The sequence below is a fragment of the Micropterus salmoides genome, unplaced genomic scaffold, assembly GCF_014851395.1.
Source record: "Micropterus salmoides isolate LMB-PRFRI ecotype aquatic unplaced genomic scaffold, ASM1485139v1 Ms_hic_scaffold_4, whole genome shotgun sequence".
Classification (NCBI taxonomy): Eukaryota; Metazoa; Chordata; class Actinopteri; order Centrarchiformes; family Centrarchidae; genus Micropterus; species Micropterus salmoides.
In genome coordinates, this window is record NW_024043372.1 from 8,230,241 (window position 1) to 8,518,598 (window position 288,358).

A 288,358-nucleotide genomic window follows, 5' to 3' on the forward strand; every position below is an offset into this window, starting at 1 on the left:
AAATCATAATTTTTGTGACTCGAGTCTGACTCGAGTCAAAGTCATGTGACTTGAGTCCACACCTCTGGCAATGAGTAATATGAAGTTCAATAACACGCAACGTTAACGTTAGCCTATAAAGGCGTTCTTATAATCCATGTGCTAGCTTGCAAAAACCTCGTTGATAAAACAATACTAAAACAATAGATGAATTTTTCATTTACTTTCGCGAAGTCGCAAGTCCGCCTTCACCATTGTATGCACATGCGCTCCTGCAGCAGGGAGAACACTTTCTATCAGGGATATCTGCCTTGCTGCGACACTGGACAGTGGCTGTGTAACATCCTAAAGGATCCGACTAGTTGAGACACATTTGTTCCGCCTTTCACATCAGCACCATATCGTCGCAAGGAAGATATTGCTATGATTACTGTAGACCCCCCCAAAACCACCACAGGTAATCACCTCGTCTCTATAGGCCGGTTCATTGTTGTCTCTGATAAGAGGGATGATTGTGTTGAATGCTGAGCTGAAGTCTAGAAATAGCATTTGCATGTGGGTATTGTTCTTCTCCGGGTGTTCGAGGCTCAGGTGGAGTGTGGAGGAGACGGCGTCCCCTGTGGAGCGGTAAGCAAATGGGAGTGGATCAAAAGAGGGGGGGGGATTTGGAGATGATGTGGTCCTTCACCAGCCTCTCGAAGCACTTCATCATAATGGGAGTGAGTGCTACGGCGTGGAAATCGTTGAGTGATGAAATTGTGGGTTTTTTGGGCACTGGTTTGATGGTGGCAGTCTTGAAACAGTAGGGGACGACAGCATGGGTCAGCGAGGTGTTAAATATGTCCGTGGGGACGTGAGCCAGCTGGTCAGCACAGTTTTTGAGCACCAGTCCCGGTATGCTGGATTTTCTAACCATATGTTACCCCGGTTCAGGTTCTTGTTGTATGCAGACACAGATTCAGCATACTCCTCTACATTGATGTGTTGGTTTTAATTTGCAGCTTTCTTGAACATGTCCTTTAATGCTGACACAGATCCCACAGGCCAGATCCTCACCTGCTTCACAGGTGGTGAGCAGGGACCTGTATACAGGATTTTTTTTACCTCAGTGCTTGCTGCTAGTAGTGAGAGAAAACAGTTCCCCTTCGAGGGGACTCGAACTGCGTCGGTTACGACACTATGGGAACGCCTCTAGGCGAAGCAGGTCTGAACGTGAATGAAATCACTCCAATCCTATTGGCTTGTTGCTAGAACGGTAAGGTGTGACGGAATAACCGGAGGAGTATAAAGCACACCTGTACACACTCATCATTAGCTTTTTTCTATTCAGCAGGCGCTCTGTATGTTGTTTGAAGAAAGCTCCAGTCCTACAAGCAGTGTGTCTTACCTGAAGAAGAAGTCTACCAGCATGTCCGGCAATCAGATGTACAGAAGGTGTGTTTTTTTTCTTGCCCTCGGTACATCACGGATGGAGATTCTCATGAGATGTGTGTCTCATGTTTGGGGATGGAGCACGCCCGGGCAGCTCTCGAGGGGGCTGCCTGCGCCCGTTGCGAAGCCCTTTCCGTGCGGGTACTGAGGTACAGCATGGCTCTCTTTTCCGAGGATGGCCGGATGTGTTTTCCCCGTGGCGTGGGCGGCCTCGCGGCTTCACTCATGGGTTCACAGCGTGATCTGTCGGAGGATTTCGGGACGGCTGAGGCTTTTTCCCGACCTTCATCTGCTGGCTCCGACGCTTCCTTTCCTCGTTCGGGAGCCCGTTCTCGGCTTCTCCCGCTCGCGGTTTGGATCTGGAGACGCTGCAGCAATCCAACTCCGAGGAGGCGGACGTGCTCAGCGTAGTGGATGATGCCCGACTATGACGTGCTGCTGGAGGTGGTGACTAGAGCCGTGGCTAAGCTCAACATCAACTGGCCACAGGAGGAGCAGACACCACAGGCTAGTGGTAAGCTTGATGAAAGGTTTCTTAAGCACCACGCGCCACCTCCACACCGGTCTCTGCCATTCTTTCCTGATTTACATGATGAACTGAGTAATCATGGGGCAGACCCTTCTCTACATGGCTTTCCACACCCCGATCACTGAACTACAGTAATGTGATGGGGGTTAGGGACTGTGGTTATGGGAGGAAGCCTCGGGCGGAGGATGCGCTTGCGAGCTATCTCTCCCCTCGACTTGCGTCCTCCCTGGAGGCGTTACCCTCCAGCCATGTCGCACCACATCTACGCTCGTGGGGAAGGCGTACATGGCAGCGGGCCAGGCAGGTGCGAGCTTGCACACCATGGCGGTGCTTCAAGCCTACCAAGCCCACCTGCTACAGGAGATGGTTCAGAGGGGGGGGTCCCTCTGAGGAAGATCTGGCGGAGCTTCACAGAACCACGGAGCGTTAGACGCAGGGCGAAGCGTTCCGCCAGTACCTCCCTCGCCGGTCTGGACCCAAGGCAGCTGAGGCTGCCAGGCGTAGGTCCCTTCCCTCTACGAGCTCCTACGGAGAGGAGAGGAAGCAGAGTGTCGCTTCTCGGGGGCCCCCCCCGAGGAGCTGGGGCAGCGAGACGGCGCTCTCACCCTCAGCCTTCTGAGAGACGCGATCTGAGGACCGTCATCCAGTCCCGACGGAGCTCAGGGAAGGGAGTCTTTCTCCCCTCCCGCTTTGCAAGGGGATCCTGGCAGGTGCATCAATCCGAGTGGCAACTGTCTCGAGATGTTGGCGGTGTTCCAGGCTCTAAGGAGTTTCCTGCCCGATCTCCAAGGCCACCACGTCCTGGTTCGTTCCAACAACACAGCGGTGGTGGCCTGAATCACCAGGGCGGTCTGCGCTCGCGCCCTCTGTATAGACTGGCACGTCAGATCCTCCTGTGGTCCCAGCAGAGGTTACTATCGCTCAGGGCGATGTATCTCCCGGGGACGCAGAATCAGGGAGCAGACCTGCTGTCGAGGCAGGGGCTGAGGCCCGGGGAATGGAGACTTCACCCTGAAATGGTGGAGCTCTTGTGCGAAGAGTTCGGCCCCATAGACGTGGATCTGTTTGCGTCTCAAGAGACTACGCACTGCCTGCTATGGTTTTCTCTCGTTCCTCCAGCCCCGTTGGGTCTGGACGCCATGGTACATTCGTGGCCGAGGCTACATCTGTACGCTTTTCCCCCAGTCGCTCTGCTCCCGGGGGTTCTGGAGCGGGTCCGCCAGGACAATGTCGGCCTACTGCTCGTAGCCCTGTTCTGGCCAACCCGGGTGTGGTTCTCGGACATCATGTCGCTCCTGGACGGCCCGCCGTGGCGGGTCCCTCTGAGGAGAGACCTGCTGTCCCAGGCGCAGGGCCAGGTTCTTCACCCTTGCCCCGCCATATGGCGACTGTGGGTCTGGCCCCTGAGGGGGCACAGTACCTAGAGGCGGGTCTAACAGCCGGAGCAGTCGAGACCCTCCTGAGATCCAGGGCCCCGTCCACACGGAGGATGTACGGCCTGAAGTGGAGCGTTTTCTCCACTTGGTGTAGGGAGCGGTCGGTGGACCCTGTTACCTGCCCGGTGGTTCAGGTACTTGAGTTCCTCCAGGACCGGTTCTCTGCTGGTCTTTCCCCTTCCACCCTCAAGGTGTACGTGGTAGCTATTTCGTCTTTCCACACCCCTCTGAGGGAGGGGTCCTTGGGGAAACTTCCCTTGGTTGTACGTTTCCTCCGTGGTGCCCGGAGGATGAGACCTGCGACTCGGTCCAAGGTTCCCACTTGGGATCTGGCAGTGGTTCTTGGGGCGTTGGCTGAGGCCCCCTTCGAACCCCTGGAGTCAGCTGAGGCTAAGCACTTGACCCTCAAGATGGCCTTTCTCCTTGCTATCACCTCTCTGAGGAGGGTGGGGGATCTCCAAGCGCTTTCGGTTTCCCCGCAAAGCCTGGAGTTTGCCCCGGGGAATATTAGGGCTATCCTGCACCCTCGTCCAGGATACATCCCTAAAGTGCCTTCTTGTGCGGCAGGGTCCACAGTGCTGCAGGCATTTCATCCTCCACCTCATGTGACGGCGGAGGACGGGAGACTTCATCTGCTCTGCCCTGTCAGAGCACTGAGTATTTACACTCTGAGGTCCTCCCGTTGGAGGAAGGCTGACCAGCTGCTAGTGTGTTTTGGGTCTCCCAGGGCCGGGCTCCCTGCTTCCAAACATACTATTAGCAACTGGATTGTTCAGACTATTTCCCTGGCCTATCAGGTGCGCGGTTTGCCTTCACCTGTGGCTGTGAGGGCTCATTCTACCAGAGGCATGGCGGCCTCTCGAGCCCTCCTTTCTGTGGCCTCTTTGCAGGTTTGTTTAGCGGCTGGCTGGGCCACTCCGCACACATGCATTCGGTTTTACAGTCTTGACCTTCCTTCGGCACCTGGCACTCGTGCGCTCTCCTCTTAGTCGTGCCACTTTACTGCACACTGGGGCATGCAGGGTTTTCGGCACGGTTTAGTGGGTATCTCGTTCCCATAGTGTCGTAACCGACGCAGTTCGAGTTCCCTCGGGTTACGTATGTAACACTGGTTCCCCGAGAAGGGGAACGAGACACTGCGTCGGCCCGCCGCACCTCTCTCCCCGCCTGAAGCGCCTGCTTCATAGTTTAAGCTAATGATGACTGTGTACAGGTGTGCTTTATACTCCTCCGGTTATTCCGTCACACCTTACCGTTCTAGCAACAAGCCAATAGGATTGGAGTGATTTCATTCATGTTCAGACCTGCTTTGCCTAGAGGCGTTCCCATAGTGTCGTAACCGACGCAGTGTCTCGTTCCCCTTCTCGGGGAACCAGGGTTACATACGTAACCCGAGACATTTCTAGTGATAAAAACCTCACAGGAACAGAAAGAGGAGAGCAGAATGACCCAAAATAGCAGGTAAAATGTTTAATGTACAATTCAGCTTATTACTTCGTATTTCTGAAAGTCTTCTTGGTTGAATTGAACATTTTTCTAGGAACAAAAGATGGAAAAGCGCCATATGTCTCAGAAACACAAAAAATTAATTTGTGGATTCTGTGGGTCTAGTCTGTCCATATTAGCCACGCTCATTTACCAAATTTCGTACAAAACATCCCTGGTTCAAGATAGAAAAAGTTATTATATCATTATCATATTTGCTAAAACTGTCACTATATCCTGACACAGCAGCAAGAAACAATGATATAGTGATCCTGCACAGAGACAGGAGTTATTCCATTAATATTTTTAATATTAGTTTTTCAACACTGATGTACCATCAGAGCAAAAATAATGCAACTTTTAACTTTAACATTTAGTATGTGATGTGTTGGGGGTTTTGTCAATATATGGTCAGGTTTGGTTATTAGCTGAATATCAAAGATATTCTAGAAATATTTATAAAATTATTAATATTCAAAATTATTAATTTTAATTAATAAATACGGGGCTCCACCCTGGAATCAGGGACCAATAACCAAATATGAGCCAAGTATGATCAGTCTGAAATGGGGTTTATCCACCTGCAGATGAAGAGAAGGGTGAATCTGTACACTGGCTGTGGCAACCAACTGTTATTACAATATTATACACAAATAATCACAGGCAACGACTTCTTAAAATTATAACAGGATTTATTTAACTCAAGCATAGATCAATGATCAACAACTTTAGCAAGTAAATCACTATTAACTATTCTAAGCAAAAATTAAATAAAGTCAGTTGTGCCAGATCCAGTTGTGCTAGAGGCCAGCTGATTTTGGAATCAAGATGGCCGTTTAAACCATGTGATTTCAAGATCAAGATGGCGGAAAATCACTCCCCTGAACTAAAAAAAAATGGGGACGCACTCTGATGCTAGCCTGCTGTGGGTCACAGGTCTGTTTAGCTTCAGAGATCACGTGGTGTGTGCATGTGGGGTTAGTAAGCAGGAGGAGGAGAGAAAAGCACAGAGCAAAGCTATATACATACAATATACCACAAACTATCTTACAGCCACCAGCAATGAATGATTCATTCAGCAGCGGTTGCTGCTTTGGATTAGAATGTGCAATTGTATTTGTTCTCAGACAACAGAAGCAAACACCAAAAATCGTAATTACTGTTGAAAACACACAACTTTATCAATGAGAGGGACGATAGTGAACTTGCTTTCAGCAACCGTGTTCCCTGGCTTGATGAAAATACTGATACGTTTTCACACAATAAGAGGAACAAAGCAGTCACGGCCCAGCGGGTGGTACCGGACACAAACAACGTGCATAGCACGGAAAACACACAGCAATTAAACAAGACGCGGCGGTCTTTCAACATCCCTTGGAGTTTCTTAACAGAAATTCACCACATGAAGCTTGTATAAGTAAGTTACAATAACACAGTTATAGAACTATATGCTGCCCAGACATACTAAAGCCTCTTATGTGTCGCTTTGATAGCGAATAGATGTGTCAGACCTTTTGGGAAATCCAGCGGAGTTTCTCTCGGCTCGGTTCTGACGATGCGGGTCGGTTCAACGGCACAGCTGATTCTTTGGCGGCAGCAACAGTAATCAGTGAAGTCGACGTTGGTTGAGAAGGTATAATACGGAGGTGATCTTCTCTCAGTTAAGCACAGAGTTTATCAGTCTTCTTCTGCAGGCACAAAGCGTAACGGTTTCCTTAGGGATCCAAAATTGTGTTGGTAACAAGAAAAATAATAGAGGTAAAAAGGAAAGAAGAAAACAGAGTTGCTCGTCCAGCGAGTGATGACTGTATTCAGGAACAAAGAAAGTTCAGCGCTGAAAGGAAATACCTCCTGTGGCTGCTGATGCAGTTGCAGAAAGGCAAAGTTTGCTTACCTCCTTACAGTCCTCTGGAGAACTGGGAATGGCAATGAGGGTTCGGAGGTGTTTGGTTTTATACCTCCATTGACAAAATGGCTGTACTTCCTGGGATTACTCCGCCCCCTGAAAGCTTTAGCCAATACAAACCTTTGGTTTGGTTTTAAAAGTTAGAGTTCGCAGGTAGGTGTGAAGTGACGGCCATTTGGACTTTCCATTGTTCTCTGACCTCCTTTGTGTAATCAGGCCGCATGGGCAGTCTTGTAGGCCGGGGTCAGGCTTGTAGGATATCAGAAGGCCATCTTTATTCTACCAGACTGTGAGGCTCAACAGATGCATAGTTTAATTAATCCATGTCCAATCCAAGTGAGTAGCATCCTTGATGTTAATTGTTACTAGCAGGCAGGTTTTGGCACCTTCAGGTAAATTTGAGAAGTTAGCTGCCTTTTTACCTAGGAGACCAGCGTTCGTTTCCTGTGTGAAATAACATTTATTTGTTTTTTTACATTTACATTTTTTCTTGGCTTTTAGCTATTCCTAAAAAATTAAATGGAATGTTTCACCTCTCATCCAAGAGGGAAAACTAAAAATGGATTTTCTCCAGAACTGAAGAAGCCTCTTGGATGAGAGGCAAATCGTCTTCAGGTACGTATCTTCAACCAACTGCAGTTGCCCTTGATTGTAACCCACCTTGGATAAACATGACCTGGATGACTGAGAATCTTCACAGACTTCTGTCTAGTTAGTGTTTTTCTATGTCACTGACTTTATAGGAAAAATCTGCGAATGCCTACTAAAATTCAAGATTCTGGATGTGCTTAAAACATTCTCAAGTGAGATGTTAATATATTACTGTATAAAACCAATTTGTTTAATTATCTTCAGCTGTGAGCAGCTCCAGTGACATTTAAAATTTTTTTCTGGTGTAATATTCTCAAAAAACCTGCTTACAATTATTTGGACATAATCTGGTGTGACAACCCTTTGGATATTCTTGCTAAGAATTGCCCTGCAGAAACATGAGGGTCTTCAGGGAGAACTTGTTTAACTTATTTTAAGATACAGCTCATGGGTGGTCTTCATCCAATCATGAGCCTGGTTTTGATACAACAAAAAAACTACTAAAGGCATGCATGGTTAGATACCTCTTGAAGTAAAACTGCGTTGACAGCCACATCGTTGGTAGCAGCAATGTGGCTGATTCTCCGATGAACTGTTTTCATTTTCTTTCTCCAGATGTACCATTGACTGAACTGGTGGATTAACAATGTTGGATGAAGCATTACACACTGATGCACAGATAAACAAATTGTTACAGATCATGACTTAGAAGCCCAGTTTTGGTTTAACAGGAAAGCTACCAGCCGGAGAAAAAGGAAAAGACTGATGAAAGACAGATGAAGGATTTTAAAAAGCTCTCTGAGAATTGTGTCAGAAGAACTAACACTCAGTTGTTAACTGCGTACAGGTGTCAGAGTTACAAGTTGAGATCCTACCTCCAGCTTGAAAAACTCTCTGAAAGCCAATATGTCGATGGAGGACTACAAATAAGCTTTTTAAAGTACTTCCCTCTCACACACGTGTTTAAAGTTATGACATCATTCTAATATTAAGCAAAATCAGCAAAAAGGGGAACAACTGATATGTTAAGAAGAATTTCAGGAGACCGTCAGAACACTACCTGTATATATCACACATCCTGTTATATCACACAGTATTGCTTGTTATCCCAGAGGGTTATCCTTGGTGATTATGCAGAATTAGTTGATGAGTTCTTCAAGCAGTATCTATGCTGTTATTGTGGCTTATTTCCAAACACAATTTTCCAGATTCAACCAACCATACCGAACAAATTGTCCCTGCTGGACTGTGATTAAAAGAACATCCACCATGTGTATAAGCTGCATGTTCAGAAACAGGGATACATGAGGAGCTAATTGTTGCACCTAAAAGTACATTATTTCAAGATGTACCGTCACATTTCAAGCCCTCACAAGATCAGATATGTCCCTTTTGATCCATCATACCAAGTGGTTTCTGGTGCATGAAAGTGCACCAAGTGCATGCAAGTGAACTAAATGTACAACACAGCTTGCAGTAGTCAGACCATGACTGTGACATCTTTGTCATATTTAGGTTATCTGAAGCGAGCTGTCATGGAAGGTGGAATGAATCACACACTGGCTGTGAAGAGGCTGAGCGAGCAACAGATGTTCTCAAGTTCAAAAGCATTGCTGTGGGAGAAAAATCTTGGATAACACTATCTAACAGTTTTTGTCACATATACAAATGGCTATTGTATAGAACATAGCCCCAGAAATGATAACTTGCAATCAAGGGCATACATTTGCTTTGAACTTTAGTAAAGACATTTCTGTTGGCTCTTTTTTTTCTTCAATATACATGCACACACACACATATTCTGTACACACTTGAATAGCTTGACTGCAAAACATTTTGTACCTTCAATTCATACAGTGTAACTTACATAAAACGAGATTTGTAGCATATGAATTATTCTCCAATTTTAAACAGAGATTTTACATTTTATTGTACTGATACTGTGGGAAATAAAAACCCTCAGACCGGTCCGGAGGCCTAACGGGCCCTTACTCTCACACTTCATTCTCTTGGATGTTACTGTAACTTAAGCTGTTTCTCAATCTGCGTTCTTGTCTGTACTTGTGTTCTTGTGGACTTGTGAAACTCCATCAGTCGCAGCCAAAGTACTGTTCCAATTCAAAAGTCTGCATCTAGCCAAGTACAGTCAAATACACGGATGTGTTCTCGCTCCGCCCGTTTTGCCTAGCCTGCATCGGTGGTGACTTGTGTGGACTTTGGATAGCCAGATATCCCAGAATGCATTTCTCTGCCAAAAAGCGGAAATGTCGGACAAGAAAACTCCCAACTGTAACTTATAATACTGCTGTTCTTGTGTCACATATAGTAGTTTTAAGAGTTTTTTTATGCGGGAATCTAGTTGTTTAAACTCCAAATATGTGGTTGATTTCTCAAGACAGAGCTGATTTTAAAAATTGCTACGACGTTTTCGGAGATGTGAGGTTCCACCCGCTAACCCGGCGGTCATCAAGTCCGCTGCTGTTCCAATTGCTGAATGACGGACTGCGTGCTCCCGTTCCTGGGAGTTTATACTCCCGAGCCGAACTTGCCAAGTACGAACTTTAAAGTACAGAAGTCCGAACTTGGCGAACTCGGTATTGAGAAACAGCCTTAGACTAAGATGAACTGTTGTCCTTTCAATATAAATGGTATTCTTTTCAATGAGACGCAGATTCCAAATTAACTAAAGTTTAGTGATAATTTCAAGCAAATAAATAAATACATGAAATACATGTGTATCCAAGCTGGTCCCGGGAGCAGACTTCCCAAACTCTGTATTACATGGGTTAATATGTCCTGTCTCGCTCCTCCTACATACAATCCCACATGTTACTATTTTCAAAGACGATAAATGTTTGGATTGATTACAGAGAAGCTGTTACTCAGACTATGGTTTTGAATAAAAACCAAACCTTTTATTTGGACCTGATGTCCAAATCAAATTTTAGGTGAAACAATCAAAGAGGATTTTTAATTATTCAATGTTTAAAATGCTTAAACCATAAGAATAACCACTTGAAACTGATGTTCTTTCATCACTGCTCAAAATCTATTATTGCCAGCGGTACAGTTAGCCAGCAATCCATAGTAGATGATATGGTCAGGAATCTACCATTTCCCTCTTTGTCACACTTCATAACAGCCCACCATTTAAGATCAATTCATTTTGACATTAGTAAGTAATGTCTCTACCATCCATACCCAAAGCTACAAACCTATGCTTGTAGATACTCTGAGATAAAAGTCTGTTCTAAATATGTTAACAATTTTGTTGAAAAAATGTGTCTAAGAAATATATTTACACAAAAAAGATTTATTTGAATTTTTCATAATTCTTTCCTTGTAGGCCTTATCACCACACCTAACAAGTTCACAAGTTCATGGAAAACACCATCTCCCTCTTACCACATTTTGTTTGATTAGCCATTGCTGTTTCTCTGATGTAATGCATTTTAAAAGTCCAGTGTGTAATATTTTTGAGGATCTATTGACAGAAATATAAGATCCATAACTATGTTTTCAGTGCTGTGCCTTACATACTGAAATGTTATGTATGGCGCGTTCACTAGGCCGGGGATAGGATGGGGGGCCCTGTAGCTGTACAGGTGCGGACGAGGTCACACACTACGACTGTACCAGAAGACCATGTCGTCCATCGTTCAACACCACAGAGGAAGAGACACCTCTCATGGAGTGTGCTCTGATGGTAAGTGATAAGTGATAAGACACATGGCTTTGGTGTGAGAGACCTGGGTTCAATGTATTTCTAATGTTTTAATTGAATTGTGATTCCAAAATTGAAGACCCATAAAATTCACAAAAAACTTCAACCACCATTTGAAATTACATTTGTTGAAATTCACCTAATGAAGGGTTTGGTGTGATTGAAAATACAATATGGAGCTACAGCATATTGAACATAGTTAGACATAAAGCATTTCTAATTTTTCACCCATAGAGCACAACTGTAAACGTTTCAGAGCTTGTTAAAACCAACTAATGTCCATGAAACAGTAAGGCATGCATTGTATTTGTAATTAACTGTGCAGCTGTCAAACAAAAATGCATTCCTGTTGCTATGAGGAAAAATAAAGAAGGTGAGACAAAACTTATAAAAAAAGGTGCAAAAATAAGAGACTGTTTGATTCATAATAGTTAATGAAAATATTTCCACTTTTGGTCAGTGATCAAAAAGGCTTCAGACGACGGTCACAAGTTCCAAGCTTTTATTTGGAGTATTTACATGTGTTGTAAAGGCCTCTGGCACCCTCTCAGTGCAGACAGAGGAGTCAGCATCATCACCTTCATCGCACATTACGCACAAGTCATTTAAAATAACAGCAAATACTATTTAACATCAGCATGTAGAAATCCAACAGGAACATGAGGGGGAATACAGTGACAATGAGAAGAAGAGGGAGAAGGGAGGAGAAACAGGAGGACTGGAGGAAGAGAACTAAGAAAAGAGGAGAGAGAGAGAGCCTACATTTTCATCTAAAGGTAAACAAGAGCTCACACTGGTTTGAAAAAGGTAGATTCCTCTAACATACCTGAGCTTCTTATTTGGGAGTGAAAAGTAAAGTCAAAGAAGAAAAATTATGAACCAAATCTGTCAATATATTAAAAATACCATAGTTCTTACTTTTTATTGTAGGATGTAGCTCACTTTCTCATTAACCTGCTGTAATAGCTGATTATTCATGGGGTTATAACAAGTATATACAAGGAGGTACAATGTACAATATATCCTATGTAATGATGAACTTCATAACATATTAAAAAAACTTGCAGTCAATATTGTTAGTCAATCCTAAATTGAACCAAGAAGTGGCAAAACAAAGAAGTGGGCGACTGTTACAGATTTTACAATCAGATCCCATTTTGAGTTGTAACTTGTTTTCACTCCCAAATCAGAACTGCCTCACTGGCTCCTACTAACTCCTTCTGTTAAGTTTGGAGTAATAATCTTAATTGGGAAATCTGCTTGTTTACTTTCTTCTTTTTGATAAAATTGCTAGAAAGTTAGTTTGACTTAGCTAGAAGTTGAGCACTTCAACCGTCATCAGAAGATACTTCTTTATCTTCAACAGGAGAGGAGACGTTCAGGAAGAGGAAAAACAAGGAGGGAGTTAACTAATAAGAGTAAAGAAAAAAGGAAGACAACAGAGAAAAGAAAGGGATGAAAGAAACAATAAAATGACAAATTAAATATTTGTGAAAGATGAAATGGAATGGAAGAAGTTGAGATGAAAGGGTATAGGAAAAGTGGACAAAGGAATAAGAGATATGTGGAAGAAGAGAAGAGAAAGGGAAAGAATAATGACGAAGGAAGGAGAGAGATGAAGAGGACGGTAAAGTAAATAAGGATAAAAAGGATGAAAAGATGTTGATGAAGGTGTCAGAAAGGGAACGTGGCGGGTAAATGCGTTTGGAGAAGAGAAAAGGAAGGAGTGAAGAAGAATCCTGGGGAGAGGGAGTCAAGACAGAAGGAAGAAAGAAAGGTTCAGAAGGGGACAAGGAATTGCAATGAGAGAAAAAGGTATTTTCAGGGACAAATTCACATTATCAACAGTAGCCAAGCTTCTTCCATCTTTTCCTTTATGTGAAACTTTTAAATAGAGGAAGTGGCAATATACTGAGGACTTTCAAACTTACAAAATAACCATTAATGCCTACTAATACTAATAATACACTTTAATAATAACACAGTTTCACCCAATAGTTAAAGTTATGTATTTGACATATTCTGGGTTGTTAACTTTAAGGCCATGAAAACCTATTTTCTTAATCAGCTTCTTCCTGTGAGCAACAGTCTCAAACATGAAGACAACAGTCCTGGCCAACAGTTTTTGTTATTTCATATGAGAGACTTTCAGTACTTTTTGTTTATCTGTCCTGATCTCACTGGTTTTAAGTGGGTGGGACTTGAAAAAGTTGATGTCATGCATATTATGTCATTTTGCAGGATTGCTTGCTTATGTTGCCAAGCAACTGTCAATTATATGACCACAGCACACCCACACAGTCCTGATGAAGCAGATTAGCTTAGATATTTTCAGGGACTGAAAGAGGCTGTTAGTTGCTGAAGAGCAAACTTTCTTACACAAACAAAGGCCAAATTAACATTATCATAGCAGTGTACGCCCAAACAAAAACAAAAAAAACCCAATACTCAATTACTCGTAAAGCCATTTGCAAGTCTACTGAAAAGTGACTTTTATATAGCTGAAATGAACTAAAACCAGCGGCTTCCTGGAATGATGGAAATGTCTGGAGTGTAGCAGTAATGTGTGGTTTGTAGTTAATGGACTACCACTAGTATGATCTTTACTGTGAATATGAATGTAGCCAATGTAGAAAAATGTCTCTTGTAATAAGTAAATTAACACACAACCTTTCATATCTACGAGGACAATAATAATAGTATAACTTAAAATAAGTACGTAACGACTGACAAAATTATAATTACTGACAGATGTTGGTTTTTCGTGAGGTTCTTGTGGTAGCAATTAATTGTTATCTTTAACCAAAGACACATTTTCAGAAAGGTTTAGAGGTCACTGCATGGGACTCAACATAGTGAAGTTGTTATGTAAAACATCAGGGGTTTTGTTATTATTGTATTCAAGCCTCATTTTGCAAGTTTGATCTTTTTTATTGTTGATTTGAACCCTTTTAAAAGTTTGGTAGATGTTTGTAATGAATCATAAAATATATATTACCACTTTGTTTCTCTCCCCTGACGCAATATTTAGGTGACCCCAAGATTGAGAAACTATCCATTATAGGACTGAGTCACATTGCTGTTTAAATACATGATTATTACTTTATAAGGGATGTACAGTCATTTATATGTGATGATGTTACACTTTTCAAAAACAGGTTTTATTAACATTTCCAACTCAGTTTGAAAGACTTCTGTTTGGACCCCTTTTCACATTATCCTGTTGTTAAATGCATTGCATTAGAGCTCAGCCACAATTCAATATTGTCATCGATGTATCAACATTCATTGGAATGGTTTTGTTTGTTGACGTTTATGATTTACACATGTAAAAACACTTCATTTTTGAGTCCTTAATTTCTGAATATTTTCTAAATAATTTCCTGGGAAACTTCAATTTACTGTTAGTCTTTCTGTAAAGCCTGATACCACCTGCCAATAGCAATCTGATTCAGGTTTATCTACAAGAACCCCTGCCTTTTCATTTATTTGTGTTTACCTGGAATCATCATCATACTTGTGCACAATTGGAGTGTAAATATAGCATCTGTTGCAATTACCTGTTGATTATTACCATTGTTCTTACATTTCACGGCAGTTAGAGCAGGAGAGCCAAATATGTGAAAGTTAAAAGTAAAGTTTTTAGGCCTTTAAGGTCTTTAACACATTTCTGTCTTGACAGAACAGCTCAATTTAAACCTAAGTATACACACTAAAAACTCTTGGGTTATTGCTTCAACCCATTTTCTGGGCTAGTTGTTTTGGGTTAAAATTATGGGTAAGTTTTTCAGAGAGTAACCATTTTGTGGTTTATAGGGCTAACCCAATTCCTGGGTTGTTTGGGTTTCTGTTGGCTTTCTCTCTTTCAAACTCAAATGAACTTTATTGGCATGAATGTATAGCAACCACCCCACAGAATTTTTTCACAACAGTCGTTTAAAATAACCTCCACTTCAATCTCGATCCATTTTGGCCTGTGCTTCTTCAGTGCAAATTTGTCGTGTATTCAAGGTAAGCGAGTATTTTCAGTGTTGATGTAATGTATACTTTAATGTATACTTTCTTTCTGTGTCCATGTCCCCGTTGCTAGTTGCTAAGTTGAGACTAGCATTAGCCGTGGTAATTCTGCGGTTGCCATGTACATCTAACTAGTTTAAAGTCCGTGTAAAGTCACACATGACATGACACAACCAATGTTTGAAGACTTTAAGCCTTAAGTTCAATCCAGTTATTGAATGTTAATGCAATAAAAATGTAAAAGTGCTTGAAGTGTGTAATATTGTCACCCCTAGTCACGTCTTCCTTTGTTCTGTTTTCCAGCCACTCTCACTTTCCATGGTTTCTGTCATTTAGTTCATCTGCATCACCTGTGTTTAGTTAATTACCATCATTATCATCTGTTCCACCTGTTTTCTGTTAAACAATGTTCATCTGTGTTAGTAGCCTATTTAGTTCCTTCAGTTCAGTCAGTCTTTGGCCGTTCTACTTCGTAGTCTTGTTTAGTGTGCGTACATCCTGTCTGTACCTTTTGGAGTTACTTTATTAGTAAAACGTTTGAATTGGAACTTTGGACTCCTCCTCTTCTTCTCCTGCCTGCACCACACTGTGACAGATGTAATTCTTTTTAACCCAGGAGTTTTTAGTGTGTATATCTACAGTATTTATAAGTGGAAACATTGCATATACATTGTGATGACTTTTGTGATTACTTGTAGACAAATTTATGAGCTGAGCTTCTGTGCATTGACTGGTTGTGCTGTTGTAATTAATTAATTAATTAAAAGTGTATCAGTAAAACAATCTTAGTAGTTCATTAATAAACATTACATTATTCTTTCCAGGAAATTTATTAAATTTATTCTGAAATAATTCTGAAATGATATATCCAAAAATGAGTGTTCCCTATTAAATATATATTAGATTTTTTATTTGATCACTGTAAATATGGTACATACAGTTTACATATCAACATAGTACAAATATTCTGTCCAGCCCTACAGTGCATTATCAGTTTTCCTTTGGGATTTATTTTTAATTTAAATTTTAATCTCAAAAGAATAAACACTAAGACTACGATTTCCAATCAACAACAAGCTCTGCCTCAGTATATTGCCCGTTTAGTCTTGGGATTTAAAGTCCTGTAAAGCAAAGCTCTGGTTTTCCCAAACATGGCTGTCGCCAACTGCAGAGCTCTTCTCTGTGTCTGTGTGTATCAGTTTAAGATGCGTTTTGACAGCAGCCTGCTGTTTTACAATCTCCCTGTGGCTCTGACACAGCGCCGGGTCTGTCTCCATCACTGTGTGTTTTTTCTTCTTTGTGTGTGTTACGGTGTGTAACTCATCAGTTTATGATATGTTCTGGCAGTACCCTGCTGTTTTAGTGTCTTCCTGTGGCTCTGACAGTGTCAAGTTTGTCTGCTGTGTGTTATTACAGTTGTGTGTGGGTGGGTGTGCGTGTGTGCCCTGCTGTTTGTTGGCCTTCCTGTGCTGTTATCCAGTTCTCTGTCTGTCCATGGCATTTTCTCTGTCTCTGCCTTTCTGTCTGTCTGTCTCTTCCTCCACAGTCCACACTACCTGAAAGACAGAGGACAGATTATTAAAAACTGTGCAAATAAACCTTTGCATTGATCAATCACAATCACAAATCGTGATTACAGAGACATATTTGTAAGGTCAAGACTTCTTCTGAAAAAACATGTAGAAACAGCTTAAAATGACATTCAGCAGCACAGCATGAGTTAGCATGATGTTCTCATAGGACAATTAAAGTTCAAAGTGGATGTTTGGGCACATAAAAGGACTTTGTTTCATTTCTATAACATTAACCAAATAGTTTTTAGTAGCATACTATAGAGGACCAATTCTGACTTAAAAGGAAATAAATACAGAAATAAATAAATGCTTAATAAATAAATAAGCATCCGATTAAATGCACAAAAAATAAAGTAATTAAATTATACAATGAGACATAACTGTATATATCTCTTTTAATTAGCTTCTTTATTTACTCACTGTTGTAATAAGTACCTTATTTATTTGTCCGTTATAATCTTCAACTTTATTTATTAATTACTTTTTTTAAAATGTATTTATTTATGTGTGTTTTTAATATTTTTGTTTTTTTTTATTCTTCCTTTGCATTTCTACCCTGTTTATTTCCACAATGGTTATATATTTCTATCTGCTCTTTTTACATTTCTCTATGCATTTCTGCCTCATTATGCAAATGAGGAGGGGCTGTATCTCAAAGGGTGAACTTATCGCCTATTGGTGGATCAGTCAGACGATAGAAGTTGACTCTAACCTCACACATCAACAAGCCTTGCTCCCCACACAGTCACAAGAGATGGCTTTCATCAGTGAACTGAAATGATTAGCAACTCTATCTGAGGACAGTTCTACCAGCCATGTCTTCCTTCCTTTTCGTGTGGACGCTCTGACAGACAGTGTGTGGCATGCACGGACACAGAACTGCGGTAAAGGGATGCGTTGATTGTGAGAAGCACACGGTCAGCTAGTTGCAGCTAAATCTGGAGTGCACATGTATTCGACTCTGTATGGTAAATGCAGTTTTAACGGAGCAGAGCGAGCTGACAGGCAAATTTAGAGACTTTTATTCTGTCATTTTCTTTCTTTACAAAGACAAGTGTTGCAGTCTGAGAGTCTTATCTGAAGAGAGGCAATGAAGTCTCAATAGCACATGATGCCAGCACTGCATACAACAAAAATTCTTAAATTATGTTGGACTTTGTGAAATTAGCACAAAGACACAGGTCACAACGTCAGGTTTTCAAAATAAGTTGCTAACACAACGTATATACAGTATGAAAATAAGATTAATTGGATTATATTCACACAAAGTATAAAACCTGTTACATGTGTCTATTAAAAGTAAAATAACACTAAAATGTTGAAAAAGGAAATTACTTTACTCAGATTTAAGTACTGCAGTTGTACATTGACACATTTTCTTTTCTGATAGGAAGTCTTCTTGAAGTGCTATAAAAACACATTTCTCCTTAAATTCTGATTTGAGTTGTAGACAGCTATGACCACATGAATAAAAAAATTTAACATTTCACTGCCCAACTCAGCAATAACAAGGATTGTTAATTAGGCTACATACTGTACAGTACTTGTGGACAGACATCCTGGAGTTCATTGACATCAACAAATGGGTTGCCATTCATCAGTTCACGCTTAAAGACACCTTTAGATGTAAAGGCAACTACTTTAACATTAATGAAAACTAAACTGACTCACAATCATCTTATTCAGCTATCACATTTTGTTTAGACACAGCTAATCCAGAATAAGGAGCAGTGGCACTGGAGCTGAACATGTACAATTAATAAAACTATTTATACAACAAATACAACTGTTTGATTATGTTATCTAATTTTGGTTTGCAATATGCAAGTATTAAACTTAAAATTCTGGTTACAATGCTGGTAAACAGAACTGAACAGTTGAAAAACAATGACATCATCTGGCAGCTATTAATTCATTAGTGTTTTTTTCTCAGTTGTGCTTCCAAAATAATATACTAATTTCAATAAATACAAATGATTTTGTCGCAGGATTTATTATGCATTTCTTCTACTTCATTGCATGATTTAGAATAATAAGTTGAGAAATGGGTCTGTTCTTAGTTCATCCTGCAGCTGCTAATAAAGCACATTTAATCCCAAAAATGCTTGTCATTAAGGCAGGCTGGAGCAGACAACAACTTACCTTTCTCAAGTTAAACAGTAATGTTACATGTGTATGAAGGTGTATCAAACACAGTTAATCTTCAATGTTAAAGTAGAGAGGAGCCTAGTAGGCCTATTTATTTTCATTCTTTACACATTACACAAGATGAATAAGCTATACAGACAGTTGTAAAAAATCTTGAATGTTCTCCACTTGTTATCCTGTAGTTACACAGTAGTATTAGGGGTGTGGGCTGTATTAAAAGTACCCACTGTTCTCCCATGCTCTATAATTACACAGTAACGATGCTGTTCTCCCATTCTTCCTTTGTACCTACACATAAACAACAAGGCATGTAAGGGGGAATATAAAAGGAATTTATTTTCTTTGTTGCTCTCCTCCTCCTTCTTCTTCTTTTTTTTCTTCTTGTCCTCTGACAAATATAGTTATATCCGCATGCCTCCTCCTCTGTCTTCTGTAGAAGACATAAAAGAATAGTAACTAGCCTACATTAAATCATTTCGATTGGTAAAGATAACTTTAAATTGACTCCATTACCACACATGAACATGGCTTTATAGCAATCACATTAAGCATAAAATTCTTCTTAATAATAACTGTCAAGAATAATTTATTTGTCAGTCACCATTACTAGCTTGAGTTTTAGCCTATATGGCATTTAATACTACACTACTACAATTAGCCTAGCGGCTAGCAGACTTTTCCTCTCCTCTTAGCTAAAAAAATTACATGTATTATTCATAGTATTTCTTACTCACCGCTGGTTAAGTCACTGCATCTCCTTACACAACACCTTGGTTGAAATTTCATCTTTGCTGAAACAGCAGCTGATAACAGCAGAGCAAGGAGCTACTCCATGTGGAGCATTTACCATAAAGACTCAAATACAAGTGCACTCCAGATTTAGCTGCAGCTAGCTGACCATGTGGTTCTCACAAACAACAGCTCACTTCCCCGCAGTCCTGTGTCCGTGTCAGCAGCTAAATGAAAACTCTGTAGGTCAGAGCATCCCCGCAAAAGAAGGAAGACATGGCTGGTGGTATTGTCTTCACAGAGAGTTGCTAAACACATCAGTTCACTGAAGGAAGCCATCTGACTGTGAGGAGCAAGCTTGTTTATGCGTGTGCACGTAGATTCAAGCTCTGCCGACTGACTGGTCATGTCGAGTTTATTTATGAAGCACATTTTAAAAACAACCAGAGTTGACCAAAGTGCTGGACAAGTTATACAGTAGAAGACCATATAAATTAAAACAGGCCAAACAATTAATGACATACAGCAATAAGATAGAAAAACAACACAGTTAGATACAAAATAGATAAATAAAAACCGGAGCGGTCCACCAATAAGGGACAAGTTCACCTCTTGAGACACAGCCCCTCCTCATTTGCATAATGAGGCAGAAATGCATTGAGAAACGTAAAAAGGACAGGCATAAATAAATACCATGGGGGAAAACAGCGTAGAAAATCCAAAGGAAGAATAAAACAGACAAAAATATTAAAACACACACATAAATAAATACATTTAAAAAATAAGTAATTAATAAATAAAGTTGAAGATTATAATGGACAATAAATAAATAAGGTAATTATTACAAATATGAATAATGAAGCTAATTAAATTAATTATTGCTTACATTTATTTATCTACTTTATTTTTTGTGCATTTAATCGGATGCTAATTTATTTATTGAGCATTTCTTTATTTCTGCATTTATTTCTTAAATTGTCAGCATCAGTCCTCGATAGCATACACTTCAACAGACCTTATAAGGATTAGCAAGGTAGATTTTTAAGGTAAAATTACACTACCTATAAATTGTACTTTACTGTTTAGGTATAACTTCTTCTTGTAAGCACCGAAAAGGTTTATGCAGATTATGCAAAAATAAAACTATAATCAGCCCTCAATATGATTTTTGAGATTTAACTGGGTTTTATGTCTTCATTTGATTTCTTCTTTGTAACTTTCTTTCCTTTTTATTTTTACCAGTAAACATAATTTGATTTGCGTCACCCTTGTAAAACTCATCGTGCTATGGTCAATTCACAGTGGCTTACATCATACAACAAAAACAGTCTAAATGACAGAATAGGGTGGAAGAAATTAAAAAGCGCAAGAAAAGTAAACAAAACTAAGAGCTAACATAGGCTACATCCATGTTAGCCTGGTGGCGGTGCTTTGGTAAAATACTAATGTCAGAATGCTGACACACTTACCATGATAATGTTAACATGCTGATGTTTAGCGAAAGTCATTAGGATATGTCCTATAGTTGTCAAGATATTTCACTAAAACCCCCCAAACCCATGAATGTCTGCACACATTTGCAACTCATCCAATACTTGGTGGAATGGCCATCCCTCTAGCAATGCTGGCTAAGAAAATAATAAAACATAAAGAAGTGAAAGATTAAAATGTACAGTGTAGATGCTGTAAAGGTTTAATTCAAAACGACCTCAAACACATTCTATTGTTTGGAGACAAATTTAATTATTTCTATATTTTTGCCAAAACTGTTAAAAATGTTAAAGCTAATTTAATTTAAATACTTTCTTTGCAGAGATGCACCATTAAAGCACAACATCAGCTTAAATGCCTTGTGATGGCTTTATTACTTGATCTTGTTATTACCTGACCTTGTGTCAAAGTTCAGTTGTTTGACCTTTTATTGCAGTTTTGTTCTTGCTTGTTGCACATTTGATATCAGTCTCTTCTATTCACGCTCTGGAAACAACTTAACTGTACTTCCCAAAATGCTGAACTATTATTTAAATATTTTATACTACAAGAGACAGAGAGAAACAGAGAGTTCTGGAAGATCCTGGAAAGCTTAAAAAGGCAGAGGTGAAACGTTTTCAAATATTCAGAGAATCCACCTCAGATTTACTGTTGCTCCCTTGGACGTTACGAGCTGTGGAAACATCAGGTGTGTAAGTCAAACCTGTTGGGTTTAAAATATCTGAATCAGTTTCCGACAGATTAATGTACTCCATTCCTCCTCCCCTACACTGAAGAAATTTAATGTTCATGCGTGCAATACATTTGCAGCTTTAAATTAAGGCATGATATTTAGTAATTTCAAGTGTTAGTTTGAAATTATATTTTTAAAGAACAACTATAGCTTTGACTAGCCAGATCTGCAGTAGCACTGTGTTTGTGTTGTCACTTTTTGATAGATGCAAGTCATCTGTTTTGTTTTAAGTCAAACATAGGCCAAAATGTGCTAAGCTAGTTGGTGGTCTAAATGCAAAGCTGAGGGAAAGTGTTTCTGCATCAGTGTGCGTTTACTTCGCGACTGTGTACTATGAGATAATGGCAAAAATGCAATAAAATAAAATCTTCATCATTCACACTAAAGTTAAAAACACCAGACAGATACACTCCTACTGGGACTCTCATATGTAAAATTCTTTGTGATCATGAGATTGTTGAGTTTCTCTTACTTCATCAGCAATATTCACACTGCATATTTCCCCCAATGCATCAGAAAGTTCAACCCTTAAATAGGAATGCACAGAGGCCATACAAATTATAGGCCGACATTTTTTCAGGAATCCTGTGGGTCACGAGATTCCTGCGGGATGGGAGTTAACTGGCTTTGAGCCCTGTGTTTCTCTCCCCTCCTGTATTTCTCCAGGTGCTGCCCTTCCCTCCTCTGCAGCAAGGTGATTGTACGCGGCTGCCTGAGAACGTAACAGGAGTCAATTTCCCTATTCCCTACAGAACTGGGACAGGACAGGAAAGAAAGTCATCAGGAGCGAACAGGATATTCTCTGATTTAAAATATATATATATATATATTTATCGGGAATGGATTGGAAAGGGAGTCATTCTTCCAGGACTTGGTCTGGATGGGAATTTTTTCTTTTAACTCACTTGTCATGGAATTGGGATGGGACAGGGTTATTTTTGTGGGAGCAGGGTGGGACTGGAGTGAAAATCCACTCCTGTGTCACCCTCATACACATACTGCTCATTTCAGAGCAACTTACTCTTTACACTGGTTCTGGTATCATCTGATGTCCATTGAGGATAACATCCTTAGAAATCATGTAACAAAACACTCCTTATGACTTCAGAGCTTGCCTAATAATCCTTACATTTAGTATCAAAGTAATACATCGTTTTGGTGCAAACAGGAACTGTGCAGAAACATAATGCAGAATCACTTTTCATGGTAAAGATTGCTAAAAATGTAAACAAATATCAGAATCAGAAAAGGTTTTATTGCCAAGTAGTTTTTACATGTACGAGGAATTTGTTTTGGAGATAAGGTGGTACAGTAGACATGTATAAATATATAAATATGGGATAGATTGACAAATATAAAAAGATAGAATAATGATTAACACTACAAACAAAAAAAATTAGCAATATAGATTTAGAGATATGATAGATTTTTAAAAATAGGCTCAATGTCACTGAGAACTTATACTTACTCACTGAGGCTATATTTTCAATTTCTTATTATGGAGACCCGTATAAATGTTAAATAAGATTATGAAATTAAAAATGTAAGGTTTAAATGCAGACACAATATATAATATAAACATAAAACTGGAAAACAGTCCATTAAATTAAAACGAGATTTTTAAAGTTTTCAAATAAGAACGAAATGAAAAATTTTAATGAACCAGCATTTTATAATTTTAAGCTGAGTTTGTAAAATGGAGTGGCATTACTTCATACTTTCATGATTAAAGAGGTGGTATTATGCTTTTTGGCTTTCCCCCTCTTCTTTATTGAGTTATATACGTTTTTTGTGCATGTAATAGGTTTGCAAAGTGAAAAAGCCCAAAGTCCAGCCCAAAGGGAGTTCCCATCTCCCACAGAACACACGGCTCTGACCTGCTTGAAAACAGCTCGTTTGTAGTCCAGCCACTTCCCTGTGACGACACAGGGATGAAAGCTAAATGCGCCTCATAACGCTCGCCAAGCAGCTACTCCGACATGCCCTCAAAAACACCGGTGGAAAAACACTGAGCTGCAGCACCCCTCTCCTCTTCCTTCCAAACATTAGCTACCCTCCAGGCAGTCAATGGACATAAAGTTGTTACTGTGTAGAGACAGAGCTCAGTTAAAACTTTATGGATGAAAAATACTTTTGTTACAGATTAATAACTCACCACTCTGAAACTCTTGCTCCAGTCCATGTTGCCAAGCTGGTCGGCAACATGCAGCCTACAGCTGAATCGAAGCAGTTGTGCTTCTGATTGGCTAGTAGTCCTTAACTAGGAACTGCGCATGTGCAACTCCCAACAAAGATCATTTCGAGACAAGATGTATCACTCCAAAGCTAAAACAAAGCCTTCAACACAGGGTGAAAATAGGAGCTGCAGCAGTGTGCAGTATGAAAAAAAAATATGGTGTTATTTGAAAATTAAACCATGTAAACCTGTTCTGGTACAAGCCCTAAATAAGATTTTGAACCTGAAAATGAGCACAATACCACCTCTTTAAATAGTATTTCTTCTGCATTTATTCATACGATTATTTATTTCAGTGTATTTTTAGGCTTGGCAGCAGCATGGCTCTAGGGGTGGCTATGTTGGTCTGTTTATCAGTCTATACTATATATTATAAAAGCCTATTTCAAATTTACCTTTTATCTCAAAAAATCTACATAAGGTTGTGGCCAAACAGCTCAAACTGTTGTCTTGACTGCACACAACATTTTGGATAGATTCCAATCTGTTTTCCGTCCGTAGCATTCCACTGAAACAGACCTTGGTCTCCAATGATATAATGATATCCCCTGATAATATTTACTGGTAGCTCAACACTAACAAAATTTTACAATATTCAACATTTTCTGATTTTATCATGTAATATTAACTTTAATATCACAAGTTAGAATAATGCAAAAATCCTCAAAAAGAAGACAAATGGCTGCTAACTGTTACTTCATAAGTTAATAATGAACAGTTAAGTATCCATAGGTGTCCAGAGAATGATTGTATTGCAGCTTTAGCAACAGCTACATGTGTTTTCAGCCCACAGAGTAGCTGCAGATTTCTTGAAGAGGACGAAACACATGCACATGCAAACCAGATAGACCTTAATTACAGAAGTGTTGAAGTGGCATAAGTGAGCGGTTGTCCACTAACCGGAAGGTTGGGAACCACAAATTGCTCCTGGTGGCTGTGCCATCAGTGTGAAAGTGCGGTGGTGGCGCAATGGATAAGAGACCCGGGTGTGAGAGACCCGGGTTCAATACACCACTGTGACCCATCCACCAGTGTGTCCCTCAGCAAGAACTTAACCCCTAATCACTCCAGATGCATGCAACCTCTGACATGTATGGGAATTGTGAGTCTCTTTGGATAAAAGCGTCTGCTAAATGAACAAAAGTAAATGTAAGGTGTGTGAATGACTTAATTTTCCTGATGAGCAGTTGAGTCTCTGCTCATAGGTGGAAAGCTCTGTGAGCCTGAACGCTGCGCTCCAAGAAATAAAAGCGACAGCTGCAGAAGAGGCCATCTCGTTAAGTGACCTCTCATGAAGTGACCTTCTTTACTGTACCAGAAAATAACTGGTAGGTGGTGCTAAAAATGAGAATAATTAAGTATAACATGACACACAGATACAGCATAGTGGTGCAGTGGTCTCGCCTCACAGCAAGAAGGTCTGTGGATCGAGGCCCAGGCCTGTCTTTGCGGAGTTTGCATGTTCTCCCTGTGTCTGTGTGGGTTCTCTTCATGTTCTCCTGCTTCCTCCCACCCTCAAAAGATATGCTTAGGTTTATTGGTGACTCATAATTGCCCTTAGGTGTGAACGTATGTGTGAATTTTTTCTCTATGATTAAGCCCTGTGATGAACTAGCGATTTGTCCTGGGTTAGCCCAATAACAGCTGGGATTGGGTCCAGCCCCCTCGCGACCCTGCACAGAGTTAACTATACTACTGACCGGCTGCTGTAGTGCTAACCCAAAAATATTATTCTGATTACATGGTATTTAAACCAAATAATAACACAAATTAGAATATGAAAAATAACAGTTAAATGATAACAATACTTACTCAAAGATTAATTTACTTTGGTAGAGAAATATTGAATTAAATTACATTTTATCTTGATTATGGTACATATAAAAATATTGAGCCCACTGAGCTACCAGTAAATATTATATCTGAATGAAACTTTTCACAGGTATTATGCATCATAAAAGGAACAGAATGAGGGGGTGGCACATGGAAAATGTTTTCTTTAAAAATTGCCATTACATTGAGTGGCACTCTACTCCACATCTTCTGCTTGCATGTTTGTCACTGTTGCAAGTTTATCACCACAAGTTTGGCTTCCCCATTGGTTTCACCTTCTGATATCCTTTAACACTACTCTGTAAATTTTTATTTGCAATTCATATCACTTGTCACAGATCGATCACTGCGTTCCATCATATCAGTTCAACTCTTTTGTGGTGCAGCAGCGATCAACTGATTTTTATTCTCCGTTTTTTACTTTCAACAAACTCTTAAAAATGTAACTTAAATTTGTTTATTCCTTTTCCACAACTTCCACAGTGGTCTCTAAACTATTTCATTCCTCCTCTCTCATTCAAATACAAAAAAAAACTACGAAGCTGTCGTCCTTCCTCTGATGATATTCCTCTGAATGAGGAGCGATCAGATTTTATTTATATATATATATATATAGTGCTGGGCAACGATTAAAATTGTTAATCGCAAGTAATCGCATTATTATGCGCAAAATTGAAAATTTTATTCTAAAGTAGTGTATTGCGCACTTTTAATTTAAATGTACTGCTTGGAGAACACTGCCCTGCTGTATCCATCCAGTCATATGCCTTTGGTTATAATTAAGGGAAGCCATTTGGAGAAAGTAAATCTCTCCTTTAAACTCCACAGGAGTTGATCCTGCTGAGATCTGTGCAATGGCTTGTCAAACTAAAGATGATTAAAATTTGTTTAAAAAGTGAGATTATATGTAATGTTTCAAACAGCATTTAAATGATTGCATTTCAGTGCACAGCAGGCCCTAACTACACACTGAAATATGAAGTGTTCTCTATATTTCATAAAAGAGTTTTGTGTAATCTTGAAATGTATGTTGATGGTGCCTCCATAAAATGAGGTAACAAAAAAACAGAACACAGGTGTGTAGTGCGCTATTGACCTGCTTCGAGCAGCAAACTGTAACCAAAGCTGTTACAATTTCCTAACCTGGGGGTTACATTTTCACATCACTTGACCGGCATGTGAAACTACTGTCCAATTTTTGGCATTATTCTCATGGCAAAGAAATATCTTTCACATTACATTTGTTCGTAACACATAATCTCTGTGAGGGAGTGTGCGCTCATTTCACAAACTGCTGTGGGCCCCTTTTCTTTGAAAGACCTTGAATTAAAAGCAGACAGTCTGCTTTGTGAGGATTTAGAGGCTGAGTCAATTTTTTTTTTACTGTAGATCAGCCACAAAGAGGGAAGACTGAGGGAGTGTGTACATAAGGTTTGTGAAAGACACGCAGACATGGCATTCCTGCTTTTCAGATTCAATCAAAGACAAAACTATACTTAAAATATTTAGCAGTAGTTTCCCCCCCAAAAAATAACACTGAGGCACTGTTGTAGTATCAAACATTCAGTTTTTGTTTACAACCAGCATCAGAAGCAGGTAGAAGTTTCTGGATACAACAGTTGATAAGTGTAATAACAGGTAGATCTGGCCACACTGTCAATATAGTTATGTTGCTATTGCATCAGATTCATGATTCGAAAGCTTGTCATCTCATACATGTCAATGTCACTTATTTAACCTATATGTTTTATATATTCCTAATTCTTGAAGATTTAATCACATGTAATCAAATAAAAAATCACATTAAATACAGAAAGACATTTATACAATTTATTTTGAAATATCTGGCAACAAACATGAACTTGTTTTTCACAAACTTGATAAGGTAATCATATCATATTTTGTAGTATAGTTCTTCATTGTTTAAATGTATTAAGCTGGTGAAAGCTGTGACGTCCTGTTCAAAAAAGGCGGAATTTCACTACATGGAGCAATATGAAAACCGCTTATTTGTTTTAATTTTTAGTGGCGTAGTCAAGTTCATGAGCTAGACTTAAATCCACATTTCTGGAAGAACTTGAGGTGCAAGTTGTTGTTTTTCAGTTTTGTTCTCATTTCTTGCCAAAGCAATTTGCCTCTTTGTTTACCTCAGATGATCAGCTCTGATAACGTCCTGGTTCATAAACACTGAGGGCCCCCTTTTCAGTGATGTCTGTGTACATTATCAAATACAAGCTGGCAGGGTCATTTACAAAAATATACATCTGTGCTTTTGTTTCAGACATGAGTTTTCTGCCAATTTCAGGGAATCAGATGCATTGTCAGCTTTTAGATCCAGATGTAACAACTTTTTAAGATGTTGAAAGACAGAACAACATTCCCCCCAGAGAACACCAGTACATTTGATATAATGGAGATCATTATGCAGCACACATGCTTTTGCTTTTATGTGTGTAATGCTGTAAATCAGAAACTCAAACAGTTTATTATATTTTGTACATGGTTCCCCAACAGTTCCTTTTACATGAACCTGTGACCACTGACCCTGTTTGATAATATTCAAACAGTCTATTGAATACAGGGAGGGTTTTAATACACACATAACATGTAGTGTAGGTGCAAGGCTTTTGGAAAACATCTTTTGCACACTAACCCCAAACAAACCACAAACTGATTTAAATAGAAGAAGTTCCCATTTCTACTGGGATCGTCATTAGGTCAGGCTTGTGGTTGGAGGAAAATTGTTCTAGACATTTTGATAATTTTTTGCCAAGAATTTGAGATATCCCCCTGCTGAGACTGCTGCAGATGGATTTTCATTTGTGGTGCTGAAATCATTAAAACAATTACATATGAAAGATGCAGCAGCAACAGGGTTGCCTTTAATTAAGAAAATCTAGTTTTAGTCCTCCAGGTGAGAGCACCAAAACATGCATCTTCCAAAGTCATTATTGGTAATTAACTTTAAAAAAAAAAGTAACACGCCCATATTTTTAAAAGCAAATGCAAATCTAACAAGTTGTCATTTTGTTCCTCAGCCTAACATACAACAATTGATAACATATCTGTATGATATTAAGCATGACATGATTAACATGAAGAGAAATTCTGTGTCATTTGCAGAAACTCAGGAATAAATCTGTAAATCTTCTACTAAATGTCTTCAATCAAAACCAGGCCTTTGACTTTCTGTATATTTACTGAGGCATGTGAGGGGTTGTGTTTACGTCTGGTTGCGTATGAAGGTGTGTGTATGTGTGCGTATGATTATATGTATGTGTGTTATTTTCATAGTTTTTTTGCCCCCGGCCTGTACAAATTGCAAATTTCCACAGAGTTTGGATTTTCCATATGTTTATGATTAATTCTGACTCTTTTTACATACTTGGAGCAAAATTTAAGTTTTTAATCTGTAAAACGTCTCAGGGCTCATCCACTCTCATTTGATTATGATCAGAATAAAACTAATTTCTTTCACAATATTTTAGAGGGGACCCCAAATAGTCGAAAAGGAGCATGATTCGACTGCCAATCCAGATAAATAGTGTGGGTGAGGTGGCCATTTTGCATGTGTGGGTGTAGCGGGTGTGTGTATGTGCGTGTGATAGAAGAAAGACAGAGCATCAGTTGCGCCAGTGTTATGATGAGTTGTGTGTGCACCTTACAGGTCACTTGAATCATTCATCACCGTTGATGAACCACACAAAGAATATTATATAATTTTTACATGGAATGGACCCACGAGGAACCAAGAGGTGCAAGCAATTCTTGGCGGGGATGCACAACTATGCACAAGACTGGTCAATGGCAGGCGAGCAGAGCGAAGACAAAAGGGTCAAGAATAAGACTCAGTTTAGCTGTAAATGTACAGTGTCAGTTACAGTGATCAATGAATAGAGACTGCAGCTCTGCAGCTTCTCAAGATTAAAGCGGAGCTCTGTGTGTGACCTCATCCCCACTACCACACACACACACACACACACACACACACACACACACACACACACACACACACACACACACACACGATTCGACGATCAATCGACTATAGGCAAGACTTGACAATCCTGAAAGATGGGAAACTATTTAAGTGATGGAAACCGTAAGGAAATGCAGGAAATGAGTAGAACCTAAAGAAAGCTGGCTATTTTGGAGTGTGACATGTAAAACTTGCATTTACAAGTCATGTAAATGATTGTTTGACAAGGATTGTTACCAAAATTGGGGGCAGTGGTGCCCTATACGTTAGAGAAACACACTGCGGTTGTTAGCTGGATATGGAGAGGAAGTGAAAGAGCAACACTTGCCCTTCCTTTATTACCACAAATAAGGTGCCCTCAAACAAGGCATTCAACCCCGTACTGGCAGCTGCTCAGTGGCCAGCAGATCAGTCGTTCTGACGGTGTGACTGTGTGTAACTATGTCAGTGTGATTAAGGCGTTCATGATACAGAAAGTCTGGCTCTCAGCAATACATCCCTGGTTAAATCAAGGCTAAAAAAACATTTTCGTTTGTTCTGTTTCTTTGTCAAAGTTTAAAAAAATTGAATCTGACTTATTTGGCATTTGTTTGATCATTTCTTCATCCTTGAAGTCGGGTTCAAATTAGAAGAAGTCGAGGCTGATTTAGGTCCGATTTGCCCCTTCAAAGCATTACAGAGAGTTCCACACATGATCACCCTGCCCCAGATAATTTCAAACCTGTTTGATATAAATCTGAACTGAATGTTACTGCTCTGCACAAGTCATCCTTACGTCTGGATGAGAGATTCTACCACAATGCAAGAAAAATAAACCAAGAGGCAAAAGTTTTAACTAAAAGACTTCAAATGGATTGTGTTTCAGTCATACAGAGCTTTCTATGTCGGGCAATAAACTTTACTTTAAACTCAATAAACTTAACTGTGCTGTCACATTTCTTAGAAGTTTCTCCTTTCACATTGCAAGAGGACTTTTAAAATGGCAGCTGCTAAAAGTCAGCATGTTTTTATTTGTTAGAAACACAACTGCAATGTATCTTAAGCAAAATATTGTAACAGCAAAGACAAAGAGGACAGCCGGAGAAAACACACTGGTCTTGTAGTTTTGCAATTTGAGAGCAAATAATCTGTGAAATGTCTCCTCATGTATGAGATGTAGTCTGATTTCATGAAGAAACACTCACCTCTCATGGGTGAATGGAGTCCATATCTGGTGATAGGCGACTGTTCTCCTGAACAAAACAACAGCAAAAAGACCAGAGTCAACACACACACACACACACACACACACACACACACACACACACACACACACACACAAACACACACACAAATATGTACTGGATGCATGGAAGTATTCAGTGAAATTGGCCTCAGATTATGATTATGTAAAATCTTAGCTCACGCAGGGTAAAAGGAGAATGCTGGAATTCTGAATATTTTCGTGAAGATTTAGAAAAAAAGGAACCCAGTGTAAGTTTGTGTTATTTACTGCAAACCTCTCGAGAGTCAAACAAAGTTTATCTGCCATCTGTAGTCCACTACTGTAGAATTAGAAGGGCAGATCTTATCAAAACACTACAAATACCACAAGAAACAAATACAATAGAGCACCAAACACATTCGAACATTAAGTATTGTTATTATTTAAAGCATCACAAGGAATCCATTAAGTAGACATTCACCAGTGAATTGAATTTTTGACCTGCTATGAACAACATACTGCCTGTTATATAGTACCTTCTAAAGAAAATAAATCAGGAGATAAAGAACAGTGTTTGTTTTTCCCCCCAGTGCATCTGCTGTTGGACCTTCATATGGTTCAATGGAGATAATGCTGGGAAATTGGGAGATTTAATGGATACACCATGGATGGATCCCTGGTGGATTTGCCTAATGACCAGAGATCAAAATAATTTGAAAATAATCAACAGGGATTTCCACCAGGGATTGAACTCTGGTCACCTAACAAGACAACAATTTTTCTGATTGACCAGTTAGCAAAACTTGCTATATTAATCATGTCATATTGCTTATCATTTCCAATATTTTAAGCTATAACCCATTTTATTTGACTGCAGGATGAGATGACAGTAGATGGATAGCTGCAGCCTATACAGGCTGGTGGGATCCACGGTAGCCTCTGGAGGTGACTGTTTGCTGATGGAAAGCACCTTAAGAGTCTACAGCTATGCTAGCTGCTCTATGAGTCACTTATGTGATTTTACAACGCGTTCTCATCTTAGTGTGTCATTACCGACGCTTTCAGACAGGGTGACAAAGCATCATTATTTTAAGGTAGAGGTACCCTAGTGTCAGTTTGCTACCCCACCGTTTGCTACGTTGCAGCAAAAAGGAGGCTGACCCTACCTGCTAGCACATTGGCCGTGAGGCACAGCACAGCTGTCGACATGCATAAAGCCAGTGACTTTAGGTTTAGGCACTAACATTTCTGATGGTTATGATTAGGGGAGGGGGCTTCGGGGCACTGTAAACACCTTTAACAGGAACGTAGCTAGCTAGCTGGTGTAATAGTTAGAAATAATCTCTTGTGAATTTCTACAAAATTGATATGCTTGTGTTATATTATGTAGTTTTGGAGCTTGCTAGTTCTCAACTGTAATGTTTTTAGCAGTTATTTTTTATAATCATTTTTCTGTTCCTTGTTATACAGATCTGAATGGTTGCAGTTGCATAACACACAGGTACTGACAACTGTGTGCTGTTGATTTTTATACCAGGTAGGCTTTGTTAAATGTAGGTTTCACATATTGTCATTGCATGAAAATCCAGTGTTAGAATTTATTGTGGTTTGTGTGAAATGAAAACTTTGGTTGGCTTCAATGAGCTAATGGTGTTTCACATTTTATTTATGACCCATTGTGGAATTCTAGAAGGTCAAGTGTAGAAGTAACCTTATTTTTCACTATTCATAAGATGTTGAGGTTTTTGTACAATGGCAGTAACATGTTGCATAAAATATGAAATGTTGTTCTATTAATTGTCTAATGGACAAAACGTTTATTTAAAATGTTTGAGGATTTTTATTGTGAATATAAAAGAAAATTGCTCTCATTGTTTAGATGCTCTTTAGAAATCATACATAACGTATCATACATATGATCCTGTGTTTGGTTTATACTAGTATGGACAGAAAAAGACTACAATACTGTTGCAGTGTGAAAATGTATTTTATATTAGTCTTTTGTAAACACAGGTACTGATGACTTTTTGATTTTTATACCAGAATAAACGAGGAACCACAGTGAGAGCAAGTCCCGTGTGACCGTGCCGTCCTTCCACACCATAGACACAAAAGGGACACATTCACCATAAGTCCACAGACAGATGCAGGGTTACACTGGCACTCATGCAAGGCAAACATGGAACGTGCCAAAAATCTCTGGAAAATACAACATTCTGGAAAATAAGTAATACTTTATCACCACAGCAACACACTGGGGGAAATCACTGGTAGATGACTTTTCCACAGACAAATGCCAGTGCTGGAGACAAACCAAAGAAAGAGGAAGAAGAGGAAGAGGAAAACCAAGATTCACAAGAGAAAACCTGCTGACATCTTGGAATTTGTAAAAGCTTCACTATGACTGTATTGATGCCACAGGTATCGTGATACCTATGGAAAGGGACACCCCAGAGCGTCTCCCACAGACAAATAACAATAATAAAATAATAAGTGGTCCGACCAACAGAGCGACTCACAAACCAACATTGCCATCCCTGGATCACTGCTAGCTTGGTTAAAAAAGATGTCTCCCACATCACAACTCTTTAGGTTATACCAGCGGGTTATAAAAACCAATCACAATTAAAATTAGTGACTATTGACAATTAGTCAAATCAAAAAAGTTAACCTAAATACATATATAAGTCAATAACATAAGAATACCACTCACATCATGTAATAGAATTTAATGACTACAAAGCATATTAATAAGAAATGTTAAAAGCAATTTTGTGTTGCCAACAAAAGTCATGATTATTTAGTTTGGCTAATCTCAGTAATACAAATCACAGTTTAAACAGTAACATATGTTACATGTTAAAATGCTTCAGGTTTCCACTGATTGACAGCCAGTGTTGCTGTTGGCTTGTGACACTCAGGATCACCTTCCTCCCTCTCAGGATTCGACTCAGGATCAAACATAATACACATTTGGTGTCACGTTATACACCGTCTCTTGACAGACTGTTATGGCAGCTGTTTCAGTGACCTTAACATACTATTTAAACAAACACAGAAACACTTCAAAAAAGACCAGATTGTGAACATTCTTGGTGGAACATTGTGTATTTTATGAAAACCTGCACTGACAACAAGTGTTAATAATTTTATTAAACTGGGGAGCTGGATATACTCTTACCAACTAGTAAAATGTGAGTTGTCTAAAATATTGTTGAATAAAATGTTCTGTTGGTTATCAGTGGGCCCCATAGGCCCAGACCCACCAAACCTGATCATTGTGCCCATGGAAATAAATGTAACAGGACTGGAACTCGCACATTTCTCGATTAATATATTGTTTGGTCTATTAAATGTCAGAAAATAGTCAAAAATGTTGTACCACAGCGCAAGGTGATAACTGTTTTATATGCCCAACTGTCCAAAACCCAGTGGTATTCAATTAACATCTCAAAAGACAACGAAAAACAGTGAAAAATTATCTATTATCAAAATAGACTGCTGATTAATTTTCTTTTGAGCGGCTAATCAAGAAATAGACAAATCATTTCAGCTCTAAATTGGACATTTTTACTACAAGCCATACGCTTTTGTCAATGTCAGGGATATTAATTGAGTTCCTACAGGGATGTTACTGAGATGGCTGGGTACAGTGTTTGCTCCTTCTAACAAGTTGCCACTGTGGCAGATTGGGATTGTGTATGCCGTGAGTCACCCCAGCTCTGCTGTGTGAGCCAGTGCAGACATTGGATTGGGACAACTGGGGTATGTGGACCTCAAACCAGTGAGCCTCCCAGGTGTTTTTCATAGAAAAATGGGGTTTTATGTGGGTGCATAATGTTGTTAATGTTTTTTGATAATTTTGTGGATGAATACAATATCAGAAATTAGTGAGAAATGCCCCTCACATTTTTCCAGAGACAAAGTTTCTTCAAACTGCTTGTTTTGCCTGACCAACAGTCCAAAAGCAAACAAATGTTGGCATTTGGGACAATGGCAACATTCTTGGGAGTTTTTTTTCTCAATTATCAACTTAATTGATTATCATCAGTTTCATTTAACTCATCTTTTTATTGTCCTGCGAGAAATTTCATCCATTAAAAGAGTGTAAGCAGGATGATAAAATGATTTGTTGTGAGGTAAAATTGAGGCAGTTCATGTTGTCTTTTAATTTTGGTAATTAACCTGTTGCACTGTTTTTTGTTGCTGTTGATTCATTTCTGGTAAATACCTAATTTATTAACTTTTGAGCACTGGACTGCTATATGACCAAAACCCTAATATCAACTCTAATGTTGTCTTCTTCAAACCCCAAGATCTTGCTTGTTGTGCAGACACTTTGTAAAATATAAACTTTCCATTCTAGTCAAAAACAAATATTTGGAAATGTTAAGACATTCAAGGCATCTACTTCCTTTTGATGTGCTGGAAAAAGAAGGCATGCTGGACTGGAATTTATAATAATTTAGTTAGTGTGATGAAGCTCCACATGGGTCGAGCTCTCACACATGCATTACCACAGGTGTAAATACCGGCAAATGGTCGTGGATGTCGTCTTGTGTGTGCTCTCCCTCTTCTTCTTCTTCCTCCTCCTCCTCTTCTTCAGCTTCGCTGTTCTGTCTGTTCTCCTCCTCATCCTCCAGCTCTGAGCTAGACTCTTCCCCTTCCTGCCACGCCTCCTCGCTCTTACACTCCTCTGCCTTCCTCAGCTCTGCATGAACACATACCAACAAAGGCACAAAACCCCAAAAATTAAAACAACGGTGAAATGTATAAATTGACCAGGACATGGACATGGTTATAATGAAAGGACTTTCTTTGTTTCCTCTCTATTATGCTTTAAAAAAAAACATATAACAATCCTTTTATGATTGAAAGGAGAGACTGATTTGAAGAACTGATTTTAAAAAAAAAAGTGTCCTGAGAAACAATAACAAAGCAACAATGTAAAACCAGAACCAAAACAAATGGAACAACTAAAATACACACAATACTCATACTCACATGCTTTAAATGATCCTAAATCTTAATATGTAAGACACAGAGTTGTCTCAGGTAAAAGGCAAAGCATCATTTACAACCAACAATCCTGGTTGTACTAGGCATTTCATACTTGAAACTGACTTTCAAATGCCACACATCCACATGTAGCCTTGTTGTTAAAGACAAATTCCATATCACCACCAATAAATAATTAACCCTAATGTTCTTTTCATGGAGACCCTGGGCACTCTCAGATCAAAACATACATAACACTGTTTCACCATATTGATACTTAATATCATAAGTCTGTTACAACAAATGACACGTTACCCCTGTTTGGGGTCTCAGAGATTCCAGCTGTAAAACATGGTAAAACATAACAGATTTTCACATGCTGTATATCTGTGATTGATGTGGACAGTATGTTTTACACAGCACAGCCCCCAAGGCACAAATAAGTCTATGTGGATTTCTGTTATTGGAATTTTATGTCAGTTTGTTCATAATGGATCAAACAGGGATTCAGACCTCTCTGGGGCTCAAACATTAATAACTTCACTGTTTAGGATAAAATACTGTACATACTGTATCTTACTGTAATACTGTATTTTTGGCTGAGAATAACTTGTGGTAAACAAAATTAATATATTTGTTCAGGCATTTGACATATAAAACATGAAACATTCCCTTAATTGGTATAATGACAATTCTTAATTGTAATATACTTAACTATTATTACTTTTACTCATATAGAAACAATAAGGGAGTACAGCCAATCTCATCAAAACACATGGATTAAGCCTCCAACTAGCCCCAGCAAGGAACATTCTCTGGCGCTTCCTATGTATAAGAGAAACACCAGACCTCTGAATCGTTTGACAAAATTGGGCTGTGGGCTGTGATTCAGAGGCCTGGAATCAGGCAAGACTCACACAAGCTTTTTTCATACTTGGTTTTGTTTCTGAAGCTACATCCCAGGCTCCTGGTACAGATACAAGCTCAGTGTTGAACTCTGTCCAGCTCCACATGTTTTCAGAGAAAGTATGGTTTCGTATTTTGACAATTCATGAGCATTTTTCATGCCAGTTAATACTGTAAACACGTAGGTGTACTTTTACTGCACAGGTGGGTATGTCCCTTTTGAATATGTCAAGTGAGACAAAAATCTCTTTATTTTTCATAATGTCACATGGAAAGTTTCACTGAGATACAATTCATTTAATAGTTGTATGGAAGACATTTTTCTGGTCAGTACAGAAACAGTGTGTTCTGTTTGTAATGCTTTGATATATGCTTTCAGAATGCCTTTTTAAGTTGTCCCTGTAGTTTACCATTAACAGAGCTTAATACTAAAGCAAAAAATCTTTCTGAGAAACATATTTAAATGTATCTGATTTGTTAGTGGTTATGGTTTCCTAACTACATCTGTCCTAAGCCTTGCGATGTTTTACACTAAGGTCAGGGTAAAGCAGTATGGAAATTAAATATTCAGTCTCTCCAGCTCTAGTTTCTGCACCAAAAATAAACAAAACCAATTCAAAGATATAAGGTAAGGTAATAAACACGCATTCCCAATGACAAAATATTCCTATGATGCTACAGTAAGCATTTAAAGAAAATGCTTTTCAGAGCTGCGGGCCTCACATGGACTGTGCAGGTCCAGAAATCTTAAGTCTTCTGTAAATCACAGTGTTCTGAACTGCAGCTCAACAGCAGATGGGAGAAATATGTCTTGGCCTCCCTCTGGGCCCTTCTGCATGCTGTTATCCTGTTTTACCATAATTATACTTAACATTAAAAATACTAAACAACATGGACATAAGTCAGAGTGATGATTGTCCCCAACTGCATGCTTATACAGCAGAATGTAACCTTTTTGTGTGATTTCAGTTTTGCTTTGGTATGTACAATATGTTTTTTTGTTTGCATGCAGTGTTTGGCTGTGACACCTCACAGAGGGCATAGTTTTCTCAGTTGGTTTATTAGTGCTTACGTTTTACAACTGTGTGGTAGTTGTTTTGTTGTTTCACCTTTCTTTTGTTTTATGAATTTAAATGGGAATAATTATAGCAGAAAACAGCATGCAAATAACTGGACAAAATACCTCCAAACTGGTAGGTGTAAATTAAATTTTCTTTCTATTTCTGACACTATTTTATGTCATATCTGTATTTAATTATTCTATCTGGTATCTGAGATGTTTTGTATATGACATACGAGTTATATACAAAACATATGGAAAATCAAACTACGTACAGAAAATAAAATCTGTATGAAAGTGACACACCTGTGTTTTTAGTTTTTTGTATAAAAAGTGGCAAAACCTATAACTATACTACACTATACTACAATATTAATTTTGCTGCTATTGTGGGTGCTAATACACACAAACATGTTCAACAGACCAGAAGTTCTTTTTTTATATGATATTTTATGTGGCCATCAATGATCAAATAATATTCTCCTGAAGTACATGTTAAATGTTTAGATTCCAATCTTAATGGGCCATGAACAAACAAAATCCTTTCATCAAGGAAAATGAATGCTCTCAATGCTAAATAAGATAACAAATCCAAAGACATATAGATTTTTACATGTCATGGTTTCACAGGGTGTGTTGACCAGTGGTGTAAGTAAACACAGGATGCATGTAAGAAACAAACTACATTTGTGGTTGTGGCCAATTGGGATTACTTACACATACAGATTAAGACCATGGAGTTCCCGAAATGTTTTATACTGAATTCAAGTGCTCCTCGATTGGCCTCTTCTGGAGCTGGGAAGTCGTTCTTCCAACTTCAGTGTGTTCATGAGCTTTAAGTCATAATGTGTAACAGCATAGATGTTTTCGTATAGTGCCAGTGTGATGGGTTGTTATGTATGTGATGCTGCTGTCCAAGTATGCTGACAGTTTGAAGCTTAGTTATCTTGTCCCAGATTTGTTGCTGCACCTGAATGTTCCCTAAAACCACTAAAACATTGCTTTACCTGACTTGTTTTCGGGGTTAATTCTAATAAATATCTAATCTAGGTAACTCTATGTGGACAGCAACTAATGGTTACAAACTAACACCCTGTTATAAATTACTATTAAAAGTGAGCAAAAAGCATTTATTTCGTCTGCCGTCTTTTTGCATAATATAACAGCAAATCGTGTACCAAATTTTTTCACAGACTTTCTGAGTTGTTGTTCCAACTTTGGGGGTATTCAAGTTTCCAAACCATGTTGTAATTATTGTTGTATTTAAATTGTTCAGAACAAATAAAAACTCAGATTTAGCTTGAGGCAGGCAGATCTGATCTGAACCTTAACACCAGCTTACATCCAGAAAGATTGGTTATAACCCACAGTATGTTTTTGGCATTATTTTGCCTGCACATCTTTCCACTGGCAGATTTTTTTTCAGCAGGTGTTTTATCATGGGTTGAGCCTGATTTATAATGCAAATAAAGATGTGGCCTCAGTGACTTTTTCATTGAATGAGGGCATCAAAAAACCCAAATACACTGCTCAAAAAAATAAAGGAAACACTTAAACAACACAATGTAACTCCAAGTCAATCACACTCTGTGAAATCAAACTGTCCAGTTAGGAAGCAACACTGATTGACAATCAATTTCACATGCTGTTGTGCAAATTGAATAGACAACATGTGGAAATTATAGGCAATTAGCAAGACACCCCCAATAAAGGAGTGGTTCTACAGGTGGTGACCACAGACCACTTCTCAGTTCCTATGCTTCCTGGCTGATATTTTGGTCACTTTTGAATGCTGGCGGTGCTTTCACTCTAGTGGTAACATGAGACGGAGTCTACAACCCACACAAGTGGCTCAGGTAGTGCAGCTCATCCAGGATGGCACATCAATGCGAACTGTGGCAAGAAGGTTTGCCGTTTCTGTCAGCGTAGTGTCCAGAGCACGGAGGCGCTACCAGGAGACAGGCCGGTACATCAGGAGACGTGGAGGAGGCCGTAGGAGGGCAGCAACCCAGCAGCAGGACCGCTACCTCCGCCTTTGTGCAAGGAGGAGCAGGAAGGAGCACTGCCAGAGCCCTGCAAAATGACCTCCAGCAGGCCACAAATGTGCATGTGTCTGCTCAAACGGTCAGAAACAGACTCCATGAGGGTGGTATGAGGGCCCGACATCCACAGGTGGGGTTGTGCTTACAGCCCAACACCGTGCAGGACGTTTGGCATTTGCCAGAGAACACCAAGATTGGCAATTTCGCCACTGCCGCCCTGTGCTCTTTACAGATGAAAGCAGGTTAACACTGAGCACATGTGACAGACGTGACAGAGTCTGGAGACGCCATGGAGAACGTTCTGCTGCCTGCAACATCCTCCAGCTTGACCGGTTTGGCGGTGGGTCAGTAATGGTGTGGGGTGGCATTTCTTTGGGGGGCCGCAGAGCCCTCCATGTGCTCGCCAGAGGTAGCCTGACTGCCATTAGGTACCGAGATGAGATCCTCAGACCCCTTGTGAGACCATATGCTGGTGCAGTTGGCCCTGGGTTCCTCCTAACGCAAGACAATTCTAGACCTCATGTGGCTGGAGTGTGTCAGCAGTTCCTGCAAGAGGAAGGCATTGATGCTATGGAATGGCCCGCCCGTTCCCCAGACCTGAATCCAATTGAGCCCATCTGGGACATCATGTCTCGCTCTATCCACCAACGCCACGTTGCACCACAGACTGTCCAGGAGTTGGCGGATGCTTTTGTCCTGGTCTGGGAGGAGATCCCTCAGGAGACCATCCGCCACCTCATCAGGAGCATGCCCAGGCATTGTAGGGAGGTCATACAGGCATGTGGAGGCAACAAACACTACTGAGCCTCATTTTGACTTGTTTTAAGGACATTTGGATCATCCAGTTGGATCGGCCTGTAGTGTGGTTTTCCACTATGATTTTGAGTGTGACTCCAAATCCAGACCTCCATGGGTTGATCAGTTTGATTCCCATTGATAATTTTTGTGTGATTTTGTTGTCAGCGCATTCAACTATGTAAAGAAAGGAGTATTTAATGAGATTATTTCATTCATTCAGATCTAGGATGTGTTATTTTAGTGTTCCCTTTATTTTTTTGAGCAGTGTACATCTTCAGAGGACAGCACAGGAAGTAACATCATTGAGACAAGACATATTTCATGTTGTTTCCTGCTCATCTCTTGATGTGACAATTCTATTCTTTCCCCAGGAATCTGAAGCGCACACATGGCTGCCAGAAAGTTTCTGATGAGGACGTGAGAGTTTATCATTAAATCAAACTGTTGAAGCTCCTGAAAGCTCCTGGCTTTAAAGTATTTCTCTATATCAAATATTCATGACTAAATAAGGAACAACTTAAATTACAAAACCATCTTTAGGTATTATTTATTATGAGTTACATTCAAAAATGTATCAGGATATGTGGGTGTGGTTTGAGCAGATTAGACTGACAGCAGCCAAACAACCCACAAACTGTCAGCAGATTCTGATTCAAATGTTGCCAAATCCTGATTGGTGCAATATGGATGTGAAAACACCTTTTTATTTGTTAATATATAAAAGTCATATATGCATTTCTCACTTGTATATTCAATCAGTTCCAGGTCCAGTCAGTCAGTGATGATTGTTTTTTCATTGTCATCATCATCATCATCATCATCTACTGCATATGTCTCATTTAATCCAAAGAGTTCAAGGTAGACACAAAACTGCTTCTATTTGGGACACCAGGGATCACTGAATGGTATATTTTAAATTGTATAAAAATTAACCAAATTTTATGCTATGGCCTTTATAGTTACTTATTATAGTTATCAGATCTCAATCCAGTTGAACACGTGGGAGATTTTGGAGCAATATGTGAGACAGTGCTCTTCACCACCATCATCAAAACTTTATCCTATCGTTCTTTGGAGAATGGTGTTCATCCCAAGACCTGGAGAATTTCTAACATAGAGCACTGAAGATGTTGTTTTTTCCTTTTATTTGTCACTTATCCATACACAGACAATATTCTCAAAGTTCATACTAATCCTGCACTGTAGGTTAAAAGCCTGATGCTGGTTGTCCTGAGCTACCTCCTCAGAGACCCCAGCAGTTTTGTGGGTTTATTGTGTCCAAACGCATTAAATGCTTTTAACAGATGAGCTTCAGACCATTTTCTCACAGATTTCATATTTCACCTGTATGTAACACTTAGTACCTGCCAAGATATTGGCAGATATTCGGCTCCTTGCATGCAAGACCAACAGAGTATCTCTCAAAACTGTTGGGATGCAGCCAATGTGCTGCAGTTCCTCCCAAAACATGTACAACTCTGTAATGCACTCTCAGTGAGCATGTTTTGGTCATCTTTAGGTCAAAAGATATGTAGATGTCTAGGTTAAAACTGGGCTTTATTTAAAAAAATAACTTTTTAAGACCACTTAAAAATATCAACCCCTTGTTTCAAAAGCTTAAAGCAATTTGTTGTTTGGACCTGCATCATGACAAAATATAATCACTGGAATGCGAACCCCCAACCCTGAGATTTATGTCCCGCTCTACATCCTGCACCACATGCATACATGTATGTATGCATTTTAACTTACAAAGAAACACTTCAGTAAATGATTTTGTAATGACCAAATAATTTTGCCATGTATCATCAAACAGTTGGATAGCAGTGTGTGTTTAAAAAAAAAAAACACACATGAAAGAGTCAGAGTTGTATTGGTTGTATTCATAGGTGAAAGGGAGTTCTTTACATAGATGTTTGTTGAACTGTTGGCTATGAGCATAATCACATTAACACAGTCACAGTACATTGTTTACATAGACTCCACTTTGTCCTCATTAATCCCATTATGAATGAATTATTTGTGTGTGTTTGCGTGTGTTTCACCTGTGTTGGTGATGTATGTTTCTTCTGTGATCTGCTCCAGTCTGCCCAGCAAAGCTTCAATGTTGGCTTTAATCTGAGTCAACTCTGACTTGATCGCTTGAAGCTCTGTACCTTTCACTGCTGGTAGAGCGCCATAGACGGAGAAAGACCAAAAGAGAGACAGACAGAGAGAGACAGCGCGAGAAAGATGTTAGCGTTCATTTTCTCATTATTAAGTCTGCAGAGAGCAATCTAAACTTTTACATTTTACAAGTTCAGAGTCTTACAAACGTCACTGTACATGTTTGGTACATTATCATGCGGGACATTCTATTTGACAAAGCGTAGATCCTGAAGAGAGCAATAAGGTTTAGAACACGGCAATGTTCTATTGATACTCCAGGGTCGTCACTAATAGGTCTAATCTGATCCATTAAATAATTTGCCACTATGACACCACCAGCAGTTCCCTGCCTGAACTTTTAACAACAGGCAATCGGTCCTTTTCTGATCAATTTCATGTAAATCAGCCAGTTACATTTTGACGTTTATTGTGTACAAGTGGAAAACTCAACATGACAGCAACAATAGAGGAAAGGTCAGGGAATCACCAAAAACATCAATCCCAAAGGATCCATGAACATTTATGCCACATGTCATGACAGCCTGGCCAAAACACATTAAGATATCTTGTTGTGGGTCAAACTGTTGGATGCATTTTCTTGCATTGCAAATAACAGTAGCTCTGTTATTTCATTAGAAATTATACTTTATTTTTGTCATTTAACATGTTGTAGAAATCTACTGAATTATTGGTACAAGCAATGAAATTTGATGTATTTTAGCAAAAATGTATAAATACAATCTATTGAAATATAATGACAACACCTTTTTGTACTTTTTATTTGTACTGAAATAAAGAAATGACAAAAAAGAGAGAAATTCTTCAATGCAAAGAATGGGGTAAGCAGAGTGGGGGTGCAAGTGATGAGTAGATTAGTGGCAGCAGAGAACAACTGGAACCATGCATCACATCTGGCGGTTGTTTTTGTTTCACTACAATGAACTCACAATTACTACCACATTTCACCAAGTGTGTGTGTGTGTGTGTGGTTGTTGCTCAATACACATTCAGCACTCCCTCTCTCTTTCTGTCCTCTCTCTCATTTCCCCACACTCCTTCATCTTTGCTTCTTCCCTTGTTTCTTTCTGTCTCTCTTGCCTTCTCTTTTTCTTTCCTTTCAGTTGCACCTCTTTCCCGTTTTTCCTTTCAAATTCCTTTCTCCTTTCTATTTAATTTGCACTAATTTTTCCTCAGTATTCCCTAATTATCTTCTACATGTTGTCTCTCTTTGATCCACTTCTTTCTGCCTTGTCTTACTATTTTATATTATTTTTGCATCTTGTCTTTATGTTCATTCATTCCCTCTCTTTTCTTTTTCTCCACCTGCCTACCTTCTAGGTTTTGTAATCCTACTTTTTGTCGTTTCATCTGCACTTCTTTCTCCTGCTGTCTTCTCTCTTTCTCAGTATCACCCTTGCCCGTCTTCTTGTCATTCCTCCCTGTTTTCTTTTCTCTTTTGCTGCTGTTCTCTCATCTCTTGTCTCATGCATGTCTGCTAACTTTGTCAATAGAAATGTCTCCATCAGAAAACCATGTGCGTTCAAACCAAACCAGCTGTCTTGTGGCGGGCACTTGGTATGCTTGCACACAACAAGGTGAAATTAAATGCAAACACACATACACAACACAATCTCATATGTTTTAGTAAATCCAAAGAAGTACACATTACATGAAAATATTTTATCTTTGATATTGAAAAACCTGAGATGGGACCTCAGGTTGACCTCTCATTCTGGTTTCAATTCTTGACGCTTTTTCAGTACACAACTCACTCACAGTACACTTTAAATTGCACAACCTTTGACATTACAACCAGAGCTACCTACCAGCAAAAGGTGGCAGTTTTAGTCTCCAGTATCTAACACAATGAGACACCATACTATTGCTCTGATTGACCCTTTGCTTTTTAGTTTCACTTTCTAAAGATTAATGTTTTGACACATGAGTTAAGGTTTTGGTCTTGCTCTGTTCCCTGTTTAATAGTTGTTTATTCACTCCCTGCCTCTGTGTTTTGGTTCCATTTTCTCTGTTGTTTCATCCCTGTGTCCTGTCACTAGCTTTACTTGCTGTTTTATTTTGTATTGTTGGTGTCTGGTGTTTTAGTCTAGCTTTGTTTTTGTCTGTCTGATTCTTAATGTTTTTCACCTGTACCCTGCCTGCTTGTGTGTGTATGTGGTGGGCTCCTGTATTTGTCCTCAGTTGTGTTCAGTCCTCATGGTGTTTGTCATTGTTTGTCAAGGGTTTTCCTGGTTGTCTCTGTGTTTGCCCTGCTGTGAATTGTGATACCCTGTTTGGATTTATGTTTCATATTTGGATTCCTGCATTTGTTTTGACTTCTGCTACACCACATGTAAGCCTGAGTATTTCTGTTAGTATTAAAATAAATTTTACAAATTGCATCGGAGCCTCTGGTGTTGGTATCTGGGTCCTACACTCGGTTTCCTGCCTCGACACTTGGCCACTGTGTGATAATAGCCTTCTTCAGGGTAAGATTGATGTTTTGACAGATAGCCTGTCAAGTCATACAGGTGCATCACAGAAAATTATAATATTGTGGAAAAGTTCATTGTTTCCATAATTTAAGTCACAAAGTTAAACTTTCAAGTATTCTAGATTCATTACACAAAGTTAAATATTTTGGGCCTTTTCCTGTTTTAATCTTGATAATTACGGCTTACATCTCATTGAAATCAAAAATCAATATATCAAAATATTAAAATAAAGACTGTATAATACAGAAATGTCAAATGGAGTGTGGTAGGAAAAGGTGCACAATCAACAGGCATGACCGTAGCCTTGAGAGGATTGTTAAGCAAAGCCGATTCAAGAACTTGGGGGAACTTTACAAGGAGTGGAAATGACGAAATAAGCTACAAGAGACAACATCAGAAGTGTCTTACCTGGCCTAAGGAGAAAAAGAACTGGACCGTTGCTCAGTGGTCCAAAGTCCTCTTTTCAGATGAAAGTAAATTTCGCATTTCATTTGGAAAACCAAGAGTCTGGAGCACGAGTGGAGAGGCACAGAATCCAAGTTGCTTGAAGTCCAGTGTGAAGTTTCCACAGTCAGTGATGATTTGGAGTGCCCTGTCATCTGCTTGTGCTGGTCAACTGTAATTTATCAAGTCCAGAGTCAATGGAGTCATCTACCAGGAGATTTTAGAGCACTTCATGCTTCATCTGCCGACAAGCTTTATGGAGATGCTGATTTCCTTTTCCAGCAGGACTTGGTACCCGCCCACAGTGCCGAAACGACTAGTTACTGGTTTGCTGACCATCATATTAATGTGCTTGATTGGCCAGCCAGCTTGTCTGACCTTGTCTGTCACTTGCCTGCCTCTTGACAATACCCCAGTATTGTTCAGAGTAAGGAAAGAGACACCACACCCAACAATACAGACGAGCCACTATCAAAACAACCTGGCCTTCCATAAAACCTCAGCAGAGACACAGGCTGATTGTCGCCATGCCACGCTGCATTGATGCAGTAATTAGTGCAAAAGGAGCCCCGACCAAGTATTGAGTGCATATATGAACCTTTTTCACAACTTTTCTACTTTCAGAAGGTCGACATTTCTGTAATATACAATCTTTATTCTAATATTTTGAGATAAGGATTTTTGATTACCATGAGCTGTAAGTTGTAATGGTCAAGTTTTAAACAAAAAAAGGCCTGAAATATTTCACTTTATACTCTGAACAAAGTTATAACGCAACACTTTTGTTTTTGCCCCCATTCATCATGAGCTGGACTCAAAGATCTAAGACTTTCTCTATGTACACAAAAGGCCTATTTCTCTCAAATATTGTTCACAAATCAAAGTCAAAATCCATCCACCTGGGGCATATCAAGATGCTGATCAGAAAGCATGCGTATTGCACAGGTGTGCCACGGGTCCTCACAGCTGATTGGCACTGTGCTTCATGGTGGATGGGGAGTCCAGCCCAGCTGCTTTGTGAAGTTTCTTTCTCCCGAACAGTCTGTTGACATCACTCTCCAGGATGGGGGAGGAGGTGGAAGATGAGATGGTGGACTATGGCCGATCAGTAGTGTAACGGGGGATGGTGTCAGGTCTGTCACATTGTCTTTCAAAGCGACAGTAAAACTGGTTCAACTCGTTGGCAAGGCTTAAGTTGTTCATGGAGTGGGGGGATTTAAGTTTGTAGCTGGTGATCTGTCTGAAGCCTCTCCAGACAGAGGCAGATTCATTTCTTGAGAATTGCTGTTGTAGTCTCTTTGAGTACAGCCATTTAGCATCTCGCACCGCCTTGCTAAACCTGTACTTTGACTCCTTAACCCTGGCCCAGTCTCCGCTCCTAAATGCCTCTTCCTTTTCCAACCTCAGCTGTCTGAGTTTAGCTTTGAACCAGGGTTTGTTATTACTCACCCTGGTGCGTGTTGGAATGCAGCTGTCCTCACAGAAGCTGATGTAGGATGTCTTAGCCTCTGTATACTCATCCAGACTATTGGTAGCATCCCAGTCAGTGCGTTCCAAACATGCCTGAAGGTCCTCTACAGCTTCACTGGTCCACTGCTTTGATGTCCTCATTACAGGTTTATAGAGCTTTAATTTTTCTCTGTATGCAGGAATCTGGTAGACTATGACTTGGTCAGAGTGTCCCAATTAAGGACAATGGGGACAGCGTATTAGGCATTGCTTACTGTAGCAGTGATCCAGAATGTTATCTTCTCTGGTTGGACACTTTATAAGCTGTCTGTATTTTGGGAGATCATGGCTGAGGTTTCCTTTGTTAAAGTCACCAAGAACAAGAACTAAGGAGTCCGGGAATGTCCGCTCTACCCACAGTATCTGGTCAGCCAGTGTGTGCTGTGCGTCGTGGACTGAGCAAGTAGCTAGCAAACCCGCAGGGAGAGTAAAATAGTTTACAGTGTATCAGGAAATATTCCAGGTCATGAGAACAGTGCTGCTGAATCACTGTCACATTGTTACACCAGCCACTGTTAATGTAAAAACAGACACCACCACCTTTTGTTTTGAGAGTTCTGTGTTGTCCGCTCTGTAGACCTGGAAGCCAACCAGCTGCAGCGTGGAGTCCAGTACTGATCCACACACACCACTCCTCCATGAAGCACAGAACAGAAGATGAATAAAAGTCTCTGTTTTTTTATTGCACAGTGAGTGCACGTTGGAGGGAAATATTAATATAATGGTGTGCGGTGTCCTCTTCGGCGTAGTCGCAACAGCATACAGGACCTCATCCCCCTCCGGCGTCTCACCGCATGAATAACGGAGAGTGAAGCCTTGAATGTGTGAAGCCAGAATGTCCAATAATTCCACTGATAACACGAAAAAAGTTGGAATTAAATCCACTGGTGTTGTTCCCCTGATGTTTATGAGCTCTTTTCTGGTGCAAGGGCTCGGGGTATCACAGCAGAATGCAAAGTTAACAGACATAAACAAAACAAACAGAGCCCACGGCTGCCCTGAGTTGCGCCATCTTGAAGCCAAGCAGTAAATAATTCATCAAATGAGTACTAAAAGGCAAGCCAATTTTATAAGCAATGCTATTGGATACAAAGAGAATGTAAATGAGTGACAGGCATTTATGAAGCATAAATGTTTGATCAAAACATATATCAAAAAAAGATCCATGGCTGATCTTCATGAACATAACAAGTCCTCATACCTAAACAAACAATAGTTCTTCCAAAATTACCCTGATTTGACATCCACATTGGCAGAATAAGAACAAAATAGGTCGTTTCTTAGTGCCTTCCAAAATGACTATAGCATAAACGATGCATCCAGAAATGTTCTGATCTGCCACAAATATGGTTAAGATCTGGTTGGGTATAGGCAACCGAAACTACTTGGTTGTCATCGTTTTGTGATGATGTCAAAGTTCCAACCAAACTCCTTTCTAGGAGTTTTTTTGATGCTATAACTCAGCACCGTTATTTCTGTCTTTGCTTCTAATAGACATTATTCGCAATACAACATTTTGAACAAACGACTAATGCTGTCATTTTTCTGGTGAAGACAGTCTTGGTGAAGAGATAAAAGGGAAATATAGAACAGGAGGAGAAAAAAACTCAACAATCTAGAGTTCCTCATAGGTCGCCCCAATCGCACACAAGGATTACGATGCAGCCCTGTCTCACTAATAGTGACAGCAGCGTTGCCGCTCAATACTGGACCAATTTCGACATTTTTTTTCCCAATTAGTTACACAGACACAAAAACATGGGGGGAAAGGATTAAGGTTGAAAAATACCGAAGTTCGCCTTTAACATAGGCAGGGCTTGTGGGTATACACTGAGCACTAGAGGGGAAAAGTGCAAACTGTCAGCTCTTTATTTTGACCTTCCTAAAAGTAAGTGGTAAAGAACAAAAACTCTAGTGTGTGATCTGTTTTGATATTGCTTTTCAAAACCATTTGAAATGCAAGTTTGATGAGTACACAGAAAGACACTCAAATCAGTGACATGAAAACTGCTTTGTGAGCTCTGCACAAAGTGAAATTCAGTGAAACTCTGCAGAAATAAAAAAAACTGCTGTTGGGAAAGAAAGCTTCAGGTCGAAGTCAAATATGAAAGGAGCTGGCAGGGTGTCAGCATCTCTCTTCAGATCCACAATCTGAACATGATGTGAAATGAATGTTTAATGCGCAGAATTCAAAAAGAAAGTGACAACAGTTGCCCTGATGCTTGAACCTTTCACTGACATGTAAAACAAAGACTTGAAATATAGATGAAGGGGAGGTTTGGGTCACAAGGGTGGAGTTAGAGTCAGGAAAATGTAAGAGAAAAAATAATAAACGAGAGAAAAGGCCAAGGAGGGATGTACAGACAGAGACCTTTGCAACTGGTCAGTTTTAACAGAGGGCATGCTACTGAGCCCTTCAAATAAACAGCTCACGTGCTGTGGTTTGTAGCAGTCTTTAACACCCAAAACTTTAAAGAAAAACAAAATGCAACCAAAATACGGCATTGGGCTCTGACTTTGAGAACTTCACCAAACCTAAGCGGAAATTTAAATCTGAATATATTCACCAACGGGCAACATATACTTAATGTTTACATTCATAATCTTACAATTTGACCTTTCCCTGTTTGCTAATACTGTAAATACAACAATTTCATTTGAACAGCATTTACTGTAATTGCTACTGATACTAAAACAATTACTGTAATGCTATTGTTCCAACTACTACTGCAACTGATACTACAGCTTTTACTGTCATTGCATTTTTAAGCTCCAATTGTACAATGCTTCATCAAAATTTTAAATGTTTTATTATTAACAACACACAACAAAATTTAATTCTCAGACTTTTTTATAAAGTCTCAGACTGACAATTAATCATTCTCTTGTAGACAAATAATGTCTGGAGATTTGACTAAAGTAGTAAGTAGGTTGAAAGCATTGTTTGAAAATGTATTACCTGTGTACTCTGGTTCTGGCTTATATTTGAATTTATGGGGTTTTATAAGCCCATGTGGGCTGAGCATAGTTGTACATTATGCATGACACAGATACAAATGTCATTCATTCATTCATATACTGTATATATTTCTGTGTTTTACAGAAAACGAGAAGACAATATGTCATTTATGGCGACCATCATTATTACAATTATGAAATAGCGTCTCAACTTGCAACTGATTAAAAGTACAGTATATTTATGGTGTAGCAGAAAAACTATTTTTTGTTTCCGATAGACTGAAAAGAAATACAGGGGTGTTGATTTGTTGTAATTTTGAAAGTTTTCCAGGGATTTACCTTTCAGAAAAACATATAAGCTGAATTTCACTTGAACGGAGGATTTAGACAGACAGACGGATAACTCACATCTCTGTTTGTTGCCGTTGCTGGTGGGGAGGACAGAGGCGTTACGGGCCAGGAGTTTGACCGGCAGTGTTTTAACTCGTCGTACCAGAGGCACCCCCACACGTGGGCGTTTGACAGGCACCACCCGGGGGACCGGAGACACTCTTCCACGGTACTCAAACAACCTGAAGAGAGAGGGAAGAAGGCAGTTGGAGAGAAGACAGAAAGAACAGAAGGAAAAAGAGGAGTGGGGGGCACAGGAGAGGAGGAAATGAAAGGGAAAAGTTGGGATAGGAGAAGTGGTCAGGGGAGGAGGAGTTGGCATTTGGGAAAATGAGGGAAGGAGAAAAGGGGGGATAAAGACAGGAGTTTTGAATCAGGAGAGGAGAAAGTAGGTATGAAAAGAAGGACCTGAGAAGAAATTAAATTGAAACTTTGAAGACCTTTATTCATCACTTCAGTTTGTGTACTATTTAAACATTTTGGAGGAAACTCAATCCCACCAAGACCACAAATTTTACCAATAGGAAATATTTACAGTATAGTATGTATTTGGAAAGTCTCAGAATATAACTAAATTGTTTTCCCAATTATGTTGTGGGGGAAAACATAATCACTATCTGGAATATGTTCAGTCCTTTGAGTGATTGAAGCATTTATAGCTTTTTTAGCACCGAAGTCGGCGAGAGGTAATTGGATGGATAATAAATTAATAGCAATAAATTTTATTTATAGAGCGTTTTCAATCAAAGTGCTTCACAAAAAGAATACATTTAAAATACAATTAAAATGTAAACCCCAAAGTAAATACCACTTATACAAAGACATCAGAGACAAACAAACATTTAAGACTCATACGCAGCAGCGAATAAATAGGTCTTAAGCGTTCATTTCAAAACCTAATGTTGGTGCGCAAAACAAAAAGGCTCGCTCACCAACCGTTTTCTTCCTAACCTGCGGTACAATCCAAAGTCCTGTCCCATGGGAGTGCAGCCACAGTGTAGGCACATAAGAATTCAAAAGATCAGACAGACATAATGGTGCAAGGCCATTCACTATTTGGTACGTTAACAACAAAACCTTAAAAATATGCTAACCTGAACAGGGAGCCAGTGCAGTGAGGCCAGCACAGGAGTTATATGCAAGTATTTAGATGATTCAGTCAGAATCTGTGCTGCAGCATTCTGGACCATCGGCAGACCTCACAAACTTTTCTTAGGCAGCCCAGAGAACACTACATCACAGATGTAACAAAGGCATGAATAAGGGCCTCAGCAGCACTAATACTGATCTAATATTTGCGATTCTTCGGAGATGAAAGAAGGCTACTTTTGTCACCTCTTTGATACTCAAATAAAAAAAAAAGTCATCAATCAAAAAAGACCCCAAAATTCTTTACTCTATCCTTGCAATGAATGACAGAATCATCAATGGATAGAGTAAAGTTTTCATACAAATTACCTAATCTTGCTGGTCCAATAGCTATCATCTCAGTTTTTGCTGAGTTGAATTGAGTTGAATCCCCCAACATCTGGCTTGGGTATCCTAGTTCGGATGTCCTTAACTCTCTTGTAAAAATACAACATAAAATCATGCGCTGACAAATCCGTACTACTTACTGGCTACTGACACTGTGTAAGTCTATCAACAGTGTCAAATAAAAGTCTAGGGTTATGCTTATTATTCATAATAACATTAGAATAAAAGGCTACCTTTGCAGTAGCCATCCTAGACTGATAGATGGTCAAACTGTCGTGCCATGCCTGATAAGAAACTTCAAGCTTAGTATGGCGCCACTGAGGTTCAGCTTTTCTGCAACGCTTTGAGAGTCAGTAACTCCTCATTTGGCCAAGGTATAGAGGACACTTCCGTGTCTTAGCTGGAGCCACCAACTCCAACAAATCAGTGCACCATTAAAGTTGTCTGTGAGACAGTTCACTGAAAAGGCTTGGCTAAAAACTGGATCCATCACGTGTGGTAGTTTCAAGTTAAGGTCATTTAAAGCACTAGTGCTAATATAACGAGAGAACCTTTTCTTCTGCAACATTTTCCCCATACTAAATGAATTAGGGATAGAAATGTCAAATAATGTCAGTGAGTGATCTGAAATTGGTAAAGCACTGATATTATTAACTGACACAGCTGGTACTTGGTTACTGTGGTGGGTGTACAGTGTACAGGGCTTTGACAAGTCTAGGGTTCATAGATGGAAGCTGTGGGTTTAGGCAACGAAAGCGCCTTGGTAAAGGTTAGTTAGTTAGTTAAGATTGGGGTTTTGGTTAAATTTAAATAAACTGTTCATGTGTCTCATGTTTGAAGTCACTGTTGCCTTTTTCTGTATTAAACCAAGAACATGATCTTTCCCTAACCTTAACCAAGTGCAATCAGCACCAAACATAATGACACAGAAAATCTCTTTATCTCTGTGCTTTTGCAGTACGTACGTACACACACACACACACACACACACACACACACACAGTACAGATGCTTACAGTGTGGTATTTTGGCAGTTGTATACAAGAAATATATCTACATTACATTGTATTGATCTAGCAGGAAAAAATACAAAGCATTCAACTACAGAAATCAAACATTTCATATTCGGAAACTTCTCATAGTGAATTAAAATTAGGATTTATTAGTTTATTTTTTTTTTTTCAGAGCTTCAGTACCGCCATCGATTTTATTTTATTTTGCAAGTACCTCCGGTATTTCAATTGTGTTTTCCATTGTGGTACACTTTGTCCGTCAACATCCCACTTACAAGCTCACAGATGTTTTATTGTTGCTGGCAATTTTAACCAAACAGACCTCAGAACTGTTTTACCAAAATTTCACCAGCATGTCCTCACCCCCACCACAGGTAACAAGACCCTGGACCATGTTCCAACACATTCCTGTCACCTATAAAGCACTCCCCTGCCCCTATTTTGGATAATCACAACACATTTCTCTGCTTCGCTTGCCAATTTACACCCAATTGATTAAAATGAATCAGAGAAAACAGTTTTGAGGACAGATGAAGCAAACATGTTCAGAGAGAACGCCACTCAAGAGAATCACACCAAATTAGAGGAATATGCATCATACATCAGTAAATGTGTTAATAATGTGGGCATCAGAAAGACAATAACATCATTCCCTAATCAGAACACCTGGACGAATGGAGAGGTGAGTGCTTTTAGTCTGTTAGTCAGCTGACAAAGAAGCATACACTACCAAAGCAAGACCGAAAGCTGACATCAAGGAGGCGAAGCTGATGAATCAGGAGAGACTAAAGAGAGAACTCAACACAAACACTATAACCATGTGGCAGGTGATCCAGGTCATCACAGGCTACAAAAGCAGGAGTTTTACCAGGTGAGCTTAAACCCTTTTGTGCTTGCTTTGATCTCCTCAACAAACATAGACTCAGCTGCCAAGTCTGCCCCATCTCTAGTCGACCACTCTCAGTATCCACAGCAGATGTGAGGAGACTCCTGCTGAGTGTAAATATGGGTACAGCTGCTGGGCCTGATAACACTAGTACTAAAAACTTTTGCCTACCAGCTAGCCTATGTCATTACTGACATTTTTAACATATCCCTGTGTTCCCACATGCTTCAAGACAGCAACCATCATCCCTGTACCCAAAAAGTCTGTCTAGACTTATCAATTTCCGCCCTGCTTTCTGATGAAGTGCTTTGAGTAACTGGTTCTCCAGCACTGGTTCTCCAGCACATCAATAGAACATCCAAGCCTGCCTTTGCACAACATTCTGTTATGTTGGTCTTCTTATGCACATTAATATAACATTACCTTTGCACTACCTTTTTCATTCTCATTTCAACATATTGTACATATTGTAATATTCGTTTATACATTTTCTATGTATGTAGCATGGAGGGCGCTACAAGTGCATATTATTGTGCAACATATAGTATATGACAATAAAGCTGAGCCTTTGGACACCAGAAAAAAATGTCTTTGATTCTCTGAATTGTTGGTCATCAACAGTCATTTCTTCCTTTCTGTCTTTCTTTCTTCAGGTTGTTTGACCTTACTGCTGCTCACAGCTGCAGTTAACACATCAGCCATACAGTTCTTGCTTTTGACAGTAAAAGACAATCTGTCTTTATTTTGAGTATTTTCCTTGGCTGTAGAATCTTGTACAGATGTCGTCACTTTTTTAATGTGGAGGTCAAGCAAAAGAATATTAGCCATGCAATGCAGATTCCCTCTTCCCACTCAAATATTAGAGAGAAGCTGACAAAGACAAAGTTATAAAGTGGAAACCACAAGGCTGCTCTGTGTTACTGTCTTTATAAGGATAAATAGTTGTGTAACGTTAAAAAAACAGCTGACCCTTACTGAGGAAAATCATGTTTTTCATGTAGTAGTTTTAAACAAAACACCAACCCCTGTGGATTTAAATCAATAGTACATTAATGTTATTTTGTTTCTCCAGCAATTCAGTCAATTCAATCCTTGGCATCAGTGCCATATGTGGCTATCATCAGCCATTCATAAAGAAGCATGAATGACAATAACAAATTATATCAACTCAGTTGGAAAACAGGTCAAAGTGAACAGATTATCTAAAAAGTTCTTCAAATTACAATATGACACAATACATCATTGATCCACACCCTCCAGAATGACATATATAAGTGGTTTCTGAATATGATGGCACTATGGATAGATTTAGGTACAGCATCCCCTTGTTTAAGGTTTGGGAAACAGCATTGTTTGGGTTAATAAAATCACACTATGACTTACTCAACATGTTGGCCCGTGCTTTGTTGGTAGGTGGGCAAAGAACTATTCCACTTTTCCCAAACATTAAAAAAGAAATAAAATTGTGAACCCCAGATGCAAGTGCATTTGGTCATAGCTAATAAAAAGCTTGTGCTCCAATAAAAACTTAATCCATTCCCAGTAGAAAACACATTGGAACACGTTGGTTGAAAATTCAACTTAGGTCATAAAAGTTGACAACATTTTGGGAGACCTGTGTGTAAAATAGTAATTTAATTTAACCATTCTGACAATACTGACCTTCTTTTGACTTACATCAATGTCTATGAGATATGGTCCAAACTGTGTTTTAACCTTTTGGGACAAGAAGCAACTCTTAGCGTCTGTTTTTGAGTTAACTAGCACAAACAAGGTCCCCCCAGAGATTCTAGATCAACTCAGATTGTTACATATAGTCATAAAACTGTAGGTCTGATAATCAACACAGATAACCAGATGGCAAAGTGCTTTACTCCCCAAACAGATCCACAGGGGTAAAAAGAAGTAATGGTAATTCTTATTGTGTAATCCGAACATTTTAATTCCACCCTTTGGAAAAAACTGTTCTGTTTCGCAAAGCGAATAACCAGAGACCTAGGTCTTTAATCCCCATATTTACTGCAGATCATCCTTCAGGAGATCAATAAACTTTATCCTCAAATCATATCAGGTCAGGTCTGGTTTTGATGTACACAATTTAAGAAAAGCGAAAAGTAAAAAGACAGGCAGAAGGATTGACAGAAGTTAAAGATAAATATGTATATAGATATCTATAGATCTCTCTCTCTCTCATTTATATATATACATACACACACACACACACACACACACACACACACACACACACACTACATATGGACTACTATGGGGTTCTGCTCTTTTTGCTTTGTTGTAAAATGTGACTATTTTGTTTCAGACTGCTGAATATGCTCCAGAGACTTGGTTGTTATTTCTGCTGTCTTTGTCTCCATTTTAGATAATTTAATGAGAACCGTCAGACTACGACAGTGGCTAGTTGGTTATTTGCTTCCAAACTGACGTGGTTCATGTCTGGGGGTTCTTGAAAACGTAAATCAAAGATTTTGGGTCTGACAACGTCTTCGGAGCTCCATGTATGAGTCGAAAATGAGATGAAAAAATCTGATCTGTGTTGGAGGAACAGTGGGACAACAAATGGATTAATAGAATGACGAATTAATCGATATATTGCGCAAGCTCACCATGTGTTAGGTCCCAGCACTAGCACTAAAAACAAGCCCTTGTTTTCCCAGTATTTCACATCAAGTGTGCAAGCAGGGAGGTTACTCCTGCTAGCAGGAATGGTCCATGTAGAATAAAAAGCATCACCATCATACATAGAAGCTACTTTCGCTGCTACAAGTTAAATCAAAATGTAAAAAATCAAATTTTATAACTTGGTATTATCACCACTCTGATGTTTTCTGAAATTTAGGAATCCAAGTCTCAGTAGGAATTCCATAGCAGCAGTCCAAGCAGCGACAGAAAGGGATCATAGTGGTTCAAGGAAGCATTCCAGGACTGGAATGCACCATGTTAGATCCAAAGGACACGCCGTGTATTCAACAACACCCATGAGAATGACAACTTTCTGTCTGTTCCCTCATTGTTCTGAATAAGCCCAGGCAACTGGAAAGGTAATGTATAATTCAGAGAACAGACACAACTGTTCCTCCTCTCCCTGGGAGGTGGTAAAACCTTGATTATCCTTCTTCACTGCATTAGGCTGTATTATTTCAAGACAGACAGAGCTTGATGCATTTTGACAGGAGTCAAAAGAGGCTTTGGGAGAGTTATTCTTCTCCCACAAGTATGACCATCTTTTGTGAAACACAAAACCTCTGCACAACAAAAGTTTCAACATCTCTGCATATAATGACACTGAATAATCTTGGATTGTTTTATTTTTTCTCAGGGTAAATGCAAAGATGTCTTCCTTAGATCGGAGACAGATACTGACACGGATCATCTGGATGCATCAACACAGATTCAACTTGGCTGGCCATCTTTACTTTCTGTCCTGCTCAGTACATACAATTAAAAAAGAAAAAAAAAGTTCTCATGTATTTTTCTACATTAGGAAATAAAGATTCAGTTTCAAAGCCCTGAAACTCTCCTGGAAATCAGTTGAGAAACAAGGAATGCCAGGACTACAGATGCATCTTTTTCTTTTTAACCTCACAACAGTTAGACCTTTGATGATGACTTTCAATGGGTCTTGTCAGAGCAGTAATAGTTACCACACTGTGATCTGACTGCAGAGGTCAATGTAAATGAGCTGAATTTCACCAGATGTTCCTCAGGTTGGCTTTATCAAGAGGCAGGTATAGGGAGCATGAAATGGACAGGCAGATTGGTGAGGCATCAGCATTAATGTGGGCATTGTACCAGGCGTAGTGAAGAGGGAGCTGAGCTGGAAGGCAAAGCTCTCGATTTACCAGTCGATCTATGATCCAACTTAACAGAAAGAGAGACATTGTGGATAAAAGCGTTTGAAAAATGTTTCTCCTTCTTCATAGGGTAGCTGAGCTCAGCCTTGGAGGGATGAGGAGCTCAGACATCCAGAGGGAGCCTGGAGTAGAGCCGCTGCTCTTTCGCGTCAAAAGGAGCCAGTTGAGGTGGTTCGGGCATCTGATTGAGATGTCTCATTGGCGTCTTCCTATGGAAGTTTTCCAGACACATCTAACTGGCAGGAGAACGCTGGGTAGAACCAGAATTTGCCGGAGGGATTACATATCTCATCTGGCCTGGAAACGCCTTGGGATCACCCAGGAAAAGGTTGAAATCATTTCTGGGGAGAGGGACGTCTGGAATACCCTGCTTAGCCTGCTGCCACTGCGACCCGATCCTGGATAAGTGGTAGATAATCGATGGATGGAGGTACAGGGAGAAAAAAAAAATCCCACCTTAGGCAGTTAATCCCCTGGTTGAAAGATCTTGTCTACAATCTTGTAAATCTTATAGCGATGACACTGTTAACCGTCCTATTGTGTCACTATCAAACATCATCAACTATCACTTGCTGCTGTCATAAATACGATCTCCTACTATAACTGTAAGGATTTGAAATCCTCCAAAGTGGGTAACATATCTCAAATCCATCATGTTTATTAAGGTTATTGTTTAGGACACGTGCTTTGTTTCCAATAGGTGTTCACAGGTTCATTTGGGTGCTAATAACTGAGACATGACGCAGAAGGTTAATTATATTTAGTCCACTTGGATCATGTCTGACATCTGTCTGACAACATGTCCAACTCCTAAGTCGATCCATGCTGACTCTGTATCAGCTGTGATCACATACTGTGTCATTATCATTACAGGAAAAAAAAATTTTTGACGCAGGCGGAGAGTGTGAACTGTGAAGTGCAGGGAAAATGACATGTGTCACTAGTTTTTCCAACCTTGGGTGTTGAGTTAATCAGTGGAGCACCATGCTGCTGCCAGTGTTGGTGTTCTCTTTCTATGTGGGCCTGTTCGGGTTGGTTGTGTTTTGGATCATTTCTATTTTGGAACAGGTCTGACTGTTCTCGGATACCATTTGGCCAGGTATTTTTAGTTAGAAAATGTAAGTATGCAGATTGAGTTTTTCAGATCGGGTCTGGTAGTTTCCAGGTGAATGAACATGTTGAATGAAACAATATTTTAGTTATGATTACATATCCAGATTAAGGACTGTCCTCCCCAGAAGATAGCATCAGTTGTTTCTAACCTTAACAAAGTTGTCATTTCAACCTAAACCATGATCTTTCCCAAACCTTGACTAAGTAGAGATGTCACATCCTAAAAGTGATTTATTTTTCAATGGTTTTGGAGGTCCCAGACAAATTATGTCATCCTGCCAACAGTGGTGCCAGATGAAAAACTGCCTCTATGAGTTGTTCTGGAGGACATGGAAAAACACAATGAAAACTAAATACAGTGGTGCGCTATGATGACTATCGACAGAAAACATAAAACAAAAAATTCTAAATACATATTTAACAACAATAAACATACAAAAATGTACCTCATGTACAATTTTAAATGACACACAAATTTCACCAAACCCATGTAGAACTTTAAAATTACAGAGTTATAATAAAATTAAAACCTGTACCATTTCACGAGTAACAAAGTAAATATCACAGTGTGTCTTTATGCACGCTAACATTATCATAAAATTTAGTACACAGTGGTCTAAAAAATCTGTCCATCTTGTAATTTACATTCCATGCTGCTGTCTAAATAAATCTTGCTAACCTGAATTCTTATTGTTTACTAGCATCAGAACAATCATGTTATTGTTGAAGATGCTCTTCACATTTCTTTCTTTGTTCCATGTTCATATTGACAACACATAGTCTATATATATATATATATATATATATATATATATATACATACACACATACACACACACACACTCTATCTGTCCCTCAAGTCCGGACTGAATTAGGAGCCGGTTTCACTGGTTGCTTTTAAAGTACTTTTAAATGACATGGAGGCTGTACACACTGGCTGTAGATGTTATGAATGATTACTCTGACGATCCTTGTTGTTTATCACTTGTGGTAAATTTATATGAAATTTAGATATTTTATGACCTTGTAACTCTAATTATTCCCGTCATAAATTTTTATTTGTTTTACGTTTATGTTATATGTTTTAATGTATGCAACCGTGTTAATTGTGCTGCTGCCTGTCTTGGCCAGGACGCTCTTGGAAAAGAGATTTTTAATCTCAATGAGTTTTCTTTCTGGTTAAATAAAGGTAAAATAAAAAAATAAAAATTCTGTGTACTATAAAAGCAATCCAATAAAGTGCTTTAACTGCCATATTTACACCATTGTTATAGCTCAAATAAGATATGTTTAACTCACATTGGGCTGCCAAACAACATTCTACCACAGATTTCTGAGAGGTTAACATGATTAACCTTCTGCAGATAGCTGGTAACACCAGAGCCAAGAGTCCATGTGTTCAAACTCTGAATACAGTGCTGCTGGCTCTAACAGGGAGAAGAATGCTGGAAGAACCCCAAGTACCATCCTTCCTCTTACCTATCATAGAAGTCTTCTCTGTAGTAATCGTAGTCAAACTCATAGCCACTGGGGGAAAAGCACAATGGAATATAGTGACTGTACAAAACAAATGTCATACAATGCTTTTCATAACATGAACATAAGACCACATTTAAAATGCACATGGGAACAAAAGCTCTTTGTTTAAAGCGACTACAAATAAAAGAAATAAAGATGCACAAAGAAGGCAATAATTACAAACTGTGTGGGAGAGACAAAGAAACCACAATATAGTTCATCTCACCCCAAGAGACAGACTAAAGAGAACCTAGCAACAGAAAATGAATTCTTGAGAGTGATGTGCAGTACATTTACCATTTACTGACACAACTGCTGTTAGCACGCATTAACTTTTAGCACACATGCCATGGATATGCTAATTACGTGCAAACAAGAATGTAGGTTTGGGGGGAAACAACGAATTCAGAGGTTCTTCAACCAAACAACAATCATTTTGGCACTATGTAGCTGTAAACTATGTAAAATGCTACCCTATTCTAAAATGTGACTAATCATATTTTTAATATTAACATTTATAAAATTTTATCAAATGACTTTGAAATGTGTAAGTGACCGCTCATAGTGACAACACATGAAGGAATCATCAAACAGATCATAGTTTTGTTTTTACGGCCTGTAACTTCACCGTACAAGCCCCTTTCCAGCGGCAGCAGGATACTGTTTTACCAACCCGTTCTCACTCTCCGACTCGTCACATAAAGACACTTGATCAAGACCCATCGGCATCAGTAAAAGCAGCATGAAATTGACTATTCCAAAGGCATGATAATGTTTCTTTGTATGATGGGCGTTCAAAAATGCAATTGCTTGCTAATGTGTTAGCCATGACAGCTATATAAACTGGGGATACGTGATGGATGTTTTTTTTTTTTCTGGTTTAGTGCTTTGTGACTGCTGTTACAATGTGTTTCATATTATATTTAAAAAAAATTTTCTTCACCTTTAAATACAGTATATGGAAAAGCAACTCATACTTAATACACAAGAGCAGGTCACTTGTTTCTTCCTTTTATATTGAAAAGGTTTTGAACTATTTGTAAGGCCCATTGCTGATGTTATTTTAAACATTTAAACAACAAAAAATCTGAGTTTTCACCTTTGACAGGCATGAAAAGCTTCTGTAACAGTATTCAAACAATTACATGACACGACAAGTCTCTACTGAATCTCAGATTTATTAATTTTTCTCAGATTTAGCAGCTATTTAAGGTAGCGTGACTCACCACCCCCTTTCAAGGAAAGGAAAACTCTGAAACTGATTACTTTTATAAAACAAATTAATTAATTTAAACAAATGTGTCTATGGGGAAAAAAAATGCAACTTACAGACAGTGCCATGTCTTGTATGGTTTTGTACTGGAAAGAAAAAAAATTAAATACTGTCCTGCTACAATAAAACTTTTAAGTTTGAAAACTAAAAAAGTTAAGCAACCTTTAACTGGGCTGAGTTGCTGAAAATAGAAGCCTGAGACTTTGACGATGTTGTTAATTAAACACTTACAGGCCTCAGCCTCCACCTTCTCCAGGGTGTTGTTAGGGTGTTGTTATCCAGTGTAGGCAGTTTAAAAGCCTTGACCCTCTTCAATTAAAGTTGTTTAGCTGTCAGTCCCATATGAGCACCTGCATGTGTTTTGTGGTAAACATATAACTGTAGGTATAAAACTTTCTTGTTGGCCTTCTAATGTAGATTCTGTGCTTGTGTATAAGTCCTGAAACACAACAAGATCTGCCTAGAAATGTTAGTGACAGACCGAGTGACGGCCTGATCAATCAAACAATCAGTCCAATAAATGGTGCACACCTGTATAGAGAAGCTGCTGATCGCTTCAGGCCTTTGGCTCTTGGCTTCGGTTCTCCTGCCATGTTGATATCTGAAACAAGAACAGAGGGGGAAAAGGGAGTGTCTTTAAAGTTATTATAAAGAAAAAAAAAATGTCACCCACTTTGTAAACTACCCTGTTAAAGATGTATAAAAGGCCCTTTGATCTTTAATACAGTCAGATACCAATACATTTGAAACATATGTGGAGAGAAGGTATAATATATATGTATAATAGCTCTTTGTAGGGAAATTACATCTAAAGATGGATGGTGTGTTGCCAAGTCACCTCCACTAGAGGAAGCTGTTGAGCCATTTTACAACATATTTTCTACTATTTCAGCCCACAGTGCCAGTTGACAGTACTGTCAGCTGTACTGTACTGTCAATCATTCAGTCAGCTGTTCAGTTAGTCTGCCGACATTGGCCTGTCAGCTTGCCATGTGTATAAAATCTGAATGGAAGTAAGAAATCTGATTTACATCTGCACTTCCGTGGTTTCCTCCCTTATTTGGGGTCATCCTTTGCTGCTGCACCATGGACCAAATTAAATAAGAGTTTAAATCTCAAATGAAACATGATGTATTAACTATAGTACTCTTTTAATGTTTTGAAACTATGAGAATTAAAAAAAAAAGAAATTATGTATTCTGAATAACAGCAATTTAGGATTAATTAGGAAAATGCATTTTTAAGAAACAATGGATCAGGACTAATACAAACCAGTGTATTTCTACAATTGTTTTGATATTTTCCAGTCCAAATTTCGACCCCACCACAGTCTTTGGACTCAATGAAGAATGATTATGAGGAAAGTCAGTGCTCAGCTTCAGGCCAGAAATCAGAATGTGAATCAGCCAAGCAGTTTTTACATGTGCAAGAAATTTGCTTTGGTGACAAGGTGCAAGAAATAAACATTTATAAATATGGAATATCTGGTCTCATACCTACATTTTAAGAGCGACATTTAAACAACTATACAATAATAATAATAATAATAATAATAATTATTTGTAGAGCACTTTTCAAAAACAAGTTACAAAGTACTTTAACAAGTGGAAAGACAATAATAGCCAAAAGACAATAATACAAAAAAATCCAAGATAAAAGCAAGAAACATTGACAATACTAAAATACACATTTAAGATAAATATAAAATAAGTAAAATAGAATAAAATAAAAAGGGATAAAATAAAGTCAAATAAGATCGGGAAAGGCTCTCCTATAAAAGTATGTTTTAAGAAGGGACTTAAAAGAGTTCACTGACTCAGCCGACCTGATTTCCTCGGGCAGGCTTTTCCAGAGCCTCGGGGCCCTGACAGCAAACGCTCTGTCCCCTTTAGTTTTCAGTCGAGACTCTGGAACCGACAACAGACCTCTGCCCGAGGATCTCAAGGTATGTGCTGGTGCGTATGGGACTAAAAGTTCAGAAATATAACAAGGCGAGAGGCCATGAAGAGCTTTAAAAGTGATCAATAGAATTTTAAAGTCAATTCTAAACATACTGGGAGCCAGTGTAATGAAGCTAAAATAGGGGTAATGTGGTCATATTTCTTTGTTCTGGTTAAAAGCCTAGCAGCTGAGTTCTGGACAGTCTGGAGTCGATCAGTAGATTTTTGGGTTAAACAAGTGAAAAAAAAAGGCTGTCGCAATAATCCAGGCGTGATGAGATGAAGGCATGTAAAATGGTCTCGGTGTCCTTAAAAGTTAACATAGATCATATTTTTGCTATATTTCTAAGTTGATAAAAACATGATTGAAGAAGCTTTGTGGTGTGCTGCTCGAAATTTAAATTACTATCAAACCAAACACCACGGTTCTTTGCAACAGGCTTAATATGATTTACTAGGATACCAGCAGATGGCAGTATTTGTTTTGCCATCTGCTGAGACCCGATGACCAGGATTTCTGTTTTGTCTGAGTTCAGCTGGAGGAAATTATTTGACATCCAATTTTTAACTTCACAAAGGCAGTTGTTAAGTGAACTCAGCATTCCAGGGCCTGTGGATCTGACGGGCAAGTATATTTGTGTGTCATCAGCATAAATATGAAAAGAAATGCCATGTTTATGGATAATATGTCCAAGGGGAAGAAGACACAGGGAAAACAAAATGGGTCCTAAGACCGACCCCTGAGGCACACCATATTTAACTGGACAGAATGAGGAGACATAGTTGTTTACAGACACGCAAAACTTCCTATTTGACAGGTAGGATGAAAACCATTCTAGGGCAGCACCAGAGATCCCCACCCAGTGCCTCAGTCTGTCTAACATGATGTTGTGATCAATGGTGTCAAAAGCAGCGCTAAGGTCCAGGAGTACAAGGACTGAGCACATGCCTTCTTCATCAGCAGACATTAAAAGGTCATTGGTGACTTTAAGCAGGGCAGTCTCAGTGCTGTGGTACTTCCTGAAACCAGATTGAAACTTTTCAAATAATTTGTTATTTTCCAGTACAGTAAGCAGCTGTTTGGACACAATTCTTTCTAAAATCTTTGCAATAATAGGCAGTTTTGAAATTGGTCTAAAATTTTGTGGGAGGGAGGGATCTAAACCAGGTTTCTTTAAAAGTGGGTTCACGCAACCAGTAGATAGGGAGCTGTTGAAAACAGAGATCAAATGGGGCCCAACAGAATCAATTACTTTCAGTAAAAACTTTGTAGGTATTACATCAAGTGGGCTGAAGGACACTCTCATTTGTGATACTGTTTTTAAAAGCTCAGACAAGTCGATGGGATAAAACTGGTTAAAACTCTCTTGCTGCTGGTGAGGTAATGGACTTGGAGACTGGATTTTTTCCATCTGCGCTCTGCTTTCCTTCATTCCCTTTTTAGGCTGCGAATGCTGTCATTTATCCAGGGTTGCTTACTAGCTTTAGATGTAGTCCTAACCTTTAGAGGAGCACTAATATTTAGTGATGACAAGCAGATATGATTGAAGTGATCGACCAGATTGTTGGTGTTGGCTTTGGCTCTGAAAGAATGTGCAAAACTTTGAAACACTTTGTTCATTAAAGAAGCGAGAACACACGGAGCTTGGTGAGGCGGCATGAGTAACAGGCGAATCGCAGCTAAAAATAATACATCTGTGGTCAGATATGGTCATGTCCACTAATTCCACCGAGGAAATGCTGACACCCAGGGTAAAAACCAAGTCCAGTGTATGACCACGGTTATGGGTTTGCCCTTTGACATGTTGTTTGAAGTTAAAAGACGTGGCCATATTTAAAAAGTCAGTTGCATTAACATTGGTGGGGTCATTAACATGAATATTAAAATCACCACAAAGAACAATTCTGTCATAATTTAAAACCAGAGTAGATAAAAATTCAGGAAGTTCTGATAAAAGTCCTCCAGGCGGTTTTGGGGGGGCGATAAATTATAACAAATATGATAGGTTGCAGCCCTCCAAGTTTAGTTAAGGAGTTAAATTCATTACAGCGTACTTGATGACATTTAAAATTTTTCCTATACACGCTCACTAGCCCACCACCACGACCACTGACCCTCAGTTGATTCAAACAATTATACTGAGACACAGTTCAGCTAGCTGACTATAGTCATTCATTTGCAACCAGGATTCAGTTAAAAACATGAAATCTAGATTTGCAGACAAGATAAAATCATTTAAGATAAAAGTCTTACTTGAAAGTGATCTCACATTGAAGAGAACCATTTTAAATGAGTTTGTTTTGGGTGCTGGAGTTTGTGCAGTGTTCCTGATCCTTAAGAGATTACTATTATTTCTGTGTGGGATGTGCACATTTCGGTTTACTGGTCTATATGTGATGATGACAGGAATAAAAGTCTTTGGAACAGTGCTGGGAGCAGACGGCTTTACATGCCAGCAGGTGGAGACAGTTGTTTGTGGCAGTGAGGCAGAGTTATGTTCAGTGAGCGGTGGTGTGTCCAGGTGTGCTGCATGAATGATTCGTCGTTCACGTAAGTCATGTGTGGACCGCACCACATGCTGTATGTGAGCAGCTAACATTTCTGAGCCCCGTTTCTTTGGGTGAAGTCCGTCTGTCTGTCTGTCCAGAAAATATTAGTTATCGACATAACAGACACCGTGAGCCCTGCAGGTGGACTGGAGCAGTCGTGGAGTCTACTGAAGCGGCCAGCACCGCGACCAACTGTGGGAATTGGACCAGAGATAAAAACGTACTTTCCACTCTGCTTTAAAAAGTTAAAAAGACGGTTAAAATCTGATTTTGTCAGCTCAGACTGCTGAAGAGCTGTGTCATTTGTTCCCACATGGACTATCACTCTTGTGATGGAGGACGGAAACGACGGGATCAGGTCCTGGAGTTTTTTTTAAATGTCAGCTATGGTGGCACCGGGGAAGCAGTGAGAGGTAGCGTTAAAGAAACGGATGTTTCTGGTTATGGAGTCACCAATTATTAGTGTGGTTGGGGAGAAAAGGGGACGAGGAGAGTCTCCCTGAGACTGCCCCACTCCCACCGTGCTATGGGTCCCATATGGTGTCCTGGATGTTAGTGGTTGCGCTAAGAAAAACAATCTGTTTGGTTTGTCCTGAAGCCACATCCATAAAGCCAGTCAGCAGGGAATCTTTCTCTTTGAGTTCCTCTGAAAGTCGTCGGATGTCTTCCATAAGGTCAGCAATCTTTTTGTTAGCTTTTTAGGGAGTGTGCAGTCCTCATGGGGCAGAGTTATGTCGGCTAGCATAACGTTAGTCGCCGGAGCTTTGTTGTGATCAGTAGCGTTGATCGCGTTTTCACGGTCATCTAGCTTAAAATCCATGTTGGATGACTAAAATCCTTAACCCACATAAAACTTAAGTTAAAAACTAAAATAAAATAAAAGGATATAAAAAATGTAACGCACCTCCATTACAGGCTGCCTGACTCCTTACTAAGACCAGGAGAGTGACTCACATCACTCCAGTTCTCAGATAATTGCACTGGCTCCCTGTGTGTCAAAGAATTTACTTTAAAATACTGCTTCTGCATTTAGGGTCAAAATACATTTCTGCTGCTCCATTATGAACCGCCCAGACCTTTCAGATCAGAGGTCCGCTTACTGTACCCAGAGTAAAAACTACAAAACAAAAATGTATGATCACAATGAAATTAATACATTAGCATAGTAAGAAAAATGTTAAATCTTTTGCTAGTTTTGACCAGAGGTGGAAAGTAACAAATTACAATTACTCACGTTACTGTAATTGACTTTTACCTAAGTATGTTAAAGTATTGTACTTCGCTACATTTCAGTAAGTAAGTAAGTTCAACAAAGTAATTGTACTTTTACTTGAGTAGAATATTTTTGTACTCTTTCCACGTCTGGTTTTGACATCAAACAGGTGGTGTTTTTTTTAGAAGCGTTGCTTTGGGCAACATGTTTTCAGGAATGGGAGATTCGCATCATGGATGTGCAGCTGACAAATCTGCAGCAACTGCGTGATGTTATCATGTCAATATGGACCAAAGTTTCTCAGGAATGTTTCCAATACCTTGTTGAAAGTATGAAGAATTAAGGCAGTTCTGAAGGCAAAAGGGGGTCCAACCCAGTACTAAGGAAGCTTTGTTTAAACAAAAAGAGATCTGCCATTATAAATCAAGAAAAAAACACACATAAGAGCTGATTACTACTTTTTTTTATTCAACAGACTACTGGGGTTAATTTGTTTTTTGTTTCCACCAACCACACGTAGGTGGAAAGTTAATAGTTGCTCTGTGCTCACTCAAGGAAACAATCATGCACTTATCTTTCATCCAAATATTCATTCCCTAAACCCCTTATCCTGTTAAGGGTCTCCGGGAGCTGGATCCTATCCCAGCATGCACTGGCTGACAGGCAGGGAACGCCATGAAAGCTCAACAGTGTATCATAGGGCAATCTAGAGTTTCCAGTTAACCTGCATGACTTTGGATTGTGGGAGGAAACCAGAGTCCCTGCAATAAACCCACACAAACGAATGGAGAAATTCAGACTTGCCTGTGTATGCCTCTAATTATAAAGTTTACTCAAGTAAAAGTAGCAGTAAAAGCTGTATAATATATTCAGTTTTACAGTATTAACAGATGGTTATATATTTAGATTTAAAGGAAAATGCAAACCAAACGTGTAACACATATGGAGGAGGTTGGGGTGGTGGAGGGAGCTGCGACAGTAAAGGGTAATAGTGTAGTGAGAGTAGTGAGAAATCACAGGCTGTATGAATTTAACATGATGATGCCAATACAAGTGCCACTCTGTCATGAACTAATCCACTGCTGATGCAACTATGACTTAAGTTCCAGCTTTAACATTTCTATACCTTTTTTTTTGTTTGTTTCATCAAGTCATTGGTATTATCTAAAAATAAGGTATTATCCAAAAACACTATACAAAATAAAAAGTCCACACAAAAAATACAGGTGTCAAAGCAACTCTGAAGTGTTCCTTAAAACATAAAGCAGGATGATGTAATATCATGTATTTTAAAAGTGTTGGAAGATGAAGGAAAGCAAAGGAAGGAGTGAGGATAATAAATGGATGGATGGACAGATGAGGACAGAAAGTGAGTTTTCAGCAGCCAGAGGCTGAAGATTCAAGCCTGTTAACTTCACCGTGAAGGGGAGTGTGTGTGTGTGGCAGTGATCCAAAAGTCTGACCGCAGCCAGGTGTGGAAGTGGCAGAGGTCCAGTTGTTTGCAGGCGAAAACACACACACACACACACACACACACACAGTTATTGACACTCCCCTTTATGACCTAGGAAAAAACAGTGCAAATACACACAGACAGACATACGCACACACATCCACAGTTCACCTGCTGCTCCATATGCCTCAGTGACTTTACCTCTTCTCCTGCAGGGTCTTGGTATTCTCAGCAGAAGTTACTGTCCCTGATTGCAGCACACAAGCATACTTTATTGACTCTTCCAATGTCTCTATGAGCAGCAAGTAATTTCAGTCTGTCCAAAAACACTGGAAACTGTCAGCTCTTGTCAGATGTTTCTAAGCAGTCATTTTTTCAGAGCTCTTAGGTTCAGTATCCTTATGTTTTCACCTAGCAACAATCACGTTCTATACATTCAATATGATACACTAACTGTATATTATATCACAAAGTGTGACGATAATTAACATGGTGAAATTATTTCATGTTTTACAGTGTTACTGAATTTTACAGTAGTTTCGGGTCTGTTTAGAAAAAAATGTAGTTGTAGTAACAGACAGTTACAGTTTCAGAGCAAATTTATAGTAGCTGTGTCTCAATTCAGAGACCGCATCCTTTGAAGGGCGTGGCCTTCGTGGCCTACAAAGGCATACGGCCGCAAAAGGCCAAACCGACCGTTGTTGAATAAGACGGTCTGGTCTACAGAGGACTGTCTATTTGCGTCACTAACTGACCCCGCCTTTACCCTTGCGTGGTGAAGCACTGCTCCTGTCGCTTAGCAACGTTTACAGCTTACAACTTAACTAAGCTCTCCACACTTTATAACAGTTTATTTTTCTCCTTTTCTCCCTAAACCAGCCCAGGCTCCTGTACTGCAGGATAAACATGAGTGTTTTTTAGCCAGCAGGGCACATGGCCGGATTTCTGGTTGGGCAGGGCCTGGGAGCGCTACTGGGCTTCCTAAACCAGGAACGGAGACACGGATGGGGTGCCATAATTGCTGTCTGTGACAATCAGGGCCGCTTCATTGATACCTACGTGGACCGGCCTGGGTCGGGCATTTCATCCTTGCAGACGGAGGGTACCCGTGCCTCCAACACCCACTCCCCCTCATCACTCCCCACAAATCAAGCCAGAAATCTTGGTGTAGTCATGGACTCAGACCTGAATTTGAGGAGCCATATTAACACAATTACAAAGTCAGCTATCTGCTATCACCTAAAGAATATATCAAGGATTAAAGGACTTATGTCTCAGCAGGACCTGGAAAAGCTTATCCATGCATTTATCTTCAGTCGACTTGACTACTGTAACGGTGTCCTTACAGGGCTCCCTAAGAAATCCATCAGACAGCTGCAGCTGATTCAGAACGCAGCTGCTCGAGTCCTCACTAAGACCAAAAAAGTGGATCACATCACTCCAGTTCTGAGGTCTTTACATTGGCTTCCTGTATGTCAAAGAATTGATTTCAAAATCCTGCTGTTAGTTTATAAAGCACTAAATGGTTTAGGGCCAAATACATTTCTGATCTTCTGCTTCATTACGAACCATCCAGACCTCTCAGGTCGTCTGGGGCAGGTCTGCTTTCTGTCCCCAGAGTCAAAACTAAACAAGGAGAAGCAGCGTTCAGTTATTCTGCTCCGTATATTTGGAACAAACTCCCAGATAACTGCAGGTCTGCTGAAACAGTCAGTTCTTTTAAATTAAGACTGAAGACTTTTCTTTTTACCATTGCTTTTAATTAAATATTTAAGATTTTTCTGATAACTTACACTGCACTGTAAGTTTTACTGTCCTGTTTTCTTTTTCTTTGTTTTTAGCTTTTTATTATTTTCCATTTAACTCTTTTAACCCTGATTGTAACACTGTAACTTTTATTATATTTTATGTTGGTTTTAAACTTTTACATATTTCCCTGTTGCTTTTATGTTTTATGTAAAGCACTTTGAATTACCTTGTTAAATTGTGCTATACAAATAAACTTGCCTTGCCTTGCCTTACAAGAGGCCAATACAAGGTGTGGGAGCCCAGTGCTTTTTTTTATTATACTAATGAGTAAATAAACAGACTGATTCATCTAAAAGCATAAATGTTTGTTTTTTTTCCCAGAAGACAATACTTACATTTATAGGTAAAATCCGGGGGACCAGCTCCACAGTCACAGCTGATGCCATTGTTTACGCTGGAAAATAACCGGCACACAATGAATCTTGGGATACCTTTGGCTGCGAAGGATCCAGCCGTTGGATCCTCTAAGCAGAGGAAAAGAAGGCTGCGTTTCTCGGCCGCATTTGAAGTATGATGTATTCGGTCTTCAAATACAGCCTTCGAAGGATGTGGCCCCTGAATTGAGACACAGCTAGTATGTGCCTTATAGGTCTTGTTAGCTAACTTACCATCCGAAAGTATTTGCAAGTATTTGGAAATATTGCAGAGGATGGGTTTACAAGGGAGTTAGTTGAATGCCTGGTGCATCACAGATGCTAAGGGGTACCTTGTGTGTCTGTATGAGATGCCAAGCAGCATTACAAAACGTCAGTGTTTGACAACCTCGGAATGAGAACGTGTTTGCAGTCATCTGCGGCATTTTTTAAAGAATGGAAGGAGCAAGCAGAATTTGGGGGTATAGTTACACACAAGTTTACACACCTCTAGCTAACAAGATTGGTAAAGATTCCTTTTCTCATTTTATATTTATTTCATTATATCTATATTTGCATATATCTCATTTAAGTCACCATCAGGTTTTAGTAGTAAAGGGTTTATAACTTAAACCAATTTACAAGCAATCAAAAAAGCAAAATTGCCATTATCAGTAGCTGTCCAGGTTTGTGAAATGTGGAACAGGTTGAGGGACCCAAATCCCACAACAGAGCGTCACAAGCTCCAATGATCCAGCAGTGAAAGAACAGGGTAGCAGGCAATAAATACAGGGCTAACGAGCAGGCAGGATATACATAGGTGAGAAACATAAGGAGTAATTAAGTAAGGACACAAGCTGGATAACAAACGCAGACAATTGATGCACACAATTTCACACTAAAGCAAGAAACAGGACAAGATGGTGAAACAAGGACCAAACAGACAGAGCGCTCACAGACTGAACTGTAAACAGACAGGAACAAACACAGACCAACAACCAAACAGACTATCAAATAAACAGAGGACATGTACACAGACAAAACAGACCAACAGGCGGACTAAAACTAAGCACACGACAAACACCCCATATAGACCATTTCAAAATAAAACAGACTAAACAGACAGACTCCAAACATAACAGTGAAACAGACTGAAACAAGGATCAAAACATAGAAACAGAGAGCAGACCAGACCAAAATAATACAGATGCAGCCAGACTAGACCAGGGGCCTGTACCATGAAGCAGGATTTGAGCTTATCGAGGTAACTTCGTGGTTAACCCTGGGTTTTCAGTACCACGACTGTGGTTCACTTCTTAACGGGATACATCGCCATGGTAACTTATGCTGAACAGCTAACCTGCTCCGGAAAAGATCATCTCTATGAAAACGCTGCCTACTGACCAATCAGCTCTCTTGACATCATGACAAATGACATCACCATCTGTAGGAAATCCCACAGACTGTTGATACGGAGAAACTCTTGTAGGCTATAGCGATATCATCCTACAGAGACTGATTAAAAGCCTATTTGTTATTTGCTCCCAGTCCGTTTCACAGTCCGTTAAAATAAATGGGTTTCATTTTTCTTATGTATGCTGAAAATTATGAGCAGTTTGGTAGGGATATTGAAATACTAAATTTTAATAAGAATGTAGGCTATCTAGCATATTTTCGGTTAGTATAGCCTACTACAGAGACTGTAGTCATGTTCCGCCTCACCTTTTGCGATGGGCGCAGGTAATGAGGTGAGTTTTCAGTAGCTTAAATGTTGAGATTCAGTCTTTTAACCACGATTTGAGCACATTTTATGGCATGAATGGATTTTTCGTTTCATTGCTACATGAAGTTAATTTAGAACAATGTTTGGAACACATTTGAGTGTGTTAAATAAATGAATCTAAATTTTGAAGTGACGAGAAGTTTTTTTAAAGTGAGGTGCCTGACACAGCCGAGCTGAAAGAAAAAGGCTGATATTTTCATACTACTAATAACATCAAATCAATGCATTATTAGGCCTATAGACTACGCCTGTTGTAGCCTGTTGTAGCAAGATTACTTTTGATCTAATAAATTTATGAGAATTAATACCAAATTATGAATTTTAATATTCAGAAAACATTCATTCATCTCTGCAGTTGATGTTTGACTGTATGTTACTTTTACAAATGTGGTGAGTAAAAATTCCTGTCTTCCAACACCCTGTACTTTCCACCAGTATACACTGATCGGACCATGCTGGCTGGCCTGGATTACAACCACCATGTCCACAGTCCAGCCAGGAGAAAAGTTGATGACACAGTTCAGTATGTTGCATTAAGCTTTTCACTAAGCTGATCCTCCTTTCTGTATTATCAGGTACAGCAAGGTGTACAACAAAAAGTCCAGGAAGTGGATTGAAGGTGGAGAAGGACTACAGTTACATTCCAGACCTCCAGAGTGCCATCCTCCTCCTCTGACGGTTGTCTACTACTGAGGAGATGCCTAGAAGCAGAACCAGGAGACCTGATGATCCCCGTCAACATGGGGTTCTGTCAGGTGTCCCTGTCCCAACTGTGTTGCTAAATACAGCAAAATATAAAACAAAAAGTAATATGGTTGGTTTTGTGTGGTAATTATGTCAGAGTTAATCATCTCCACAGCAGCGATATGATGCTACATGCAAAGTCTGAACTGTCTTCATAATAAGTCAGGACACCTCTGGACACACCTTGTCTTTCTTCCTGTATATACTTATTTTTAATGATGTTTCAAAATTATCTATTTGTGATAAAGGTTGTATTTTTTGTAGTATTTTAATAACAATAAACAAGTGTTATACCACATTTCGATGTCATTATTGGAGACATGACATAAATGTAGTTGCTTGATTGTTTATGCTGCAAGTGTAAAGAAAAGGCATTTATCATTTTCAATGTTTTATTTAAAAAATAATGAAAATATTCTCCAGAACAGGGAAAAACCCTCCTGGGAATAAAACAAAAACAATGTTCAGGTATTCATCCACACAGAGGATGGAATTATTTGTGTAGCACTGTGTCAGTTAGTGACATTACATCTTACACCCTGCTAGGATTAATCAATCAAATATCTTCCCACAATCAAACCTTAATTGTCAAACGGTTATACCGTTCTTAGTTTAAGCATTTGATAAAAAGGAAAACAATTGTTAGTTAAAACTTGAGGTTAGCATTTCCTAGGAATAACATCAGATGATAGGAACTTAACTAGCTTTCTGGATATATTGGCTGTTACACGTTCTTAGAGAATATAAGCAAGATACACGAATGGCAGAGTGACATTTATACATTACACGGCATTTCAGACGATGGCATGTAATACTTATTTTGTACACTTGGGGGAGCTCAGGTTACATGAATAGGATGACATTTCTTTATCATATCCTTTCTAAAGGAAGTGTCAGAAAGTGTTGTGAACAAAGCATTGATTACAACATAAAATGAATAAAGGTCAGGGATCCTTGCTGAAAATTAAAACACTGCAAAATTAATTTTTAACAACAAATAACACCAACATGGTGTTACGGCTGCCACGGCCCCCACCTGTATTTGCCCGTGCTTTTAAGAAGGCTATCAGGTATGCTGAGCAGGCTGTGCAAGCCCACGCGGAGGATTGGCTGCACAAGGAGAGAAGGTCCCGCCTACTTCCTGGGTTTCCAGTGACCATGCCCTCGATTGGTGCGGCATGCTCTACGGGCCAATCAAAGGGCGACAGTGACGACCACCACCTGCTTAAAAGCCTGCCGTGTCTGCCATTCGAGGCAGCAATCTGACCTGAGTTGCTTACCTTGGGAACGCATGTCATAGAGCTTGTAGTAGTGTTTTGTAACCTGTGCCAGACTTTGTGTCTTGACCTTGTGTGTTTCACTGTGTGAAGGTAAGAGAGTGGGCCAGGTTTAAGCTTAGATATCACTGACACCTTTCTTGCACACACCATAGTTGTTATGTTAGTTTTCACCAGGTTCAGGGGTGCTGTGCGTTTTGTGTTTTTCAAATGCTGTAGGTTAGTGAGCTTTTGGTTTATTCTTGTTTTTGTTAGTATCTCTGTAAGCAGTAATCCTCCTTTTGAGGATCTCCTTTTGTTATAATTGTTTGATTGCCACAGCACCCCTTTGCCCATCCTCTGTTTGTGCTCCACTTTCGTTACTTCAAATAAATATCCTTTCAAACCAACAACATCTGGTTTATGTTTATGTCCCTATATCCCTAGACACCTCGGGACGTAACAATGGTAACATAACTACTCAAATAGAGTGGAGAGACCTAGTCAAGTAACTAAAAGATTATTTAATTAAACAAGGTAATGCTTTGAGTTTTGTGGAGACAGTACTCTTTGTTTACACAGAGTTCAGGGCAGTCTTTCAGGTGTCCTGGAGTTCCTCTCGAATTTACAACTTGGTGTGAAGAGGAGAATATCCTTTGATATGAGGTAATTAAACAAAGAGGGAGGTCAGTTGCCATGGTTATGTGTGTGGGGGGCAGTTTAGGGTTTCCTGCCCTCTTTCCAAAAGAGTTTTGATAGGCTATTTGTAATCTCTGGTTAGTGTTTCTTTCTTTTTTAACAGTCAGGCACCAAGCGTTATCTGGCTGCGGCATCAGAGGTGGCAAGTTTTACTATCGAACTGCCCAGAAACAGCACTTAGGGAAAGTAAACTTTTCACCTCTTCCTTTGGGGTCTCTTAAGCCATCTGTTGAGAGTTGATATCCCCCGTCTCTCAGAGAGAGAGAGAGAAGGAATTTTTAGTCTCCAAATTATTTCATATAAAATGCACAAATCCACACTGTTTGTTCACAACACTGTTCATTTAGTCATTCACACTTAACATTGCCGCACTGTGGTCAACATGAAGCAGCATGCAGCTCGGGTGAACCGACAGAGCTCACTCACCCTCTTGACAAAGGTGAGAGCAACAAGGCTATCTTGAGAGATAGCATCTTGAATTAGGACTGCTCCAGGGGCTTTTAAGGAGTAGACCTCTGAGCCTCCAACACTAGTAGCAGGTCCCACCGGAACACGAAGACACACGACACTGGTCACTGTTTCCTTCCACTCTGCTGAAGACGCTTCTTGGGGGGGTGAGCGAGGATGAAATGCCTGCCACGTACACTTCAATGGTCGAATGTGACAGTCCTTCCTTCATCAGGCCTTGTAGCAAGAAGAGAATGGATCTTACTGAGCAAGTTAAAAGGATTCATCTCCCCATCGCCGCACCAGCGAGACCAGATCTGCTGGACCACTTCGGGGTACAGTCTCTACTCGCTCAGTGGGGGCCCGCCCCTCGACATGAGGTCGACCCTTCTGTACTCCAAACCTGGGACGTGAAGGGCAAGTGCTCTGCAGTCCAAGTCCATAGATTCCCCGCTAGTGTCAACAGAGCCATGGATCAGACTCTGCCCTGTCTGTTGATGTAAGCCACTGTTGTGTTTTTGTTGGTCCTCATCAGCACGGGCTTCCCCTGAATTAAGGCTTCAAACCAGAAACAGTGAGCTGTTTGCCATTTGCTGAAGAACGTTGGTTACGTATTGTAACCCCAGATTCTATGAGTATAGGCGTAGCCCTCTAAGAGCTTTCGCTATTGGGTTCATCCCCGCACACATGCGCAGTCCTGAAGATTTCTTTCGCGCCCATGTGCCGTGCACGGGCCTCTCTCAGGTCCGCAATTTAGGTATATAATACCGGCGAGACCAGAGATCTGCTCCCAAGAGGTCAGCTTTTTTTCTTCAGCTGACGCTGGTGGGACCAGTCGGGCCCGCAGCTTAGAGGGCTACGCCTATACTCATAGAATCTGGGGTTACAATACGTAACCAACGTTCTATTTCGTATAGGCTTCGCCCTCTAAGAGCTGTCGCTATTGGGATAAGGGCGAAGCCAGATGTAGTCAATGCCCACTGGACCCCCAGCGGTCATAAGCATTAACACACCAGCTCACAGTACCCTAATCACACAATGCATGATAGAGACCAAAATGTAGGTCAGTGTTTCCGTCTGGTCTCGAACCAGGTACCTTCGGCATAGAAGGCGAGCGTCTGATCCATTACACTACGGAAACTGAGATACGCGGCCATCCGCATTAGACCAGATAACAGGATGGCTGAACGCATCACTCCCTGCCTCCCACCTGCTGCTGTGAGGAAAATTGGAACGAGAGTTACGCATTGTAACCAGTCCCAACAACGAGCAGAGCAGGCGGGAGGATGGAACAACACACACGCATCCCGGCAACGGGGGGTGTGTGTGCGCACGAGAGCGCCCAGAGTACAGGCACACACAGACGCACACTGCGGCTTATGTTGAGGGAACAGTAAGGACGGTTGTTACGCATTGTGGCAGTCCAACTGGAGCGCAACTAAGACAGAAAGAGCCCCAACAGCCCGTGGCAAGAGGAGCCTTACCGGCTCCTTTACAGGGAAGCCTATGTGTGCGTAATGTGCCCCGAGCCAGCAGCGTCGCGCCTGGTCTCCAGAACATTCAGTACCGAGTGCGTTAGGGAAAACCCCGATGCATCACGTAAATAGAAGCGGATAAAGGGGCAGGGTGAAGCCCATGATGCCGCTGTGCAAATATCCTCCACAGCCATCCCGCTGAACAGCGCTGTGGAGGAGGACACGGCTCTTGTCGAGTGTGCACGGATGCCGGGTGGGGGGTCCTCCCCAGCCGCAACGTACGCCTGTGTGATGGCCTCACACAGCTAATGAGCCAACCGTTGTTTTGACAGAGACTTGCCTCGTGAATGCTCTCTGTAGTGAACAAACAACTGTTGAGTTTTTCTGAGGGCAGCTGTGCGCTCTACATAATGAGACAACGCGCGCACCGGGCAGAGACGATGAGATGCTTCCTCCGCCTCGTTTCGATGAGGAGGAGGGGAAAAAACCTTCCAGGGAAATAATCCGTGACCTGAAGGAGCTAGTTATAACCTTGGGCATGAACGCTGGGTTCGGCCTCAAGGTGGCGGAGCTCCCGTCAGCTCTGATAGCGAGGCAGGATGGAGCGACTGAGAGAGCGCACAGATCGCTCACCCTCTTAGCAGATGTCAGTGCCAAAAGGAGGGCTGTCTTCAGAGACAGCAGTCTGAGAGAAGTTTGCGGCAGTGGCTCAAAGGGGGGATTGCTCAGAGCGCGCAGCACAAGCGGTAAATCCCACTGTGGCGCCAAGGGGCGCGTGACAGGCCGCTGTCTTCTCACTCCTCTTAAAAAACGCTTAACCAGCAGATGCGCAAAAACCGATCTCTCTCCAAAGCCCTCGTGGCAGGAAGAGATGGCCGCCACGTATGATTTGACCGTGGATAAAGCCAGATTTCTGTCCACCAGCAGCTGGAGGAAGGACAGAACAAAAGATAAGGGACACGAGACGGGGTCCGTGTCTCTTTCCACACACCAGTGCTGAAAAGCGGACCACTTTGCTCTATAAGAAGCAGTAGTGGAGGGAGCCCTAGCGCCTTGGATGGTGCGCACCACATTAGGGGGCAATCCTAATCTTTCAAGGCGCTCCCGTTCAGGGGCCAAGCCCACAAACGCTGACCTATCACTGGGAAGTGTAGGATGGCTCCGTCCAAAGCATAAAGGAGCGTTCTGGGCCACGGGCTGTGTGAGAAGGCGTCCACGCCCAGTGGCGGCTCGTCCCGTGCGCTCAGTGAGAACCACAGTGCGCACTGTGCGTTTTCTCGTGAGGCGAACAGATCTATCTCTGACTCCCCGAATCTGTCCCACAGTTCCTGAGTAAGAGTGGAATTCAGTCTCCACTCGTTCTGAGACGGACCGCCGCGTGACATGAGGTCCGCGGCTCGGTTCTGAACACCGGGAATGTGGAGTGCTCTGATAGAGTGCAGGTTCGCTTGGGCCCACAGCAGCAGGCTCCTGGCTATCTCTAGTAGCCGAGCCGAGCGGACGCCGCCCTGACGGTTTATGTAAGCCGCGGCTGTCATGTTGTCTGTTCTTACCAGCACATGTTTGTCTCTCAGGAGTGGAGCAAAGTGTTTCAGCACTTTCAGCACTGTGGACAGCTCCAGGCAGTTTATGTGGAGAGATGGAGGCTGTGGCCATTTCCCTCCCACCACGTGAGAATGGCACATCCCGCCCCAGCCAATGAGGGACGCGTCCGTGTACACTGTGACATGTGACGTCACTTTCCCGAGGGGGGACCCCGCTGAAAGCACGTGAGGGGATTTCCAGTACGTCAGGTCTGACTGTACTGAGGGGGGAACGGACAGCAGGCGTCTTTTGTGCTTTATGGGATCGAGGCGGAGACGGCCGAACCATCTCTGGATTTTCCTCATGTGGAGGAGACCCAGAGGGACCACCACGTGACTGGCCGACATCATGCCCAGTAGACGCATCACAGACAAAGCCGTTACCACTTTGTGCGGAGCGATGCGTGAAAGCAGGGAGCTGAGAGCTTCCAGCCTGGCTGGAGATAATTTGGCTCTCATGTGGGCTGAGTCCAGATGCACTCCCAGATAGATTATTGACTGGGAGGGGAGAGGAGAGCTCTTCTGCCAGTTTATGGCAAAACCCAGGCAGGACAGGTGTTTCACGAGCTTCATCGTGTGTAGCGCACAGCTCTCCCTGGACGATGCCCTGACAATCAAGTTGTCCAGGTAAAACAACACTCTGACGCCCGACCTGCGCAGCGGCTCCAGCGCTGTCTCCACACATTTGGAGAACGTGCGCGGGGCCAGAGAATAGCCGAAAGGCAGGCGGTTGTATTGAAACTGGGCAGGAATTTCCTGTGTCTGGGGATGATGGGGACATGGAAATAAGCGTCCTTTAGGTCGATGGACGCGAACCAATCCCCGGAACGTACACATTCCAATACGTGCCTGACTGAGAGCATGTGGAACGGCCTCCTCATTATGCATTTGTTGAAGGAGGAGAGATCCAGGATCGGCCTCATTCCGCCCGTTTTCTTGGGCACCAGGAAGTAACGGGAGTAAAAGCCCTCGTTCTCCTCGCCCCGCGGGACTTTTGAAATCGCTCCTTTGCTCAGGAGCTCTGTTATTTCTGCCATCAGAGCAGATGTCTCTGACTGCGATGACATGACGGTCTCCAGCACCCCGCTGAAAGGAGGAGGGGGGCTGGCGAATTGGAGAGTGTAACCTTTCTTTATTAATCTCGCCATCCACTCGTTCATGGGCAGATTTTGCCACGCGCAGCAACGCTCTGAAAGCGGGCGAGCAAAAATCTGAGGGGCCTCTGTGGACATTTCTGACAGCCAGAGAAGAGCCCTCTCCGCCGCCGTGTGAGCTGCAGAGCCGCTCGACACAGCCCATGGGAGGGCTGAGGTGAAAGGGCTGCGGCGGCGAAAGTGTGAAACACTCGGGCCGCTCATTCTCAGTGTCAGACTCGTGCCACGGTGAAAAACCTCCACTAACACACACTGAAGGGTGAGAGGTGGGGAGGCCGCAGAGAGGCAGGGAGTGTAGGTGGGCTGTTGTGTTTATCTGATGTGAATGTTTTTCACTCATGATAATATGAGAGAGGGACAACAGCGGCTCAACAACTGACGCAGCGTGTGCGTGCGCAGCGGAGCTTGCTTGTGTGTGGGAGACGTGCGTTTCATCAGCTGCAGGAAGCTCAGGAGAGAGAGGGGCAGGCTGACTGTTAGGAACATGCTCTTTATGGACATTTGGTTGGCTCTGAAAAGAGCCGTTGTGTCCAGCTGTTCCGGGAAGAAAACACACGTCCCCCGCGTCCCGTCAATACCTCCGCTGTTTGCGGGGAGGCTCGGCGGGGGGGTTGGACCAGGAGCAAGCCGCTCGCCTGTTCTTGACGACAGGGCGGCACTGTGAAGAGGGAGCAGCGGCCGCCGGAGGAACCCGGGGGGCCTCGGCTGGAGCCGGTGGAGGCGCAGCCGCAGCAGTGGCCGCGGGGCGCCTCGGCCTGGGGCGGGAGTCGCGGCGATCACGCCGGGAGCCCTGTGAGCGCCGTGGGTGTTGAGGTGGCGCTCTGCTCCACGCTGTGTGCCGCTTCACCTTGTCCGCCTCGTCCGAAGCTTGCTGCAGGTGTGTGATTGCATCCTGGAGGAGCGGCCCAAACAGCCCATCGGGGCTGATGGGGCCGTCCAGCAACTCCTTCCTGATCTGCTCCGGCAGATCGGACATGTGCAGCCACATGTTGCGTTGCAGCATCGTCATCCACGCCATAATCCAGGACTGGCCGACCGCCGGCGCTGTGGCGAGCGACAAAATGGCGGCCGCGTCTTTCCCAAACTCGCTGGCGAGCTCGGGGGAAAGGGTGTCGGGCTGAGCAGCGACAGATGACATGGACGAGGCCAGCAGCGATATGTTGTTGATGGCAGCTGTTACCTGGGCGGCGCACTGGTGGGAGCGGTCGGTGATTCGAGCCGTCACCTGGTCGCAGGCGGAGGGCGGAGTCGGCTTCCTCCTGCCAAAAAGGTGGCTTTAGGCAGCAGGATGGCTGCCAGGCTGGGCTCCAGAGGTGGAACAGAGGGAAACCCACGGTCAGTGAGGCCCTCAACCCTCGTGAAGTTGACGTACCTCGCCACCGGCGCCTTCAGCTTCCCAGGCTCGGCCCCCGCTTCGGAGAGAAAAGGCTGAAGCGGTGGAAAAAGGGGCCACACAGGAACCTGTTTGGACGCTTGCTCTGGCTGGTAGATGTCGCCGAGCATGGCGCTAGGAGCAGGTGCAGGAGGCTCAGCAGGCATCGGCACGCCCTTGCGCTCAGCAGCCGTCTTTATTATGTCGGGGAGATCCCGGAAGAGAGCCCCGCAGGACGGCAAGCTGGAAGGCTGAAGTGGAGCAGGAGCTAGCGATGCCGCCGCCTTCTTATCCAACGCCAAGTCAAACTCCAGGTCTTCCAGCGGGAAGAGGGGAGAGCCTGGCGGGGAGCCAGCAATGGAGGGAGCAGAGTCAGAGGACTCGAGCCCTGCATCGCCAGCAGTCCCGCCGGCGAGGTCCGCCGTGAAGCTAACTGGCTTAGCCCAGCTAGCTTCGTCGTCCTCCTCCTCCTGCAGGGCCGCGAAGGCGTCGACCCGCCGTCGCTTCTCCTCCACGGGCAGCTGTGCGCAGTAGGGGCATGAGGCCCGGGGAGTCAGAGCCAGGCCAGCGTGCTGAGGACCGAGGCAGGTCTCGCAGCGGGCGTGGAGATCAAACCCCATGATGTAGCCGGCGTGGCAGGACGGGCAGAGGCGGACTCCTTCCGAGCGGCGGACCTCAACGGTAGAGCGGTGAGTAGCCATAGGAAAGCTCTTTAGTCAGGAAAATTGCTCTTTAGATGCTACTCTGCTCTCCGAAATGACTGCTATGCAGCGCTGAAGAAAAAAGGGGAGCAGATCTCTGGTCTCGCCGGTATTATATACCTAAATTGCGGACCTGAGAGAGGCCCGTGCACGGCACATGGGCGCGAAAGAAATCTTCAGGACTGCGCATGCGCGCGGGGATGAACCCAATAGCGACAGCTCTTAGAGGGCGAAGCCTATACGAAATAGAACTACCAATTTAGGTATCTGGTAGCATCCCAGTTAGCTCCCAGTTAACTTGGGTAACTGCCATCTACTTTAGCAAACTTATCAGCTAACTACCATGGTTAGTTCCATAGTACTTACTATAAAGACATCTCTTCTAGCTTTGAGCTTTAGCAGTTGACCACTGTAAATAAACAAGATATTTTTGACCAGTAGCACTAAAGAGCAATTTTCTTAAGAGTAGGCCTGCATTTTGTTTCTATCATGCAGTCACAGAAGCTTGCAAGTGCCGCAATTCAAATCCTGTCACTGGTAATAAGCTATTCCAGTGACCGACGGTTGATGGCAGTAATGTGCCAACAATCATAGCAATCGTAACAAAAGCCTTTGAAACATCTAAAACAAATCGAAATTGGAAAGGTTATTGGGGGGAAGGAAATACAGTCAACATGTATTTTTAACCCTGAAGAAACACACCCATAAACATTGAATGTAAACATAACTTTTGTTTCTTCACCAAACTGATTAGCTGATTGTTTCAGGATTGATTTTGAGATGTTATTGATGAAGTTAAAGACATTTCATGTCCTTACTCTCACCCTACTTTGAATTAGCATGATGTCCTCCAACAGGAAGCTACTACTAAAGTGACTGGTCTTTCCACAATCATCAAGTTTTATGCATAATCAATCATTCTATTTTAGTGTATATCTTTTTTGGCTGATGTTCAGATTTCTTGGTTTTGAGAAGTGCTACAAAAATAATCTCCATTATCACATTACTTATTGTTTGAGTCATGTCTCACTTGCCAACCAAAACACCAAGGTAGTGATTATGTGTTAAAAGGCTTTAAAGTGTCTCATCATATACTGTAAACTCTAATCATCCTAGTAAAGCAGAGATGATTGGAGAGCTAAAAGAGAGAGAGAGAGAGAGAGAGTCATAGAGAGACATGTAAAAAATGAAAAGAGTCAGTTAAGTGGTACAGTGAAAGAAGACAGATTTTATATAATTCCCATAGCAACATACACACACAAAAGTTACAATGGGGCAGAGAACATCACTTAACGGCCCTTTAGCTGTCACAGCTCCATACTAGATTACACACACACACAGAGTTACTGTGTGCTTGTTGAAAAATGTTTTTTGAGAGACAGAAATTAACCATTCAACCCAGAACACACACACATTAAGATACACACATTTTCATACACATGACAACATGCAGTTTCTGTTAAAGTCATTCATATATTTTCTCTCTTTCTCACACATGCACACATAGATGCACACTGCACTGAGAGAGCTATTAAAGAAATGTGTTGAGTTCTTCACACCAGTTCGCTGACAGCTCATCTCTTCCTGCTCCACCAGGGGGGAAAGAAAACACTACAGCACCTTAAAGGCACACTCTGCTCAACTCTGATTTTGTCTGACATTTTATTGCAGTGAAACAGAAGAAAGAAGAGGCATATGTAAACACTCAAGAAGAAAATCGATGTAATGGTGCTCAAAGGTCATCAAAGATTCCAGAGTTGTATGCAGTCACAACAAGTTCGTTGAACTTAAAGGGAGAGTGATTCTGCAGGATTGTTAATATTTGAACTCAATTGCTAAATAAACACACCCCTCCCTTCAGTGCTTCCTCAGAATCTCTGCCACCAAATTTCAAATCTCAGCGTTGAAACACCTCTTCCCCCCTCTCCCTCTCTCTCTCGCACTTGTCGCCATCTTCCACGCGTTGGATCCCTGGTCCTTACAGTACCTACAAAAACGAGTACCATCATGTCTTAAGGATTTTGGCATCGACTTTGCCCCAAAGTATAAGTTCTCATGACATCCCTATTCAGAACACACACAAAATGGAGAGCTAGCAAATCGTGAGGACATTTTTGCTGAAGTTAACAAAAAGTGAATTGGATTACAATCACTTTGAGGAGTTTGATCTGAAGGCATTAATCAAATCAACCAATTCAACAACCAAGCATCAAGCCATCAAAATGTATTTTTGCCATACTACTACTAATTTGGGCTGTCCCAGACTAAGGATTTACATAGTCGAATCAGAATCGTCAAGTCCTGCCTGTAGTCGACTGACAGTCGAATCATGTGTGTTTTTGTGCGCGGCGATTGTGAGCTGGCGGGGTTACACACACTTCGCTTTAATCTTGAGTAGCTGCAGAGCTGCAGTCTCTATTCATTTAACTTACAGTGTAAATTTCCAGCTAAAATGATTCTGTTTGAAGACCCTTTTTTTTGCTTTCTCTCGCCGGTCAATCACCGGTCTTGTGCAGTTTTACATGCATTCCGTGCTGCTGACAACTGCATTCACATTGCGGTTCCTCGCAACTCTATTTCAAGTAGCTAGTTATTTAAAAATGATAAAATATTCTTTGTGTGGTTCATCAACGGTGATAAATTATCCGAAAGTCCTGCGAGGTGCAGGAAACTCGGCACAACACCAGTGAAGCTGGGGCTCCGGCTCTTCAGCAAATCTTCCTCCTCTGCCACTACACACATATAAACTCTACGCCTACACATGCATACTGACGACCCAGGGTTAAGGTTACAATTTTAGATTTATTTACGCACTTTAAAAACAGCATTAAATGTTGAAATGTATATTGTAATAGGCTGTATATTAACTTATTGGGAGAAAACTGGTAGTTCTATGTAAAATCAGACGTTGAGCACCTCCATATCGCCAAAATGGCATGATCCTCGTTTCACTGCGAAGCTTTGACTGTGAGATTGACAGTCGAATCAGGCTCCACCCATCGAAGCATTGAATCTTTGACTATTCAGTGTCAGCCGTACTACTACTACTACTAATAATAATAAATAATACATTTTATTTGTAATGCACTTTACATTTGAAACACATCTCAAGTGCTACAGGTAAAATCATAAAAGCAAGGTAAAAACATCAATATAAAATAAAGCTAAAAAGTGAACATAGTGAAACGTCTCACAAGGTTGATTAAAACATAATACATTCTGGTAAAAATAAATGTTTTGACTGAAATAGGCCATTTTTTTCCGTCTACTCGGCTCTGACCGGTGACCGAGGCCAAGCAGTGTCAAATATCCAATTTTCTGCCAATCACATTGAACGTTACAAACACACTGCACAGCGCCATGTTTCACATGTGTGCACAGACACCTCATGTCATAGCCACACACACACACGCCAAAAGATGTCTTAGGTGTGTGGAAGTTATTCACGAGAGTGAAGAATAAGCAACGCTATCTATTTAGGCCTACATCTTCAGAGAAACACACAGAAAGAGATCCAGTGGGTAAAGCAGGGACCAGGTAAAGCAACAGTGAACACAGCTGTTGGTGATGATGTCATTCATACCACAGTGGTCTCTATCGGTAATTAACAACAAGCGTCCTCCACACGCGGCTCATCTGCTGCTGCTGCTGTGAAAATGGAATCACGGGTGAAAACATACCAAACGCGAGTTCTTTTAAATAAAACTGCTAACAAATAAAGTCAGAGCAGAAAGAGAGAGAGAGAGAGACACAGACAGACAGACAGGTGTATGTGTGTGCTTCTGTGTCTGAGGGGAAAAGCAAGGTGAGCAGATTACTGTAGTTTGTGATTAAACACAAAAATAAATTAAGCAGAATTAAAATGGTGTGCAATTTATTTTCAGCTCCTTCTAGTGAACATGCTAATGTTATGTTATAGTAAATGTTTCATTATGACCATACAATTGAATGGACCCCAGTGAGAATAGCTAACGTTTATACTGGTGCTGATGGGGATCCTAATAAAAATAGATTTTTCCAATAAATTGTGTATGCTGTCAGTTATAGTTCTTAGAAAGAAAGAAAATCGGAATCGGCCAAAATTAGAATCGGCAGGTCAGACCTTTTAAAAAATCAGTAGCTGGAATCAGCCAGGAAAACTGTAATCTGTGCATCTCTTACTACAGTGAGAATCAGAATCAGAATTAGTTTTATTGCCAGGTATGCGTACACATACGAGGAATTTGACTCTGGATTGTACATTGCTCACGATGTGCTTACTCATACAAAAATACAAAATCACAATAATAAAAATAAGATAAAATCAGACAGACTTCAGTGTAGACAACACAAATATACACACTATGAACAAAAACAATATAGACATATTGACAAATAGTGCAGTGAGCAGAGTGCAAAGGATGCAGGAATAATTAGTATGTATATAGTAGTATATATGTATAACATAATATAATAATATATGTAATAAGTATTTTGTGCAGGAGTAATGGCTTGAGGTAGGTGGATTTGGTAAACAGCATCTACAATATGACAATATAACATTATGAACAGCATTGAAATAGAGAATGGGGAGTAAAACCAAGTGTTGTAAGTGTAATAAGTTGTGTAAACAGGTGGCTCATTAAAGACAGAGCTACTGGGTTATTGTGTTGTCCGAACAATAATGCTGCGATGATGTGTTCAGAAGAAATCCGCTTGACACTGTTCTTGATCATAAAGTTTATTACATCAAGGAGTTCAGCATCAATTACAAGCTCTGCAGCAGCTTGAAGAGTGACCCAGCCCGATGGCCACTCTGTCTCTCTGTACATCAAACATAGCTTATATAGGATATGTGTAGGTATCTGTTAGGTACCATAGAAGGGTTTGAGTCTGCAAAATAAAGTTCCAACCCATAGAAGGGTACAGTAGTACTCTGAGGTAACAAAACAAGGGGTCAGAGGTCAAATTCTATAGAAGGGTTCAGACCCTACATAACCACCAATCACTGCTCTCCCCTTAGGAGGTCACTGACCCTCTGTCCAGCTGCTACAGTGCTATTTTTAACTGTTATGCGTCAAATGCACATATATTGTACACCACAATATTGCGCAAGAATTGTTCCTGACACCGTGAGTCAGAAATCAGCTGTTCATCAGAGTGATGTCTTGTGGGAAGAAACTGTTGGTTTTGGCGTACAGTGCTTGTGTCTGGGGTGAGATGGAGCTGCAGTGATGTTTCCTGCAGCTCCATCTGACCGTCCTGCCAAGCTGCCCTCCAGTTCTGAATGGAGGGCAGGTTGGCACCGATGATCTTTTCTGCAGTCCTGACCGTCCGTTGTAGTCTGTCCTTGTCAACTATAGATAATCCCGCCCTGAAGCATACTCTGCTTTATAGTGTATTTTCCTCTAAATGGGACCATAATTTACAAAATTAACATCATGCTGTATTAAAGAAGACTTGAAACTAGTGATTGAGACCATAAACACATTAGGAAAGTGTTTACTGAGGTAATAACTCAGGTGAGAAGTAGGGTCAGTTTACCAGTATTTCAAATGGAACTGGATTTCTTTTTGCAACCAGAAGAGTTGTCCCCTGCTGGCCGTTCAACAGAATGCGCGTTTAAGGGACTTCCATGTTGGTCTTGCGCCTCAGACCGGAAGCTTCCTGCTTGTTCTGAACCTACTGCAGTCTCTGCAGACTTGTTAGGGGATCCCGATGAGAAGTGCGTTACAGTAATCCAGTCTGGAGGAGACCAAGACATGGACCAGCTTTTCAGCATCAGCTAAGGTCAGTGTGGAAAGGAGTTTTGCAATATTTCTGAGAAGGTAAAAGGAGATCTTGCAGAGGTGTTTGAAAAGGGCTTTATATGCGAGTTGTGGGTCAAATCTTAGACCAAGATTGGTGACTGTTGAGGAGAGGGGAATGTCATGATCAGAGATGCTAATACCGGTTATGGAGAATGACTGGATTTGATGTGAGGTGCCAACAAGAATTGCCTCAGTTTTGGAGCTGTTCAACTGGAGGTAGTTGTGTTTTATCCACACCTTTATCTCCTCCAGACAGGCAGTGGGTATTGAAAACGATGATGATGTCGGTGTAGCTGCAGAGGGGTGTGTATCAGATTTCATGTAGAGTTGTGTGACATCAACATAACAGTGAAATGAGACTCCACAAGTCGTACATAGTATGCTCATCTTGGACAGATCCAAAACTTACACTCAGTACCAATGTAGGAAGTACTGTGACATTCTTACAGGGTTTCTAAGTGTGAAGGCGAGGTAGTCAGGGTGGGGAATGTGTGAGTAATGTGTTCGTCTTTGATATCAGAGGTCTCTGTGTCCCCCTCCATACCTTTAGCTTTTCTGTTTTCCCCCAAAAACTTTCTTGGGGCAGATCATAGTCAAGTGGTTCTCCACATATATTGTTGGAGAAAGGAGAGATCAAGCCTGAACCAAAACATACATGAAGAAACTACAGGATCAGTTAATATCACAGGGTAGAACTTGACAAGATACAGCGTGCTACTGATTTGGCATCAACATTTGTTGTAATGAAACTGTGAGACAGAAAAATACTGACAACTCCAATTGTGAAAAAGGTTAAACTTCTGTAACCTGCAGGGTTGGATTCCCCAGACCTTAGACAAGCTACAGGTGAGTCTACCTGTCTTCTTCAAAAAACATTAACCAGGGGTAGTACTGAAATTAAGTCAATTAATTAATTTCAATTTCAATGTTAAAAATAATTCAACATTTTTAATACTTAATAATTCATTTTGTGAGTCTTATCAGCGGTTTAAAATGATTCTCAAATATCTTTGGGTTTGACTATGAACAAAAAATGCAATTCAAAGACGTCACCTGGGTCCTGGGACCTGTGAATTTTAATTTTTTTAAATTTTATTATCTCATTTTTTGATTGATTAATTAATACAAATTATTTGATTAATAAATTTATTAAAAACCTGCACTGTATAGACTGGGACATTTTCTGATACCTCAGAGTTCATGAGTTGTGGCATACACCGACATTAAATAAAAATTGCAACCAAGAAAAAGCAACTTTTTAATGATGTTCTTGTGTAAAGACGTAAAAGATTTTAAAAGGTGAAACAAGGAAATGTTGATCTCCTGACTTATAGCAACATTATGTAGTATTTTTATCTTAAATGAACACTCTGACTTGCACTAGGTTCTTTGGAAGAAGCTAGCTCAATATTCTCAGTATGGTTATCAAGGCTGTGAAGAGACCGAAGAAGACATCAGAAGAAGTGAAGAAGAGAAAAAGAGAATGGCGGAGCAAGAGACAGGACAAGAGTAAATATCAGACTACTTTTACTTGTTGGTTTGAGCTAAAAGAGCTGAAAAGTTGGCAGATGCCAAGCTGAACTTCTTGCTTTTGGAATGGTAAGTAATAACTTATTAGCTGGCTTTCTGTCTTGATATTGTCACACTTGCTTGACGTTTGGCTGCGTTAACAAAGTTGGCTAGTTTTTGATCGTAATGTAACAACAGTGGTGAATTACACTCTGAAAAACCACATCTTGCATAATGTTGCTTTAAACCACTTGGATGCCAAGCACAATGTACACTCCATGTTGGAAATACAATCTTGTTACTTTTATCTGAAGGTTGGATATCATCATCTTAATTGGTGTGTGGGTAAATCCTTCAAACTTGATCTACCACAACCACTGCAATTTTCTTTTCTGCGTTGTAGGTAGAGCTATAATTGATGCTGCGTCATGTGGACTCACCCAGTGTCTGTCCAGCCAGCACCCTGCCGTTCTCCCCGATCACAGCGCCCCTGGCGTGCCTCTCACTGGCGTACTGGACAAAGGCGTAGCCCTTGTGCACGGAGCAGCCCAACACCCGGCCATACTTGGAGAATATGCTCTCCACGTCTGACTTCTTCACCACTGCTGTGTTCAGGTTGCCGATAAACACCCGGGAGTTGATGGACTTTGGATCTGTCTTGTTGGTCACATTGCTGGTCTGGACCTTAAGCGACATGCTGAAGAGATGGGCGAAGGAAGCGACTGAAATACTGATGAATTGGGAGGGAGACGCAGATGGATGGGGATCTGAAGAAAATAAAAGGGATAAGATAACTGGTGTTAGTCACAAAAGATAATGGAAGACAGCTGCAACCCACCACCTCACCACTGAACAAAAATCACCAAACGAGCAATAACTTTCATTATTAAGCATAAAAGTGTTCATGCAAACATGTTCAAACAGGAATCAATACTTTGGTTCATAGATACAAGAATGGCATATGATGTAAGAACATAGTTTTTTTTTTTTAAAGTTATAACGTAGTGTTAGGGTCACTGGAACACCATCCACATTCATTCCAGATGAATGTGTTCATTTGTGTGACCTAAACTGAACTTTTATCATGAAACTAAGCCATAGAATTCAGGCTCCCATAATCCTCAGATATTCACATCCTGCTTTCAGATAATTTATCGGGTATGTTGAGCACCTCAGGATATTTGGTCAGGTAATCGACTAACAGAAGATACAACTGACCACTCAGCTTGAAGATGTCAGCTCCGACTTTCATCCATGGCAGGTCTGGAACCTGATGTGGAACAAGCGGCTCTGCCTGGTGTTTAGGCTGTAGCTGCTGACACTGCACGCACTTCTCCACCATTGTCTCTATGGCTCGTGCCATGCCATGCCAGTGGAGGACTTTTTTGGACTTTGTGCGCTGCACTCCTTGGTGAGCGAGATGCGGCTTCTCCAAAATCACTCTCCTGAAGCTCTGGGGTATAACGATTTTGGCTCCGACCATTACAATGTCGTTTTGTATGCTGATATTTTGCTGCATCGCCCAGTAGCAGTGTAGTTTTCTGTCTAGACTACGCTTCGTCGTAGGCCAACCTTTTGTATGTTTCTCACTCACAGCTTGTAACACGTTATCTGCTGCGGTTGCCTCTTTCAGTTGGATGAGTATTTCCTCACTCCGGGCATTCATGGAATGGGATTTCATAATGTTCCTGCTCTGATGACGCTGCGATTATCATGTCATCTGCTATGACGTACACACCTGCGATGTCGCCGAAGGTCTCCCTGTTCTTTTGTTGAAACACCTCGCTAGCAGACTTGATCCCGAATTGGAGTCTGAGGATCAGAAAAGGCCCCACGGCGTGTTGAAGGTGCACACCTTTGACGATGGTTCATTTAGCTCGATCTGCCAGTATCCATCCTTTTCATCTAGGATGGAGAACATTGATTTCCCAACTAGTCTGCTGGATGGATGGAGTAGTGATGGCGCTTGACTGCCTGATTCAGGTTGTAAGGGTCCAAACACAACCTTAGCACACCATTCTTTTTCTTTTCAATGTGTATGTGGTGGACTCCGGGAAACTCACCCAGTCCTGTGAAGACATCTGCGTATCTTTCTATCAGCTCCTCTATGGTTGCTGGAGGTTTTTCTGGCTGCGGCAACTTTGCTGTGAGTGCCTCAACCCTATTTACCAGCTGCAGCTCCTCACATGCGTCTCCGCCCAGATTAGATTGAGCACCGAGTGCTCAATCTAATATACCACAATGGCAGAGAAGAACTTTAAAGCTATAGTTATTATTTGAATTATTATTATTTAAAAGTTTCAAATGAATAGTGTATTTTAGTGAGACTCAATTATTTGTCGTTTTCTCTTTATTACTGTAATTAAAGTCATTATTTAGTGTTACCATTTAATTGATTAAATTGCAATTTGGTGCCCCTTCAAACCATCTGAATTCACACAATTGGTGCTCATCTACTGTCACAGAATATGTGATTGTTATGCTTTGCTTTCACATCAGAAATGAACTGCAATCAATATGGACATACAGTTCTCAAGCAATGAAAATCATATTTCTACATTACATGAAGGCACTACAACATAATCCTCACTTTTAACAATCAAAGACCAGCTTGCAGCAAGATTCATGAATGAAAAGGAAACAATTACTTCTTTAAGTAAGTACTGAAGGGACTAGTACTGCAGTGATACATTTAGTTTTCCTCCAAATAGGGACTGTTCACAAAGTTCATTATACACGCACGACCCGTGCCTACTGAACTCATTACTAATGGAAGTCCTTCAATTGAAAGGGATAGAACAGCTCCAGTCAAATTTCTCTTTGCAAAACTTCCAAAAAGTTGGCTCTGATTAGACTAGTTACAGGAGACCATAACATTGCTGCTTCATCACGAGACAAGCTCAGTCAATCACAGAGCAGGATTTGAAAACCAAATGCAGTTTTTATCCCTATCCTCGCTGTGTGCCAATTCCCTCCATCCACATAACTAATGAACACAAGCTGAGATGACAGAAGGAGAAGGAAACGATGGAGAGGAGGAGGGGAAGAAAGAAGCTCTGGTATAAAATTAAGGAATGACAGAGGAGGCTGAATTAAATTCAACTTCTAAATGAATTAATTTAGAATTAATTTAATGATATCTACAGTTATGTTACTGATCAAATGCCTTTTTACCCTAAAGTCATCGTTGGAATATGGTTCATTATTAACAGTCATTAGGTGGAATGTAAAATGTAAAACGATGTTAGCCCACATCATTGGTTCCCAGCCTTTTGGTTTGTGACCCTTTAAAGTGAAGCAATATTTTCTTGTGAAGTTCTGTCAGCTTCTGACCTTAGTGTTGACATTGAGCTGTTGACCAAACCAAACCATCTCAGATTGATTAATTTAAGGAATTTTAATAGGCATGAAGAGGTGAAAATCCTTTATTTTAAAAGAAAGACAAAACTAGATAAAGGAAAATTATATTGAAATGTAAATATTTTTTAATCTTCTCTTTAATTCTTCAGTGTCTGTCTATGAGGACCTCTCTCCATCCACACTGACTTTGATTTGCAATTACTGGGCTGACTAATTTGAGTTTGGTAGGGTAGGTGCCAGTCTATGAGAAGTTACATTTCCATATGTGTAAGACAGACCAGTGTAAACATGAAATATCACATGACATATTAATGGATTTTTAAAAATAAACTTGGAAAAATGTCATTACTCTATATAGCAAAACCATATTTTTGTGTGTTTGTTGTTTTTGTGCTGGTCCACATAATCAGAAGGAATGTGACAACTAAGAGAAAGTTTAACCCCTCAGAGATGATAAAAAGCATTTTTTTCTCCCGTGTTACTAAATGTGAATACGTCTTAGCTCAGATACAGGCTAAGCTAACAGTGATCCTAACAATTCTAGCCCTGGCTGCTACATGCCACAGAATGCACATTTCAGTTGATAGAACAGTACTGCAGAGCTGCCCATAGTGCTGCATAACAAAGCAGGCAGAGTGAAGCGATCTCAGGTGAGGAACCCAACACTCAGATGAAGGACTCTTAGGCCAACTCAGATTTTCACAGGCTGCTGTAAAGCTCCAGGGGATTATGTCTCACTTGAAACATGTTTCTTCACTGTTTCATTTCTACTTGGCACTCAGATATAAACTTGACATTTAAAGAAAGCTAAGTGAGTCATGTAAATGAGTAAATGACTCATCTAAACCACTGATAGTACAGTAGTGGGAGTTAAAGTCTGACAGATGAGTCAACAGAGAAGCGACGGAACATCTATCTACATCTATCTAACTTTCTATCAACAGCAGATGGACATCAGGAGACAGAAGACTTACTGAATTGAGATATAGCTGAAGAGTACCAGTTTCAAGATTCTGGGTGCACACGTTACAGAGATTTGGACTCAATTCACAAAGATGAGGACTTAAAACTTGATTTGGACCTGAGTGAAGACTTGACTTACTTAAGTATTTCACTTGACTTGTATGCTTTTGCTTTTTGACGTGGAAAAATTCTGGCACCATAAAAATAAATAATGGCAAAAATATGACTACATACAGTCCCTTCCAAAAGTATTGGAACGGTAAGGCAAATTCCTTTGTTTTTGTTGTTCACTGAAGACAGTGGGTCAAAATATGGGTATGAGACAAGAGTTCAGAATTTCAGCTCTCAGTTCCTGGTGTAGATGTGTTAAACAACTCAGGACATACCATGCTTTGTCTGAACCGACCCATTTTTCAAGTGAGCAAAACTATTGGAACATGTCTGACAGATGTTTCTTGTTGCCCAGGTGTTGCCTTTTAGGTTGATTGTTGAAACATTAAATAGCTTTGCATGACTAGTCTAAGTTTTCATCCTTGGTTCAAACCTATAAGGAAGGGTTAGAGTCCCTAAGTAACTAAGGGCCCGTGTCCACCAAAGCATTTTTTTCTGACGCCAGCCTCTTTTTTCAATTCATTGCAATGGGAGCGCCGTGTTTTTCCAAGCTGTTAAAAACGCCAGGAGCGTGACGAGGCGCTGTGCGTCTTTTCTGCGCTGAGCGTTTTTTTCCGGTCGCAGAGAGTTGAAAGATTTTCAACTTTGGGAAAAACGCTGCGCTCATCACTGTCACTTTTTACCCATCCAGTGTAGGAGAGGTGGGACAAACACCACACCGAGCAGACACGATCTTGAACGAAGCCATGTGCCTACTTGCCGAGGTGTTTCCCACAAAATCTCATGAACCCGCGTGTGCTCTCATGTTTCAGCCTTCTCTTCATGCAGAGCAAGGGCCAGAGCAAGTAGGCCTACATACTTTGTGGTGACATTTTTACATTCCGTAAAATTAAGTAGGCTACCCTACTTGCAGCACATCGCCTCCACGGAAATTATTTATCATAGCAACCACAGCGTCTCGAAAAAAAACACTGCGTCTCCGAAACGCACCCTAGCGCTCCCAGCTAGGCGTTTTCAGAAGAGCAGGTGGCGTTTTCAGCTGGTAAAAAACGCTTTGGTGGACACAGGCCCTAAAGGGGGGATAGAGTGGGAGATGGGGAATCAAAGGAGTAAAATAAACAAAGGTGGGAGACCTGCCTGTTTTTATTTTCTATTTAACTTTTAAACTTTTATATTTCCCTGTTGCTTTTATGTTTTATGTAAAGCAAGCAAGCTTTGAATTACCTTGTTGTTGAAATGTGCTATACAAATAAACTTGCCCTGCCTTGCCTATAAAGACTGCATTTCCTGTTAAAGGGGATAAACCAACATGAAGACCAGAGAGCTGTCTAGGGTAGAAAAGCAACCCATTGTCAAGCTGAGAAAAGAAGTAAAAATTGACCAGAGCCATTGGACAAACATTGGGCATAGCAAGCACAACAATTTGGAATGTCCTGAAAAAGAAAGAAACTACTCAGGGTACCCCCAGGATTCTCAAAGTTAAATTTAAGACTTTTTAAGACCTTTTTAATACCACCTAGGATGAAATTTAATACCAACTTCACTGCCGTTTAATGGAAAATCTGTATTAATTTTAAGCCCTAAGCTACTAAATTACATGAATTTAATATAATATTTTATTATAATACATTCATATTTAACGCACTATAGCTTGGGGTGTGTTTGTACTTTGATAAGATAAAATGAATCAAGGACGTCACTTTGTGTTGAAAAGTGGTGGATACATAAGGGTTCAGATTAGGGTGTGAGGATACACTTAGCTCACATGCACAATTCAAAATATTGGGTTCACGAGAACAAGACAAGATATTTTAACACTATTTGATGAAATAATTCAATGCTGAAATATATTTAAATGGGGGTCTGGCGGTCCCACTGGTTTGAGCACTGAACACTTAATTTCCTGCATTCTGGAGACATTTTCTGCACCAATTTATGGTAGAATTGTCTTTATTTAACTTAAGTGATTCAGATTTTTTTAGCTTAAACTTTTTTGGACAATGCACATTTGTTTCTTCTATCTTTAAATTGCATTGCATGTTTTCTGATTGTGCAAATAAACCTTTCTCAAAGTATTTTCATTTGTTTTGTAACATTTCTTGTTGCAAACCATTTTTCAGAACATATTTAACAAATGCTTGCAAGTGATGGAGACATGTGTTGCCAACTTGTTCGTATCTCTGGCTTTCTGAATTTCAGACACTTGCCCACTAACGTTAGTAGCACGTCAGAGATGTTTTCTTTTCTTTTCTAACAACTGACCGATTCGCCCAAAAGCTGGATGCCAGAGCTCGTGCACCGCAAACACTTCACAGTTCAGAGCGTAAAGCTAAAAACTGACGTAAACAGTAATGTTACCTGTACTGCCTTAGAACATCAGAGTATATTATGAAGTCTCACACACACAAAGTATTCATTTATGACGTTACGGCATTAATTAAATCCTACAAAAGGACTAGAAAAAATTTAAGACCTTGGTAAACAAAATTTAATAATTTGGTAATGAAATTTAAGCTAATTTTTGGAATATGACATTTAAGACTTTTTTAATACTTTTAAGACCACGGGTATACTGGTGTACTGAGCAACAGACGTCAAACAAGTTGGCCAAGGAAAACAACAGTAGTTGATGACAGAAATATCGCGAGAGCTGTGAAGAAAACCCCCAAAACAAGGGACATCACCAATGACCACAACAGTGCAGGGGTGAAGGTATCACAACCCACTGTTGGAAGAAGACTCGGAGAGCAGAAATATAGAGGCCACACCACAAGATGCAAACCACTCATCAGCATGAAGAATCAGAAGGCCAGATTGAAATTTGCAAAGAAGTTGGACGCCTCTGAAGCAACTAGGGGTAAAGTGTCTTGCTCAGGGACACATCAGTGGATGTGTTACTGTGGGAATTGAACCCAGATCTCTCACACCAAAGGCATGTATCTTAGCCTCTGCCTCATCGCCACCGCCACTTTAAGATTATTTGTTCCATTAGTTTTGCTCACCTGTGGTCTAATCAAACGGTGATATGTCCTAAGTTGTTTAACACATCTAGATGTGAATACCAGGAAATAAAAGCTGAAATTCTGAACTCTTGTCATCTGTGGTTCTTTAACCCAAATGTCTTCAGTGAACAAAAAAGACAAATTTGCCTTACCGTTCCCATTCTTTTGGAGGGGACTGTAAGTAACTACGTAAAAATTCACTATGGAATAGTAAAAGTCAATTGATCACCATTAAGCAACCTAAAATACTTCCATCTTGACTTAATTAAAGAAAGAAGCTCGAGACACCTCTTTCGGGGGATGAGAAATTCTGCATTTGTGAAAGACCATTTTTAGCCGTCACACAGCCTGTTTCTGCCATCAGGCAGAAGGCTCCGCAGTATTTAGTCCACCTCTGCTAGGTTCTGCAACAGCTACTTCCCCCGAGACTTTTGAAAACTCCACTGCCATCCACTGCAAGAGCAGCATGCACAGAAACTACAATCAAAGCATACTCAAAAACAAAAGAAAATCAAATATTGTATGCAGTTTTAAAAGTATCAAAAATATTCTGAATATCAAGCTTTCATATATAGTAAAATGATTCATATATGTACAGTTTATTGGAAATACAAAATGCATGCAGTATGAAACAAAAAATAAAGTTTTGCATAAAATTAAAACAATGTAACAAATGCATCAGTCATCAGAAAAAGGAACAAATCCACCAAATAAGCCACACACACTCTGTCAAAGCTAATATGCAATCTTTCCAGCTCTTGTGTTACTCTATCCTTGTATAGCTCTCTCCTTCGTTACACAACATGGCAAAAAGTATGTTAACACTACATAGTTCAATCAGAAACGTCAAGTACTGCCTATAGTCGACTGATAGTATAGTGGCTTCGCAGTAATCTTGAGAAGCTGCAGAGCTGCAGTCTCTGTTCATTTCACTGTAAATTTCCACTTACACTGAGGCTTATTGTTGACTGTGTTTTTTTCTCTCTCTCTCTCATCGACCGGTCTTGTGCAGAGTTTAGTGTGTATGCATGTTGCGGCGCTCCACACACATGCACGCTACGCCTACACATGCGCACTGATGACCCAGGGTTAGGGTTACAATTTTGGATTTATTAACGCACTTTAAAACATTTATTGGAAGTTTTATTTACAGCATTAAATGTTGAAATGTATATTGTAATAGGCTGTATATTAACTTATAGGGAGAAAACTGGTTCTAGTAACTGGTACTAGTTCTATGTAAAATTAGATGTTGAGCACCCCCATATAGGCATGATCCTTGTTTCACTGCAAAGCTTCAACTGTGTGATTGACAGTCGAATCAGGCTCCACCCATCGAAGCATCGAATCTTCGACTATTCAGGGTCACCCCACACACAGACTTTTCACCACTATGTGATTGCTGAACATGTCATTCCAAATCTCTTCTAGGACGATTTTCCACCAGATGTTGGAACCTGGCTGCAGGGATTTGCTCCCACCACAAAAACATAAAACCTGGATCGGGGTCAACATTCCAGTTCATCACAAAGTTGTTGGATGGGTTTGTGCAGTCTAGGTTTAATTCACATCATACAGTAAAAACCCATAGCTGGCTTTGTGCATGGGGGGCAGTGTCATGTTGAAACAGGAAAGGTGTTAAAGTGTGCTATGCCGGACAACGGGGACTGTACCCAAACGCAGACAGAACAGGCAGATTGGAACAGTTTTTTTTATGAAAGAGCTTACATGCAGCTGTTGGTAGGAAGGCAAGTAACTAAGGCAGGTCGTTATGTGTGAACTACACGACGACGCATCTAAACAGCTCCCCGACACATTTCTGACACATCGCCGACGTCTGCCAGATAACTGGAAGAGTCGGCCGACTCGACATCCACATCCAGCCAATGAGAGCAGGCAGCTACGTTTTCACCGCAAAACACTTTTTACTCACCCCCAGCTTTCTCTATAGCTCAGACAGTTCCTGCTACCTACGTGTGCTTATCCATTCTTTCACCCATTTTCTTTGTCTTTATAATTGCTATCTTTACAATAACAAACAAGAGCTGTTTCATGTGTAGGTTTGAGTCATTTCCCGTTTCACGTGTGTTTTCTTGACAAAACGTAGTTTGAAGACCAGCGCCGGGTGACAGAGTCCTTGTCAGCTCGCATAGCGTGTGACCCCTGTCACCAATCAGTCACGTAGTGTGAACGCTACAGCAACTTCAAGACTCACGTCACAAGACGCCAAGTTGTGTAGTCTGAACAGCACGGCCATCGGCCAACGCTGAAAGTCGTGTAGTCAGCACAAGCCATGAGGTGAACTGGCAATTAACAAGCAAAGTCAACTGGTATAAATGGTTAAGTGACTGATGAGGGAATGAATTGCAGGTGAGGAGCTGGCGGAGTGGACCAAGTAAATGCAGAGCGGATGAGGGAATTTAAAACGGGTGTGAAGCTGGGTGTGGGTTCTTAGGAAAAGGAGGGAAAATCAGAGGGCATCTGGTGGACAACTTGAGGATGGTACGTCTGGGGAGATGGGTATAGAGAGCAATGCAGAGTGCTGGGGATGAGAGAATGTGCATTCTCTGTTTACTGCATTTCTGTTTGTGCTTCTCTTCTCTCTTTCTCTCCCTCATTAGAAATATCCAGCAGTGAGTCTGGGTTCCAGAAGGGAAGAAATGTTTATGATTCAGCACTGCTGACTGTGTGTGTGTGTGTGTGTGCGCGATTGGATGATCTCTGGTCTTTCCTACCTGACCTTCCCGGTGACAGGCAGAGCCACCCTAAATCTGATTGGTCAAACTCTAATGAATCAAATTGAGCTTTGCCCTGAGGGACCTGTGTGTGTGTGTGTGTGTGTGTGTTAGCTTCAGAGGTCCACATTTAGAGAATCACAGAAAGGTGTTGATCCAGCAAATCCAATGTGTGTGTGACGGTGTGTGTGTGTTTGTATGTATTTGTGAGAAGAGTGAGTGAGCGAGAGAGAGTGAGTAAATGCTGTTGTTTCCAATTCTGTGTGTGTGTGTGTGTGTGCGCAGTAAATGGTCCTTTTACTAAGAAAAGGCTTACATGAAGTTAAATGCAAGCATATTTACTGTACATACACAGGAAGTCTGGCATTTTTGAGTTTCGGCGCGATGAGTTGTTTATGCATTGCTGCAAGTCCTTTAGGCTGTTCACTCTCACTTCTCTATCTCACACACTCCTCCAGAGAAGAGGTTAGTCTATATCCTACAGAGATATGTCTCTGTGTGTATCATGAGTAATAGTCAATAATATCTGTACATTATCCTTCCACACTCACATGCACCAATTAATAAGCTTTAAGAAATAACAATTTAAAACTATTGAAGAAATCCTTGAAGAAATCAATATGTACAGGGATCTACTTTAGCATAAGAGTTGATACAAAAAGAAAATAAGCCACAGTATGACTATGTATTAATCAAGCTGTACACCCAGGTGAGTGTTATATGTTATTGTAAAGCATCGTAGAAGAAAATGCATTTCCATACAAAACAGCCTTTGGTGGAAACGGTGTACCAAAATGTTATAGCCCAATGATCTCATGCTCTATAAGCGAATTAGCTTTAAAAGTGTCTTCCTTTAGGGCCTCATAGGGTTTGATGATACATGAATACATTAGCATAAAACAGGATAACGCTTATAAGCCCTCTGAAATGAATCAGAGAGCTTACTTTGTGTTTTTTTAATGCAGGTTTTAGCTTTTAGCTTTCCAGGAAAATCTGTTGCACACTTGTACTGATACTATACTTGTAAAATTCCTATTCCATTCCTAAACAAACAGAAATCCAATAAGATTTACCTCTGCACTCTTGTGGATAGGATAAGAAAGCGTCCTGGAATGTGTTACTGCCACCAAATTAATCATACATTTTACCCAAACGCTGCTAGTTAAAGCTGACATGTTCTGTCCAGCACAGATGATGCTCACCAAAAATCACCAAAATCACTACAGATGCAGATACAGATCTATGATCTGTAAGAAAGAATGCCACAGTAAGAGCTTTGTGCCCTCTGCCATTACTGTTGTGAGGGACCAAGCAGTTAGGCAAGAGAGGTCACAAGATAATTTCAAAAGGATTTTTATTTTACCAAAAAGTCATTACAACAAAATAAAGACAAAGTTTGAAAAAGAGGTCAAATAAACAGAACGTAACTTAAGCTCTGAACATAAACTCAAAAATACGACTGACATACTACAAGAGAAACCAAGGGGACTTTGAATTTTGACACACAGGACTGGAGCTATAGCTAATGCTAATTAGCAACAACATGCCCCCCTTCTCCACGGACGACTTCTACAAACTTCTACAGAAAATTACTGTGCTGGAAACCAAGATCCACAGGTTAGAAGTGAATGTGGAAGTGAATGGATTATGTGGGAATGACACCACTTTACCGTGGACCCAAAACAGTGGACAAGAGCATGCTAACACACGGCTAATTAGCACCAACAAGACTACCAAGAAGCAGGAGGCCTGTGCACTGGGTAATAAATCTAAAAGTGGGAGTCCTCCCTGGAATTCTCTTGGTGCAAAGCCTAAGAGTAAATCATTTCCTTGGGAAATGGGAGGACGAGTAACAGGCAGAGCCCAGCGCCCTGAGATTTGTGATGCGACTGGCTGGCCTGCATTATCATCCAGGCAAAGCACCTCTTCAACCCCTGCTCTTGATAGGACACAGCTGTGGACAGCTACGAAAGGGAAAATTAGCAACAAACCTCCCCAACAACAGAGTGTGCAACAGCAGAACAGATTTTCACCACTATTGCAGGACCCTGGATCTCTGTCTGATGACCTGGATAATATCCCATCCTCACACAGAAGGGTAAGGGCTGAGAGTAAATCAGAAAGTAAAAGGCTGCAGGGAAAGCTAACGACTGGGCCTCAAACTCTGTGGGTGACGCTGCTGTAAACGATGTAAGAAGCTTGTGCAGTAAGAAAAACCAAAATACTCTGATTTCCAAAGAATACGGTGTCTGACTTGGCAGAAAGAATCCTGCGTATCGTGGCTGAACATCCTACTGTGAAAAACATCATACTGCACATTGGGACCAATGATGTTGTGAAGCAACAGTCTGAAGTGTTGAAAGAGGACTTTAATATTCTGTTGAACATAGTCAGCTCTTTGAATGCTGAGGTGTTTATCAGTGGCCCTATACCGCCAATCCGAAGAGGAGCTGAGAGATTCAGCAGATTGATGGCATTGAACACGTGGCTCTCAATGGCATGTACTATCCATTCAGTGCATTTCATCGAAAACTTTTACTTTCTGTGGGACCACAGACATCTTTTTAAGGCAGATGGACTTCATCAAGTCAGAAGTAAAATTGTTTAGCTCCAACCTGTTTTACTTTCTGCGTCAATCATCTGACATAACACAACACACCAGAAACCTTGAAGGAGAGCCACCCCAGCCCCAGACATACTTTCTCCCCTCTCCCCCCAGTTGGACTTCACTGATTACATGGAAGACCTGGTTAGAGCTCCCAGCACCTTCCCTCGCTCCACTCCCATTTTCTCTACCCTAAACCCCCCTCACCGTCCACCTCCACCACTGGCTCTAAGTCGTCCAGGTTTTACACAAGTGTCACAAATACAGCGCAAAACCTGCTTCCCCGCTCCGCAATGGCGAAAAGCCCAGTAAGCTCTGTCTGATATGTGCTGGGTCCAGGCTACAAGGAAAATAGCACTCATGACAGGAAGCACTCAACATATCCTGTAAGTTTAGTATTAATTCGTTTAGTATTAATTATTTCGTCAGCCGCAGCTTGTCGAAAAAAGTGGGCCAGATAATGGTTTTTAACACACTAAAATTAGCTATGTTAAACGTTAGGTCTTTGGCAGGAAAAACATTTTTAATCAATGATTTTATAATAACTCACAATCTTAATTTCATGTTTTTAACTGAAACTTGGTTGGAACAAGATAACAGTGCAGCTGTCCTTATCGAGTCTACCCCTCCCAACTTGAGTGAAGCTAGAGCGCATAAGAGAGGAGGTGGACTTGCCATTTTGTTAACGACTCCCTCCAATGCAAAAAGATGTCTTATGGGAATTTTGCTTCTTTTGAATATGTGGCTCATCAGCTGAATTCCTCTTCTCGAGCTATTTTTCTAAATATCTACAGGCCCCCTAAATACTGTGCCACCTTTTTTGATGACTTTGGTGAACTGCTGTCTATAATCTGTATTGACTTTGACTGTGTGGTTATTGTTGGTGATTTTAACATCCATGTTGACAACCCCCAGGACAGAGGGACTAAAGAACTGTTTTGTGTTCTTGATAATTATGGACTGACTCAACATGTGACGGAGCCCAAGCACAATAAGGGGCACACTTTGGACTTGGTCATCTCCAAGGGTCTGAACATTTCCAAGGTTGTTGTGACTGATGTTGCTCTCTCTGACCATTCCTGTGTTTTCTTTGAGAGTGCTATCTGCGTGCACACAAATGTTAAAACAGAGGTGATCACAAAATGGCATATCACTGAAAACACTAGTGAAAAATTTATTGAGGCTTTCTCCTCAACACTCACGGGTCTCAGTTAATGAGTTTGTAGATAATTTCAGTTCTAAAATTACAAATGTTATTGATTCCATTGCACCAGCCAAGGTGAAGGTGGTCTCTGGCAAGAGAAGATCTCCATGGAGAAATGCCATGCTGGTTAGAACTCAAAAAAACAGAGTGTCGAAAAGCTGAACGCAGGTGGCGGAAAACAAATCTCCAGGTTCATTTTGACATCTATAAAGAGAGACTTCGCATTTATAATTTAGAACTGAGAACTGCAAGGCCGTCCTTCTTCTCTGACATCATCACCAAAAACACTAATAATGCATGTGCCCTGTTTGCTACTGTCGACAGGCTAACCCACCCTGCTGTGTCTGTAGCCTCTGAACTTCTATCCTCCAGGGCCTGCAATGAATTTGCTTCCTTCTTCACAGACAAAATTCAAACAATTAGACAAGCAATCAGTGCCTCAATATCAGTCCACTTAAAAACAATTCGTATAGCATGAGACAATTTGATTCTATTAATCATAAAAACCTGGAGGACATAATACAACATCTGAAATCTTCCTCATGCAGCCATGATATTTTGCCAACAGGTTTTTTCAAAAATGTTTCTAAATGCATGGCCTCCGATTGTCTCTCCTGTGTCTCTCCTCTCAGGTTTTTTCTCACAGGCCCTGAAAACTGCAGTCATTAAGCCACTCTTAAAAAGGAGCAATCTAGACAGTTCACTAATGAGCAATTATAGGCCCATTTCAAATCTCCCATTTTTAAGTAAAATCATTGAAAAGGCTGTTTTTCAACAGCTTAGTGCTTTCTTGGCACTAAATAACTGTTTTGATGTCTTCCAGTCAGGTTTTCGACCACACCACAGCACTGAGACGGCTCTTGTTAAGGTCTTCAATGACCTCCATTTAAACACTGACAGTGGCAGAATTTCAGTCTTAGTATTATTGGATCTCAGTGCTGCATTCGACACGGTTAACCACAACATATTACTAGACAGACTTAAACTGGGTTGGACTTTCTGGCACAGTACTAAACTGGTTTGAATCCTACTTAAAGGACAGGGACTACTTTTTATCTATAGGTAATTTACACATCTGAGCTGACAAAAATGACATGTGGAGTTCCCCAAGGTTCCATTCTGGGACCTCTTTTGTTTAACATTTACATGCTTCCACTGGCTCAGATTATGAAAAACAACAAAATATGTTACCATAATTATGCAGATGACACACAGATTTGCATAACCATTTCACCATCCTGATCCCATACAGGCACTGAGTAACTGTATTGAGCAGGTCAACGATCAGATGTCCCAGAATTTTCTTCAATTAAACAAGGATAAAACCGAAGTTATTGTTGTTGGAGCCAGGGAGAAACGATTGAAAGTCAGTGCTCAGCTTCAATCTGTAATGTTAAGAACCACAAATCAAGCCAGAAATCTTGGTGTAGTCATGGACTCAGACCTGAATTTGAGGAGCCACATTAAGACAATTACAAAGTCAGCCTGCTATCACCTGAAGAATATATCAAGGATTAAAGGACTTATGTCTCAGCAGGACCTGGAAAAGCTTATCCATGCATTTATCTTCAGTCGACTTGACTACTGTAACAGTGTCCTTACAGGGCTCCCAAAGAAATCCATCAGACAGCTGCAGCTGATTCAGAACGCCGCAGCTCGAATCCTCACTAAGACCAAAAAGGTGGATCACATCACTCCAGTTCTGAGATCTTTAAAGATCTCTTTATGTCAAAGAATTGATTTCAAAATCCTGCTGTTAGTTTACAAAGCACTAAATGGTTTAGGGCCAAAATACATTTCTGATCTTCTGCTTCGTTATGAACCATCCAGACCTCTCAGGTCGTCTGGGGCAGGTCTGCTTTCTGTCCCCAGAGTCAAAACTAAACATGGAGAAGCAGCGTTCAGTTATTATGCTCCGTATATTTGGAACAAACTCCCAGATAACTGCATGTCTGCTGAAACAGTCAGTTCTTTAAAAATAAGACTGAAGACTTTTCTTTTTACCATTGCTTTTAATTAAATATTTACACAGTGAGAAATTAGTAGGCAATTGAGTTGGATGGTTATGGGAGTGAGATTGAACAGAGTGAAGGAAGTGGTCTTAAATCTCGCACCCGAGTGATTTGCAGGAACCTCTGTCCACCTGTAAATGCGCAGGAGACTACAGACTACAGTACAGACTAGCTAGAGAGAGTAGATTAAGTGTACTTCTCTGTTTATTCTCTTTTCAAAATGATCAATTATTTGCTCAACCCCTCAGCCTGTTTTTATTTTCCATTTAACTCTTTTAACCCTGATTGTAACACTGTAACTTTTATTATATTTTATGTTGCTTTTAAACTTTTTTATATTTTCCTGTTGCTTTTATGTTTTATGTAAGGCACTTTGAATTACCTTGTTGTTGAAATGTGCTATACAAATAAACTTGCCTTGCCTTGCTCCAGGTCCCACCCTTTTAAGCCAGCAGACTGCATAGATCCTTCCAGGGTGTGAAATCCCCAACACCGGTAAGCGCAAAAGAAAATAGTTATAAAAACAGAAAGACAATCAAAAAGTAATTGTGCGCGCTCCAAAAAGATACCTTTGTATGGTCAACTAAATAAAGTATAATGTATGTGAAACAAGCAAAGTGTCCTATGAGTTATTTGTACCTAAATAAATGTTTGCAACAAATATATGTATAATGTGTCTGGAAAAAGTATATCAATCCTAAGGAAAAATAACAGCATAAATAAGGAAAAGTGTCAGTGCATGAGGTTACCGCTTTTAAGATAGTCATCATGTCTTTGACCATCACAACTGTCATTAACTAACTGTAGTAAATGACACTCAGGTTCACCCATGTTCTTGTTACAGTACTATTATCCCTTTGTCTATGATGTTGTTTTCTATCTGTCTGTCTATTTAGCTGTGGTACACACACAACTGGGAATAAGTGGTTATTCCTGGCTGTTTACATTACTGAAAAAAGCTGTCGGCCACCACAGTGTTAGATTTAGCCGTTAAGGTTTAAAGTCCTCATATCCTGACACCATCAACATGCATTCTTCTAAGGAAAAAAACAGAGCATGCACCATTGCGAAAAAATTCGGCCTGCATGGCTGAACATGGCCCTTTCATGCGAAAGCCCACCACCTACAATTAAGTTAACACCGACTCAACACTACCGGGATCTACAGCAACGACATTGGAATGTTGTTCCGATTGGACAAGTGTGGCCGCATGGTATCAAAAAGAGGGAAAATGATCAGAACAGAGGGTGAAGTACCAGAAGGCCACATTGCATTGATGTTCAGGACAGCTACAAATACCTTGGGGTGCCACAGGCTAACGGAAACCATGAGGAGGCAGCAAGGAAATCTGCCACAGCCAAATACCTACAGAGAGTAAGGCAGGTCGTGAAAAGTCAGCTGAATGGGAAAAACAAGATCCGAGCCATCAACACATACCAGTCATCAGATACCCCGCTGATATAATAAACTGGCCAAAGGAGGAGATAGAGGCTACTGACATAAAGATGAAAAAGCTCCTCAAAATTCATGGAGGGTTTCACCCCAAATCCAGCACCCTGAGACTGTACACCAAGCGTAGCGAGGGAGGCCGAGGGCTAGTAAGTGCCAAGACCACTGTCCAGGATGAAACGACAAAGATCCAAGAGTACATCAGGAAGATGGCCCCCAAAGATGAAGGGCTAAGTGAATACCTCAGGCAGCAGAAACCCGAAGGTGAGGATAAGGAAGATGAAGAACCTTCATGGAGGGACCAGCCGCTGCACGGTATGTAACACAGACGAATAGATATCAGGAAATCCCAACATAATTTTCTATAAACTGATTTTAATGTGTAACTGATATACAACCATAATTTTTCATTTTTTGTGTGTTAGCATTTAGATATACTCTCCAGGTTCAAAGATTCACATCCAATAACATATCTACCTTCTGAGTTCTGCTTTGAGAAGAGAACAAGCAGCTTCATGGGACCAGCTTTATAATCAAATGAGTTTTATTTCTTGGGTGTTAAATTAAACTGAAATTGCACACACACCATGCTGCAAAAACAGCATCTCTCTGTGATTCTGTGTATGTAGGATTAGCAATTAAAGCACCACAGGGGACTGCGCTGCAAAGATTATACGAATGATTTCCTCCGGTGCTTTTGGAAATATTACATTTATGACACATGAAAACCCTGTCAGTTAAAATGACACAGAGGTCACAGAAGAGAAGTATGGTGAGAAACTGATTTTTACGTTGATCATTCACATTCTTGATACTGAAATTGAAAAATGGGTATGACGTTGAATTCCTTCGCACAGATCCGTATCACTCCGCGACAAACAGGGTTCGAGTTATAATCTGAGCTTCGTGGGGGTCTTACCCGCCATTTACACCTGGTATTAAAATGCAATCTGATACAGATCTGACCGCATTTTACGGACATAAATAAAGAGAGAGAGAGAGAGAGAGAGACAGAGAGAAATCTTTGCTGATGCGTGATTACATGATCAACATTTCCCTCTCTCATACACACGAGAACGCACACACACACACAAAAAGCAGTCCACTAGTTGCCCCATATGTCTGCAATATTGCAACAAAGTTTAAGTTTCAATAGCCTGTTCAAAGACTGTTGCTCATGGACAGACGCAATTCCGCCCTTTCTGGTAGGTATAATATCAAGTATTATTTTATGCACTGCTGGCTGCCGGCACACGGTAGCAAGCATATTATCATATGGCCAAGTTCAAGTTACCAAAGTCAATCTACTGACGCTGGACAGATTTTAGTGGCTGCACAACAAACGGCAACGTGCAAATAAATAAATAGTTCAAATAATTCGAGCCTTTGATGTATGTTGCTTAGCAACCATTATGCACTATGTAGCCTACATAGAGCCTGGTGGAAGTACTATTTGTATTCATAAAGAAATGTGTGTTGATGAAATAAAGTCAAATTGTAGTGCATCTGTTAGCCTACTTTCTTTTTGCCATACTTGGTAACCGCTTTGCATCGGCCGTACAACGCCCCTTAACTGTGATATAATGAGCGTATACCACGGCCTGTCGTGAGCTATTGCTTAATTAGTTTCTGATGAGCAGTTGGCACCTTAGACTCCATTAGTGCTACTTCAGCTGCCATTAGTGTACGAATGTGTGTGAATTGGGTTAATGTAACATGTAGTGTAAAGTTCTTTGCATGGTCGGTAGACTAAAAAGGCACTATACATACAGAACATTTACATGTTGTATTGTTGCATCTCTCTGTATTGCTTTAACATGCAAATGATTAATTCATGTTTGCTCTGTATTTTTAATTTATGTACATGCTGCCTGCTGCATATAACACACTGCTGAGGCTAGATTTAATCTAAAGGGAGCTGCTGCCCCCGCAACCCAACCCCGGATAAGCGTTTAAAGATGGATGGATGGACACTGTTATGCTCAATCTGATACACCAATTATTTTGCAAATGTCAAATAACTAAATGCCTCTCCTGACTAACTTTAAGAGTTTTATGCATTTCTGCGTATGTTTAGATTATTTTTTTCAACCTACGAAAAACGTAACCATTACAATACTGATGTGAATTCAAGCTGACTACAGCCACTGTTCTTCATGAAGGACACAACCAAAAACATTTACAGTCATCCTTCATGCCTATAGGGAGTGAATATATACAGTATATTCACTATAAATAAAATATATTTTATACAGCAATTAAAATATGAGGGAAGTGCTGCTTTGAATCACTTTTGCCTTGGTGCTGTTGCTAACGTGCTGATATTTACTATCACTATCAGATATGTTCCTCAGCTGCATGTAGTAAACCGATGTACAGTAGCTTATTTTCTTGGTGATGTCAAAGCATTGGAGGAAATGTTAGATATTACTTGCTAGGGCGGAGAAAGCAGGTCGAACAAAAGCAAGTTCACCATGAAAGTAATTTATATCAAATTACAAATTAACTATTGCAATAAACAATAATATTCAAATATTGTAAACATGTTTGAGTTTTTAATGTGCAGCAAGTCTAGCGGCACTTCACTGAACCTAATGTGTTTGTTCATCATCTCCAGCATCAACAAGAAAATTTTTTTATGAGCATTATAAGTTGAGATATGTCATGAGTGATGTCAAACAAGAAGAAAATACAGAAGAGGCATCCTTCAATGATATTATGGAGGGAGAGCTATGGTGAGGACAATCTGCTGTTTTAATTTCTTTTCACTTTCGGATCAGTTTGTGTGACAGCTTTCACACCAGTCTAAGTGAACTGTTCCAAACTGGCAAACGCCCCAGAATTCTTTTAAAACTAACCAATCAATTTAGGTGTAAAAGTACCCTAAATGGTCAACAATACAATAGTAGAATATATTTTGATTTTAAATAACTCAAATATCGATCATGTAGCTCGGTGAAGTGCTGGGAAAAAAGGAGAGGTTTGCTATTAGGAGAATTTTAGAGAGCAGTGAGGGTCTGTGGCTCAGTAGGGAGATGATAATGTGAAGTACATCATAAAAAGTTGAGTTTTCAGCCTTGAAGACGAGAACTGACTCTGCCCTCAGCGAGGGAAGGTCGTCCCATCACAGAGGAGCCGGCAGAGAGAAATACTTGATAATAATAAATAGGAGAGATGAGACAGCAGTAGCTTCAGGATTAGAGTCACTTCCATGAACTTTGCTTACAACACAAAGTGGTAATACCGTGATAGAATGAATCACTGTGGACTTTCAGTCTGTATTCCCACAGCCAACACTGATGTTATATCACTGAAGCTCTGATTTATTCATATAGCACTGACTTTTAAAAGTATTTGCAATGAAAAGTTTCACTTTCTCTATAAGGGAGACCTGGCCTGACTTTATGACAATATACAAAAAAAATTAAAGCTGCAAGCAGTGTTGGGCAGGCCCTCGCACGTGTAGTGTGTCGGGGTGTGAAGGCGGCCGCGTTGCATATTCTGGATCTCTGCCGGCGCGGCTGTGAATTTGCTACGCGCTTCGGACACTGCATGAAGGTGTTTTACGTTATTTACTGTGTCCCCTTTGTGGCGCTACATAGCACTTGGCGCTATGAATATAAACTAATATTGGCGTGTAGATGTGTTCAGGGTGGGACAGCTTTCAAGCACGTAAAGTTTTGTTCAGATGTGAGCATGTACACTGAAGTTACAACAACTTCCTGTGTCATGGCGAAGAGTTGATCTTTGATGCCACTGACACGCCCATTGACGAAAACTCACAGATAGCACAACTTTTCATTGTCAATGCCTTTAGAAGGCACAGCAGAAATTTTAAATTGATCAGAAAAAATACATAGGAGGAGTTCGTTAAAGTAAGGAGTGTGTAAATCACCCAAAAATTGCCGTAAAATTCAAAATGGACGACTTCCAGTTGGGTTTAGGGCATCACTCCAAGAGGCTTTTTGGTACGTCTGGACATGATACATGTGCCACAGAAATTTCGTACAAGTAAGTAAAACGTGCAGAGGGGGCTGCTTTGTTAAAGGTCACTTCCTGTTGCCAGCAGGTGGCGCTATGACTGTGGGTGAATGTCGGCATGTGCATGTGTTCAGGGCGGGACTCTCATCCTACATATAAAGTTTGGTGCAGATGTGAGCATGCACACTGAAGTTATAATAACTTCCTGTTTAGCAAATCATCGACGCCACGGACATGCCCATTGACAAAAAACTCACAGATAGCACAACTTTTCATTGTCAATGCCTTTAGAAGGCACAGCAGAAATCTGAAGTCAGTCCGACTAAATCCCTAGGAGGAGTTTGTTAAAGTACGGAGTGTGTAAATAAAAAAAAATGACCATAAAATTCTAAATGGCCGACTTCCTGTTGAGTTTAGGATATGGGTTCTTGAGGCTTTTTTGTGTGTCTTGATATGATACATGTCTCCAGAAAATTTCGTGCATGTAGGTTGAACGTGGACGAGAGGCTAATTTTTTCAAATTTTCTAGGTAGTGCTAGCGAGTCATTTTGCCACGCCCATGCGCGAAACCCATAAAATACAAAATTTTCACCACTTCTGACATGAGTGCAAAAGTTTGAGTACGTTTAGGCCCCCAAAACTGAGCTTACTTTGCAGAAAAAAGAAGAAAAAAATTATATATATATATATATATATATAAAAAATCTCTTCAGTTTCAATAGGGACCTCGCACGGTTCGTGCCCGGGCCCTAAAAAGACAACTTTCCACTGAGCTGCAGCCCATTCCTAGAAACAACAGATTTCCTAACAGTGAATATAGACACCTATTGGATCAGTTCTTTGTTTGTGTCAACTGCCAAACTAATGTTCACTGTCATGCAGCTAAGGGTTACCTCAACAACACATACAATCATCCTACATGCCATATACTCAATAACAGTATAAAACAACAGAACAAGCCAATCAGTCCACGTCCGTTTTTGGACTTTACGCCTTTATATGTCTATATGTATCTGAATTATCAATGCACTTGTCAATTTTTCTATAGTAAATGGAATACTAGTCTTTCAACAAACTGAAAGACAGAAGATCTGTGTTTTGGCCTCTTTTCATAGGTTACCAGTCTGCTGAGTTGATTTAAAGATTTTACTGATTACATTTAAAGCACTTCATGGACTGGCTTCTAGTTATATTGCTGAAATGCTGCCCGCCCACGAATCAGAGTGCAGTCTAAGATCCTCAGGCAGAGTTCTTCGGATTTTTCCTAAATCCTGGTTTAAGATAAAACGTGACCAGGGTTTTGCAGTCAAGGCCCCAAAGCTCTGGAACTCACTGCCTGAGTATCGGAGGCTTGCAGATTCAGTAACATCTTTTAAATAACTTATCAAAATATTTTGAAATACTCTTTTAATAATGTCAGTCCTAATTTTTATTAGTAGCACTAGTAGTAATCACTATTTAATATGTAACCATCGACTGTATCTACAGGAGGTGGGTGCAAGGACAAACACTACAGCCTATTGTAATCCAAAGCTATTTCCCTCCAATAAATCCTTTCTGAAGTTGTAGTTAATGTTGTAGTTACACTGTATTACAGTAGATTATGGCTGTGTTCATGTTATCATGTCCTCCTCTTGAATCTGGGAGGAGGAGCGTGGTTCAGTTTTGACATGATTAATGGTTATCAACCTGTGGCAGGATGAGGCCAGCCAGCAGAGCTAGAGCCACTGTCACCTGGATTCACCTCATCACTGTCAAGTGAGAAGGGAAGACAGGTAACATTTTGCCCAATAAGAACAGCAGTACAGAGGAGGACGGATTTTAACCACCAAGAACATGGCTCTGTTCAACACCCTGTTCAGTCAACACACAGAGAGAGAGAGAGAGAGAGAAAGAGAAAAAAAGTAAATTACAATGCTATATTATCTGACCCTAAAAAGAGAATTCACACCGGCAAATTACCTGAGTACAATAAAATGTCCCAAATTACGAAAAATGTTGACAACATACAGACTGAGTGAACATAGCCTGGACAGAGCTGGCTACCACAAGAGGAGAGACTCTGCTACTAGTGTGATAGGTGATAGGGACAAGTAGAGACAGAGTTGCACTTTCTAACCTCATGCCCCAAATATAAAACACAAAGACAAAAACACTTTGCAAAAATTTCCCAAATAAACAAAACATACTCCGAATTCGAATTCATATCAGACACACAGAAACTCCCCTATTTACTGGGAGAAATGCCCAAATGTGAAATAATTGCTGCAAAATATGTCTCCTCATGCCATGAAGTGAGGACAACAAGTGGAACCTCAGACTGATAAATAATTGTACAAATTTTTTACAAATTGATTGTTCTTATGTTGTATGTATGATGCTTTGGCAATATTGTTGTTACACATTCATACCAATAATGTTAATTTGAATTGAAAGAAAGAAAGAAAGGAAGAAAGTCAATGTGTTTGGCAGAGATAACAACACTGGCCTGGACACATGTGGTACAACAAGGGAACAATTTTCTTCTCTAAGAAAATGAGAAACAGACTAATTTAGAGTCACAGGGTAATATGTTTTCAGGTGTAAATATTTGACCTTCAAGTAGAGACTGGCAATTACTAATTTATCTTCACTGTTCTCTCTCAAACACATATGACTGCACTTGTATCCATGCCAGGGCCCTCATTGACAATACACATATAGGTGCCGGTCATTTAATTAGAATATCATTAAAAAGTTAATTTATTTCAGTAATCCCATTCAAAAAGTGAAACTTGGATATTATATTCATTCAATGCACACAGACTGATATATTTCAAATGTTTATTTCATTTAATTGTGATGATTATAACTGACAACTAATGAAAATCCCATATTCAGTATCTCCGAAAATTAGAATATTACTTAAGACCAATACAAAAAAAGGATTTTTATGGATTTTAAATGTTGGCCAACTGAAAACTATGAACATGAAAAGTATGAGCATGTACAGCACTCAATACTTAGTTGGGGCTCCTTTTGCCTGAATTACTGCAGCAATGTGGCGTGGCATGGAGTCTATCAGTCTGTGGCACTGCTCAAGTGTTATGAGAGCCCAGGTTGCTCTGATAGTGGCCTTCAGCTCTTCTGCATTGTTGGGTCTGGCGTATCGCATCTTCCTCTTCATAATACCCCATAGATTTTCTATAGGGTTAAGGTCAGGTGAGTTTGCTGGCCAATTAAGAACAGGGATACCATGGTCCTTAAACCAGGTACTGGTAGCTTTGGCACTGTGTGCAGGTGCCAAGTCCTGTTGGAAAATGAAATCTGCATCTCCATAAAGTTGGTCAGCAGCTGGAAGCATGAAGTGCTCTAAAACTTCCTGGTAGACGGCTGCGTTGACCTTGGACCTCAGAAAACACAGTGGACCAACACCAGCAGATGACATGGCACCCAAAACCATCACTGACTGCGGAAACTTTACACTGGACTTCAAGCAATGTGGATTCTGTGCCTCTCCTCTCTTCCTCCAGACTCTGGGACCTTGATTTCCAAAGAAAATGTAAAATTTACTTTCATCAGAGAACATAACTTTGGACCACTCAGCGAGACGCTTCTGACGCTGTGTCTTGTTCAAGAGTGACTTGACACAAGGAATGCGACAGCTGAAACCCAGGTCTTGCATACGGCTGTGCGTGGTGGTTCTTGAAGCACTGACTCCAGCTGCAGTCCACTCTTTGTGAAACAAAACCCATTCAAAAATGTGGGGGAGATTCACAATCCTCTCCAGGGTGCGGTTATCCCTATTGCTTGTACACTTTTTTCTACCACATCTTTTCCTCATCATCCTCATGTAAGTTCTTTGACGTTAGCTTCAGTAACGAGAAAAAGTTACGATATCACATACGCGTTTTTGGGTTTGTGGTCTTTGTAATTATGTATTTTCAGTCTTATACTTCAACAGTTTTATATCAAACTGCGACTTTCTTGACTTTCAAATGTATATTTTAAATTGACCATCATCGTGTAATTCAGAGCACAATTCAAACAGGATCAAAAAATTTGTTGTCTCTAGCCATTGACTACCGTACATATTTTTTCCGAAGTAAGGTCCCATGGTGGTCCACTGGAAGGGGAGGGATTTAAGCTGATGATACATAGACCAACTTTTAGAGCAATCGTGCAGGGCAACGTTGCTGTCAAATGGTAATGAGTAAAGATTACTACCGTAATCCCCTTTCCCCACGATTCCACCACCCGCCCCGCACCGCCGCTATAGTCAGACTTGCCACTAGCAAAATTGCCCAGCAACATTGGTCAAAATGTTGCCCCATGTATCATCAGCTTTAGGCTCTCTATATGGAGTGACTTGCCGCCAAGGGGAAAAATATTAGTTTTAGTGTATTTAAACTTAAATTGGTCAATTCCAGTTGCACTTACAGTCATTCTGACTTTTGGGTTAGACACTCCAGAGTGCTATCTTTCAGAGAAGCTCCAAACCATGCATGCCAAAAAACTGCATGCAATTTACCTTGATATGCCTTGAATAGGAGTTTTGCATGAATTCTATAGGAATGGTAATTAACCCTACCATACCCTAAACCTAATTTCAACCATGACACTAAAACCAAGTCTTAATTCTCAAACAGCCTCTTAAGAAACCATAAGACTCTAGATGTATCAACTGTTGGTAAATATTGTGTGAGTTTTCAGTGTACTGTTTTTCTCAAAAATTAACAAATATTTCAGTATGGAGTTCCGGAGAATTATCTTCACTCTGGCATAAATTCATGCCACACATTAAACTTTCACACACTAACAGACAGCGTCCCTTCGTTGCTACTTGAAATTCTTTAAAAACCCTAATTTCCACTCTGATCCATTTGTGTTGCTCAAGACCTTATGACACACACACAGAATTATTGCTTGAGGTAACAACTGTGGCAAAAGGATAAACTCAGATACATGAACCCCCCCCCCCCACACACACACGTTCTTGGCTCAATGCATAACTAATAGTATAGTTGAGCTGAAATCCCCAGAGCAAGGCTGCAGGCTGGGCTGGAGCACACACGGGACACACAAATCCACATGGAAATTCCTACACAAACACACATGAAAATCACACACATAAAGACTGGCTCAAGTAACTCAGGTTACAACCAAATTTTGAAAATGGCTGTGCATTCTCTCTAGAGAGGACAGGAGAGACACTTCTGGTGTGAGCACAAGAATTGACTAGAGTGGCTGCAATCAGCTCCGGCAGCCGCGACGCAGACGGACTAAGTGGACTTTCAGAGTGAGTCCGGGGTCATTTAAACTTGGTACAAATGACTTTGTAGCAGGTGGGCCCCAAGATGAAGCTCCGCCCCCACTGTGCTGAGAGTCTAGCTCCATCCCCGATGTGAACCCTTTGTAATTACCTGGATTTCTGCATAAATTTGACAAAATGTTATCTGATCTTCATCAAAGTCACAACAATAGACAAACACAGTCTACTTAAACTCCACACAAACACAGTGCAGGGTGGAAAAAGTATGTGAACCCCTTGGCAAATGACTTCTCCAAAAACTAATTGGAGTCAGGAATAAGCCAACCTAAAGTCCAATCAATGAGACAAGATTGGAAGTGGTTAGAGCTGCCCTGCCCTTTAAAAAAAACACACACCAATTTTAATATTGCTATTCTCACAAACCTTGCCTGATGTGAACCACGCCTCAATCAAAAGAACCTAAGATTAAGAACTTGTATGAAGCTGGAAGGGGTTACAAAAGTATCTCTAAAAACCTTGATGTTCATCAGTCCATGGTAAGACAAACTGTCTATAAATGGAGAAAGCTCAGCACTGTTGCTACCCTCCCTAGGATTGGCTGTCCTGCAAAGATGACTGTACGAGCACAGCGCACAATGCTTAATGGAGGTTAAGAAGGATCCTAGAGTGTCATCTGAAGACTTACATAAATCTCTGGAACATTTTAACATCTCTGTTGATGACTACGATACAGCAAACATTGAAAAATAAAACATCATTGTTGCATGTCTGAAGTTTGCAAAAAGAACCTGGATGTTCCACAGCACAAAATATTCTGTGGACAGATGAAACCAATATTGAGTTGTTTGGAAGGAACACACAACCCTATGTGTGGAAGAAAAAACGCACAGCACACCAACATCAAAACCTCATCCCGACTGTGAAGTATGGTGGAGGGGGAATCATGGTTTGGGGCTGTTTCACTGCCTCTGGGCCTGGAAGGGTTGCTATCATTGACAGAAAAAATTAATTCCAAAGTTTATCAAGAAATTTTCAAGGACAATGTAAGGCCATCTCTCTGCCAATTGAAGCTCAATAGAAGATGGGTAATGCAAAAGGACAACGACCCAAAGCACAGAATCAACAACAGAATGGCTTCAGCAGAACAAAATACTCCTTCTGGAGTGGCCCAGTCATGACCTCAACCCGACTGGGATGCTGTGGCATGACCTCAAGAGAGCGATTCACACCAGACATCCCAGATTTGTAAAGAGGAATGGTCCAACATTCCTCCTGATCATTGTTTAGGTCTGATCTGCAACACAGGAAACGTTTGTTTGAGGAGGGTCTAATAGTTATTAGATCCAAGCGTTCACATACTTTGTCCACCGTGAACTGTGAATGTTTACACGATGTGTTCAATAAAAACACAAAAACACACAACTGTTTGTGTGCTATTAGTTTAAGCAGACTGTGTTTAGCTATTGTTGTGACTTAGATGAAGATCAGATAACATTTCATGACCAATTAAGGCAGAAATCCAGGTAATTTCAAAGGGTTCACATACTTTTTCCTGCAACTGTAATGACCCACTAGAACACATTATTATATTTCTTGACACAATCCACATAAAAGAAAATGTTCTTTTTAATATTAATTAGAATAAATAATCTTCTGGTGTGGCTTTTTCTTCTTTCAGGTTCAAACTTGAGAAATCACAAAAAAAGAAAAAGAAAAAGAAATGTCTCATACTTTTGGCCATACAGTGTAAAGGCTGTTTATATCTACGTCCTCCTTACTGTCACCTCGTTCTCCCCTCTCTCTGGCAGATCAATGCAGAGTCAACTGAGTGTTACCACCTCAAGTCCCTGCAGTCTACGAATCATATTAATGTTTTATCAATGGTGATGGGGGGGTGGTGATGGAACAGGGGATAAAACACATGCCTCTGGTGTGAGAGACCCGGGTTAAATCCCCCACTGTGACACATCCACCATTGTGTCCCTGAGCAAGACACTTAACCCCTCGTTGCTCCAGGCGTGCGACCTCTGACAGAATTAGCAACTGTTGTAAACTAAATAATTATAAAATAATTGATGAATTTGATGAAGTAAACTGTGGCATTAGAGGCCAGTGTAAGAGAGAGGATAAAACTGTGTGTAATTAGAACATTTCCGAGATTACTGTGGTGGATTTACAAGAAACTAATAATCACACATCTACAAGTTAAAAACTTGAATATATTCTCTGACATTGATTTAGATTTTTTGTGACTTTAATTTCAGGAAATTTACGTTTTTTGTTCTAGTAAATTTGACACTTTCATCTAGGATTATTTTTCTCATCTTATTAACCCCCACCCGGGCTCTGTATTTTTGGGACAGGTAAAAATCTAAATATGTGAAAACAGGATAGGATAATTCAATTATAGCCTACAGATTGGCTACATCTAAGAAACTGTTCCGTTAATTAATTAAGATCTCCCTAAAATCACAGTGGCTGCAGGGCTCGCTGTCTGAACGTAATGCTGTTGTGTTAAAAATAACTTGCAACCACAGTGGAAAAAGTCAGGATGAAATCTAAAAACACTTTATCAATTAAGATATACTTTATTTATTATTTATTTGGTGTGTGGTCTGTATTAATATCCTACTTCTAATCTTTAACACTGGGTACAGATGTGGTGTGTGGTCCATGTATACACGGTAACCTCGAGTTAACCACGAACAAAACCTGCTTGGTGCAGTTTAAAGAAAGCGTATTTTGCCATAGCAACAGACCTCAGTTAACACCTATCCACCTTTCATAGTACGGGTTAATCGGGAAGTTACACCCAACATCACAAAGTTACTCCTGGTTGAAAGTTCCGTTTCTGGCCCGCCATCTACCCTAACCACCTCCACGTCCGCTTGTCGCTATGGCTGTTGCAATGCCCACACCTCCCTTCCTACACGCTCGCCTCTCATTGAAAATGATGTACGAGGCGCGTAAAAGGCCTTTACTCAGAGTATTCTGTTAAATATCCTACACCCACTTTTACCGTTCAAAAGTGACTCTACAGGGCTTTCAACAGTGTTACAAACAGTTACAAACTGACGCCAACAGGTTTCGATCATGCATCCATATATGACAACTTGGGACTGAGAACGGGTTGGTTATAGACAAACCAGACAACTCTTACTGTCTCTCTCTTACTGTCACAGTCCGACACTTGTGGACTTTATAACTCATTTCGCAATATTAAAGGACAAATCTCACTCAAACACTGATGGAAATGTTCCTTCCATTTCTGGGTCCATGTTATTGTTTGGTGGCTTGTTTTCCTTAAGGCAATTGGGCTCCACAAAAAGTACATTATAGCCTTTCATCACAAAATAACTCCTAGGCTGCTTTGAACATCACAGAGTGATGATGTACATTTGACATTGTAAAAGCAGCCTGAGGCTTTACTTTAAAACAAAAATGTAATTTCAATAATTTCCTTACTACTTTCAGTTCTTTGATTAATGTTACTGTGTCATCCTACATAAAGCGTCCCTGTAACAAGCACACAATTACACAAATCGATATACTCTACAATCTCATTTTATGTGTTAGTAATTTATCTGACGCCCTTTGCAAGATGAATGCTAGAATTACTTTCAATTTCACAACCTGCTAATGGTGCTGAAAATTGGGATGTGGTGGCTTAAAAAAATTAATAGCCAAAAGGACACCTGTTTGATCCCAAGACAATCAGGATCAATCTAAATGGTGAGATGAAAGCATCCGTGCATTAAATAATTTTTTTGTCCCGTCATTGAGTTAGGTAAACCAACATGATCAAACTGCTTTTCATTGGACAACCACCTGATATCAAACTTCAGTGGTCACTATTTCTGTTATTTCATCAAGTATGTATAGGATTAGTATGTTCCAAACAGTCTACATTTTGCTTAAACATGTGATAAAACAAATGCTTTTCCAGGACATAGGTGTAGACCAAGAAGCCATATAACTTCAATGATGCGTACTGAGACCAATTCTAATCAAACTGGAAGAACAGCCCAACTTGACACCACACCACATTGTTTTCCTAGAAGGTGATTGGAAAAGGGCCGTTTGCGTGGTTTTTAGATTGTTCTCCATTTCCCTTCCAAATGTCAAAATGGAAATGACCCTCATTTCCTGGCAATCATGATAAACATTGTGTTGACGAAGGACTACGAAAGTGGACAGCAATATTAAACAAGTCTGAAAGCAGACCAGTAGGTTTAGATCAGGGACAATCCAACTGTGGTTTTGACTCCAACAAACCAACCCTGAGAGAAAGCATGTCAGGGCTTAGTGACACCAGCATTTATAACAGCAGCAATTCATTTCATTAAATTTGAAAGGAATTTTACTGTGTCACTTTGTGATGTGCATGGGCACTAAGCTTAGGAAGATGACTGTGGGAGGGATAACATAACCTGGTAAAGATATAGAAGCATCACATGTTGGTGAGTCTGAGTGAGATAAAGCTACTTACAGACCTATTTTTTTTCCCCACAGTGCATCATTTAGGATTCTGACAACATTAAGGCTTTTATTGGTGATACCTGCAGGCCTGACAGCACACTGTTGGCTTCATCCCAGGTGACTCCTCCATTCCCACTCAGGGAAACATTAGCAGTCTCCAATGCCTACACAGGTTGCCTATAAATCATTGCCATGCAGGTCAACAGGCAGTAATAGAGACAGATAGTCTCTCTTAGACTGCATTAATGAACTGTTGTTCCTGGAACCAGCACAGCCGATGGATGGATCAATACTGCATTGTTTTCTGCTCCACAATCATGGCAGACCCAACATCAGTTCACTATCAGCTCAGATAAGCAATTAATAAGGGAGCAATTTACTTAAATAGCGATTTTACAGATCCTCAAGAATGAATGTTTCCACCTCAATTGAGTTGACTGGAGGTGTGCTGGCTCTAGTCCAACTTATCTTTTAGAAGCAGAAATTGGCTGTTGTTATGGCTTATTCCCCACCCCCATTTGTTGCAAAGATTCAATTTACTGTATTTGAAGATGCAAAATGGTGCAGGATATTTAATTGAAGAGTGGGTTAAAAACAACTGGTAAAGTTAAACAGTTTTCTGTTTGGGGAAAAAGCGAATTACTATGAGCACTTTCACAATTAAATAGTGTGTTTAAAAGGAGCATACCAGTGGTTTTACATGGTTTATCCCATTTACTGCAAATAATGTACATTTTTTAAATCATACTATTATACTATACTAGGTTTTGGAAATTTCTATATATTCAGTCTATGGTACTTCCATTACATCTACCTCTATTGGTTTTCATTTGTTTTCATTGCCATATTTTTTTGGCAGACATTGTCATAGTGGAGTGAAGACTTTTCACACAGCAAAAATAGAATATTCATAATGTACATATTTAGATTTTTCATACCTTGCAGAAAAGAATGAAACTAATGGCTGTCTGGAACTGTAGAAAAATACATAAGCTTTCAAAAAAAAAAAACTATATAGATGTTGGTAAATTGTTTTCATTTTGCCATTACTCTGCCTTTCCTCTTCACCAAATTGAACATCATGTAGTATATTTCCACAGTCTATCTGCCTATCCATGACTGTTGGTTATCCTACCAGATATGATTTGCGTAATCTGAACTAGGATCGAGATGGACAATATGGCAACATCTTACAAGGTTAGTCCTTTGTTTCCATGTTAAAAAAACTGTATAAATGATTACAGTTAGCACAAAGATCCTGAATTTGATGAAACTGATTGTCCTGATGAGGAAAAAAAACACTTGAGGAGAAAAAGATGAAGAAAAATTTATCCCCTTTTCTCTACTCCTACTCTGATTCTCCTCTTCATCTCTCTGCTTTTCCTCTTTTCCTCCCTCCTATATTGTTTTCCCCACTTTCTATTTTCCTACTCCTTTGTCTTCCTCCCTTTTTCACCTGATCTACACGAATCATTTTTTTCAAATATTCCCTTTTTTGTCTTCTTCCCTCCCTTCTACTTTTGACTTATTTTGCCTTTTCTTTTACTTCCTTTTTCTTTGTTCTCTTTACCCACCTTCCTTCCTTCCTCTCCTCTTTCGCCTATCTGATCAAATATTCTTTTCTTCCCCCCACCCTATTTTTTCAACTACTTCTGTCTCCTTCCCTTAAACCCCTCCTGTTCTCCTCTTCCTCTTCTCCATCACAACGTTTCCTTCCTTGCTTGTTCTCCAGATGATGAACGACGGTTGTTCCACTCATCCATCTACTGGGCAGCTTCATCTATCTATCCACTGCCTGCCCACACACACACACACACACACACACACACCCCATCCCAACACTCCCACACAGGCATGCTCAGGTGTCCACAGAGAAACAGATGAAGTGTAATTTGAATGGGACCTGCCCTGCACACAAACACATGCACACTCACATGCACACACACACACACACACACACACACATCCTCCTTCAGGGTATGTCAGTACAGCTTCTGATTAAAGAGCTTCTATAGAAAATCAATACCTCCTTCATTATAGCCTTACCGCTCTCTGTCTCTCTCGCTCTCTCTCTCTCTCTCTCTCTACCTCTATCCTTTTCCCTCCATCCAGGCCTCCCTGCCTCATCCCTCCGACTCTCCACCTTCCTCCACTCCACCCATTCATCTCTCTCAATTTTAAATGTACTTTGTAGTAAAAGCAATAAGGCATTACATGAAGTAAATTCAGTGTTTACAAATCACATGTCATCAATAAATAAACAGTGACACAACACAGTCGCATCAACAACAACAATATCAGTTCAGTTGTGCAGTTCAATTGGTTTAATACTAAGTGTGAAGACAGAAGTTGTCCAAAGCTCTCAAAACAGAAAAGCAGAAAAGCAAAGATGTGCCAATAAAATTCCCATGAATAAAAAACTTCAGTCTTCAGTTCAGTGTTTTATAAGTAAAAATATGTGTTAGCCTTGTATCTTAGACAGCAAAGAACAAAATTAGCTGAAATCTCTCCTGATTCAAATGGATTGTAACACAGGATTTTACTTATACTTTTTTATAACCTGGATGACATCGGTGTGACATCAGAGCCACAGAAGATATTTTACAACTGTTTTCAAAGGCTGAGTAGTACTGAACATGATACGTAAACTGAATTCATACTCATTGAAGAAGATGATAAAATGAAAGTGAAAATTACATATTATTTTTAAAGACATTAACATTCTTCACCATGTTTGACGTCAGTGGTCTACACACCTGTGTTAACAAAATCTATTGTGGAAGTTCATGTCCTTTTGCTCTCTGGCTGTATTGAATTACATTTTCAGGGTTAGCTCTGATGACGCCAGTTCCCACAGTAACAGCCATTTTCATTTTCCAGTAGACGCTGTAATTTAAATGAATGAATTTGAATATGTCAAAAATGTTTGTCAACAACCGTTTTTCCATGACTAGACGAGATATTGACAAGTTAAAAACAGATCTTTAATAAGAAAAACTACGATGAAGTACATGTTTTGTTTTCGTTGACAACACTAAATGTTGGTGGGATATTGGACAGTCAAAAATGCATGATAATTTCTCCCAATTGTGCATCAGATCTATCTGTCAAAATGTAAACAATGAATCCCTGTCATTGATTGACGTGTGCAGATTGATGTGATGTGTGCAGATTCCCAAAATTACAGCCTATGCTGTCCACACCAACAGTGAGTAAATGACAACAACATGATGGCTTCAGTGTAAGAAGGTTTGGGTTAGAAAAAGAATAGATTTAATTTAATTTCTTTAATTTCTATTTTGTCAGAAAGGAAAACAATGCACTGCAGCAGGAGATGAAAAGCTGGCTTAAGACTACATATTAGAAGAATACAACCAACCTTGCGACTTATGCCACAGTAAGCCTCGCTTTTTAGCAAACAGTGGCTGGGTTAATTTGTTAGCGAACGTCATTTCGCTAGCTTCAGAGGTTGGGAGTGATACATGCAGGGCTTGAAAATTAATGCAATAACTTGTTCAGGATAAGTAAACTTTTTTGACAAGTGAAATGCTCTATCATATATTGTTCTATCGTTCGAGTGAAAACCATGTTGGGTTTTCAGGACCTTTCCCCAGTGTATCTAAATGTGCTTCACATGTTGCTCATGCTATTTCCAATAGCAATTAGCCTAATAGAATTAGTTTAAGATGTCATATGCTTTTTGGCTTTTTCCCTTTCCTTTATTGAGTTATTTACCTTCTTGTGCATGTAATTGGTTTGCAAAGTGAAAAAGCCCAAAGTCCACCCCAAAGGGAGTTCCCATCTCCCACAGAAAAAAACTACTCCTGAACTGCCTGAAAACAGCTCGTTTGTAGTCCAGCCTTATCTTCTGCTTCCATGTGACGTCACAAAAAAACCACCCGTCATAATGCTTGCCTAGCTTCTAGTCAGACACACCCTCAAAAACACTGGTGGAAAAACACACTAAGCTGCAGCACACAGTGACAAGACATCCGCCTGCTGCCTCTTCTCTCGCTTCCAAACATTACCTACCCTCCAGGAAGTCAATGGACATAAAGTAGTTTCTGTGATTTAGAGACAGAGTAAAGTTTGTGTGTGTCTCTTTATGTATATATGTCTGGTATTTCTGTTCAGTCTCTGTCTGGTCATTGTAGTGTGTTCACACTCAGTCTTGTGGTTTGGAAGTGTGTTCTGTTGGATTCTGGATTTCCTGCCTTTTAGCACTTTGTCTGCACCTTTCAGTGTACGCCTGTGTTTTCAGTAAGTGTTAATAAAATCCCAGAACTCTATCTCCTTCTCCAGTGTCTTGCATTTGGACTCACACTCCTGCTAGCACTCATTCTGAAAACCCTGACAGATTTTCTTTATATTATAATTTGAAGATATTGATTTTAAGTTTGGCACATGTTTTGCCTCCACCTTACACTCTGTTTCACTGTCTTCTCTGCAGCTATGGATTATGGGATCAACACTGGAAAGAGGAAATGCAAAGAAGTGACAAAGGGGCAAGGACTCAAGTACGCACACAGACACATGCACACAATACAACACATGGACATTGGATGTAGGTTTGAGTCTGGGGGCGTGTTTAATTTATCCACCCAGAGCAGACTAAGCTGTTAAAATTTGTACACCCTGAGTTTGTCTGCTAAAATGACAAGCACTCCTACACACCTTGCATAGTGATACAGTGCACAGTGTATTGTTTTCTGCATGTGTTCCACCAAATTTAAAGGACAAATTTGTTTTAGCTGGTGACACTGTGTCTGGCAACTGAAATTTATCCATCCATCATTTTCCATTTATTCGGGTCAGGTCACAGTGGCAGCAGGCTAAGCAAGGTGTCCCAAATGTCATAACCAGTAACACTTTCCATCTTCTCCTGGGGGATCCCAAGGTGTTCCCAGGTTGGTTAGGTTATACAAGGACCTAAGGACTCGTAGCCCCCCCCACACGCTCGATTCCCCAGGGGACATGGCTGTAATCCTCCAAATCAACAAAGGACACGCAGACTGTATAGTCAAACTCCCATGATGGGACATGACTGATTAAGAGAACTGCTTAACTCCCAATTTAAGAACACAGGGTTTTATAGGGTCTGGCTTCTACTATTTCTCTCTAGCCTTTTCTTTGTCTTTTACAGCACCAAACTTCCATTTAACCCCCCCCCCACAAACACACAGTACAGTCTGTTCAGTATCACACAGACTGGATCTGTTACAGCAACATATAGAAACACTTCAATACTAATGGAATCTGATACACACACACACACACCCCATGCATTTAAGCATGCACGCCACATGGGCATACCTTTAATTTACTCGATCGGCAAAACAACTACACAGATCTCTCTCTCTCTCTCCCTCTCTCAACACGTGCTCTAGTGCAAGTAATTGAACCCCCAATTACACACACACTAAAGCTGAAGTGACACAAAGACTCAGTGCTTTCTCTCTCACACACAAACACACTCACAGATCATTGTCTGTCAGTGAATTGTCATAGGCAGCTGATCCCCTCTCACTCTCCCAACCAATTCATTTGCAGTCTACTCCAATCAAACAACAACTGAGATGGACATGCGATGCACCACTCATCAGCTGCTTCATATTCACATCAACGGAGCGCACACATCTCATTCTAATTATTTTCTAATATTTGCTTTTTTTTTTTTCTTTGGACTGGTCAGGCCTGAGGAGGAAGGAGGATTTCAGTTGTAAGCTGTTTGTGGCTGGTGAGGATGAACTTGCTCTTTATCTAAATGTCTTATGTTCACACTACAGGATTTCTGGCTCAGTTCTGGATCTATGTATGTTATGTCCAGAGGCCTTTGGTGAAAGGTAACTCCAAAACACAGTGCTGCCACGTTGCATTTTGCATCTGTTATTATGAAGTAAATTTAGTTTTGATGCTTAACTATAGCAAGTTTTAATTTAATGAAAGAATAATTGAAAAGAATGACACTGAGAATGATGTTATAAATAAAACTGATTAAATAATATTTCATTGTTCCATAATTTATTGCTTCATTTAAAAATGCAACTGTATTTATTCATTATTTCATATTGCCTCATTTACCAAACACACACAACTGAGCTCCACACACACACTGTACAACACACAGCCTTGGCAGTCATCATTAAACAGCGTAATTTGCATAATGCATATACTGCAGCTTCTTTGTCATAAGTCTCACTACTTCCAGGCGTCAGCACCACATTGTGGCTGCATTTTGTGCTAATTACACCCAAACAAACAAATCACAACAAACTGAGCTGACAAGAGGGTTGATGGGAGCTCACAGCCTGCTGATGGCTTATATTTTAAGAAATTCTTTTTATAGATTCCTAGCGACAAGTTTTATGCAAACAGTGTCACAGGCAAAAGATAAAAGATTCACACAGAATCAAAAACACACACACACAAAGCTTATCTATTCTGAGAAAATCTACTTTTATTTTCTATAGACCACATGTATGATAAAATAATGGATACAGAGTACTGTACTCTTCATAATCAAATACTTTTAATTTAGAGCTAAAACAAGTACATCCATATCAACCAAACTCCAATCACTAAACAAGAGTCAGACTGCCTTGCTCCAGGGATTAGAGTCAGAGAAGAACCTTTCCACTGTTTGTACTATTCTCAATCCAAATAGTTGTAAAATGTTATTTTTTAACCACTGTAATTTCCCATTTCAATGTTTTCATTACATTATATCCTCAATATTCCTCAACAAAGAAACTGTTTTGGTATGGTTATAAATACTAATGTGTATTAGGACTTCATTTGGATCCGCAGGATTTTATACAGCGTGAAAATTGTTTTTTTTATGTCAGTGATCACAAAGTCTTGAAGTATCTGCTGGTTTATTAAGAAAAAATACCATACAAGTTTGGGCATTAAACAAGTCCTCTTACATGACTGAACTGTTACACTGTTGAATTGATTAATGATACTACTAGAAAATGGTTCCTAAAGCCAATGGTCTAAAGGGTCTTCTTCTAAAGGTGTTCAGGCTTACAACAAAAGGTGAGACAGGCAAAGGTCAAAACAGGCAAGCAGTCCAATTAGGCAACAAAATCCAAATGGGAATGAACAAGAATCCAAAAGAAGGCAGAAATTCAAAAACACATGGACACACTAGGAAAAGGGTTGGACCCCTTGACATGAGGACAACAACAGACAAAGGGAAATAAGTGAGGGGAGGCTAACTAGACACATGTGAAACTAATTAGGACAGGACAGACAATCAAAACAGGTGGGAAACACACAAAGGCAGAAGGTGAAATTAAAGACACATGAGGAAGCAAACTTACAAAAACAACCATTTCTACTAACTCAGTCATATCCAAGCAGATAGATTTTGTTTAATTTCAAAAGATTTTAAAATCTTTTCTTTGTTTCTATCTCAGTACAATGGAGGGGAACTGAATAGTTTGTGGTGCATATCATTTGAGAAATTCAACTGTCCCTGTCACTCTGTTGCCATTGGTAGGTGGGAAAATGCTTTTTTGAGATTACTAATCAACCAGGCAATCCACCAAGAACAGTCTTTTACTGTTGGTGTCTTTCAACATTGGCTACCTGTTTCTGCCTCTGGCCTTTTTCTTTATCTCTTCCACTCCACCTTTCTGATTGTCTGTGTGTTTCTCTGTCTGTCTCCCTGCAGGAAGCAGGAAAAAGAAAACAGTAAGATAGCAGGATATACCAACTCGGGCTCCTGCCAGAGGCTGCAGACTGGCATTTCAGCTGATTGGCACTGCAGGCGGTTAACACGGCAGCACATACAGGATGTTAATGGGAACCACAGCCCGGGGATACACTCACATTCTGGACTCATTGTGTGTGTGTAATTGGTGGCTACTTTCTGACATTTGTGTGCAAGACTATTTTCCAAGCAGACATTTGAGAATTATTAAAATGTGTGTCAATGTGTGTTTGTGCATTTGTATCTATTTATCTGCTTACACATACACGTACTCTGTGTGTGTGTGTGTGTGTGTGTTTGATTAATTCCTGAATCAATCTCTCCACTCTCTGTCAAGCTCAATTATCTATCAATTTAGCATGTAGAAGAGTCTTTCAGAGCCACTTGTGGTCTCAAGGTCAGAGGTTTGAATCTTGTGAGGAGAAAGTTAAAGACAATTGTCCTGTTACCTTCTGAGGTGACTGTGACCACTTGTCTTTTACTCACATCTATCTAGTGGTGGACAGTAACCAAATACATTTACCAGAGTTATGTACTTTGATGCAATTTTGAGGAGATTATAGTTCTTGGGATTCCACTATGGGAATTATTTATCTTTGTACAGCACTACATTTATTTGACAGCTGAAGTTACCAGTTACTTTACAGATTCAGATTTTAAATATAAAACATTGATCATCTTATGAAATGTGACTTTTATGCTCCTAGAAAATGTGTTTGTCACTGCGTTTCACCAATTCAGTGTAGTTTGTTTATTTTTGTCACCGTGGCAACCTAGGACCAGTGTATGCTGGGAAACGAAAAGGAAACTGCCATGCGGTGATCTGCTACAGTCATGTGTGAGCTCTCCCAGCTTCTGAGTTGATTGCTCTTCATTCTCCCTCTTTGCTTAGGCAACGTCTGTAAGTATCACCTATTTTGAGTTTCTAAGAATATTGTGATGGCTAAGACGCTAATTAGTTTACGCAAGGCTAAGTTAGCTTTATGTTTCATTGAAGCTAGCTTGGTTGTGCTTCATTTTATAAACTACACAGCTACGTTAGCTAAGCGGTGCTGCTTACCTTCATACTGTGTGTTTAGCTTCTTTAATGATATAAACATCTCATTGTACTGTTACAGTTTCACAAGATTCCCAGTAAACTTCATGGAAGTGAATCACCTGTGTCCTGGAGTTTCTTGGGAGTGTTTAAACTGAATGGAAATGTAGCCCATGACAGTGACACCATTCTATGGATTAAGCCACTTAACAGCATATAAACAGTTAGCTCAACCTCGACCAACTACAACATAAACAAGACTTATAGTATACAGCCATGCTCTGTGAGGCTATACGCTAACAATGATCACAATGCTAACATGTTGATGTTTAGCAGGTATACAATTTACCATGTTCACTATAGTAATTTTGTGTGTTAGCATGCAAATCTGTTAATTAGCACTAACACTATAGCTAAAGCTGGTGTCATTAGTTTAGCTTATTAGCTTAAAGTTATTACAGTTCATCCTGAGGGGGACATAAATGTGTGGACTAAATGTCATGAAAACGTACGTTGAGTTAATTCAGTATATAACCAAAAAAAATCTGCCTCATAGTGGTGCTAAAAGAAAAGACGGGGGTTGAAGAGGGTCTTTGAACAGTGGTGTCCAGTGAACAAGAGATTCTTTTAATTTTCCTTAATCTTAAAATAGTAGTTGTAGTCACCCTATCTTAACCATACTTTAGTTGCAATGTGCAAGTATTGAATGAGCCATCACAAACATGATTCCACATAATCTGAGATTTTGCAGAAGCGGTAAGTGGGTAGCAACACTGCATATTGTCCTTTGTTTCTGTTTTTCTTTCTGTCCTTCGCTCAATCCTCCCTCTCTCTGCTTTTCTTTCCTCTCTTAATTTTTCACTGTCATTTATTGCGGTCTTCTGTTTTTATCTTCTTTCCTCCCTCCTGTCATTGATGTGTTTCATTTTTCCATTGACCTCCAAGTTTCTTTTTGCAGTCGCACACACACACCCACAGGAGGAGAGAGCGGACCCTGCAGAGCCCTGGGGTGAAGGCTGGTGAATGCTCAGTCAAGTAAGAAACAAGGGTGAGACTCATTTTAACCTCTACCTCTCTCCACCACTTTCTCTCTCCGTCTTTTCAGCCCAAAAACTTTCTTTTTCATTATTTCTGTCTTTCTCTACTTCTCTCTCTCTCTGAGCGGAAGTGTGAGTATGGAGTGAGTGTGGAGTGAGTGCTGTGTCAGTAGCTTGTTCTTTGTTTCTATCTTTTCTTTTTGTATACTTTAAGGTTTTTCTTTTTTCAGACGTTTATGGTTCTATTTACTAAAGTTAGTAGCACCACGGTTTTTTTGGTGAATTGCGTTTTACCAGGGCGTCTGTTTCCAGTGTTTGCTGGGAGCACGGCTGACCCCGGTATGGAGAATTTTGAGCAGCTCACGCAGCGTCATGCTACAAGTGTAATGAAATGTTTCGGTTGTGGCCAGATGGGGCATCTGGTGCATGTTTGTCCTAAATCAAAACATAGTAAAAACTATAGTAGGTTTAATGAGAATAATGTGGGAGAAGAGCAGTCTGCAGGAACTGGAGCACCTAGTGCTGGGGATGAAGCACCCGGTACCTCAAGTACAGGGGGGGGGCAGTCGAGGCGGAAGGAGGCCAGGAAGCAGCAGGGGTCTCAGGTTTACTGAAAGGGATAAAGGAGGCAAAGCCGAAGGTTAAACCTGTAAATGAGTGTGTTGTATCTACCTAAAGAAGAAGGTGGGCATGGACTGGTGCATCTACAAAGCAGAACAGCTGCTTTCCGTTTGCAGTTTGTGCAGCATCTTCTCTTGGGATCAGTGGATTCTAACTGGAAATCTGTGGCTTGTGGCATTTTACAGACTTTTGATGGACTGGGACTGGACAGAACTTTATTTTGGATCGATCCAAAGCAGATGAATCTCAGAAAAATCCCTGTGTTTTATCGTAATCATTTTAAAGTTCAGTCGCTTGTAACGGTACATCGAACCAGAAGTGCTGGGGCCCTGTACTGGTTATTAAAGGAGCCTATGATTTATGGTTCAGCTATGGATATTGCTCGTGAAAAGTCTCTTCCTGCGCTTGCATCTGGTCTTCTCAGGTCTGGAGTTACAACACTGGGGACTTTATTCAGGTTAGCAGGTCCCGACTTTGGTAACAGTGAGACAGTTGCAGTTGGGGATGAGACCCATTCGTATAGTAGCCCAAAGAGAAATGGCGGGCCTCTTTAACAAAAGATGAACTGCAACTGTTGAGAGACAATTTCAGGGGGTCATGCAGGCCTGACTGTAAAGACCCTTATCCTAATCTAATGTTGTCTCCAAATCTGACAGGTTGCGTGGGTATTTTTTTGCATTTTGATAACTTGGTATTAGTAGGGCCAAATCGGGCAAATGGGAAAGCTTTATTTAAACTCTGTGTAAAGTCTTTAAACAAAAAGTCTCTGGACAGGAGGGTAGATACACACTGGCGTTCTGTTTTGCATATGGGGGAAAATGTAAGACCACAGTGGCGAGCACTATACAAGTCACCGTTAATCAAAAAAACTGGGGCTTTATAATGGAGAATTCTGCAATTGCAGTTAATGCTTTTGTTTCTGTGTTGAATCCTGTTGTGGGTCAAGGGTGCCCTTTTTGTTCATTGAGGGAGACTGTGTTTCATGCCTTCATGCAGTGTGAGAGGCTAAAGCCTCTATTTGATGTTTTACAGACACTTTTTGGTTGTTTTAATGAAAACTTTTCAATGGAGACTTATTTTGGGTTAAAAATATGAATAAAATCGAGCAATTGTCTTGTGATGACTGTGTAATGGTTTTTTCAATTCTTGTGAGGTCTCGAATGTTAATTGATTTTCATTTTTGTAAAGTAATGAAAGATCTTGAATCTTTTAAGCAAATATGGTGTTATAAAACGTGTTAGGTATGGTTGCTGATGAGAAACTGCAGTTTGCACACTTTTTGGAGACTGTTTAATTCTGCTACTATAACATTTTAAATTGGTGTTATTTATTTATATACAAAATGATGCTGTACATGGTCACAATTTGATTATGTAGTGTAGAAAATTAAATTCTCTCTCTCTCTCTCTCTCTCCCCCCAATAATCTCCATAGGAACATTAAAAACATTTAATATTATAGATTCGGCATTGTGTACAACAGAAATTCATATCTGCTCTGTGCATTCAGATAGCTTGGAAACAGTAAAATATTAATGAAAATAAAAGTATGACCTGTTTTCTCTGATTTAGATATTAATCCCTCTGCCAGGAGAGGCTGCAGCCTTTTTTTACTTCATCTGTGACAGGCTGCTGTTATTTGGTGATATTTATGTAAACTAAAGGTTAGATTTATTTCTTATTTACAAACCAAACATACAGTATCTCACAAAGATATGATTCTTTGCTACAATGTAAAGTAGTGAGTGTACAGCTTGTCTAACAGTGTAAATTTGCTGTCTTCTCAAAATCACACAGCCATTGATGTCTAAACCGCTGGCAAGTACACCCCTAAGTGAAAATTTTTATTATTAGCCAATTTCCCTCCCTGGTGTCATTTGACCCATTCGTGTTACAAGGTCTCAGGTGTGAATGGGGAGCAGGAGTGTTAAATTTGGTGTTTTCACTCTCTCACTCCCTCATACTGGTCACTGGAAGTTCAACATGGCACCTCATGGCAAAGAACTCTGAGGATCGAAAAAAAAAAAAAAGAATTGTAGCTCTACATAAAGATAGCCTAAGCTTTAAGAAGATTGCCAAGACCCTGAAACTGAGCTGCAGCACGTGAAATAGACTAGGATGCACGGCAGTATTCCAACATGATAACAACCCCAAACACACCTCCAAGACAACCACTGCATGGTGGAGGAGCGCAAGGTCTCTAACATCCACAAGCTCCGTGATGTCGTCATGGAGGAGTGGAAGAGGACTCCAGTGGCAACCTTTAGAAGCTCTGGTGAACTCCATGCCCAAAAGGGTTCAAGCAGTGCTGGAAAATAATGGTAGCCATACAAAATATTGACACTTTGGACCCAATTTGGACATTTTCACTTAAGGGTGGACTCGCTTTTGTTGCCAGCGGCATTAACCTCTACTCACCTTGTTTGGTTTTTCATAGGGCAAATCTGGTACCTGGCAGTTTTTGGGGGATCACCACTGCGGAGGTTCCAAGCAAGAGATAAGTTGTGTTAAAAGATGAAGTCTTGAAAGTCAAAACACTGCGTGCTACTGATTGGTCAGAGAGAATCGTCATTATTCACTACATTATCACTGCATGCACTACAAAGACATGACTATTAGAACGAGCTACAGACAAAAGATGCGTTTCGACCAAAGGAAGTTTACCCCGGAACTAGGAACCTTGGGGGGAGGAACTCACTGCGTTCCCACCAGAGGGACCAGGGTCTAAATGTAGTTCTGGGGTCTTAATTTTACCTACTAAAAAGACCCTGTTCGGGGCGGGGTAGTACTTTCCAAAAGTACCGGGTATTTTGGGGGGGTGGGGCTTGCCTTGCAGTGAATTTCTGAATGGGCGAGTAGAGGCTACTGGCTTTAACTGGAGAATGTCGGGTGTTTGTCTGCGACTGCTCCTCTCTTTTCCACCATTGTTTGAAAACCAATAAATCACAATTAGCAGTCAAATAGCACACATGTCTCGCCACTGTCCGCCTGAGATCAATTGTCGGCATTAAATGTAAATAGCAGCCAGCCTGGGTGTGTTTACAGCGAACAGCTATTACTGGGTCCAGTTTTCATCAGTCAGGAAGTTTCTACACAGAGCTGAAGTCAGTCTCCTCCTCTTCAGTCAGGTCAGAAGTTGTTGTTTTGTTTTCATCAGTCAGGAAGTTTCTACAAGGGAAGGGACCTGAAAGGACCTTTTAGTTCCCCTTCTTGGAAAACAAGGGTTACATACGTAACCCGAGACGTTCCTTGAAAATAGACCTGGGGACTCAAAAGTCCTTGGTACTTTTGGTCGAAAAGCGCCTAAAATTTCAGAAAACACAGAAGACAGTGCCTTGTGTCCACCTGCTGTGAGACACATGGTACCCCGCTGTGCCTGGGACACTGCTGCCTGTGTAAAGAGTTCCCTCCATATCAAATATGCTTGAAGTTTGGAACATGGCTGAGAGTTTTATCTGTTATCTTTAATTAATTCATTAACAGAATTGAAATAACAACCAAATACAGTTATGTTTCAGTTTCTTTTAGTTTCATGTTCACCTTCTCTCTTGTGTGCTTAAGGCTTTTTGTGTGTTGTTTTGTGTACGGATAAATTTCTAGAAAACATCATGATATCTGAACTGGCATGTGCAGAACCCACAAAAAGGGTTGCAATGTGCGATCTTGTGTCAGTGGCTGCCCATGAAGTCAGCATATTTTGGGAGTGAAAGGGACAATTTACGTTTGGCAAACTAGCGGGCAATGGCCTCTAAAAAATGTTTCATCAATTATAATTCTAAACAACACCAATATTTAGCCACATATACTTATATATATACACACACATTGAGTTGCCCAACAGTGGAAACAGACATTCATAAGAGTAACAGCTAAAAACTTTCTGAAAATGGTCCATAGTCCTGAACCAAAAAGATCAAAAACAACATAATTTTTGCATTTGATTTTTAAATTTTTGATCTTGCAAAACTTTTTTTTGTATGATTTTGAGTTTTCAAACACTTAGTTTCAACCTTTCAGAACTTTATTTTCAGTTTTGATTCAAAGCAGGATATTAATCCCATACACACACGCTGCTGCTGCAGCTGTGTTGTGTGCGCCTGGATGCAGCAGTCTAAAGTAAATGGAGGACATTACAGCCCCCTTGCTGGACCCCCTACAGTTTGCCTACAGGGCTAACAGGTCTGTGGATGATGCAGTCAACTTGGGACTGCATTACATCCTGCAACACCTCGACTCTCCACGGACATATGCAAGGATCCTGTTCATGGACTTCAGCTCGGCGTTCAACACCATCATCCTGGACATCCTCAGCACCAAACTCACCCAGCTCACTGTGCCAGCCTCCACCTGTCAGCAGATCACAAACTTCCTGACTGACAGGAGTCAGCAGGTGTGTCTGCTGTGGAATCCTTCAGGTTTCTGGGATCCACTGTTTCCCAGGACCTGAAGTGGGAGCCCAACACTGACGCCATTATCAAGAAGGTGATGTACTTCCTGCGCCAACTCAGCACCTTTACACAGCTATCATCCAGTCTGTTCTCTGCACCTCCATCACTGTCTGGTTTGGATCTGCCATCAAAAAGGACAGGGACAGACTACAACGGACAGTCAGGACTGCAGAAAAGATCATCGGTGCCAACCTGCCCTCCATTCAGGACTTCCAGAGTCATGAAATGGGCAGGAAACATCACTGCAGATCCATCTCATCCCGGACACAATCTGTTCCTCTAGTAGGCGCTACAGAGCACTGTACGCCAAAACCAATAGACACGGAAGCAGTTTCTTCCCACAAGCCATCACTCTGATGAACAGCTGATTTCTGACACACGGTGTCAGGAACAATTCTTTTGCAATAACCCAGTAACTCTGTCTCTAATCAGCCACCTGTTTACTGGTTACCACTATTATTTTTTCACCACTCTATTTCAGTGCTGTTCATACTGTTATATTGTCATAATGTAGATACTGTATACCAAATCCACCTACCTCAATAACCTCACGAATCATGACAACCACATTCCTTTTCGACAGAGAGGCAAGACATTGTGATGGTGAATAAGATAGAAAAGTGGCCAACTCATAACACAACACCATGTTCTGGAAACAGGCCAGCTACAGCGCACACAGTCACGCACATCCACACAATTCAACAGGTAGGCCTACTCAGCGGCGACCTGACCACGAAATGACAACAGCCTGTAAAACAGCAGCACGGCAGCCACAACACATTCACTGAAAAAAATACTTGTAAAGTTACTCACCTATTTGAAAGGCATCCAACGAGCCTGCACTGAGCGGGATCTTTGACAATGTCCTCAGTAATCCAAAACAATCTTATTTTGGAGCTTCGCAACCCTCTCCTTATGTTCTTTTCTCTCCTGTCTCTCCTTGAAATTACTTTAATGTGTGACCCACGTCGACTTCCAGCTTGCACGTGTGCTCTGTTAGTCTACTGGTCAGATTTTGCATTCTGTAGTCTTGTCGTCAATTGTCACATGATCAAATAGAAACTTCAGATTTGGCAGCTATTTACATATTACCCAGCAATCATCACTGCATATGTAGCTGTGTGACACGAATACCAAATAAAATCAGACATTCTGTTGAATTGGTGGAATGTATTTTTTAGATATTTCACTGTATACCTTATAGCTTACTGCTTGCTACAGACTTTTGTGTGTAAAACTACTGAAAATGCCTTGTTGATGCTAGAGGTCAGAGGAGAATGGGCTGACTGATTCAAGCTGATAGAAGAGCAACTTTGACTGAAATAACAATTCGTTACAACCGAGGTATGCGGCAAAGCACTTGTGAAGCCACAACACGCACAACCTTGAGGCGGATGGGCTACAACAGCAGAAGACCCCACCGGGTACCACTCATCTCCACTACAAATAGGAAAAAGAGACTACAATTTGCAAGAGCTCACCAAAATTGGACAGTTGAAGACTGGAAAAATGTTGCCTGGTCTGATGAGTCTCGATTTCTGTTGAGACATTCAGATGGTAGAGTCAGAATTTGGCGTAAACAGAATGAGAACATGGATCCATCATGCCTTGTTACCACTGTGCAGGCTGGTGGTGGTGGTGTAATGGTGTGGGGGATGTTTTCTTGGCACACTTTAGGCCCCTTAGTGCCAATTGGGCATCGTTTAAATGCCACGGCCTACCTGAGCATTGTTTCTGACCATGTCCATCCCTTATGGCCACCATGTACCCATCCTCTGATGGCTACTTCCAGCAGGATAATGCACCATGTCACAAAGCTCGAATCATTTCAAATTGGTTTCTTGAACATGACAATGAGTTCACTGTACTAAAATGGCCCCCACAGTCACCAGATCTCAACCCAATAGAGCATCTTTGGGATGTGGTGGAACGGGAGCTTCGTGCCCTGGATGTGCATCCCACAAATCTCCATCAACTGCAAGATGCTATCCTATCAATATGGGCCAACATTTCTAGAGAATGCTTTCAGCACCTTGTTGAATCAATGCCACGTAGAATTAAGGCAGTTCTGAAGGCGAAAGGGGGTCAAACACAGTATTAGTATGGTGTTCCTAATAATCCTTTAGGTGAGTGTAGTTGCAAATAGTTTCCTAGAGGAATATGTAGCTGTTATGTCTTCCTGGAAATCTGTACCAATTTGGGAAAATAAACAAAGAACTGAATTAATACACTTTACTCACATACATTTTCCAATTCATTTGTAGCATAGCCTGCAGAGTATTCAGTTATCAACAGGGAAGTTGACTGATGTAACAGCTGCTTATAAACTTCTCTATCTTTTTCTTTTTTTACAAACTAAAATCACCAAGCATATGGACACTTTCTTCATTACATATGTTAAGCATCACATTACAGACCTTACTAGGCATTTCCCAAAAAACAATATCAATGTGTTTGAAAGTTAGGATAAGGCTGAGTTTTATTTCATATTTCCCCTGAGTTATAACATATGTTCACACTTTTTTTCCCCCTTTTCATTATCACAGCTTATAACAGCCCTACAACTCTCTTAACGTTTCTATTTCCACCCAGACAGCAATACAGCTACACCAAGTGTAATTTCCTGGCGTGCCCATGATGCAGAAGAGAGTGTTGAGCTGCTGCTCTCGTCCTCTTTAGTGAGTTAAAGACGGAGAGAGAAATGGAGAGTACTAAGAGAAAAAAATATTCAAGCAAATTTCAAACATTCTGGAAAGAAGAATTCTAGAGATTCATACAAGTTTACGCCACAGGGGCAAATTATATTGTATTCTTTCCTGAAAATTAAAATGAAAAGTATTAAAAGTAACATAAAAATTCTGTTGCAATGTACTTATTATGTTGTTATTTTGATTATTTAAAAGTCAACAGAATGCAGGAAACAAAGTCTCTGAAACTCAAACCTTTCTGGGGGAGGACTCCCTATTTTTGAGGACAGAAGGTTGGTATGATTATTATTTATTTTTCTTTTGTCAATTAATCCCGTTAAAAGACAAAAAACTAAAATGTGTTGTTTTTGTTTCATCTCTCAATACGTTCTTATATTCCTAACCTGTCTGTGACAACCCCAACCCCATCATTCATTAAAGTTTCTTTTCTTTGTTTTTAAATGCTCAGTAATTTCCTAAAAGAGGTGGACAGTGTAGTTTTGAATAAATGTGGGGACTATTTTCAGAGGTTTCTGGGAGGAGATTTTTTTCAGTGGGCTTTGGGTGTTTAACAGGAAATGTTGTTATGCAGCACTGATATGAAAACAACAGCCAGAAGCAATGACATCAGAAGAATACCTTTTTCAGGTTACTCTGTTGGATTATTCCACTGTGTAGAAGTAGTTTTTTCCTGTTAGCAGAAGGAAATTCTGACTAAGTAGGTAGGTAGGTAGGTACATTTTATTGTCACAATATAACAGGTTATATAATGAAACTGTGCTTTGTAACTCTCTTCTGCTACATAGCAGACAATATACATTAATACAGAAGCAATTCTAAAAAGGTAAACAGAAATAAACAATATTCAATGATCAATGGAGCAGTGCTGAGGATGAATTTGAGTTTAAAAGCCTGATAGCTTGAGGGAAAAAGCTGCTCTGCTGTCTGAAGGTGCGGCAGCTGAAAGCTATATCTCTTCCCAGATAGCAGCAGGTTGAACAGGCTGTGGCTGGGTGGGTACTGTCCTTTAGTGTCCTTTGGGCTCTGCGTAGGCACCTCAACTCACCGATATCACTGATGCTTGGGAGATGGGTACCATCGATCTTCTGAGCAGTTTTAATCAATCGCTGCAGAGCCCTCCGGTCCTGGGCCGTGCACATCCCATGCCAGTTTGTGATGTTTCCAGTCGAGATGCTTTCTATTGCTTCTCTGTAAAAGCTGACAAGAACTTGGCACAGGAAGTCGCCATATTCTAGAAATACAGTCGTTTCTGAGCTTTCTTCACCAACGTGGAGATTTGATATGACCATGTCAGGTCTGTGATACTGATTCCAAGGAACCTGAAACTGTTCACCTGCTCCACCTCAGCACCACTGATGTAGACACCACAAACTTCACAACAGAGTTTTCTCCATATCGGGGGATGCAGTCATGGGTGTAGCGTGAACAAGAGGGGGCTGAGCATACTGCACTGTGAGGCTCCGGTGTTGAGCACTAGAGTGGAGGAGGTGTGTTCACCAATCCGAAATGACTGGGGTCTGTTTGTGAGGAAGTCTAATATCCAGCATCTACAACTATCACCTACATATAGCATCTTTCTACAGCATACTCTCAGGTTTGTGCAATGCATGATCCTTTTACTAGTGTCACACAATCATTAAACCGGACATTAATATGTGTCTATGTGTGCATACATTTGTTAGTGTCATTGTTGTCCAGATATGTTCAATCACGTTTATCCAAACAAAACCAAATATATATATATTTTGTTTTTTATGTACATCTACATCATAAATAAGATATTTATATATTTACACACACACACACACAAACAAACACTGCTTTCTTCTAGTGCAGCCTATACTGGCTGTATGTGAAATTCATTATATTCATGATAAAACTGATGCTTTTCTGGATAGCTGAGTCACCTCATTGCTGTTTAATAGGACTGTGGCGTATCTCAGTGAGATCACCTGCATCAAGATGGGTGCTGTTTTGTTTTCTAGTGTGTAACATTACAGCCTCACTAGGTCACTACTAACATGGATGACATTTTCAGTAGATTGCATGTGTCACATGGCACCTCCATGACATTACATAAAAGCATTTGACTAGTAGGAAATAGCCATTGTACTGTAAATAAAGTTTTTTTGAAAGGATAACAACTCAAACTGCTGAAATAAATCTGGAAGCACAAACACATCAGAACTGAAATACAATCCAGAGCCCATGCAATAAATCATAGGAAATAAAACAATAACACAGTACAGCATACATACAGGTGTATCTCATGGACCTTCATGCGCACACACACACTCACACACACACACAGTCATTTACACATACTCTGCTATACGCTGCCAGAGTCCATATTCACACAAAAACACACACATTGGGTCTCTCTATCATTGTGTCACACACCCACACATACAGAAAACACACACAAGTTTTCCTTTCTCAGTCATTCTACCGAACACACGTGTCCACATGCATACACACACACGGCGCCAACAGGAACAATACCAGAGGTGTCAAGATGATTGACCATCCCATAAGCCTCTATGATATAAGCTATGTCCCACAATGCACTGCAGTGAGACACCACCACCACTTTAAAGTTTTCTGGAATTGTCACCAAGCTTTGGTTTCAAAATACCCAACAGCCATCTGTGTAAAATACATCATTAACTTGAGTTCATCAGTCAGTGTCTGCTGGGGTCACAGCTGACTACATCGCATGTCAAGAGCTCTATTTAAACAGAGATCCTGCAATACATCTGTAAAGAAAACCTGTCAAAACCCTGGCTTTGCTTTTTTGCACCGAAGTCTAACAATGTTGGCGTAATGCTGCACCATTGTGTTATTTCATAGATAGCATGCTGGCATACAGAGGGCAAAAGCAGCCTGGCATGTAATAGTGTGTTCACATAAAATGCAAAGCATCTTCTCTTTCTAAAATGTGCACCTGGTGGTCTTCAAATGAGTGTCCTTTATCCTTCAGATGTAAATAAACTGCTGAGTCTTGACCTGAGGAGTTAGCCCTTCTGTGTTGAGCCATGCATTTGTGTAGTGGTTGTTCAGTTTCCCCAATGTACAGTTCTGTACACAGAAGTGTCAGGTAAGCCTTTACACCCGGGTTGATGTCCTTTCATCACTTCCCAGGAAACTGAACAAGCATTTCCCCTTCAGAGCGTTGTGTGGAGAGGGCCGGGCAGAGCGGGCGATTGAAAATTTGCTGGCCGCCTGAGAGCTGCTAAACTTGGGCTAGAGGAGCAGGGAGCAGTGCTCCAGCTTTCGGGCAAATAAACACCCCTGTTCGGACTGGACTTTGCTCGCAAGTACGCCGTTTGCTCGAGGGAGGAACTCGGAGTAAACTGCTTTTATTAAATAAGCTTTTTACTTTAGTTTATAGGATTACAACGGTGATTTAGCTTCACTCGAGCTTCTCAGCAGCTAGATTCCGTGCACATCCGGTTCCAGTGTTGTTAGCGTTGTTTGGCACTACTTTATATTTATATACAAACCGTACAAAACTGGACATTGCTGGTGAGAAAACAGCGAAATTTCGCGTTTGGTCTGAATGTGGCATAAGTCTCTTGGATGAGGGACGAAATGTCTTCTAGTATCTTCAACCAAGTCCAGTTGCCCTTGACCTCAACCTTCGTTGGATAACTATGACCTGGATGACTGAGAACCTTCACAGACAACTTGCACATACAGGTAGTTCAACTTCCTTGCTTAATTTTCTCTAAACAATCTCCTACTTTAATCAGTCTCTGTATAAACTCTGTATAAAGTATCACAGAGCTCTGGGTGCCCAGAGACTGCTACAGGTTGAGCAATGCAAGTGAAGATAAATCCACTTTTATATTCCCCAAATTTTAATTAAAAATTGATTTAACACAAAAATTAACTCTGAGCTCCTCCAGATCAGAGCACACCACATTTCATGACAATCCATTAGTTGGGTATTTCACTTTGGACTGAACAGTTGGACCAAACAAGCGATGCTGTCATCTCCAAAGCTATGCTGTTAACAGTCTTGCTAACAAATTGACAGCTTGTTTTACCAGAGGCAGAAGAGTGAACCAGTGGTGAACCAGACAGTTATCCACTGTATGATGGGAATGTTTTTTTTTCGAAGGTCACCTTTGCATTACTGCACTTTCCATTTGATGTTTCTCATATTAAGCGTGCATTGGATTCTGAGTGAAAGTATTCAAAATATCTCCCCTGATTCAAGGTATTCTGTGTCAGTTTTTTTTTTTTTTTTTACCTCTGGTAGTGCTGTGGAACAGTTTTGTATGGGTCCCTGATTTGTTTGAACGTTTAAGAAAAATCAGCTTTAAAATGTTAATGCATCCATCATATTTGTTAGACCTCAAGGATACACACACTATGTTTTTGGTGAGTAACACTGAATGTAAACATAATTTTTATTTGTTTACAAGAAAACCCCACAGGGGACCTTTAACTGTAAGAGTCAGACTGATAATACAATACAGAGCACAGGAAGAGGATCTGAGGCTGGATCTGGAGGCTCCTTTATGATTGTCAAAACGAACTACCTCCACAGCCTTTATTATAAATCGACTGTTTGCCTCATTCCGATCCAGCTATTGTTCTTTTGTACCAAAGATTCCAAGCTCTTCTTTTACAAACTGTCTTAATTGTTGCCACCTGCTAACACTGCCAGTCTCTCACTGCAAAAACAAACCCTTTGGTTTGTGGTCACAATTAATCCCAACAACCTCATTTGCTTCACCAAGACAACACCAAGAACAACAGGGCTTATTCAAGCGAGGAAGAGTAGCCCTCTGGAAAGAGATTATGTGCATGTGTGTGTTGCTATAGAGTAGACTGAATCAAAGCATTGTCAAGTCATATGAATAACACACACACACACACACACACACACACACACACACACACACTAATTCATTTTCATAGATGAACAAAGAACCACGATAGAATAGTGATTCTACTCTACCACAGTGAAGTGGTTAGGTCGCATCTTTTTCCACTGTCAAAACTGTTCAAAATCTTTGAAACATTCGTTACCCTCATACTTACACTTGCTTTATACTCAGATGATTTTTTTTTTGGTGTGATTCAGTGAGACTCCAAAATGTCTGGTGGTCCCAATAAAAAAGATCTCATGGCATTTTGTCTGTTGTTTTCAAAGCACCAACAGATTGTATAAAAACCTCAACAATAAAAATAAATCCCTTCAAATATAATGGTGTCTGTGAAACACCTAGTATATACAGTAGGTGTCTTTTAAATGACCCATTCCACAAAAACAATTAAAAAAAGCAACTTGTTTGTGTCTTCGGGTCTGCCACCTCTATGGTTCAGTTAGGACAACTTTCATCTAAGACTGATATTGCGGCATTGTAATTATATTTGGCGATATGGCTCTGTTCTGAGATCTCCAAGTGCCTATGTGGAAAGCATGAGGCAGGGAGAGCACACCGCTCTGCCCTTCCACGTGCCTACGTGGAAAAGCCATATGGTAGGGAGAGCGCCTCACTGCCCATCCATGTGCACACATGGAAAGCCCGAGGCAGAGAGCACTAGTAAAGAACCCCTGTACAGAACAGAACAGGCATATGCGATGTTTAATCAGATACCAGGTGGGCACTGAAGCATGGTGTTAAACGGGCCTGGGGCTGAAGACCGTACTGTTTATTATCAGGCTGCAGCCTCTGCAGCCTCCGCTGCTCTGTGTCACCCCCTGCACACGAACACACACATGCGGGCTCACACACACAAACAGTGGCAAGTGCAGAGATAGGACATGGACATGTTGAAGTGAAGGTAACTCCAAGCTACTTGAGTTGATGACAGCCATCCTCACCACTGCAGTTTGTGCAATAAATCCTCAAGAGTAAAAGACAATTTTGTCCATACATCCGTTAAGCAAGCATTACATGTAGAAAGGGTTATTTGATCTGCTCTGTTCACGTCTCTCATCCTCTGTTATTAAAAGCACACCGTGCTAACGCTACCTTGGCAAAGCTAGATGTACAGCGAGCTAAATGAAAGCTGTCTGTAGTCTAACTTTAAGCTTAGATTGCCATGTAGCTTCAGTCTGCACATTGTTACCTGCAGTGAATCACGCAGAGACAGAGGAATGGAGGACAGGAGCTAGCTGCCTGAACTGCGTCCGTGTGGCTCTATCCATGTTAGAAAGTTTGACTATATTCGGCCAAATTCATTCCCCGATATGCTTCCAATAATGAGATATCCCTGTTTTTTTACACTGAACCAAACAATACAGGCATAATGGTGCCCAAGTGTTCTGGAAGCAAAAGAGGAACTGCTGATGACAGTCTCATTCATCCAAAAGCCTCGTTCTTAACAGTTTCTTTTTTAAATGTATTTTATGCTTTTCATAGATAGAGATGACTGTTATCTGCAGAAGGAAGTGTGACCGTGCCCATGGCTGAGCTGTGTGTGCTCATGATGTCAGCGATGTGGGTGTTACAGATGCAGACTCCAGCTATACAGGAAGTTAGAATTTGATATTCAAAATAGTAATCTTAGGAGAATTCCTTGAACACACTTTGGATGGTTGGTTTGCAAAACCTGCACAAACCATACTTTACAAATAAACGTCAATCTACTTTTTCATACAATTTGTGTTAATATCCATCTTAATCTTCATTTTTTATTAGATCTCCTTCCTTGTGTCTAATTTGCTCACACATAGATCCATTTATTTATTGACATTAATTCTTCAACTCTGGTTTCTTTCTTTGTTTATTTCCATTCACTTTTTTTCTTCCATACATATTAGAGTGGGTATTTTTCTCCCTGCAGCACAGGTTGAACACTGTAGCTACTACTCCTGCTACTCTTCAATTTAATAATTCATCGTTATTTCAGCCTGGTGTAAATGGACGCCACTGAGAACTGCCATGAACTAGCGTTTCATACACACCTAGGAAACAATGTAATTTTTTACTGCCAATACCCACATTACTGCAGTATTAAACTTTCAGCATGAAGCTTATTACTTATTTAACTAGTATTTATCCAAGGGAAGTTTGTTAAGCAAGAGGCCCAAAACCATCATGCTTCAAATGCATGCCTGGAGCTAAGCAGGTTTGCTCAGTAGCATCTCTGCTGCGCTAAGGGAGAATACAACTTCTGCTGTCAAATGGATATCTTTGGTGCTGCTCACACAAGAACAACCTACTTCTCAATGTAAGCAAAACCAAGGAGCTGATTGTTGATTTTAGGAAAAGGAGGTAAATACACTCCTGTCTACATCAGTGGAGCTGAGGTAGAGCAGGTGAATAGTTTCAGGTTCCTGGGAATCAGCATCACAGAGAACCTGACATGGTCATCTCCAATCTCCACCCTTGTAAAGAAAGCTCAGAAACGGCTGTATTTCGTAAGAAAACTTAATTCATCCTCAGCACTACACCATGTAAAACGGTTTTATTTCTATGACTGGTTATTTATCCACCAATCTAGTGTCTATAATTTTTGTATGCAACATTTGCTTTTTGTGAGTAACAAAGGGAAATACAGCTTCATCTCGGTATAAAGCCATCTTGTAAAATGATAAATAATTCGACCTCGTACCTTGTACTGTACATCTTGGTTGAATGCATTAAATGCCCATTAAAATGTTATGGCTTTTGTACCAAACATAAATATACATCGCAGATGTCATTCTTAGCTGAATTTAAGCTTCACGAAACACTGACACACTTCTGTTGGGGCAGATATCTGTGCATCCAAGGTAAAGAATTGTTACATTCTTGTGCTATGTCAGTCGATTTGAATAATTAATAAAGTAACTGTACTGTGAGGTCTATGTGTAAATGCACACATGCACACACCTCTTTCTAACTGGAGGCTGTGGAGCGCAAGTATTATTCACCACTCGTTTATCATAGATTGCCCTAATCATATTAAAACTTGCATGGAGATTTGACTCTAAACTACATTGCAGCCCTGGGCAAAATCAAACATAAGATAATAGGTATAATAATGTAATGGGAGGCATGGTGATGCAGTGGTTAGCACTGTCAGCTCACAGCAAAAAAGTCATGGGTTCGAACCTTGGTCGTCTCAGTCCTTTCTGTATGGAGTTTGCATGTTCTTCCCGGGTCCTCCCACCATCCAAAGACATGCAGGCTACATATACATTTACTCATTTGGGAAAGAAGTAAGAGTTAACAAAAAGTGCAATCAATACAGGATAATTGTAAGGGGATGGGAGAAGAAGAGCACAGGAAGTGCATGTTAAATGTTAGGAGTTAGAGTTGTTATAAGAGAAAGTGTTCTCGGAAGAGATGAGCTCAAGAGCTTCTTGAAGTTAGAGAGGGATGCCCCTCCTCTGATGGCGTGTGGTAGCTCGTTCCACCATCGTGGTGTCACAGATGAGAACAGCCGGGACTGGGATTGCTTTGTGTGTAGGGATGGCAGAGCCAGACGGCGTTCGTTGGAGGAGCGTAGTGGCCGAGAAAAAACGTAAACTTGTATCATGGAGTTTAAGTGGATGGGTGCAGACCCAGTAGTAGCTCCCTGTGCAAGCATTAGTAACTTGAATTTGATTCGGGTGGCCATGGGTGGCCAGTGGAGGTCACTGAGTAATGGAGTGACATGAGTCCTTTTGGGCTGATCAAAAACCAGACACACTGCTGCGTTCTGAACCATTTGTACGGGTTTCACCGCACAAGCTGGAAGACCTGCTAGGAGGGCATTGCAATAGTCGAGGCGAGAGATAACCATGGCCTGTACCAGAAGCTGGGTGGCGTACTGAGTGAGGTAGGGCCTGATTTTCCTTATGTTGTATAGAGCAAAGCGGCAGTTTTTTTTACCACCTTGGTTTGAGTGATGTTTGAGGAGTCAATTTGTAGTGTGATGTTATGGTGGATAGATAGCTTGGCTGGAATGACCAAGAGTTCAGTATTAGAGAGGTTTAGTTGTGGCAAGCCTTCATCCATGCAGATATGTCCAAGAGACGGTCCATGATCCGTGACAAGATGGTGGGGTCGTCTTGCAGGAAGGATAGGTAGAGTGTTTAATTAATTGTTAATTGGCGACTCTAAATTGTCCTTAGGTGTGAGTGGTTGTTTGTATATATGTGGCCCTGCGATGGACTGGCGACCTGTACAGGGAGTAACCCACCTTTCACCCGATGTCAGCTGGGATTGGCTCCAGTCCTCCCTGCGAGTTGACGATGAGTGAGTGATAACTAAAAATATAACTTAAATTGTAAATGATGTTAAGATAAGGAACAGCCACAAATGAAAATAAAGCCCTAATGGTCAAAGTGCTTATCTGGGAAATATTCTGCCCCACAAGCCTCAGTAGGATTGGCTTGGCTCCTTATACAACAGCCTGATGCAAAGTAGCCTAATTATTCACAACACCAGTCAGTCTTGTGCTTGCATTCACATGCACACACACCTGATACAAAGTCCGTATAAGAGCATATTTGGTAAAAATGAAGTAATTTTCAGGATTAACCAACGAGTTGGATGTTCAGTAAAACACAGAACACACAGAGAATGCACACACAGATTTAAGGTTGACACTTCTCTACAGTGTTTAGTAGTAAACCAAAGCTAAAATCAAGACAGTTATCTGTGTCCCAATAACCTACATTTGGAAACCTAATTACCTTCTGACTGAACACTTGTTCAAGATTCCGAAGTTTTGCAGGAACAATTAACTGCTGACATATCACGTTCGTGGAACTAGATGATAGAGGTCTGGGAATCCCCAGGAAGTTACCAGGTAAGTGTTGGAATTAGGTGAGTGGGATGGTCATGTCAACATTAAGAAGGCTCAGTTTGCTGTCACCGCTGAGACACGATTCCCAGTACAGAAAATCCTGATAGCTACAGTGCAGTTTAACTTATTACCAGCTCACTTTTCAAGCAAACAAAGGTCATCAAAGGACAACAAACGCTGCTAGGTAGTAGCCATGGCAGGTTGGCTTCTTGCAGCCTTTTGAAAGTTGAATGTGTGACATAAATTTTAATAAAGTATGCTTCTCTCTCTCAGCTCCCTAACCTCAACCCAACTTAACCCTCTACTGCACATTCTACTGATAAAACGTTTTTTTTTTTTGGACCTTCCCACCCCAAAAACCTTATCATTGTCCCAGTGCAACGTTGTTCAACAATGGTACAAAATCGTATAGAAAATATCCGAATTCACAGATCATAAGACAATGCTCAGACAGCAATACAAAATCATAAATCTTTTTGAAAAATGGCAAGAAATCATTAAGCAAAAAGGAAAAAAACACTTACAAACATTGATCAATTGGATTTAACACAGACATAGGTTTGTATCATGTAGTGTGTCGTGTCATATAATGTTATTTATGTAATGACATTTCACTGCCAGTGAACCTTCAAAAAGCTTCTTATTATTACTATGGGTGTTCCTGTGTGAGGTAGCCTTCTGTCCAAGCGGACATCCTGGTTAGGGATAGGGTTGGGTATCGTTTTACTTTACTGATTCCAAATCTGATTCCAATTCAACTTATTGATTTCGGTTCTATTGTATCTCGGATCTGATTCCAACCTTTTCACCACAAATCTTGAGACATTTATCCACTTTCTCCTTGCTCATCTTCCCCTTCACGGCTAAAGTGAAAGGAGTCTCTGGGGAGTCGTCTCTAAGAAAAAACTGGAATCATTTGTAGACATCATTCGTTTCCCTTCAGTACAAAAGGTGAATGTCAGCTCATCTGTGTTTTGTACCTGAGCGTGAGACGTTGCTTTGTTGACGTACTGCGTTGGCGAGTTCTTGCAGGAAGACGACGGTGGAAACGTGAGTCAGAGTTGGAGAAAGGAGTTTGTAACGTTAGGAAATAAAGTCTTGCTAGCAAGAACTCTCCTCTCACGAGATTTCAGAGGGACAATTGTCCTTCTGTTTCCGGTAAAAAAAAAATAAAAAAAGTGTGTCATTGGAAGTCACCGGTATGGATCCTTTCTATGATGTTGTTAGACACCTCATGTAACAGTCTGAGCCTGTCAGTGGCAAAAAGAAGCACTTTTTGCGGAATTTTGACGGGCGCAATTGCCCCAAAGGAATATATTCCATATTCCATCTAGTGCACTTATTGTCATTTCTGACTGAAATGAAATTGTCGTTAAAGATGAATGTCTTCAAACCTTCAGCTGATTCAATTGTACCTATAGAAAAAATAAATGCAACGTCCCAGAAAAGTTGGGAGAGAGAAGGCGATGGGGAGGGAGAGCAGCAAGCAGAACAGACAGATGCAGACAGGCAACATGCTATATGTATGGTAATACTCGTCTGAAAAGATCAAGCAGCAGGAGAAAAATCAAACAATCTAGATGTAGATCAGCTGATGAAAGCAGTTATTACAGGCCCAAATTAAAGATAAAGACTGAGACCTGCCGCAGACACTCGAGCTATTGCGTCCATCTTTATTGTCATAAAGATGTCATTGGATGTCTTTTATCCCTTCACCTCCTTCCTTTCTCTCTCTCTTTTTACACCCTCTTTTTCCCCTTCCCCTACCTTTTTTCTCTCATACAGCTGTTATTATTAGCCCTGAAGGGCAACACTTTTTAATTATGTCCCCTCTTTCTCCAAATGAGTGTGCTTCATCATAACCTGCTAGACCATTCAATGTTATTTTCTGTTAAATAACCAGCAGGATAAGGGGCCTTCCACTGCAATTTCAAATTAAATTACATTTTTCCAAACCAATTTTCCCAGTGAAGTCATCAGCGTCTGGAGAATGATGCCTACCTATTAACTTCACTTAATGTTCTTAATGTGCGGCTCAGCACTCTTCTCTGTTGAAATTACGTATTTTTTTCCTAGAATTTCATGAAAATAACGGCAGGATGGATGCAATGGATTCTGAGTATTGCCGTGGGGGGTGGGAAAAAGAGAGAAAAAGGAAATATAAATGTATTGATGTGTATGTCTGTGTGTGTATGAAAGAGAGCAAGTCAATGGCTACGTTCTGTGCCAGATAAAGAAATCAGTATTTACATGACAAAGAACCAGTAAAACCGAAAAAATGAATTACTCATTGCACTACATGCTTATGGATGATCAGGAGAGTGCAATGCAGCTTGTCCTCTCATCCTCATCCATTACTAAAATCCTTCAACAAACTGCTAAAGGAGTAGCCTCAATCCTTTACAAATTTATATTGGAACATAAGCTTCTAGCCCTTCCTTTAAACAATGTATGGTTGCCAACCTTTTACACCCTTTAAAATAGATATCAACTGGCAGTCAGAATGGGCAAATATTACTCTTTCATCTAAGAAACTTGGACCATAAAGGATCCATTATAACTGACTCATAGATGGGTATGGGGGGCCCTGGTGCGGGTGGTGGACAGGTTCAACTTGGATTATTTTAGTTAAAATACTGTCACACTTAAAGAAAGTTTTCCTTTGAATTTTATTTGGACTTTCATACTTTTCAGACTATACACCACGTGTCAGCAAGTATTGAATTGTGGGGTTAGTAGTAGAAGGTATGCAATTGTGGTTACTATGTGTTCATGTATTGGAGTGGACTAAAACGAGACACCTGGATTTAAAATGCCATATCCCTGTGCCAAATAGATGGCAACAGAAAAAAAGTCAATTAAGTGAGGTTACAGAAATAACAAACTTTAATTTAGCTGCTCCTTGCAACTGCTAATGTACCAATTGTGTCAGCTATAAAAAGCACATTGATGGGACAGTCTTATCAATCACTACTGCAAAGCTATTCTGACGCTCGTCTTAGTGATGGGCAAAGCAGTTCTTTTCAGTGTACTGAATCATTAGAATCAGTTCATTAAAAATAATCATTCAAAAGATTTGTTCACTGAATCGTTCAGTGCTTGCCCGGAGCTCCGACTGTGTAGTCCCACTCACTGAAATGACTCAGTAACTAGTGAACTGAGAACAGTCGTTTATGAAGGGTAAGCCAGTGAGCTGATAATTTAGCTGGATATACTGGAGATACCAATTGCAAAATTAAAGTTGCTGTCCTACCCTATTAGGTACAGAATGTACTGTATATTTTCGTGACACCTAATTATTAAATATAATAATTGATATTACGTCATAAGGGAGAGGGAGAGGAGCAAGAAGAACATGCACCCTTCCCTTGCAGTGAAAATATGTGAGATAGTCTCAGGCTCAGCCAGCCCTTTTTTTCATTTAGCAGGTTTCACACAACTCCAGCAGTTGGTGAGATTTTAAAATTCATTCATTTGAAATGTATTCAAGCACAGATGCAGCAATGTAGTTTATGCACTCTATGATACTATCTCTCTCATATTGTGTCACAACTAAGGCAAGCAACAAAACAATGCAACCACTCCACAAATTCTAACAATTCTTACAGCTGTCCTCTTTTCAAAGTAGTGATGTAACAGTATGTATGTGTGTGCACACAGAAATGTTAAAGGTTACCCTGAATCTAGAAAATCTCACATGACTGAATTGCAGTCCAAAACCAATGTTGATGAATCAATGTAGCTAAATGTTGGACATTTGGAAAACTTTTCGTTCTTACTGACAAAAATGAATGCAATGATATATGTAATTTATTCTGAACGTTTAGTATACCCCAAACATATGTGCGCTTTTTTTTACTCTGCATGTCACAATGTTTGCGGGTGCGGGTGGGAGTGGATACACCTGTTGCGGGAATGGGCGGTAATGGTCACAACATCAGCGGGAGCGGGATCAAGAAAACAGTACCACGCAGGTCTCTAGTTGGATATCCATGTTAAACATGCCCAAAGCTTCAAATAATGAGGTAAAAGTATTAAAAAGAAATCCCTGTGAGCCAAAGCCTCAGATTTCCTCCTGTTCTGAACACTCTGTTATCAACAGCTTTTTTTATCAAGTGCTCCATTTGACATATGGAGCTAGACAGAGCCGGTATTTCATGTGGTCATTTGCTCCGCACAGCTACGCTCAGTCTGTACGTACCGCTCAGTGGCAACATCAGCCTTGTAACATGCTTCAGGTCTTGGCCAGTCAGAAGACAGTGGGCTTTGAGAGGGGGGGCTTTAAAGAGACAGGAGCATCTAAAGCTTGTTTCAGACAGGGGCCGAAATGAAGCCATATATGAAACTGCAGTAGAAAATATTCAACTTTGAATCATGCAAAGCTGCCATACAGGAGTCACAGAACTACAATATTGGACGGGAAATGCAGTATAATAGTTCTCCTTTAATGACTTAAATCGCTTATTCAGTGAGTGAGTGTATCCCTGCATATTCTCTCGCAAAGGACTGAGAGCTCAACTGAACTGACAGAACTAAAATTAATAGATTGCTTCAGGTGATTCACTATAGTTTGTTCACCCATAAGATCCCTCATTTTAAACAAATTGCTCGCAAACGAGGCCAGAAAAAATTTAAAGCGCAACCAAGTTCTACTGAAAATGAAATTATTTTATGATTACATTTAAGAGACTACAGAAAAATGAATGAAGGGACAGGATTAGTATATTAGTAATATATTTTTTTCATTATTGAAGGCCTAACAGGGCACACACTGACCATAATGTCATGGCAGTTAATCAACTTTATTCAACCTTTAACCATGAAGTTCTTAAAATATATGAATAATTTTACAACTTAATTTGGGACCCACTCAAGTGCTTTTCAGGTCACTAAAGAATAAATAACTAAGTAAATAAATGGTTGTGTTGGGTGATGGTGTTTAAATTAGCATTATTAAGATCAAACAATGAAACTAGATTGGAATCTCTGCAAAAACAAGCAGTAACATTACTGCTGTATAGTCTGACATATCTTGAATATTTGTGCCATTAGCTTATTTTCACAAAAATACCTGAAAGTATATTAACAAAAATGTTTTCACTGAATCCAGCAGCAGTGCACAGTATACAACAATAACAGTATACAACAATGAAAGGCAGACTATGAGTACGGATGCAGCAAATAGGGAGCAGTTAATTTAATGCAACTGACAATGACAAAGTTTCAACATTACATTATTTATAAGGTAATGAATATCTGCAATTACATCCTTTGACAATGAACTGCAGATGACAGTATGTAAATATATTTAAATTAAATATGAAATAAGTAAGAATTCATCAGGATATCAGCATATAGAATTTATGTAAAATAAGACACACTGAGAAGAAAATAATTACAGTGTTTACAGGTCATATAAAATGTGCAGCAGATATGCAAACATTTGATTTTATTGCATCCAGCTGGTGCCTTCCTGTCAGCTCGCATCACTGATGTGTGTTGGTATTCTGCTTGACTTTCTAATTTGTATTTTTATGTTTTTGTTCTGCGCTGGCTCTGCCACTGTTCTTAACCCTTAACGTAACTTTTGTTAGTTTGTTTTTGTCTGTAAAGCAAATTGAACTACCCTGGTGTATGAATTATGCTATCCAAATAAAGAAGCCTCATCATGCTTGTATCAAAAGACAATGTTGTCTTTGTTATCACGGAGATCTACACCCCCCCCCCCAGTAGTATATATAGTAATGGTAAAAAATGGGAGATGAAAGCTACCTGTGCAAACCCATTACTGTACATAGTAACCAGACTCTCTGAATGTGTGTGTGTGTGTGTGTGTGTGTGTGTGTGTGTGTGTGTGTGTGTGGGTAAATCAATTGGCATTCGATCATGTCATAATGTGTTTCCTGGCAATACGCACAAAAATACTGGCTGGCCAGAGCTGATTTCTTCTATAACCACTTTAGATGGACAGCACAGCTGGCAAGACAAAGACATGCAGGTCTATTTTAATTCATGAATCTGTCGTTTCTAAATAGTTTTAAATGAATAATCTCCGCCCTTGTTTGCTATCGAGTTCTTAAAAAAGCTTTTACATTTACAGTAGCTCTTTCACACATCTGGGCCAAGTTCCTTTCATCCTTGTGACATAATTTTCTTGGAAGGAACATACTTCCTCCTCATGAAACCAATAACAGTCTTTTCAGTTTGGTATGGACTGTATGTATGACAGTTGCCACAAAAGTCAATTACGACACACAGCTGTTCATCTCCCGGCTGTTTCTTTTTTTCTTTTGATGCATGATGTGAATTAATTTTATTTCATTCTCACTGTCCTTCACACTGAATGCCACTAATGTGACAAAATATTAAGCAAGTGATTGGAACTTGAAAAGACATATTTATCACACACACTTTTAGCAAGCATACTAGTGAGCCCAGACCTTTTCAGCATATGGGAAAAATTTAAAAACTTAACAATGTATGGGTCGCCATCTTAGAACATGGTATCCAGTTCTCCTTAAAGAGGTCACATTATGCTTTTTGGCTGTTCTCTCTCCTTTATTGAGTTATATATCTTTTTATGCATGTAATAGGTTTGCAAAGTGAAAAAGCCCAAAGTCCCACAGAAAACACTGCTCTGAACTGTTGGAAAACAGCTAGTTTGTAGTCCAGCCTTTACTTCTATAACCTATCTGCGTCCTTACGTAACATGCATCATAATGCTCACCTCGCAGCTAGTGTGGCACACCCTCAAAAACACAGGGGGAGAAACACACTAAACTGCAGCACACAGTGACAAGACCCTCACCTAGTAGTAGTAGTAGTAGTAATAGTAGTAGTAGTAGTAGTATGACCTGTTTAATACATCCATGATCCAGCATCATAAAGATGAGCAACATGAATCGCTCAAGTATCTCATTCAGTAGTCCTCCGCTGATGTCCTTCTATAGCTGCACAACATATGAACAAGTCCCATGTGTTTGTGATTGATGCTTGTAAGCTCAAGTATTTACCTGAGACCTGACTCTTCATAATTGACACTCACAACAGCTCTAGTGAATCATGGAGCTCTGCTACTATTACTCACTGTTAAATAAATATTATGACAATGAGCTTAATTTGGTGTTTCAGAAGGCAATGGGCTAATTTTTTGTCTCACTAAAGAGTGGATAGTGTAATTTGTCAAGCAACATCAATTCAAGGGACAACAGAAACAGAAAAAAACATGTACACCTATTTTCTTAGTGTCTATATAACATAGCTAGGCAACCATTACACTGTACACCCTACACTGATTCTCATTATGCAGGCTTTCACGTCCAGGTAAGTTCATCAGTATAGCCAGATACCACATGAAAAGGCTCGTGCAGACTACACGACTTTCAGCGTAGGGTGATCGCCGACTACACAACTTGCCGTATTGGGAGTCTTGAAGTCATTGTGGCGGTCACACTACATGACTAATTGTTGACAGGGGGTCACACACTACACAAGCTGACAATGGCTGTGTCACCCAATGGCATCAAGAAAACACATGAAATGTGAAATGAAGCAACACTACACACGAAACAGCTGTTGTTTGTTATTATAAAGATAGCAATTATAAAGACAAAGAATATGGGTGAAAGAATGGATTAGCACACGCAGGTAGCAGGGAATGTCTGAGCTACAGAGAGAGCTGGAGGGGAGTAAAAAGTGTTTTATAATGAAAAAGTAGCTACCTTCTCTGCCAGCTGCCTGCTCTCATTGGACGCTGAGTCGGCCGACTCCTCCAGATATTTGGCATGCTTGATATCTGGCTGGTGTTGGTTATGTGTCAGCAGTGCGTAGGGGAGCCGTTTTGATGCGTCATTGAGTAGTTTACACAAAACGACTGGTGGCCGTTGATCAATCGCTGATTTACACCTGATCACAGCCAGATGATCGCTGAGCTTGCTGACCTGCAAATCGGGCTTAAAATCGTGTAGTGTGAACTAGGCTATATAGGCTCTAAATGGTCACAACAACAACACGTCTCATCCCAAACAAGAGAACACAAGAAACAAATGTGACACAAATTCAGGTAAGAAAACAACAGTTACAAAAAAGTTCAGAAAGTAACAGAAAGTAACACCATTAAACAGAATTCAAAACACAAGGGGTTTTGAATCCATTAATTGGATTAAAACCTGTGTAACACACTACCGTATGGTAGTAAATCCAAACAATGCCTTTCTAAACGTCTCCTCAGGTGACATCGACCTCTCTGCAGTTTAATATGATGCTACTGCAGGGAAATCTTTCTGCGCTGAGCTGAGCTCCCCTCTGCTGACATCTGAACAGCACCCAGGCTGCGACGTGCTGTCAGCAGCAGTGTTAGGGCGACAGCCTGCAAAGTCAACAGACTGAAGTTGACAACGCCGCGTGAGAAACAACTCTTAACTTAAGAAACCTTGTTAAGGGACTCTTCATTAAAGGGAAACTTTCAACCAAAAAACACATGCTGAAGTTCAACTGATTAGTCTTAAAATGTAATTATATGATACACACAAGAACTGCGAAATGTAACAACAGAGAACCTGTCAAAAGTTTAAGAGTAGAATAACTTAGTGTATCTACCTATATCTCAGTTATTGATCATCTGTGATCACTGGATCATTATCACTAAGGCTCTGACACAGTCCTTGTTTTCATAGAAACTTTTTTCATAGAAATGTGTCATTATGTTAATGTGTGCAGTCACTGTGTAAAACATCCAACAACAGGGACTTTAAAAGATATTCAATGATTTAATTGTACTAACTAATAAACTGGAGATTCTGGAGTTTATGTATTGATATGGATGATTGACAAATGAAAGTGTATTGGTAATGTGTTGCTCAAGCCTGAGTCTCCAGAACAGCTTCAAGTGCTCCTTGTCAGAGATTCTCCAAGTCTGTGGATCTCTACTGGAGGGAGGAACACCAATATTACAAAAGCTATTCCCTGATTAAATGTTTTGATGAGGATGGTAGAAAGTGTTGTTCCAAAATTGTTTTTTAGCTGAGAAATGATTTGCCATTGCAGCAGGTGGCTTACATTGACAGATTCAACACACATTTTACTGACATTTGAAACTTGGTGGGTGGTTGCTTCAGGGGTGGGCCTAACAACTTATTCTTGGAGTTTATTTTGTTTGAAAACCACAGTAAAAACACCTGCTTCTTCTTCTACTGATTTAACATCTTGACCGATATTCTGCTGTTGGTCTCAGTCACTCTGGATGACAGTGTCAGCTGAATGACAAGTTAAATGTCAAATGTAAATGTTGTGTGTGAGGTAGGTGGTCAAAAAGTTTCCTGAAGCTTTCAGTGGAGTGTCAAAACAGAAGTATGGTGTTTCCAGTCACTACAGTCAGAGACACAAACACTTATCTTCTTCTTCTAAAGCTTCTCTAATTAGTATTGCTTTAAATCAACAGTGACAAACCCACAAATAAATATCACCAAATTCTGCAGTGTAAGCTCTCAACTCTACGGAGCTTTTCAGTCAATTATGTTTCATCAACATCCATCATCTTGTTTTCAGCAGTAGCAGGCAGGTGTTTTCAGTGAAAAAACTCATATAAACCCACACTACCCTACCTGACCATCACCAAACAGCAGACAAAGACAAAGCATGCAACTGGCTCATACAGAATGTGGGACATCTAGCAACTAAACAGCCAAGAGTTTTCTCAAAAGTTGGTGGACACCAAATCAGAGCTAAAAGGAAAATTAATATTGACACGACTCCAAACATAAGGTAATGTTGCTTTGTATCTGTTAAATATATAAATAAGTAATTGTTTGGTGTCAAATTTGCCATCTTAACTTTATAAGGTGTATGTCAGTGTTATGATTCCAGTTTGCTCAGTTGCCCAAAGTGGCCAAAACTCAATTAATCCATATTCAAAGCAGCTGTAAGCAATATTTGTATAATAATCTTTTAAACGACCATGTGAATGTGTGAATAAGCAACTGTTTGCTAATGAGTTTGTCATCACCTTAAAAGGTGATGATACGTTCGTGTTGTGTTCACAACTTGTTTCCACTGCTTCTAAGTGGCCAAAATCAATTATTACAGCTTAAAGGTTCACACTTTACTTTAGTTTACTTTTGACTAAAATCTTTAAAAACAATGTCCTCTTATTGTCGAGATGTCACAAACCAGATAGAAGCTCTGAATTTACACATATCAATATTTTCATCATTCATTAACCAAAGATAAGACAGTAAAGCACAAATCCCTTGAATAGTATGAATTGTACTGTGATGGAAATGGTATGTTTTACTGATAAATCCCAGAACATTGCATAAACTATATATTTATTTTTGTGGTTAAAAATGTAAATACAACATTATCAAGTCTGTATTGGTAAAAGTAAATCTGATTTTCATTATGTTAAGTGCATTAATAATACAGAATGTATCACTGAATATCTAATATCTAATTTGTAAGACTGCATGAGGCACAAAACCAATTTCATCGTACTATAATGTTTTATTAATTTATCTACTTCCATAGTATTTCTTTCTCATTCCATATCTCCCTCCCAACTTTCAAAACCAAACACACACAGACACATTTGATAAAGTGAAGCCGACAGTAATCAGATGCATCCAGAAAGGTCAAAGCTTTCCTATTTCCATGAGGAGTCTTTCACTGCCTAAACACATTACTCAGTGGATTAAATTCAATAACCTCATTACCACACATATATGATTGAGAAATCCATATTTATACCATTATTACATTATTACAACCCCTACTTTCATGTATACATTATTCAAAGCTCGACATGGTTGCTCTGACCTCCAAACAATGTATTGGAATTATCCATGATGACAGAAAGATGAGGGGAATTACTGAGTTACATGAAATAAGCTAAAGAGACAACAAGACACGGACAGGAGACCAAGAGTCCAGACACCTAATAATTTAGCACTCAAGTTGGGTGTATTTTAGCTATGCTATAGCAGCATGGCTCAGGAAGTCTAGAGTCTATCTGTTGGTTGGTTGATTCTTTGGTCCACCACTTTTATCCAGAGTAACAGTGGATTATTACCACTTTGTAGACATTCATGGACCTAAAAGGATGATACTACTTCAGACTTCAGTGAAATACAGATTCTTGACAACTATTACATGGATTGTCATGGAATTTGCTACAGAATTCAAGTTCAAAAAGATCAATTCTAATTACATTGGTGATTGACATTTTTGTTTCAAAGTTAAAAGTCTATACAATGATGGGATGGATTGACATGGACTTTGGAACATCATGAATGAATGAACATCATGAATCAGTGTGACTTTGGTGATCCCCTGACTTTTCATCTAGTGCCACAATGCTGTTTATTGAAGTATCATGACAACTATTGCATGGATTTCTATGGTACAGATTTGATTCTTTGACCTTCCATCTATTGCCATCATTGGTTCAAAAACCACATATCTGCAAGGCTAATAACATTACAGCCTCAGCTGTACTTTGTAATGTAGAATAGCACTAATTAGTGCTAAATAGCAAATGTTAGCATGCTAACACACTTAACTACTGAACCTTTGCATTTTACATTTTTGAGTTTGGCCATTTAAATTCATCGTGTTGCAATTGATGTGAGTTATGGCAGTTGGTGTCAAGAATTTAGTAAACAAGTATAGGAAAATTGTATTGCATATCACATAACAAATGGAAGCAGATGCCTAGCCCTGCAGCAACTGCTCATTGAAAAATATTTATAAAACACAAGCCTGCAATCTGAATCACAACTAACTGTTGTTTATTCACTAAATACACACACACATGCACATCCAATGTCTCACTATTACAAATCTACACACTGTTCAATTTGTATTCATTCTAATATGTGGTGCCTTTGTTAAAAAAGCCTGTTTTGTTAAAAGCACATCAGGACCAAATTTGACTTGACTTGAATCAAACAGAATCTTCTGGTCCCTGATTTGACCTTTCAGTAGAGTGCATCCTCATCTAATCTTGTTACTGAGAGCTGCAGAACAGGATGCCGAAAGGTGACATACACAGCACGAGGACCATCTTTAAACAAACTGTCAGTCAAACTGCTATTAAATAAAGACATTTCTTTACATTTCACAAATGTTTAACCAGATTATTCAGAAATTGTGTGGTTCAAAGAATTGTAGACTGGTCTTTGGCAGAATTCACAGTGTTGATTTTGAACTTCTTTACTGCATGCAGCTACTTAAAGTACATCCTGTTATAGTGCTGTCTTTTTGATGAATCATATTATTTTTTTGATGCTGTAATGGCACATTTGTCATATGACAACCCTATTATTTTACCTAATTCACATATCAAGAATGCCAAATCCAGCTTGAGTCTCTCTGTTCCCTTTCACCTCTATAAGGACTGGTAGTGAAACAGTTTTCTGAGTTCTTTCTAATTTGCAGTGAGAAGCAAAAGACTCTAAACAGTAAAACAAATATATACATTCATGGAACTTCATTAAAGTTGAGACAGTCAAAACAAACCTGCTAATGAGGGGATTGTTTTAATGTAATATGAGATATTCAGGCAGTAATAATAGCTTCAAAGTTGAATGAGAATGACTTTTGGATGTATTTTTCTTTATTGTTAATTTTGACAACATCATTTTCAGTTCACTTCCCAGAAGGCCACAGCACAGCAAATCAAAGAGCATCTCATTTAATAGAAATACTGTTGCTGGGTGTAACACTGTCCGACAGCCTGAACTATATTTCATATATTTTAAATTGAAATGTCACAACAAGGATTTAGGTTTCATATCAAGTAAAAGGCTGCTGGTAAATGCTTTTGAATGAAATACAATCTGCCTTTGTCAGGACAAGAGATAAGCGCTAAAGAAACGTTCCCCCTCGGTTTCAGAATACTAAATGTACAGGATAGCTGTACTGTAGCTGCTTTGACAGATGGGTGAGATGGAAAATAAAAAAATGCTCTCTTTTCAGCTAGAAAGTGTGAAGAATGGCTTGCGACATTGTCTGTGACAGACAAGACTTTTGTGTTACATGATAACCAAGCAGGTTTGGACTGACAATATTTAAAGAACATGTTGCAGTGGCTGCTGTAGCAGAGCTGAGAGGTCGGTGCCAGATGTATACACAGAGTACATAGATGTACGCAAGCACACAAAAAATCAGAGCAGAAAAGGATAAAAGATGCAGGAACAGCAAGCAGAAAAGACAGGATTTGAGCACTTAGATAACTCAGTTGTCATATATTCTCAAAAAAAATATCAGTACTAAAAATACCATATCATAAGATGAAGAGTTAGCACATATTATGGTATTACATGATTGGAGCCTGATTAAATTTTCAAACTATTACTAATACACACACACACACACACACACACACACGGCTCAGCATGAAACATGAGTTCATTTGCTGTAAGTGGAAAAGACTTGCACACATAAAAGCACAAAAGAATAAAAGGGAAGGAATGAAAATGAACTGTGTATTATAGAAAATTACAAATGTACAAAATTATGCATGCATAAAATATCATATCACGCTTTTGCAAATATAATGATATGTATTCCAAACCCATTTTGCACATTTGTTCATCTCTTTGGGGGTTAGACATTAAACACACAGAAACACTGGATCTTCTTGGCTTCAGTCTTTTCAACATGTCCTTTGATGCTTTGAACCTAATCCATATTCATACTGCTACAAAGTAACACACACAAACTGACACATCATACACATTCAATCCAAATGTCATTCAACATAAAACATTTACCTTAATTTCTATAAGTAAACACAAATGGTACTCCTTGAGGTTTCAAGCTTTTTTTGCTCATTACAACCCATAGTATGACAGTCATCATACTGTTGTTACTATTATCCTGGTAAGGATGCATACGTATGTAAGTCACTACGGATTGGTTGGGGCCAGACAACATGAAATAACCTCCCCTAATGATACATGCTAACATGAACTCCATCGACTTGTTTGTCCTAAGGGTGGCATGAGAAAAAGGAAATAATAGGTAATGATTATCATTAAAACAGTTCTTTAATTGATCTGTGTGTGTGTGTATATATTATATATACACTCACCTAAAGGATTATTAGGAACACCATACTAATACTGTGTTTGACCCCCTTTCGCCTTCAGAACTGCCTTAATTCTACATGACATTGATTCAACAAGGTGCTGAAAGCATTCTTTAGAAATGTTGGCCCATATTGATAGGATAGCATCTTGCAGTTGATGAAGATTTGTGGGATGCAAATCCAGGGCACGAAGCTCCCGTTCCACCACATCCCAAAGATGCTCTATTGGGTTGAGATCTGGTGACTGTGGGGGCCATTTTAGTACAGTGAACTCATTGTCATGTTCAAGAAACCAATTTGAAATGATTCGAGCTTTGTGACATGGTGCATTATCCTGCTGGAAGTAGCCATCAGAGGATGGGTACATGGTGGCCATAAGGGATGGACATGGTCAGAAACAATGCTCAGGTAGGCCGTGGCATTTAAATGATGCCCAATTGGCACTAAGGGGCCTAAAGTGTGCCAAGAAAACATCCCCCACACCATTACCCCACCACCACCAGCCTGCACAGTGGTAACAAGGCATGATGGATCCATGTTCTCATTCTGTTTACGCCAAATACTGACTCTACAATCTGAATGTCTCAACAGAAATCGAGACTCATCAGACCAGGCAACATTTTTCCAGTCTTCAACTGTCCAATTTTGGTGAGCTCTTGCAAATTGTAGCCTCTTTTTCCTATTTGTAGTGGAGATGAGTGGTACCCGGTGGGGTCTTCTGCAGTTGTAGCCCATCCGCCTCAAGGTTGTGCGTGTTGTGGCTTCACAAATGCTTTGCTGCATACCTCGGTTGTAACGAGTGGTTATTTCAGTCAAAGTTGCTCTTCTAGCAGCTTGAATCAGTCAGCCCATTCTCCTCTGACCTCTAGCATCAACAAGGCATTTTCGCCCACAGGACTGCCGCATACTGGATGTTTTTCCCTTTTCACACCATTCTTTGTAAACCCTAGAAATGGTTGTGCGTGAAAATCCCAGTAACTGAGCAGATTGTGAAATACTCAGACCGGCCCGTCTGGCACCAACAACCATGCCACGCTCAAAATTGCTTAAATCACCTTTCTTTCCCATTCTGACATTCAGTTTGGAGTTCAGGAGATTGTCTTGACCAGGACCACACCCCTAAATGCATTGAAGCAACTGCCATGTGATTGGTTGATTAGATAATTGCATTAATGAGAAATTGAACAGGTGTTCCTAATAATCCTTTAGGTGAGTGTATATATACACACACACACACACACACACACACTTGCATACAGAGTGACTACTGGGTCTGCACCCATCTACCTAAAGATAGATAGATAGGTAGATGGGTGCAGACCCATCTATCTATCTATCTATCTATCTATCCATAAGATAGATAGATAATTTATCCAGAGGGAAATTCAAGTATCCAGTAGAATACGAAACATACATACATTAAACATACATTAAACCTATATTAAGATAGAATTAAAATTAAAATAACTTATAACACAGTAAAACAGTGCAAAAACAGTAAACAGTGCAAAATGGAGTGCAGATGGAGGTAGAAATTGTTCTTTTGCCTATTGTCCTCCCTGCCATGACTAGGAGCTGTTGTACAGTCTGATGGCCAGGGGGATGAAAGAGTTTAAATCGGTGGAGCTGGGGTGGGACAGCAATCTGCCACTGAACACACTCCTCTGTTCAATGAAGGTGTTGTGCACAGGGTGGTGGGCGTTGTCCAGTATGGACAGCAGTTTGTCCAGGGTCCTTCTTTCTGCCACTGTCACTAGAGAGTCCAGCTCTGAGCCCACCACTGAGCCAGCTCTCCTCACCAGTCTGTCCAGTCGACCGGCGTCTCTCTTCTTGCTGCTTCCTCCCCAGCAAACTACAGCATAAAAGAGGGCGCTGGCCACCACAGACTGGTAAAACATCTGCAGTAGTTTTTTGCAGATGTTGAAGGACCCCAGTCTTCTCAGGAAGTACGGCTCTGCCCTTTCCTGTGGAGAGTGTCCATATTTTCTGTCCAGTCCGTAAGTCATATAATACAAACTTACGTTCCTTCTCAGCCACTATGCTCCTCCAACGAACGCTGCCTGGCGCTGCCATCCCCCTTCACACAAAGCAATCCCAGTCCCAGCTATTCTCATCTGTGACACCACGATGGTGGAACGAGCTACCACACGCCATCAGATCAGGGGCGTCCCTCTCTAACTTCAAGAAGCTCTTGAAAACTCATCTCTTCCGAGAACACTTCCTCTTATAGCACCTCTGACTCCTAACCTCTAACACGCACTTCCTGTGCTCTTCTTCTTATATCCCCTACAATTATCTTGTATTGATTGCACTTTTTTGTTTTGATTGCACTTTTTGTTAACTCTTACTTCCTTCCCTAGGTATTTACCCCATTGATGTGATATGAACTATGAGCTCTTACTAGTATTTATTGCTGCTCTTACTAGTATGTATTGTCAGTTGTAGATCTGTATTTGAGGCTCTGTTGATGCTTGTATGTTGTTCCTCAAATGTAAGTCGCTTTGGATAAAAGCGTCTGCCAATGAGAATGATAAAAGTAAATGTGTGTATATATATATATATATATATATACATATATATATATACATACATATATATACATATATATACATACACACACACACACACACACACACACACACACACACACACACACACACACACACACACACACACACACATTTACTTTTATCATTCATACATACACACATACACACACACACACACACACGCGTCAGGGCAGCCTGATGACAAATGGGCTACTGGAACAAGACATTCATGGACTAGAGCAGAAAATATCGATCTGATGCAATGCTACTATACAAGCAAGCCCGGTGAGAGATGTTTTATGTAGAGACTATGGGATATATGGATGCTTCGAAACCCATCATCAACACTGACAAAGAAACAACTCCTAGCTCAGTGTTCTAACATCCGCAAACGGCAACTGCTATCACAACTAGAGATTGACGAAGTACAACAAATAGGCTACGGCAAGAGGGAGCCTGGACGACAGGTCAGCGGGGAGATGTTATCATCATCCTCCCCACACTCAGAGATTGGGTCCCAAGCCCCAAAAACAACAAGCCCTTACAGCACAGAATCACTCAACATAAGGGCGACTGACCTACGATCGAAGATCATAACCAAGATTGAAGATCATAACCAAGCTGGACCCCCAAGTACAACGACCAAGATTGCCAATGCTAAGTGACAAAGTACCCTCTGAAAGTCTGCTAGAAAATGTGAATGCAGCACTACATACTATCCCTACTAAAGCCATAACAGAGACCAATGAGCTGATGTACGCCACAGCAACAGTGATCCTAGAGATCCTAGAAATACACCACAAGCCACAAAGAGCATTACCCCCCATGGAGGAGAAGGCTAGAGGCCAAGATCAAGGCAAAACGAAGAGAAGTTAGTCAGCTGTCAGAGCTACAGAAAGCTACCTGAGACTGCCAAACAGACTTACTGCTCTGGCTACCCGCCTAAAGAGATTCAGAAGCCAGGAGAATAAACCGGATGTTCTCCACCGAACCATCCAAAGTGTAATCTCAGTGGTAGTACTGAATTACTGAAGAGTACTGGAAGAACATATGGGAGAAAGAAGCATCCCACAACACCAATGCTCAGTGGTTAGTGGATCTAAGAACAGATCACAGTAATCTCCCAGAACAAGATCCAGTAACCATTACAACGGCAGACATCCAAGAAACTGGACAGCACCAGGCCCTGACATGATCCACAACTACAGGCTGAAGAAACTAACTGCGCTCCATGAACGCCTGGCAGCACAAATGAACCAGCTGCTGATGGATGGTTAACCCAAGGACGGACAGTCCTGATCATGAAGGATCCCCAGAAGGGAACAATCCCATCCAACTACCGGCCAATAACCTGCCTCTGCACAACATGGAAGCTCCTGTCAGGCATCATAGCGGCTAAGATGAGTAGGCACATGGCTCAATACATGAACAGGGCCCAGAAGGGAATGGGCAGTAATACCAGGGGAGCCAAGCACCAGCTACTGGTTGATAGAGTAGTCACTCGAGACTGTAAGACCAGGCAGACCAATCTGTGCACCGCCTGGATTGACTACAAGAAAGCCTACGACTCAATGCCACATACATGGATACTGGAATGCTTGTAAATGTACAGGATCAACAGAACACTAATAGCTTTCATCAAGAACTCAATGGGGCTGTGGAAAACAAGTCTGGAAGCCAACTCAAAGCCAATTGCACAAGTCACCATCAAGCGCGGTATATACCAAGGTGATGCACTACCCCACTGCTGTTCTGCATAGGCCTGAACCCCCTCAGCCAGATCATCACAAAGACGGATACCGGTTCCGAAGTGGAACAGCCATCAGTCACCTCCTCTACATGGATGACATCAAGCTGTATGCCGGAAATGAGCGAGACATCGAATCACTGATCCACACTACCAGGATCTATAGCAATGACATTGGAATGTCGTTTGGACTGGACAAGTGTGGCCGCATGGTATCAAAAAGAAGGAAAATGATCAGAACCGAGGGTGTTGAACTACTAAAAGGCCACATTGCAGATGTTCAGGAAAGCTACAAATACCTTGGGGTGCCGCAGGCTAACAGAAACCATGAGGAGGCAGCAATGAAGTCCGCCACAGCCAAATACCTACAGAGAGTAAGGCAGGTCCTGAAAAGTCAGCTGAATGGGAAAAACAAGATCTGAGCCATCAACACATACGCCCTTCCAGTCATCAGATACCCCGCTGGTATAATAAACTGGCCAAAGGAAGAGATAAACACCACTGACATCAAGACAAGAAAGCTCCTCACCATGCATGGAGGCTATCACCCCAAATCCAGCACCCTGAGACTGTACACCAAGCGTAGCGAGGGAGGCCGAGGGCTAGTGAGTTTCAAGACCACTGTCCAGGATGAAACAACAAAGATCCAGGAGTACATCAGGAAGATGGCCCCCAAAGATGAAGGGTTTAGTGAATACCTTAGGCAGCAGAAACCCGAGGGTGAGGACAAGGAAGACGAAAAACCTTCATGGAGAGACAAGCCACTGCATGTACCACAGATGAATAGAAGAAGTGTCTGATATCAAGAAATCCTATCAGTGGCTGGAAAAGGCTGGACTAAAGGACAGCACAGAAGCACAAATCATGGACAAGAACAAGCATCTGGGGTCTACCACACCAGACAGGACCCCAGGTGCAGACTGTGCAAGGATGCCCCTGAGACAGTACAGCACATAACAGCAGGGTGTAAGATGCTGACAGGAAGTGTGTACATGGAACACCATAACCAGGTAGCTGACACAGTGTACAGGAACATCTGCCATGAGTATGGGCTGGAAGTCCCAAGGTCAAAATGGAAGACACCTCCTAAGGTAGTTGAGAATGACCAAGCTAAGATCCTGTGGGACTTCAAGATCCAGACTGACAAACTGGTAATAGCTAACCAACCAGACATCATGTTGATCGACAAACAGCAGAAGAAGGCTGCAGTGATAGATGTGGCAATCCCAAGCGACAGAAACATCAAGAAGAAGGAAAGGAAGAGGATATGCAACACAATAGGCCACACAGTCTCCACGTCTCCCACTGCGCTGGGGAAGCACACGTGGAGGTCACCCGCTGCTCACCACACCGGCTTCCACTGGTTGGGAATACCGGGCCAACGGCTGCCTCCACAGAGTCACCGAACTCACGGTGGGAGGAGACGTTTCGAACGGCACCCAGCAGATCACGTCCAACGAACCACACAGTAAGCCACACAGTAAGCCACACAGTAAGCCACACAGTAAGCCACACAGACTGATGCGAGCAACCAAGGAAGAGTGAGTGAGACCGAGAGCACTTCACTGGCTCAGCTTATACGGCCCACTAATTGCCGCTGATCAGCTACAGCTGCGAGTTCTACCCAGCATCATGCTCAGGATACAGGTACACACCTGCAGGAGAGAGACAGACACACCCACAGCAACACAAACACAGCACTCAGATCTCATGGGTCTGATCTCAACAACTACCACCCAATATCTAAACTTCCTCTCTCAGCAAAACTCCTACATGCCTTTATTGACTCACTAATCTTACTACAGCCTGTTTTTTGCCCAGGTTACAGCACATATAACAGCTGCAGTTTCAGTCATTGACAACATTGACTCTTCAATGGATAAAAAACAGTTTTGTGCTGCCCTGTTTATTGACCTCTGAAAAGCAGTGGACCCTGTCGATCATAAAATCCTATTCCACAAATTAAAGTCAAAGGGCTAGATGAAAACACGCTTAATTGGTTCCACTCTTACTTTACCTTACAACTCAGACTGCTGATGGTAGTCATTCAAGCCAGCGTACCTGGCATGTGGCAACCTATCAGAAATAGGTTGCCACATGGGTCTATCCTCGGTCCACAGCTCTTTACATAAATAACATAATTCTTAATCCTACTCCTAATATTAATCAATACTTGTGCAGTTTTTTGCTTTTCTTCAGTCTGCCTTTTCTGTCTTCTTCCAACTATAAAACTATTGTGCTGTCAACTTTCATGTCTGTCCTTGGCTACTACTTCAGCAGTTAAATCATTTGTATCACAGTGCTTTACGCTTTATCACAAATGTCGTACTCATAATGGTTCCCTGCATCACACAGTTGGATGGACTATCTTAAAGTAAAGCAGAAATAACCATAAAGCTCTACTGTTGAGGCTTCCAAACTATCTCACACCTCACCAAGTCTCTCATTTCAATCTAGCAACTAGAGTACACAATGCAGTAACTACTTAACCTTTGATGTTCCTCATGGACACACTCACATTGGCAGAACAGAATGCAATGAACTGCAAACTGTAAAACTCTAACTCTAAAAAATTAGAGTCTTATATTCTCCTTGGAGATTTAAAAGGTTTATCATTTGATGTTTTTACAAATTCCTTTATTTATTGTGCTGTTTCTATTTACTAATTGTGTTCCGGTGAATGTTTCTTGTTTTCATCTCTCTTGGAAAATATATCTTAATCTCAATGAGAATGCCTGAGTAAATAAAGATTAAATAAAATAAATATACACTAACTCCATGTACAGTATTTAAAAACATTAGCAAAACAAGGGTCTGCTGGTCATCTGAGCCTGATTGAAACGAACATTTTTACACACACACACATGTGCAGGTCCACATTAACACACAAATTGTCGCACATACCCTGACCCTACATAACCATCCTCACTGTGTGTGTGGACGTGAGTTGACATCTGGATATGGTCCGTGATTTGTGAGGCTGTTTTCAATGCAGGAGGCTGCAAGAACAGATTAAACTATAACTCAGCGCTTTGGGGCACGGCACAGCACACAGATATGCATGAGGCATGGTCGCATCAAATGCACACATCAAACACACACACACACACACACACACACACACACACATCCCTACCAGAACACATATACAGGCTGCATCAGATTTCAACAATGGTAGACAAACTGCACCTAAACTGGGCTTTTTTGAGGACTTTAGTTATTTGTGTCATTCCTTCTTTCGCTTTTTTGTTCACTAAACCCCTTACTAATTTCTTACTTTCAACCCTTGCTAATTACAATGTATAAATCATTGCAGCCGAAATGCAGCACAGGCTAGGCTCAAATTAACATCCCTTGTATTATGTAATCAGCCATAGATTAACATGATGCATGCACACAAACACCACCCCTCCCTGCTGTTTCATTGTGTGTGAGTGTGTGTGTGTGTGTGTGTGTGTGTGTGTGTGTGTGTGTGTGTGTTGATCATTGATTATGCCAGTGTTCTTTTAAAACCCACATTGATCTTTGATCTCTCCTGATTTAGAACATTTTCTTAATAATGCAAATCCCATATTTCTCAAAGTCCTTAGTGGTGTACTTGGACATCCCTACTAATTACACACTGCAGAAAAGTCATATATTCAGATTCCAAACAAAATATGGACACTTTTGGGGTAAGAAAGACTAGACAAAAAAAGACTTGTGCTATCGGTGGAAAGAGTTCCTGACAATGGCCTTTTCAGATAAGAAGCAACATGTGATTACTACTGCTGGCTTCAGTACAAAAGTTCAACTATTTTGAACTTTGACTGCGGTGTACGCATAAACTTGCCAAGAGGTGTGCTGTACATTGCTCAACACAGCAACAAACTGCCTTGGTGCAGGGGAAGCCATTGAAAATATAGGGTTTCATAGCGCAACGGTGCTATCGCTGTGGCCTAGTGAATGGCCTTTTCTACATGTAAACTGAATTTAAATCCTCTTAACTTGAAATAAAAAGTAGTATAAATGTGATTATGTTGTTTTAACTTGAAACTGTAAGTTAGAATAATGCAGAAGTGTATATCGGTTAGACTAGTTAAGAGAAGTTTTCTTGCATTGAAAAAGTAAAATAATTATTTGTTTTAACTCAAAGTATTGTTGAAACAAGTTATAAAAAGTTTAATCAACTCAAATACAACAGTGAGACAGCTAGAACACTGTAGTTATATCAACTTTATGAACTTGAATTTGTGAGTTGAAACAAAGGCAATCTTCAAGTTCAGTTAACTGCATTTTCAAGTTAAACTAACTTGAAATGTCTTACAGCTTTGAGCAACCAGCCATAAATTAGTCCTTAGTCTGAATAAGTGGATGTGGGCTGCTGCAACAGACCTTTTATTTTTTGGTTAATAGCATTTTATCACATCTCAAAGCCTCATTGTGCTTCAAACTAAGTGCTTGACAGTGGAACCCATTTTCTTTTAAGGACTTGTCGTCCGTGTTGGTTGAAAAATAGAGGTTCAATGATTGATTAACAATTATGTGAAATGAAAGCAACATACTTAATGGACCTTGTGGTGTGATTGTTGTCTTAAATTATGGTTCTTTAGATTTTTTTTTTAAGGTACTTGTCCATGCATTTGTTTTTGCACATTCCTTTTGGCTGCTGTAGCTCTTCAAAAGAGAGCTATAATACATTTTTATTTATACATACATTTTGTTTATGAGGGAAACAATACAGCCATATAATAAATAATGAATTTTCACACACAAACAACAGTAGGTTACATCTGATCTACACTTGGAGCTTCTTTCTACTCCTTAAATTCCATTTTTCCTTTTTCACATTCAAAATAAATCCCATCTGATCTAAGCTAATTCAGCATGTTTGAAAACTAATTTCTTCCTCCTTTATTCCTTATTTATTTTCTACTTTCTTTCCCTTCCTTCTGTCTGTCCTACTTTCCTTCCCTTCTTCCATCCCTTAATTAATTTACTCCTCCCTCTATGCAATGAAAGGTCTATTGGTAATGGAAAACTAATCCGATTAAATGACTATCCTTCTATAATTTCTGTCTTTCTTGCATTCATTCATTCACTCCCTATAACTGAGGATATTGACAACCTAGGGAAAGGTTAATTCAGCCTAATTGACTGAACTTTTTTTCCCATCTTTCCTGCGTCCTTTCCTTCAGTCAAACAATTAAATTACACAGCCAAATTATCTAATGACTGTCCTTATGAAGAGCTCTTACTGGAAAACGGCTTTCTAATGCCTTCTTTATTTTTCAGTAGCGATGACACTCACTTCTTTGATTAAACAAAGCACAAGAAAATTACCAAAAGTGCCTGAATGACTTGTCAGGTTATGCACACATATACCACCAGTGCACCATAATGCAGTTAATGCAGTGCTTCTACATATTCTATATTAAAGGATATGCATTGAGACATGAGTATTTAACAAACAGGGAGGGGATGAAGATGCTATCAAGTAGCATTATGGGAACTGTAGTGATTTTGGAGCTTGATCCTTACTAGAATCTAAAATATCATAAAATTTCACCTTCTGTTGAATATCAAATCTGTCTCACAGTAAAAGTCAATTACCTACAATCGTATTTGTTAGAACAGATAATCACTGACTCATCCACATCGTGACAACCTATAGTTTTTTATACACAGTTAACTGCAGAAACGTTGCACTCTTCCCTGCTTCACTGCCTTCTCACTGTATCCATCAAAACACCTAATAAAACATGTTGATAGATGGTGGTCTCCCTAGGGAAAAATATTTTGTTTTCACACAGAGACAAAAGAATATATACAGTATATGGAGGAAACCTACTTCGAAGAGTTGATGTCTCATAGATTTTGCTGGCCAGCAAATCTCCTCTTTGGGGACAGAAAAAGCAATCTTTCTAAATAAATAAATAAATAAAAAGCCTCATCATTTTCTATATGAAGAATGTATGAGAGGCAGCCCCCTGAAGTATTTGTTTAATTTGATGAGAATCCATTTATTCTCCACAGAGCTGGTTGAGAGGCCGGGAGAGTTCATCACTTTTTTGAAGAGAAGTTTGAACACAGAAAGCTCTGCTTTGTTAGTGACCATAACGCAGTTGCTCTTGATGTCATCATGTAAACATGACAAAGAGGTAAATTAAGGAAAATTAAGATAAATATTTAATTTTGTGGAACCTTTAACTTTTCTGGCGGGACTGATAGCCCCCGATGTTCCTCCATTACTTGTGGTCAAACTTTTGGTGGAAAATATGTGTCAAGTTTTAACAGGTGAGAGGCGGCCAGATAGTTATGGGTCATGTTGAAAGAAATGACATGACTGATGCTGAGATGCTGTGTTTCCCCTGCTCTTACAAATGTGCATAATAATCTTGTCAGAGTTTATCCCAATCATGCTTACTCAGTTGTTGTTACCGTGTTTTATGTAGCTAATTTCAGATACATAGCACTACCAAACTGTGTTGAGCAATGTCAAGAGCGCTGCTGTTCGTCCAGTGTTGCTCAAATTTACTGGGAAACCATAAAGTTCCAAAAAACTGGATTGTAATTGGCATCTATGCTAGCTGTATACAGGCTGAGCTAACCTGAATAAAAATGTTTTAACAACATTCAACAACTAATACACTGCCAAAGCTTTCTGTGTGGAACTCTAACCTGAATTTATGTTCTGCAGGTCCCAAGATGTAGACTATATTGTGTGCTAAATGTTTCAGCACAAATCCATGTCCTGTGCAAACCTAACAATTCTGGTAAACCTAGGAGGAGTAAATTAGCCTTTCAACATTCCTGGACAACAAGTTCTCATACCAAATCAACATATGGTAAGTGCCATCCAAAACAATACACATGGCTCCAACACAATTCAAATGCTTTCACATCTCCCACCTCTATATTTAAGGTCTGCTTGACTTTAGGCAAGTACAACTGCTTGGTTAAAGCCGGGGCAGGCAACGCTAGAGAACTAGCAAGAGACAGCTGAATGAGTATTTTATTTATTGATTGCTGTCGGGATGTAAAGATAATTTCAACGAGTATAATAAAACAAAAGACTTTTTGTAACAGTGTAACAACATTATAGGGCAACTGAATGAGACGTCATAGTACTTACTTAGCTTCAGAGAGAGCATGACAACAAGAGCTCACATAAAATTAACCATAAGTTATTTTAAATGACCAGTGATCAGTACTGCCGTTTTTCATCATGAAGATAACCTCTTCCTGGAATATCGACTCTTTTCACACACAAACCTGACATGAAAAGTTGTGAAGATTGATGAATAAATGTAAAAGGGGTGGAGATGCACTAGGTGTGGTCATGTGACACACCACAAGCAAACCCACCACTTAGAGGTTCCTGCAGATGGATTAAATGTTTCTGGCAGACAGATGGAGAGATAATGAACAGACAATCCTGACAGTGTGACTAACCTGACAGATCGAAAGGTGCAGATAAACTTGGAGGTGTTCCAGAGACTGTGGGTGGTGGCTGTATGAGAGGACCAGGTTTTGGGATGAATGGACAGATGATGGATGGAGGAAATGGGAGACAGAGTATTTGGCAGCAGTTGAGCTGCGGGTATTGACAGGGCAATGCTTTATAAAATAAGATGCATCACTAATGCAGCGAAGTGGAGAAACACACTGAAATGAAATAACTTCAAATAGTGAGGCTGGTGGATAAATATCACTTACAAACCCACATCACTCTTTTCTTAATGAGCCTATGTTAGTTTGATCAGAGAAACTTCTAGAAATCCACTTTTCTCCGTATTGCTTCTGCACTGCATTTTTCAGGGATCAGCTGTCAATCAAACTGTGTGGGTGTGAGGGTTGTTGGTGGTGAATGTCACTCGTGGTAAAAAGTGCTCTATCTTCAAACTATCCTTAGCATCATTTAACTATTTATTAAAACATATCAATTTAGCAAATCTCACTGCAAAGATGAGGCAGCATTTATGAATTATGACAGTGGAGATAAATGTGATCAAAACTAAAAAGCTGCGTGGTTTAGTTAGGTTACACAGCTGTGACTTTTTTTAATTATTTAATCCTATTGTGAGGGGATCTGTCTTACAGTGTTATCAACTTAAAACAGATCTTAGTATATTTATTGTATAACCTGATATACAAACTGTAAATAAACATAACTAGTAATGGAAAAAAATAAATTATAAATGGAAAAAACAATGACAATACAGTCTTAAATGCAACCTCCCATCACCACACAACAGAGTGAATACTCTATGGGCCAGATTTACTAAAGGTTTGCGTGACTGAAAACGTGTGCAAACTTGATATCACCAGCAAATTAGCATGTAAGCTTTTCCAAAGCAGTTTTTCAGGTGTGCAGTCCAACTACTTAGTGCAATCTTAGGCAGGATGGTCAGGTACATATGATTTCACATACTCGGGACGCAATGAATGAAACAAACCAAGGTTTTTTATGCAGTGGCTGCTTTACCTCTGACTCTCCATGGCGGAAACCATTAAAACATGTAAAACCCTAATTTAAATACTGCCACCTCCATTGTGTCTGCACCTGTTGTCATATACGCAATAATTCTTAGTTAATCACCCATAACAGGTACTGCAATTGCACATGCAATATTTTAGAATGCATGTGCAATTTAGGACTCTTTATTCGGGGTGTTAGTAAATCCAGCCCTATGAGTCCTGTAGTTAAAGATCATGGTTGCAATACAACTGACTACATAAAAGGAGACTATTGCCTGCATTGGCACTGAATGGTGAATCATTAGTTGTTCTCAGTGCAACACTTCTCTGATTGTGTTTGTGTTTGTTCAGTTCATCTACTGCAGGTAACACACTGACCATGGAAAAGTACCATATACAACCCCACTTCAAAAATCCCTTTAAGGATTAAGCGTGACCTCTATGTTTCTTTTTCTTTGTAAATTTTCTAAACAACTTTAGTACATGCATTTTTGCTACCTTTTTAAGCTAGCTATCTTTAGTCAGATAGAAGATTTAATGTTTTTATTTTATTACATTTTATTATTGTGACTTCTTTCATTTGAAGAATGTACAGTTTATTTTCATTTTCATTATTATTTTTTAGGTGGGTTAAATCATGTGGAACAGCAGGCTTTCCAGCTAATTAGCTGAAGACAACACAACAGCCAGTGCTAAACAGATAATGACTGTAAACAGTGCTGTTAAATGGAAATTAGCCAATGATCGTGTTATTAATGCAAATAACCTATAACACCTGGGGACTGTAATGAGACCACACACACACACACACACACACACGTGACCCTTTATTTCTAGTTCTTCATAGTCCTACATTACATGCAATCACAGAGGTGATATGCATGTGAACTGTACGTGCATGCGTGTGTTTGTAGGAAGGGTCATATTAATTAGCTGGTTATCAGTGTAACAACAGAAGGTCAGAACAGGCAATGAGGCTGAACATGTGTGTCCTCTACTGCACAGTCACAGAGCTGCTGGGAAATGAGGCTGAACCAATCGGTGTTTCTTCTGACACAAGCTCTTTTAACACACTTGTTAACACTGCTTCCAACTCTCTTTGGCTCTCCATCTTTCCTTCCTTGTTTCTCTTCCTCTTGGATGTCCTTTCATTCCTCCTCATGCGAGACATACTCATTATGTGGATATTTCATCTTATGTATCATCAACATTGGATAATGAAAATAAAGCAAGACTGATCAGTCAACTGTGTTTTTCCTTGTCATCTTCCATAAGCAAAACAACACTGTAGATGCCAGGGCAAAGCAAAGCAAAACTTGATAGGAACTTTTTATCAGGCCAATTTCTAATGTGAAGAAATGTCTGGCTGGTTTAGTTAGTCTTTCTGTCATGTTTTTAGCAACTAGCAACTAAAAACACAGATGCTAAATCAACTTGTCCCTTGTCTTCATCACACCTATCTTCTTTTCTTGCATCCATACTCCTCACCTCTTTCCATCATATGACACAACCTTCCCTCCCATTGTTCTCCAACTCATCTTCCTACCTTTGTTGTAATCTTGAATGCTGTATCAATACTAATGAATGTTTCTGATTATTGAAACATGCTGTAAAGGTGTGTATTTGAATTTTCTAGAATCATGTCTTTTAAATCTCTCCTACCTCGTTCACTTCCTTCACTTCCTCCACCTTGTCCAACCTACACACTCATTCTAAGAGCAAAGAATTATCTTCCCTTTCTTCCTCTTCTTCTTGCCTTTCTCCCCTCACCATCTACCTCTTCTATTTGTATTTGTACTTATTCATCTCCCCTTTTCCTGTCATTCACTCCTGTTCTTTTACCTCTCTACGTTATGTACATCATTCTTCCACCTTACCCTTTTAAGCATCTATCATCCTTCTGTCCTTTCATTCGTGCATCTCCTTCTCTACCTCCTATGTTTTTTCTCTTTCTGTACCTCCTCTCTTCCTCTCCATCATCCTCTTCATTCTCTTCTGAACCTCTCAACCTGTTATCCATTACTTTCCTCTTTTTCTCCTCCCATCAACTCGTCCCTGTTCTTCCTTGTCATCACACTACCTCTGCTTTCTCTTCTCCTTCCTCTCCTCCCTACATCATTTCATCCCTCTTTCTTTCATGTAATCCACTAATCTTTGAATGGTGTAGTAACATTTTCATGAAAATTTCACCTCAGCTGCATCTATAATTCAGTGCCAGCCTCGCTTTATCAGTCATTACACCACACTCATGCAAACACACACTCAACAAGCTCTCTTCCTCTGCACTCATCTTACACCTTTTTTTCCTTATCTTCTTCTCAGTTTTTCATCCATTTTTCTTCTACACTCTCCTCATGTTCACTTTTTGCTGTAACAACCAAGTGTACATGTTAGCAAATATCTTAAAAACGACTTGGCTTAGAGTCTAAATTCTTTCATCATTTTAATATCCAACTTTATCTGCATCTTTGCCCCAGTCTTCTGCTCTAAAATTTCGTTGATCTAAAGTTATTAAACTATCAAATTTTGATACATCAACCTTTTTTTAATGTGTGCATGGCTTATTACAATAAATGGAAATTTGCTCAGTGTTGGATCAAGCCAACACATTCTCACTCCCGACTCGTCACATATTGATGCTTGGTCAAGGCCCTTTTGAGTCGCTTGTTAATGACCTGGGTACCCCTTTTGCATCATTTTTAGACGTTTAAAGGCTCCGCGGTCAAGTTAGCAATGCTTAGCAACAACAAATATGCAATGTCTGCTAAAGTTAGCGACAATTAATATGCAACATCCAGCTAGACTTTCAAAATAAAACGCTAGCGTTTCGAAATATTGCCATTTTAAAAGGCACGTTTGGTTATAGGTTTAGGCTAGAAAACTACTTTAGAAAAACATCTTGGTTTGGGTTAAAATAACTACATATGTCAGTTAACAGGTCAGTTAACTGACGTCACTTGCGTAACTTATATAAAAATATTCAATGTTGACTTTTTGTTTCACACAGGACACGAACCCCAGTCTCCTGGTTCAAAGTCTGGGTTCTGGTTACCCTTTTGTGTTGTTTTTGAACTTGTAGGGCAAGTTAGCAACGCCCAGACAAGTTAGCAACAATAAATATGCAAAGGCTAGTAACACTTTCAAAATAAAACTACTGGTTAATGTTTTTGACAGAATGTGGTTAACATTGTAAAATTCAGCAGTTTGGATACAGGCACTATAACTACTTGGTACCTGTGGTGGAGACGGGGAGTGAAGGTAACTCTAAACTACTCGAGTTGACTGTAGTGCGTGCAATAAAACCTCATGAGTAAAAGACAATACTTTACCAACACATCTGTTTAACAAGCATAATATGTGGAAGGTGTTATTTAATCTGTTCTGTCCACAGTCTCTTATCCTCTGTGTTATAAAAGCACACCACACTAACACTAGCTTAGCAATTAGCTAAAGGTACAACAAGCTAAATGAAAGCTGTCTGTAGTGTAACTGTTCAGCTTAGTTTCCCATGTAGCTTCAAATTGACACATTGTTACCTACAGTGAATCACAGCGGAGACCGAGGGGAAGAGGACAGGAGGAAAGACTGATGTCATATGCAATAGCACTGTCTTCTTCTGAAACAGTGAAAAACATCCACACCTTGACGACATGTTTGTTTGGCTGTAGCTGCCTGCACTGCGTCTATGTGGCTCTATCCACGCGTAGCAACATGACGCCCAGAGCGCAACAACAGCAGTGGCGCATGTCAGCATTATTTTATTCTTTTCATCTAAATTCTCAGCCAAAAGTTCCTGAAATAATTCTGATAATGAAATCGGCCAATAATTGTCGGATAGAAAGGCGGAGCTGGGGTTGCGGTGTGTTATGAGCTGTTTGCAGAGGAAGCAGCAAGGGCAGGCTACACAGCATATATAAGGAGCCTTGTATGGCATTTGCTAATAAATGCTAAGAGAGGAATCATTTGAGCTGTCAGCTGGCTTAAGATGGCTGCTATCAGCTGATGTCTGGGATTGTGAGCTGAGCTTGACATTGTTGCCTTCCTGAACTAACGGTATGCTTGAGTTGACGCTCGGGTAATGAGAAATGCGTTGTTATATTTAAAAAGCGGACCTGATTTCCGTCCCACCCGCTGCTGTTGACTTTTTTTCCAGTCCCGTTCCAGTCCCTTGATGAGTAGTGAAATTGACTCCCATCCTCGCTTTCCAGTGGGATTCCCGTGACCCACAGGATTCCTGAAAAAATATCAGCCTCCCTACTTCCTGACAATGGGGGCATTCTCCCATCTAAGACACCATGTCATTGAGGATATGTCAAAGTTTACCTATTCTACCTTCTTATTTTTTTCTGCTAAAATTATTTGTGCAGCAAAAACCTTAAAACTCAGAAACACAAAAATAGGCAGGTAGGTTGCAAATACCACCCACTACTCAGTTACATATAATTACACACACTAACCTCAAGGTGATGCTGTAATAATCAAGTTTACGTGTTTGCAATTATCTCAAACAGCTTAGTTTAGTGTGAGAAATACTTTATTACTTTAATCTCTTAAATCCTCTACATGTGATCTTCTACTATTAAAATGTCAAATTTTGCATATTTTGCAATCTGCTTTGACCCCAAACATTGCGGGTTGAGGCTATATTTGTTTTCTTGTTTTTCTCTCTGTAACTTAGACCAACGTTTGACTTTTGTCCTGCAAAAAGATTGCAAATGATTTCAGTTATGAGGTTCTTTTAGGCTCATTGTTAATTGCAGATTACATTCTGTTTAGTGGTGAAGGCCATAAGAAATTTAAAAGGTGTGCTGAGTAATGTTTTAATTACTCAGAAGATTATGATACGGTAATTATAATCAGAGCATGATTTAATATACAAAAAATTAGCTGTATTGCTTCATAACATTATAGCGAAAGGAACATTGAAGTCACACATACTATAAATTGACATTAGCCTATTCTTTCTATTCTGCTTTCTACATTTCACTTCCCATGATGCACTGAACTCATCTCTCCTCCTCTCTCTCTGGTTTGTATGCACCCTCATACCATTAATACATGTTACTAACTTGACCTCTTCCCTTTCCAGTAGTTTTGCGCTTTCTCGTCCCTCTCCTTTCTCCTCCTTTCACTTTCTCCAGGTGCAGGCTCTGGAGCTGTGGAGTCTGGATCTGTGGTGATGAGTTGCCTGCTGCTACCATGTTCCTGCTCAACACCCTGTGCTACATCTGTTATTACTAATCCTATTGTTACTATTATCATCATTAAAGAGGTGGTGATCATCCATGTGACATCACAAGGATGAAAGCTAAATGCGCCTCATATAACGCTTGCCAAGCGGCTACTCCGACACGCCCTCAAAAACACCGGTGGAAAAACCTGCAGCACACCTCTCCTCTCCCTTCCAAACACTAGCTACCCTCCAGGCAGTCAATGGACATAAAGTTGTTACTGTGATGCAGAGACAGAGCTCTTGCTCCAGTCCATGTTGCCAAGCTGGTCGGCAACATGTACAGCTGAAACAAAGCGGTGTTTACCGGCTTCTCATTGGCCCGCCCTTCTCTGCTTCTGATTGGCTAGTAGTCCTTAACTAGGAACTGCGCATGTGCAACTCCCAACAAAGATCATGTAGAGACAAGATGTATCACTCCATAGCTAAAACGAAGCCTTCACACACAGTGTGAAAAGAGGAGCTGCAGCAATGTGCAGTATGACAAAAAATATGGTGTTTTTTGAAAAATAAACCATGTAAACCTGTTCTGGTACAACCCTTAAATAGGATTTTGAACCTGAAAATGAGCATAATACCACTTCTTAAACATCACTATAATTATCAGTACTATTTTTCATTTTCAGTCTACTACCTTTCTGTGTGGATACAACGACCCCAGTGGGTTGAGGCAGATGACCACTCTGAGTCATAGTTTTACTCAAGGTTCTGCCTCTTAAAAGGAAGTTTTTCCTTGCCTCTGTTGCCAAGTGCTTGCTCATGGTGGGAACTGTTGGGTCTCTGTAAATAAAAACACAAAAATACCACAAAGCGCAATGTGATAACTGTTGTTGTGAATTGACGCTATGTAAATAAAATTTAATTGAAATTAATTCATTAAAAACAGAGTAAATGTATCTGTATTTACTTTATATCAGTCCAGACTCAATAACCCCTAATGACAAAGTGTTCCATTGGCTAACACCGAACAAAGAACCTTCCTGTGTTTACTTTCTCGCCGCTTACACATCTGATCAATTAGTCAACGTTCTCACATGGCATTCAGTGATGCATTTGGATTTGCATGAATTTTCTTCTGTGTGAAAAAAATCTGAATCAAGTAAAAAACACGACTCATCCACTGATTTGGACAAGAGCAAAGGAACTATAGATTTGAAAATGCCCCTCAGCTGAAATGTGTCTATGTCACACTAACAAAGCCAAGATTGTAAGCGAACTGACAGCAACATTAAGGGAAATAAATTACAAATGAGACAGTGCAGATGGAGAGAGGTACAAAGACAGAAGGGATAAAGAGAAAGAAAGCAGATGATGGAGAGACGAGGAGGAGGAGGAAGAGGAGAGGTTTCCATCTGTTACTGTGTTTCTGCTGAATCAGGGAGGTGACTGAGTTTCTAAATGTCAGGACTCCTCTTGACTCCTGACTGCACACACACACATACAACCCCCACCCCACCCACACACACCCACACCCACACACACACACACACACACACACACATAAAGGAGGGCTGTGAATTTTGGAGCAAAGAGAGAGCACAGGCAATTTGCATTAATGAGAGTTTAGAACAAAATTTTGGCAAAGCTAGAGAGAGATCAAGAAAAGAGTAGAGTAGAGAGAGAGAGATGCTGACAAAGACAGTGAACGGAAGAGAAAGCAGAAAAGTCAGTCAGTTGACTAGTCAGTAAACAACTAAGTCAGTCAAGTACATCAGTTGTAAGTCAAGTGGCTACACAAAAGCATATTCATGAGATCTATTGTCAGGAAACACAAACACAGGAGACACAAACAAGCAAACAAACAAAAAAGAAAACAGCCTTTTTAAAAAGGAAGCTGTGAATGTGGTAGTTTCTGGTATCATTACGCTTTGTTTGCTAGGCTGACAAGGCTGTGAAACATCCAGTGTCAGAACTCTTTTAAATGCACCACCAGAGGGTGATCCAGTGGTTGACTGTGCACTGAATAGAACAGAAACCAACGAATATAAATCTATAAACTGAGGATGTGATATTGAAAACAGTCAACAAGTAGCCTATTCCCAAAGTGTTGCTAATGAGCTCAAACATGCAAAAGTATCTGATCATTTACACAAGCAGCCATCTAGTCTTCTACTTAGTCAGTCATCTAACTACTCCCGTATGTCATTGTCCTCTCATATTTCTCCCCAAAGTGTTCACAACTTTCTGTCCTTTTCATTACGTTTTCTCGCGATTGACAATGCAACTGCTCCACAACTCACTCCCTCTCTCTCTCACTCTTTCTCTCTCTCGTTCTACTGCATCTGCTCGGACAAGTAGCATGTACATAACTCTGGACAGAGCTCGCGGTCTGGTAGATTTCAGGTGGACGAAAGAGAATTTGTGGGCAGATGATAGCAAGGTAGAAAAGAAAGAGAGACACATGTTTAATAATGGCTTTCGTGAAGCTTTTTCGTTCACCGTGTGTGTGTGTGTGTGTGTGTGTGTGTGTGTGTGTGTGTTATTGCAGAACGCACAACATTAACAACGCGCCGTTTCAAAAATAGCGAAACTTTTCAACATTAGCAAGTAGTTTTATTTTGAAAGTCTACATCGCATAGCGCATATCCCTAAAAAGCAACGCCATGGGGTCTTGACCAAGCGTCTATATGCGAAGAGGTGGAAGTGAAAATGTATTATTTTGTTTAAACAATACAAACTTACGTCAATAAGAGTTTCGGATGAACAAATCTATCAGTGTTGGTTTTGTACTGGGCCCAGCTGGTTGCATGGCGGTTAAGGCACTAACCATGAATCGTAATGTCCCTTGTTTACATCTAGCCCGGACCTTTGTTGCATCTCATCCCCCATCTCCTGTCAACTCTCTATTGTAGCTATCCAGTAAATGTTTTAGTTTTTGGTTTTGGACCTTTGAACTCATGTATTTGGTAACCTAATGCCTTTCTTGTTGCTGCAGAAGACGTAATGAAACATTTTTCTATTTTCTACTTCTATATGTTTAATGCTCCAAACTCTCATATTAACTTGACAAATGAAACATTTTCAGTCTGATGATGGACACATTTTGGGGCGTATTTGGTTTCCTGCTAGCCTTTACAGACATAAGACTTTATAGACGCCTGTTTGCCATTACACTGGGTGACATTTCATCAACATGACTGATGTGTTGTGACAAGAAGCAAGCCAAATAAGACAGAGGTGTGTTTTTAATTATCAGGATAAAAGCTGTATGAAAAAAAACAGAGTCACATCAGAGATGTTTCCACTATTCTGTGTTTTTGTACACAATGATAAGTTATTTTTCGGTTTGTTGGTTTATATATGTTAAACAATATTTTCACCTGTCAATACCTGTCATTCGATTCACTGTGATTATATGCTGCACTTTCTAGAAATACTTTTGTCTTCCAAATCACAGCTCTCATTTTGGACACAAACTCCTTTCTGCATTATTATGAAATGCTTGAGGCTCAGTAAAACCACTGACTGTCTTTACAGTCAGAAAAATTGATGAGTTCAGTCTTTGTGCGTTCAAATTGTTGCAAACAACTGAAATGCTTGTGGAAAAATCAGCAAACCAAAGATTAATTATGTCAGTTGGAAAGTCTTTGTTGTCGATTATATTGCATGTATATGAAATAGCTTTGTAGTTATAATATCTTTGAAATGGTGACCCCCCATACTGACTGATTTTCTGCTTCTATTATGGTTAAGTAGGCTACGTAGTTTCATTTTGTCTGTTTTACCTGTGTTAATTGTTGATATGCAAGGGGGAGTCTGCACAGGGTGTTTTATTTTGAAAATCGAGCGGATTCTCCATGCTGTTTTGTGTCTGACTTCCTGCCCGGTTCATCCGCTCTGTGCTGCTTGATGCGGCTTCTGTTAAATACTGGAAGTGAATATTTAACTTTAGCTAAACTTTTTTTTTAAATAATCGCAAATCAAATCGTAATTGCAATATCTGACAGAAAAATTGCAATTAGATTTTTTTTTGATTTTTTAGTTCTTACATGCTGAGTGTGTTTCTGGGACTAATTCAGGGTATGTTAATGATTTAAAAATGACTCCTATTTGGATATTTAGATCCTGACATATTGGCAATTGTGGTAAAACTGCACTTGTGTTGGTGTGTGTGTGTGCCTGTATGTCTTCTCACTTGGCCAAATAATGAGTTTATATTGTTTTTACATTTTTTAGCCATGTGGCCATTTGTACAGGTTTCAGCCCCACAGCTTAATTCATCTAGGGGAATATAGATACAGATATAGCAATATAGATACTTTAAGATTGTAAGAGTGAGTTTGTGTTGAAATTGCTGAAACTTGTTTCCAGGTAATACATTTAATAAAATGCCTCATCTTTATTAAGTGCAAGAGTTTCTTGTTTATAACACAGCAGAGAAAATTTTTAAAAATGGCCACAAGTTGAGAAATAGGTTTTGATGGTGTTGTTTGAAGTTAACTGAGCTTAGTTGGTTCAATCTACTGTACAGACCTTACTGTAATGTACTGTGATGTACACAGTCTGGCACATTCTTGTTCCTTTTTTTATGCATTTAATATAAAATATAATTGGAGAAAAAAAGCAATTAAAAGGACAGGGAATGGATAAAGACTAGAGATCTCATTGAACAATACAAGAAGAGAGAACCAAAAAAAAAAAAGGAAAAACCAACAAAGATTTTCTTCCCGTTGAGATTTTAAGAATCAGAGGGAGCATCCCCATAGTTCAGACAGAGCACGGATGTTACATCAGCTGCTTGGCTACTAGTAACAACCAATTATATGTTTGCAGGTATGCAATGCTGCCTTCATAATGCTGCCTTCATAACCTCACTGTTCTTTCTATCATTCAGCTTTTACTGTCAACAACATTTGCTGCAGCAGATATCCTGCAACCGTCCTCTCTTCAGACCAAAAACAGCCCTGCATGGGCTGAGTTGGTAGGATCATGCTGTTTGAGGTACCAGTAACATGATGAAATCCAATCCAGGAAGTCCAGTTACAGTAATAGTGTGAGCATGAAGGTTTATCAGGCACCAAAACAATGAAAACTCTGAACAGTGGTTTATGATACCACGAGAATGGATTTTACTACTGTGACAACCATGTGGTTTCCTTGACATTGAAGCACATCGCATAACTATGCTTTATTCCCTAAATGTTTTTCATCTGGTCTACATCAGCATGGTGTCTGAGGCAGGGCTGCCAGACACCTCCACTGTCAGGGCTGGTGTGTTTACATGGCTACTATCACAGTATATGCTGGTGTTGCGTCAGGTGGGCATACTTGATTAGCGCCAAGTTGAAAAATCTCTCTTTACCCCACTTCCATTTTGCGCCCTAGACAACCGCCTATGCCATGGGCTGGCCATGGTCTGAGGTTGTTACCCATGTTTTAATTCTGATGCATCTTTCGCACGGAGGCTCACACTTATCTAGAAAAATGCCATCGGCAGCAAACAGGCAAAACCATTAGTACATTCCTCTAACTCTAATGGGAACAGAAATTCAGGAGCAGATTTTAGAGAGAATGTTTTCTTAGATCTGTTAAAAACAACAGACCTGTGCTTTGTTGCAGCTTCAGCAAATTAGCCTACTGTAAATTGCCTTAAGCTCCTCTAGTGGGTTGTTGTCAACAATCAGTGCATGCACAAACGCACATTACAATCATATAACATGGCATAAACAGGTGGCTCAGGATTAATATTTAAATCTCTATAAAAATACTATAATCATGAAACACTGTATATGTGTCGTTGATGATATAAATTAAGCTTTTAAGTGCACATACACATGTAACCGAGCACAACACTTATTTTTTTTATCAAACGAGACCACCTGGTGTTTTCTTCATTATTCATTCTGTATTTCTACTCCACAAGGAAATTGCCACCACTGCTACAGAGAACAGGAAGAATGTCAAATCTCCCTCTTACAAAGGACTGCAAGTTTTACAATCCACGTTTGTATTACAGAATCCCCTCCTGAGAGAAACATTTGGAGCGGCACAACCTGCACAACAAAGAGAGAGAAGCCTGCTAAACCGAAACTGAATTTACCCTCCAGCTGTATTGTTACTGAGAATCAGAGAAGAAATGCTGGATATCCAGGTCATCGCTTGCAAAAAATGACTGCAGTCCGTACAGAAAAACACCTACTGTATGTGAACTTCAATGGTTTAAAACAGTACAAGGTAAACCTACAGCATAATCCTTTTCTGCACAAACATTCAGTAAATCATAGTATATCCTGAAGACCCCCCCCCAAACACACACAAACTCAGCATATCAATTCTAAAAACATCTGTTGAAAGTTTAAAGTGTTACATGGAAATCTCCAGCAATCCTGAAATATTCCGAAACATACACACACACACACACACACACACACACACACACACACACAGCAGACGTGCAAAAATGTTCCAAACATTCAGTAACATGTACAACCAAAGGTGCACGGACATCTATAATCTATAGAACCTCACTGGTATGTGTACACAGAAAGTATCATTTTAGTTTAATACACAAACCATGTCTACTTCAATTACACATAATTTTAACAAAATATAGTTTATCTCTTTACACTGACATTTGTCTAACATATTTGGAGTATATTTAAAGCCACAAAGCAAAAGAACCATACATACATACTACACGCTGCTAGTGCTGATACAATTCCTGTGTTTTGGTATGAATTTTTGATACCTTACTGTAAGTCATTTAATAATTTTAAGAAGAAACATTCAAAAATGTTCCAAAAGTTCTAAAATATTAAAGATTGTCTAAACACAAGCAGCTGCACAATAACAGGCAGGACATTTTAGTTTGGTAGCATTATTTTTTTATATGCTCCAGATTTAATATCTGTTATTGTGAATGTAAGTGAAATTCATATGGCCAAATGTTGCATATCCAGCCTTGAATGCATTTCATGATCTTTCCCAACGTGAATGCATGCCAACAGAAATATTCACTCTGTGTAGAAAGCTATAAATATGCAACAAAAATCAATAAATGACAATCAATTATATACATAACAGAGAATACACATGCATTAACAACATAGCCTCAGTGCCCTCTGCATGCACAGCCAATCTAAATCACACACAATGCTACAGAGCACAAACACTAATGAGTTTATAACCTCAAATGAGTCAAAGTGCAGAAACCTCTACTCATCATCAGCACAGAGACTCTAAATAATTAACATGAGCAAGTTCAAATCTGAGTAATTATTTATTAATCCATGATTTAATTTTTCTTTTTTCTATCAATACAGCAGCCTGAAAACATGCAGTACTTGAATGATAAACACACTCTTTCTGTCTCCTTTCCACAGTGCAGTATTGTTGCCACTCAGCTGTGGGTTTGCTTGCACTGTGCTACCACCATCAAGTGTTATATTATCGCTGGTGTCAGGTGAGAACCTTTTATCTCCAGTTTTATTGCTTTGCAGGTGATTTAAGAATATATATATATATATATATATATATATTGGGGGCTTTTTGCCTTTATTTCAGATTGAAATGAATGAGAGAGGGGATGACATACAGCAAAGGGCTGCGGGCTGGACTCGAACATTGGGCCACTGCGATAAGGATATGCCTTGTACACGGGGCACGTACTCTACTGAGTGAGCCTTGTAGGGGCACCCCCTTTCAGATGATTTTAATATTTACATGCACCTCCATGGGTTGAAGTGAGTGTGAATTGCTTCATTGTTAATGGTCCTATGTTGCGCTTTCACTTGTTTTACCTGATTAAACAGCTTTGTGTTCAGTTAGTTTCCTGTATTATTTTGAGAATGTCTACCTCTTGTTTCCTGTTCTACTTTATTTCCTGTCTGCATCCTCCCTGTGATTTCCTATTTTTTTTCACCTGTGTTTATTCATCCTGCTGTTGTTGTCAGTATATCCTTCATTTTTCTCAAACATACCTGTCTGTTACCTGGTGTTACATACTGTTTTCCTCTTCCTTTGGAATTGTTTGCTTTGAGATTTGGACTGCTCTCTGTTTTTCTCTGGCCTGCTTCATCATTATTGTAAGGTTTTTCACCTTGTTTTGAGTTAAAATAAATTACATTTAAGCAGAGCTGAAAGTCTGCATTTGGGTCCTCTCCCTTTTACTCTGTTGCCACGTCTGATACCTAGAACTTGATGATTGACATCTCTGTCATTCTCCATTTAATTATGTTGGATCTGTTCAGGCAGTAGCAATAAAAACCTCCAATAACTGATTTTTTGGCCTCTGTAGACAGCTAAGTTGTCTCTCACATAAGTTAAGTGCAGGGAGAAGCTGCGGATTGAAGTGATAATTCTCTATAGGTTCATCACTAAAAACAACCGCTTCCATATTGTCACATTGTTTTCGCATTCTTTTTTTATACATAAAACATAGATTATAGCTGTTTTAAGTTTTCATTGCAACATCGAGTTCATGTGAGGGTGCAGTCAAACCAAAATTTACCAGACAAAACATACCTACATGGTGTGGCCAAAAGCAAGAAGAACAGGAAATGATGTTGCAAAGAGCTGCAAACAAACTGTTAACTGCTAACAACAGCAAACCAGAAAGTTGTTCATTATAAAGCTTCTTATCAAACACTTTACTACCAGTGTCCTTGCACTCACTATAGCCAAACATCAATGCTCCATCAGCTGCTTGTATTTGTTTTTGCTGTGAAATTCTATAAACAAGGATTTATGTGACCTGTAGCCTATTTCCTGAATGAGAGGTCAGTCCTACCTCATCTCTCATACTCCCTGGATATTTGAGTTTCACAATTTTGTGAGTCAGAGTTCAGTCTGATTGATCTCTGCACAAAGTGAAAGACCTGGGTATATTTGCAGCCAAAAGCGAATATGTTTTGCTCCATTCCTCCATAGAACTGAATGCAGAGGCAAATTCAGTTTGGCAGCACAATAGTTGTCATAGCATAGCTCCATCCACCATTTTCAACCTCAGCAGAGGTCTAATCAAACACCTATGTGAGTGTTCAAGGCATATAATATGGAATGTATAAATTTGTGGAGCCTTAAGCAATGCGGGAGTAAAGCATGAAAAAGTAATTATGTTTTGAGAAATAATTAGTTTTGGGAAAATCTGTAATTGAAATATATTTTATAATTAAGCCTAGTTATGCAAGAAAATCACATCTACTTCTAAACATAGCACACACTTATCAGCAACAAGCAGACTGATCCATACACACAATCATAAACAAATAGACCATCATCAATCCTCTATATATGCTATTTCAGAATAATAAAGATGAAACACCTTCAGAGTCGAGTGGCCGACGATCCACAGCAGCCTTATCCTGCAGACTCTTTTATTCCCCTGAGCCTTACAGTCCTGCCTGTAACTGCATGTTACTGCACAACACCAACTCCACACCACAGAATGCATTTCACACTGTGCACATTAAACACTTAGACACATAAACATGTTATTGTGGTGCCACATGAGTTAGAAATGAGCTGGCACAAGTTTTCTTCTCTTTAAAATAAAAAAAACCCCGCACAAGCTCAAACACCTGCCATTACCTCTGACAATACAACTCATGTTAACTGTAATTTATGATGTCATAAATGTTATACCAGCCTGTTCTCATCTCAGGCGTCATATATACTCGCTTATTTCACGCAAAACGTCAATTCTGCGTGTATAGGAAGCGCGTCTGTATATGACACCCTGGAGTGACAGTTGACAGTCCCCCGAGGCAACTTACCCTTACCTTAAGTTAGTGCCTAAACCTACGTCAGTAAATATATACACGTCAACCGGCTAACCCTACATAGCACCAAATGATGGAATACAGACAAAGTAGGCACAAGGTCCTTGAGCCTTTGTAAAAAAACATGTGTCGGATGTACAGTTAGTTTTTTTCTAGGTTCACAGTAGTCTTGAAACTTTAACACTTTAATTTTATAGCAGTGCTAGCAGGTAGGGTTAGCCATGGAGCCAGGAGAGGAAACAATGCAGTGGAGAGGAGAGCAGAGTAGGAAAGGAGACAGCAGCAGAGCAGAGAATAGTCTGTCAAGAAGTCTGTCAGCTACATCAAATCTGTCAAGGAAATAATCAGTAGATATCTGCAATATTTGTAAATTTAAGTAACTTTTGTTAGAGATTTATGTAGGTCTCATTTAGGGCTGTCCCCGACTAAGAATTTACATAGTTGAATCAGAATCGTCAAGTCCTGCCTATAGTCAACCGATAGTCGAATCCTGTGTGTTTTTGCGCCATGATTGCAAATCTTGAGAAGCTGCAGAGCTGCAGTCTCTATTCATTCAACTTACACTGTAAATTTCCAGCTAAACTGAGGCTTTTGAAGACCGTGCCGTGCTGCCGACAACTGCATGCACGTCGCGGTTCCTCGTGGGTCTATTTCAAGTATAATATTCTTTGCGTGGTTCATCAATGGTGATAAATTATCCGAAAGTGCCGCGAGGTGCAGACAACTCGGCACAACACCAGTGAAGCTGGAGTTCCACTCAGTCTCTTCAGCAACGGTTCCTCTTCCGCCACTACACACATGCTACACCTACACATGCGCACAGACGGACCTAGGGTTAGGGTTACAATTTTGGATTTATTTACGCACTTTAAAAACATTTATTGAAAGTTTTATTATTTTTACATGTTTATTTACAGCATTAAACGTTGAAATGTATATTGTAATAGGCTGTATATTAACTTATTGTCAGAAAACTGGTAGTTCTATGTAAAATCAGACGTTGAGCACCCCCATATCGCAAAAATGGCATGATCCTTGTTTCGTTACGAAGCTTCGACTATTAGATTGACAGTCGAATCAGGTTCCGCCCATCGAAGCATTGAATCTTCGACTATTGGGGTTCAGCCCTACTCTCATTACAATGAGTAAAATCAATAAGAAATCAATAAAAAAAATCTCAATGTAAAAACATCTCTACTGAAATCCCAAATTTCCAGCACTTAGACTAATAAATTCTTCTTTTTTTTCCGCACTTACATATAACGCGTGTGTGACATTGCCTTAATGTGTGTAAATTTGTTTGTATGTCCAATCTTTGTATCTAGCTGGAAGCTTGACTTGTCTCCCACACTGTGTGATACAATAGTAACTGTGCTTGTCCCTAATGAGTGTCAGTGTCTTTGCGTTCTGTGTCACTATTAATGTCATTGTCATTGTCTGTATATGCAATCCTGTGCATCTGGAAACTCCCTCTTGCCTGTTTTAGTAGATGCTCTCTGTTCCTCCTGTAGACTCTTCCATCAAGTGTGTGAACTATGAAGGTTGCTGATGTCTGTTCACACCCACAGCTGGCTGCCATGCGTCTCCTCTGTGTATTCTGACATTTTCACCTATTTGCAGATCTGGCAACTGTCTTGTTTGTCTTTCATAGTAGCTCTTTTTCTTCATTTACCTGTACTTTTGATTGTCAAGTACTTGAGCTTTACCTTCAGCAGTCAGAGTTAAAGATGTTGGATGTTTGGACCTTAGACAACATTCCATTAGCAGCTGTGCAGGAGAGAACCCCCCACCCTCCATCGGTGTGCTGCAGTATTATAGCAGAGCAATGTAAAGATCACTGTTGCTGCTCTGTGCCTTTTTGTGCAAGTTATTGACGGTTTGTACAGTTCTCTCTGCTTGTCCATTGAAGTGGATGCCCTGGACTGGAAGTAACATGTTCAAATTCCCAGCTCTCCAAAAAAAACTTGTGAATGTCGACTTCATTGCGGCAGTGACACCTCAACGGGTCGTGTCGCTCAACTCGGTGATATTTTAATAGTAGTCCTCATGAAGCAGATATTCTGCATTATGGTGAAAGATATCTTTGCAAATCTTCTCCCATGGTCTTCCTGGTAGTGTGTGGAAGTAGAGGCTCTCTTGGATTGCCATTTTTGTTTTAATTACAGACAGCACATTCAAACAAGATGTCCTCTTTTTGAGTTAACATTCCTGGTGAATATAGAATGTCCCTTGATCTTTGTTTACATTTCATCGTTTTCTGTTGACCATTCATTGTAAAGTCTCTTTCAATTTGCATTTCAGGATCATCTGCTGTTGCTTTCCTGAACATGTGCAACTGATCTTCGAAGAAGGTGTAATCCAGTCGACCTTCAGCTCTTCTTTGAGGTAAGCACTGCTCAAAGCATCAGCAATGTACAGTTCTTTTCCTGGCTTATATGTGACTGTGAGAGTGTACCTCTGAAGTCTGAGAAGCATCCTTTGCAGCCTCATGGGACCTTGGTAAAGTGGCTTTTTGAAGATGCTCTCAAGTGGTTTGTGATCACTCTCAAAAATACCTACAAATCACCTACAAACTATGGCAAGTAATTATTTTTCGTATTTCCATTGATAGTAAGTGCTTATGATCCATAAACCAAAGGCCATCCATTCTGCCGTATGACTGCTCCAATGACTTCAGAACTGGCATCCACAGACAATCTCAGGTTTATTGACTTCAAAAGTGTGTCAATTGGTCTTGTTGTTAACGTTTCTTTTGTAGTCTTCCTAATGCCATGCAGTGTTGCTCTCTAGTAGCTGTTTGAGTGAAGCATTGATCTCAGATAAGCTGGGAATGAACTTGGCAAGGCTCTCACCTTTTCATCATCTGGTTTTAGCCCATCAGTGCTGAGAAAATGACCTATGTACTCTAGCCTGACATAGCCAGACCAATTGGCAAATGCAAATTAGTCTGGAACGTCACTTCATTTTTAATTTCCGTGGAGACAAAAATGTCTCTGGATGCAATTGATTAGCCCTTTACCAATCAGAGCAACAAACCGCGTGACATAGCACTAAGTGATGGAATACAGACAAACAGACAAGAAACCACAAGGTCCTTGAGCCTTTGTAACAAAATATGTGCCAGATGTGAAGTTTTTTTCAAGGTTCACAGTACTCTTGAAACTTTGATACTTTAATTTTATTTTTCTCATTATCTTGGAATACATGCATGTTGCAAACTTTGCCTCTTCTCCTGCCACATACAGAAATATAGCACCCTGCACTTTGCCTTTCTGACTGACTTTAACTTTCTATACCGCTAGCAGTGCAAAACAGCTCAAACTTCTGCATCCATAATTTCCAGTTTTCAGCAAGATTACCTTGTAGGCTTAAACTTGACAGTTACTGTAACGGGGACATCTTTCACTTTTCTTTTTCTTTATGATTTTATTCTTACGCTAAGGATACTCACACAATTCATTACAACAAGACTGTATGCAATTTATTTTAAAATGGTAAACTTTTTTTTCATTCATAAAGCCAAGCCTGTGGCTTTTGCTTTTTTGGTAGTCCAGATAAATTCAGCCACATCTCACAGTCATTTCTTATGTTTTCTATTTCTATTTGTTTGTTTGTTTTTTCTTGTATTTCTCAACTTTCACAGATTTCCCTCATTTAGAAAAATTGGCAAATTTATTCGACCCAACTGTTTATTAAAGGCTACAATACATCTCACACTTGACTCCTTTAAATACGTCTCTGAATGCTATTTTGGAGTTGACTCATTTTCCCATACTTTGCTGATGGCACCACAATCAGAATTTTACACAGCTAAAACTAAGAAATAACAAATACACAATTTAAAGCATACCTTTCAAATAGTCTTATTCCTGGATATGCTTCTTACTTTTTATTCAATCTTTTGATGAGTGTTCTGTGATTTGGCCAAAAAAATCTAATTTTAATCAGATTTTCAGTTCTGGTCAATATCAAAACAAATCCTGACATAACTCAGACTGTAGGCTTACAAGAGTAAGACATGTCATAAAATATTCTCAGCATGCAGTGAGGTTCAAATCTGCATCAACAGCCAGTCTGCTGATACTACACATCAGGGATGCAGAACAGGACATGACAGAGTTATAAACTCGACCTGTCAGCTCCTCCTGGTCTGCTTCATGGGGACCAACAGTGAAACAGGCTCCTGAAATGTGTGCGTGCCTGCGTGTGTGTGTGTGTGTGTGAAATGTGTGCGTGCCTGTGTGTGTGTGTGTGTGTGTGTGTTGCTGTACACACATTCACACTGACCGAGATTCACAACTGAGATCCCTGTTGCAAAACACTTCCCAACAGAAGGAGCAGTTCAGTGGATGAAGATCGGCTCATCAACACCAGCTCATCATGATCACCACATTTACCATCCTTGTCCTTGCTGCGTTCCGGCATGCTGCATGCGCAGTATTCAAGTTTAAGAGACATTTAAATTCCCTTTGGCTTTTACAAAAAAAGAAGAAATCAAACTGCAAGAATGAGATAAGAGTGCAAACAGAAAAATGAAAAAACGAATATCAAAGTAAATCTTGTAGAGAGAGAGCGAAAAAAAAGACTGGTTTGGGGTTTTTTTGCATTATTAGTTAAAATGAAAGGAGAAGGAAGCGAGATACTATCACAAAAATAACTACAAAAGAAACTGGAAATAAACACAAAAGCCACAGCTTCCTTCCAGCAACAAGCAGCGGGTAAATGCTCCGGTATAGACTCGCAGGACAGAGAGACAGAGATAAATCCAACCAGCTGTTCAGTGCAAAACATAAAAATAAGAGGTGGGAAACCAAGCCAGCAAGAAAGAAATAGGATAAGAAAAGAGAAAGAAACAACTGACCTTCCAACGGAGGAGGCAAAAACGTTCAAAGAGGCTGAAGCGATGAGAAGAGCAGGCGGTGAGGCTCAGTGTGCGCTCGGTAACCGGGCTGAAGCTCCGATTGCGCGCCGGTCAGTGAGGCGGTGATGAACAGCAACACAGCGCCGACTGGAGCGAACCACTGAGCGCAGGCAGGCAGGGGGAGGCCGGGCAGCAAAGCGACCGCGGGGAGCTGCGTGCGTAATTACACACCTGGCTAAAAAGCGCAGACAGAGCCAGACATGCCCTTAAAGGGACATCCTATCCAAAAGTTGATTTAATATAAACAAGCCTGATTTTCCTAGCCGGTAATCAGAGGTTGGCTTTAATCAGACGCCCTAGGGAAGACCAGGGATTGGTACACTTTTTGCTTCAGCACCTGCAACTCACTGAATTTTTGAGCTAGATTTCTCAAGTTTTATAATAAGTAATCAAATTTGTTTACTACAAATGGCACCAATTCAAACATCTGCAAGGATATCACAGACCTCCTGAGATGACATCAAATACATGGTGTTCCAGCACATGCTGGGGTAAGTTGTAACAATTAGAGAAGCAATAACAGTGACCATGTGATATGCTTCAAAAAAGGTTTGTTGAAATAAACAATGTCTCTCTTTCAAACTCCCTTCATGGTATGTATGTTTAATTTACACTCTAATGTACCTGTGTAAAGAATATGTGAGTCTAGTGTGTGTGTTTATTTGTGTGTTAAATCAGAGTTACAATGGTGACAAATTACTGTAGGTAACCCTGAAGTGCAGGCTTGGTGGGCCCTGAGACTGCTTAAGACTTTGAGTGGCCGAATGGCTCCATATATACAATACAAACGTGTTTGTCTATTGAGGCCTCAGAATCCTCAGTGTTGGCTTACAACATCTTCTTGGCAGGCATTATTTATTTTTTCTTATGCTTCCTTTATTCTTTCCTAAGATACTCTTTCTTACATGGTGATATCTTGAATTGCAGAGGAGCCAGAAGCAACCAGGTAGGTTGGAGGAGAGGCGCAGTCCCCAGTTGAGTTGGAGGAGAGTGCGGTTGTTCATGACGTGCCGGGGTCTGGAAGATGAGTGACTTGTGAGGGTGCATAGTTAACACTCCTCAAAAATGTCAGGATTGAAGGGCTAAATATATGTGTATTAGAAACCTACTTGAATGTTGTTGGTTCACAATACTTAGATACTACTTACTAGAATATCATCTCGTCATTGTCTTGGCAGGATTCATCTTCATCCAGACACTTGCAGTGTTCACCATCGGTTGTATATATAGCGGGCTAGTTTTTTTACTTACATCTGACCGAGAGCGTGGAACAAAGTGACGATTTTTGGGTGAATCCGTATCGGACAGAGCTATCTTCGTGCAGAACAACAGCGCCATCTTTGCAGCATCACAATCATGGACGTCGCAGGTAATCAATCAGGAGTAATGACTCCAAAACGACGTATAATTATAGATCCTGTTGCAATGAGTGTGGATCCTAGAAAAAAAGAGTCCACCAACAACATTGGCTGATTTTCTGTAACGAAAGGCTTGGGCGCTAACTCATGGGTGAATGACTATGGCAAAGAACTGGGGAAAAGAAATTTAACATTTCTCGTTCCTGAAGAAAAAGCAGAAGAGGATAAGAGCAGGGTCAAGCCGTTTAAGGGTTTAAGGATGTATTGCTTAACTGAATCTTTGGTTTGTAAAAACATAGGTGCTTGTACTGATTTTCTGAAAAGTGTATACTTGTAATCATTGCTGACGGATATGCGTTGCGTATGTCGCTGGAAATAAAATACTTGAACACAGACGTTGAAGCGTCAGTCTTTGTAACAAAGATCATGGAGGAGGTGATGAGAAATATATACTATGCGACAGAAAATGCAGGGGCTTACGGAGGCAAGCAAAAACTAAAAAAGGCCATATTTGATACTACTGTAGTTCAATATGCAGATTCAAACAGAAAACTGGCTCATGAAGCAAGACGCCTATACTCTACACAAGACGGCCCCAGTGCATTTTAAGAGAAACAAGGTTTTAGTGAATTCAATAGATTGGCAATTCCAGCTAGATCTAGTTGACATGTCCGCTTGTTCAACTGAAAATGTTGGGGTACGCTATTTATTAACGTGTATAGATTTGTTTTCAAAATACGCATGGGTGCGTTGTTTCAAAAATAAGAGTGGTAAATGCGTCACAGCGTCCTTTAAAGATATCTTAGCTGAAGATAGAATACCGCATAAAATTCAAACAGACGAGGGAAAAGAGTTCTTAAACAAAGATTTCGATGCGTTAATGAAAATTAATAGTATCGTACACTTTACCACATCAAATGAGACTAAGGCATCTGTAGTAGAGCGCTTTAACAGGACTCTGAAATCCAAAATGTGGCGTTATTTAACAGCCAATAATTCTAAACGATATGTAGATATATTGCAGGATTTAGTCACCTCCTACAATCATAGTTATCATCGTAGTATTAAAATGAAACCGATTGATGTAACAAAAGACAATGAAGATATCGTATTTAACAACTTGTGCAACTTGTAACAACTGTAAGAATTTCAAAACTATGCTGCCCTTTTAAAAAAAGTTATGAGCAAAATTATACTGTTGAATATTTCACTGCAAAGGAATGCTGTCAAGGGACCCTCCTGGTTATAGGTTAAAAGACTATGACGGGGAAATACTGTATTACAGGGAACATTTTATGAGCAAGAGATGCAAAAAGTTATTATAGATAAAAACAAAACATTTAAATTAGAAAAGATTTTATCTAGAAAGAAAAGACAAGGCCAAGACATGGTGTTAGTCAAATGGGTCGGATGGCCAGATAAATTTAACTCGTGGATTTTGGAAAAACAGGTCATTCAGCTACCTTAGCAGATTACAAACACATGTATAAATGGATACAGAGGATTTTTTTGTCACCCTGCCCTGCAACTCGTCTGCATTATTTTACCCGAGCAATACAATAGCAAACTCTAGATTGAAACTATCCAAGCCTTTACACTTTAAATCAGCACACGAGGTGGGTTTGATAGAAATACAATATCCAAAAACATGGAAACGTTTTTCATCTGAAGACTCAAAATTTGCTGTATTTGATAAAAAATCCAACTAGAGGGTAGTTCTATCAGCGACACGGGTTCTATACAACAATGTCACAGATAATAGCTGAACTAGACAGTTGTTTATCTGAAAAGGTCATGGGTCACATTGAGCTTGATTACAACCACATTACCAACAGAATAAGCATTTTACCAACGAGAGACGTAGAACGTTTCAAAGAAAACTTGCAGAAATGTTGTATGTTGAATGTTGAACGGCTTTTAAAACTCACGAGGGAATTGCAACATTTAGATCTCAGCCACGAACTAACACAGTGTTGACACAGATGCCGTATTTGGCGCCACATCATGCCGATGTTAACGTAGGGATGTATATTTGTTTATACCGATATTGTTGATCATCAAACGGTATTAAGAATAGTACATATATCGGGTCCAAACCATATGATCACAAATACTTATGACAGACCACACTATCTGAGGCTCTGCAAAACACACATTGATAGTATCAAGATTTCTCTCAAGACAGATCAGAATCAACATATCCCTTTTACGTACGGCAAAGTGATAATAAAGCTACACTTTCAACCCGTAAAATATCGGTATTAGACAAGGAGCAAACATTGCGGACAAGTATGTTGCATATTATACAGCCCAAGCGGGTGGTGATTTATCAGGACACAGCAGGCTCGGTGCTCAGTAAGGTGCAGGGTTAGGGGGTATCTTTAGGGGTCTGTTTAGATTAGCATTCGCCTTACTCAAGAAAGGATTTACATTTGTTGCCCCTCATTTAAAGACAGCTGCTAAAAACATAGCTATGGATGTTATTACTAATGTCATGAACAGACGTCAAGAGGGGTCGGGTATACATGCAAACTAACCCTCTCTATATACATTCTATTGCTAAAGTCACTCCCAAACATCCGCTTTTAGAGGATAACACCGGACATCCCATATACACAAACCCCCCTTTTCACACCCGTCTTCACCTTTTGGTGATCAACCCCCCACCGCCGCTAATAGAGGATAAGGCCGGACACGCCCTAATACAAACACCCATTTTCACTCCCCCATGTCTTTGTTGTTCAACTTTGCTATGACCCCCAATCTTTTTTTATATATATATATACTTTTTGTTTTATTTTTATTAATTTTTTAAATTGATTTTTTTATTAAATTTTAAATAATTTTTTGATAAATGTTTTTATTAATCAAAAATGTATTCACGTGCGCGTGCACTGCTGGCCTTTATTTACTACTCAGTGCTTGCACAGTGCATGCAACTGAAATACAAGCACACCTGCTTGACTCAGTCTGGTGACTGGACTGTTGTTACACCAGTTTTTATAAGTAGTATCTCTCAATGAACTGTCCAAGGCTTTTTCACTTTTGTGTGGTTAAAACCTGTTGCCCGTGTAAGGCTGATTGCCTCTGAACTCCTCATTGCCATGCTGGGGTTCCGCTTCATAAAGAATGTGAACCAGTCAGGCCCTGCCATCTGCTTTTCATGTAGTGTTTGTGGGTGTTTGATGTTTTATTTATGTAGAGATAGATTATATATATATATATATATATATATATATATATATATAGGGCTAACCCCAAATAGTCAAAAATTCGATGCTTGGATGGGCAGAGCCTGATTCGACTGTCAATCTCACAGTCAAGCTTCGAAATTATGAAACGAGGATCATACCATTTATCTGGGAGTGCTCAATGTCTGATTTTACATAGAACTACCAGTTTTCTCCCAATAACTTAATATACAGCCTATTATAATATAGATTTCAACATATAATGTTGTAAATAAAACAAAGAAGCTTTTAATAAATGTTTTTAAAGTGCGTGAATAAATCCAAAATTGTAACCCTGACCCTTAAGGAAGAGGGTCAGTGCTCATGTGTGGGTGTAGCGTGTATGCGTGGATGTGTGTGTATGTGTGTAGTGGCACAAGAGGAACAGGCAAGATTAGACAATTCTGATTCGATTATGTAAATCCTTATTCGGGACAGCCCTAAATATATATATATATATACCAGTTGATATGCAAACTTTATGAAAAAGTGGAATAGAAATCCTGAGTGCTGAATGCAAAGACATGAAACGTTTTTCAATTTGTCTGGCACCAGCGCTATTCAATTCTACTCTGATTTCAGAAGGCTAGTCCATAGTCCAACACAGTCAGGGAAACTCATCTCTTCCAAGAATGCTTAGTCTTATAACACCTCTAACCCCTAACTTAAACGTCTTTAAACAAAAACTTAACTCATCTGCCAGAGCTACTTCCAGAGGTGACTGTAAAATACCATATAAGAAAAGTTCCTTTGGACAGTCAGCCTGTTCCTACCAAACAGCAGAATCAGAATCAGAAGGAGCTTTATTGCCAAGTAGTGTTTTACACATACGAGGAATTTGCTTTGGTGATGAAGTGCAACACGTAGACAAACATACAGTTGACATAAATAGATGTAGAAATATATAAATATGGTATAGATAATGCAAGTTATATAAGAATAATAAAAAGAATAGAGAAAAATAATACAACTATTTGCAGAGAAAGAACGTTGCAGATATTTACATATGCATTGTTCTGGGTCTGTGTTGTGCAGACGTATTGCAATGGAAGAGAATATTGTGTACATAAATATATAAATTGACAATATAAAAATATACAACAACGATTAACAATTAACAACAAATATGTGCAATGTGCCAGGGAGGTTTGTGCATGATATGAAATGAAATAATATTTACATGTGCAGAGACATTTGTATTATTTGCTGGAGGGGGAGTGTCAGTGGGGGAACCGGGTCTTGTTAATGAGGCTAGCTGCAGATGGGAAGAAGCTGTTTTTGTTGCAAGAGGTTTTGGTCCTGATTGACCGCAGCCTCTTGCCAGAGGGGAGAATCTGAAAGAGTTTGTGTCCAGGGTGGGAGGGGTCAGCTGCAATCTTTCCTGCTCGCTTCAGAGTCCTGGAGGCGTACAGGTCCTGAAGTGATGGAAGATTGCAGCCAATCACCTTCTCTGCAGAGCGAATGATACGCTGCAGCCTGCCCTTGTCCCTGGCAGTTGCAGCAGCGTACCAGATGGTGATGCAGGAGGTGAGGATGGATTCAATTATGGTGGTGTAGAAGTGCACCGTCATTGTCTTTGGCAGGCTGAACTTCTTCAGCTGCCACTGGAAGTGCATTCTCTGCTTGGCCTTTTTGGTGAGGGAGGCGATGTTCAGCTCCCACTTGAGGTCCTGGGAGATGATGGTGCCCAGCAGAAGGAGTCCACAGTGGTTAGTGGGGAGTCACAACGGATGATAGGGGAGGGTGGGGCTGTGCTCTTTCTAAAATCCACAACCATCTCCACTGTCTTAAGAGCATTGAGCTCCAGACTCTTCTGACTTCACCAAGTCACTAGATGTTTGATCAGAGATGAGCCCAATGAAGGTGGGGTTGACCGCACCGACAGACTGGTGACCGGAGGTGCAGCTGTTGGTATAAAGGGAGAAGAGAAGGGGGGAAAGAACGCAGCCTTGAGGGGAACCGGTGCTGATGGTCCTGGAATCAGAGATGTTTTCCCAGCTTCACGTGCTGCTTCCTGTCCGTCAGGAAGTCAGTGATCCACCTGCAGGTGGGGTCAGGCACGTCCAGCTGAGACAGCTTGTCCTTCAGAAGGGCCGGGATGATGGTGTTGAAAGCAGAGCTGAAATCCACAAACAGGATCCTGGCGTAGGTTCCTGGGGAGTCCAGGTGCTGGAGGATGTAGTGAAGAGCCATGTTTACTGCATCATCTACAGACCTGTTGGCTCTGTAGGCGAACTGCGAACTGCAGGGCGTCCAAGAGTGGGTCTGTGATGGATTTAGGGTGGGACAACACAAGGCGTTCTAAGGACTTCATTACCACAGAGGTCAGGGCAATGGGTCTAATGTCATTTAGTCCTGTGGTCCTTGGTTTTTTGGGGACAGGGATGAGGCTTTGAAGCAGGCTGGCACATGGCATGTCTCCAGTGAGGTGTTAAAAATGTCTATGAACACCTGAGACAGCTGATCAGCACAGGGCTTCAGGGTGGATGGGGAGACACAGTCCGGCCCTGTTTTGCGTACCTATGTACCTGGAACACAATACCCACAGAACTAAGAAACATGTCTTCTCTCACCACCTTTTCCAAAGCTTTAAAACAGTGGTTACTGGACAATCAAATATGTCATAATTTGCAGTAGCGCTTCTGTCATTGTTTTTACATACTCTTGTACTCACATGTTGATGTATTTTACGTATCAGATGATTTGTGCTTGTCTGATTTTGTCTGTGCTTATGTAATTCTTGCTGTAATGTTTTATCCATGCTTCTGGGTTGTCTGCTTATGATTATATGTGTATGTTTTTTTTTATGTTGTCTGTACGCTATATTTTAATGTTTTGTTCCTATAACATCAACCTGCCAGGGACTCCAATCTGGCACATTTTGGACATTGTCCTTATGTTCATTAATGTGCACTGTTCCTTTTAAATAAACAAACAAACAAACTTCTAACATGCACTTTGTGTGCTCTTCTTCTATCCCTTTAATTCTTTTGTTTTGATTCCACTTTTTTGTTAACTCTTACTTCCCTAGCTTTTACCCCATTGATGCCATCCGTGCTATTAGCTCTTACTAATATTTATTGCTGCTCTTACTAGTATCTTTTGTCACTTGTAGATCTCTTACTGTATTGATGCTTTATTGATGCTTCTATGTTGTTGTATGACTTTCATCACGGCAACTCATAATGTGAGCAGTGTGTTTGGCCCCCACATGCCTGTATGCACTCCCAACACATTCTCATCTCAATGTGTCATAACTGACGCTTTCAGACAGCATGTCAAAGCGTAAGGATTTTACGCTAAAGGTACCCTTCTGAATATGAAACGCCCCCATTTGCTATGTTGCAGCAACACAAGGGAGGCTAACCCTACCTGTTAGTAGATCCGTGAAGCCGATGTGGGCAGCTGTAGGGTTAGCCGGTCGACATGCATAAAGTCAGTGACTTAGGTTTAGGTACTAACATTTCTTATGGTTGTGGTAAGGGTAGGGGCTTTGGGGGCTGTCAACACCTTTATCATGAACGTAGCTAGCTACCGCTAGCTAACTAGCACTTCCAGTCTGTACGGGACGCCCCAGAGCATCTCATAGCACCTGGTGCGTCTCACACAGATGCTAAAGGTACCCTTTAGAGTGTCAAATAACTACGCTTTGTCACTCTTTCTCAAATCGTCGGTATATGACGCCCTGAGATGACAACGGGCTCCAACACTCCCAACAACATCTGGGAATGCTCTAAAAAGTAATTCAGGGGACCTGTTACCACCACTTGATTAACTACATGGCTAGATAAAATTTCAAATTTCTTGATTAGATAAACATTCTAAGTTGCAAACGTTTTTTATCAATTGTGTTTAAATAATAATGTTGGTAATTACATCAACTTAATTTAGCTGGTAATTTTAACTCAAATTTCATTGTTGATGGGTTTACAACAAAATTCAAGTTCCAGTAACTTAATAAAATTGGCTTGATAACTTCATTTTTCTTGTTCCCTCACCTACCCACGTCTACACACATAACATGCTTGGACAAATTCAGACAGTAAGACTGTGTGTTAGTGGACTTGACTGAAGAAGCTTGATATAAATCACATTTTATGGTTAGTAACAGTAAGTAGTTGTTTTTTTTTTTACCACTGTAGGCAAATTGCTGTTTGACCAAAACTGTGGATAGTTCAGTGAGAGAGATAAAAGTAGTAGTGGCAGAGTGCTTCTTTTGCTGTCTGTCTTGGTCAGTAGAGAGCATTTTCTGATGCCATTTATTACAAAACAAATGAGTTGCTGTCTTGAGAAGACCCTAGCATTGCTATCATTCTGTATCATTCTCAGCAGTAATCTTCCAATTCATTATCACTAACACACTAACCTATGTTTAAATTTGCTTTACAAGGACACAAGGAGCTTGAGGCCAGCTTGGAAAGGCAAGTGATGAAATCTGCAAGTGACTGGTCCACAAGACAGCAGCCATCGTGGTGGAGAGGAGAATGAAAATCCTGGAGGGAAAGAATATACCAAGATGCTTTGGTAATGGTAATTTATTTGTCACATAAACATACATGTAGCGAGATTCATCCTCTGCATTTAACCCATCCCTGAAGGGAGCAGTGGGCAGCCGCTGTGCAGCGCCCGGGGACCAACTCCAGATCTATATCAGTGTTTTGGTCAGAACCTAAAATGTTTTTGATGGTGGGGGAAACCAGAGCACCCGGAGAAAACCCACACAGACATTGGGGAGAACATGCAAACTCCACACAGAAAGGCTGGGATGACCGGGATTTGAATTGCTTTACTCATGAAACGTTTGAAGTTTCTTGAAGCTGTTTCTTGACCTTGATGGACTGAAAGAAAAAGTAATGTCTCAGGAACAGTATTTTCTAAAGATTCCACTTGTGTCAGGGCAATTTCTGATATTATTCAGATTGCATTGTTTTGTATTTGGATGTCAACTAAAGAGGATACAAAATTGAGATTGCTTCTCTGTCAAGATGCTTTAGATATGTTGTTGTTGTTGTTCAACAAATCTTGTCTTGACAGTTGACAAAATAGATTATGTTTAAAGAAAAACATATCCCTTTTTGTGTGCAACTCTAAAAAAGCTGCAGGTTCTGAGAAGGTTGGTGGGCATTGAAAGTTAATTTTTAATTAACACTTGGAACGCTAGGAACTTTGTTACTGTAGTTTTTAAAAAAATGTTTACAAAGGTAAACAAATGTTTGAGTGGAATTAATATTTTACAGATTTTTTAAAGATAAACTATATGTTCAAATACCCAACTGCAGAAATAAAATTGATTGCTTAAAAAGCTATAAAAAAGAAACTCTATTTGGAGCAACTTAATTTTTACAATGGTTTTTAGTTTGAATCCTGCGTTCATGATTATGGTAATTCAGTAAATATTACATAAAAGTGACTTAAATAAGAAGAAAATCTAGTTGGAGCAACTTAATTTTATGAGTATTCAACTCAAATACTTGTCTTTAAGCTATCAACAATTAAGTAAGTTGTAATAGAAATTGTCTTTGATTGTAGAGGAAAAGCTAATTCCCTAACTCAGTATAGTTTGTTCAATATAATTTCAGCAGAAGTTGTCATAACTCAAAAAGATTAATGCAAACTGTTGAGCGTTAATTTTTTTTATTCAGACTAAACATTTGTTTTTAGAGTATAATGAGATGGTGATCCTGGGGGATCTCCCAGACCTAGATAAGGGCCTCAGTGAGCTCCTAAACAGTCTGTGGTGCTACTTGGAGGCATCGGATGCACCAGAAACGTGAGGGCCAGTCAATGGCATCTAGGGCTGTCCGACTAAGGATTTACATAGTTGAATCAGAATCGTCAAGTCCTGCCTATAGTCGACTGATAGTCGAATCATGTGTGGCGATTGCGGGGGGGTTCACATGGTGGCTTTGGGTTTATTTACGCACTTTAAAAACATTTATTGAAAGTTTTATTCTTAATAATAGGCTGTATATTAACTTATTGGGAGAAAACTGGTAGTTCTATGTAAAATCAGACGTTGTGCACCCCCATATTGCAAAAATGGAAAGATCCTTGTTTCGCTGGGAAGCTTCGACTGTGAGATTGACAGTCGAATCAGGCTCTGCCCATCGAAGCACCGAATCTTCGACTATTTGTGGTCAGCCTTAATGGCTTCAATGCCTTTGTCATCCAGGAACTGCCTACACACTTTGGCCACATGAGGCCGGGCATTGTCCTGCCCCAGGAGGAAACCAGGGCCCACTGCACCAGCTTAGGTCTGATAATGGCTCTGAGCATTTCATCCCAGTACCTAACAGCAGTCAGGGTATCATTGGCTAGTACATGGAGGTCCGTGCAACTCTCCCAGGATATGCCTCCCCAGACCAACACTGACCTGGCAAACCTGTCATGCTGGATGATGTTGCAGGCAGCATAACATTCACCATGGCATCTCCAGACTCTTTCACATCTGTCACATGTGCTCAGTGTAAACCTGCTCTCATCTGTTCTCTGATGAATGCCAGTCAAGTTGCTTGGTGCTGGGGTGTGAGCACAATCCGGCCCTCATGCCCCCCTCATGGAGTCTGTTTCCAACTGTTTAGTCAGAAACATTCACACCAGTAGCCCGCTGGAAGTCACAATAAAGGGCTCTGGCAGTGCTCTTCCTGTTCCCCCTCGCACAAAGGAGCAAATACCAGTCCTGCTGCTGGGTTGATGCCCTTCTACAGCCCTGTCCAGCTTACCTCTTGTAATGGCCCGTCTCTGGTATCTCCTGCAGTCTTTAGACACAGCAACCCTTCTTGCGATGGTACGTGTAGATGTGCCACCCTGGAGTAGCTGGACTACCTATGCAACCTGAATGGGCTGCAGGTACCGCCTCATGCTGCCAGTGGTGACAAGGACATCAGCAAAATGCAGAACTAGAGAACAGTCAGTCAGGAAGGGTAAGGAGAGTGCGATTGTTGACGGCCACCGTCTGCAATACTATTCCCTTTCGGGGATTGTCTTGCCTCTCCACTTTAATTTGCTTCAAAACAGGTGACACTGATTCACAGTCGGTTATGCTTCCTAATTCGACAGATTGATATAAGTTTAATCAACATAATGTTATACTGTGATGATTAAGTGTTCCCTTTTTTCATGAGCAGTGTATTTCATATACAGTACATATAGATACATTTTGTCAAATTGGTGGGTCATGGAGTGCCGAACCATCATGGTTCTGATATGACCAGATTACAGACAGATATCAAGATATCCTCCCTAACATCAATATATTTTGAGCTAGATGAACAAATATAACAATTTAATATATGCAAAAAAAATTTTTCCTTAAGATGAAGGCTAATATAAAACGTATACAAGTAATAGCATGTCAAATAATGGCAGATCTGGAAAGCCCTAACTGTGCTGAAAAAAAAATCATCATAGCATGTCTTATAATAGACTTCACACAAACCTACTGTTTAGATACTGTAGGACAATAAAATAGTTACCATGGTTTTAAGTATGAACCCTATAAACAAACAGGTACCAAAGAGATTTTGCCACCTTAAGTGGTATTAAATTCTGGCTTGGCCCATGGACTATGGTAATGTAAAGGGGGAAAACGAGCAGTGGACCAAACCACTGTGATGCAAGGGAGGGGGGAGTCAAAATGTTTCTACTACTTACACAATTATTTAAAATATATATATCATTATTTTATTTGCAATAAACAGCATGGTTTTTAATAATATTTTTAGAGGGGGGGAAACCTTTAGGTGGGCTAGGTCCTCATCTGTTAATTCACACATATTTAAGGAGTGATGAACAACTGTGGCACTTTGAAAAATAAGGAAATAACAAAAACCTTGTATTTGGTGATTTTAAAAAAAGGGTTCTTCTAATCTCTACATGTGTTGAAACATGTAAGGACCTCAAAGATTCTTTCACTGCAGATCAACGCTACATGATCTAATAATACCTGTAGTACAAAACAAAAAAACTCAGTGAGCAGTAGACAGAAGGAATAATATAGTAATTCGTAGAGCAAAGTGCAAGTATAGTTGACACACCATAGCCCCTCTCAGAGCTCTGAGCATGTACAGTAAGTGTCCTCATTGCTTGTGCTGTTACTGATTTTTACCTTTAACAGCAGCTATAACGTTTCCCGAGAGACTTTTTTAACTTGAAGGAGCATCAAATAGTTTGTTTGATTGACATTGGTGAAGTTTGAAACTCTTGACATTCTTTAAAAACCAAAGGGCAATCTTGTGCGTGCACACACTCACACACAGTTTTCTATGAAGACCGTTTAGAAGACAGAGTGAAGAGAGGAAGAGGAACATTGTTTATTTTGTTGTGCTTGTTTTTCTGTTTTCTCCTTCAAGGGCAGAGAGAGGAGCTGGGAAAATGAGGCTGAGTGAGGAAGAAACAAAGAGAGTGTGAGAGAAAGACAGTGAAAGAAGAAAAACAGACGATGCAAACCCCTGTGGTTCATGTAGTAGACCACTGTAATTGGACTGATGAAGTCAAAATAAAATGTAAAGTTCAGTCAGTTTTTTTAACGATTTATTGCAGCAATATGCATTTTAGTTTGGTGGTGTGGCTCTGCTCATGTGGTGCTCAGGAACAAATTTGAGCTTGAGACTGTCCCTGAGCTCACCGACCCCTCTGGCAGAGCCTGCAATACACAGCATTTAATGAACATGAACACATTAAAATCATTCAAAATTCATGTACAACTAAATGCTAATACAAGCAGAGGCCGGGGAGGTGGAGGGAGTTAAATTAAAATGTTTATATGGATCACCTATTGTGAGAGATTTGTTGTGAACATACACAACTGGAGGGTGTAAGGAAACCACCATAAAATTACTTCTGTGCCTGAACTACCTCGAGGCTCCTTTTGCTGCTAAAAAATGTCCATTTTAATCTGGACCTTTTTAGCTGTTGGGGAGACATTCAGTTGTCTATTTGCTGAAATCATCCCATTTGAGTCAAAACATTAATTTCTACCCCTGCATGTGTTATCATACTGTATGAAGTTAAAAAGTGGTCTTTGTGATTTTGTCAGTTTTCAGACAAGTCAATGAGATGTCACAGTCACGAAAGAGACAGAGGCTCTAACTTTTGAAGAATCACAGAATTTATAACCATATTCTCTTCCTTCATGCTCATACTGAATTATTTTCCTTCCCTCAGTGTTGCAGTGAAAGAGAGAGCGAGCATGGAAGGGAGTTTTTGATTTTCTGCAGTGGGAAGTCTGATGTTAAAGCACAAAAGAAAGAGAGAGCGGCATTTCTGAAGCTGTTCTCCTTTTGGGGTGAGAGAAAATACTGTATGAGTGACAGAGAGACTTTCTTAATAAAACAGCTTACTTTAAAAGACTGATTGAAATTGAAGTCCTCTGGGACCAAAGAAAGAGAAAAGAAAGATCTGAATGTCATTCTTCTGAAACAAAACATCTTACTATATAACTCTGATCTAATGTCACCACAATGACCCCGGACGGAAAACAACCTTCACACACAAAAAGAGAGGAAAAGTTATTTTATTACACTGTAATGCAACAAGGAAAATGTTAACTCATTTTATTATACAAATGTGAACAAGAAACAGGAAAACAGTCAGCAACAGTACTGTTGAGTTGTAGTAGTGCAGGAAAATCAACTGTTTAAGTCAGTTTGTCAGGCCCTTAGCGTCATAGTTCAATGCACCAGGGAAAGCCCTGTAGCGTCATTTTTAAACGCAAAAGGTAACAGAAAACTCCAAGTAGAGATGTGGTTAGGGTAGATGGTGGGCCAGAAACTCAAGTTTCAACCGGGAGACGGGTGTTCATTTACCATGTGTAACAAAAAGTCAACATTGAATGTTTTTATTTAAGTGATGTTGGATACATAAGTTGCATACATTACGTAACATTACTTAACTTACATAAGTTAACTGACGTAAGTAATGATTTTTTTTCTAAACCTAACCAAGTACTTTTGGTGCCTAAACTTAACCAAACAATAACTCACAACGTTAACAAGGACTTTTATTTTGAAAGTCTAACTGGTGTTGTATATTTATTGTTGCTACCTTGACCACGGAACCCTAAACTTCAAAAAACAATGTCACAGGGGTACGCAGGGCGTTCAAAAGCGACACCAAGGGGTGTTTCCCAAGTGTCCATATTTGACGAGTTGGGAGTGAGAATGTGTTCAGAAAATTCAGAGAAACACACTCAGGTTTCTTGGTCTGGGGAGAAAAATATAATAGATATAGATGGAGCTGCATAATGTAAGCATCTTGGATTAGCAACTAGTGTTGGATCAGATGTACGGCCAGGCTGGGCCAGTTAAGCCTGGTCCCCACCTTCATCAGCTTTTTTAAACACTCCATTAACTTTCTACAATAGTCAATAAGTTTGCAGTCAAAAACATCTCTGGAGACGGTCAAGAGTCAGTGCAAAAGAGTTTATTCCAATACAGGACAGATAAACCAGTACAACATCCCTGCAGGTCGGAGGATGGTGTCAACCCTGTGGTCTGCAGACAGCCTTATATATCCCCCTCTGGGCTGGTTTGCCCCCTCCTCTCCTTTTGGTGAACTTCTTATTCTCTGCTGCTTACACGTGTTGTTTTACCAATTAACTCTCTTTTCCAGCTGTCATTCATTACTGTGTTGTTGATTTTCTATATTTTTGCATCACTGGATAAGAAGTTCTCCATTATATTTCAACTTCAGTCTCACCGTATTTTTTAGTTAAGTTATACATGCATAATTTGACACACAATTACATTTCTTAAAAAGTTAATACAAGAATAACATGGGTAATGCTGTATCTTTCCTTAATGTCTGGTTTCTTACAGTAATCTTGATATAGTGCTGACTGTATCTGCTGCCTTTCTGTTCATCTGTCATGAATTCCAAAAACTGTCATCCTCAATATGTCGTGAAAATGGTCAGCAAAAGTTCCTTCTGCAAGTTCACTCAAAGTTCACACAGGCTATAAGCATCAGAGGTTGGAATTTGACAATCAAACCCTTAATCAGTACTTAAACATGTAGTCTTAATATCAGCAAACTAACACCTCAACAGTCCCTCATGTAGTCATAACAACAGTAGATAACAGTAGACCAAAGCATGCACTTGTCACAGCAGATTTTGAACACCTGCAGCCTCTCCTGCAGTCATAATTTACAGTAGATAACAGTTGAACAAGGCGTGCATAGTCTCAGTGTCTGCAGTCAATGCTCCCACTCAAGGATCTAACCATAGTGAGCTTGTTACTGCATTCATGGCAACAGTACAGCACTTCTAAGTAGAAAATAAGGCACATCTAGGTAAAAAGATTAAGAATAATAAATACTGATTAAGGATAATCACTGATGACTGTTTCTTGACCGATGTCTGTTTTTTGTCTGCACTGCTCCCCCTTTCTGTGTCCTAGGCATGCCCTCTGCTGATCATGCTATTTTAACCATAACCTGACTTTGTGGAATAAGCTGGTGTCTTTTGTGCTGTGTGTTCAAGACAGGACATTCTTATTGTGATGGACTATATTGATGTATGTTTTGTAACACAATTTTCACTAATTCTGCTTCTACGTTTTCCATTGCTGGTGTTTTTGATGCTGCCTTGCTGTCTTACTGTGCTTCCTCACTCTGCTCCCAAAGCACACTTTGCTTGCTCACACACTGCTGAGCCTGGGCAGTTAGATACAAAAAGGAGCACATACACTCAGAGCTATAGAGTTTTAACACTGTGATCTTAACTTTACACTATAAAATAACACTTTAAATGATGACAATGTAGACCACCATTGCTCTAACAATTAATGATAACAATTTAGGCTATAATGCTCTAAAATAATTCACAACACTAGGACTGTCCCCTCATAAAATGGAGGCATGTCTATTTACGTCCTCATCTCACCAGTTGCATTTCAACCAAAGACTTTTCTTTCCTTTTTGAATGATTTTTAAGTTTTTTTTAATATCTGCATTCCTATCTTGTTAATCATCTTGCAATTGCAAAACTGTGTCACAATCCTGTCCTGAGTGCTGTGTTTTTGGGTTTTGATTCTGAGGGTTTGGTTTCGTATCTGCATGATTGTCCTGTCATTTGTTCCGTTTAGTTTTCTGAGTTTATTCATTTATCAGTGAGGTATCTGTTAGTCTGTGGTCTTGTGTTTTGCATCTGTTAGTATCTGTCTGTTTCTGACATTTCATCACCCTGCCTGTCTGTGTCTGTCTGCTGTCATTATTGGTATCACCTGTTTGTGCTCCCACCCTCCTCGTTAGCCAGTGCTTTAATGTTTGTTGCTTCTGTTTAGCTTTTGCTGGTTTGTAGGTATGTTCATCCACTGCCGTGTGGCTTGCTTGCTTGCTTGCTTGCCTGCCTGCCTGTTTCTGCTGCCTTGATTTGGATAATCCTTTTGTTGAATTCTGGACTCTGTCATAATTTCTGTGGACTTTAATAAATACTTGGAAACTGTACCTGTTCTGCCTCTGTGTCCTGCGTTTGGGTCCTAAAACCTGTTCCTGCCTGCACACACGACAAACCCTGACACATTGGAAACATCTAAACTGAGATCTTGTTCAAAGTTTCAATAGCCCGTTCAAAAGACTATTGCTCAAAAAGAGACGCAATTCCACCCTTTCTGGTGGGTATAATATTAAAGAGCTATTATTTTACGTACTGCTGGCCGCCGGCACACAGTACCAAGCGTATTATCATAAGTTACCAAAGTCAATCTACTGACGCTGGACAGTTTTTTAGTGGCTGCACTAAAGGCCCCTTAACTGTGAGCATATACCACGGCCTGAAGTGAGCTATTGCTTAAATAGAACTGGTTTAAGATGCAGTTCCTCCAATGGCCACTAGATGGGTCCAAGAAAACTTGGAATTAATGGCAAAATTGTTTTTCAACAAGAAGTTAATTTTTCTAATATTTATTTCATTTCTTCATCACTTTTAAAGCTCTTCATGGCCTCTCGCCTTGTTATATTTCTGACCTTTTAGTCCCATACGCACCAGCACGTACCTTGAGATCCTCGGGCAGAGGTCTGCTGTCTGTTCCAGAGTCTCGACTGAAAACTAAAGGGGACAGAGCGTTTGTTGTCAGGGCCCGAGGCTCTGGTACAGCCTGCCCGAGGAAATCAGGTCAGCTGAGTCAGTGAACTCTTAAGTCCCTTATTAAAACGTACTTTTATAGGAGAGCCTTTCCCAAACTTATTTGACTTAATTTTATCCCTTTTATTTTATTCTATTTTACTTATTTTATATTTATCTTAAACGTGTATTTGTCTCTGTACTGGTTTTATTAGATCTTAGTGCTGCATTTGATACCATTGACCATCAGATCCTATTGCAGAGACTGGAACATTTCATTGGCATTAAAGGAACCGCTCTAAGCTGGTTTAAGTCCTATTTATCAGATCGATTTCAGTTTGTACATGTTAACGATGAGTCCTCCATGCACGCCAAAGTTAGTCATGGAGTTCCACAAGGATCTGTCCTCGGACCAATCCTCTTCACTTTATATATGCTTCCTTTAGGCAATATTATCAGGACATATTCCATAAGCTTTCATTGTTATGCAGATGATACTCAGTTATATCTATCGATCAAGCCAGATGAAACTCATCAGTTAGCTAAACTTCAAATGTGCCTTCAGGATTTTAAAACCTGGATGACCTGTAATTTTCTAATGTTAAACTCAGATAAAACTGAAGTTATTGTTATGGGGCCTAAGCACCTCTGTGACGCATTATCTAAAGATATAGTTTCCCTTGATGGCATCGCCCTGGCCTCCAGCACCACTGTGAGGAATCTTGGAGTTATCTTTGATCAGGACATGTCGTTTAAGTCTCACATTAAGCAGATTTCAAGGACCGCCTTTTTTCACCTACGAAATATTGCGAAAATCAGGAACATCCTGTCTAAAAATGATGCAGAAAAACTAGTCCATGCATTTGTTATTTCTAGGCTGGATTACTGCAATTCCTTATTATCAGGCTGCTCGAAAACATCCATTAAGACTCTTCAGCTGATCCAGAATGCTGCAGCACGTGTTCTGACAGGAACCAGGAAGAGAGATCATATTTCTCCTGTTTTAGCTTCTTTGCATTGGCTTCCAGTAAAATCCAGAATAGAATTTAAAATCATTCTTCTTACCTATAAAGCTCTTAATGGTCAGGCACCATCTTATCTGAAAGAGCTCATAGTACCTTACTACCCCACCAGAGCACTGCGCTCCCAGAATGCAGGGTTACTTGTGGTTCCTAGAGTCTCCAAAAGTAGACTAGGAGCCAGAGCGTTCAGCTATCAAGCTCCTCTCCTGTGGAACCAGGTTCCAGTTTGGGTTCAGGAGGCAGACACCATCTCCACATTTAAGAGTAGGCTTAAGACTTTCCTCTTTGATAAAGCTTATAGTTAGGGCTGGCTCAGGTGAGTCCTGAACCATCCCTTAGTTATGCTGCTATAGGCCTAGACTGCTGGGGAATTTCCTATGATGCACTGAGCTCCTCTCTCCTCTACTTTGTCTCCCTCTGTATGCAACCTCATTCCATTATTGCATGTTACTAACACAACTTCTCCCCTTTCCAGTAGTCTTGTGCTTTCTTGTTCCTCTCCTCTCTCCTCCTATCACTTCCTGCAGGTTTTCTGGCTCTGGAGCTGTGGAGTCTGGATCTGTGGTTACGGGTCACCTGCTGCCCCCATGTTCCTGCTCGACACCCTCTGCTACAACGACTATTGTTACTAGTCTTATTGTTATTATTGTTATTATAATCATTAACATTACGACTGTTACCATTAACACTACTATAAATATCTGTACCATTTTTCATTTAGTCTATAGCAACATCACCTTTACTGTCTGTACCTGTGTGTGTGTATATTGGCTATATATAGGCTGCCTCCCTCCCCTCTCTCTCCTTCCATCCCTCTCTTTTTCTCTCTGTTCCTCTCTTGTGCTCTCTCTCCCTCTCTCTCTCTCTCTCCTTCACCCACAACCGGTCGAGGCAGATGGCCGCCCACCCTGAGCCATGGTTCTGCCTCTTAAAAGGAAGTTTTTCCTTGCCTCTGTCGCCCAGTGCTTGCTCTTGGGGGGAATTGTTGGGCTTCTGTAAATAGCATCATAGAGTACGGTCTAGACCTGCTCTTTTATGAAAAGCGCTGTGAGATAACTGTTGTTGTGATTTGGCGCTATATAAATAAAATTGAATTGAATTATTTTAGTCTTTTCAATGTTTTCTTGCTTTTATCTTGTATTGTTTTTGTATTATTGTTTTTGGGGTATTATTGTCTTTACACTTGTTAAAGCACTTTGTAACTTGTTTTTGAAAAGTGCTCTACAAAAAAAGATTATTATTATTATTAATATATTGCTGGTGACCTTCTGAATATCTTTTGATATTTTACTAACAACCAAACCTTGCCATACCAGACCCCAATGTCTGGTGCCTGAAAAACCAGTAAGTAAACTGTAAACCCAAAATAAGAAATTAAATAGAAATGTGAAAAAATATCTAAACAGTTCTCAAAAATGAGAAATGAACAACAAATAACTGGTGGAAAATGGCCTTCAACAATCAAGTTTATTTTTTGCCAGCAGCTTCTAACACCTAATATGTCAATCCACATTTTCCCTGATGCAGAGATCCAACTGTCACGAAACATGAGAAGATAAATGTTTTTTTAAAACACACATATTTGTCATGAAAGAAAAATGCCTTCCTCTTTCCTCCAACTGTTCTAAATGACACTTAACTGCATGAAACAGCAGGTGGGACAGGTGTGGGTTGTAGTCCTGTGAGATGTTTAACAATGTACTATACATTTCAGTGTCCATTGGAACAGCTGTGGGTGTCAGTAAAGTTTGTGGTTTCTAGATATACAGTACATGAACATTGGGAAAATATCACACATTCTTCACTGTTGGGTGAAAATTTATTCCTATGTAGTTTGTTTGTTGTAGTTGAGCATGCAGCATAATGAAACGCACCAGAAATACTGATAACACAACTAATACAGAAAACATGACCAGATGAAGCTGCAAGATCAGCAGACAACACAACCAAATACAGAAATGCAAATCCAAACAAAACAACCTAATACAGGTTTCCAAAAATTTGGTGCAACAGGTTAAAGTTTTTATCAATCCACTGTGCAATAAACACTCCTCCCCTTTAACCGCCTTGATTCCATACACAGCTTAGCATTTCATCATAAACCTGTTCCTATTTCTGCAGTTTATTAAATTAACACAACTTTAAAATTTTAGCTTTTTAAAATATTTTTTGTGCCTAACAGAATTAGGATTATTCTAAACTCGAAATTTCAACTTTGGGTAGACAATCACTTTAGAAAAGCAGTCTTGTGTTATGAAGTTCTTTACTTACCACATCTACCTTATCTAACTTCTGCACTAGCTATACAGCAGAACCTGCAGTCAAAACACAACACATTTGAGAAGAGACAAAAACTATCATCTCTCCTTAGTTTTCCCCAATTAGTGCATTTTACACAAATTTTGAAGATCAGGAAGGAAATCCTACATCTTAGTTTTCCGCCCTGAAATCTTCCAAACAAGTTGCTGCTCCAGAAATGATGGCTGTATTTAATGAGCTGAGGAAATGTTGTGTAAGCAAGTGGGCTTTGTCTGGTGTGGGGATAGTTTCTCACTTTATAGCTTTAATCCACCTTAATAACCTATTGCCGGTTTCTTCTGCTAGAGGTAACAGGTGTGGGAGGTACTTGAGATTTTCTCCAGGAGGAGATCATTAATCTATTAAGGGGTATGCAAAGTGTTAGATGTGAAAATAAAAAGGTGGGAACGTGCGCACATCAGTTTGTCCACATAAAGGGTCTTAAAGGTAAAAGAAAAGACTGGGGGTGTGATGTGAAGATCCTTGTGGTGTCAGTTGTCCTCAGAAAACATAACAAAGAGAAACTCAGGATCTTTCACTGCAGACATATTTTACCCAGATGGACTGAATAATTAATTTAATTTTAAATATTTCCTTCAGAAGTTATACAATGAAATTTTACATACTTTTGAGAATAAAAATGTGTGCCTGCCAACTTCTGCCGTTCAGGTCAGCGAGTGACAGAAAATGGTCATAAGAGTCATTTTGGAACTAATTAACTAATTATTTACAATACGTTCTCAAATAGTTGCCTTTATTGACCTCAGCTGCAGACAGAACCAGTTCATGAAAGTTGTTCCTTCTTTTTTTATTATCATATTACTTTCCAGACCTGGTACTTTTTAAATTTGTTATTGATGCTGTTTGCTTTAGCTGAAAACTTTCTCCATGTTTTCTGTTGTCTTGATAACTTCAGTATAATGTTTTCACAGCACTAATTCAACAGTCATGTTATTCTCCCCAAATGTTTGCATCATAAACTTTCCTTTTGTCTTGTTAATCATGTAAGTATTATTAATTTCCTGTGAGATATTAAAACAAAAGCCAGGAACGCTGAGAATGCTGAATGTAAGTAGTAGTGCTGCTTTATGATATAAAAAGACCACTTTAACTGAACCCAGGACTGATAAACACCATGGTTCTATTTTATGGTTTATTTATTTTATGGTTTCAAATAAATCATAGTGGTAGAAAACATGTAACACACATACACACTCTCACAGACACATTATATGTATGTCAGCATGCATCGCATGTGAGCAAGATTTTATTGTCTTGGCTGAGTCACACCTCCACAAAACATGACAGTTTCATTTTCTCCTGTTGACCTTTTAATACAACACATTCACTGATAAGCTCAGGGAGAATCCACACACACACACACCTCTGTTCTCAGCCTTTACTCTATCTTCTTTCCAGTCATCTAGTCTTACAGCATCCAATACCACACACAAATACACACCTACACATTCAAACCATTCCATGTACACAAAACGTGATAACAGCTGAATGAGGCCCACATTTAAAAAGGCGTTTTGTCACAGCCAAAGCTGCGACTCTAGTATTGTATGTGTTTCACTTGTTTTCCCCACTCCTTTGTTTGAGTGTGTGTGTGAGAGTGACTGTGTGCTTGTGCGTGTGTGTTAGGTGGGCACAGCTTTATTACTGGCACCTGGGGGAGCTACTGACCTGAACCTCATCATCTCATCTACTCCCTCGTTAAATACTGCCAGATAGTTCCTAACCTCCTGTGGTAGATTATTCACTGTCTACTTGTCTCCAGTGACTTCGCTTGAGGTTTTTCTGAGTCTTGCCTTATGCTTTTTGCTGACGTGTGTTTTTCCATGTCCTCCAGGATTCCGTTGTTCACGCATCTCTGTAGCACCACTCGCACCATGCCATCTCAAGCCTGCCTGCTTTCTGCCTTTATCAGCCCTGCCAGCCATCTCAACAACTGATCGTTTGTCAATACATATTGTTACTTTTTACTACAACTGTTGTGTCTGATCCTGGTCTGCTACAATGAAATGTAACAGCATTTATATTCTAGTGTTAAACAAAAAAAAAGAGCACTGGTGTCCGACTGCACACTTTATATACATGACATTCTATTTTTTAAACCTGTCTCAATAATAGTGACTAGACTAGTGAAAGATTAATCGGCCGGCTGATTAATTGGGCCTTCATCTGGCATTTATAGATAACGTGAGGCATCAGCTGATGCCTGCACTCACGAGGCTGAAGAATGTCTGCAGACACATCTGCAGGCAGCCTTGTCAGTGTGACTGCTGTGGAACGATGTTAGCACTCCCCTTGTGTATTTTGGGAAGGTGATGAAAAGGTTCATTTTAAGTCCTAAATATCTTCAGTCTTTTCTAAATGTTAACCTGTTTCTCCCATTCTAAATGACAGCAAATCTAATCTATAAACATTACTGGCTAACATTAACTAAATATTATTACACTGGTTTTAGACCAGGTGATTCAGGTGTTTTAGACAGCTACAGACCAATATCTAACCTTCCCTTCTATATCTAAGACCCATGAGAAAGCAATTGCAACTCTATGAATTCTTGCATAGCAACAATTTATTTAGTCAGGTTTTAGAGGGCATCCTACTACTGAGACAGCACTGGTAAAAACCTCTAACGGTCTTTTAACTGCATCAGAAAAAAGACTAGTCTCTGTACAGGTCTTGTGAAATCTCAGTGCAATGCTTGGTTTAAGTCTTACTTATCAGATAGCTCCCAGTTTGTACATGTAAATGCTGAGTCCTCTCTGCATACCAAAGTTACTCATGGAAATCCCCAAGGTTCAGTGTTTGGACCTATTTTATTCACATTATATATGCTTCCGCTAGGTAATTTCATCTAGAAACACTGGATATAGTTGCTCTAGATGGCATCGCCCGGGCCTCCAGCACCATCTGGGAGGTATTTTTGATCAGGACATATCTTTTAACTCCCACATAAAGAAAATTACAAGAACACCCTTTTTTTCATCTTCGCAATATTGTGAAAATAAACATTCTGCATCAAAGTGATGCTGAGAAACTTGTTCAGGCATTTATTACTTCAAGGCTTCACTACTGCAACTGCATACTATCAGCTGCTCAAACAAATCTCTTAAGTCTCTCCAGCTAAAACAAAATGCCACTTCTCGCATACTGACTAGAACTAGTAAGAGAGATCATATCAGTCCTGTTTTCACTACTTTGCACTGGCTCCCGGTAAAATCTAGAACTGAATTTAAAATTCTTCTTCTTACATACAAAGCCCTTAATCATCCATCAGTCAACATTTTATTTGAAAAAACTTATTATACCATACAGCCCCTCTAGAGCACTTTGCTCCCAAAAGGCAGGGTTACTTGTAGTGCCTAGGGTCTGTTGAAGTAGAATGGGAGCCAGAGCCTTTAGCTATCTTCTGCAGAATCACACCCCTGTTTGGATTTGGGAAGCAACCAACATCTCCATATTTAAGAGTAGGCTTAAAACTTTGTTTTTAGTAAAGCTTATAGTTAGGGATGTTTTTTCACTCTGTGTTTAATCATAATGTATTTTATTGTACTTATTTTATTTTGTGTATCTTATCATGTGTTTCTTATATCCAACACTGCAAACTTCCCAAATTTCCTTAAACACCAGTCACTAGGGTTGGGTATCATTTAAAATTTTGTGATATCAGTACCAAAACCAGTACCCTTAAAGTGACACCGATACCAGTAGAGTGCTTCATTCGATACCTTGCGTAAAAGGCCACCTGTTGAAGCTATATTAGTTGATTGGTAGCCTATTATTATTTTTATTGTGGTTATTGACAAACAAAGTGAGCTATTTTCTTTTTTTAAATAACTGTTGTATGAAAATATTGGGAAATTTTATCAGATCCTGTTCATCCTAATTAGGTCATCCTCACAGGTAGTATCAAGGGGAAAGGTTTTGTATTTGAATGAGAAAGGAGGAGTGAAATAGTTTAGTGACCAAATGAGTTGTGGGAAACAATTTTAAGTAAAGTTTTGATACGTTTGTTTAGTAAACAAGAGAATTATTTTGTTGACTTTTGATCAATAAACTGAATTGAAAGATCTCTGCGAGTGCTTTTTCCTATAGTGGTGAGTTGCAAACCTCCAAAAAGACGACAGAAAACAAGTATGGAGTCTGTTCTTCATGAGTAAAATCAGCTGATCGCTACTGCGCCACAAAAGCATTTAATGGATATGATGGAACGTAGTGATCGATTGATGACAAGCAAAACCATACAAATAGTCACATTTGCTGCAATCTGGTTACAAAAAGTATCAAATGAAATACTGGTTTGATTGGAGACGTTTCGATACTACTCGATACTCGGCTATTTTGGTTGATAGCTTAAAAGTATCGAGTAGTCATACCCCGCCCTACCAGTCATATTCTGAAATTCATTCCAACTGCAACACATCCACCACTGTGTCCCCGAGCAACACAGTTAAGCCCTAATTGCGTGTGACCTCTGATGCTTTGGATGAAAGCTAAATGACCTATTATTATTATTATTATTATTATTTCGATTGTACTCTACATAGAATTTTGGAACTATACATGACTTTTCTTTGTTTTGATATCGGCACTATATATCGGCCATCGGCCATTGAAAAACCTGTATCAGTCGACCACCACTCAGTAAGAGTCAAATGTTTCCTTTCTCTACTTCAAGCTAATAAAAATATAAAATCTAATAAAAATGTACAAACTAGGAAAAATCAGTGTATCCAAAATGTACTCCGCAAAATGGGAATTAAAAGCATTTAATCACATTTTCCTTGGAGTACAACTGAATTGTAGAGCTTAAGAGAGAAGCAAAAAGCATGAGATCCCTCAGTAGCTTACCAGCAACCAGCACTGTGTCTCGGAATGCATGACCAAGTAGAAGGTGAGGTTGATTGAAAATTTAAACCCTGCACTGCTCCTGCACACTATAACCAAACATAATTTGAAAGAGTCATATTTTCTTACTATCCACTTGTGACATTTTTTTTTGTTGTTTATGTGTGTACATAATTTGTTTAATAGCCATATTTTAATGCTGTAAGCACCATAACTCAAAATCTCTGCAGATATCTCAAAATGTTGACAAATAAAAACAAAAGTATGTTCAGTGAGTGACATGAGGTAAGTGAGAAAATATGTTTCTCAATTAGGTGAACTGACCCTTAAAGGCTCAAAAAGTAAATTGAAGGCTGGCCAAAATGTCTGTCCTGAGTTTTGAAAACTTTCCTCACTGCCAAGGTTTAAATCTCAAAACTGGCCCTCACAAAGATATAAATACAACAGCTCGCACACACACACAGCAGCTGTTTTAAAATCCTCGAATGTCAGTGCTAAAGTATTCATGATACAAACCTTGGAGAAGACTTGACCAGTACAAATGGAACAGACCTTGCTTGGGTATGAAAATGTATGAGTGAGTCAGAGTGATACACACACACACACAGATTATAAAGGAGAAGCGCTACCAAATATGTATTGTAATAACTCTAAATTGTCATCTGTCAACTTTAGTCCAAGTTCTAATAATTTAAATTTGTACATAGTACCCACTGTGTAATATTTAGGAGGATCTATTGACAGAAATATACATAACCATATTTTCAGTGGTGTATATATACCATGCATAATGAACTGTTATGTTATTACTTAAAATTATAACAATTTTATTACCAAACCAGGCACAGTGGTCAAACAAACCGGACTTTGGGGGTTAAACGTGCTCGGGCAAGGTACGGATTGCCTGGTGTGAGTCCGACCTAGTTGTTTAAGTACTAGTGTTATATTAAGGGTAATATTTGTAAGTGAAACCTACGAAACAGCCTGATTTTTGATTTAATATTTACTAGAATTTAATGATTTGGTTGGTTTTACCAACTAAATAGTTTTGAGTTTGACATTGACTAAAACTATGAAGAATAAAAATGACTAAATGTGAACTTAGCTCTTTTTTAAAATCTGCCACTCAAATGCATCTTCCATTTTTGAAATGTATGCGCTAAATGAAGGTATAACATTCAGCTCATTTAGGTATCATTTAATGTTGTGAGATGTTAGGGTTAGTAGTTATTCAAGGTTCAGTATATTTTTACAAACATTACATGCATGTTAGCATGCACAAAGAACCCATGTCTTGGCTCCTCAGTCGTCCACTTCTCAGAAGGTCGGCAATCCCCGGCTCCTCCTGTCTGCACATCAAAGTGTGAATGTATTAGTTTCTGTTTTCTGATGAGCAGTTGGCACCTTGCATTGTAGCCACTACCATCAGTGTATGAATGGGGTGAATGTGACATGTAGTGTAAAGTGCTTTGAGTGGCCGGAAGACTAGAATTGTGCTTTGTAAGTGCAGTCCATTTACCATATCTTTCAGTACAAGACACTCCACCTTACTTAATCACTAACACTTATTACTAACAGGTATTCTAAAAAGGTGCAGCAGACATGAAACACAAAGCTCACAAGAACTTGAAGCTCCCCACAGTGTATTATACAGTCAGTGCTCAATACAAAACACACACCAATGAATGAGTCCTTATCTCAGTTCAAATCAAAGTCCATTTTAAAAAAACAACTTCAGGATCCCAGCTAGGAAACAATTCTCAGTTGAGTTTCGATTTTAAAAAAATTGGCCAAAGAAAATAGAACCAAGTGAGGCCTCTTTTGTCTAACAGACAAGCTGAGTGATTCTCTCACACTAGAGTTTTACCTCCCATAGTCTGGCCGGTACACTGCTGGCAAGCTAACCAGCTGTCTCGAAGCAAGGCATGGGCCTCTTCCACTGGTCAGTTTGGGTTGAAACACCATAGCTATTCCCTGAACTGCCTGTGCGCCAAAGTGGCAGATGGCCTGATGATTTTACCCACCACTACCAAAAATTTACTTGCAATTAACCTTTGTGCTGGTACTAACCCTGACTAAAGGTAACTGAAAAGCTGCCAAAATTAACACTAAATGTAAATAAAGAGAAAACTTTAATGAAAATCCATTTGCACAAAATAAGGGAAACCTATATAAGTTTGTGCAGAAATTAGTGTTAGTAGAGCAAGTTGCTAAGTGAAAAAAGACAGAGAGAGAACGAACGAAAGGAATAAAACCTCATTAAAGAAATTAAAAGTCCATAATCACTTTCTGGAGGGCCACAGAAAATACCAAAGATACACCATAAGAAGAAAAACTGTTTGTACTTAAGGGTAATACCGTAATATACCAATAACAATAAGTATCTTTCTTCTGTTGTGATTAAATTGAGCATTTTTGACCAGATGGAGTTCTTCACTAGATTTGTCAAAGAAGGAAAGGTAAGCAAGAGCATTTGGTTAAGGTAGTACTATCAGTTAATGAGACAATGCAGATCTTTGTGGAAATGCACTGCTGTAGTCTTGGCTTGTCTTGTGGTCTGGAAAAAAACATCATGCGGTGATCAGCCTTTATTACTGGCCAGTGCAAATGGAAGTAAAGAGTACAGATGGAGGTAGAAATTGTCCTATTATATATTGTCCTCCCTGCCATAACTAGGAGCTGTTGTACAGTCTGATGGCCAGGGGGATGAAAGAGTTTAAATCTGTTGGTGGAGCTGGGGTGGGACAGCAGTCTGCCACTGAACACACTCCTCTGTTCGATGAAGGTGTTGTGCAGAGGGTGCTGGTCGTTGTCCAGTATGGACAGCAGTTTGTCCAGGGTCCTTCTTTCTGCCACTGTCACCAGAGACTCCAGCTCTGAGCCCACCACTGAGCCAGCTCTCCTCACCAGCCTGTCCAGTCGACCGGCGTCTCTCTTCTTGCATAAAAGAGGGCGCTGGCCACCACAGACTGGTAAAACATCTGCAGTAGTTTTTTGCAGATGTTGAAGGACCCCAGTCTTCTCAGGAAGTACAGATGGCTCTGCCCTTTCCTGTGGAGAGTGTCCATATTTTCTGTCTAGTCCAGCTTGTCATCCAGCTGCAGCCCCAGATATTTGTAAGTCCTGGCACCTCCACATCGACCCCTCGATGGACACACATTGAAGATATGGTTTCTTCCTTCGGAAGTCCACCACCATCTCCTTGGTCTTGGAGCTTCAGATGATTGGTCCTGCACCACCTCACAAAGTCCTCAACCAGGCTCCTGTTCTCCCCCTCCTTTCCAACCTTGATACAGCCAACTATCAAATAAGCTTACATACCAACTCAGATGTTTATCATTCAACGTTTAAAAGTAACAGAGCCATTTGAACTGGTTAGAATGGACCTAATGAAGTTCACTAGGTGGTAATCAATAGATTTATGTAATAGTTGATTATTTCACAAAGTGGGCAGAGGCCTATTCTCTGAACAATAAGTCTGCAGAGGAGGTGACCACTTGTATTCTTGATTTTTGTATACAAATTTGGTGCACCTCAGATACTGCTTATAGACCAGGGGATCTTGACATTCAACAAAGCTTCCGCTCACCTTACCAACCTCAAACCAATGGCTTGGTTGAGAAGCTTAATGGCATCATTCAGCTGCATATTGTTAAATTGGCATATATATTATACACCTGCACAACATGACTGCTATAGATTGATTGATATAGATTAGTGCTGCTGTTATGTTGTCGACTGCAGAAATGTTCAGTTGTCAACAAAGTCGTCCAAACACCCAAAAAATGGGATAAAAACCTCGAGCCCACAACATTTGGACTCACATCCCAGCGTAGCCCATATTATTAAATGTTCAACTGGGAGGCACGATACCAATCTGAGATGCTAAAGGAGTATGAGATTAGTGGCTCTGTTTGTTTTGGAATCATGGGCTGTGGTCATAATTCTTTGCATAAATAGCTAATAGGAGGCGCTTGAGGGACTGAAAACAACATGTATACAAGACAGCACAAGGAAGATGTACAGAACACAAAAAAGAAAAAGCTGGAAAAGAAAGCTGGAAACAGAATGAGAGGACAACTTTAAAGTTTGAGACACTGTCCTAAAAAAACAGAAAACCAGCAAGAAGAAGGGAAAATGGAGAGCTGGGTCCTTTTAAACAATGCGGTTGACCTAATTACACCATTCACAGAGTCAGAATATTCCAGCCAAGCAAAAAAAATTCTAGCAACTCCCACTTTTGTCTTTTTTGGCTTTGATATGCAAGTTAATTTGAATATTTGTTTGTGTAGATGGTAAATGGTTACCATATCTGGGTGGCAAAAAGGGTCCAAAGCAGTTAACACCTTTTGAAATGACGGCAATTTGGAATGGCACATCAAGGGTAATGAAAAAGGTAAGGATTGTAGTTGCTTTTTAAGTGCATGGACAGTGTAGTCAGAAGTTGATCTGGTTTCCTTCTTTTTGTAAGAGATGGCTGGCTGTATGAGCTTTATGCTACACATACAGCATAACAGTGTGCTACAGTGAAATAGTCTCTTGACTTTCATTATTTTTACACAATGGTATGGAAATGTTTTCCTTTTGTATGTTAAAAGGCCTGAATAGTTCTTCAGTGTTACACATTGTTTCAACTCAAACAGGCACCGAGGACAAATAGGTGCATATAGAAAATGTGTTAGAAAACACAACATTTTCAACATATACAGATTATGTTGAAAACAACCACATTCAAAACACATCTGAGTGTTAACATATACCATCTCGTATGATGAAAACCACTACAGTCAGTTCCTGTTCCTGAGTTATTGCCCCAAATCCTAAGTTTTTTGTAGTCTATGTTTTAACTGCTGGTGGTTTTTATTTCCAGTAAACTGGTGACAATTTCACAGTGTCCAAATAAATCTGTACCACTGCAGGAAGAAGAGGGGCTCTCATATTCCTCCCCTCTCCTATTGCAAACAGTACCAGAATACATTTCATTTAACCATGTTAAACCATAATCACAGGGCATTATGCATACTTTGATTACTTCAATGTCAAATATGCAAATAAAAACCATAGTCAATAAATGATGCATTGTCTGCACTGTTTATTTTTTAGAGAAACCTACAATAATAAAATCTCATTCACATGAAATCAAAATCGATGCTTAAATGTTTTTATATGATAAGCCTTGCACTATACCTCACCAAAATGCCAATATCTGGCTAATCATTGACAAAAGACATTGTTTTGTAGGTATTCTTTATCATATTAATTAGAGTTTGTGAGGTTTTCAGGCCAGGGACGGGGGACCCAGCAGGGAATGATGGCGGGGAGTGGCCCCTGATTGGAGCCAGGCGAGCAACAAAACCACGCTCAGCAGCCTCCTGGTGAACACGGCATGAACAGGCCCGAACACAGCCTCAAACACCAACAGGGAGCCGAGATGATTTACAGAGCTTCTTGACACAGGCATCTGGATTCCGTTACGCTTGCACCTCCCGTTTCTTCCCTGCATCCATTTTTAATTAAACAACTCATTTTTGTGTGTTTTTTAACAATATTGTGGTTTGCAGACCAGATAGTCAGGTGACAGATCAGTTGTCAAATCATGTAGTGCATGTAACCCCCTGTCACCGATCAGTCATGTAGTGTGAACATCACGACTTCAAGACTCGATTACAAGATGTAGTAATCAATCAATCACAAGTTGTGTAGTCTGAACAGCACTGCAATCTGCTGATGTTAAAAGTTGTGAGGTCTAACCTAGGCTGCTTTTCAAATGAAAACAATGTGTATTGATCAAACACTCAACTAATCACCGATATTTGTTTAAGAGGGCACAGACAAAAATTGTCGTCCTGCCGATAGTGGAGTCACCAGAAAACTCTTCTATGCGTCACTCTAGAGGACATGGACAAACTATATATTTTGTTGTTTAATTTGGAAGACTTGGAATGATAGTATGGCCTCACTATGCATGTACCAAGAAGACTGATCAAACACTCTTTCGACTATTTTCTCTTACGTTCTCAAATGCTTAAAATCTTGAAATTATAGGGCAGTACAGAAGTCAGTGCACACAAAATCAGGGACCTGCTTTGCAATTATAATTTTTGTTGCTACAAGCCTTAAAGTGTGGCTTGTAGAGGAATGTTTGTTTTGTCTATGTTCAGTTAGTTTTGTCACCAATAAACTCCAAACAAAGAGGGAGATAATTTGTTCCTCTTTTCCATCGCTCACACTGACAGTGTCTCTTCAAAATAGACAGATGACATCATGCAGTAGTGATCACACACACAGCAAAAAGCTATGACTGTTTTATGATTTTATGATCTTAGGTGAAATGGCTCCAGCTTCAATAAATACACTAAATCATCTCAGAAATCATGAAAAAGGTTTCAAGAGCAGCCCTTTTTTCCCCTCAACACTACCTTAGGACTTCAATTTTTATCTACAACTATTAAGTTTTCTTCAAGATTCTAGCTTGTGTAAAGGTTTTTAAACACTGCTCCATGCACAAAAGGTTAAGTCACTGATCTCTAAAAAGGACTCACTGGTCAGTCCTACATTTGGTCGAGCCTTTGAACAGCTACAGGCCTTGTTGAAGTGTTGTGACATAATTGGTCTTGATATGTGAAATTAAATAGGGATCCAGTATCTTTCTCCAACAGTGTAGCTTTCTACAATGTACATAGCCACTTTTGTCATCTATCAACAATGTTTGCTATCACATACTGTAAACATTAAAACGTGAGAAGTCATGATAAGTGTGAGACAACTGGATTTGTTCCAAGATGATTTGACTGAAATCACTGGTGAAATCAAATGTAAAACTGTTTTGTCCATCACTCAGTTTACTGGAAATAATTCACTTCCATTGTAAATGGATATCATTTCTTAGGTTTAGCTGTTATTTATATATCAGTACTAATAGCGTTGTATTCACCAAGTTAAGATCTGGGAACACAAAAACATCACAAAAAAGAACACAATAAACATGTACACATGCAGATAATCTGACAGGTTGCAAAGTTGAACAGCAACATCATTACCCAAAATGTAAGGAGGAAAATAATGGGGAGTCCTTTATAAAACTTTCTCAAACAGATAATCCAAACCTCCAACGCTCACTTTATGCAATGCTTACCCAGGTGGAGGTGAGAAAGTTAGGAGGGTTTAAATTTAAACTCCCTTAAACTCCCTTTTATCTGACACAATCCTGGTCTGAGTCTGTCTGTGTTTGTAATCGTTTTCGCCCTGTCCGCTCTGTGCTCTGATTCTCGTCTCTTTACATACAGTATTTTGGGGGTTTTGTTCCATGTCTTGTGTTTCCTTTGCTCTGCATTAGTTCAGTTGTTACTGTTTGTTTCATGTCCTGTTTTCTTATCTTCTTTTCTTGCCATGACTTAGTTTGTGTCTTAAGTCGTAGTCCTGGTCTTGAGTTCAGTCCTTCTGATAGTTCATGTATTCTGTGTTCTGTCTCATTCATCTTGGTCTGTGTTTTTGTCTGTTCTTCTGTCTTATTTTGAAATAGTCTGTGTGGGGTGTTTGTCGTGTTCTTGGTTTTGGTCTGTTTTGTCCATGTCCATGTTTGTTCTCTGTGTAACAGTCTGTTCAGGGGCCTGTACCATGGAGCAAGTTCAACATACCCAAGATATCTTTTCGTCATCTGGCTTCAGAAACCCTAACAATCGTGATCGGGATAAGCAGGAAGATGGTTATCAACCCAGGTTTTCCCAATCCAGCCTTGAGCAAGTTCACATCATAGACTGTATATAAGAAGTGGACGTAGTCACTGGACGTCAACCGTTGGATTGCGGACTGCCGTTTTGAAGCCTCGAATTTGGCCGTCAGGGAGCCGCTATGTTGACTTCATGCAACCAGAGGCACCAGACGTGTGGTGGGGATGAGGGTGTTCAAATAAACAGCTCAGGCAAACACTTGTCTTTCTATGAATTTTATTCAAGTCTTCTGCAGAAGGAACTCACTGGGACACACGCATCAGAGTATCATCCGAGTGAGCTGCAGTGTCTCAGCACATGCAGCTTTTTTCTCATCAAGGGAACATGATGTCTTTAGTGTTCCCTAGGGGACACTCAACATAAGACTATCTTGTTCAGATACATGTCGTGAACCACTTAAAGTCATGACCCCCCGGACATCAAAGCATCACCCACATTTACCTTCCATTGACCCCATACCCAAGAGACCAGAGGCCCCTAGTGAGATTAGTAACAGGGCAGTGTTTGGAGATGGTTCTCATGAAATTCCCATTACAGACGAGACCATATCAGGACAAGACGGTGGAACTAACGGCCGTGTGTGGCGCTATCTAGCTTGCTTAGCTAGGTGCATGAATAACTGTCATTTTAACAGGGCTGACAACTTTGTCTAGCGAACAACAGGCTTAAAACTAAATGTACTCACCAGAGAAAGTGAACAGCCAACCCCTAATGAGCTTTTTCAGCGGCGCTGGTTAAATTTACACAGTGCCGTGGGTACGAGTCACTCTAGCCTGACTGACAGGTCACCATGGTAACGACTTGTCAATCACAGATAATACCGCCCTGAAGCATACTCTGCTTTATGGTCTATTTTCCTCTAAATTGGACCATAATTTACTAAATGAACATCATGTTGTTTTGAAGAACATTGAGACCATAAATGCATTAGGAAAGTGTTTACTGAGGTAATTATTCTGGTGAGAAGTAGAGTAATTTTATCATTATTTCTAATGAAACCGGACTTCTTTTTGCAACCATCGCCCCCTGCTGGTCGTTAGAAAGAATGCAGGTTTAAGGGATTGCGTTGGATTCAGAGTTTATCTCTTATCTGGAACATAACCTGCTCCATAGCAGGTTAGCTGTTCAGCATAAGTAACCATGACAATGGAACTGAACCACCGTTGTGGTACTAAAAGCCCAAGGTTAACCCCAAAGTTATCTGGATAAGCTCAAATCCTGCTTCGTACTACAGGCCCCAGTTGATTCCCTCCCTGCTCTTTAGCCCTGTATATATTGCCTGCTGTTCTATCCTTGCTGGATCACTGTAGCTTGTAGAGCTCTGTCTTGTGTCATGTCGTCATGTGTTCCTACCTTTTACACTATTCATATTCCTGTAATCTTCACTTAACATTTATGTAACATTTATTAATACTGTGTTGTCTGATTAAATACTCTATGCTTAACCAGGTTACTGTATTGTATTATATACAATTATTGTGTTGTATTTTTTCGCCCTTGATATACTCCTGCACTACAGTATGTTAACCTCCTGTTTATTATATAATCACCAAGTTGCACTGAATTGTGTTTCAAAGAAGCCCATTGCTGTTGTACAAATTACATTTTCTATATTCCATTCACAACAAAGACTGTATGCCACAATAGCCAACATAATACTTTGCTTTCATAACTCAACAATGGCATTAAAAAGACTAAATGCTATATCCATTCTATAATTTCACTTTCTAATTGAATTCCTAAACATATGCGGCTGCACATAGCCCCATAAGAAGCACTAATCCAGGCTCCTTTCATTCACTTTAAAATAATTGTTTTCTTTGTGGTAAATATCCATGAAGCTTAATCCTGTCAGGGGTAGGAAATGTTGCGTCGGATGATTGAGCAACAATTTCTTTTAACCTTCATTTGCCCCTGGAAGTGTAGTGCTGAAATCTCAGGCTGATTTGAATGCTTTTTGAAAATGTATTTATTGTTTATTTAACTGTGTAGTCCCGCTGAGATGAGAGGCCTCCTTTTCAGAACAGACTTGGCCTAGAAAGCAACTTCAAGACAAATAGAAAATGGTGCAGACAAAACATGCACCAAAATAATCACAGCCAGTAATGACAAGCAGTTATGAACTGCTGGTCTGGTACACTCGAACAGTAGTGAATGAAATAATTGAAATAGATTATTAAAGAATATGTTGAAAGAATAAAAAGTGACATGTTTTTAAACAGTAAACACCTAGAATAATGTAATGTCTCATTTTACCACATCACAGGTACATGAGACCTTAATATTTCTGCAGCTCCACCATGGGTTCAACCATGGCAAGTTTAGTGCTGGTAATTTAACTCTCGGCACTGACTTAGCAGTTACAAAGAGCCTAAACTAGACTCCCTGTCACACTGTGACTTATCAAGATAACTTTGGGGTTAATCCTAGGTTTTCAGTACCACAATGATGGTTCACTTCTTAGGGAGGTCAGTAGGTAACTTATGCAAAACAGCTAACCTGCTCTGGAGCCGTTTAGGTTTTGAAAATGAATTTCCTCTGAGCTAGCCTGAAGAGCAAGTCCAACTTTGCATAAGTGTCGAGCCGGTGGAGGGGTTTCAGGGAATCGACTACCTTGAGAAGTAGATCAGCAACAAACAGGACTTCTCTCAAGGTGTGATGTGAAAACAAATCTACCTTAAACTTAATATGCATTATTTTTTTCTTACTGAAAATACTTATGTTTTATTTATAGAAAGTGGTGTTGTAACAAGGGAGCTCCAACCACCTCAGGAGAAACTACTAACCAAATCTTTCTCACTGACGACGGCGACAACAAAGATAGTATTGTCATTTGCATGTGGAAAGAGCTGAGTACCCCAACCAGACACCAACAAATATTTTGTTATTGGTACTTGCCACTGTTTGTGCACTATAGTTTGACATCTAAAATTCATTCAAACTGTTATTTACTTATGACACAGCATTACACACATGCACTCACTCACTCTCTCTCTCTCTCTCCCCAACATGGACAGGAGGAGGCAGGAATCGACCACCACCCCTGCAATTAATGCATGATCTGCTCTACCTGCTGAGCCACATTTTTCCCCCCTTCATCTGCTGATTCAACACATTCTCACTCCCAACTGGTCACATACTGTATGGATACTTGGTCAAGAACCATTGGCATCGCTTTTCAACACCCTGGGTACCCCTTTAGTGTTGTTTTTCCATGTGTCGGGCTCCGCTGTAAAGATAGCGACATAAAGTATGTAACATCCAGTCAATTTAGCAATAATAAATGTGCAAGGTCTGGTTAAACTTTCAAAATAAAATTAGTAGTTAATGTTGTGAAATGGCATGTTCTTCATGTTGTGAAACGTCACAATTTAGAAAAACTACAAAAACTACCAAAAACTACAACGTTACTTAACTTACATGAGTCAGCGCAACATTTAATGTTGATTTTTTGTTTTACACAGGGAACAAAGACCAATCACCTCTCCGAAAGTCCGGTTTCTCAACGACCTCCTTACACAGACTTCTCTGTTAAATATCCTACACCTACCTTTAGCATTAAACAATGCCACTACAGGGCTTCCCCCAGTGCGTTGAACTATGACGCTAAAGGGTTCCCCTGTGCTTTAAAAATCTGATGCCGAGCATCCATATGTGACGACTTGGGATTTTCATGAGGCCATGAGCATTGTAGTTAATTAGTGGAGTTTCTTCCAGCTATAATTATCTTTTGTCTTCTAGACAAATTCACTTTGTTGTTTGTAAATATATGTAAACATGGAGCCTTGTATGATCACACAAGTCAGGACAACATGTTGGCAATGAGCACTGGTGGAAGTCCAGATTTACATAACATGGGAGTATGGAAAGTGTGTATGATTCACAGCCAATATGATGAGATTTTAATTAGGTTAATCATACCATTGTTGTTCTGTTATTTAAAAAAAAAACCCTCATGGTACAACTGTGCTTTGCCAAATTCACCTCAGTAGGTATAAAATCCGAAAACAATTGTATTACATTTGGCTAAATATCAAAGGGTCTTTAGTAATGAAATAATAAAAAAATATTTAATTAAAACTACAATAATTTTCATTGTTCACATTCTCAATGGTGCTGTGTAGCTCGGAGAAACTCAAAGGTTATAGGATATGACTCACTGGGCACTGGGCTAGAAATGAATGTATTCAAAGTAAAGCCCAGTGCTTTGAATAAACCACAGGCCATTTATTACACTTATAAAGCTGATGATGGCACATTTAAAAAAATATATAAAATAAAGTCAAACTCTAATCCTTCTTTACTGTCCTCCAGGTATGTAACACAACATTCTGTGCAAATGTGTGTTAAGTTTGCAGAACAATTTCCACAACACATTCTCTATAGGCCAATCCCCGGCCGCATCCACAAATATTCATCCTAGTATCTTTGTGGGCCCTCCTCACATGAGGGCCCGATATAATCAGCTCTGTTTGTCCCCCCAGTCCTATTCCCCTGCTGTCCTCTGTTTGGTCCACCTCAGCCTCCAAGAGCTGCAGAACTGCTCTGGTTTTACTGCATCTAACCTCTATAATACAAGCTTTTGGCTGCATATGAGACTGATAATTAGTGTGTGAATTTGAAAAATGGTTATATCTTGAAAGAGTCTGAGTTCAAACACTGAGGCTGGCAAAATATATAAAACATTCAGGTAACAGCTTCTGATTTTTTTCTCAGTTCACTCTTGGTTGTACAATGGAGTTATTGTGTTTCAGTAGTTCAAACAAATCAAACAGAGACATGTCTCTAGCTGAACATTCATGGTCATTTCAGTTTCAGGAGTAGCTTCTCGCAAGTAAACTTTCATCCATATCATATCAATAATTTAAGATAATTAACTTAATATAGGATTAAAACAGGACCTTTAGAATTTGGATCAAGTAGCTTGTGAAGAATAAACTGTGTCACATTAAGTAGACTAAAACTGTTATTTCAATGTGTCAGACATATTTAATCGATGTTTAAGTAAAAGTATCGATTGGGAACCAGGGCCAAAAAAAAAGCATTAAAGGGGGTTTTCTGACCACCGTAGAATGCACGGGCATGAGCGCTTGACAATAACCCATATGCTCTGGCACTCTTTTTTAGCAGGAATCCATTGCTTGCAGAAAACATTCATATGAACATTGTACAATCTGCCACTTGTATGGTAGACAGGATGCCAGCATCAGTCTCCCGTATCAAAGACACACAATTGTTTTACTCCACCAACCACCTAGACCTCCTCCCTAAAAAAAAAAGTGTAATCAATAGCAATAATATCACATGACAAGTCATTATTCACACAACAAAAGTATTTTAAGTAACTAATGTCATGATTATCTCTCTTCCCCCTTGAAATCCTCAACCTCTTTGGCAATTTCCTTTGCATTCACACAATGCATCTATTGTAGATGTATTAAAACAAAAATCAGGCTTAAAAAGATCTGTGTCTGGAGGCTCTCAGAGTAGTTTCAAGTTCTAAGAGATGTCTGTAAATCAGTTGTTACTTTGTTGCTTTTTTATGAAGAAAATAAAACTTTTGCTTATAAAGTTTGGAAAGCTTGTTTTGAAAAAAAATGTCTGACGCCCCGAAGGAAAGCTTGGAGCAATACCTTTTACCAGAAACCTGCTGTCAGTAGAATATCTTTGATACATATTTTTTTGTTAAAAAGCTGTTTGAATTCCCTCATTGACTGATTGTCAGAAAATGTAGCACAAAATCTAGGCCAGATCTGCTTGTCAAACAAATCACTACAGGCATTTTCCCTGGTGTACATCAGCTGCCAGATCAAGAGATTCTCTGTTTTAATGTGGAAAGTTTCAGACCAGATTAATGGCCTTTGATTACCCTGTCCAACCTCCTGTGCTCCTATTCTGCCGAATGATATCACCTCCTAACCACACATGAACACACATATACTGTAAGGTCTTACATAAGGTGGATCAAAACCAAATATCAGGTAAACAAATCCGACAAGGGTCAGGCAGGGAAATCTAAAGTCCAGGAATCAGGCTTAAACAGGCAGGTCAGGCAAACCAGGACTCAACACCACTGGCCCGCTGTGCAAACACACTTGACAATCTGGTGGGGAGTGAATGAAATTGGACTGGCGTAAAGACTGAGGGACTGATGAGGAAATGAGCTTGAGGTGAAGACATTGGTGGGGAAATGCATATGAGGGGAATGATGTGATTGTAGGGCAGGAGGGAGTGAACCAACAGTAGAGTTAGTGATATGGCATGAAAAACAAATAGATGAAAAAATAGACTAAGGGTTGGTAGGGGTTGTGGCATGCACAACATCAAACACTCTTCAAACCCTAATTCAGGGCACAAAATGTCTAGTAAAAGCCTACTGGCAAATACAATTATTTGTGGAGTCGATTTTTTGATTCTTACGTCATCTATAATAGTTGTTAGAATTAATAATAGCCCATCAAGATAATAAGCAGCTATGCTTCAATGCATATGCAAGTGTATGTAAGTACGTATGTAGTATGTACGTGTGTAACAGTTCAGTATACTGTAAAGTACATGATTGCCAAGTCCAATTATCATTCTAATTGTAAACTTTGGATGGATAGTTTGTCAGCAAGGCTATGTTACTGATGTTTTGACCTTTTATTTCTATATTCATAACATCCCTCTCATCTCTCCTCCTATCACTTCCTGCAGGTGTTTCTGGCTCTGGACCTGTGGAGTCTGGATCTGTGGTTGCGAGTCACCTGCTGCCCCTGTGTTCCTGCTCGACACCCTCTGCTACAATTATTGTAACTAGTCCTATTGTTATTATTGTTATTATAATCATTAACACTACTGTAAATATCTATACCATTTTTCATTCAGTCTATAGCAACATCACCTTTACTGTCTGTACCTCTGTGTGGATATTGTGTAGGCTGCCTCCCTCCCCTGTCTCTCTCCTTCCATCCCTCTCACTCTTTCTCTCTGTTCTGCTCGAGGTTTCTGCCTCTTAAAAGGAAGTTTTTCCTTGCCTCTGTCGCCTAGTGCTTGCTCTTGGTGGGAATTGTTGGGTTTCTATAAATATCATCACTGAGTACGGTCTAGACCTGCTCTTCTATGAAAAGCGGTCAGAGATAACTGTTGTTGTGATTGGGCGCTATATAAATAAAATTGAATTGAACATTTTCATCACTGAACTACTAAATGAGTACCAGCAATACATTGTCATGTCCGTCTGCATATTTTTGTATGGTTTGGGCCTTTAAGTCCCAGTAGAAACAGATTCCTGCATCCAGGTTCCAAAATCTTGTAGACAGCCTTCTCAGGAAAGTGGAGGCTGGACAGGAACTGTAATGACAAGTTTGACAGTGCTGGGTGTAATGGACCTATTCTGTTTGTACATTTTATACAGAGCGGTGAGGCAGAATAATGGCACAACAATCCAGCCTTGAACAGGCCGTGTAAAAGGGGCTTGTGTTACCACCTTCTTTCAAATGCAAAGTTGCCAGAGTCTGTTCAACCAGCCAATGCCTATATTATATAATCAGCTTCAGCATATGGACATTTAAATTGAGTGATCACAGAGAAAGTTAGACAACTACTGCGATACAACTACTAACAAGGTTCATCATTTTCCAAAAGGTCTTTTACCCTGTCCACATTAAAATAAAAAATATAACTTTTCAGATTAATCGATTATCCTTTCTATACCTCTTCTTTTACCATGATCTTATACGCCATCTGTGTGTGTGTGAGAAAGAAAGAATGAAGGAGAAATATGTGATATTACTCATTCCTGACAAAGTAAGCTGAACACAACACCGTCTTGATAACACCATCCGGTCTGAACAAACTGTCTTCACCATCTGCTGTGCACGGAGGTGAAGATGAATATTGAGGATTTCCTGTGTGTGTTTTATTTATTTTTTTTCAAATTGCAATTAAAAGCAGACTCAGTGGGCTTTCAGTCCCAGCAATAAGAGAAAAAGAGAAGTCTTAGAGAAGAAGCAGACTCCGTTTCAAAGTTGGGGATGTCTTTCTCACACTGGAATTAGTCTTAAATGTGCAATGCATTTATGTTTTTGAAAGATAAAAGTTCTAATGCTGCGATGATGTGTTCAGAAGAAATCCGCTTGACACTGTTCTTGATCATAAAAGTTTATTACATCAAGGAGTTCAGCATCAATTACAAGCTCTGCAGCAGCTTGGAGAGTGACCCAGCCCGATGACCACTCTGTCTCTCTGTATATCAAACATAGCTTATATAGGATATGTGTAGGTATATGTTAGATACCATAGAAAGGTACAGTACTATTCTGAGGCAACAAAACAAGGGTTAGAGGTCAATTTCTATAGAAGGGTTCAGTCCCTACATAATCACCAATCACTACTCTCCCCCTAGGAGGTCACTGACCCTCTGTCCAGCTGCTACAGTGCTATTTTAAACCGTTATGCATCAAAAGCACATATATTATACACCACAATGGCTAATAGGTAGACCTGATAAGGTTACAACCTCAATTGAGACAACAACAGATTCACTGTAAATGAAAACAATGTCTGGTGAAATATGTGACTTAAGTCATTATCAACAGTGTTGTCAACAGTAATATTATTACAGTAACGATAATATCTACAATCTATATAAAATCTAACAATAATGTAATCCTTGACATAAATCCACGACTGTGCAGCAGCTCAGCTGGACCGGACTTTGTTGTTCATGTCCGCTGATAACCAAACACTAAAGGAAGAAAGGAGAACGAGGGGGAGAGGCGTTTTTTCCACAGCTGTAAGTAGCTGCTACCATTATTGTGTCACAGTCTAAGACGCAAAGAACATTGTCATCTAGTGTAAACTCTGTGCGACCAGCAAAAAGCTTTCAACTGCGAACAATTCTACATCTGATTTATTGAAGCAGGATTTACTTGCTTTATTTTTTTATTTCAGTCGGTACCGTTAAGAAACGTTAGGCCTAGGCTATATACTTTGTAAAAAAAAAACACACTCTATGCTGCTGTTATGGATATGATATTAGTTAAAAAGTCGGGGGAGACTACTTTGTATAGGGGTGAAGGGGGTGTTTCCCATAATTAGCCTATAATTTGGATAATTATCAAGGCGGACCACTACATATTGATTCTCCAAATTTTTACTAGGCATATTTAACCCCCCCCCCCCTCGCTCTCTCTCTCTTGAACACTGCACCAACTTATCCAACGTTAGAATACCCAATACCACTCTTTAAATATGATTGTGTCACCTTTTCACCCCATTGATAAATGATTTCATTTTAATTCCTTTATAAACTCCTGGACTTTAATAGCTCCTGTGTTTTAGCAGGAGTTCTGCTCATCCACAAAATTCAGCACGTTCAAAATCAATCCATTTTCTGATGTTGAGAAAAAAAGTCATGATACTGCGAGACTAACGTCATCATTTAATGAGAATTTATAATATTTTAAGTCTACCAGCCCTATACTATGATGTGCATTACGTTACATTATTGCTCCGCTGGTAGGATCCCCTTCAGACTGGAAACTGAAACTAAACAACACTACTGATCAGGAAGAAATGTCACCACAAATCCATACACATTAGGTAAGTAAGTAAGTAAAATTTATTTATATTCAGTTATTATATAGCACTTTTCACAGATAAAATCACAAGGTGCTTCTCAATACAACAACAAAATACAGTTCTAGCTAGACACTAGAAACACATTGACAGACAACTTTAAAACCAAGCTTAATGTTTCGCAAACGCCTGTTTGAATAACAGAGTCTTCAGCTGCTTTTTAAAAGAAACAAGACAGTTTAAGGTGCGTAACGAAGTGGGGAGTGCATTCCACAACCTGGGTGCAGCTGCTTGGGGGGGAGTATGTTGCTGTAACAGGTCGGAGATGTAAGAGGGAGTTTGACCATTAACGCTCTAAAAGTAAGGACCAAGATTTTAAAATTGATTCTAAAATGAACTGGCAGCCAGTGAAGGGATGATAGGACTGGAGTAATGTGCGCTCTTCTGCTTGTATGTGTTAAGAGTCTAGCAGCTGAGTTCTGGACAGCTTGGAGGCGAGTGAGTTCTTTATTACTTTTGCATGTAAAAAGACTGTTACAATAATCTAAATGGGAGGATATGAAGAAGTGGATGATCATGTCTAATTCTATCTTTGACACCATCGATCTTAGTTTGGATATGTTCCTTAGTTGGAAGAAACAGTTTTTAATTAGTTGGTTGGAATGATGCGCTAGGGACATTGCTGGAGATTTTAAGTAAAGAGGTTTCAGTAGTGTTTCTTGCGGAACCCAGGCTGAAATTTGTCAAATAATTCATGGGTCTCAAGGAAGGTAGTCAGTTGGACTGCTACTATTTTTTCAAGAATGTTTTGAAATGGGCCTATAGTTCTTAGGGTCTGATGGGTCCAGGTTAGACTTTTTAAGTACTGGTTCAATGATTGCATGCTTAAAGAAGATAGGGACAATGCCAGTTTGAAGTGAGATGTTAAGCATGTTCACAATACTAGGGCCAATTGAATCAAAAGCTTGTATAAAGAGCACAGTAGGGAGGACATCTGTAGAACAGGAGAAAGGTTTCAGTTTTTCCAGCAGGCATTTGATGCCATGCAGTGACACTGGGTTAAAAGAGGACCAAGAATAAGAGAGGGGTGGGTCACTGAGAGCAGGATTGGAAGGAGTTTGGGAGACATTTGCCCTGATATCTGCAAGCATTGCTGCCAGTTTTACAAAATACAGCAGCATCTATCAGGGATAGATGGGGAATATTTTGGGGGTTTTCTTATTTGTCGCTATTAGGTCAGAGAAGTACTGGGTTCTTGTGTTCTTCAGCAACTCATTTAGTGAAGCGATTTGGTCCTTGAGGTGTAGTCTATGGACCTCAAGTTTGGATTTTTTCTATAGACGCTCCACCTTGCGACAGTTTCTCTTCATAGATTGTATGGCTTCGTTCATCCAGGGGCAATGCTTTTTGTGAACAGTCTTGGTAGGATTGACAGGTTCCATTATTGACAGGTCCCAGTATTGCAAATATACCAGTTAATTACTGTCGGGACTCACAGCACGAGTGCAGGTTCACTTGATCACTATCAATTTGTGCACCGGCTGGGTGAAGTTCATTCCCACCTCCAAGTTGAATACATTGGTTTTCCACTACATGACAAAACTGATGTGCGGCATGACAGCATGTATAAAATGTCAATTGACTATGTCTTGCAAAACAGCTTTTTACCTGATGAGAAATCTCGTCACACCCATACCATTTACAATTTCAATAGAACTGAATAGAATTTTGTATGTGTGGCCAGACCAGGAATGATACGTAGGTAGTTAGGTAAGTTTATTGTCACAATATAGCAAGTTATAGTGTGAAATTGTGTTTTGTAACTCCCTTCAGCTACATAGCAGACAATATTACATTAATACAGAATCAATTATAAAAAATGGTAAACAGAAATAAACCTTAATTAATAGAGCAGTGCTGAGGATGAATTAGAGTTTAAGAGTCTGATAGCTTGGGGGGAAAAAGCTGCTCTGCAGTCTGGCAGTGCGGCAACAGAAACTTTGATATCTCTTCCCAGAAGGCAGCAGGGTGAACAAGCTGTGGCTGGGGTGGGTACTGTCCTTTAGTATCCTTTGGGCTCTGCGCAGGCACCTTCCCTATTTGATATCACTGATGTTTCCAGTCAGGATTCTTTCTATTGCTCCTCTGTAAAAGCAGATGTATTGGCCTTCTTAACCTTCCTCAAGAAATACAGTCGTTTCTGAGCTTTCTTCACCAGCGTGGAGATGTGAGATGACCATGTCAGGTTCTCTGTGATGCTGATTCCAAGGAACCTGAAACTGTTCACATGCTTCACCTCAGCACCACTGAGAGGAGTGTGTGTCTTTATCTCCTTCTTGCTAAAATCAATGATCAGCTCCTTTGTTTTGCTGACGTTGAGCTGTAGGTTGTTCTCTCAGCACCACTCTACAAGATTATGAATTTCCTCCCGATATGAAGTCTCATCGTTGTTTGAAATACGGTCGATAATGGTGGTGTCGTCCGCAAACTTCACAGTTCTCTCAATGCAGTCGTGGCTGTACAGCGTGAACAGGAGGGGGAATGATGAATGATCTCTCCTGCTGTTGCCGCTGGTCAGAGTCGCTTCCCCTCATGGCGAAGATACACACACACAATCACTCGTCTGTCGATCTTAAGGATTGTTAATGTACTTTGTCATGGTTAATGGAGATATCCTCCATATCGATAAACCAAAGCACATCCCTTGCCTAACAATACACCGCAGGGCCGACACTTAAGTTTTTTCAACGTGTCCCGTCGGAAACTCTCCCCTCTTGCGTGATCCTTCCCATGTATTACTCTTAAAGTGACAGTACCATTAAATAGAGAGAAATAATCCCACCAGCAATTACATAACATTATATCCTACATAACACTATTAAACTCTACACCCATGGATCACCTGGCTACTTATAAAAATAAAAAAAGCTTTCAAGTCACCTAATTTCAAATGCCCTTGTCAGTGTTAATATTACATGGTAGATTATTAATTTATTATTATGATTTATTTTTTTCTTTTGTAATGCTGCACTATCCACAAAGAATTCTATGGCAGATTGGGTCGCAACTGTCCTTTGGTAAAGGCTCCCACATAAGAAATACTGGACAAGACAGAAATACCAGGTAATATATGCAACTTTAATGTCCCATGTGACCACTAAAGGCCCATTTATACTGTTGCGTAAGGTCTACGTGCGTAGCCATGCATTTATACTTGTGCGTAGGTGTGTCCGTCATTCTGCAATTACCCAAACGCTAGTCGGCAATGGCGCTACAGCGTCCACTATGTTGACTTTTAACAGCCGAGCAGGCTAACTTCCAGTTTAGCGCCACACTAGCGTGAATGGGGGTAAAATTGTATACATGCGGCTGGTGCAGCCGTTTCAAATGTTACAGACCGAGTGGATCACATTCTGATAGCGAAACAAGTCAAATATAGTGAACCACCGTGTTACAGCCGCCGTTTTGGCCGCTAGTAAAGGCTACTTCAAAGCGTGCGGTACTTCCGGTCGGCTTGGAGGCATTCCGAGGCTACCCAGCTGAACAATCACAGTGCTTACGGTCCGCGTCGACTCAACATGTAGTTACATTTTTGAGGAGGTGCACGTCAGGCGACGGCGATTTGACGCAGAAGTATAAATTACACTTAAGTCACATATCCTTAATCTAAGCAATCAGTTGTACCAGTGAACATTGCATCTCGTCTCTCTCCATGACAGCCAGCTTTTTATCCAGCTTTCGAGGGGCAACTTCGAACAGCTATAAACAGGTTTGCCTTCCGATGTGGTCAGACAACATGTTTTATGAACTAGTGCTTACTTTTTGCCTTGGATTAAATTTTTTATTCAAGATTAGGGATTGTTTGTCAGATTTCAGTACATATGTACAAAAGAAAACTTACTTAAACTCTACAATCTCATCACATCCGAGAGATTTCTCCAGCTTTGTCTAAGGAAATCCCCAAGTACATAACCGCAACCTTTCCCAAAAGTCTGCCAAAGACTCCTGTGGTCCTAAAGCTTTTAGAGTCACACCAGAATCTAAAACTCCTCCACAGAAGTTTTGGAAAACTTCTTTTCTCCCCTCTTCACAAGCCAAACAAAACCTTTCCAGCACCACCTTACAACCTTTTCATAACCTCCAACAAACCTCTCTTGAACAAACATTTGTAGAAACGTTACAAAGTCCCCCCCAAACGTTTTCAGGACCAACTGTAAACCACTCACATGACCCCCCCCCCACACACACACGCACAGTGCTTTTCCCAAGGAGTGATTAGTAGCTGAAAGTCCCCCAGAGCCTGCCTGGGCTCGTTAACACCTCGTTTTCTCCTCATTAGGCTGAGATCAAAGACAGGGGTAATTAATGAGGTTCACACCACTGTAGGCTATTGCACAGCCCCAATCCCTGCTGTGCTGCAGAGTGATTTAGACTAGAGTGCACACACACACACAGGGCACCTGGCTCACACGCCTGCACAAAGTCCACTCACATACATTAATACACATCCACATAGACTCCTACACTTTTGTGCTCATGAACTCATTCCCTTTCAGCTCTCTCAGGGGTCTTAAGTCGATTCATATAAGAATAAAACATTTTTTTACTAAACATGACTTTTTTTCTGACTTATTTTGGCTTGTGAATTGTGAAAATTATTTTCTTTAGACCTCAAAAATATATTATTGTAAGGTTAAAGTTTATGTTAAGGGTAAGTAGGGAGACTGCAAATGGTGAAAGCGTTTCTAGGGCTCTGGCTCAGGTTTTCTTCTTCTTGTCAGTTTCCTGTGTACAATGCAATAGGCCAAAATCAATTAAATGACAGAATAAACAACGTTAGGGTTAGGGTAAGTCTCTGGTTAATAGACCATTTATGGTAACACAGGAGGGTGACCACCTTAAGAGTGTGATGGTGCATGCATCCCTGCCAGGTTATGTATGGATGTATTCTTAACCCTGTACTTTGATGAAGGCAGTGGCAGAGGGGGAAATATTAGCAAAGCAGTGTGCACTGCTTTCTGTGACATTGTTAAAAAAATAAAAATAAACAAATATACACACACACATACACACACACACACACACACACACATTATATATTTGTAACAGTTGAACTCATTTTAGACATTTCACATATAAACAGTTATAAACTTAGAATCTACTAATCAAGCAGAAAGGGCTTGACACAATCTGGCAACTAAACAGAGAAAACCGAGACACACTAATGAACTACTGAAAACAAGTACGCAGGCAGGTTGCTGATCAGGTGGTGGGCAAACAAAAGAAAACACTGAGGGAAAAACTGAGGAGGCAATAATACACAATCTTGGGAGAATTTCAACCAACCAACCCTGCTGTTTTTCATCAGTATTTTTTAGTTACACCTGTGTTATTTCTGCCATGACCAGCCAAAATGGCCTGTTATGTTCACTGACATGCATGACCAAGCCTGAGGTTTTGATATTAACTAGAGAGAGACAGGCATAGAAAGTGGTAGAAAAGGAAAGAGATTAGTGTGACGATGTAAAACATTCAGTGAAATAAGGAACATTTACTTTTAACAAGGCTTAGAATTGGAGTTGTAATTTTAGATGTCAAAGGCTTTAATGGCCGCAAAATTAAAAATACTCCTGGGAGGAGGATAGAGACCATATCTTGCTGCCCAATATGTATCAACATGCCACAGCCTGAGGGACTGTGAGTGACCTAGACCACACACAGCACACATGGATGCATGCACGCACATACATCCTTGTATCATTATCTTCATGGGGACCCATTAGCGACAATGCATTCCCTAGCCCTTTACCACTAAACTTTAACCATCACAACTACGTGCCCAACCCTAATCCTAGCCTAATTCTAACCCTAAAACCAAGTTTTAACCCTGAAAAAGCTATTTTAACTTGAGGGCTGCAGCATTTTGGACCCCACAAACATAGTAAAATAAATCCATCCCTCCCTCTCCCTGTCTTTAACAAGCTGTTTTCTGTTAATTAAAACACCAACTGTTGTTGATTTACTTGTTTTTTAATCCTCTTAATGTAAGCACTGGGCTGCTGGAACATTATCTGGACTCTGTTCAGCATTTAATTTACACACACATTGCTGTGTTTGTTTCTGTGGACATTTTCTTCTCTTTTATATATCAGTCGCTGAGCTTCTGACAGTAGCTACATGGCAGTGTCCAACAGCTGAACGTGAATTTTCAATTTGCAAATAATTTCACTCAAAGTTGGTGTAAATGCTAAAACAAAATGCAGCTGTATTTAATTAACAGGTGCATCTGAGAGCAGATCTACTAATTTGCTTTAGACAATGGCGCCTACCAGATAAATGTAATATAGCAAAGAAAGGAAATTATTTGCAGTTAACCTGTTCCACCCTTCAGGCTTTTACACAGCTGTTCATCACAGATATAAATAGACAACTATATTAGTTTCATCCATGCCATGAGTCTTCTAATTGATAGTATTTTCTATCATCTTCTGCCAGCCTTGTTTGAGGAAATGGTGAGAATTTCTATGGTAGAAAACTGTCCAATCACACTGTTAGACAGTCCTTAAACATTCCATTTCAGTCTGTTAGAAATGCATCTGCAACTGTTTGCTCAAGCATACCTAAATTTCAGCTCAGGAAACCTAAAACAAAATATTTTTTATTAATTGGTATTTATAATCATTATTTTCTAAAATGATTTTTAGCCCTCTAAAGTTGGATTTTGCGAACTTGTCTGAGGGCAATTTACAATATAATTATCATTATATTAAAATAAAAACCAGGTTCAGTTATAATCAATATGAATTCTCCCCCATCTTCCTGCCTTATATTATAATATAAATTCTCTAGTTGTTATGTTTTCCTTTTGGTTGACAGCACAAAGACGGAGAAGGAGAGAGAGAGAAAGTGAGCAAGAAACAGGCGAGAAAGTGGACGGATTGTCAAGACCACATGGTCAGCTACTGTTTTGCCCACATTTATTGCAGTGGACTCCACAACACATTACTAAGTGGTGTACTGATACACTGTTATCAAGTGTGGATTATCCCCAACTCCACCTACATTTATTTGCATCATAAATACTCTGTTAGCAGGGGGGTTAAAACACTCTTGCAAGACACTGTAAGCAGGTCACAGGGGTTGAGTCCCCCTAAAGGTCTGATTCTAGAATCACCTCTGATTTCTAGTAGTGTAGTGTGTTTAGGCATGTTGTAACTATGATAGGAGGTCCTCAAGTATGTAAGGAGGCTAATCCTTGGCCATTTGCTGTTAGGGAGGAGCCCTGAAGCAACAGGAGCTCAGTAAGCTGTGCACATATCAGCATGTTGGAGGTTTAATTTTACAGCAGAACTGGTGGTATGTACACACACATTTGAACGATTGTGTTGCCATAAAGCAGTTGTTCACAAAACAGGGATCTTCAAAGAGGCCCCAGGGGTTCTTCGGGAAATTTAAGTAGTCACCAAAGAGGTACCAGGTCTCCTAAGGGTTGCTAGGGGTTATTAAAAAGTTTCAAAGATGTTTCAAAAGTTGTCAAAGACATTTTAGGGGTTCTTGAGAGATTATCTTTGGTTACTTAAGTGGTTTTAAAGGGTTTTGGAGTGACTTTTTAAGGTCATTGACAAAGTGATAGGAGTTCTTGAGGGGAACTAAAGGGTTCATGAGGGTCTTCATTGGTTTCCCAGATTTTTGGGGGATTCAGGGGTCCTTTTAAGGGGGTCTAATCACTGACAAAAGCTTACGGCTTCTTTAGAGAATTCAAGGTTTCTTGAGGAGTTTACAGTGGAACTCCATGACAGTCCTTTAAGTTGTTTCTGTTTGAAAAATAAATCTCTCTGACACATACGCTAGAAGACAAACTGAGTAACCACCCATAAATCAAGTTTAAAGCTTACAGTTTTTGGTGACGGTAGATGGTGAAAGTATTATGTCAGAAGGGGTTCTTGGGGAGATTCTAGTGACACTAAAGCAGACCTGAGGTTTCTTTGGAGGTTGTCCAGGGCTTTCGTGTGACACTTAAGAGTTTTAAGTCCTTAAAAAGGATCTTGGGGTCCCATATGACGGTTCTGGTAGTGTCTGAGAGTTCAATATATTCGTAAATAGATTAGGCCCAGGGGTTCTTATGGGGGCTACAGTCAATAGTTCCGGAGAGCTCCATGTCCAGAGAGGTGACACTGTGCTCAGCCAACTCTCTGGAAAACTTACATGTACCACATTACTGGCCCAGTATCAGAGGGTGTAGGGGTTGCACCTTAATTAATAACTAATTTAATGCACCACCCAGTGAGCACGCTAAGTAACTTAAATCAAACAAACCCACAATGTTGAATGACCAACATTGGTAGCTCCCAGTGACTGATTCTAACTTACTCACATAGACAAGTTTTTCAAAAAATTAGTAAAATGCATCAAATCCAAATTTTTACTCAATGTTTTTGAGCACTTGTATTTAATATAATGAAAAAGTGTTTATATTACGTGCTACATTAGTAGTATTCTTGTTGCACAGTATCCCCATGGTTGAATCCCTGGAACTGGATGTTGTTTCTGTATTTCACACTATACCAGCTACTCATCTCCAGTCCGCTCATAGTAAGAAACTGTATGAAGAATGTGTTATGGTGTTGGAGTTGATATGCATTATGAATGGAGCTTGCTGCTTCTAGCTTCTCCTGGGAGGGAAGATCAAGCTGGAGACTGTAATATGAACTGCGGTGGTACAAAGAGGAGAGGAGGGGAGAGGAGAGAAACAAAAAAAGAGTAAGGGCAAAAGATGAGATAAGACTTTATCTGTAATGGGCATGGACTCTCAGCAGATAATATGCTGCTTATTTCTCAGTTCAGAAGAATGGTTACATGTAGGTATGTAAGGCTTGAGGTGGATAAACAAATTTGATGTGTATCAGGTTTGGGACAGACTCTAGAAGAAATATTGCCCTCCAATGTCCCCTCAGAAGCAGGGGAAGGAAGAAATCACTGTGAGTGTAAATGTGCTTTGTTAGACAGACAAATTTTTGGATTTTTCGGAAATATCCTAACTATCCACCTACTCAAATCTCAAGTCAAGATATTTTTGCCTCGGTTTGCTATTTCTAGTCAACCCGTAGTTGTAGTTTATTTTCACACTGAGGCTTTAAGGCTTTTGTTTTTTGGGTCCTTTCTTTTGGATAAAGTGTTCCCCTTTACCACCACCCACAAACCAAGTTCTTCAATCACAAGGAATACGTTCAGTTAGCCTGCTCAGAGACAAGACCGCAAACACAAACATAAGACAAGTAAAGTAGTACAGAAGGAGAAGAGTGAACTGAAATAAGGGATGAGAAGATGGGAATGAATGGTGGAAGGAATTAACTGATGGCCAATGGAGGACAGAGGATAGAGTAAGAAAAGGAGGGATTAAGGACAACAGGATAAGTATCAAGGGAAGGAGGGAGGATGGGGATGGGCAAGGGAATAAATAAGAGATAGGAAGCAATGAACACAGAGAGGAAAGGATGTAGAAGAGGGGAAGGAAGAGAGTAGAAGTAATAAAAGAGATAAGGAATGATGAAACGAAGCAAGAAAAGAATAAAAGGAGAAGTGGGAAGAACATAAAATGAAGGGGTACGAAAATATTGCTTTCTTATGTACACATACATTTACACAAGCCCTAAGGCACAAACACATACACATTTAGAAAGATATACACAAGCATTTATTCAGAGACACTTAAACACAGATGCAACAAAAATCACACAACAATTAAGACATTTATGTGAGATTGGCGCAAGCACACACAAAGAGTAAATGGGATTAGTGATTGAGGGTTGCAGAAGCCAGCAGAGCAGCAATCAAACTGAACAATGAGGATAATGGTACTGTAGAATGCACACACAAACACACATTCAGTAGACACACACTTGCTTCTTGCCAGAACCACATAATCAATCAACATTAAAACCTGTTTCCTGTTAGCTGACTGCGAGCACAAGTTCCACAGCTGCACTCATCATATGTACACTATACTTAGATATTTGTCTGAACTCAGAACAATGACACAAAATAAAAAGGAAAAAATACCAGCCTATGACCTGTTCATTATGATGGATTCAAAAAGGTTGACAGTGTCACATCCAACCAGGAACAGGATTCCTCATGTCTAAAAGTCATTTGTCAGAGCCTTCCAAAAATGACTCATATTAATTATCTGATCTGCTGTCTCTTAAGGTCTGATAAGAAGTTTAGACAACCAAAAGTACTTCGATAAAGTAGTTTTAGAAAATATCCTCCATGGTTAAAGCAAACAAATGCTTGATCTCCAGTTTCAAAGTCAAACACTGTAAAGGCTAAATATCCACCCAGGCTTTCCATCCATCCATCAAGCCCCCAGTATCAATGTGTGATTTCTGGTTTCACTAAGCATATAGCTATGGTGGGCAGAGGAACTAAAATATGAATCAATTTATTTAAACAACTCAATGTTCTTCCTGTACACGCAGGGCAGCTGTGGCTCAGGGTATAGGGTGGTTGTCCAGTAATCAGAACGCTGTTGGTCAGATCCCTGGCTTCTGCTTGTCGAAGTGTCCTTGGGCAAGATACTGAATCTCAAGTTGGAAAAAAAGTCAGTCCAGCTCTCAACTGAAGTCTTCAGTCTGCTGTGGTCTTTTGCGGTGCTACAACAACACTATGCTACTATTTTTCGCCTGACTGAAAGAAGAAAGGAAGAAGAACCAGCAATGTCTTTGTATGAAAACAAACAAAACATGCATGTCCACAGGCAATACCATTGAAATCTGGATAGTATTTTTGTGACAAATTTTGTTCTGGACTAAAAGTGGACAGACTGAGGGCATTATAACATAATTTGTTTGCTCTGGTCTGAGTTTGTAGATGTCAGATGTGTATGGGGCAGGAGCAAGAAAGTAACAAAAGTAAAATACAGGAAGATGGTTCTGTGTTCTGGACTAGTGCATAATGTATTTCTGTGAGATAAACATTGCTGTGCAATTTAACATGTTGCAAAGGCACATTTGGCATTTGCTCATAATTGTGGTAATTATCTGGGCAATATACCAGGCTAAACTATTCCAGCAGAATGCCAAGTGCACTTAGAGGAAACGTCTTGAAAACACTGCTTCACACTTTGCAAAGATGACGTGCGGACTTCAGAACACTGAGAACAATGGAGCGAATATTGAGCATGTACATGCTGACAGTCAACATGCTAAACCAAAGCTGTGTTCGCCAACCTCATAGTTAATAGTAGCTTATGGTTGTTGGGTCGGATAGAGGTCGGATCATGTTTCCACCAAAAACAAACCCCTCCAGAGTTTGTTTGGGACCAGACTGAGACCCCCTCCTCTCAAGGGTCTGGATGTGGTTGTTTTGGTCCTCACCTGAGTGTGGTTAATGTGTTCACACATGTCCAGGGGCGGAGCTAGACTCTCAGCACAGTGGGGGTGGAGCTTCATCACAGGGCCCACCTGCTACAAAGTAATTTATACCAAGTCAGAAAGTCCACTGAGTCCGTCTTCGTTGTGACTGCCGAAGCTGATCGCTGCCACTCTGGTCAATGCTTGTGCACACACCAGGGGCGATTTCAGCGCCTACAAAATGTAGCAAAATGTTTTGAGATTGAACTCGCCCCAGAAGTGTCTCTCTGCTCCTCTCTGGAGAGAATACGCAGCCATTTTCAAAATAAAATACCCTGTGCAGACCCCCGATCGTATTTAAACAATAAACACAGTTTAAACAGACAGAAAAGAAACAATTTAACTATGTAGCCTACTTAATCATAGTAGAAGGACAAAAAGCACCACTGCGTGGTGATGGATAAGACACATGCCTTTTGTGTGAGAGACCAGGGTTCAATCCCCCACTGTGACCTATCCACCATTGTGTCCCTGAGCAAGAAACTTAACCCCTAGTTGCTCCTTAGGCATGCGACCTCTGACATATATAGCAATTGTAAGTCGCTTTGGATAAAAGCGTCAGCTAAATGAATAAATGTTAATCACTAAATCAACAAAATCTAAACATGTCAGCAAAATCAGGCAGGCTAAATGCTCTTATTCTGAAAGGTCCCATGTGGGCTATGCAGATCTTATTTACAGTCTATGATCAGAACGAAAGCAGGTCACATAAAGCTGTGAAGAAGGTAGTAGAAGCACAAAAAGGACATATTAAAAACAAGTCATTAACATGGACAGGCTGCACGCTCCACTGCTGAAATACTAGGCTTCCAGTGGAAGTTGAGGATTAAACCGCAGCGCACAGCTGCCTGTGTGTGTCCGGGGTGAGCAGCCTGAGTCCATCCCTCAGAATTCCCATGATGCATGGCGGTGAAGGGAGTTTTGTTAAAATTAGCTAATAAGTCTCCTATTTGTTTGAAATACAAAAATTACTTTGTGAATTATGTTTTGTCTATTTAAAATATAGTGTTTTTTTGGTTAATTGTCATTCTTGTGGGGGTATATAGGCTACAGTCTATGGGTTAACTATTGAAACCAGGCGTAAAGTGCCTGTTGATAAGAACGGCTGCACTGATCTCTGATCGATGAACCGAAAGCAGTTCTCTTGTATGGTCATGTCTACAAGCAAATGACAACGCATTTGCGGCCATTCAGGGGGCCTCTACTTAGCCGGGGCCCTGGGTCGGCCGCCCCCATGCACCCACGCTATCTCTGCTTATGCACATGTCCAAACAAAATGCACCAAGAAAGAAAACAAACAGAGTCTGATTTAATCTGACTAAAAAGCACAAGTGTTAGGGTTAGGGTGACTTTAAAGTTTTGAAATTAAGTTTTGAAGGCATCTCTTTTATTTGATGATATGTGATGCACTGAAGAAAGGGAAGGCAAAAGCAGGGATTTTTTCTACCAATATGGTTCTTTTAGGGACAGACACACATAGTCCCTGAAACACATGCACACACACACAAAATCGTTCTATCTTTACTTGCTGATGTTTGCTATGATTTTCCTGCTGAGCTGCTTCCTTATTATTCAATTAGAGCAAGAAATTCATCTCAGCGTATGCAGCACAGAAAACCTCCGGGAACCTCTGTTGCCTTCACACATTACAGATGAGTGTGTGTGTGTGTGTGTGTGTGTGTGTGTGTGTGTGTGTGTGTGTGTGTGAGTGTGTGAGTGTGTGAGTGAGTAAGTGAGTAAGTGAGTGAGTGCAAAAATGATTGTGAAAGTGAGAAATTGTGTTGTATATGTGTTTGTGTGATACTGCTTGTCTGCAGCTGTGTGTGGTAACTAAAGATTGTACCATATACAGTATATGGTTAACATGAGCGTGTGCCTGTGTGTGCGTGTCTGTGTGTGTGTGTGCTGCTGTTATAGAGAAGCCCACCTTCCCTATGCCCCCTCTGGATTGTTAAGCAGGTTGACTGATCGTAGTGAGTCTCATTTGACGTCCCATGATTCATTTCTGGAGGCAAAGAATGGAAAGAGAGAGAGTGTATGTGCCAGACACACCATATGAGTGAGAGAAAAACTGTGTGATCGTGTGTGTGTGTGTGTGTGTGTGTCCCAGAAGGATGTTGGAAAGGGGTGATTATTTTTCTCTCTTTAACACCATATTACATGATGGATAACCGCGTCCACTGGGACACACAATGGATGGATCATGCTCTCTCTGACACACATACACACACACACACACACACACACACACACACACACACAGTGTTTCCAAATAGAAGCCTTTTATTCTACTATAGTTGTGGGGACATCAAGACTTAAGGGCAGCACATAACAGCAGTGTCTGACCATCAAAACAACATTGTTTTCTGTTGCTGTACACAAGAAAGAAATCGCCTGGAAAGCTACAAGGACCGGTGGAGGTGAGGGTAAAACGTCCATGCAGATGCTGGTCTCTAAATCTGATAAAATAATTAGTTGGTGGGGCGGGTGGACGATTTATGCGTATAGGCCTACATGAGTTCCATTAATGTCCGAGCGGATCCGCGCATCACACCAATTCAACTGCTATAGCCTAATCGTGACAAAACAGCTGCTGAAGTCAAATTATTAGGCTGTAATATCAACCAGAGCATTCAGCACTGATCTGTTTCATGTTTTAATAGCCTAATAGTGCCCATGTAGTCTGCACGTTATTCCAACAGTAGAGTCCTGTGATGACAGCTGTAATTGGGGCTATAGGCCTATGAGATAAATGTTACTATGTCATTTTGTAAATGACATAGTAACATTTTGGCCTAGTCTACTGTGTAGCCTGGTGAATGATCAGGCTGCTGTAATCTGACTGTTTTCAACAAATGCTATAATGTTTATTGGAACCTCGAGATGTTTCTACATGTTAACAGACATGTTTCTGGATTTTGAAGAAATTATCTGTAGCCTTTAGTGCCAAAAGCTGGTCTGTTGTTCTGACAGAGATCACAGCTCAAACAGTGGACAGATGATGCAGCTGTGCAACAGGTCATATTTAACTGACGTCGCTTTAAAATGACTGCTCTGAGGAAAGGACATATCATTTCATTAAATGCATGTTTCCTCGACTCCTCTCTCCTCGCGTCTCCTCCTCGACTCCTCGAGCTCGCATCTCAGGTGGGCGGGACTAAAATGCGCCTTGAGGAGTCAAGGAGGTGGAAATTTGGGAAATGAGAAAGGCCCACAGTGACAGAACCGAGGGAGAGAGAGAGCAGGAGGAGAGTGGAGGTGAAGCGGTAAGCATGGAGTAGCTCAACCTGTAGGGAGGGAGCAGAGAGGGAGGGTCATTTACAGGGACGGTGGGGATATGTAGCCACCACTTTTTGAAAGCATTTGTTAAAAATGTTCTGAAAAATGGGATGCACCACGAAATGTTGATTAACAAATAAAAATGCTATGAGAAAGGTTTATTATCATAATAAGAAAACCTGCAATGCAATGTAAATATAGAAGAAACTTCCAACAAAAGTAACTTAAGCAAAAAATAATTCTAAGCTACTGATTTCTGCATTATATTTTATTATATATATATTTATATATATATTTTTATATTGTATATCACCTGCCACCTGAATTTTGTGCTTCCCTTTCTAAAAATAAAGACTTTCCACCATAAATTGGTGCACAAAATAGACAGATCCCCCTATCAAATATTTTATCTATAAATATTTTTCGAATTAGTAGGTCTATTAAAATATGTTCTTGTCTTGTAGTCATGGACACCAATCTTGTGCACATGTTACATCTCAGTGTTTCATCACACCCCTAACCTGAACCCCTAAATGGATCAATGGTGTATTGGTGAGGGGTGTCCGACCAATTTTGGTGGGCCGCCTCAGCCAAAAATGCAAGGGCCTACTTTTTGTTCCAGTCCAGCCCTGCCTCTCCTTTTCAAGAGGGTCCAAAAAATACACACACATAATACAGTGTTTGTGACCGCCACAGATAGATTATTCTTTTACTAGGCCTAGCGCATTCGCACAGCACATCCTCTTTCTCACCCCCCCCCCCCCCCCCCCCTCTCGCTCTCTCTCATGAACACCGCTGCACAAATCTGTCCAACACAACGCTGTCAGTGTCGAAGACTGAGCTTGAAAAAGTTATTGGCAAGCATGTAAGCTAACAAGGAGAGCTAAGTTAATTTTAGAAAACGCTGTATATAGGTGGTAGTCAATATTTACTGCACGTGCAACATACTCCCCACCTTCCCCAAGTAGCCTTATAATGAAAAGCTTTACGTCCAGCAACTGAGAAGATTCTTGGTACAGTGAATATGTAGAACTACAGGGAACCAAGAGTTCATACAGATATGGAGGGCAATTGAAATAGGCACATTTGATTGATACATTGATTTGATTCATACATTACACAATGATGATTTTTAAAAGGACACCTCAGAACAAATCTACACAGAAAGTTAAAGACCACATTAAGTGGCCAGTCAATAATGGGCAATATCAACTGAAAGATTAACCTTTTCCTTGCTTAGATCTATAAAGTGAGCTGAGACAACCATTTGTTCTTTTTGAGATGTAATCAATATGAGGTTTAAAGATAAGCTCAGGATCAGTCCACAGTCCAAGGTATTAGATTGTTTCCAATTTAACCATAGAGGACCCCTAAAAAATTATAAAATGATGAACCTGAAAATGAGCATAATATGACCACTTTAATGTTAATATGGAAGCCATCATCTGTCAGACTAATGGTGACATGATTTTCATCAAGCTGATGTTATAATCTGAAGTCGTATCTGTGAGGTTTTGCATTCTAATTCTGTCTGAATTAATATGAATATATTACTAGCATTGCACAACAGAAACAGCAGAAACTTCCACAAAGTTTTTCCTGTTACAGTCTGTATTTGACCTATATATGCTTTAATTTAGGTAACATTATGAATCAGATGAGAGTCTTACTGTTTGTTCACACATAAAGCGAAGTGAATTTTGCGGCGTAATACATACAGAGTCAATGCAAAGACACAAATAGACATGAATTTACAGCAGGTGTGAAGTGGGCGAAATTTGATGAGGGAAATTGAGGGGAAAATGTGCTTCACTTTCTGTGGCAACACCATTAGGGTTACGATAAAAACAAAAGCAACTGGAAAAAGACACCTCTTACATTTATTAATTTAGCTGACGCTTTTGTCAAAAGCGACTTACAATTGCTATTTATGTCAGAGGACACATTGAATGTGTCATAGTGGGGAACTGAACCCAGGTCTCTCACACCAAAGGCATGCATCTCATCCACTACGTCATCACCACACCGAAGACAAAATCTAAGCTCTGTCTCATCGCTACTTAATTGGACTTTGTATTTGTTACCGTATCTACAGCAGTCTGATTTACTGTAATCCCAGTTTTTCTCTCTGCCTTTAACTCCTCTTGAATTAATCTTCCCTTTACATTTAAGTCAAACAAAGAAATGTTTTCTTGGTTTGTTTATGACTCTGGATTCTGCTTCAAGCTGCCCTTGAAGACAAATCAAACACACCTCAAATACACCAAAGGAAGCCTATTCAGTAGCCAGCAGCAGTGCAGACTCCTTCTGTCAGCCTTGAAGAGGGGAAGAATCGCCAGAGCACAATACAAGTCTGCTCATTGTCAATCCAGTCACCTTCAGCCAAGCACACTGTCTGCCCACTTGTTCTTCATGCACAGGGTCAAAGTATATGTGTATGTGTGTGTTTGTTTGTCTCTATGTTTTTGGATGTATGCATTATGGCATCCAATTGGTTTTCATTAATAGTTGTAGCGTAAAAAAGTAATTTTTGCTGTGTTTGTATGTATTTTTATATGTTAATATTAATTCCAAAAGAACTGAGCATGAAGAAAGGCCTCATGATTCAAAAATACCTCCTTCATTGGACCGAGTTTTGTTAGAGTTTGTTTTTGTGATAACATGTTGTCGGACAAATGGGTTTCCGTTCCTATGGGACATTTTTCTGACTATTGGGTTTTCGGAATAATGCGCCATCGGAACAATGGCCAGTTCCCCATTTTGCTTCCTTGCAAACATAGGAGGATGACGAAATTCATGTCATGCAGACTTTCAAAGAGACTGTGAACTTATGTCTGGAATGAACTTTTGTAATTTTGTGTATTGGCTGAAGGAGCAGACTTTTTTCTCATTGATGCACCAAATCACAGTTTGACTTACTTGTACAGGTGAACCAGGGTATGGTTCCTTGGTCCAAACATGGGCACAAATTTTACAATAAAAAAATGTTGTACCTTGATTTAAATTAAATCAGTAATAGACAATAAGCAGTAATAGCTCTTACTTGTAGTACCAACATAATCAAAAGACATCATCCAACTCTACTGAGCCCCTTCTAGCTGAACTGTATGGTTCAGTCTCAGTGACTCCATTTCCAGCAGCAGCAGACATCTGTTTCAGCAAACAAGGTCTAATAAAACTACTGTATGGTACCTGCCCAACACCAAACTGCAGAAAAGTTATTTTTACAGCAAAATCTAACAAAGAAACAATTTATAAGAATCTCGCTAAAGGTCTAATTTCAAATTTGCAGTCTTTTATTAACAAACAGTGCTTTATGTGATCGATATGAGATCAGAACTCACTTGTAGTTCAAGGTCACAAGTTTCTTTAGCCACAACAGCCTGCCTATTCTTTCTTATTGTCATCTGTTAAAGAGGGAGGAGAAGAACTATGCTTTTTAATGCTGAGGCAGAAAGCACAGCACAATGCTCAATGTGGCCTTAATGTGTATAGTGATATAAAATGATGTAGTAACTGAGGAACTCTGCAACTGAGGTGACTTCCTTACCTTTGCACAATTATACTCCAAATGATTTTGACTGAAGAAATGAATGAACTATTTAAAAGATAAAGCATGCATTTATTTACACTACATAGTAACTGTCATTATTGCTGTAAATGAGGCCTTGCAGCAACGCTTCAAAACGTTTCATTTCGTCTGAATTCGTTGAATAAGGTGTAAGCATTTAATGTTTATATCCATTAGCAAAGCAAGAAGCAGACTGATTTTTTTACGTGAATGAACCAAGAACGATTTATATGAGCACTCAATAATAAAAACATTCACTGGTTCCTGAGGATTTGCTGCCTTTTCTGTTTTAGATCGTTGTAAAAATAAATATCTTTAGATTGTTTGTCAGACAAAAGAAGCAATATGAATTACCTTAGGGGAAAAATAATCCACAATTCATGCTATGCTATTGTTTGACAATTTCTTATAATTTCTAGTATATTCAGTTTTACTCAGATTTCCTAATTACAGTGGAAGCTTCTTGTTTTGCTGCTTTGAGCACATTTTTCATCATAGTCTAACCTCATTACTACATATTTGGCTCAGTGTTGGTTTTGTTGGTGTTTGTTTGTGCCTCGCAGGTAATGCTGTCTCACCATGAGGGAGTGACAGTTTCTTGCCAAATTGGTTTCAGGTGTTTCACTGCAGCAGAAAGTAGGTTACCAAGTTTGACTGCTTGTTTGGCAGTTGTTCAAGATGCAAGTTTTTGGAAGAATCACATATGAACAACTTTTCTCTGCAGTACTGTATCTAATGTTATTCAAAGCAGTACACCATTTCTAACAGGGTCTGGAATTTTACTTGGTCCATGAAATCTGTGAACCAAACCACTAATTGCAATGACTGGTTTGTTGCCCTGCTGCTCTCACTGCTTATATTTCAAGTGAACGAATCAGCCAAAGTCTGCATTTCAAGACCAAATGCATAATTAGAGGTAGACAGGACCTGTCTCAGTTCAAAAGCTAATCTTAATATAGCCTTCATTTGCCCAGATTTGGAGGACACAAACCTGAAACATAGACTCATAGAAATTATGTTTATATTATACTAATTTAATTAGTAAAGCAGCCTAGAAATGTTCAAAGGTTGTTAAAGATTAAGTTATATGAACATATGTTACACTGTCTGTTCATCAAATGTTTAAGTCCTTCAAAAGCTGCAGCTCCACAATTGAGATCCAGCTTTTAAAGCAGTTTGTTCAAGCTTTTTTCTAATGTTCAGGCAAATGATCTCGTCTTGCTTCTTTGCATTAATTGTGAAGCTGTTTTACAACTATGTACTCTAAATGACCTCACACAAACAACTCCTTCCAGCAAAACAATTTGTGTCATTTATGTTACCATGTTGCAACGTAACATTTGTAGTTGAAGGCAAAATGTTTCCAATACCGAATAGTTTGTTTTTATTTTTTTAAATTACTTTGCTTCCAGAAAACAATAATAATAAAGATAGATGGAATTTTGTTGTTGTTAATGTCATTACTAATATTTTAACATTTGTTGATTGCTTTAGTTTGTATAAAAGTAAAGCAGTAACAGCTAAGATTATTAATTGCATTGTATGAATTGTAATCGTAAATTCCTCTGTTATCACATCTTTACCGAGTCCGGAATTCAAGGGGAAATAAATGTTCTTTGAATGAGTGTACTCAGACTGTGATTGGTCCAGTTGTGCCTGTATTCATTCAGTAAGAAAACTGACTCTGTGTGATTAATAAAGGAGCGCAGAAACTCTCTCTCTTCTTCTCCACCCATCATTAATAAAGTGGCCTTAATTGCATGTGAACGTCCTCAGAGTAAAAAGATATTTTTATGACTCATTTAAAAGACAAATTACTGAACCCGTGATCAATAATCTCGCCAAGCAGGGAAAAGTGCCATGCTGGCTGTGTGTGTGTGTGTGTGTTTGTACACGTGTGTGTACTTTTTAGGGCTGGGCACATTAACGAGTTAACGCATTAAATAATTAACGCCAACAATTATCATCTAACATTAACACAGTTTTATTATTATTTTTATTATTATTATTATTTTGAAAGTCTGTTGCTTACTGGCTCTGAATACACATACAGTCAAATCATGGGTCACAGGCGTCACAGGAGGGGTGGGATGTTGATCAGCCTGGAAATCACCCACCCAAACAAGCAGTGGAGGGAGGCTTTGGCAGACTACTCTGCTAGTAAACAGCAATCGCTCTATGGATAGTAACCATGGCAACGGCTTCGGTGCAAAACACAGCTATAACCTATTTAACTTCAGTTACAATTATAGGCTACATAACTTTACCTGATAGGCCTACATCTAGTTTCTTGGGGATGCTCTGCCATGCAAATTCCCTCCTGTTGATGTCCTAAGTAGTAAACGGTAAAAAATTCTGAAAACTCACAAACAGCGAGGATCAGTCTCTCATCCAATGATTTGCGCTCCGCGTCCCGTACAAAACGTTCGAGGCAATTCAACTTCGGCAGGCGTGTGTGGCGAGCACAACCACGACAGTTTCACAGGAACACGCCCTCTTGCGGAAATCGCTTCCCGTGTGAAAAGGCCTTATTGGTCACTTGCTGATCAAAGAAAAATGTTTCTGCTGATACCAGAAAAAAACAAGAAAACAGATTCATATATGTTAACCCGTTGCTCAGAAGCTGTCTGTTGTGATGTTATGATCATGGCTCTGGACTCTTGTTTTAACAAGATCGATAAAAGGTAATGCCCTGGCAGTGTTATACAGGTTTTATATTTGATTTGATTACATTAATGTTTAAGTTGAGATTTACAAGAAATATTTTTGTGTGTAAAGGGAATACTGCCAACGCATTCTCATCTCAGTGCGTCATAACTGACGCTTTCAGACAGCGTGAGGATTTTACGCTAAAGGTACCCTTCAGCGTCCGTATGAAATGCCCCCATTTGCTACGTTGCAGCAACACAAAGGAGGCTAACTGGCCGACATGCACCGGTGCTGTAGGGTTAGCCGGTCGACATGCATAAAGTCAGTGACTTAGGTTTAGGAGGTTTAGGTACTAACATTTCTGATGGTTGTGGTAAGGGTAAGGGCTTCGGGGGCTATCAAAACCTTTAACACGAATATAGCTAGCTACTTCCGGTCTGTACGGGATGCCCCAGAGCGTCTCATATAGACGCTTCCAGGAGCGTCTCATAAAGACGTCAAATAACTACATTTTGTCACTTTTTCTGAAAGCACTGGTATTGGACACCCTGAGATGAGAATGGTCTGATACTGCTGGTAAAAAAAACACCTTATTTGTTTAAAGTGTTTACAAACCACATGTTATTGCACTTTTGTGTATATAGCAGTACATAATACAATTCATTATTCAATTTTGCGCATAACAATGCATGCGATTAATCACAGGAAATTATGTCTTCTCTTGTAATTCTACCTTTGTGAGAACCAATTTGAGTTTAACCTTGGAAGTGATGTCTGTGGGTCAAGTAAATAAGTACAAACGCTTGCGCGTGCGTGTGTGTGGGCAGTAGGGCTGACCCCGAATAGTCAAAGATTAGCTGCTTCGAGGGGCGGAGCCTGTTTCGAATGTCAATCTCACAGTCGAAGCTTCGCAGTGAAACAATTTTAGCGATATAGGGTTGCTCAATGTCCGATTTTACATAGAACTACCAGTTTTCTCCCAATAAGTAAATATACAGGCCTTTTACAATATACATTTCAACATTTAATGCTGTAAATAAACATGTAAAAATAATAAAACTTTCAATAAAATGTTTTAAAGTACAATCCACAATTGTAACCCTAACCCTGGGTCGTCAGTGCGCATGTGTAGGCGTAGCGTGTATGTAGTGGCAGAAGTGGAACGCTTGCTGAAGAGACCGAGCCCCAGCTTCACTGGTGTTGTGCCGAGTTTTCCGCACCTTGCAGGATTTGTGGAAAATTTCACCGTTGATGAACCACAAAGAATATTATATTGTTTTTAAATAGCCGGCTACTTGAAATAGACCCGCGTGCCGAGAGAGAGAGAGAGATATTAAAAAGCCTCAGTTTAGCTGGAAATTTACATTGCAAGTTCAGTGAATAGAGACTGCATCTCGCAATTGCTGTGCACAAAAACACATATGATTCGACTCAGTCGAATCAGTCGACTAAACACAGGACTTGACGATTATGATTTGACTATGTAAATCCTTAGTCGGGTACAGCCCTATCGGGCAGACATATTTCATGAGATCCACAGTGGCTGTGTATGAAAAGCAGAGATCAGCAATTATTCAGCAACAAACCAGAAGACAGTCAGTCATGCAAACCAAATCAAACACCAAACTATTTGAACGAATCATAGTTGTCGCCAGCAAATCCGAGGTCTGGAACCAGACTACTGTTTTTTTATACACATTCATATGAAAATGGAAGTGGAAATGCTAGGAAAAAAGGCAAAACTATAGTCTCACACAGGTGTCTCACACACACACATGCATACAGTGCTACTCTTCGTGCTCAGTCTTCCTCATCCTGTGTTTTTCTACACTCTCTTTCTGCATGTCTCCCACTCACTTCACACTATTTCTTTACAACACATGAGAACATACACACCTCTCTGAACCTCTGCCCTTTGGTCTTTTACTCCTTCCTAATCTGCTTGTTCTTAATGTGGGTGGGAAATTCGACAGATCGAGAGAGCGCGAGAGAGAATTAAACGCAGTCATTAAGGTTTTGGCACCTTCTAAGGGGTTCACTCGAGAGTGCACTCACTCAGAAACAAACACATTTGCTCTGATTCATATTGTCACACACATCACTTCACTCTAAAATCTCTAGAACTTTAAAAGGACCATGAGCAGTTATTTTTCTTTTGTAAAAGTCACTCTGTCAACTCAGGACTTGCTGACATTTATTTAACTCTTCCTCCGTAGCTCTAAATTTGAAAGCTTCCGCAAAACAATTTCTTGAAATAAGAATACAAGTCATCATTGTCATCGGTTTCAATCCAGGTCCTCAAATACCAACATTTTGTCACACCTCGGGCTGCTTGAAAGTCTTTATGAAGTCAGGCAATGTTGTATAAAGTGCAAGAAATTCAGCATAGGGAGATAACCCAAACGATGATCTTTTCCTAATACTAACCAAGTTAGTTTTGGTGCCTAAACCTAACCAAACTGGAACATTTCCCATTGTTAACTAGTTGTTAAAGAAGCATCTCATACAGATGCTAAAGGGTAGGGTACTTTGTGTGGTGGTATGAGGGGGCTGACAGCATCAGTATTTGACAACCTGAGATGAGAATGTGTTGGAATGAATGGACAGCAGTTGCTCTGAGCATCTAATGTTGCCCTAAGTGGTTACCTTATGTGTCTGTATGACACGCCAACGGGTGTTGACGAAGAACCATTTGACGACCTAGGAATGAGAACAGTTGTTTCAGCATACTAGCATGTTGCAACATAATGCAAACTGCACTGTAAACAATAAATTTATGTTCAGTATTATTATGAGAGACTGAAAACATATGTTGAGACTGCAAGCCAATGTGACCCAAATCAGATTTTTTTGCCCATATGTGACTCAGATCTGATCTTTTTATGACAGTGTGAACAGGCCAAGTCACATGGAATCTGAGTTTCCAGTTCAGATCTGGGCCACCATATGTGGTCCATTATTAAATGTGGCTCTCTTTCCTCTCTACCTATCTACTCACAAATTCCCTTTCTTACACCTGAAATCCACCGGACCGCAAGCTCTCTTCTGACTTACATACATGCTACTTGTCCAAGCGGACACAGTGGGGAGACAGAGAGGGAGTGAGTCGAGGGAGAGTTGCGTTTTACAGCGCCAGAAACCGTAATGAAAAGAACCACTTAAATTCGTCAGGTGGCCATAAACACGACTCCAAATAAACATTTGTTGCTCTTTAACTGCTGGATGTGTAAATAAACAAATGCTTGCAAACACGTCAAGTAAAAGAGGATGACATATCAATGTTCCTGCTGCCCCAAGTGGGCAAAAAATCTGTTTGTGGTGCAGCACGACTATGTGCAACAATGAGTCATTTCCTCCGGGCGTCCTTCTCATGAAGAAACATGTGAACAAGCAATGGTCAAGCAAAAATACTTTTAATTTGAGAATTGTCTGTAGGTGGATTTACAGATAATGAGCGGTGGAAGAATATATTAAATAACAGGAAACTTGTACCTGAGGACAGATTGTGTGGGTGAATTTACAGAAACCAAGTAGGAAAATGTCAAATCTGAGGAGTGTGTAGACCTCCAGGTCATGTAGTTGGGTTGAAAATGTAAACTGAAGTTGGGAAGGGAAACACTAAATGCAAAGTGTCTGCAGATGAGCAGGTACAGGGGATCTAATCTACTGAAATTTGAAACTTTCTTTCACCTTTCACCTGTCTATCTCTCACATTTTTTCATTTATTTCCTGCCTCGCTTGCTTGTCTGTCCTGTCTGTAGACTGACCCCACCCCTACCACAGTTCTCTCACAGCCTTCAGAGGCTCCATTACAGCAGTACAGGAACCATCTGTTGGTTGGAATTGAATCCTGCTCAATTAGCATGTCATTTACATATGATTAGCATGTCATTAATGGAGCATTATGCAGAGTAATGTGATTGCTAAACGAGTTTTGCTTCCCCCGCTGAGTAACAACCTCTGTTCTGCTAATTGGTGCTGGCTCATCCTCCGTCCGATTGAGGTGTGTGTGTGTGTGTGTGTGTGTGTGTACACAACTAGATGAATGTGGGTGTGAATGTGTGGTGATACATGCATGACTGTTGGCTAACTTTTGTGGGTGTGCTTACCTGTGTGGGTGCGTGTGGGTGGGTGTTTGTGTGAACATAACAACACCCAATACCGGGCCATAAGTTTGTTGGATATGTCAGAAACATATTCGTCTTAATATAATCTGATGTTTTTTTCTAGATTACATTTGAAAAAGTGTGGATCATATCATATTTGAAGACATTATAAGACAAACCCATTCACAACAGATGTTCTCATTGAGCCCGTGGTCTGTTATGAGTCAAATTGACCTGCAGTATTTAAACATACTCACAATTTATTGTGGCTTTATAGAATTCAGAAATAAGGAATATATGTAAGGACATTTATAGGACACACACACAGACACACATACACTGAACGTAATTATAAACGCAATACTTTTGTTTTTGCCCCCATTCATCATGAGCTGAACTGAAAGATCTAAGACTTTGTCTATGTACACAAAAGGCCTATTTCTCTCAAATATCGTTCACAAATCTGTCAAAATCTGTGTTAGTAAGCACTTCTCCTTTGCAGAGATAATCCATCCACCTCACAGGTGTGGCATATTAAGATGCTGATCAGACAGCAGTGGTACTGCACAGGTGTGCCTTAGGCTTGCCTAGATAGATAGATAGATAAAAAACAGGGCTTTTGGTATTGGTTACAATTGATTGTGTATACACTCAGTTTACTCTGCCAGGAGCTCGTTTAGCATTTGCACTGGGAGGCACATAGGCTGCACAGATGATTACATTCCCAAACTCTCCGGGCAGGTAAAAGGTTTGTAAAGATAAGCAAAGTAGTTCAATGTCAAGGGTACATACCACTGCTCTTACTGCGGACTGTCGGTACCACTTACCATTCACACATATACAGATGCCAACACCTTGGCCTTTTCCCGAAGGTGCTGTTCTGTCTGTTCTGCCTGGTAAGGGAAAAATGTTCACCTCAATCAGAGAGCTGCCAATATCCAAGTGATGCCAGGTCTCGCTAAGCACCATAGAGTCTGCTTCCCAGTACGCCTAACCAGGGATGTAATGAGACTAATATTCAGTCCGGGACTTTGAGACGGAGAGGCTTTTTAATACGAGCGCCTTTTGGGGGCGTAGAGAAAGATCTTATGCTGTTATTTTAATACTAATAGTGTTTTTGTTGTATATAGTGCACCAGATTATGCTGAAGACCTAAAACTTTGGGATGACACTGCATCCTCAGTTTGTATAAGCAACGCACAACTGTACTGAATAAGTTCTGGGGTCTCATTTATAAAACTGTGCGTAGAATCACTAAATGTATACGTGCGCCCAAAAGCCAAAACTGGAGTATGCCAAAAAATATTACTGGGATGCGCATGCATCTAGGGCAGAAAGCACTCTGCCTTTGTGGCACATCAGTTTATACAGCATATCTAGCTGCAGTGTTGGGCAAATTACTCAGAAATTGTGATGACTTACTTTTCACTTATTACTAATTTAAAAAGTAATAATATTACTTTACTTATTACTGGGTGTTAAGTAAATGGTCTCATTACTCGTTCCGTTACAGTTACTTTCAACCACCGCACCCCATCCTTAAAAGTGATGGAAACCTGTTCAGCAGTGCATTTTAGAAATTAATCCACTTTAATGGAACAATTAACCTGAGGAGTCAACCACCAGCCGACCTGAAAGCACTGCAGCCTCTCAGATCAAAGGATGCTGTATCATATAGGCTATGGATATAGGCTATTTAAAAATAATAAAAAACAAAGCAGGTCCCTCCCAACATTTTAACTGATCGCGTATTCATAAAAACATCAATGAGTATGATTTTTACAGTACATAACATTTCTTAATGTCACTGGCTGAAATAGAAAAAACAAAGCAACTTTTGAACTAACGTTAGTGTTTTGCACATGCATTTATAAGAGAAGTATTCAGTGCTTTTACAAAATACAAATAGTTGATTAACGCCACTCTGTCCAGCCGAGTGGATGCTTCACTTGTCACGATCTTGTCCTGAGTGCTGTTTTTGGGTTTTGATTCTGAGGGTTTGCTTTTGGATCTACATGTTAGTCCTGTCATCTGTTCCGTTTAGTTCTCTGTGAGTTCTCTGTGTAGCTTTCTTTTATCAGTTAGGTATCTGTTATTTAGTTAGTGTTTTGGGTTTCAGTCCTGTCTGTTGTCTTGGGTCTAGTTTACTCTGTGTTTTGATTTTGGTTTCTCTGGGTTTTGGTTTCATGTCTTAGTGTTACTCCTGGTCTGTGTACTTCTGTGTAGGTTGTTATTTTGTTGCCCCATGTCCGCTCTGTGTTCCGTTATTAATTCACCCTGTTCTTTCTGTTACGTCTGTAGTCTGTCGGTATGATTAGGTTTTAGTCTGTTGCATGTTTCTTCTCGTGTCAGTTGCCTGTACCTTATGTTTTATTCATGTTTGAATTTGTGCCAGCCTAAGTTCTTGTCTTATTCATCTGGTGTTTGTTTCATGCTCAGTTTCTGTCTGCCTGTCAAGTGTTGTCTGTTCCTCCAGTAATCACTCTACTTGCCTGCGTTTAGTGTTCAGTAACCTGTCAGTAAGCTGTCTCTCTGGCTGCCTGTCTCGTTAGTCCTGATTCCTCAGACCTGTGTTTCTCCCGCCTTCTCTTTAGTCCCTGGTGTTAAATGTTTGCTGTTTCCCTTCAGTATCTGTCCGGTCATTGTCATTTGTAGTGTGAATACACTCTGTTCTGCCTGATTTGGAGTTTCCTTAACTGTTTGGATTTTGCCTGCCTCCAACCTGTAAGCCATCCTGCTCTTGTGGATTAAAACCCCTGAACTTAATCTCTGCTCTTGCATTTGGGCTCTCACCTCCTCTGTGCTCTCCCACGAATCCTGACATCAGTGGCAGTAGCTGCCGTGGTACTTAAAGCTGTGGAAAGAACGCTTCTCTCTCTCATTATTCCTTTTAGCTTTTTTGGTGCGCAGCTGACTTAAACAACATTCCGCCCGGTGTCGCTGACCTGCAGTGCGGTCGTGCATGTTATATTATGTAAAATGAAACACAAACAGATCCAACTCTGAAATGACAGTTTATTATTAAGTCAACTAGAATTTACAAACTATGCCTAATCTATGTTGATTACAGCGGTTGACGACCGTCTTCTACAGTCTTCTGTCTGGTGCACAGCGTGTGGCTCGATAAGGCAACGGACATCTGATAATAGGCTACTTTAAACTATGCACTCCTCTTTGCTCGACTAACGCATTGAAAACGGCATCAAGTTAAATGTAATTTGTCCTCCAGTTCACCTTATTTATGAGAATAAACTGCACTGCATGCAAGTATTAATGATTCCTGATTAAACTGTACAACATTTGAGGCATTCTTTTGCAGAAATCGCTGTTTGTGTTTATCCTAAATCTGGTTCTGCAAATGATTTTAAATAGTTTTTTTGCACACTTCAGAGAAAATCAAACCAGTGTTTGTTTATTCAGAAAGACTTTAAGCCTATAATACTCAGAGGTAATATTTAGATTTATTTTACACAATAGTAGGCCTATTCATTTCAAACCGTTTCATCCTTCTGCCATGTGAGTCACCGTTTCTCTTTTCTCCTTTTTTTATGTGCATACGCATGGTTCAGAGTTTCCTTACAGGGCCGGACATTGTCCCGTCATTATTTATAGATCAAAACATTTGCTTGGGAAGTGGCGTAAGCACGTTTCCAGCCTTGTTTTGTACGTACACATGGTTTATAAATGAGACCCCAGGAAGCAAGCCTGAGTCAGTTAGAATGGTGAAATAGTAGAATATAATCAAAAACTACAATGCAGTCCCGTAAAATAGAGCACAGTGTGTATGTGTGTGCATAAAAATCAAATTTCTCATCTTCAGCTCTGAGTAGGCCTATCACTGGCTCAGCTTCCGCTGTGCTGGACCCTGCTTCTGCTCGTATTGATTGTACTGCTACATATGCATGAGAAGATGCATCTGTAATAAATATGACAAACAATAATCCATTTTGTAATTCTATCTATACATAATATGATTGTCTGCTCAGCCCTGTCCCTGTTACTGTCTTGTCTGGTTCCATTCTGCATCACCTCCACTGAACTTAACACAGAGATTCCTCGCTTTTAGGACTGTCTTTGTGTGAATTCAAAATGGTGTTATACACTCACCTAAAGAATTATTAGGAACACCATACTAATACTGTGTTTGACCCCCTTTCGCCTTCAGAACTGCCTTAATTCTACGTGGCACTGATTCAACAAGGTGCTGAAAGCATTCTCTAGAAATGTTGGCCCATATTGATAGGATAGCATCTTGCAGTTGATGGAGATTTGTGGGATGCACATCTAGGGCACGAAGCTCCCGTTCCACCACATCCCAAAGATGCTCTATTGGGTTGAGATCTGGTGACTGTGGGGGCCATTTTAGTACAGTGAACTCATTGTCATGTTCAAGAAACCAATTTGAAATGATTCGAGCTTTGTGACATGGTGCATTATCCTGATGGAAGTAGCCATCAGAGGATGGGTACATGGTGGCCATAAAGGGATGGACATGGTCAGAAACAATGCTCAGGTAGGCCGTGGCATTTAAACGATGCCCAATTGGCACTAAGGGGCCTAAAGTGTGCCAAGAAAACATCCCCCACACCATTACCCCACCACCACCAGCCTGCACAGTGGTAACAAGGCATGATGGATCCATGTTCTCATTCTGTTTACGCCAAATACTGACTGTACCATCTGAATGTCTCAACAGAAATCGAGACTCATCAGACCAGGCAACATTTTTCCAGTCTTCAACTGTCCAATTTTGGTGAGCTCTTGCAAATTGTCGCCTCTTTTTCCTATTTGTAGTGGAGATGAGTGGTACCCGGTGGGGTCTTCTGCTGTTGTAGCCCATCCGCCTCAAGGTTGTGCGTGTTGTGGCTTCACAAATGCTTTGCTGCATACCTCGGTTGTAACGAGTGGTTATTTCAGTCAAAGTTGCTCTTCTATCAGCTTGAATCAGTCGGCCCATTCTCCTCTGACCTCTAGCATCAACAAGGCATTTTTGCCCACAAGACTGCCGCATACTGGATGCTCTTCCCTTTTCACACCATTCTTTGTAAACCCTAGAAATGGTTGTGCGTGAAAATCCCAGTAACTGAGCAGATTGTGAAATACTCAGACCGGCCCGTCTGGCACCAACAACCATGCCACGCTCAAAATTGCAGCTTTTCTAGCATTTACTGTACTGGTTTAGAGGACCAGGAAACTCACAGACCAATCGCATGTGCTCCAATCGTCTCATGTGACGCTGCTCAGCCAATCAAATCTGTGCATACCGATGCTTGCGAGTCGAGTCCGCGAGATTCACCAGAGACGTTTTGGAAACACACCCGAATTGAGGAGACGAAAGATAAAAGAGATTTCACATGACTTTTAATCAAGAATGTACAGATTTTTACATGTACATTCCTCCCACGGGCAGTTCAAAACCAGAATATCTCATAGATCTCCAATATGCTAGCTGGAGCTCACGTTTCTCACTGAACAACAGAAAGTAGGAAAGTGGTAGCTCTGTAAGAGGAAATGAAAGAGAAGAGGAGGCATTACAGCTGTTCATTTGTTATGATGTGTTAAGTGTTTATTATAAAATTGGTTAAGACTATACTTCATCACTTCATGCTACACTTTTTATTACATTTTTTCTAAAAAATTAGGCACTTTAGTTTACTTAAATTTAGAATTTATTATTTGAATAGTTATTATTTATTATCCCTCCAGTTTGATGTGAAAACTGACTGAAATATTATTTGATTTGACAGTCCGTTGTTGACTAAAAACATGTGTTGATACAACTATAGGTTATAGTACTGAATGATAACGCAAGTTCGTTGTTTTGATGTTCCGGACCTTTGCTTCAGGAAATTTTCTCTAACTAGACCTCTTTGAAATCTAATTGAATACCCCTGATCTAGATAGATATATATATAGCGCATCGGTTTGATGCTCTGCCCTCCATATATTTTATACTTTATTTACATGTTTTTTTCACCTTAAGTATCTGGTAAACTGCAGCTCCTTTAAATGTATTTAGACACATTCCAACTCACAGCTGACCACTAAACCACATGTTTTACTCCTCAAAGGATGCTTGTCATTTACCTTATTTGCTGTCCTTTTGCTCATCTCCATCCAATTATTTCTTTTGGGAGAAGCATAGAGAGGTCTTAGAGAAGGGATGAGCTAGGATTCACGGAAACATTTTTCATGAAAGTCTTATATCAGACTGCACCCCTTCATTAGATATCTGTTTGTGATCATTTCGCAGCAACTGATCAGTGTGAGTTGACAACATCATTTTCCCAGCTTCACCAGCTGCCTCCTCTCAGAGAAGTCTGTGATTCACCTGCAGCTTGTCCTGCAGTAGAGCTGGGCTGATGGTATTGAAGGCAGAGCTGAAATCCACGAACAGGATCCTGGCATAGGTTCATGAGGAGTCCAGGTGCTGGAGTGTGAAGTGAAGGGCCATGTTTACTGCATCATCTTCAGACCTGTAGGCTCTGTTGGGGGTCCAGGAATGGGTCTGTGATTTGAGGTGGATTTGATTTGAGGTGGGACAACACAATGTGATCAAAATACTTCATTACCACAGAGATCAGTGCGACAGGTCTGTAGTCATTAAAGCCCCCCTCCAGCCAGTTTTAACTGCAGTTTTTGGTTAACGTTCTTTCTCAAATAGAGAATGGGGGTGTGGTGAATAGTTGGAGGTAATACATTACCATGACAACCAAAAACTGACCAGCTCGAGTGTTCACTAACTATATGCTTTAGTACACTTCTGGCACGTCTGGCAGGAGTAGCTATTACTTACCCATGATAGAAACTAACGTGCGCGTATCAGCTGTTATCATACAGTCGATGGTCCTGTCACGACAGCACACAACAACTCTCACTACGTTTTATGGTGCGCTTACTTTGCCACGGGGAAGTGGGGGGGGTCTATTACTCTATTGAACTGTATGTAAAGACTTCTGATCACATTGCTTCCGCCAATGCATTGGTAAAACGGCCGTCAGGAAAATGCATGTTGCAGACTGTTCATGAGACGGTGGCAGGTGCGACACCTTTCCTGTCATCGGTCCTCCAACACTGCATGCACAGATGCCATAATGAAAATGAACAGCACACAAGTAAATTACATGATAAATTGGTTAGCTAGCAACGATGTTTATCGGTTTGATGCTCTGACTTAACGAGGCGTGAAGGCGTGACAGTTTTTTAACGAGGCATGACAGTGCGCCTGCGCAAAGTTAGAACGACCTTATGGAATTACTATAGTAAATTTTTTGGCGAACGATGTGGGTAATCAACATTGTAAGGAAATGACTCAGAAAAATATGAACTGGAGGGGGGTTTTAAGTCCTCGCAAGTCCTTGGTTTTTGGGGGGACAGGGATGATGGTAGAGGATTTGAAGCCGGCTGGCACATGGCATGTCTCCAGTGAGGTGTTAATGTCCATGAACACTGGAAACAGCTTATTGGCAAAGCGCTTCAGGGTGGATGGGGAGACAAAGTCTGGCCCAGCTGCTTTTTGGTGGTTCTGCCTCCTGAAGAGTCTGCTGACGTCTCTTTGAGATGGAGGCAGAGTTGTAGGACGTAGAGCTTGCCTTGCTGCGGTGGGGGACCGGAGCTTTTGTTAGATTTACTCATTTTGCTGACGCTTTAATCCAAAGCAACTTACAATTGCTATGTATGTCTGAGGTTGCACCTATCTCAAGCAAGTAGAGACATTGGTTGATGTGTCGAAGTTTGAATCCAACTGGATCTCTCACGCCAAGGTGTGTGTCTTATCCACTGCTCCATCACTGGGATTGGTGGAGTCACAGGGGATGGTGTCAGGACAAATGGCGAGTAGAATTGGTTCAAATATATCATTTCATTTGTAAAAAGACTTTGTAATTTCCGAAAACAGACGGTAGTTTTTAGCAAAGGATCCCCTAACATGAGAAAATTTTCAGAGGGGGATTAATAATAACTTCCGGCGCTGCTCAGGTGGCTGCCTCTTGCCGCAGCTCCCGCTACATTTGTGTGTTTCTTCGTATTTTCTAGTGTTATTTGTTGCGGTTTTGTTTTTGAAACACAACATCTAGGTAAACGCATCATACTGGAATGGATATTTTGTGGATTTACCATTTTCTCTTGTTTTTCCTGGCATTTATAACTTTTCTTGGGCCGGGTCACTACGCCAACGGGCTTGGAGGTAGGCATATTGTTTACCTTTGTGATCAGCTGATTGCCCTCTCCAGGCCCACACTACTGCCCGGAGCAAGACCCTGGATCCCCAACGAACTGAAAAGGAGAAGAAGGGGATGCAGGACTGGCACCTTATGGAGAACGAGGAGGCGAAAATACAAACCTTGGCAAATAAAATGGATGAACTAAGCTCGGTCAGAGATCGTTGTCTGAGTGGTAAGAAGAAAGGAGGGGGAATTGCAATGTTTGTAAAGGACAAGTTACTGCGTAGGAGCGTTTCTGTAGCCCATATCAAACTGTTAGCTGTGAATCTGTGTCCATACTATCTGCTGACGGAGTTCACATGCGCCACTATTGTGGCTGTTTACATCCTACCATCAGCTCGTGCCGACGCAGCGTGTGACGTCATCCACCAGAGACAATAAAACTTTGGATTTACTCTATGCAAATGTCAAGGACTCATACAGCTCCACAGCCCTTCCCCCTCTTGGCAGATCAGATCACAATCTTGTACTTCTCACCTCCACATACACACCTATTGTTCAGAAGCAACCTGTGACCACTAGGATTTTGAGGAGGTGGTCACAGGAAGCGGATGAGGATCTGTGGGGGTGCTTTGAATCCACAGACTGGGATGTACTCTGTGATCCCCATGGAGATGATAAACTCCATGACAGACTGCGTCACAGAGTACATTCATTTCTGTGTGGACACTTATACCCACCAGGAGAGTGTGATGCTTTCTCAACAACAAACCCTGGATAACCAGCGACCTGAAGAAGCTGCTGAACAAGAAGAAGAGAGCCTTCAGGGATGGGGACAGAGAATCACTGAAGACTGTGCAGAGGGAGCTGAAAGTGAGGCTGAGGGAGAGCAAGGAGGCGCACAGGAAGAAGCTGGAGAACAAGCTCCAGTAAGAACAACATGAGGGATGTGTGGTCAGGAATGAAGACAATCACAGGGTTCAAGGTGAGGGAAAATCTGGCTGAGGGAAACCTGGACAGAGCTAATAAGCTGAATGTGTTTTTCAATAGGTTCAGCTCAACTGCCCCCTCAGCCGCTCCCCTCTCACACCTCCTCAGTGATCAGGACTGATCTCACACATGGTGCCACTCCACACCGCTCAACATCTTTCCCCCCAGCAGAAAGCACTGTGCCCCCCTCTGCCTCCCCCACCTGCCTGTCTGTCTCAAGCTGCCAGGTTAGAAGGCAGCTAGAGAAACTGCACCAGAACAAAGCTCCAGGTCCGGATGATATTAGCCCCAGAGTCCTGAAGGCCTGCGCAGACCAGCTTTGAGGGATTTTACAACACCTCCTCAACCTCAGCCTGATCCTGGAGAAGGTCCCACTGCTGTGGAAGACATCCTACCTAGTTCCGGTGCCAAAGAAGTCTTCTCCATCTGCCCCCAATGACTACAGACCTCTTGTCTTAACATCTCACATCATGAAGGTTCTGGAGAGACTGGTTCTGGCCCACCTGAGACCATAGGTGACCTCCTCCATTGACCCACTGCAGTTTGCCTACCTGACAGACTGACCACAGTTTGTGCGACTGAGGGCTGGTGTGTCTGAACAGGTGGTCAGCAGCATAGGAGCACCACAGGGGACTGTACTCTCACCATTTCTCTTCACGCTTTACACCTCGGACTTCCAGCACAACTCAGAGTCCTGTCATCTACAGAAATACTCGGATGATTCTGCAGTTGTTGGGTGTATCAGCGGTGGAGATGATCTGGTTGACTGCTTTGTGTTGTGGTGTGGGAGCAACCACCTCCTCCTAAACATGACTAAGACGAAGGAGATGGTGGTGGACTTTAGGAGGACCAGGACAACATCACTGAACAACATTCACCTTCTGGGAGAGGAGGTGGAGAACTTCAAATACTTGGGTTTACACCTTGACAACTGACTGGACTGGAAATACAACACTGAGGCTGTCTTCAAGAAGGGCTAGAGCAGACTTCTTGAGGAAGCAGCAGCAGAATGTTGTATATGTTCTATCAGTCTGTTGTCGAAAGCACAATTTTCTTTGCAGCCATCTGCTGGGGCAGCAGCATCAGAGCCAGTGGCAGCAAGAGACTGAACAAGCTAATAAAGAAGGCTGGCTCTGTGCTGGGGTCTGCTCTGGAGCCCCTGGAGTTGGTTGTGGAGAGAAGAATGCTACACAAACTGTTTAACATCATAGACAACACTTCATGTCCGCTGCACAACCTGGTGGTCGGGCAGCAGAGTGCATTCAGCTGGAGACTCCTACAACTCCGCTGTAGCAAGGACCATTACAGAAAGTCATTCCTACCCACTGCCATTACAATACACAACAACTCTCCTCTGTGCAGGAAGAGGAGACTGAAGGACATGTGAATGTTAATGACATTACACTACAATTAATGCAAGTGATGCATCCTGAATATGCGCACTATTGCATCATATTTTACACATCTCAGTTTTGTAAATATACGTTGTAAATATATTTTTTAAATTGAATTTGTACATTATGTTAGTTGTGTGAATATGTTTAGTCTGTAAATTTTCGACCACAATTTCCCCTCAGGGATCAATAAAGTTCTGTCTGTCTATCTAATACACATTTGGTTCTGCTCTGAGTATCTCCAGCGGCAGGATGGTGTATGTGGGATTGAGTGAAAATAAACTACAGTGTGAGTGTTCATGGTAATGAAGGAACATGTCACCCAGAGCAACAGTGTGGCCAACAAGTCCTCCAAACTAAACAACAAAATAGGTTGTCTATACCTCCCGAAACGACACGAGCGTTTCTTATACCAGTCAAGCGACAAGCAACCCGACTTTAACTATGTTATGTCGTGTGTCCCAGGTCAGAAATCAGAAGTACTTTATTGATCCCTGGGGGGATATCCTTTGGTCACAGTTGCACATATTGCACATCAAGGCATAAATGATAGAAATAATAATAGAAAGTAGGTAGATAAAGAAATATATAAATATAAGAGTATAAATATAAAATAAAGAAAAATATAAAGGAGTGTGGATATGTACAATATTTACATTATTAAAGAATTGTTATGGTGAACAGTACTAGTGAATAAACAGCTGCAGAATTGCAGCAGGGAATATTGCACATTAATTATTAAACATAATATTGCACAAAGACAGATAATAAGGTCCAGTTTAATAACTAAGGGCCTGTGTGTCAGACACTTTGAAGGAGGAGCTATAGAGCTCTCGGGTGTTGAGTTTGGAGTTCAGCAATGGCGGTGTGGATAACGTTACACGCCAACGGTTGGCAGAGGGCGGAATGTAAACAACTACAGCGATGGCATATGAAATTTCCTGTGGCAGATAATATGGCTGGAGTCCCACAGCAAGCAGTTCAATGTCCGGGCTATAGATACGTTGTTAAACCATAATGTGACACCATCTGTTGTTAACTAGTAGGGCAAGCCCCCCCCGCCTGTACGCTTACCGCTCACGGTGCAATCCCTGTCAGCCCGAACAGTCTGAAAGCCGTTGATGGAGACGTTTTGGTCAGGAATATCCGGGTGTGGCCAAGTCTCCGTGAACCACATTAAACTACACTCCCATAACTCCCTCTGACTCCGGGCTAACGCTGTTAGCTCGTCAATTTTATTAGCCAGTGACCTCATATTGCCCATGATGAGAGAGGGGAGACACGGCTTATATCTCCTTTTCTTACTGTATGTCTCTGTTGTCTAACCCCTCTCTCTTTCGTTCCTCCCCTGCATCCTGTGTGTGTCCTCCTCCAGATCTCAGTGGGGATGTCTGTGGACCTGGGTGCCATGCCGGTCGACTTCAGAGCAATCCGCTGGTCCCAGGTGTAAACAAAGCAACTTGCATGATTAGAGAGTGTACCTTAAATTACTTATAATCCAAAAATCAGACACGTGAGATATAAAAAAAGAGAGTTAAAAAGTTAGAATATAAGACGATGAGCAGGAGCAACTGCAACAGGTTGCATGCACACTACTGATAACTTCATAAAGTCACATAATACATTTTTATTTTATAAAAATAAATAGTCGCCTTTCTGAACACTCAAGGTCACCTTACAAAACATAATAAAACAGTACAGCAATAATCGATAAAATTAACAACTATAATTACAGTGCATAAAATCAGGGTACAAAAAAACTGGAAACAAAGAATGAGAGAGTGTGATCACGTGGGATATGCCAGTTTAAAAAGATGTGTTTTCAGGCGGGATTCAAAAATGGAAAGTGAGCCAATGTTGCAAACGTCTGGTGGAAGAGAGTTCCAGAGATGAGGAGCAGAGCGGCTGCAGGCTCTGAACCCCATGGTGGTCAGATGAGCAGGAGAGGTGAATAGAAGAAGATGACCTAAGAGTACGGGTGGGTGTGTTAATATGAAGGAGGTCAGTAAGGTACCGAGGAGCGAGGTTATGAATGGCCTTGAAGGTCCGGAGCAGAGTTTTGAAATCAATGCGGTATTTAACTGGAAGCCAATGAAGCTGCTGAAGGACAGGAGTAATATGATTAATGGAAGGGGTTCTGGTGATGATACGGGCAGCAGAGTTCTGAACCAGTTGAAGTTTATGTATGGATGTGAGAGGACCAATGAGAAGAGAATTACAATAATCAATGCAGGCTGTGACCAGTGGCAATAAACACGTGGTTAACGTTGCGAAATAGTCAAAGTTTGCTTAGATTTAGGCAACAAAAGTACTTGGTTAGGTTTAGGAAAACATTGTGGTTTGCATGATAATACGTACAATAAGCAAGTCTAGTGACTTCACACATGTAACAGAACTCTTTGGTCGTTATTCTGGGGAGGACAGGCTGGTATGGCTTACTGATGTTATTTTAAAGGGGACCTATTATGCTTTGCCATATTTTCTGGCAAATTTATAATGTTACCGTGTTAGATGTTCATGTTAAATGTGGCCAAAGCTTTAAAAAATTAGGTAAAAGTATTTAAAAGAAATCCCTGTCAGCCAAAACCTCAGATTTCCCCCCCTGTTCTGAATGCTCTTGTTGTTTTTTCTTCTATTTTCCATATGTGATCATTTGCACAGGCACAGAATGCCGGCCAAGCCCACAAAGGCACGTGTAGTCCCATCCTCCTGGCTGAAATGAGGGCCTGCATGAAGCAGGGCTTTACATGATCACTCTTTATTTCATATGATTTTAAAGAAAAGAAAATGAATCCCTTTCAAAATAATAGGTTTTGGGTGATTGTTTTGAATCCAATGCAGATATTGAGGAGTTGGAGCATGGTATCTAAGATGGCCACCACCAGCCTGGTTCTTTGTTTGTGTGCTTGAGCTGAGTTACTCTTTTTTGTGTTTTTTTATGTCCCTGGCTTCTGCAAAACCTAACCAAGGAATGTAATCTCTTCCGAGAAACTCGTGGTTTATCAAGTGTCTTTGTATAGTATCTTGTTATACTTAAATCTATCCTAAAAGGAGAAGGATTACTGCCACCGGCCTGCTGATTTGTTTTATTTATTTTTTAATGATCTACTGAAAGACCCAGGGGAATTTGAATTCTGTCTTCTGGATGTTCTGCTTCACCTGACTACTGGTAAAGGGCTTGTACGGTGACCCAAACTGATCACTTTGGTGCCATTTGATCAGGTCTGTCGCAGCCAACCCCATTTATTGACAAACATAACCGGGTGAGTAAATTGCCAATATCTCACTCTCCAACTAAGGATGCATGCAGCTATCACCCGCTTATCCATCCTGCTCAGCAACAAACACTCTACAGTAATCTAACAGAAATGAGCCCCTTGTTACACCTGCTCTTAGATAACAACTTAAATAACCACTCTACTGTGCAACATGGATTCTCATCACATTTGTCAGCCAGTGATAAAAAACACAGTGAATACCAAATCTATCGTCTTGCTGTTATCTGGGAATGTACAGCCAAATCCTGGGCCTGACGCACTACAAAATAAATATTCCCCATGCGATTTTAAAAGCAGATCCGGGCTTGGAAGTATGCATTTTAATGTTAGAAGTCTCCTTCCAGAAATGGACATGCTAAGACTGTGGGATATGTGGGATATGGACATCATGGTCTCACAAACCTGGTTAAAATAACAGATAACATGATTGCTATTGATGGCTATAATATTTTCAGAGCAGATCGTTCAGGTAAGGGGGGCAGAGTTGCTATATATGTTAAATCAAAATTTTAAAGCTCAGTGACATTGTCAGTAAGTAAAGTCAAACAAATTGATCTCCTGGCATTAGTAAGTAAATTTATTCAAGGACACACACCTCACTGCTGTTGGCTGTTACAGGCCACCCTCCGCCACAAAAGAAACTATTTCCGCTCTTTATGATGTACTACTCAACCTTAATGCCTCCGAAGTAATTCTAATGGGTCACCTTAACTGGGATTGGCTCTCTCCTGCCTCTGAAAATATTAAAGACCTACTTATTGATCTCAATAACCCCTCCAAATTCTGGAAGCAAATTAAGTCTCTGTCTTGTTCCAATTCTTCTTCAGGTCTCCCACAACATATTTTTGTAAATTCTGTTGAAATTAAAAACAAAATTGACATTATTGGACATTTTAACAATCCCTTTGTCCCTGGCTGTATTTTCAATGAGTCCAAATCAAGTTATCATTGCTCTGACTCCAGCACTTAAACACCACCGGAAACATTTGTTTTTAGCAGTGTTAGTAGTGTGCCGTTACTAGTTTAATTACATTTCTCAGTAGCTTGGTGGTAGCATCGCTATTTTCTGAATCAAATAGCTTTGACATCACCGATCCTTGGGCTGATGTCTGCGTCTTTGCTGCAGGGGAACAAAGACACGTGCGATTGAGTTTACTTTCTATTGTTAAAGTTATTGTAACACCTCTTGTGAGAAGGATCGGGGTCCAGACAGCTCGTCCTCTAGTGAGGAGGAAACTTTGACATGTAGTAGCAGAAACTTGTTTCCATGAGATGAGAGCGCTCTCTCTCTCTCTCTCTCTCTCTCTCTCTCTCTCTCTCTCTCATATGAATGTTTAGGTTGTTTAGGTTGCAATGTTGTGGGAAATCAAGGGAAGCAGCCTATTTGCTTCCCTTGCTAAAGTGTGGCGACCCTTCAGATCTTCACAATTATAGGCCAATTTCCAAACTCTCTATTCTTGCGAAAATTTTGGAAGCTCAAGTAAACTGTCAATTAAAAGAATACTTGGCAGAGCACAACATTCTAACTGTGGTCAGGTTTTAGAGCTGGACACAGCTTTAACAGTGCTTAGATTAAATAAGTGTTCATAAAAGCACCGGTAAATATATTGAGGAGACCGTACCATAACAGCATACATTTTATGGATAACAGTTTGGCACCTCCACATCTGATACCCTGCAGTCAATGTCACCTTCTCCAACTGTTTGGTGTCTCAGGTTGGAAAGTGAAACCTTTCAGTAAGTTTCGAAAATAGCAGCCCTAACCATGTTACCATTACCAAAATAGATTATCATCTTAAAGAGGCATTATGGAGTTTCCAGCTGCCACTAGCGGTGCGGTTCTAAGATTGCAACCAGGAGTGTGCTCACTTGAAGTCATGAGCGAGCAAAATCCGAAACACAACCGCTTTAATACAGAAATCCCACAATAAACGCAGAAACACCAGCATGCAGGCTGTGGCTTTTTCTCCTGACATGTTCAGGCTCTGTTACTCAACGTTCCCTGCTCAGAGGCAGACCAACACCAGGTCCGTACCTTTCAGTGAGCCACATATTGGATCAATACTCCCGGAAAAAGGCAGTGTGAGAGCCTCTATAGACAGACTGGGAGACAGCTTCACACAACATGCTGGAAACTCAGGTAAACTCCCGCTGCAACGTTACAGTAATATTTTTATCAGCTTGAGGATGAACTAATCCATGCTCGTTTCACGTTACATTGTCTGCATTTAGCCGACATGCTAAATTAGCGTTAGCTTGCCTGTCTGCTTTTCAGTAACTAACTTTACTATCTGTATCTTTCAACGGAGCCTCAGCAATGTGAACACAGCTACATGTATTGGATGATAACGAAAGGGTTACTGAGCTGGACTGAATGTTATGACGAGATTATGTCCACTTTATAACAGCTAGACTGCAGTAAGTATCTACTGTAGTGTTAGTGGATGGCTCTTACACTGTGTTGTTGTGTCCGTTTTGTAGCAATATTGTATATTGTGTGGGTCATGTTAGTTACAGCAACTAAGAGGTGGAGACGCTGTGTACCTAAGTATCGGTAAAACAGTTAATTTAAATTGAATGATACGAACAAGCTTTCGGTCAGCGATATGAGGTGACCCCGGAAGCCCCTTAAACCTGCATTCTATTGAACGGCCAAGCAGGGGGCGACTCTTCTGGTTGCAAAAAGAAGTCTGGTTCCATTAGAAATAATGGCAAAATGACCCTACTTCTCAGCTTATTTTATTACCTCAGTAAACACTTTCCTGATGAGTTTATGGTCTCATTCGCTAGTTTCATGCCATCTTCAATACAACATGATGTTAATTTAGTAAATTACGGCCCCATTTATTTTAAAATAGACCATAAAGCAGAGTATGCTTCAGGGCGGGATTATCTATGATTGACAAGTCGTTACCATGGCAACCTGTCAATCAGGCTAGAGTGACTCGTACCCACGCAACTGTGTAAATTTAACCAGCGCTGTTGAAAAAGCTTATTAAGAGTTGGCTGTTCACTTTCTTTGGTGAGTACATTTAGTTTTATTTAGTTTTGTTAGTTAGACAACGCTGTTAATATGACAGTTGAGGTGAATTACAGATGGACCTAGCTAAGCAAGCTTGCTAGCTCCGCACGGCCGCTGGTTGCAAAAACTCAACATGGCAGCGCCCCTCGGGGCTTCAAAACGGCAGTCCACAAACCAATGGGTGATGGCATGATGACTATGTCCATTTCTTATATACAGTCTATGTTTATGAAGCAAACAGCAGCAGGTCCAAGCTAATTAGCGTTAGTTGGCTGCCCTACATCACTATAGGCTAGTATAAACAAATTGCTCCACATTTGCTTTGTACAGTTACATCCTTTATTGCTGGCTAAAATCAACACTTTGACATATTACTGGTGGTACACCGGATAGTAATATGAGCTAACGTGACTCTCTCTGTAACTGATATCTGTTTTTACCCGACATCTCTTTGGTCTGACAGGCTTCATCACATAAACCTTTATTGTTGTTTTTATCCTTACTTGGAGTTTATGTTGGAGTCTATGTTTTGTGGCATTAGTGGACTGCATGTCATTAGCTGCAGCGTTTTGCTGTAGTTGGAGGGTGGCTCGAGAGCGCGCACAGGGCTACATCTGGACCCGGTGTCTTCACATACTGGCTGATGCAAGCAACAGAGAAAACAAGTATGTGCTTCATTTCTAAGTGAGGTTTGAGCCTATTGAAAGTAAGGCAATGAAAATTTGATTTATTGATTGTGATTGAAAAGTGATTTCATTGGAAAAAACTCCATATAGCCCCTTTAAGTGCTGAAGTGAAGAAAGATTTTTCCTCTTTTTGAATTATGTGTTCAAAATGAGTTACTGTCTTCCCCCCTCCCCTTTTCTTTCTTACTTCCTCACTCTTTCTTACCTTTCCCCTTCTATAATTCTGTTACAGTAGTCACTAAGTTAGCCACTTTGTTTTCAAGTGCAAGGCCAACTCAGAGCTCCTGCTGGGAAGTGCAGGCAAAAGCTCAGGTCAAGGGTGCACAATGGACAGAGGAAATTAAGAAATGTAATACTGAATACAAAATTTAAAGGCAGTGATACAAGAACAAGCACCCTCCATGTTTATAGTGATCAATTTCACTCGTGTTTCCACCTGCTCTGAGCAACTTGTTAGCAGGCGCACAGGATAACACGCAGCTGACATGATGTGCATGCCTTCATTATTATTAAATCTTTCAACTTTGCTTGTAACTGCCTTTGGGGCTTTTCTTAACACAAATCTCCAACCCCAATTTGTATTTGTTTGTTATTTTTTGTTATTGTATTGATATACATCTGTTTTAGCACATTTAAACATTTTATGTTGGATAAATAAAGACTGATGTTTACTGGTCTTTAAATACATCAATTTTCTCACATGTGGATGAGCAGAGTCACAGCCGCAATCTCCATCAACCAATCATATTGTACTGCTTTTCCAGTCCTATATTGTAGTTCTGTGACTCACGATTCAAAGTCTTATCTGTCTTATCCTGGCTCCTCATGTAAGCCTTTATTTCAGCCTCTGAAACAAGCTGTAGAAGCTCCCGTCTATTTAAGGCCTCCCCTCTCACAGCCTACTGTCTTCTGATTGGCCAAGACCTGAAGAACGTTACCAGGCTGCTGTTGTCGCTGACCGGTACAGGCAGACTGAGCATTGCTGTGCCGTTATTATCGGAGCAAATTACCATATATGGAACACCGGCACCGCCCTAAACAAAAAAAATCAACCCTACAAGGTAACAAAACCAAAAAGAACAATAATCACAATCCATTTAGGGCAAAGTACCTAACTTGTAATCTCTTAGTAATTTTTTTCTGCAATGTTTTTCAGAGCCAAAACAATTAACCAAAGGTGCAATGATATGTCATTGCAGCATTAGAATATATCCTTCACATCTTCTTACAACTTATATCTCCTTATAAAAGAAGACAAAGTATGACAGATCACAGTAACAGATTTTTAGCCAGGAAAACCAGATTACTGACTTTATATGGCTTGAAAGTTTCCCTTTGGCATGTGACAATACTGCCACCAGTGCTGAAGACTCTTTTTGAGGGAGCATGTGTTGCTGGTATGCACAACTACTAGCTAATTAGCTATCCTTTGGAAAGTTTCTGTCATGGATTTTCCACCATTCCACAGAATCCATTTCACTGTCTGCATCTGGTGTGGATAGGTGGACCTTCAATTCAATGGAAAAAGCAGATATGACGGCCGGGGCTGCAGTTACAGCACCATAGGTTTTCCAAAAGCTGGAAGTGCTTTCTTTGTTGGAGTTTGTTCTGCCTTGGGGCTCTGTGATGTGGAAGTAGATGCAGGCTGAGCTAATGCAGCTGGATGCTATACTTGTAGTCTAGCTCAGACAAAGCTCTGGTTTGTATTCCCCCTGTCTTGTCACTGTCAACATATTGGGTTTTGAACCTTAGATCAACAAGTAAATCCATATCCAGCAGGTCAGAGTGGTGGGATCCTGATATTTGGCAGTGAGGTAATTGAGAATGGTTGTCTTTGTTGTTTTTGTTTGTCATTCAGGTTCAAGATATTGACTTTCAACAGGTGAAGTACTAGCTTTATGATAACACACTCACATAGTCCCCACCTGAGAGTCCGTCACATCAATTTCTTGCCATGATGGCACTAAATGCCTTGTCCTCTTGTCTGCCTTCAGGACCCGAGAAATGGCCATTTCCTGGTCCAACACTCTCTCAGTCATGTTGAGTCTGGAACCCCATTGTGTTGGTAAATCAGTGATGAGTTTCATCTTTGAGCCTTACTCAGAACCTCTTTTCCTTTCAGCTGAAGGAGAATGTACTGACCACTTTCTTGTAGAGAGATGTCTGAGACATGATGGTCTCTGACAATTTTTTCTAATAAAAATAAAAATATGATTTATTAATCTGATTTAACCTAAATCACACTGAATTTGAATTCACAACTGTTTTTTTTAAACTGTACTATTTTATTGAAAACAATGATTATTGTACAATACTATATATTGTATTTATCATAAGTAAAACATTTTCATAAAATGTAAAATATACTGTAGACCAGGGGTCGGCAAGTATGTCTGGCCTAAGTTTTTTCAAGTCATTAGATGGTGGGCCAGAACATCGTAAATTGACCATTTATGATCGAATATTTACTGTTTGTGACTAGCTTAGTTGGTAGACTCCTGTTCAGAGAGTTGTGAGTTCAATCCTCATGTTCTAAACTAGTATTGTTTTTCTTCCTTTTTCAAAAAATGTATTGTGTATAGATCGTATTACAATTAATCATGAGCAGGGGTATGTACATCACAGCAATTGGTCCGTATCAACCTATGGACACTTATTTTCGTATCGCCAGTATCTTCAGGCAGAGGAAATTCATACTTTTCTCATTCTATTCAATTTCAATTTTATTTATATAGCGCCAAATCACAACAACAGTTATCTCATAGCGCTTTTCATAAGAGAGCAGGTCTAGACCGTGCTCTATGTTGTTATTTACAGAAGCCCAACAATTCCCACCAAGAGCAGGCACTAGGCGACAGAGGCAAGGAGGCAGGGTAATCTGATCTCACGTTTTCTGACGGCTTTTTCAGAGGTGTGTCAAGTAAGCCAGAGACTGTTTTGAATTTCCTTCAGAACTTTTCAAAGTTAAAGCTCTCACTTAAACATGACAAAGTACTGCTGCAAATATGTTCTTGTGATTTTATTTTGTAGGCACAATCACTTAAGAAGTGATTATGTGAGTAACTTTTGCGACCATGACTGAGATCTGTTTAAGCACCAGCAGCTATAATTATTAGTATTTTTCTTTTTTTTAATCAAAGTAATCTTTCCACGGGCCAGATATCGCCTATTGCCGACCACTGCTGTAGACTAACCTCATAATTTTCTCTGTTGTGTTTTCCTTCTATAATTTGTAGTCATTTTATTAATATAACAGTATTGTTAGTATGAACCAACTCCTTATCTGAATGCCAGTGGCAATATTTTATTTTTATTTCACTCACCGATGGCTAGATGAACTCTGTGCCCAAAGCACTGCAGGCGAGTCCAGCTGTTGAGCTCCAAGGCTCTCACCATGTTAGCCCTGCTGTCTGTGTATCATGCAGGTCATGTTCTCCTCTTTCAGTCCCCAACATTCAAGCATTTCCCTCAGGCCTTGTGCTATGAGATCCCCTGTGTGGTCTTGTGGGAAGTATGTTTGATGACACGCACTGCAACTTCCAGTCGTGAATGAAATGAACAGACTCAAAAAGTGCAACAAGACCATAAATCACTTATTTTGTGTTGAATCTTGTCACAGCATTTGTAGTACAGCCGTAGGATCCCCTCAATGTTTAACTGTCAGCATAGGCTTTAGGGTGCTTTCTTGTGAGGTGGTTAAAAAGGTTTGTCGTGTAGCAATCCGACGTGCAAGCTTTATCTTTGCATATAACAGTTTTTTTCTGCCGACTAGTTCCATATTACTAATGTTGAATTTCATTTAGGGACCAACTCCTCAGTGTTGTCATCCACGCTGCTACATTGTGAAATAAAAGTCTGGAGGGGAAGAAATCCAAGGCACTACCTACTGTTTGCTATTATTGGTTTATTAGTGTGTCCCTACCAAGCGGGAAGTTTCCAGTTTGAGACACGAATCCAATACGGAAGTCCCTTAAACCTGCATTCTATTGAACGGCCACCAAGGGGCGACGCTTCTGGTTGCAAAAAGAAGTCCGGTTACATTAGAAATAATGGCAAAATTACCCTACTTCTCACCTGATTTATTACCTCAGTAAACACTTTCCTATTGAGTTTATGGTCTCAATTCAACATGATGACACTTAGTAAGTGAGGAAAATAAACCATAAAGCAGAGTATACTTCAGGGCTGGATTATCTATGATTGACAAGTAGTTTCCATGGCGACCTGTCAATCAGGCTAGAGCGACTCGTACCCACGGCACTGTAAATTTAACCAGCGCCGTTGAAAAAGCGTATTAGGAGTTGGCTGTTCACTTTCTCTGGTGAGTACAATTATTTTTAAGACTGTTATTCGCTAGACAAAATTGTCAGCCCTGTTAAAATGACAGTTAACTTGAATTACAGATGCACCTAGCTAAGCAAGCTAGCTAGCTCCAAATATGGTCACGTCTGGTGCCGCTGGTTGCAAAAAAAAAATCAACATGGCCCTATCGGCCAAACTCAAGGTTTCAAAACCGCAGTCCGCAAACCAGCGGGTGACGTCATGATGACCATTTCCACTTCGTATAAACAGTGTATGGTCCCTAGGGAAGGCGTATAATGGACTAAAAAAATAGTGTGATATCTGATTTGACTGAGAAAACAACTTTTGATTCTAGTCCTGTTAGAGCTGAAACTGATCAAATGTGCACTGTAGCACGATACTGACGATCTTTTAATCGTTCACAATCAAATAATGTAATATTGCACACCCCTAGTCGAAACCCTCTTCAACCCCATTTAATTCCAATTCTATCTCTTCCAGTAACCAGGTCTCATCTCACCACATCCATCCATTCTCAGCCATTGTCTCATCCAATCACCGCCATCAGTGTCTAGACACCATCAGGGGGGTATCCAATACCATGTACAGCTTCACTGCTACGCATAAAATATGATGACATCACGATGGGATCCAATCACTAAAGACTTCACATTTTCATCTTTATTGTGTACATGTCAATAACTGTTCACTCTTAACAAAGTCTCTCCTGACTGAAGTGTCTAAATCAGGTCAAGGCATGTCAGCATGTCTGTCCATGTAAGCATTTACTTTTGCAGTACAGAGTCTCAACCATGTTCATGAAGTGGCGTGAAGTTCTTTTGTCTTTCTACTCCCTGATCTGTCACAGGGTTAAAAAATTCCCTTCTCCTTCTCTTTTCATGGTTGCTCATGGGATTAAAAGCTACACCTTCCCTCTTTTTCCAGAATGACATTTACACCATGGCTTGCTTTTCTGTCATTTGAAAGGGTTAAAAGCTTCTGCCCTCACTTGCTCAATCTCTCAATTTATTCTCTTTTTAAAATACTTTTCCCTCTCTTTATGTCTCGCTCTTCTCTCTCCGTCTCTCATTTATGGGGTTACATTTTATTTCACTCCCCTCATACCCTGTGAAACATCTAATTTTTTATGTTGATTATATGTTAAACTTAGTTCATCCTTAAGTCATTTTTTAGATTAAAAGAACTTCCTCTTCCAGCCTCCTGTTAGCCATTTTGTCAGTTAAAAGCCTCCTCTCTGTAACTTATTTTTTGCTCCTTTTCTGTCTCTGTCATTAAAGAAGTCATCTATCATCACAGCTTGTCAGAATTAGCTCTGCCCTGCCAGCTTCTTAGTTTGACACAGCATACATAGGTTCAGACCAGGATTCATGTCAGAGATTAACACAAGGATGGTTATTTTGCACATGCTCAGCATGTTTGTTGACAGTAATTATCAAATAATTATCTGCAGCTTTCATTTACTGATGTGATACTGTTCACGTTTTACCTATTCTATCTATTCTCTTCCTCTTCTCTATATCTGCTGTAAAAGTTTTGGAAATGCTCCTCTCTAGTCACACTATTATTATTTTTGTATTAAGTCTGGTTCCAGTCTAGTCAGGCTGTAGTAATCTGAACGACACTGTGTGAATACGTTATGTGAAACTTTGTGAGGTCACTCTGTGGCCCACTTTCAAACTAACTATGGGCTTTTAGCACTAACTAGTTTCATGCTTGCAGTAATTACAAAATAAAAAAATACTAACATGTAGTATTTTTCCTTGCATTCATTAACTGCCAAAATAATGTCTTACATGATTACATGGTGTACTTGTCATTGTGGGCAAAGGCATCATATACCTTTACAGCGTTAAAGTCTTTATTTCTCTCTTTTCTTTTTAGTTTCTCTTACTCTGTTTCTGATGTGTCTGCTGAGAGGCAGGAAGAGGTGTCATAATGTTTCAGGAAAACAACACACATCATTCATCTACTTTTTCTATTATCTCTTCTGACCTGCATGAACATCTCTCCATCATTTTTCTTTTCTTTCATTATCGATCATGCTGTTAACCATTCCTGTTGGGCTCCCAGACCGTGGTCGGGAAGCAAAGGGGAGACTTATGTTTTTCTCTGGAGCCGAAGGAGCTACACTAATCTTATAACACAACTCCCACTCTGGATGGCAATTATAACAGAATTTCATTCCAGCACAATAACATACATCAGCATACACACATACTGTACAACCTTGTTTTGCATTCAGTCCATTTGAGAGGATACATTATAACCAGCAGATTTCAAGTCCATTGTAAGTGGGGCACCTGGAGTCCTCAGCGCTGGAGAAAAGCTGGGACAGACACAGGTTCCACAGGATCCACGTCCAAAGCATGAAATGTCTCGTCTGTGCAGAATGATTCGTTTTGTATTTTCGACTTCGCAAATATGTTTGTTATATTCTCTGGACTTCCGTCCTGTGCTAGGCTAATGGAAAGAGACAGAAAAAGAGGAGAAAAGTGTTGAGGGTTGCAAAAGAGACATTATGCTTTATCCTCCGCATCCTCAGACTCTCCATATGTGCTGCTGCAATGCATTTACAGGAAGTGGGTGGTTTGGATTTTTACAATGAATTATCAATAGACTGGCTGTGTGCTAATACTATTATGTCATGTCATCTACTAATGGGAGGCAGAGGGTTTGGTGATGCAGTGTGTCATGTGACAACTTGACAACTTGCTTGGTAGTTACTTGGTCCATGATGAAAACGTAACTATTGGAATGCATTGTGAATGCTTCGAATTTTAGATGGCCGCAACCTTAATTCTCTGTGAAAAAAGAAAAGTTACAAACTGTTGAAACAAACCACCATTGAAATCTACAGCGGTTGAGTGTTTGATCCTAAAGATATAAATTTGTTTTACAAGCTGTGTGATGAGGTCAATCCACAGAAACACGATGTGATCAGTATGGAGCTGGATAGCTTTCCTCAGCTCATATTGACTGTCTCTATCTGGTTTTCACCATCTGCATCAAGGCTGCCTTATTTCCTGACTCCTTATTCATTATTTATTTGTGTACCAGTCTCAATCTGTGCTGGCTTTTGATGTCATTTGGGTTCTTTTTCACAATTCTCTTTTGTCTTTGTCGTCTTATTTTCCCCTCATTCTCTTTTGTGTAGAGATGTATTTGCCCTTGAGAATTATTTTTGAGTAAACTTTTATTTTCATTTTTTCTCTCTCTGTGTGTGTTTCATTATGTGGACATCCACAAAAACAACAACCAAAACTAGCTCCAATTTTCTGACTCATCTTGCCCTCTGCCGGTGTTCAATTCATCGTGCCAGGCCAGGCAGTACATCTTCATTCAATATGTATTACTACATGTCAAGGATTTTGCCACTTACTCAAACAATGTGGGGTTAACTTCTCTCCTGAAAACATTCATGAACGTACTTGCTAACCCTCCCGTTTTT

At 40.3% G+C, this 288,358-nt stretch overlaps 1 protein-coding gene and 2 long non-coding RNA genes across 5 annotated transcripts; 2 read left to right on the forward strand and 1 right to left on the reverse strand.

Annotated features, from left to right (window-relative positions):
* Positions 1 to 11,568: 11,568 nt before the first annotated feature.
* On the reverse strand, positions 11,569 to 194,982 carry raly (RALY heterogeneous nuclear ribonucleoprotein). Of its 3 annotated transcripts, XM_038697147.1 has the most exons (9): positions 194,856 to 194,982; positions 90,189 to 90,515; positions 62,450 to 62,519; positions 60,607 to 60,654; positions 50,789 to 50,952; positions 42,875 to 42,994; positions 35,558 to 35,736; positions 31,006 to 31,053; positions 11,569 to 16,654 (listed from the first exon to the last, which is right to left on the reverse strand). In XM_038697147.1, exons 2-8 carry the CDS (start codon positions 90,442 to 90,444, stop codon positions 31,009 to 31,011), a joined length of 882 nt encoding a protein of 293 aa, XP_038553075.1. In that variant the 5' UTR covers positions 90,445 to 90,515; positions 194,856 to 194,982; the 3' UTR covers positions 11,569 to 16,654; positions 31,006 to 31,008. The 3 variants fall into 3 exon arrangements, with proteins under 3 accessions (XP_038553075.1, XP_038553074.1, XP_038553073.1); XM_038697146.1 differs by lacking the exon at positions 31,006 to 31,053 and having other exon boundaries at positions 42,875 to 42,991; XM_038697145.1 differs by lacking the exon at positions 31,006 to 31,053.
* On the forward strand, positions 126,984 to 128,844 carry LOC119886430. The gene is made up of 2 exons (XR_005441485.1): positions 126,984 to 128,400; positions 128,579 to 128,844. It is a non-coding gene; the product is annotated as an uncharacterized LOC119886430 (long non-coding RNA).
* Positions 194,983 to 195,111: 129 nt separating the features above from the next.
* LOC119886748 lies at positions 195,112 to 208,017 on the forward strand. Its single transcript, XR_005441544.1, has 3 exons — positions 195,112 to 195,406; positions 203,894 to 204,027; positions 207,855 to 208,017. It is a non-coding gene; the product is annotated as an uncharacterized LOC119886748 (long non-coding RNA).
* Positions 208,018 to 288,358: the final 80,341 nt, after the last annotated feature.

Excerpts from the sequence above, each read along its gene's own strand:
- raly (XM_038697145.1), bottom strand. The coding sequence starts at position 90,444 with ATGTCGCTTAAGGTCCAGACCAGCAATGTGACCAACAAGACAGATCCA. Across the intron at positions 50,953-60,606 it reads AGAGAAGACTTCTATGATAG|GTTGTTTGAGTACCGTGGAA; the intron begins GTAAGAGGAAGG and ends CTCTCTCTTCAG. Across the intron at positions 35,737-42,874 it reads AACATACATCACCAACACAG|AGCTGAGGAAGGCAGAGGAG; the intron begins GTGAAACACACG and ends GTGTTCATGCAG.